At 37.6% G+C, this 288,358-nt stretch overlaps 2 long non-coding RNA genes and 2 pseudogenes across 3 annotated transcripts; 2 read left to right on the forward strand and 2 right to left on the reverse strand.

Annotated features, from left to right (window-relative positions):
- Nucleotides 1-64,708: 64,708 nt before the first annotated feature.
- LOC150047312 (general transcription factor IIE subunit 2 pseudogene) lies at nucleotides 64,709-65,863 on the reverse strand (annotated as a pseudogene).
- A 1,971-nt stretch (nucleotides 65,864-67,834) lies between these two features.
- LOC150047313 (uncharacterized) lies at nucleotides 67,835-228,707 on the forward strand. The gene is made up of 3 exons (XR_016539388.1): nucleotides 67,835-67,933; nucleotides 228,116-228,268; nucleotides 228,595-228,707. It is a non-coding gene; the product is annotated as an uncharacterized LOC150047313 (long non-coding RNA).
- Nucleotides 68,289-69,449, forward strand: LOC150047314 (general transcription factor IIE subunit 2 pseudogene; annotated as a pseudogene).
- A 29,447-nt stretch (nucleotides 228,708-258,154) lies between the features above and the next one.
- Nucleotides 258,155-276,245, reverse strand: LOC150047315 (uncharacterized). Of its 2 annotated transcripts, none has more exons than XR_016539386.1 (4): nucleotides 276,140-276,245; nucleotides 273,596-273,706; nucleotides 266,640-266,742; nucleotides 258,155-258,696 (listed from the first exon to the last, which is right to left on the reverse strand). It is a non-coding gene; the product is annotated as an uncharacterized LOC150047315 (long non-coding RNA). The 2 variants fall into 2 exon arrangements; XR_016539387.1 differs by lacking the exon at nucleotides 258,155-258,696 and adding an exon at nucleotides 265,389-265,512.
- Nucleotides 276,246-288,358: the final 12,113 nt, after the last annotated feature.

Genomic DNA, 288,358 nt, shown 5'->3' on the forward strand with positions numbered 1-288,358 from the left:
ACAATCACTTATTATATGGCTTTTGTTTCCTTATCCTGGAGGTCCTTAACATTTAGTGTCATACTATTTGGCCTTCATATGATACTTTCTATAATGTTTCCTCCTTGTGAAAAAGTTCCTGATAGAGAAGGGAAACCATAGGTACCTTTCAGGGCTACAGCATTCAGCCCTTCATACTGTGATGCCCAGTGAAATTCCGATCAGCATGAGCCTGTATTGCATACTTTTTAGTGAGAAAATAATGAAGTATTCTTAGTCTATATAAATACTGAACCACTTTCTCCAAATATGGAGAGAGAGAGAGAGAGAGAAAGAGAGAGAGAGGAGAGAGAGAGAGAGAGAGAGAGAGAGAGAGAGAGAGAGAGAGAGAGAGAGAGAGAGAGAGAGGGAGGGAGGGAGGGAGGGAGGGAGGGAGAGGGAGAGGGAGAAAGAGAAAAGGGAAAGGAAGGAGGGAAGGAAGTATTTTAACTTAGAAGTATCACATGTAATTTGCTAATTCACACAATCCATTCACACAAGGAGTGTTAGGAAAAATAGACTTCTGTAGCAGTAGAAAAGGTAAACTTCACAATGACTTTTACTGTCAGTTAAAATAGCTAAAAATATAATTCACAGAGTCTCTCATACAGTCACATTCCTGGATTTACACCTGTAATCCTAATTACTTGGAAGGCTGGGATAGAGAGGATTACAGTTTGAGGCCAGTTTGAGCAAAATGTTTGGTGACAATCCTTTTCCATTGAGTGCTGGGTCTGGTCTCATCCCAGCTGTACAGGAGCCTGGGATCTGGAGAACAGTAGTTCCAGGCCAGCCTGGACAGACAAATTGAAAGGTGTGCATGTTGGTGAACACCTGTCATTCCAGCTACAATGGGAAGCATAAAAGACGAAGACCATAGTCTTGATGGATGCTCAGCCATAAAGTGTAAAAAGGATGAGGAATGGCTGGACCGTAGAACACGGACCTAGCAAATGCAAGGCTAGGAGTTTAAATCCTGAAACTGCCTCTTTCTCCTCTCTCATCTCCCTCCCTGCCCTGATTGTCACTTAGAAAGCTGCAGTGTGAACCTTACATGGGTGGCAGGGAGACTGGATCACCGAAGCAGTAACTGTTTTTGTTCAGGAATGGTGGGCCGGCAGTCTTGGATGTGCATGCTGTAGACATGTTCTGAGGGACAAAGGGAGTTACATTTTTAAAGGTAAAAACGATACCTAAATTTTACTCTGGAGATGTCAGTTCAAGATCGAAGGTGCAATCATTGGGTAGATATCAAGAGTATTTCTTTGTGTGTGCAAGATTGTGGTTTGGCAGTTTTTATTTTGTTTGTTTTAGATCTGAGATGAGGGGCATAATGACAACATGATTTCAGACCTCCGTAACTATGGGATTAGCCACCCACTTGTGTATTCCAGAATAAGAACAAAATAAGGGTAATCAATAACTTCCACTAGTTCATAGGTTATTATGAGTTCTTTTAATATCCAAATCTTACATAGGTGGAAATTTTACTTCCCCTCTTCTTAGTTCATAAAAATGAATCCAAATCAATCTTTAATACATTCAACCCTTACATTAAATCTCTCGTGCCAAGTGGTCTTGGAAACCTAAATGGCATTTTCATCTATCCATCAGCTGGAAAAGTGAATGGAAAAGTATTTTTTTTAAGAAGGAAGGAAAAGAAAGTGCAATCATCTTGGCACAAATTGGATGTCTTAATTTGTCAGTTTCCTATTCCACTATGATAATCAAGACCACATATTGGAGTTTCATTTCCATCCATGAGGGCAACAATTATGTCTTATTTCTTGGAAGTCAGCAATCAAATATTTTATCAGGAAAAATTCGGAAGTTATGCTTCCCACATCTGGCATGTCTTTATTAGCACATGTGTATCCAGGAGTGGGATTGGCTCCCAATGCAAAGAGGTATTTGCCCGCCAGGCCTCTTTTATGCGTAGTGTGCATTTCTCAGAGGGCCTATGAAGTTCCTTGGTTTCATTTCCATTTGGATTCCATTCCCTGATTCCACACAGTCTTGTTCTGAATGTATAAGTTGTTCCAAAAATCATTCTGTCCACCTAATTCCCAGTCAGTATTTTTTTAGATTGAGCTAAAAAGAAAATCTACCCTCCCTAGAGATAGCCAGGCAGATAACGGGGGGGGGGGGGCTGATAATTGATTCCTCCTTCGTTAATGATGCTCAAAACAAGTGTTTCTACAAAGAATTGTCAGGGGCTCTTGAAATCCTAAGAGATGTCAAAAAATTGTTTACCAGAATAGAGTAAGATCACCACTAACAAAAGCAAGAGAAGAAAAATTTTTCCCTGCTAATGTCAGACTCTAGTTTTCTTTTCAGGGATTTTCAGTTTGTTTAACTGGACTCCTTCCAGGAATTCTTTAAAATCTCCCTGGTCGGAAGACTTATAATCACTTAATTGGGACTTTAAATTTAAAAAGGAAAAGTAAGCAGGCATTATGAGGCACCTTTACATATCTTCAGATTACTCCAAATTGATCAAGCAGAAAACTATGCAATAGCAGAGGAAAAGCCAGTAGAGTCTCACATAGTGTTAAAGTTGATTTTGGCGAATCAGGTACTCTACCTCTTAATCTATTTCTCCATTCATTTTCACTTTGGTTATTTTGTGATTAGGGTCTTACATGTATGCTGGGATCAGCCTGGACCTCAGGTCTCCTATTTACACTTCCTGGGTAGCTCAGATGAGAGGCAAGCATCACTTTGCTCAGCTTTGACTGTTGAAATGTTCTCTTGGAAGCTTTTTGCCTGGGGTTGACTCAAACCAAGATCTTCCTGATCTCAGCCTCCCTAACAGGATTATAGGTGTGTTCCACCTCACTTAGTGGTATAAGATTCTTATAGGCCTGTTAGTTTCAAGGATTATGGAGACTTTACTCTTTGGGGTCATGTAGCTTCTCCATCATGAGCATTTCAGCCTCTTTCTCCATGACTTTCCTACTACAAGGGTAAGGTTATAAAATATGAGAGGAAAAAACCTTTTTCCTGTCAGTCCTGAACTCTTGGCTTTGGCATTGCCCCTGAGCTCCTTTTGGCTCAAGGCTAGCACCAGTGCTCTACCACAACAATTCCAGCTTTTCTGTGATTAATTGGAGATTCTCACAGACTTCCCTGCCTGGGCTGGTTTTGGACCGTGATCCTCAGATCTCAGCCTCCGGAGTAGCTAGGATTACCTCCATCTGCTGATGAGTGGAACTGTGTACCTATCATAGGATTTTGACAACCAAGAGAACTGCTAGGTGGAAGAAATGTTTTTTTTCCCATATATTTTTATTGTAATTAATAGAAGGATCACATTATACTCACCAGATAGAAGGTGCATTACTTCACAAACATTGATACCCTTTCTCTTGTCTCAGTCCCCATTTCCCTCCCCCATCCCACCCCCTCATCTTCTTTTTCCCCAAGAAATGTTTTTGTGGTCATTTTCCCCATTTTTTTATGGGAGTCCCTCCAAACAGGAGGCTTGACCCCTTACATGCTCACTTATTATAATTCTGACCTAGAGGGCTACCCCTTTCCCCAGGACAGAGGAGACTCACGTCCTAAATTTTGGAATCCCCATTGTAGATCTTGCAAAGAGGTGAGAAGAGTCTGAAATTCTTTTGTACCATAAAATTTTCTCTGCATTACTCATTCCAAAGTACTAAAGAATTGTTGGACTTTGAGATGTATTTTGCATCTTATGTTTAAATAAAAACACAAATGTTCTGAATTTGCTTCCTTTTCTGTGATGACAGGTTGCTGTCAGTATGTGCTTCTGCCCACTAAACATTTTCTAAATGAACAAACATACTTTGTCCATTCCCCACGTCTGCAGCGATGCTTTCACAATGAATGAGAAAGTAATTGCTTTGTAAAATCCAGTCCTGCACAGAACAGAGCATTAGAAATCCAGTGTTTGAAAATGTTTCCCTTGCTATGTGATTTGATTTTCAACAATGTAAACACGTCACGTACACATTTTCTCATATCTAAGATATTAAATGTTGGAGACTGAAACTTCTGCTTTAAAATGGCCAAAAAGTTGTAGTGGGTTTTTAAAACTGTTTGATAATAATAAGAAAAAATGATGGTTTTGATTTATTTAAAAAAGGAAGAGGTGGAAATTTATGAAGGGTATTTTAGAAGAAAAATATTGAAAACTAGTGAAATGAAATGGAAAAATAAGCTCCAGGACTTGCAACTAATTTTTACATAGGGATCTAGGTGTTACTTTTTTTTTGGATGACAGCTATTAAAACAGCCAGATCCTGTTGTCTCACACTTGTCATCCTAGCTACTCAAGAGGCTGAGATCTGAGCATCATAGTTTGAAGCCAACTCTAAGATGGGAAGTCCATGAGACCCTCATTTTCAATTAAGCACCTAAAAGCTGGCAGTGGATCTCTGGCTCAAGTGTTAGAGCAACAGCCTTGAGCAAAAAAGCTAAGGGACAGCACCTAGAGCCTGAGTTCAAACCCCATTACTGGCACAACAAGAACAACAACAAAACTTCAGCAACATTACCTGTCTGTGTATATATTTGTGAAAACCGGGAATACTAATGTTAAAATTTTAGTATAAATATAACGCTCTGAGAAACAGTGCCTAAGATCAGAATTCATTTAAAATTGAAAGTTCTTGTCCTGGGAGTTTGGCTGTTCATTTAGTAAACAAGCACCACGAAAAAAAAAAAAGAAAATAGTTAAAACAAGTTAAATATAGATTTAGTATATGATTCAGCTTTAAATTCCTAGATTAGCCAAAAATGTGCACAAATGCTCATAGAAGCTTTTTTCACTAGACCCATGGTGGAAACAGGAAACATTTAAAAGCCACCAGCTGATAAATGCATAAATAGACTGTGATATGAACATACGATGGAATATTATTCAGCTTTAAAAAGGAATATGATTCCAGACCTATATGACACCATACACGAACTTCATAAACACTAAGTTGAGCTTGTGGTTTTGTTACTGCCCAGCAAGTTTGAGATCCTGAGGTCAAATCTCATAAACCTCAAAAATTATGCTAATTGGATCAAATAAGTCATGGAAGGAGAAATATTGATAGCTTTAATTATAAGAAACATCCAGTACAGGCAAATGCAGAAAGCAGAGCAATCATTTCCGGGGACTAGGGGTATGAACCGTAATCTTCAGATCTCAGTCTCTTGGATAGGCTAATATGAAAAATTGTAAAATATCTAAGTAGAGACATTAGGACAATGAGGAAACAGGAGTGAGAGATATCATGTACTATAGACATATATTTTATGATTTTGAAATACTTTTGCTACTTACACAGAATTAAGATTCTGTTCTTCATGTGCCAGCACAGAATTCACACTCTAAATCGATTTTCCTATGTTGGGGCCAATCAAAGCATCAGAAAGGAATTCCTGTTTAATTTGTGTCATCTACACACACATAATTTACTCTGTGTGTGTGTGTCTGTGTGTACGTGTGTACGTGTGTGTACACTAGGATTAGGGTTTGAACTCAGGGCCTGGGCACTGTTCGCTTTTTCACTCAAGGCTGACACTCTACCACTTGAGCCAAATCTTCACTTCTGTCAGTTTAGGGTGGCTAATTGGAGCTAAGACTCTTACTGGCTTTGATGCCCAGGCTGGATTTGAGCCAGGATCCTCAGATTTCAGCCTCCTGAATAGCTAGGATCATAGGCATGATATAAATGTATATGCCATATATATCATATATATAAATATTCACATATATGCATATGCACACATATATAGGGTGTAATACATCATATCTATCTATTTATATCTATATCTTTCTGTTGGCAGTGTGGCTTGAACTCAGGGCTCTTGCAAGGCTGATGCTCTACCACTTGAGCTATATATGCCTCCACTTCTTTTTTTTAATTTTTTATTGTAATGTATAGAGGGGTTACCATTATATTTACCAGATAGTAGGTGTATTACTTCTTACATTGATACCCCTTCTCATGTTTTTTTCCCCATTTCCCTTCCCGACCCCTTCCCAATCATCTTGGTTTTTTTTATTTTTTATTTTTTAATATATTTTTTATTGTAATTAGTAAAAGAGTTACATGATATTTGCCAGATAGAAGGTGCATGAATTCACATACATTGATACCCTTTCACATGTCTTGGTACCCATTACCCTCCCCCCCACACCCCCCACCCGTCTTGGTTTTTCCCCCCTTCCCTATCAAATTTCAAATAACCAAATACAAATAAATTCAATATATCAGATAACAAAGTGAGATACTGTAACAATATGAGATAACCAAGGGACAGCAAAGGAGATGAGAGACAACATAGTACATTAAGGACAACAATCATTCATTATATGGCTTTTGTTTCAATATCCTGGAGGTCCTTTCAATTAGCTTCATACGATATGGCCTTATGTATCCAGATTTTGCTCTATTGCAGATCTCTGCTAGTAGAGCCCAAGGTTTCTACTGATTATGACGAATGAGGGAAACCATTGAGCCTAAGTTCCTTTGAGTCTGGCTTACTTCACTTAATATGATTTTTTCTAAGTCTTTCGATTTCCTAACAAATGGGGCAGTGTCATTCTTTCTGACAGCAGCATAGAATTCCATTGTGTACAAATACCACAACTTGTTGATCCACTCATCAACTGAGGGACATCTAGGTTGGTTCCATATCTTTGCTATGGTGAATAGTGCTGCAATGAACATTGTTGTGCTAGTGGATTTAGTATGCCCTTGTTTCTGGATGGTTGGGTAAATGCCAAGTAGTGGAATTGCTGGGTCATAGGGGAGCTCTATGTTTAGTCGTTTGAGGAACTGCCATACTGCTTTCCATAGTGGTTGAACAAGTTTGCACTCCCACCAACAGTGTAGTAGTGATCCCTCCTGGCCACATCCCCTCCAGCATCTGTTATTATTCGTTTTCCTGATCCTGGCCATTCTAACTGGAGTGAGGTGGAATCTCAGAGTTGTTTTGATTTGCATTTCTTTTATGACCAGAGATGTTGAGCATTTCTTCATGTGTCTATAGGCCATTTTTGTTTCTTCTTCAGAGAAGACTCTCTGGCCCATCTCTGGCCCGTCTTTGGCCCATCTTGTTTTTTCCCTCTTCCCTTTCCTATTTCAAATAATCAAACTATACCTCCACTTCTTATTTACATTTGTTTTTGTATAAGCTTAGGATGGCGACGTCTTCATTTTATATGAAACACAAGCACAAAAACTTGAAGGCTGATTCTCTTTAAAGTCACTGTCAAAAAGACCCTCTGAGACCCACAGAATATGAGTCAAGAAGGGTTTCCCTGGCCAAGGGCTGAGGCTCCTGCTTTCAGGCTCATGGATGGATGCTAGCCGTGATAGCTGCGATGTGGTCATGGTGAAAATCTTACTTCATCAACACAACCAAGCCAAGTGTTCCATTTCTCCATCAAAATGGAAAGCCAGATGTGTTTGGGAAAGTGACATCATCTCTCAGTTTCACTTCTAATAGGAAGTTCTCAGAGGGAGTTGAGGTTTGCTGAGATAATATACTTACATGTAGGAAACTTGTCATTTCTAGCACTTAGGAAGTGATTCATGGTCTTTCATCTAACTCGGTGCTGATGTTCTGTTATCTCATGGTCAGAACCTGTGCCCATCTGATGAGGACCATAGCTGGATGTGCCTTAGTAAGTGGTGTGGAGAAAGTCAATCTCAGAGGAAAGATTATAGGCCAGTCCCCTAACTGTGCTACAGCACAATGCAGTTTGCTCGTTCTGCAATATGGGATTCCAGGTATTATTATTATTATTATTATTATTATTATTATTATTATTATTTATAACATTCCAACATCTCCAAATTTAAGCCAGCTTTTCAATCTCATGGATGAACAAAGGATTGTGGATGGGAGGCAATATAAATAAGTTCATTGTCATAAACCAATGAGTCTGTTTTGGGAGTTAAAATACAGCCAAAAAGATACATGTTCTGCCTTGGTGTGCCGTGCTAGAAGCTTCCTGGCAAGAAGCACCTGGCAAGAAGTCCCCTTTGTTTTCTCACATCTACTTTCAGCATGTCCATGGTATCTTGCTCTCCTACTTTGTGTTCACCCTTGATAATTTTGATCACGAAGGAAGAAGAAGCAGGAACCTGTATATTACCTGTAGTGAAACCATTCATGCACTCTCCCTGCAGGGTCAATGGATTCTTTGCAGCTTGACTCTGTGGCAGCCAACAGTTGTCATCATACCACAATCCTCTGAGGGTGTCTGGCAGAGTGACAGAGGTCTTCCTGCACATCTCATCAGCTCTGTGGAAGAGGAAAAACGGAGCAACTGTCACACTTCGTTTATCCTTGGGCAATCTCTATTTCAATCTCCATCTCTTCTGCCTGGGCGATCTCTAGTAAATTTTTGCTGCCACTGGGGTTATAGAAGCACAATCCATACAACCTGTCTACCATCAGTAATTATTCTCTGAAACTCACAGGTTTTTGTGCCAAAAATGGGGGCTGGGATTTTAGTCTCCATTATTTTCCACATGAGGGACAGTCATACGTTGCCTAATACCAAGGGTTCAGTCTACGCAATGCCTCCATTTCATCCTTGTGCAAACATCATAAAATGTACATACCCAAAGATGGCTGTGGTGTGGATAGGGAGTGCTCACATGAATGAGGAGGATAGACAAAAACATTAGAATAGCCTACAATAAATATGGCAAGATCTCCATTTCTTCAAGGAAATCATATCAGCCAGCTAAGCGACATAAATGGTGATGGTAGGAGAAAGCAAACACAAAATCTCAGAGAGAAAACACCGCACTGTACTTATAACTTCTTCCACCCAGGTGATGTCAGTCTGAGTCTAAGGATAGGAGTTTCTCACAGGACAATCCCAGCAGTACTTGAACCCCAGAGGCTGATACTGCTCTCCTCACCCTAGAGACAACTCACTTTCAAGCTATTTAAAAGGTGTTTTATAACAGGTGCTTAAACAGTTTTTGCACAAATACACTGACTCCTTATTTGGACCCATGAATGATCTAAAAGCAGGAGAAAGACTTTGACATTCCTATCTCCTGTTTTTGTACTTGTTGTTGAGCCATTCTTTCTATAGTCACTTGACAATCATCTTGAATTCCAGGGAAGATAAGCCTGCTAGATAATATTTCATGACCGGGGACTGAACTACCCCTTGGGAGCAGAAGAACCTCGCAGAATAGAACACCCCAAATAGAGACAATGACCCGTAATGAGGAGGCTGCACTCTGAAACCAGATTGCTCACTGGAAGTGAAGATGGCCACAATAAGGTCTCAGGAATTCAGAGAACCAGACCTGAGGTAAAGAGCCACCAGGCCACATGTATATGGACTCCTTATGCATAACCTTGGCTCACTGCCCTAATTCTTCCCTCTAGTGCAAACTAACATGTCTATACTTGAAGATGTCTGAAGATGAGCTGAAACACGTGTCTGCCCATGACACACCCAAGCCACCAAAGAATCACCTCTCTGCTCTTCATCCTAAGCCTGTATCCATCTGTCTTTCTCTTTCCTCTCTCTCTTTTTGATATCACTATCACTTCACTTGCTTTCTTTATTGGTACTTTGAGCCATGCTTGAGCCATGCTTTTAGCCTGTGAGGTTTTGTTTTTTGGCTGATTATTTTTGAGATGGGGTTTTTGCAGACTTTTCTGCCCCGAGATGGCTTCAAATTGTGAATCTCTAGGCTTCAGCCTCCTGCAAGGCCAGGATCACAGATATAATCCTTTATCACGTCTCTTTGTTTGGCACATAGATGCAAGTGTCTAGGCCTGACACAATCTTTTCCTAATAGACATTTGTCTCACTTTCACTTCATTTTGTGTCTTGGCTGAGTTCTTCTCTTGCTAGACACGAGGACTGAGGTAGACAGCTGTGTGGACTCTCTGGCAATCCTATTATTGACTGCAAAGTTGTAATATGGCACATGACTACACAAGAATGATGTGTCACTCTCTTTTCACCAGCTTCCTTCAGTAGAACAAAAGCAGGCATTATGTATTCTAATAGGTTAGACAGTGCTTACATTATTGCTTCCTGATCACCAAACAAGAATAATGGTTAGGAGCAGTTGGTTTTCATGAAAGACATATGGGCATTTTCTCTCTGTTACCATTCTTCAACTGGATTTTTTTTCAACTTTATTTTTTAAATGTGTGTAGAGTCTGGCATTTAACAATAGTACTTAGAACCACAGAGTTTGCCCACACATCATTTTGTTTAAAGCATCGTGATGAGCCTTAGGGATATAAATATAAATCCTTTCTACGTAAACATCAGCCAGAATAAGTTGTGTTGAAAGATGCGTATGTTCTCTAAAGGTTGTGTATATTAAAAGCAAAAGATGTTCTATCATAAAACATTCTCCAGGGAGATGATCTGAGGAGCAGGGTTATACAAGCTTCTATTTTAATTACTCAGTCATGAATTGATTAGATTCTGGTATTTGAGCATTTACAATGATCGGGTGGTCTGTAGGAACATTTTATACTTGTAGATAAGTGGGTGCCATTTCACAACGGAGTTGCTTTGCTTTATTTCTGCTCTTCCTGATTTTCAGAGTTCTTTAGCCTACCACCCAACCCCAAAGTAGTGAAATATTTAGTCATTTCGTTGCTATAAGAAAATGCCTGATGCTGGAAGAAGAAGTCCAATTCCATCTTTTATGTTCAACTTGCGAAAAGACCAATGTATTTCCAGCAGTTTCTTCCTGGTTGAAATGAATACCCACTTAGTACAGAATATGAGAGTCATTGTTGTTGCTGAAGGGGTTACGGCACTAAATTTGTCAGGCACTGCAGCTTCATGTCTATAATGTTTAGCTACTCAGGAGGCTGAGATTTAAGTATTTTGGGTCACAGCTAGCCTGTGCAGGAAAATCCATGAGACTTTTATCTCCAATTCATGAGCAAAACATTGGATATGGAGCTATGGATCAAGCAGCAGAGCCCTAGATTTGAGTGGAAAAAGCTAAGGAACAGCATCCAGGCTCTCAGTTCAAGGCCTGGGTACTGGCACAAAAAGAAAACAAAAACAGGAATGTATGGAGCTCTGTAATGCCAACTCAAGAAGAAGCATTTTGAAGGTGATGTCCTTTGAAAATAGCCGGGTAATTTGTGTTGGTAGTGTTTACTTATATATTACCAGCAACATGCATTCCTACACAAATGATTCACTAAATCAAAAAATTTATTTTCACTTAAATGTGTTTGCTTTCACATCTAGAATCTTGCTGGCACTGTTTAATGAGACTAGAATTTTTCTTTGAAGTTGAAAAAGATGACTCAAATTCTCTTACTGGTAACTCTATTCCTAACTTTAAAATAGTAACATATAAATTTAATGTAATGCAATAAAATGATATTAAATGCTTTGTATAGGGAAGGATAATATTATTCTTTATGAAGGATAAAATGCTTTGCAACCATTAGTGGGCAATCTCAAGATAATTCTCATATCTGATCATAGTATATTTGAATGTACAGTAGAGAAAGCTTACTATCCATCCAATTCAACATTTTCAATGATGACTCATGTAGAGGAGTGTGTATACAATGTGGTTTTCATTATAACTTCAGTCTTCATCTGCTAGCAACTTTCTCCAAATTTGATTTTTTGGGGTTAAAATTTTCCATGCCTGATTTAAGCTCAAAGGAATTTAAGAATCATTTTTTAAGTTTTAGGACAATTCTTTTGGTTATCATATAAACCTCTTCTAATTTAAATGTGGGCAAGAGGAGAAAATAAAAGGGAAAGATTTTAATATGACTATAGTACTTGTGTATTCAACCGGAACCATAAAAATGTCTGCACGGCCTTCTAAGATTGTCTAATTCAGTTCATTTTCTAAAGAACCAGAGCTTGTGTACTGTTATTTGTTATGCCTTATTGCAGGGACAAGTCCCCTGAATGGAAACAGAAGATGAAAAAATCTTTCGAGATTAATAGTCATGACATTGAAAGATGTATGTCAAGCTTGTTGATTGCTGTGACAAATTACATATAATGGTCTATGTTTCTGTGTGGCTTTAAGATGGGTCTCAGGCCTTTACATTGTGCTTCCTACCATTCATTCCCTATCCTGTGGAACAAACATATCATTATTTTAAGGACTCGAAAGTGGCTTCCAATCAGAAGATATAGACAATGATAGACATTTTATGTATTTATATAAAAAGATGTCCCTTTAAGTGTGTTAGTTTAGTCATTATACTGCTAAATAGGTCTCAAGGTTGTCCTGCAGGTATTACTTTTGTCTTACAATATCTTTTGTAAATGTAGCTGTAAGTATATCATTCCCCTCCCAAATCCAAAGACGAAGGGTAAGAGCAGCCTCATGGAGGTCATATTGTATGAAGAGAAACAGCATTCTTGAGAACAAAAAGTAAGGGAGGAAGACACATGTAGAAATTCTGTTGGGGCCCACACAGGAGAACTTGACATATCCTGTTTTTCATAACCTCATGTATAGTGATTTAGACCGCATGCTCATCCTAAATGTCATTAGAAAGTGTTAGTTTTTGAAATTATGTGACTTGGATCTTTCCTTAAAGAAAAGAACCACCAAGTTGCCTCTGATGACATCTTACATATATATGTGAAAATATACATATATGTATACATATATATGTCAGTCATATATAGGTAATTGGTTTGCATGTGTACGTGCCTAGCTGTTTATTCTCCTCTTGTAGGTCTTCTGCGTAGATATGTACATATACATTATATAGCTTCAGAATTTTCCAGGAAACAAAGGAAATCTCATAATGAAAAGCAACATTTTTTTATGGATTCATGCCAAGATACCAGATTATTGTTCTTTACAGTTGATTTATCTTAATGATTCTGTCAAGCAAAAGCTTTCATGGATTCTGAATGATGTCCTGTCCAATTACAGCAGTATGCTTGTCTCAGCCTTACCAGGAAAAATGCTAATTTTTCTATCTCACAATCAGTGACAAAATGAGATCAGTTACTACTGAGGGAAAGTAATTAACAAAAACTCATGTTTTCTGAGAAGGAGTCTCAATGTTTGTGAAGAAATGTACCTTCTATCTGGCAAATATAATGTAACCCTTCTATTAATTACAATAAAAAATTTTAAAAACTCATGTTTTCATCATAAAATTTATGCTTAGATAAACTTTTACCAACTTTCTTCTGTGTGCATGTGTGTGTGTGTGTGTGTGTGAGTGTGTGTGTGTGTGTGTGTGTGTGTGTGTGTTTGTGTGTGTATGAATACTGGGAGCTCAGGGGCCTTACAATCTTGCTTGACTGGTTGATGCTCTCTCACTTAAGCCACAGCTCTACTTTTGGCTCTTTGCTAATTAATTAGAGACAAGAGTCTCTTGGATCTGTGTACCAAGGCTGGCCTCAAACTTTGATTCTCAGATCTCAGCCTCCCGAATAGCTAAGATTACAAGCATGAGTTAGTGGGACAAGGCCACCAACTTTCTTTCAAATACAAGCCAGCTTACTTTTTCTTTGCTTAGTTCAGGTAGAAGTCTTTGGCGAAAGCATAGACATACAACTGTGAGCTGGTTGGTAGCTCTCTGGCTACCAACGATAGGAACTTTCTGTAATCTGCTCTACTATCCATTGGGACTACTGAGCCTGGGAAATGTGGCTAGTGTGGCTGAAAAATGGAACTTGAAACATATTACCAACTTAACTCAAACTTAAATAGGTACCTGGCTAGGGACCATTCTAGTTCATAGCTCTGGTACATGTGACTTAACTCTTGAAAATTTCACTGTGATTGTGGGAATATGTTAGGATTCTTGCTATCTATTCCTGTTAACAAGTCACCACATACCCAATGTTTATATTTGCTATCTTTTCTCAGGATTCTGGGTGTTGGCTGTACTCTGCTTGGCCATTTCTTACCTAGGGTCTTGGAAATGGTTGTGGTCAGGTGTCAGATGGGGTTGGTGCCATTTAAACACTCCCTTGAACAGATTCCTGCATCCAGGTCTTTGCTGGATTTGGCTGGAGCAGTTGGAGACTGGCCAGGCATCTTCTCTCAGTATCTCTCTGTCTCTGCATGTCTGTCTCTCTCTTTCTCTGTCTGTCAGCAGTCTCTGCTTACAATTAGCTTGGCTTTTCTTCCAGTACGGTCATGCCAGGAAATTAAGATTCTTATACCATGTCCATATTCCCCGGTGTGTTGAGGAATTCAGCAGTAAGAGCTGCTTGGGTTTTCCCACCTTGGCGATGAGCCTAGCATTTCTTCTATGAGTATTGCTTAGAGCAAAGCCCAGATTTAGGAGAAGTTGGATGCTACTCTATCTCTGGAAAGGAAGGAGGTGGGCCGGGATTCCAAAATGTTGTGGCTATTTCTAGATTTCCACATTTCCTCTACAGAACAACATGTTATCCTGGTGTAGCCAGGGGAAAATGGAAATACAAACGTTACTATTTTCCTTATCTAGCCTGACCAATGGAACCACTTGTCTAGAGGCCAAGAAATGTCCAGAATAAACCAAGTGTGTGCTTTGGATAAGGTCTTGCAAACATGACCAGAGGGACCTGGGAACCTCAGTAGAAGTGAGCTTAGTGATTTGTCTAACCTTGCTCTGATCTTCATGGGAGAACCAAAAACCATGTCTTGAGCTCTTTTTCATGAACTTTCTGTAATATCAGGGGGCGGGGCTTGGACCCCCAGTAATAGAGTCACCAGCACTCAGTGAACTGAGCTAGGAGTCATTTTAATAGCAGCATATCAGCTACTATATACCTTCGGGCTGATAATGAAAAGCCCTGATCTTCAGTAGGGCTGAGCTTTTAAAGGTAAACACCACACGTATGATATTACCTTATGATTCTGATAGTCGATAATCACAAAGGATGAAACAACATGCAGGTAGGGGGTTGTAACCACTCGCAGGTGGTTGAGCAGGTTAAGAATTTTTTGTTTTACAACAACAAAGACAATGCGGCAGCTAAGCCTGCCAGGTTATTACAAAACTTAGGGATAAAAATATTTATTATTTTTTTGATAATAAAAAGGCCAACCATGGGTCAAGCATGCTGTCAGTTGACTAAAACTCATTAATTTTTATAAGTAGTTCTTAAGCTTCATAGATGTGTCTTTGATTTTTTCATGTTGCTCTAGAGAGAAGTTTACTTGTCTGTTTAGCATCAGTGTTCTTCAACTTTAAAACACCTGTATTTTTATGCATGTCCTGTTAGTACCCAGCTTCCACCTGTCTTGTCTAGGAGAATTATGTTCAGATAACATGGCTTCTGTCTTTGAAGGCTAACTGCCTTCTAGGACTGCTGTTAATAATTTTGCCTGTTGTTCAGTGTTAGTCAACAATGCCCATGCTACCCATGTGATGGCCCAGACAAGGTGTCTGTGTCCTATTGAAAGTTTTTACCTCCACCACATGGAAGACCTTCAGTTTAATTGGGGTTGCTTCTGCTGCCAGTTCCCCCACTGTCAAATGGCCTCCGAGAATCTTTTGTCATAATGTTTTGATTTGGTTTCCTGCTCTTTGTTTCTTAGATTTTTATGCTGGAGAGTGTATTTTAGGTAATTGTATTCAACAAGGTTTTAAGATCTTTCTTGCAGAAGGAAATCTGGCTTCTCAGATGCACACTGATCAAAGGAAGGCTGTTCTCATCACTCTTTGGGGGCCAGATGAAGGCGTGACTGGTACCCTGTAGGAGCTTTGTTCTGTGGATGGCTTCTACTTCCCCACTGCCACCTCCGTTCTGATCCCTTTATGTGCCCTGTTCCAAAGTTTGGGCTTTGCTTCAGTTCTGTTTGTCACGGCTGCTGGGAGGGAGGCTCTGCCCTCTTTATTACCAGGAGTAATGGCTCCTGGTACGTAGTAAGACCTTCTGACCACAAAGAGAACAGGGTGAACAAGAGTTGGAAATATTTGGCAGTGCCTGAGCTAAAAATGCTGGTTACCTTGGTTTGATCATTGTGTTATATACAAGTACTTAATTATTACACTGAATCCTATAAACATGTGCACTTAAAAGTGTCCATTAAAAAAGCCAAAAATTTTTATTGAATATGAATCTCAAATATTTCCTAGCCTAAACAATTCTCTCTCTCTCTCTCTCTTTCTCTCTCTCTCTCTCTCTCTCTCTCTCTCTCTCTCTCTCTCTCTCTCTCTCTCTCTCACTTTCTCAGTATAAACTGAGAAATAAACACTTCACCATTTGATCTCCTCTCCCAGCTTTCAGAGATTTAATTCTCATCAAAAAATAAAAGCTTTTCAGGGGCCGGGAACATGCCCTAGTGCTAGAGTGCTGGCGTAGCATGCAAAATGCCCTGGGTTCAATTCCTCAGTACCACATACACAGAAAAAGCCAAAAGCTGTGCTTTGGCTCCACTGGCAGAGCACTAGCCTTGAACAGAAAGCATCCAAGGACTGTTCCCAGGCCCTGAGTTCAAGCTTGGACCAACTGCAGTTTAGAAATCCACACTGGTGACATTGCCTAAGTTCTTTTTAGACCTTCATGTACCCAGGTACCAAGGTAATCACAAGTCAAAGATGATGAGGAGAAAGGAGCTCTTCTTTTGTAGCAGCCATCATCCCCATTCCACATCCTTGGGTTCCACTTCGTACCCTCGTGCCTGGCCAAACCCTGGTACACATGAAAGGGTTTGATTGGCTTTTAACAAGCCATATGGTGAAAAGCATCTATAACATATTTCTTCTGATACCTTCGGGCACTACTAAACAGCTGGTATTAATAAGAATGGCCAGGGAAATCATGGCATATCCTTACTCGGAAGGAACAGTTTATAGCCAGGAGAATTACAGATGAATAGGCCAGAACACACAAGAATAGAAGGGATGTGTGATTCCTGAATCTCATCTCCAGTTGGACACCTGGACTGCTTACGGCACTTCAATGCTGGAATGATTAGCAAGGATTGATGCTATTCCTGCTGATGGAGGTCGTGGGAGAGGAGCTAGGACTACCACATTTTTTTTTTTTTGGTGGGTCATGGGCTTGAACTCAGACTGGGTGAGGTCCCTGAGCTCTTCATCTCAAGGCTACCACTCTACCCCTGGGCCTGGGTGTTGGTCCAATCCTTGAGCCAAGCCCCACTTCCCATTTTCAAGAGGTTAATTGGAGATTAGAGTCTAAGGTCCTTTTGTGCCGAGGCTGGCTTTGAACCATGATCCTCAGATCTCAGCCTTTCGAGTGGCTAGGATTATAGGTGTGAGCCACTGCACTCAGATGGACTACCATTTTTAATACCCACCCAAGACATTTCAATGCCATTGAAGCTACCAGGGGGACTGTGAATTGAGACTGGTTAAAAACAATCATGAAATATTTTTGTAATGTTGTTTGTCTAGGTTTTCATCTTTCCTTGCATATGTTGAATTATTATTATTATTATTATTATTATTATTATTATTATTTTGGTGTTGGTCCTTGGACTTGAATTCAGGGCCTGGTCACTGTCCTTGAGCTCTGTTTCGCTCAAAGCTAGTCTACCAGTTGAACCACAGTTTCATTTCTGGCTTTTTGGTAGTTTATTGGAGATAAGAGTCTTACAGATTTTTCCTCCTCAGATCTGTTTCCTTAGTAGCTAGCATTACAGGTTTCTGGACTAAATTAACATTTTTATTATATTGAGACTCAATTCCTATCATAATCCAGATGGAAGCATTTCCCTTGTCCACACAGTATCCTTTTCAGCTTACTTAAAGCTTCATGCAAAACTCAGCACTTTCATTTGGTAATATAAGAAAGAATAAATATGAATAAGATTAAACCAAAGAATTTTCATTTTGAGACAGTCTGATTATCATAACTCAACTGTTTTCTTCAGTCTTGGCACTGAAATTCATTCATTTCTTTATTCATTGCTAAGTGTGATGCTTGTTTCTCCAGCCCTCTTATTCCGTGTGTGTGTGTGTGTGTGTGTGTGTGTGTGTGTGTGTGTGTGACAGAACTGGGATTTGAACTCAGAGCCTGCCTGCTGTCCTTTAGCATTTTCACTCAAGGCTGAACAAAACTTTGCCACTTCAACAACAATGACATTTTTGGCTTTTTAGTGGTGAATTGGAGATAAGTGTTTCATGGACTTTCCTGCCCTAGCTGGCTTCAAATCTCTATCCTCAGTTCTCAGCCTCTTGAATAGTTAGGATTACAAGTGTTAACAACTTCTTCTTCTTCTTCTTCTTCTTCTTCTTCTTCTTCTTCTTCTTCTTCTTCTTCTTCTTCTTCTTCTTCTTCTTCTTCTTCTTCTTCTTCTTCTTCTTCAATCATAGGGTTGAACTCTGGGCCTGGGCATTGTCCCTGAGCTCTTCAGCTCAAGGCTACCACCCTACCCCTTGAGCCACAGCGCTTTTTCCAGTTTTCTAGTGGTTAATTGGAGATAAGAATCTCACGATCTTTAGTGCTTGGGCTGGCTTTGAACCTCGATCCTCAGACCTCAGCCTCTTGAGTAGCCAGTATTACAGAAGTGAGACACTGTACCCGGCCAATGACTTATTTTTAAGGTTTAGAAATAACGAGTTCTTGAAAGGAAGTTTGAATGTGAGCTTTGTCATGAAGGGCTTTTTGAATAGTTGGGGGAAAATGCAGTACAGAGAAATTATACTCAACATTTAAGCTGGATCTGCACAAACCTGATGTGGGTGTGGACTCCAGTCCTTCCAAGCAGCCAGCTGTCAGGAATCACCTTCTCTTGTGGACCTTACACAGCACAAAGCAATCATCCAGGAAGAGAGAAGACAGACAGGGCCCAGGAACATTCTCAGGGTTTGCAGGATCTAAATTCCACTGGTCAACTTTCAGGATTCACCATTTTCATCAAATGTAACAAAGGGATTTGTTTTGACACACAGATAAACCAGAATATGGAAGACATATATAAAGCTAGAGGTTATATAGGAGCTGAAATTGCATTGGGGGGGGATGGTGTTTATAGATCTAAACGGTGAAGGAAAAAAAGGTCTAGATTGAAAGATCGATGGGAATGAGAGCTAAAGTTGACTATTAAATATAAAAGAGTAATTATATTAGTAAATACCGAACGAGCATTTTCACACTTTGTGTTCCACTCTCAAATTTGTATGGTAAAACCTAATCACCAGTTTGATGATATTAGCAGGTGGAACCTTGAGAATGGTTAGGTCATAAAGGCAGTGCCCCTTTGCTGCATTAGTTTCCTAATGAAAGAGGCCCTGGAGAGCTGCTATGCTCCATTTGCCATGCAGACACATAGAGCGAAAATGTCACTATAGGCCTGAAGAGTGACCTGCTCATGCCTAGATATTGTACTACCCACCTCTATCCTTAGGAGGATAGAGGTATAAATGGTATAAATGGACTAAGATGATTACTTGCTATGTACCAGGAGTTTATGAAGCCTTTATAAAACTTATAAAGTAGATACTATTTCTATTTATATAGTTGGGAGTCATGAAAGGCTAATTTAAGAAAAGAGGCCTCTGCAGGTGAAAGCTATGATTTGAATGTGATTTGTTCCTACTGAAACTAAGGTTGGTGTTTAGCCCTTATTTTGAGGCATTAAGTGTGTTGTTTATGGGAGAACTTAACGTGTGTGTGTGTGTGTGTGTGTGTGGTAGGGCTTTGTGAGGATTAGACAGGGTCATCATGGTGAAGCCTTATTAAGAAGAGAGAAGGTTCTTTCCCCTCCCTTTCCTCTCTCCTTCTCCTCCCTCCCCCAAATACACTTCTCATCTCTCATCTTCAGCTTTGACTTGGTCCCCTGTGATATCAAATCTATCACCATGCTGGGTTCCAGTCATGTATTCCTGTAATGCAAATATTCAGGAGGCAGAGACCTGGAAGATCAAGGATTGAAGCTAGCCTGGGAAGAAAAGTCCTCGAGACTCCAACTGTAATAAACCAGCAAAAAAGAAGCTGGCCTGCAGGCATGGTCCAAGTGACGAGTGCCATCTGTGAGTAAGAAGAAAGCAGTGGAAGAACCAGGCCTTTGAGTTCAAACCCCAGCAGAAGCAAAAGAAAAAGAAAGAAAGAAAGGAAAGGAAATAAGAATAAAAAGGAAGTCTATAATCTATCTTCAAACCTTGAACCAGAACTGTGAGGCCAAAATACACTGATTTTTTTTTTTTTGCATTACACTCTCTCCTGCTTGTTTGTTGAGTAATTGTAACATAAAATCAGTGTTTAGAAATACTATCAGTTAATGCAATCAGACTCAACTTATTTATTAAAAAAGGCTTTACTAATCCCAACTTTATGTTGATTAATAGAGTGATATCCAAAGGAATGGAAGCAATGGAAGAAGACCAAAAATAACATAATAGGCTGCTCTGAACCTCTTATGGCAAAGTATATTTTATGCTCAAAACATTCATCAAGACAAAGAAAAACATTTTTGTAAAACTTAAAGCCAAAATTATGTATAAGGCAAGATAATTGTGAGCATGTATGTATTAAATAGCAAAACTTTCATGGTTATACAGCAGAAACTTTAAGAGATAAAAGAAGGAAAATACACACAATGTGGATTAGAGACATCAAAACACAATAGGACAAGTGGACTGGAAGAAAGTAAGGATATAAAAAAAGGAACATATTCAATAAGGCAGATGTTTTCAAATATGTAGAATGTTACACACTGATAACAGAGGATGTTATTTCAACCCTTCATGTTTCATTAATAAAACAAATCATATTTTAGGTCATAAGAAAATAACAGTAAGTTCCATAAAGGAGAAATATTTCCTAGTTACAATATAATAAAGATAGAAATTTAAAGTGAATAAAAAAGCAAAAAGATTCTTATATTTGGATGTTAAAATCCTTTTATTAGACAAGACTTGAGTAAAAGGGGAAAAGTAAAGAGGATTTGTAGAATTTTAGGAAAATAATAATAGTAAATACTACATTGCTACTTCTGTGAGACAGATCCAAAGCAAAGACACAGAAATACCTATATTAACACAAATAAAATAATGGAATATACATATTAAATCTCACTAAGAAAGTAAAAAACAGAAACAAACAAATGAAAATAAAGTATAAGGAAAATATTTGCAAATTAGAACTTAATGAGGTAAAAACTTAGAGAACTATATAATAATTCTGAGTCTTTGGGCCCAGAGCATGCTCTATTGGTAGAGTGCTTATCTTGCATGCACAAAGCCCTGGGTTCAATTCCTCAGTTCTGTCTATACAGAAAAACTTGCAAGTGGTGCTGTGACTCAAGTGGTAGAGCACTAGCCTTGAGAAAGCTCAAGGACAGTGTTCAGGCCCTGAGTTCAAGCCCCAGGATTGGCAAGAAAAAAATTCCGAGTCTTTGAAAAATGGATTAAAATGCAAAAAACAAGTAGTCCAATTAACAAAGAAAAAATACAGATAGAAAGAATTACACATTATAAAGCCCAATTCGCATATTTCTATATAAACATATTTGAAAATAAGATTACTGTACTTAAAGTAGAAAGTTTCAGGAGACCAATATTCACAGGAGAAATAGTGTTATCAAAGAGCTGACACATAAGCAAAATATTTTTTACCTTACCAGAAACACCCCATTTAGGAATAGAACTTATTATGTTTTTAAATATATATTGGGTGCGGTTGGCTTAAACTAGAACACTGTCAATGCTGAAATATTATATCTTACAGAAATAAGTACTGATACATAATAGCCACCATCAAAGTCTTAACATATAAGAATTTCATTGGTTAGAATTTCCATGAAAAACACACCTTATTTTTCCCTTTCTTGTGACTCTTTCTTTCAAATATTTGAATTTGGTGAACCCTTAATGTGTCTTGTTAGACACTTTTGCCTGTAATTCCTTAAAACCATGTGTGACTATGACCATATGCTTTTCATTCATTTACAATCAAATCATCAAAATACAGCCTTTAAAGAGCTATTTGATTTCAAAGAACATTTTAATAAGCATTTAAAGCCCTTTGAGAAATAAAAACGGGATACCACATTTTTCCAAGAGTAAACACAACACAACCAAAAACACACTCATGGTCAGAGAAATCCTAGTTTCTGAGTTTTCTTTCTTTTCCATTCTTGGCTAAATGAACTAGCCTCTATCTCCCTTTCACTCCTAGTGAAACATGGAAGTGTTTTGAGGTGAGGAAGCCATAATTTTTTCAAATTACTATTTAAAAATCTATTTAGCTACTTTTTGAGCTGCTCCTGTTGAGACATCAAGGCCAAATGACTAAAAGAGTTTTAAAGGAAGAGCCTAGAAGATCAACGCCTTCTTCTAAATTAAGAAACTACTCATTTCTCAAAAGGTCTATAGAAATGTACCAGAAATTTCTCCGTGATCCAAAAAATTATGCTTTCATGTCTACAAGCACTTCCAGAAATAGTTTCCAAAGGCTTATTTATTGTTTATGGAGGCCCTAGGTTCTACTGTCTGCTCTTTTATGCTTTGGAAATGGTGTGATTCCTTGTCTTTATGACCTTTTAGGGACTGATAGTTTTCAAACAGCATAAGACAAAAAGAAGTTGTTCAGGGCTTCGATTTTGTGTTCAAGCTTTTGTGGGGAATTGATTGTGAAATCAATGAAGAAATCGCTTGCAGCCTTTTGTCGGGTAATATTTAATAATTAAGCAGTGATAGTACATGCCTGCCCCTCCTCCATAATTTTTACAAAGATGTCAACTGAGGTTTCAGAATGGCAGAAATAGGACATGGCTGCTGAAGACTGGGCAGAAGTCCTTTTTTCATATCATTAAAAGCAATGGAGTTAAGGATGTATACTGTCAGTGAATACTGACAGGTGAAAATGAAGATTTGCTAGGTAGAAATGCTAATATGAACCCTGTTCCTCATGTGAGAAAAATCCATCTTTTCTGTCAAACTAAAATGTCTCCATCTTGTAACCAGTCACCCTTCTGAATTCATATTTCTCTGGGACTGATAGTTCTTGGAATGTTTTGCTTCTTGACTTCCACTGTAACTACCATCGTTGTTGTTTGTAACCAGCCAACCATGTCAAGGGTGTGAGACCTTACCAACAGAATTAAAGAACAGACCGCTTTTGAGTGGGAACTTTCTACTGACTTTACCAAACTTCTCCAATGGTAACTGTCCCCAGCCCTGTTCCCAGGCAGTGGTGAGAAAGATGTGGGCCACGCTCTCCAAAACGACACTGCTCACTCCTGCTAGGACGCTCTGAATCCCTTGTTCCTTTAGGGCCATAGTACTGGTTTTATTTTGAAGAGTGCTGTCTGGTAGAGCTCGTTCTCCTTAGATTCTCTTTCCTTACCCTTGACAAAGGGACTATCAATGAGACCGCTGACAGTTTTACACTTGTTTAACCAAGAATCCTTATTAGATTTCATAAATTCCTCTCTCATATAAAGGTGCAATGCCCGTGTGCCTTGGATCATATAAAATAATATTTATCGAAATGAACTCCAGGAGATGAAAATAAAAGGTTTTTTTCTTTTTTCTTTTTGTCTTGTTTGCTTGTTGATTGGTCTTTTGGTAGGCAAGGTAACTACAAAAATGGAGAAACAAAGGCTGAAGAAATGCAGCAGTGGGATTCACTGGACACTTGTGTTGAGAATGAATGATACAACTTGTGGGTGGGGATGGGACAGAAAAACAGGGAGAGGAGTAGCGAGGAAGGGCTGACATTATCTGAAAAGAAATGTACTCTTTATCTGATTTGTGTAATTGTAACCCCGCTGTACATCACCTTTATAATAACAATAAAAAATTCCTCCCTCAGCTTCTTTACCTAGACCTTTAAGAGTCATTGTTCCTTGGGCTCCAGATAGGTGAAGGCTACTTGAATTATTGGTATTATGAAAGCAATAATAATAATGATGCTCTTAACAGTGATTAGATGTAGCCATCATATATAAGATTTCAGAGAGTTAACAAAGTACAAGGTGTGGGCCAGAAGTATGGCCTAGTGGTAGAGTGCTTGCCTAGTATGCACGAAGCCCTGGGTTCGAGTCCTTGGTACCACATACACAGAAAAGGTCAGAAGTGGTGGTGTGGCTCAAGTATTAGAGCTCTAGTATTGAGACAACCCAAGGACAGTGCCCAGGCTCTGAATTCAAGCCCTAGGACTGCTACACAGCTGTTTTATACTTATGTTGAGACTTTTATCTCCAATAAGCTACCAAAAAACAAAAGCCAGAAGTGGAGCTGTGGCTCAAGTAGTAGATTGCTAATCTTGAGCAAAAGAAGCTCAGGAGCAGTGCCCAAATCCTGAATACAAGCCTCAGGACTTGCAAAACAAACACACAAGCAAAAACCACTTTTATTGAGTGCATCCTTCAAATGGGATATTCTATTGCTTCTTGTCAATTTTTTTTTATTTCAGACCCCGGGGCTATGTGAGAAGAGTTCTAAATTGGGCTAATCCATCCTCCTTTTCTTGAAGGTCCATACAAAATGTGTCCCTTCTTGGATCCTTGGAAGAGTCCCAGGTTTTAAGAGAACTGTGAGTAGACTATAGAGTTAATCAAAGAAAAGAAATTTCAGGCTTGAAAGGCAGGAGAAAGCAACACACTGTGGCTCAGGGATTTGGGCAAGCATCTGGCTGGCTGAGTCCCCTGGTGATGGGGCTTTCACATTTCAGCTTATTTGGTCTTTTAACTTGTTTCAAAGGGGGCAGAGCCAACAATTTTTAACAGATTTTAAAAATCCTATTCATAATAGCCTTTCTAAAAGTTGGAAACTCTTTGAACCAGCTTTGTCCTTTCAGTTCAACAATGAGAACTTTGTGTGTTTCTAATGGAACTTGGAATTTCTTAAAAACAAAATGATTTTGACAATCTCAGTAGTCCTTCTGTCATTCAATGAGTCTGTGCCCATTCATTTTGTCCTTAGGTGACAATTTAGTCAAATGGAAAGACCCGAGGTACTGAGCAGAAAACATTATTCATTAATGCAAAAGAAGGCATTAATTAAACATCAATGCCTCTTGCTAGTGGGTGAAGGAATGCAGAGCTTGGATGTGAACTTAGATCATTGGCTTTATTAGTGTGTTTCCTTGACCAGTGTGTGCTATTTTGACAGCTACAATATTCTTCATAGGGTGACTGTTTACAAGTTTATTTCTAAAGTGTCCAGCTATACAATCACTAGCCTTTAGTACAGTGTATAATGCTGTAATTATTAGCCATTATTACTATTGCATAGCAACTACTATAGATATACTTAATATATAGTCTCTTAAGCCAAGACTTAGGATTGCTAGTTAAGGAAAGGGAGTCAAGTTGTTAAGTGTGTGTAGTGAGCCAGAGGCTGACTTGTACATCTGATCATTTAAAATAATGGATATATCAAAATGAACTCTAGGAAATGGAAACCAGAGTTATTTTTTGGTTGCTGTTCTTGCTTTTTTTCTTTTTGTCTTGTTTTTTCATTTATCCATCTTTGGAAGGGCAAGAGGGGGCAAAGAAATGGTAGGGCAAAGGGTGGAGAAATGTAGCTGTGGAACTCACCAGACACTGTCTTGAAAATGAGCTCTACAACTTGTGCATAGGAGGGAAAAAAAACTGAGAAAGAGCAAAGGAAGGGGTGTCATTGTTGAAATAGAAATTTACCCTTTATCTGATGTATATAACTGTAAACCCCCTGTACATGACCTTTATAAGAACAAAATAAATAAATAAATAAATGTGGGCTTTCTCAAATTTGGGTTTCCCATTTCCCATTTCTCGTCTACCAGTAATTTTTAATATGTAGTGAGAAGATTTCTGGAGGGCTCACAGACAGTATGGAGATGCTACAATTTCAGAGTGCTGGACTTTATATAGAGACAGAATATATGATAAATTCCACACATATGGATTACATACATACTATGTATGTACAAACTATATACATAGTTTGTGACTAAAATACAGAAATTGTTTTAAGACATTTAATGAGTCTATTTATGAACTTTTCATAATGCATGCATACAATCATGTATATCTTGATCATCTTCATCCTTCTCTTGTCATTCTTATTTCCTTCCCCATTCCTGCTCATCCCTTTCCTCTTCCTCATATCATCCTCTATCTAAACACAATTTAAATCTAAATTACTCATGATGAAAATACTTGATATTAGTTGTTCTTCTGAGCCTGGCTTATTTTGCTCAACACAATGTTTACCAACAACTTATCCTGGTAATGAAGGAAATGTTTGTTAATAAGGATATATAACCAATTGTACCTTCTTGCCACGATGTATTTTTCTCAATGTTTCAATTTCAAAAATAGAATGCAATTTTGAGGCTAAAAGACCTCTTCTATTTGAAAACGTTTAGATATCATGAGTCACAAGCATTTGTAAAATACCATGATTATGCCTGTCCATCTACCTAGTCCACACTTGTTACACTAAATCGGGGGGGGGGCTCTGTATTAGAGAATCTGTAGTGTTTTGTTCAGTAACAACGGAAGAAACTCAGGGAAGCTCTACAGAGTATCTTGTTTGTGGACACACACCATAAATATCTTCCAACATTTTAGAAAACTCCCAGAGGAAATGAAAAGCAACAGAATTGGCTATGGAAATGTGGATACCTCAATTGCTAAAGACTTTTTTTTTTAATTTGAGAAGTGTGATTTCTATTAAAGATGATGAGAATCGCATGGCATTCAGTCTGGGAAAGTGTGTGTGAATTTCTCCCTCAGGGGTCAGATGAGTTATGAGCATTGGGGAAGAGGAAATTTAGAGTTAATTTTCTCACTCACCAGTACACTGAAGACTGGTGAGGAGGAGGAAATCCTATTACTGTATGGGATTGTGTGCAAGATGGACCGCTAGGTAAGTTTCTGACTTGTGTTTCCAGTGGTGTGATGTTTCATGAACAAACAATTTGAAATGCTTATCGAGTCTCCTTTCACTGTCAATTAGTCAATTTTAGGCTTCACATAGAACTTGTACTATGCATTGTGTTAGTAATTTGATTTTCTGTCCAACATCAGTGATCATTTAAATCAAAGTCGTTGACTGGAAGCATCACAGTTGAGTAAGTAATGTCAGAATCATCTTCATTTAGGGCAAGGATTTCATCCTTTGGATGCTGAGTATAGTATGTGCACAGATGAGAGAGGAACTATCTGGATGGAAATACTAAGCTGCTTTCTACCACCTAAGTCCATCTGTCCAGCCTTCAGTGGACAGCCTTCAGCCACTGCTGCCTTTAACCCACTTTAAAGACCTTGATTTGGTAAACATACTTTAAAACTGCTGTTCCAGAATCACTCAAGTCTTCTACAAGGATGAATTTCTTATTTAGCCATTTCCTAGATTTTCATTCTGGAGAAAAATTTATTGTGTACATTCTTTTCTACCTTCTTTTAGAAGGAATGGTTTCATTCAACAGAAAACAGTTCTCTCATGGGTTTACAAAGCTCTAATCCAGTGAGAAATGAATTCCTGAGGACTGAGTGACTTCCTTTGTAAAATATTGATTTGTGCATAGTTGAAAAACAAAGTAGAAGTGCAAACAGATAAGTGCAAAAGAGTAGAAAGATAAAATTGAATAACAACCTACCAGCATCTTAGGAACAACATGGTACCTAGTGTAGTTCTTGAGATATGAAGTACTTATTCAGAAAACAAATACAAAGATAACTCCAGGGCTTTAATACTATCATTGTTCTTAGTGATAAGAACATGATATTGAAGTGTGTGGCAATGAAAACAGCATTAGTTTTACAATTAGGCCCTACCTAACCTTATTCTATGAATAGATAACTCAGGCAAATTACATACAGCAGTTAGCTATTCTGCACCTTTCAATAGACTGGGTCCTGGGTGGAGAAATAAGGGGAAAATAAGAACGATGACGTGCATACATGCCTGACTTCCTTGAGTGAGTGCATTTTTGCTGTTGCCATTTTGCTATGGACATCCGACTCCAGATTCTTCAGCTTGGAATATGGACTGACACAAGCTATATTCTGGGAAGGCTATTCAGCCTGAAACTGGAGCCACATCATTGGTCTCCATTATTCTGAGGCCTCCAGCTTGTTAGATAGGTCATGGGTCTCTCCAACTCAACCGTTGTGGAACTATCTATCCAACATCTGATTGTGTCAGCCAATCTAATAACCCGCTTCGTATCATTTTACATACATTTTATGGGCTCCATTCCCCTACAAAACTTTGAGGAATACAAAGTTCTTCCTTAAGGTGGTATACTTGTGAGGATTTCCATAACAATTTATGTTGTTATATTTTGTATCCCTGGGGAGTAAATTAAAACTCCATAGCTTCTAGAGTACAGGAGGAAGGAGAAGATCAAGAGCTGACTTGGCATTATTAAATAACTCAGTATGTGGGAGTCTGTGTGTGTAGGCCACTGGCACATGAATGCAGTTTAATCAATAATCTCTATTATAACACCAGCATAATAATCTTTGTTATTGTTGTTTATCTTGTGCTGGCCATTTATTGTAGCATTCTGTCTCTCATCTTAGAAAAACATGGCTCTCCTGATACCCTATTCCTCTACAATTGTTTCCCCATTTCTGCTTCCTATTAAGGAAGAATCCCTGGGAAAGGTCTCCATCCTTGCCACTGACCAATGCCACTGTGAAAATTTCATAGCTAAGTCTTATGGTTTCACAGAGTGCTTCATCTCTCCCTTTGGGAAACTCTTCTCTAGATTTCTGGATTGTTGTACTTTCCTCTCCTGTTTGTTATCCTTCTTTGTGGCTTCATCCTTCTTATCCTCCCTAATCCTCAAAAGTCATTGTCCAGTTCTTGCCTCACTTCCCTACATCATCATCATCATCATCATCATCATCATCATCATCATCATCATCATCACCGTCATCTCACTTACCTTTCTCTATCTCTTATTCTCCTATTTTTCAACCATGCTGGCCTCATTGATTCATTACCACATCCTGCATGTCCTACCTCCATACTCGCTGTCTCTCCTCTGGCACATTTTTCACCTTACATACCAGCAAGGTTAACTTCATTTAGTCTCTGCTGGAAGATTAGTATTCTATGTCTCCTTGTTCTGCTATACTTTTCTCAAAATAGAATCCTGATCTGAAATTATGATTATTTACCTAGCTTGTCTGTCTATTTTCCTGAATGATGGGATTCTTCAGAGCATGGTCTTTGTCTGTTGTATACCACTGTATCTCTAATGAGGAAGGCATTGCCTGCCATTTAGTTAAGGCTGAAAGGTATTTAATCAACTAATAGACTTAAAAGGACTTGTAAGATTTTACATCTATGGAAAACAAAAATTAGTTCTGTAATTTTAAGTTTATGCTGATAAGTCATAGTCTTTGGTTCTCTTAACTTTCATTTCTTTGGTTCTATCATAATAACAGACTTGATTTTGAAAATTTTGAAACAGAATCCTGAGTTTATAGGATGGTACATTGCATCCAGGTTTTAATTTCACCCTATTGCTGTGTACATATCTCTTAATTAAGAGTTTTGCCTTGCATAATGAGCATACATACATACATACATATGTATGTGTGAATCCACAGTGGCATGTTTAAGTTAGTCATGTACTTTATCTTAGCACAAGCATAGTTAAGATAGTTAGGAATTCCCTAACTCACCAATGATGTGCTCTTAACCAAGTATACATGTTAAATTAGAGAGCTCCTTTTTGCAACAGTAATGGAAAAGTTTTTATACATTACTTTCCAGCAAGAAAGCTAATGTTAATCAGTAGAGTTTCTTGGGGAACAAGACTGTAATTTATTGGCTCTGTTTCTGTTTCAAAGTTCACTTTGGTGACATCAGTAAAGGAGATGCAACAAAAAATACAAAAGAATGATTTTAAAAAAGAAACATCTTCATTACTTTGGAGAAGAGGAGATCAGGTGTGACCATATGTAGGCATTTTCTAAGTTGGATGTGTTATAACCTCTCTAACCTTTGAACCCTCTGATAGGGAGGGAGGGAGGAAGGGAATAACATTCTCTATTCTATTTAAAGCAGGGGATATCCCTGGTCATTATTATCCTATTCTATTTTTATATGACTAGATGCATCACTTCTGTAAATAGAAAAAATGAGTTGAGAATCAAGAGACTTGTGAGAAAACAGATCCCACACTCTTGGGAGTCATTATAGTTCAAATATCTTCTCTCTTGTCAGCATGCAATATTCATTCCATCTAACCAAATTTGGATCATCATGAAGCTTCAGAACTCAGAGGTATTCACAATCTAGTTCTCTAGGTATTCAAATGTAAAATGTAAGATGCGGTAGCATCTTCTTAATCATAAATGTAAACCGGTATGACCACTGGATATTTAGCAGACTGTTGGAAATTCAAGTGAATTCTTAGAGAACAAGCAGGTAGATTGTAATAAATAGTTGTTTGTGAAATGAGTAAGTATGGAGAACATATAAGTTCTGTGTACATACCGTTTGACTGCCAGATAATGCCTAACCCCAACCTATACTCATCTTCAACCCATCCTTGATCCCACCCCATTCTAGTTCTTTATTTAATTCCCCAATAGCTATGACATGGTGAAATTCAAGGCTGTGGCCAGACTTTGGAGTTGGAAAGCATGTCTGTTTCACACATTACTTGCTATAGAAACAGCTGAAAAGTTTAACAGTTTGTTTCGTGGGCTGTGCTAAAAAAATATCCTGTGTGTGACACAGCTGCATCAGTGTGCAGCTGTGTAAAGCAGCCTTGTCAAAAATGTCATGTACGCACATATTTTTCCTAAACTGTTTTGGACAAATCATGCTTTTCTATACATTTCTTGTCTCTACAGGTAGATAGTCATGCATACTTTATAGCATATGCCTGCTAAACCCATTAACTAACTGTAAGCATAAAACTCTGATGTCGACTTGATACATTGCTGTTGCAATGAAGTTACCTCCCCACATTTTGGGAGTCTATCAATGTAGACTACCCCAGGCCATAGCTTCTGGTTCTGGACCATATAGCCTTAATATTTAGAACATAACATAAGGGAAAGACGTAGCTTTCCCTTAAAGACAATCTCTTTGATGAGTAAGCACCAGAGCATAAAAGATCACATTTTATTTTGGCTAGAATTATAAATTCAGTAACCAATGGCTATTCTTCTCCTACCATTTGAAACAAAATGAATCTTTAAATTTGTATTTTTTGTTAGTGCTGTGCATTATAAGGTGGAAATCAGTGCACTGGAATTTTAATGTTTCTCATGAAGTCATTCCAATGCCATTCAAAAGTTGAAGTTAGTAATCTATCTATCTATCTATCTATCTATCTATCTATCTATCTATCTATCCACCTACCTATTGCCAGTCCTCAGGCTTGAATTTAGGGCCTGGATGATGTCCCTAAGCTTGTTTTGCTCAAGGCTAATACTCTACCTCTAGAGCCACAGCTCCACTTCCAGTCTTTTGGGGGGGTAGTTTATTGGAGATAAGAGTCTCATGGACCTTTCTGCCCAGACTGACTTTGATCCATAATCCTCAAATCTCAGCCTCCTGAATAGCCAGGATTACAGGGGTGAGCCACTGTGACATGTCCTTTCTCCTATATGACCTTGAGTTAAGACTCTTTACATGAGTTCTTCTCCATGGTTTATTTAGCACCTCTCAATCTTTATCCTTCATTTTTCTTTGCATGATCTAATTGCCATTAGGGGTACATTCTTGGATAGAGAAGTCCATGCACCTCTCTCTCCTTAAGTTTTTTAAAGATGCTTGAGTAGCATCGAACAGCAACAAGCCCACTGGAGCTGGCGAACACACACCATCACTGCAGCCATCTCTCCTTCATATCTTTCCACATCGTCTGGAGTAGGCCTGACCTGAGATCTTTCTGGACAGTCTAGATTTCATTCTGATAACTCTGCATACAACCTCATGCCAACTAGATTCTATTTATGAATGCCTGATTCTACAATTAGAAATAACATCCCTAGATGGAGTTAAAGTAGCACATTGGTAAGAATGAGGATGCATCTCATTGCTTGTTGCATCACGTGTTCTACTTCAGGACGTTTTCAGTAACACAACCAATAAATCCCGTTCATTTACTAACTCTGTTAGAGGTTTCTGCTATGAACAATAGAAGATACAACATTCTGCTTCCTCGGTTGCCCTGTTTGTTCTAACTGCTGACATTCTCTACAAAGGCTTGATTTTATTTTTCCCAGACAAGCAGGAAAAGCCACTTTTATTCTACAGAAGACAAAAGGTGAAATTCAATAGGACAACTTTGAAATTTAAAACAAAAAAATTGCAATTCTCTTGTCCTTTAGAGAATGTTGTGTTACAGGAATGGGGTGGGAGCAGAGTAGCATCTCAAAGTTGCCATATGAATTGATTTGGAAAAATCAAAATAAGAGTGGAAATCCTTTATAAATTTTAAAAATGTATCATGATCATATCTGCTTATTTTCTACTGTGAAAGGGCATGGTCATGGGAAGTGAAAATGGAAAGTTTGCTTTCTTACCCCTAACACATGGAGATCTTTATAGCACATTCATCCGGTCCTAAATATTCTGGAATTTTTGACTGGCACCCAACTTAGTGAAAGGCCTCTGTGGAAGATTAATTGTTATTCTGTTTGATATATAAATTTGATGAATGAACTTCAGTTGAATAAACTTTCCCATTTTTGATGGCGTCTCCATCAGATAAGCTATAGCTGTGCTCTCAACTTTGACTACCCATTGGGGAGCTTTAAAAATACCCCATGGATGCCTAGGTCTCAACCCTAGAGGTTCAGATTTAATTGGTCCAAGTCATAGCTAAAGAAACAAGAGTTTTAAAGTTCCCCAGGTGATTCTAATATTTAGTCAAGGTTTAGAACCACTGGTCTAGATTAAGGATTAAAGTGCTTGGGCTAAGCCTATTATTTATATAACCTGGCAAAAAAATCTCTCTTTCACTCAGTTCAGTGAGGAATGACTGAGGGGTTAACGCTTCTCAAGGCTCCTTCCTTTAACCCTGTGTTGGCTGGTTTTGAATAGGGATCACTGGGGAAGTATTAGCTGAGATGTGATTAGAAGCAATTTAATCCAAATATGGTATAATGAAGAGAAATATAAATTGGTAAGAGAATTTCATACTGTTAGTGTAGCTCTCCTTTATAACAAGTGTCTGTAATCTTCAGGAGGCTGAGATCTAAGGATCTGGATTTTAAGCCAGCTTGGGTAGAGAAACTCATGAAACTCTTACCTCTAATTAACCAGCAAAACACTGGAAGTGAAGATGTGGCTCACGTGATAGAGCATCAGCCATGAGTGAGAAAACTAAGCAAAAGTACGAGGTCAATACCAGCACAGAAACACCAAATAGCAACACAGAAATTCCTAAGTTTTTAAGATTCCTAAGAGAATAAAATTACATATGTGTTGATTATCTACTAGGGTTAATAACAGAGGATAGACACTTGTGCATAAATGCTGATATTCTCGACAATTATATAGATGCACTAAAATCATCTTTCCATATGCAAATTATTTCATATTTAGGAGATTACTAGCTACTAAAAAATCACTTTCCAGTGTGTTTCCCTGTGTCAAGAAATAGACAACATCTTTGGAGCAAACTAGTACAACTTCATCTTTCTGTCCCACAATAAAGTTTTCTTAAGAGTTTGAGTTATAGGTACTTAAAATTTAGAAAATTGAAGATGTCATGATCACCATCTAATGTTAAATATTTAAGTGGCTAATGAAAAATTTGCTTCTTTAGATAACTTAGTCAATTCTCATTGGTCTACTTTTTTTCTCTTAGTCCTGGAGCTTGAACTCAGAGGTGGGGTGCTGTCCCTGAATTTCTTTTTTTTTCTGCCCATCGTGGGGCTTGAACTCAGGGCCTGAGCACTGTCCTTGGACTTTTTCTTAAGGCTAGAGCTCTACCACTTGACTCACAGCACCACTTCCAGCTTTTTTCTATGTATGTGGTACCAAGGAATGGAACCTGGGTCTTTGTGCATGCTAGGCAAGCCCTCTACTGCTAGGCCAAGCTCCCAGCCTTGTCCCTGAATTTCTTTTGCTCAAGGCTAGCACTCTACCACTTGAACTACAGCTCTGTTTCTGGCTTTTGGTTAGTTTATTGGAGGTAAGAGTCTCATGAACTCTCCTGCCTGGGCTGGCTTCGAACCATAGTCCTCATAGGTCAGCTTCCTGAGAAACTAGAATTATAGGTATGAGCCACCAGTGCCCAGCATGTTGGTTCACATTTTATTTTATTTTTGCCAGTCCTGGACTTGAGCTCAGGGCCTGAGCACTGTCCTTGGACTTTCTCAAGGCTAGAGCTCTACCACTTGAGCCTCAGCAATACTTCCAGCTTTTTCTATATATGTAGTACCAAAGAATTAAACCTGTGTCTTCGTGCATGCTAGGCAAGCACTCTACCACTAGGCAAAACTCCTGGTCCCATGGTTCACTTTATAAAACAAAAATGTGGGCTGGGAGTTGGGCCTAATGGTAGAGTGCTAGCCTAGCATGCACAAAGACCCGGGTTCAATTCTGTGGTACCACATGCATAGAAAAAAAAAGCCGGAAATGGTGCTGAAGCTCAAGTGGTAGAGCTCTAGCCTTGAGAAAGTCCAAGGAAATTGCTCAGACCCTGAGCTCAAGCCCAGGACTGGCAAAAAAAATAAATAAAACAAAAATGTGTTTGCTCAGAATTTCATCTTGGCTCTTGGTATTACAAAAATAAGTAATTCCACAAGTTATCAAAAATATGGATTAGATAGCCTTTTAAAATGTTTTCAATAGTGTGTGTGTGTGTGTGTGTGTGTGTGTGTGTGTGTGTGTGTAATAGTACTGGAGCTTGAACTCAGGGCCTGGGAGCTCTTAGTTTTATCACTCAAAGATGGCTGGTCATTTGGAATTTCGCAGACTTTTCTTCCCTGTCTGACTTCAAACTGAAATTCTTAGATCTCAGTCTCTTAAATAGCTAAATATGAGCCACTGGCACCAGGCCTAAAACAACCTTTTAGATAGTTTTTTGATTTAATATAAATATATGTTTTTAAGTGAAGTGAATGTAAGTGTGTTTCATTATTACTAATTCTGAGTCAATTTTTATATAGATTTCAGAATAATACATTCATAAATCTAGAAATATACCCAGAATGAATTGCCTTTACTCATACAGTACCCATAGTTTGACAAAATGAATAATGACAGTCAAATATATTAAAGGAGTAAAGCGGTATATAACATGATAAGAAGCAAAAGTTCTAATATGCAAAGCAGTTTTATTGATGACTTAAAAATTGATATTGAAGCAAAGATAAGTGTGGGAGTCACTTTTGTATCTTTTCAACAATTTGAAAATTCTTCACTGTGTGTTTTTATATGTCTGGGTTATTCTTCTGAGATCTGCTTTATAGGTGGTAGACAACTTAGCAGATCAGCTGGAAATGGTATTAAGGTTATAGATTATAGTCTACCAAGTTCATAACAACAGAGTAGATAAGAGTACTGGAACTTTGTCTGTCTGTCTGTCTGTCTCTGTCTACCGCTTGTCTCTCTGTCTGTCTATCTGGCATGTTATTTTCCTGACTTCATCTCATCCCATATGTTATTTTCCTGGGTCCTGATTAAAACTTCCTGGATGGTCAATATTTAGTCGAGGGTGTATATGCATGAATGTGTGATTAGAGGTGAATGGGTGTTTATATCAATGATTACCTTGTGAGAAACCAAATTAATGTTTTTCCTCCTGAGTAGCGCTTCCTTGAAGTAATCTTTTCCTTGTGGGGGAGAAAATCACTATACTATTGTTCATAGTGACTATGGCCTTGTGTGACTTCAAACTAAACTATTGGGGAGTATTAGTATTCAAAACAATGTGGGCTGGGTTTACCTTGTATGTGCTTAACAACTTTCACATGAGGACAGAACCTCACGTTAGACAAAGAATGATTAAAGGCACAAGCTGAGCAGAGAGGATTTAAGCTAATGCCCTCCAGAATGTGACTGAGTCTTATTTGTTTGGTTTGAGGGTTGCCCTTTGTGTTAAATTCTTTTTGGTTTAACGTGCATTTTCCTTGCTTTCTAACCCTTCAAATTGAGACATCCTTGGTAAATGTTGTTCAATGGAAAAGACATTCCTCTATGGATGGTGGGGTAATGGAAAGAAACCTGAGCTGGGGGCTTGTTTGCAGGATTACCCTACAGGATTTCCCCTTTACTTATATTGAATAAAATGACCCAGAAATAATACATGTAGAGGGAAGAAAATCCAGGAAGTTTATTCATAGTGAGCTAAGAAATATAGTAAGTGACACATAAACATGAGCTTACTCTGGTAGAAATGTATAGAGCAGGAGTTTGGGGTGCTCACAAACCATAATATTCCAGAGGGCTATGAGCATGAAGGGAGAAGCAGCTGGAAAACCAACTCAACTCTGACTTTATAGTAGTAGGACCTCCCAAACCCTCCTCTGTCTTCCTTCTTGGCCCAGGCATGAGTACATTTCAAAGTTGTCCTATTGAATTTCACCTTTTGTCTTCTGTAGAATAAAAGTAGCTTTGCCTGCTTGTCTGGGAAAAATAAAGTCAAGCCTTTGTAGAGAATGTCAACAGTTAGAACAAACAGGGCAACCGAGGAAGCAGAATGTTGTATCTTCTATTGTTCATAGCAGAAACCTCTAACAGGGTTAGTAAATGAACGGGATTTATTGGTTGTGTTACTGAAAAAAGTCCTAAAGTAGAACATGTGATGGGTAAAGTTTGATCTGGGCTGTCATACTGCTTCTCTGTGACTTACTAAGTTTATTCTCAGCTTTCTTCTTATACTGCCTATTGTGATCCGAAGATAGCTCAGCTTCTATACATTCTTTCTTTCCTTTTTCTTTTTGGTGATAAAATATGAGTTAGTGATTTAATATTCTATTTATAATTGACTATATTCAACTTCAGTGTTTAAAAATGAAAAAGAATACTAGCCTCTATAAAATATTCAGACATTTCTGGCAATGGCAGCTACATAATCTGTACCACATACAGAGTCCATGTAGTAAATCAGCTTTGGCTAGAATATTGGAACAAATTTAAAATTTTTGGTTGAGTGTCTTTTGTGCATAAGTCATATCAACAGCAAACATAATTTGGTAGGACTCAATTATGAACTTTTATTATGATTACTATTCTCTGCTTACTCATTTTTGGTTTATTCAGATTTTCAGTTTCATCATTATTCAATTTTGGTAGCTTGCACGTGTCTGATAAGTTTTCTGATCATTCAAAATGACCAAATTTCTTGTTACATGGTTGAACTAGGATTTATCCTGCTTTGCATATCTGTGTAACCTTTTATAATAAATCCTCTTGTAATTCTGATTTTATTTACTTGAGTTTTCCCTTATATTTATTTATTTTTAAAATTTTATTGTCAGGATGATGTATAGAGGGGTCACAGTTGCATAGTAAGGTAATGAGTACATTTCTTTTAGAACATTGTTACCCCCTTACACATATTTCTCCTACTTTCCCTCCCCTACAAGTTGTAAAGTTCATTTCCAATATATTGTCTTATGAGTATCACTGTCACACTAGTTCGAATTTGTTTTGAAGTACTGGCTGAGCTGAATGATCATATCACCAGGCCAGCCAAGGGCAAAAATATACATGAGACTTCATCTCAAAAGTAGAGGGTGGGTATTGGTAGTGTATGACTGTTATTCCAGCTAGAGAAGACAGCTTTAAATTGAACAATCCCTGCCTAGTGACTGTGTTCATACAATGGAATACATATTAACCTTCTTTCTTTAATAGCACATTTTGTAGGTGGGATACAGCACATCTAACAGGGCCACTGTGAGCCATTCATGAGAGGTCGCAGGCTGTTACACTGGCATCCACAATACTAGAATTTCTAGCAGTGATGATTCCCATGTTTGGTTCAGAAAAGGCCCTATATCTACCTTTGAACCACAGCTTGTATCATGGTAATGGAATGCCTTAGACAATGGGAAGCAACACTGTAGAAATATGAGTAAGATTCTTTGGAACCACAAGAATTTCCAGAAGACACTTAGGCAGTTACTATTTCTAGTTTTTTTCTTATCTTTTTCTTATTGATGGGGCATTAGAACGATGTTTTGATATGTGCATATTGGGCAGTTACCGAATAAAGACTATTGGAAGAGCCACCACTTTCAACGGCAAGGACATTCAAATCCTTTTATATAATATATAGTCACTCTACCATATAATTAGGAGATGACCACAATGCCTATTTACTAACTCTAATTCCTCTTATAACTACTATTCTTCTCTCAAAACCTTGATAAGATCAAGATTTTTTTAGACCCTACACAGGAGATAGGTTGCATGGCATTTGTTCTTCTGTGCCTGGCTCAGTTGAGCCTACTTAGTAATGGAATGGAAACCTGGGGATTCTTTTTTAATAATGAGGGAATGAGTATAATGATAATGGATCCCAATGAATATTGGCAGCTGCAAACAAAGCTCCAAATAAGTTACCTTAGATGCTTTGGATCAGAACTTTTTCCTCTTCTCTCTCCTCTCCTATTCCTGGAAGTTGCCATCTTCATTGCATTATTGAAAACAGAGGAGTTGACCAAGATAGTAAGTACTGTTAAAAAATAGTATTCAGCAGGTGCCAGTGGCTCACTAGCTACTCTGGAGGCTGAAAGCTGAGGGTATCAGTTCAAAGTCAGCCAGAATTGGGGCTGTGGCTCAAGTGGTAGAGCCCTATCTTTGAGCAAAAAGAGACTCAAGAACAATGCCCAGGACCAGAAATAAAAAGCAAGCAATATTGAAGAGAGGTTTTCCAGTCTTCAAATCTTTTTGATTTGTACACAGAGCAGAAGGATGGTGACTTTGAGACAAGCTGATAAAGGGAGACTATCCCTGGTGGATTATGTGTGTTTAGTGTAGCTTTTATTGTTGTTGTTGTATTTGGTTGGTTATGGGACTTGAATGTAGATCCTGGGCTCTGTCCCTAAGTTCTTTTGCTCAAAGCTAGTGCTCCACCACTTTGAGCCACTACTCCACTGCCAATTTTCTGGCCGAGCTTGCTTTGAACTACAATCCACAGAGATCCATCTCCTGAATTGTTAGGATAACAGGCATGAGCCACTGATGCCTACCACTCAGCCACTCAGTCTAGATTTCTTCTTCCTTTTCTTTTCTTTTTCTCCTCCTCCTCCTCCTCCTGTTCTCCTCCTCCTCCTCCTCCTCCTCCTCCTCCTCCTCCTCCTCCTCCTCCTCCTCCTCCTCCTCTTCTTCTTCTTCTTCTTCTTCTTCTTCTTCTTCTTCTTCTTCTTCTTCTTCTTCTTCTTCCTCTTCTTCTTCTTTTTCTCCATCTTATTTTCTGTTCCATACTCACATGTCAGCAGTCACTTTTCTCCCTCTGGCCTACATTTATATTATGGGAGGAGTTTGCCTCTTCTTTCAGGAGGAAACTGAGCAGACAGCCTCAGCTCTGGTCCTTCCCCCTCTAATCCTTCCTTCAGGCCACCTTTCCCTGACTATGTCCCAGACTCATGTCTCTGATTGCTCATAACATAACATTATACTTACTATCCTGTTTATTAATCTCTGAGGTATTTTGTCTAATAATGCGAGTACAGAGCAGCAGAAATCATATGCGTATCATATGGATGGCATGTGTACTTCCATTGTGCATCATTAGAAATTTAAAAAAGTTACTCAAGCTTTCATTTGTGTATGAGTATAGTAAATAAAACAACCAGACCCTTGGAGAAAACAGAAATGTAGTTTCATCAGAGAGTCAAGAACATGGGCATGTTTGCTTTCCTGCTGAGATAAGGCAGCAAAAGCATCTAACAAGGACCTTATGTATGGGCCAGAGCACACAAACCTGTAAACACTTATGTGGCCTTAGAGAGAGGTACTGTAGGTCAAGGACACAAGAAAGAAAGCAGCTTCACAAGCATCAAGGAAATAATAACTATTAACTAACAGCAGACATTTCAGAGAATAGCAAGGATCCAGAACCACTTCAAAGAGAACTGGCCAGGAAGTAGACAAATAATGAATTTGAATACTTCTCACATTCCGGAAATTCAAAAGCAGTCTTCAGATATTTTCACTAAGGTAGATCTTCAGCAATTATTTCATCTCTGGAAATTGCTCAAAGTCTTTTGTAGAAAAGAGACTATTATTTTATCTTTGATGTCTTTGATGCATGTACATGTACTATTGGAAACTTTGGAAAATGTTTTTAACAAAGAAATCTTCAAATCATAAAAACACAAGTCGTGCCTTGAACAATACATTTTATGGAAGGTAGCTTTCCATAAACTTCCTTCTCTACCAGATAAATAAAACCTTTTTAACTTTCAAAAGTACATCTAACATTTCTAGGTTTTTAAACCTATCACTCAAGAGGATAGCCACAATGATTATATTGACTTTACAGTAATTACAATTAAATATGAAGAAAGTTATGTTGAGTACATAATAAATAGAAGAGCTCCTTTTTGCAATTGTGGAGTTTTAGGGACCTTCATCTTAAGGAAATAAAACAATTAGGACCTTTAAAGTATAATTATTCAAAATAGTTAAAACAAAATAATTGGGCTTGTGGCTATTCCATTTCTTAATCTTGACATTTGCAAAAGTCATTCCCAAGACTGCTTATTTTAGCATGAACAAAATTAAATGGGCATCCATCTTTCAGAAAATAAACATGCTCCTGGCACCAGTCATAATCAGTCTTTGAGAGCGGACTTGTGGTATAAAATGACTACAATGTACCTCTAAGCACATTACATCTCTGTTGCTTTTCCTTAGACATAGCCTAGCCTGGAAAATCTCCCACTGGGAGGCAGTGTGGTCTAGAGAATGAGCACACATTATAATCTGCAGCCTTTATAGAATTAGCTCTCAAGTTTTGTAATGCTTAAAAGTCCTCTTTCATCATCATTTGCTATGTGAAATGTATCTATTTTGTTATATCTATCGATTAGATCATTTGAACCACAAGAGGATATTGCTTATGTGTGTGTGTGTGTTCATGAGTGACTGGCAAAGCTTTGTTAGGAACTAATATTACAGGTACTTTGCATGGTGCACGGGTTAAATAGGTGCAAGATTGTCTCAAGGATTTCACAATCTAAATCACAAAGAAGACAAGTTGGAGGTAAAGAATGTTTTAGTAAATGTTGCATGGGGACTATGTTAGCATGAAGAAAAGATACTGGGAAAATTGAGGCAAACACAGGGATAATTCACAGGAGTCATTGAAACTGCCACTATATTTGGAAGATTGAATACTTGGGAAAATGTGTACAGGTTAGGGCTGGTGCTGGCTAAGGGAGACTCAAATGTGAGTGTAGAAGAGAATTGATAGCTAAGGATGCTATCAAGAGGATATCATCATTATGTTTGCTGAGGACAAGATGATGGAGAAGAATGAATGAAGAGATTGCTACATAAACTCCTGTGAATAATGATAAGACTTGAAACAAGGACATTGTAAGTAAAGATGGAGGAAAAACACCTTATTTAAAAAAATACTGAGCCAGAGTATAGTTCAGTGGCAGAGTGCTTGAGTATCAGGTGCAGTGCTCAGGGCTTGGTATCCAGTACCATAAAAAAAATACATTTATGGGGCCAGTTGTGGGGATATCCCTGAGCATTTTTTTTGCTCAAGGCTAGCACCTTACACTTTGAACTACAGAGCCACTTCTGGTTTTCTGACGGTTAATGGGAGAAAAGGGTCTCGTGAACTTCCCTGCCCAGGCTGGCTTTGAACCACAGTTCTCAGATCTCAGCCTCCTGAATAGCTAGGATTACAGGCATGAATAACCAGTGCTCAGCCTAAAATTACTTTTGAGGTAGAACTTGAAATATAACTAGTGCAGTGTGTGGTCCAGTGACAGTAATGGGCCAATCTTGGTCTTTGATTTCTGCTGGTTTTAGTCCCTGGATGGGAGCTGGACCACTGTGGGGAAAGAAGGAAGTAGATGTGTGAGTCTAGTGCTGCCTGTGAGATGGTGGTGACTAAAGCATGCTGTGTCTAGAGCCCTGTAGCTGCCTGCCGAATGCTAGTTCATGCTAATTTTCCATGTATTTTTCCCCTGTAGGATATCTGTAGATGCTTAGTAGGCTTGGGCACATAAGTCTGGGCTGGAAATAGGTCTGCAATTGATTTACATGGTGGTTTTAACTACAGGAAATTTCCCAGAAAAAATGAATGTAGCATAAAATAAGAGGACTAAATTCTGGAGCAAATCAATATTAGCACAGAGGCCTGTAGAATCATTAAAATATGTTGTTTTGAATCCAGTATTACATTTTGAACTTTTAATTTCAATATGTGGATGGAGATTGGATGTTTGACAGAATTTGACTTGAGTAACTTCCCAAAAGCTTTTAGAAAGCTAACGAAAACACATTTTTTTAAAACCAAGGTGGGCAATAGTAGTATAATTTTGAGATAATTCACTCAGTGTAAGAAAATGGCAACTGGATTGCTGATTGCTGTTGGTTCCAAAATTGTGCCTACTGATAAACTAAAAATGGGTGATATTGAGTGTGGTTATCATCTTTATGGCAGAAAATATGTTTACATGAAGCACGTTAAACATCTGGATGGATTATTTTTCCATGTTGAGGGAAAAGTGAGGCAGTTCTTCTGTTGTATTCTTGCTGTTGTTATCATTATTGTTTGTTTGTTCAACTTAGTCCTCTAAGTAAAGAACCTCTTCTTAAGGTCTTTATTCTATTCTTGTCCTCATTTTCAAATCTAGAAATCTATCTTCAGCCGATCTTCTCTCTGAGAGGCTTTCATTTTTTCTCCCTTCAAATAAAAAGTTAAAGTCTATGTATAAATGAAAAGAAAAATACAAAAATGTAAATAGTGGCATGGTGTGGGGGTGGGTGTGCCCTTCTGCTGGTACTGGTGCTAGGGTTTGAACTCGGACTTTGGTGCTGTCCCTTATCTTTCTAAGATTGAAGCACTACCACTTCTGCCACAGCTCTACTTCTGGCTTTTTGCCGGTTAATTGGAGATAAAAATCTCACAAACTTTTAAAACTGTAATTCTCAGATCTCAGCTTCCAGAGTTGCTAGGATTACAAGCATGTACTGCTGATGTTCAACTCTGACTACATTTTTAAGCTGTTACAATGAGGCTCTACCTGGCTAGGAATTAGGGCAAAGTGAAAGCAGAAAACATCTAGAGGAGGAAACTTAGGCTGTCAGAAAGGTGAAATGATTAAGGTTAAATTGGACATTGGATTTACTTAGTACATAGACAAATGTGATTCATACTCAGTTTTGAAACTGCAAAAAAGAAAAAAAACAATTAGATTATCCCTCTTTTTATTTTAATTTTTTTATTAATTTTTTGCCAGTTCTAGGGCTTGAACTCAGGGCCTGGGAAAACTCCTTGGGTGCTTTTTCTTAAGACTAGGACTCTGCCACTTGAGCTACAGCATCACTTCTGGCTTTCTGTGTGTGTGGTACTGAGGAATCAAATCTAGGGTTTTGTGCATACTAGGCAAGCACTCTACCACTAGGCCACATACCTGGCCCACTCTGTTTTTATTTCTATGCTTGAGTCTACTTGAGGATTCTCCTGATTAGAGCTTTCGACATGGACACTAGTATCCTTACACTGCCATTGAGCTGTTTTGAACTTCAATTGCTAGAAGTTTCATGACAGATCCTGACCACAAGAAGAAGGCTCTCTGGTTTGCTTCTGTTCCTTTTTTCTGTTCAGAAACAACGTATTATTGTGGCTTACCTTCCTCACCGTGAAAGTTACCCCAAATGATCATGTTGCAGTAACCTGCACTGATTTAATACACAAATCTATGTTAGTATGCTTATGGCTTGAAAGAGATGTAGAGGGAGGGAAGAGCCTTGAAGATACATGGAGCTTGTCAGTGTAGGTAGAGATGTCAGGGACACAGCTTGTTTAACATGCTTCTTGAAAGCACACAGCAACAGGATGATGCAGAGAGCTAGCTGATTAATTTGTATAAGAAAAAGTTGGACCTTCTTCAAGTCACCCTTGTACTTAGAAAATTAAATCAGAACTTTATAAACCGAATCTTCTATGGGTCACAACACAGGAAATTAATTTTGACCTATAAATATATATTGAGGAAATCAAGCTTGTGGAGTTAGCATGAGTAAGATTTCCTCTTGTCCAACAAATTTACTCCTTCTTCCAAGATTTTCACTTGTTATTCCATCTGTGTGTTTCTGTCTGTCTTTCTTTCTCTCTCTGTCTCTGTCTCTGTCTGTCTCTGTCTCTCTCACCTCTCTCTCTCTTTTCATTTCAGTAAATATATACTTATTTATTTTTTTTGCTAGTCCTGGGGCTTGATTTCAGGGCCTGGATACTATCCCTGTGTTTTCTCAAGGCCAGCGCTCTGCAACTTGATCCACAGTACCATTTCTGGCTTCTTCTGTGTGTGTGGTACTGTCTCTCTCTCTCTCTCTCTCTCTCTCTCTCTCTCTCTCTCTCTCTCTCTCTCTCTCTCTCTCTCTTTAATTCCTTGCTTCCATCCCTCATTCACTTCCTTATAATTACTAAGAATTGAACTGGAGGGCTTTGTGCCTTTTACATTTCTAGGATAGTATTCTACCACTTGAGACACACTTCCAACACCATTTTGCCTTGGTTAATTTTGGGATAGAGTTTGCTTATGCCTAGGATGGCCTAGGCTATGATTCTCCTACCAATGCTTCCCTGAATCACCAGGAATGACAGGTATTCACCAGCCATCGTACTTTGCCCATGGTAGGTGCTTGCCGCCATTCCCAGGCATGGGTCAATACAGAATCTCATGAACCTTGAAGCCTGGGCTGGTCAGAAACCCTTATCCCCTCATCTCTACTTCCCAAGTAGCTAGGATTCCAGACTTAAGCTACCATGCACAACAGTTTTTCCTTGAAATACTTACAAGCCTTGTTTCCTCATGTCCTACCCCTTCTTAGGTGCCCACCTTTATTTGAAATAGCACCCTGTCTACCTTTTTTCATATCCATTGCTATTTTTCTTCATATTGCTCTTGGATAATGTATAATTTATTTGCTGCAATTGTCTCATTTGAGTTTTGAGTGCAGGGACTTGTTTATTTTGTATCTTGAGAATTCATCATTTTCTCTTTAGAGTGTACTTACTAAGTAAATATAATCAAGCATGCACACACACACATATATAAAACAAACTCTCACTCTATATAGATCTATCTGTCTATCTATCTATCTATCTATCTATCTATCTATCTATCTATCTATCTTTCTATCTGGTTTGATTTTTGTCAGTCATGGGCTTGAACTCAGGGCCTAGGCACTGTCCCCGAGCTCTTTTGCTCAAGGCCAGTGCTCTACCAGTTGGAGTTATAGCAATTACAGTTTTTGAGTGCTTAATTGTATATAAAAAAACACCTCGGGGGGGCTGGGAGTTTAGCCTAGTGGTTGAGTGCTTGCCTAGCATGCACGAAGACTTGGGTTCGATTCCTCAGTACCACATACATAGAAAAAAGTCAGAAGTGGTGCTGAGGCTCAAGTGGTAGAGCTCTAGCCTTGAGAAAGTCCAAGGACAGTGCTCATACCCTGATCTCAAGCCCATGACTGGCAAAAAAATACCTTGGGTACTTTTCTTCCCAGGCTATCAAACCATAATCCTCAGATCTCAGCTTCCTGAGTAGAGAGGATTACAGGTGTGAGCCTCTGGCACCTGGCTTACTATGAATATTTTAAATGAGTGAATGGTGGAGTTGAACATAGGATTTGGGCATTCTAATCTATTACACTCTCTGTTTTGCAGAGTCACTTTCATATAGCTATGTGTTCATTTCTTGAAGTCATTGTGCATTCTTCTATTGTCCTCCATACAAATATTTGATAGTTCCATCAGTAGAATGGGGGTAATTTCTGGCACTGGTGATTGTCATTCTTTCTGGAATATTGACTCCTAGTTGGATTTATTGGGAGTCAGTTGTATAGGTTAGCAGACCTGGACTCTTGATTCAGGGGGATGGTGATGGGTCTGTGATGGTGCACAGTGAAATACTGGAAAGAATTTGGAAACTAGTGACTGTTAGACTACATTTTGGTATGCATTTATGTAACAGCAGTTTTCCCAGCTTTAAAGCTCCCTTTTCAAGTGTTTCCCCACTCAAGATTATCCTTAGATCTCAATCTCCCAATTTTGTGCTTGTTCTGCCATAGAATATATTATCACCATTCCTGCTCTGGGCCGCAGGCAGGACACAATAGTAATTGAGCAAAGAGACAAACAGGATCTGAATGGCAGTTTGTTGGCATGAGTGTGTATCAGATTATCTGAGGGTAACACTGAAGGCCAGGGTGAGAGCCTAGACATTAAGGGAAGTCCATTCAGCCTTAAAGTTGTTCCCACTCCTAGGCTGACCTAATGAAGAATGGAAATATTTTAGAAATTCAGTCATTTTTGGATTCTATTTTTAAGAACACCATGTTTATTCCAACAGCTATAAGACTGGAAGGATATAGGAAGGCACAAAAGACCCATAGGAAATATATTGGATATAAAAATTTCTAGGCTGGAAACATGGCCTTGTAGTAGACTGCTTACCTAGCATGCAAGAAGCCCTGGGTTCGATTCCTTAGTACCACATACACAGAAAAAGCCAGAAGTGGTGCTGTAGCTCAAGTGGTAGAGTGCTAGCTTTGAGCATAGAGAGGCTCAGAAACAAGATTTCTGCAACACACATAAAATATGCTGAGATTTTCAGAAAAATGAAATGAACAAAACTAGTTATATGCATTTTCATCACCAGTGCCATTTTAGAGTTCATCAGAAACTTATGCTTTCCTACAGACTTAAAGTTGGTAATGTCTAAAATACATTTGGTTCAAGTCCTCAGTTTTGAAGCTGCATGTTTGGAAGCAAACTTATTCCACATGTTATTAAGTATTTTACACATATTTAAGAACTTGTAGCCAGTTAAGAGCCTTTTGTATTTTTATTTTCTTTTAGAAATTGAAGTTGCTTTGGGTTGGGTTTAGTTTTTATATGGAAGCACTAACCATGTCCTCTCCTTTTGGACAGGAGCATTGCTTATGGCTGTTGTTTTGTTTACCCTTGAATCCCCAGTCATTAGCAGAGGGCCTGGCAAACAGTAGGTGCTCAATATTTCTGGGATGGATGACCCATTAGATGACTCTGATTGTTGGTGTGATCCTAGTATTTGTTTTCAGAGGTCATGATCTGTAAAGGGTATCCCCTCATTCGTAAGCATATATGGGTTACAATGGACTTAATTGTTTTCTATAGGTATAATGATAAATTGCCTTGAGCTAAATGAAGCAAATCAATAGGAATTTATGCTCATAATCCTGGAGCCCAGAAATACAAATTTAAGGTGTTGGCAGGGTTATGCTCCCCCCCTCCTCCTCCTCCTCCTCTTTTCTTCTTCTTTTTGTGGGTCATGGGGCTTGAACTCTGGGCCTGTGTGCTGTCCCTGTGCTCTTCAGCTTAAGGGTACCACCCTACCCCTGAGCCTGGGTATTGTCCCCGAGCTCTTCAGCTCAAGGCCAGCATCCTACCCCATGAGTCACAGCTCCACTTCCCCTTTTCTAGTGATTAATTGGAGAAAAGAGCCTCATAGTCTTTAGTGCCTCGGCAGGCTTTGAACCAAGATCCTCAGATCTCAGCCTCCTGAGTAGGTAGGATTATAGGTGTGGGAGCCACCACTCCTGGCATGGTTATGCTTCTTCTGATGGCTCTGTGGGAGCACTTTCTCTCATCTCTTTTTGTTTCTGGTAGCTCCTTAATTGAACAATTCTAGTTCCTCTCCATTCACATGGCTTCTCCTCTGTCTTTTCCTGTTCAGTTACTGTAGACACTTACCTCTGAATTTAGGGCCCATGTAGATGATCTCAGATGAGATTCTTGAAGTCATAAATTATATCTATGAAGATCTTTCTCCAAATGAAACCAAGCTTATACGTTCTAGAATGATAGTATATCTTCTAGATGGTCACCATTCACTTACTGCAGAGAGGTTGTAGAATTCACAATATCACAGTGGAATTCTCAACTCTTCTGTCCAGTTTCCTCATACCACTCTGATACCTGGGTTTTCTGAAGTGTTCGAAGCTAAAAAGGGTTAGGATGTGGTTTGTGTCTACATCTACTTTGGGGAAAAATGATGGGAGAAAACCAAATCAATATTTCAGCTACAAATGGAAAAAAATGCAGTGAATGTTGAAAACTGGTAGGTGGGGAGTGGAAGTTGAGCAAATGCTCAAGAAGTAATGTTACACCCAACCTGATGAGCTCTGTGTGATGTATTAGGAATAGGGATTTGATACATAGTGACCTGAGTGATGACAAATGCAAAGGAATAGTGGTGACGATGGTATCTGGGGGAGCGATTTTGTAATAATCTCAGCATTTCACTCTCAGAGAAGGGAAGAAAGTTTATAGAGAAAATTGACAAGTCATGAAGACAAAGCCAGAGGCTCTTGGGACCAACAGTTTGAAATAAATGTTCCATGAAGAATACTGATCGGGAAAGAGACCTGGGTAGATTGTGCCTCCTACATTGAAACCATCTGTATTCAATTTGGCAGTTATAAAATGCAAGGTCTTGGAATGTATAAATATCAAAAGAAATAGTACATCAGTGGTAAATTATTCCAGAATTAAATAAAGAGCCAGTGAGAACACATTCAGATATTATTGTAATCCTGGGTAGCATTTTATTGAAAGGAAATGACGGAAATGTTCAACAGGTGGCAGCTAAAGGGATCTTTGTATTAAATTTGTTTTGGCCAAAGAAAGATAAAAATATTGGTGAAAAAATGAGACAGTGTTGTCTAAGTGAAATAATTCTTGGAGAAAAAGGAAAAAATCATGGAGTAAAAAAATCAAAACAAAACAAAGACATAATAGGGAAGAGCTTACTCATAGATTAGAAGTAGACCTTTCCTGAGAAGACCTCAATAAATACAACATTCAATGTTCTGGTAAAAGATTCAGTGGCAATTAGAAGAGAGTTCCTTTTCAATGATTAAATTCTGTAAGACTTAAACATTGAAATGCTATTCTAATGCTTTATGAAAAGTGAAATAAAAATTTATAGCATTCAGTGGCAGACAAGGCATACAAAAATGTATTCATAAAAATGGAAAACACCTGCAACTCTGAGAGTGAAGAAGAATTGCATTTATATTTGGGATCTCAAGGGGAAATTGTAAATTTATCTTTTGCTGGTCACTGTGTGTGTGTGTGTGTGTGTGTGTGTGTGTGTGTGTGTGTGTGTGTGTGAGAGAGAGAGAGAGAGAGAGAGAGAGAGAGAGAGAGAATTCATTGTAACAGTGATGCAGCTGACATCATAGAGTAAGGATACAAATGAAGAAATTTGGGAATTTCTACAGAAAAGAAAGTCCCTACTTGCCTTGTGAATATCCTTGTATATATCCTGATAAAATAGCTTCTTCCCATTATTACAGCCCTCAAAATGGCTGAAGTATGGCTCTCCCTTGAGCTTTTGATATTCTGATTCCTTCATTTGTTTTTCTGTTGAGTATCACTTGCTTTTTTTCCCCTCTCCTTTTCTCTCTTCCCTCATACAAGGCTGTGTGCTTAGGCATTTCTAGAGAGTCTACATGAGCAGTCCAATTGTACCAGTAAGACTTGATTGTGTTTGGATTTTTTTTCCCAAGTCCTGGGGCTTGAATTCTGGACCTGGGTCCTGTCCCAAGGCTAGTGCTCTACCACTTGAGCCTCAGTGTCACTAATGGTTTTCAGGTGGTTAACTGGAGATAAGAGTCACATGGACTTTCGTGCCCCAGCTGGCTTTGAACCGGATTCCTCACATCTTAGCCTCCTGAGTAGCTAGGATTATAGGTGTGAACTACCAACACCTGGCTGTTTGGATTTTAATATTAAAAATTTTAATCTATAATATATTTAAGAAATCTGTCTTTGGGGCAGGGAGTGTGGCCTAGGGGTAGAGTGCTTGCCTAACATGGACAAAGCCCTGGGTTCAATTTCGCTGTACCACATACACAGTAAAAGCCGGAAGTGGTAGAGTGCCAACCTTGAGAAAGCCCAAGGACAGTGTTCAGGCCTTGAGTTCAAGCCCCAGGAAGGCAAAAAAAAAAAAAAAAAAAAGAAAAAGAAAACGAGATCTGTTTTTGATTACTGACACATGCAATCATCCTGTTGTTATGACATTTATTTCAGGTTTAATTAGTAGTATGAGAATGCGTTTCTGATGGATGACAAATCACCCCATTTGTTTTATGTTCTTTTGTCTCTCAAATTTCCATATCACCTATTTCCAGTGCAATTTATAACCCTGAACTCTTGTTTTCCATTTTCAAACTCCTAGTGCAGTGGTTCAAGTGTAAGATAATGTTTCATTTATAAACTGCGTTGAATACATGCACGCATGCACATGCACACAGACACACACACACACACACACACACACACACACACACAAAGGAATGCTGAATAAAGCTTTGAGAGAATGCGCCATAATTAATTGGGAGTAGAAAGAAAGGAATAGAAATCTTTATTTATTTATTTTTTAACCTTTTTAATTGTACTTTATTGTCAGGATAACATATAGAGGGGTTACAGTTACATCTGTCAGGTAGTGGGTACATTATTTTTTGAACATTGATACCCCTCTATATTTATTTTTAAGCAAAGCAATCAAGGAAATTAAGAATTCTTAATATATGGATTGGCAACAAATACACACATACATCATATACACAAATATGTATGTCTGCATTTTAGAAAATTCTTGTTTTAAAGTACATTTCACTAGTATTATTATTATCATCATCATCATCATCATCATCATCACCATCATCATTATCATTATCAGTTGTGGGGCTTGAACTCAGGGCCTGGGCACTGTCCCTGAGCTTCTTTTGCTCAGAGCTGGTACTGTACCACTTTGAGCCACTATACCACTTCCAGTTGGTGATTAATTGGAAATAAGTCTCATGGACTTTCCTGGGAGGGCTGTCTTTGAACTGTGATCCTCAGATCTCAGCCTCCTAAATAGCTAGAATTGCAGGCATGAGCCATCAGTCAGGTTGTCCCATATATTTTTTTAGCATGAAATTTGTGACTTCCAATATTTTTTTAGAAGTAAATCTAGTTCTGCTGTAGTCTTTTGAACTTAGTCCTTTCTCATGTGTGCTTTCCTTCATGCAACTGTTCCTTTATGATGTGTATAAAATTAAACAAGTCTACTGTGTTTCTGGATGTCTGGAGCCATTTGACAGAATTCCTTCTTGTTTCAGAATTGGACAACGAATAGTGAGGGTAGGGGAATGGAGGTCTTAGACTGACCTCTGATGCTTCTGGGCACTAACATGCTGAAATAATGGTTGGTTTATTCCTGCTACATCTGTTTTGAAGATTTAGTCTATTATATTCCTTTCTCTTCCTTTATGATTTTTTTCCTTTTTGTCTAATTACTGTATTAAAACTCACATTCATTTGAGATTTCCTCTTTGAGGATAGTGGTTTTTTGCCTAGCTGAAAAGGAATAACTTGCCAAATCTTCCTTTTTAGCAGGAGGTTCCAATTTTGTGCAAGATTCTCCCACCCTCCTCCTCAGGGGTGGATGTAGGGGTAGGGCAGAGTTTCTGGTGTCAAATAAAGCTATTTATGATGAGATCAGTCTCAACATAGGTTAATGTCTTCCCTTGTTCTCACTGGTTCTCCAGTAGTGGTTTGTCCAGTGTAGTAGTTTGTAAATCTCAATTTATGACATAAGCTTTACATTATAGCCAAAGATAAAAATATCAACATTTAAAATAGATTTTTATTATCAAAAAGATAACACTATGATGTACTCATCCTCCATATTATTTTTGGAGTTTTTTTTATCCCTATAACTTTCTGAGTTTTCTTTGAAAGAAGATATCCTCTAAAGTGTTTGGATCCATCATTCATTTGTATGCCAATTATAAAATAATTATTGAGCATATACTGCATTGTAGACACAGTGGTTAAGGCACAGAATAATGAATAATCAATTATTAGAAGAAACCTAAGCTGTTTCCTTGAAGGGATTGAAAGTCTATTGTGAAAGTCAGATAATCAAAATGTCATTGAATTTTAAGTGTTATTGTACACTTAAAAATTCTAGGGGTCTTTTAAAACCTATCTTGAGAAGGCTTTCTATGACCATATTTCCAGGGAAAAGGAAGAGAAGAGTGTGTGGGATCCATTTTCTCTTGCCTGCTTCTGCCTGTGTGTAGTTGCCTCCTCTGTTCACAAAAGTGTGGATGCTATTCAATTCCCTGCAGGTCTCCACATCTGATTTGTATTTACATCTACAATGGGGGTCATTATTAGATTATTTCAAAGCAAGCATTGTGAGTGTTGTTAAGTGTTTTCACTGGGAGTGTGAAAACTTTTAAACCACATTTTGTCTTCAGTTGTGACTAAAACTTGCACTGGCCTGAACTACCTGGAATGGATCTCAGCCTCTCATTTAGCTGAGATGACATTTATGTACCTCTCTGTCCAACTGTTAGTTGAGAAGGGGTTTAGCAAGCTGGCTCAAACTGTGATCCTCCTGAACTCGGTCTTCTGGTTATTTTTGACGTGGGTCTTGCTTTTTTGACCCCCTGGACAGTGCTCCTTCTCATGTTTATTGCCATTGCTTAGTCGACAAACATTCACCTTTGTACCTAGCATATTTCTGTCAAGATGGAGTCTTTCAGACTTCCTTTTATTGCTTGGGCTGGTCTTGAACTTTGATCCTCCTGATAAATACCTCCTGAGTAGCTAGGGTTACAGCTGTGAGTCACTGGATACCTAAGGTCTACTCTCCTTCCCTCCCTCCCTCCTTCCCTCCCTCCTTTCCTCCTTCCCCCTCTCCCTCCCTCCCTCCCTCCCTCCCTTCCTCCCCCTCCCTCCCCCACCTCTCATTTAGCCAGTTGTCTCAGGACAAGTTTAGAGATGAGTGAAAGGTGATTTGGATTTATATGTTTTAGATATGATATATCTTGGCAAAAGAATAAACAGCATATGATCATTTCTAAAGCCACATAATAATTGCTATTATATCTAATACAAAGTAATATTCTGCATATATTAAGATGTATAATTGTGTTTTTATAGTGTTTTTGTATACATAGACAAGTTGGTTTTTATAATTAAATTACATGATTCAACAGCTAGCTTTCAGAACAGGATTCCTTAAAGAAAAGTCTAGGTGACACTTATCTCCAGTTAACAAAGAGCCAGAAGTGGAGCTGTGGCTCCAGTGGTACAATGCCAAAACAAGTCTGAGCACAAAAGCCAAGCAGAAGCATGAGGCCTCAAGTCCCAGTTTTGTTTGTCTCTGTCTTGGCTTCGCTCTCCTGTGCACACAGATAACTTTGCCTTTAGATCTACAGGAAATGAGAAAGAAGGGGAAACATGAAACAGTTCTTGAATAGGCTTCATATTGTGACCTCAGTGTTATGCTGGTATACACAGATGAGGAATACTGATAAAAGGTCAATGACTGATTGGTGGTGTGGTGCTAGAGTAGCACCATAACCAGAATTTTGACAACCAGAAAGTGAACCAGAACTTTGAGGGCCACAGGTACCAGGCATAGAGCTTCTTATTTTCCTTTGATTGGGCCTTACTCTTCCTGCAATATTGCAAGGGAGAATCCTCAACCTCAGTCTCCGTGATTCATTTTTATTTGGAGTGCTGCTCCTTTCAACAGTGGTTAGACACTCCAGAATCAGAAATGAAAACATAATTGTAAAACTCATTTCTTTTCATTAAAAAATCAACAGTACACGAGGAAGATGCTGCAGATATGTCTCAAAAACTTCAATTTTAAAAAATGTTGAAGCTAGGTGCCAGTGGCTCACACCTGTAATCCTAGCTACCTAGGATCAAGGTTTACAGTCAGCCTGGGGAAGGAAAGTCTGTGAGACTCTTATTTCCAATTAAATTCCCAAATGCCAAAAGTGATATGGCTCAAGTGGTAGAATGCAAGCCTTGAGCAAAGAAGTTAATAGACAGCACCCAGGCCCCTTATTCAAGCCCAAGAACTGGTGTATACACACTAAAAGAGTAGAAACTTTCTTTGTACAACTACTTGAAGATAATAAGAATAAATGTATTAAAAAGAGAAAAACTCAAAAAGAAAAGGAATAATCATTGCATTATTTTTCAAAGGGAACTGTCTCTTTCACTCACTTGTACCAAATTGAAATATGTGATTTCAGTTGTAGAGATTTGTTTTATGCTATTAGATTGTATTTCATTTATGGATCACATCAAAGGTATTTATCAGATGTTGTCCTTAGAAAAGTAGTCATCATCAAAAGCAAATATTTAAGCATAAAAATCATTTACCTTCCAATTTAATATAACCCATGATTTCCCCAGATGGGTGAGAATTGACACATTGGAGATTCAGAAAGAGGTCAAAGTCCATGGAAAGATTGCTTTGACTCTCCCTTGAACACTGTACAGACTTGTCTTCATGCGGGAGATCTAAAACAGAACATGAAAGCAGAGGTACAGGTGTTGACCAGGCCTGTGAAGCAAGTCTGCTTTGTATTATACATAGTGACCTTTTCTTCCTGAAAGGTCAAATTACAAATGGAAATTGCAAGCAACACTTTGATAACTACCGAATGCTGAGCTGTGGGCAATGTCCTTCTCCTTTGCTGTATTTCGTGAGTCCAATTTAGCTTCCGGTCAAAGGTGAAACCTTCTTTTCACTCTCTGGGTCTTGACTTGCATATGGGAACTCAAACTATCTCACAAGAACAAGCAGACACAAGCCAATCAAAAGTACACCTCCTATTAGGAAATTCTTTCAACAGCCAGGTTTTGTGATTCTCCTTATTATTTTGGTCTTAATAGGGAACCTCCTTCTGATTTATGAAAACACCTAAAAATGACACAGGAAGGTGTTTGGTGACTGATAATACTAGAAATTCTTTCATGTTGAAAACCATTTTATTCTATTTGCTGGCAAAAACGTTGGGAAAAATTGTGTTGTTTGTTGTGTGTGTGGAGGGGCAGGGGGCCTTGAACACAGGGCCTGAGAAGGCTGAGTAGGGCTGTCTCTACATTTTTATGCTCAAGGCTAGCTTGTACCTTGTGCTACAGTTCCACATCTGGCTTTTTTTAGAAATAAGAACCTCATGAACTTTCCTGCCTGGGCTGGCTTTGAACCAGACTCCTGAATAGCTAGGACTACAAGCATGAGTTATTGGCACTCAGCAAAGGAAAATTATTTTATTGTGTATGCTAGTCCAGTGGCTTGAACTCAGGGTCAGGGCACTGTCTTTAGGATTTTTTTGTTCAAGATTTGTACTCTACCACTTGAGCCACAGCTCTGCTTCTGGTTTTTTGATGATTAATTAGAGGTAAGAGTCTCTAAGACTTTCATGCCTAGCCTAGCTTTGAAATGTGCCCCTTAGATCTCAGTTTCTGGAATAGATAGGATTATAGGTGTGATCCACCAGTGCCTGGCAGAAGATTATTCATATGAGAGATGCTATTATTTCTGATTTCTGAAAAGGGAAACTATCTACTTCTTTAAAATAAATATGGTATTCTATAAGACTAAAAATTAAACCCTTAAATATATGAGGCTACAGACCAAATACTCTGATTTGACTAGTATACAATGTGTACACATATTAAACATTAGGCAAATATGTACAATGATATTTCAATTAAAAGAAAGATAAAGGTAAACTTTCAGCTTTGGACCAAACAAACAAATATATAACAGGACCTAAGATATAGTTCAGTGGTGGGTTAATTTTCTATCACACGCTAGGCCCTAGTTGCAGCACCACAAGAAAATAAGCAAATGAATAATGTTTTTAGTACTCCCTACATATGAAATAGGATGATCTCATTTTGTGACTCGGAATTCTTGTATGATGTCTAGAATAACATCCAAAGATGTGAGGAATAACTTTAAAATCACCCCTTTTATTTGACTTATGGAGATAGTTCATAGTCTAAAATTTTCTTGGGATTACCTTGAAAGCAAAAGCGTTTCAAAAGAGAAGCATAAATTACTCAGTTTTGATCTGATACCTTCACTTCTTTCATGTTTCTTTCTCACATCCATGTTACAAAAATAGAAAGTAGTTACTGTTCAAATAAGTCCACTAAACCTCTTTATGGTAATGAAGAGAGTACCTCTGGACACAGAACAAAGCTCCTACGCCTATGAGGTGAAAGAGAAGACCAGAAATAGGTTAGCACCAGTGGAAAGATTCTTGCCATCTGCTAAATTTACTATTTCCATCATGGTGATTTAAGAAGCCAAGAATGTCCTTAAAATCTGCTTTGGAGATCTTTTCCTTTCAATTCTTCTTAGCAACAGACATTTATTACTATCGTACAGTGCAATGTGAATAAAACAAAAGCGCAAATCCAGGCCAAAGAGACATAATATAGTTTAAGTTCTAGAGACTGAAATCATTTAACACTTTAGGGAAGAGGAGAAAAAGAAGGAAGGGGAGATGGAGAGAGTAGAGGAGAGAGAGAGAAAAGAGATAGAGATAGATAGATAGATAGAGAGAGAGAGAGAGAGACAGAGAGACAGAGAGAGAGAGAGAGAGAGAGAGAGAGAGAGAGAGAGAGAGAGAGAGAGAGAGAGAGAGAGAGAGAGAGAGAGAGAGAGGTTGGTTTTCTACCCAGATTGTCCATAGCCCCTAATCTGCTTTATATCATTGCTCAGGGAAAAGTAGGAATGAATTTCACATTTGGGAAGGCTTTGCATGTGGAAAGTTGTTTCTGGCAGGACAGAGTCAACTGAAACCAAATTTCATTATTACTGTAGAATTGTGCAACAATCAATACATGATTTAGTTAAATGGCAAGGCTGTGATTTGTATCTCTGTGAATAGTTTTGTATTCCAAGCTTTTGCAGGTAAATTTAGCATTCTTTTGTTTATGTGTAGGTCAGCAAAAAATTGAAAACGACAACTAAAAAACACAACAGTCAAAATTTTTCTGAGACTAGTTGATATTTCAACAGGGATGAGATAGAAGTAGAGCTTCATAGGTACAACTAGCTTTCCTGTCCAGTGATCTTCCTTTCATGTGAGTATTGGATAGAAAGGTGTAGGGATAGACAGGATTTTCCACATAGAAAAACATCTAGAGTTCTATTCTTTCCCTCACCCCAGTCCTGGGACTTAAACTCAGGGCCTATACACTGAGCTTCTTTTGCTCAAGGCTAGCATTCTATCACTTGAGCCACAGCACCACTTACAGCTTTTTTTTTGTATATATGGTACTGAGGAATCAAACCCAGGGTTTAATGCATGTTTAGGCAAGCACTCTACTATTAAGCCACATTCTCATCCCCTTCTACTCATTTTAGTTCAAGGATTTTAATGTACACTGAAGATGTCACCACAGTACTCCATATACCATACTTAAATGAACAAAATAATTTTCTCTGTATACATTGAGGTAATATAATATGGAGTATATGAGCTTTTATATGGGACTGCATGAACCAATTTAAACTTGAAATTCAAACCTCAAGAAAAAAAGCTAAACAGTTAGCATACCTTCAATTTTCAAAGACACCCACGTCTAAATCCCTCACATTCAAAAAGAAATATGAAGTCTCACTTTTAATATCTTTACAAGTTTCACTTCAGATCTCACTTAGGCAAGTCACATTTGTGAATACTGACATTCCTTGTCACAGATGGAATAAAGTTTAAGCTGCACAGTTAGTTATTCCTTCATTACTAAGAAAGGTGAGGAGACAAATTGAAATTTCTTCAGAGAATAGAAACATCTGATGATTTGTGCCATGGTGTCTAGAAATAGATCCTGAGAAAGAAAAAGGTTGGAGCAGAATATTCTTTATTCTGCTGTCTAGGATACTTGTAGACAAGAGAAGGTGGGAGGTAAGGGTCCAGGAGAGAGCTATTGCAAGGGTGGAGGAGAACACAGGTCAGGGGCCATGTAAGAGGCAAAGGAGGCACATGACTTTGGGGATGTGCTTGCTATGTGCTTTGAATAAGGCTGGGCATAAGACTCTGTATTCGGTGTCAGGGGGGCATGTTATGTTGCAGAATAAGTGACTGCATCACAGCAGTTCTCTACTTTCAAACTCTTGCAATGAAAGAAAACATGATCCCTCACTGTAAGTTAGTCCTTTAATATAATATTTTTTATCATTCCCATCCCATGACTTTACCCAAGCTTTAGTTTAACACAAGACCCCCACTCTTTTTTTCCTTATTGGAGTCAATGAGAATAACTAAATTCTACCACGAGCCATACACTTCTCCATATTCCTGATTTTAATAAAAGTCTTCTGATACCGATCTGTTATTTTTATGCTGCAAAGGAAGACATGAAGTTCAGAGAAGGGGAAGTAGTTTAAAGTCTGCAAGTGGCAGGCACAGGCTCAGCTTCTGTTCCCCTGCCTGGTACCTGGGACTATCCAGTGACTTTTCACCAGGTACCACACAATCCTTTGCAGGTTCCCAAGGATTAGGATTGTTTTCAGAACTACTTTTGGACATTTGGTGTCTTGAGCCTCGTCCTAAACTTGGATGACAAAGTGCCAGAGACTTGTTAAATTGCAACTGCAGAGGTTTGAATAAAGTCACATTGCAAACACAACAAACATCTTGCTCAATATAAGTGCTGAATGTTTCTCTTTGACCTCTAATTACATTCAGTGTCATTAGGACAAATATATTGCTGGAATGTAAGTGAAGGCCATTGAGGACTTCCTTTTTATAGTTCATTCTGTACCTAGATGGATTTAGAAAGGTGAAGGAAAACATACAATGGAAAATTAGAACAAAGGAAAGATTCAATTAAGTGCATTTTTTTTCTGTTCCAGAAGCACATTCCCTTAAATCAAGATAGCTTTAAAAAAACCTACTGTCTTTGGCAAAAGGTTTGAACTTCCAAGTCTTCTGGAGAAGAAGGCTGCCATTGGAAGAGCCTTTAAATTTATGGCGAGGCAGCAGTCCTGTGGTAACAGATGCGCAGGGAGGCACATTCTCTCCCTCTGATGGGGGTGTTTAATATACACCAGCCTTTGCTCTGCACAGCACTCACTTTCCCCCCAGAGCAAAGCAGTTTATCACATGAGTTCAAGCCTACTAGAATTTCAGCCTGACATTCTGGGCGCTGGCAAGGTCCTGACCATATGTTCAAAAATAAAAAAGATCAAAGAGCTAATAAGTGGTGGTCACCATGCCTCCAGTGAGTACAAAAGAAGAAACAAAACAGCAACAGTGCCAGAAAGACCCAAATCGCTACCAGGAATGGCAAGCAGTGATGGGAAAGGAGTCTGTAAATCATATAGTAGGTCTGGTTCAAAAGACAAAAGGCTGTAAGAAAACAAGCAAAAATCCACTCTAAATAAAATCAGTGTGCTCAGGCTGAGTAGCTAGCCAGGCATTAGTTACTTTGCACATTTTCCCAAACACCTATTGCAGGTTGCTTATTTTGAACTCATTCGAGGAAGAGGACCATTGTTGAGCTTTAAGGTATGGAGACTAAAGGACAATGGTACAATTTGGTAACAGAAACAAGGTTGACAATATTTTATCTTCTAGTCCCCTGCTCTTAACATCCACCTTGAAAGTAGCCACTTAGAAGGAACCTTCAGATCACCTGACTGGGTTGTTGAGTTCAGCTCACAGTTCTTGCTTTCTTTCTACCAGGTTCAGATAGCAACAGCACATTCTGGAGGTTGAACCATACTCAACATTGGGCCTCCTGTAGCAATGTGGAAGGATGCAAAAAGAGCATCTGCCAGAAGTGAACACCTGAGGACTGCAATTGATAAGCTAAAGCATTCCACCAGTCTCATTCAATCTTTTTTTTCTTCCAGTGTTGGTAATTGGACCCAATATGCTTTAGGCATACTAAGCAGGAACTTCACTATTGAGCAACAAATCCAACCTTTTCCCTCATTATGCAAGGAAACGTTGCTAGGTAATCTTGAGCACAGGTTATTTATCTTTTCCTGGAATAGATTTTAAAAGGTAGAATAAGCATTCCAGTTACCATCTTCAGTGAGTTTAGATTCTCTTAAATTCTTAGTCTCATGTACTAAGTCTCCTTAGGCATAGAGATGCTTCATCTCTATGAACAGGCTCTCCAAGTTCTGATTTTTCTGTTTTTCTCACTTCCACTCTTGCAATCCTTGGATTACCAAGAAGTATGACAATGATGTAATAACAGACATAGTAAAGAAGTAGAGATGGACAAATGAAGTAGAATGGTGTGTGATTTAGGCAGAAGGCTAAGCTGCATGAATTACCTAAGGAGACAGAACAAGTAGATGCTGGAATTAACTTGCCTCCTCTTACTCTCTCCTCTCCCCTCTTCTGAAATCTCACTTTTCAATAGCAACCATTACCCACATGTAGTTATTGAGAATTTAAATTATGGTATATGCAAATAGACATAAGGTATAGTGTAAATATGCAGGATTTTTTTTTGCCAGTCCTGGGCTTGAGCTCAGGGCTTGAGCACTGTCCTTGGGCTTTCTCAAGGCTAGATAGAGCCTCAGCACCACTTCTGGCTTTTTGCTATGTATGTGGGGTATCGAGGAATCGAACCCAGGTCTTCGTGCATGCTAGGCAAGCACTCTACCACTAGGCCAAACTCCCGGCCCCTATGCAGGATTTTTTAAAGTATGAAAGTATATAAAGGCTAGGCATGGTGGCTCATGCCTATAATCCTAGCTACTCAGGAGGCTGAGATCTGAGGACTGCTGTTCAAATGAGCCCAGGCACTAAAAATTCCATGAGACTCTTATCTCCAATTAAGCACCATAAAATTGGAAGTGGAACTATGGTTCAAGGGGTAGGGCAGTAGCTTTGAGCTGAAGAGCTCAGGGACAATGCCTAGGCCCCAAGTTCAAGTCCCACTACTGACAAAAAAAGTATGTAGAATCCTTGTATTGGTTGTTTGTGAGGAGATGGTGTATTGAATCTATTGGCTTATATATCGTTACAGATTAATTTCACTTGTTTTTTTTCTTTTTCTTTTTAAGATGTGGCTACCACATAACTTAGAATTAGATTTATGGCTTGCATTATAATTCTGTTGGTTGATGCTATCCTAGACATGTGGAATCTGAAACTATGTGCCATTGAATATATTTTTGGTCTGGAGTCTTATAAAGAACAGAAACCACTCACATTCTGCCATGCCAAAATACATGATCATTATAAGCAATGGAGCTATCACAAGAGTAAATCACAGCCAGGCCTTGAAAACATAGCTACATAGGAGAAGATTGGGGATCCAGAAAATGACACTTCTCTCTGTCTGCCTCTCTGTCTGCTATTTCTCTCTGCTTAGTTGTGTATGTATGCTCCATCCTTTGCTTTATGGACAAGCTTGGTGTTGAATCTTTTATTTCTGTTTGTGTGGAGTGTTTTCCCAGTGAGTAAACATAACTTTAACTCTTTTTAAAAAATTATTGTGAGGATGATGTATAGAGGGGTTAGTTACATTCATAAGTTGGTGAGTACATTACTTCTTAAACATTCCCATGTTTTCTCCCACTTCCCCCTCACCCCTCACGAGTTGTGAAGTTCATTTCCAACATATCGTCTTGTGAGTATTGCTGTTATACTGGTTCACTGTTTTTTCCTTTGTCTCATCATCTTGTTGTTCCCCTTTTCTTCCCTAATTCAATGAACAAGTAAACACATATAAAAAGTACCAAAGTCAGATTCAGTGACAAAGGGAATAAACTGTAAGGGAGGGGAAATAAAGTACATTAGAAACAACAATCACAAAGATCAGCTTCTTGTTTCTGTATCTTGGAGTTCATTTTGCTCTCCATCATTTTTTATGGTTATATGCATATAGCTATTGAGATATTGTGATCTTCTTGCTGTTCCTGAGCTTTTGTGTTCAAGGCTGGTACTCTACCACTAGAGAAACAGCTGTATTTCTGTTTTTTTTCAATTAATTGGAGATATAAATCGTACAGACTTTTATACCTGTGATGCTTTGAATTGTGGTCCTTGCTTCTCAGCCTGTTGAAGAGATAGGATTACAATTGTGAGCCACCAGTCCCCATCTATATACTGAAATCTTAACCCCTAGGTTTGAATGAGGGGTGTGGTAGGTGATTAGATCATCGAGGTAAGAGTCCTCATGGAAGAGAATAAAACAGATGCTAAAGGGAACTTTTCTTCTATGAATATGTATGAACACAGCATATGAACAGGAATAGGATCTACATCAGATACCAAATATTCTAGAAAATGGCAAATAAATTTCTATTATTTATAAGCCACTCAGATTACAGTAGAACACTATAACATAGCATCTGGAACAGACTAAGAACAGTGTTTCTATTCTTTAAAATTTTATTTTTGTCTGTTGTGGGGCTTATACTCAGGGTCTGGGTACTGTCTCTGAGCTTTGCTGTTCAATGCTAGTGCTCTACCACTTTAAGCCACAGCTCCACTTCTAGTTTTCTGGTGGCTAAATGAAGATGAGACTCATGGATCTCCCTGCCTAGGCTAGCTTCAAGCTGCTATCTAATCATAATCCTCAGATATCAACCTCCTTAGTAGCTAGGACTAAAACAAGTATGAGTCATCAGTGCTTTGCTCATTTTGCTATTAATTTTTTTTGCTAATTTATAGGGCATACTTCCTTATGAAACTTAAGTTCTTTATTAATAGGGACTTATCCCTGGTACTTCCTCCAACTAGCAGTAACATGAAAAACTTAGACACAAAATAGAGTATTTAATAAACATTTATTAAATAATTTAATAAAAACGATATGATTTTGTTATCAGTGAGACTGTCAGATTAATGAAGGAAAAGATAAATATAGTTTTTCTCTTACTCAATTTGAGATTTATAGAATATACTTAATAAAGATAAGCTAAATAAAAGAGAATTTGCTTCTTCTGCTCACGCTTCCAAAATTCCTTTATTTCTAGTTAACTTGGAAATAGAAAGTACAACACAGTGAGGTTATTTATAAGATGCCTGAACAACATTTTGACTTTGGGCAAAAGTGTAGTTTGGCTTAAAGTTTTATGAGACAGAAAGGCAAGACAAAGCCGAATAAGATCTATAGAGAACAAAAGTACATTATTTGATTGTTGTTTTTTTCTCAGTAAGTATCCATTTACCAAATTAGAGCAATTTATTGACCAGAATTATAATCCCCAAGAGACAGGAAATGTTAAAGTGCTTGGATACTTTTTCTTTCAGTGATTTAAATGATTTCATTAAGGTTTGGCATAGTAAAAGAACATGATTTGTGCATAAAACTATGAAAACCCCAAATATTAAAATAGCAGCTTTTCATCAGGATTCTCCTAACTATCCTATTATTTTTATATTTGAAAAATGGCTATAATTTATAGGAGAATCAGATAAGAAACAATGAAAAACTGTATTATTTTCCTTAAACCTATGAGAATTGCTTTGGTTTTTGTCATTTTAACCTACAGAGAGAAACTTTGAAAGATCTCAAGTTTCCATAGACAATTTCACAAAAAGGCCTGCTTCGTTCTTTCTTCCTTCTTTCCCTTCCCTCCTTCCTTCCTTCTTGCTTCCTCCCTTCCTCAGTTCATTCCTTCCTCCCTTCGCTCTATCCATCTTCCCTATCTTCCTTCTTTTTCATCTTTCTTTTTTAGTCCAAAAAAATGCTGAACAACTTTCACAGAGAGGATTCACAACATAGTTTTCCGTTTACTATGGCATATGTTGGTCATGAATGGGGGGGTTAAAGGTAAATGAACCTTCTCTTTTATTAATGTATTTATTTCTCTCGGTTGTGGGAATTGAACTCTGGCTATACACCCAGGAGTGAGGTAGATAGGAATTCCACACACCAGCTTGTCAGGGGTGCTGGTCCCACATGCTTACCAATATTTGAGAGGAGGGCCTTAGGTAATGTCCCTGAACTTTGTTGCTTAAGGCTTGCCGTGGAAGCACAGCCACTTTTGGTGTGGTGTTGACTCTTTGGAGAAAACCGCGGCACAGAGCTGGCGCTGTTAGTAAGCACCCCTGACACCCTGCTGGTGTGTCGATTCCTATCTAGCTATCTCACTTCTGGGTGCATAGGCAAACAAGTTCAGTCCGTGCTTTAACTAGCTACTTGACCCACGACTCATAACAGCTGATGGAATATCAGCCTGCATACCTATCGGTACTCATAGGTAGATAGATGCATGTGGAATGTCTTCACATTTAATCTCATTCAAACGTGAAAATGAAAATAAGATATTGGATATCATTAGGTGGAAAAAGCAAAATATATCAAGCACAGTTTGAGGAAAAGGAAAGGGAGCAAAATGTAAAAACGAAAGACGAAAAACAAGTATCATGAATAGATTTGTAAGCACAAGGTTTTTATTAGTTTTTGTGTTTTGTGTTTTCTTTTATAGTGGGGCGGGGGAGGGGGGAGAGGGCATTGGAAGCAGGAAGGAGCTGGAGCTTGGTCATGGGGCCAGACCTTTGCACCTGGGCCCTGTCCCCGACCTATTCAGCTCAAGAGGAATGTCCCCTAATGCCCTTGAGACCAGCCCCTCTTCCCCTTTTCTAGTGCTTTGTGCTTTAGTGGAGATAACCAGAGTCTGTGGTTCTTTAGTGCCCAGCCTGGCTTGGAACCAAGATCCTCAGATCTCAGCTGGGATTACAGGCGTGAGGCGCCAGACCCCAGCACGGAAACATCTGGATTGCTGTCTGTAATAATTTTCTTTGGGTGATGACGGTGGCGAGTTGCTGTGGTTCTGAATGCAGGGTCCGGGGCACTGGGCCTGAGCTCTTCAGCTCAAGACTAGCATCCTTAAGGGGTCTGTAACTTTTGGTTCAATGACCAGGTGTTTGTTCCCTCTTGGCTTAGGTCAGTGTCTGAGTAATCCTTCAGCACTCCAGCCAAGTTTGCATTGTGCCTGACAATACTGTTTTTTCTCCTTGAGGTGGATTTTCTCCATCCCTTGACAGAGGGCGCTTTCTGTGGTCCACAACCCTGCATTAAAGAAAAGCCCTGTGTCTTCAGATAGTCCTCCATTTTCTCGTCATCCAATGAGCCTACAGCGACACTCCTCCACACTTTCTGGAACTCTTCATCCACAGAGAACTGACAGCTCTTATCATTGAGGAAAATGATTTTTTTCTTGTCAGAACAGTTAACCATGACTATCTGGTCGCCCAAAGCCTTGAGGGCTTTCTGGCAATTAGGCAGTCCTTCTATGTCTTCTAAAAGAATTCCTCCTAACCCGTCCCGGTTGTGCTCTTCTAAGAGGCGAAGGAGGGCCTTCTTGTTTTTCAAGTTGTACTTGGGCTTGAAGGCGTATTTCCCATGGAGGACTTGGATTTGGGGGTTGCTTACCAACGCCTCCCTCATCAGCCATTGTTTCTGCTCAAGGCCGATGCCTAACTGCTGGGTGTCAGCCAAAATCTCTTCTAAGGTCAGAGGCTGTGTATCGCCTCGCCGATGCCGAGTTCTCATGGCGCTCACAATCTTGGCAAGTACACTGAAATTACATGGCGAGCTTCCAGATACAGCTTTCCAAGGCAAGGCTCCATTGCTACGATCAGACCTGGCATTGGATCCTGATGGTCCGTCGGCGGCGGCTTCTTCTATCTTGGCTTTCTTCCTGGAGCTGGACGACCAAGCGCTACCTTCACAAACTTGATTTGCTCCAGGTGGCCCTCCGGCTTCTCTCTTCACTTCCTTCTTCCAGGTTGAGCTCCTCGCAGCACTAGGATCAGAAATTCCATTGGAGCCAGACCGCCCTCCAGCTGCGCTCTTTGCTTTCTCCTTTGACGAGGACGACCAAGCACTACCATCAGAACCTGGATTTGATCCCGAGGGCCCTCCGGCTTCCATCTTTGCTTTCTTCTTCGATGAGGACGACCAATCACGAGCTGAGGGACGTTTCACTCCCACAGGAGGAAGAAGAGTTGGTTCCTGGAATATCTCGCGACGGGGATCCATCATGCCAGCAGCAGAAGGCTCACTAGCACTGTCGCCGGGCAGGGCCTCCTGCTAGTCCTCAGGCCTCCAAGTCCTCGGGCTCCCGAGGATCTCCAGTCGAGGTCAACCACACCCCGACTCACACAAGGAATTCACCCTGGGTCTGGGTCTCACCAACCCGGACTCACACAAGGAACTCACCTCTGGCAGGGTCTCACCACACCTGGACTCACACAAGGAACTCACCCCGGCAGGGTCTCACCACACCAGGACTCACACGGGGCACTCACCCCTGGCAGGGTCTCACCACACCCGATCACAGGTTGTGCTCCCCTCCAGTCAGGTTCTCGCCCCGGAAAGCACCCCTCACTCACCTCCGATCAGGGTCTTTCCACTGAAAACCGCGGCACAGAGCTGGCGCTGGACCGACGCTGCTGCTCGCAGGAAGTCTCCAGACGGACTGGGCTGGCCAGTCCAGGCCTGGCTCTTTATCTCCTGTCTGCTTCTCAGCAGACCCCGCGGCCCCTAGCCCCGGACCCTGCGTTCAGAACCACAACAAACTGCTGCCGTCAACCCCCAAAGAAAATTATTACAGACAGCAATCCAGATGTTTCCGTGCTGGGGTCTGGCACCTCATGCCTGTAATCCCAGCTGAGATCTAAGGATCTTGGTTCCAAGTCTGGCTGGGCACTAAAGAACCACAGACTCTTATCTCCACGAAAACACGAAGCACTAGAAAACGTGAAATGGGCTGGTCTCAAGGGCATTAGGGCACATTCCTCTTGAGCTGCATAGGTCGGGGACAGGGCCCAGGTGCAAAGGTCGGGCCCCATGACCAAGCTCCAGCTCCTTCCTGCTTCCAATGCCCCCTTCCCCCCTCCCCCACCCCACCATAAAAGAAAACACAAAACACAAAGACGAATAAAAACCTTGTGTTTACAAATCCATTCATGATACTGGTTTTTCGTGTTTCGTTTCGACATTGTGTTCCCTTTCCTTTTCCTTAACCTGTGCTTGATATATTTCGCTTCTATGTGTCCAACAACAGCAAAAGTCAGAGTTTTATTTTAGTAGGGTGACCTACGATTAAATGTGGAGACATTCCACATGGATCTATCTACCTATGAGTACCGATAGGTATGCAGGCTGATATTCCATCAGCTGGTACGAGTCGTGGGTCAAGTAGCTAGTTAAAGCACGGACTGAAACTTGTTTGCCTATGCACCCAGAAGTGAGATAGGAATCGACACACCAGCAGCGTGTCAGGGGTGCTGGTCCCACATCCTTACTAACATTTGAGAGTAGGGCCTTAGGTAATGTCCCTGAGCTTTGTTGCTGAAGGCTTGCGGTGGAAGCACGGCCACTTCTGGTGTGGTGTTGACTCGTTGGAGACCCGAGGATCCTCAGCTTTCCGCCCCCAGGTGAGCATGGTTCAGCTAGAGAGGGCACGTGTGGGAGTAGCAGGGCCTGTTTGGAGGCAAATCCCCCACCAGGATCTCCAACTCCCCAAAGTGGTCTGCAGGGGCCTCGGGTTTAGAGCCGGTTGTGGACTACTCTGCAAGCTGCCACTGGCAGGACCGGAATGTCCTGCTGTTATGGGTTGAGGTTGCCATGGTTCGTGGGGCGAAGGTCAAAGTGAAGGCCAAGGCCACCAGGGGCAGGTGGGAAAGGGTTCCCGTGGGTTGGGACGCCAAACCTGCTGAAGGAAGTCCCCTCCCCCCCCCCACGCCTCGGTGGTTTCTAAGGGAGGACACAGTCGTGGCTTCTACTCTGTTGGCACCTCGCGCTGGAAGCGGGTTCTCTGTTCGGCCTCTGGTGATGCGGGCCTCCGGTTGGGGGAGAGGCCCAGGCCCTCCCTTACCGCCTCCCAGTCACTGCGGAATGGCTCCAGGGCCTGGGGCCACCAAGAGCGCCTGCGCAGAGGATCTGGGTGTGGCGAGGCGCCGCGGGGGCTGCTGGGAAGCAGGCAGGTGATAAAGAGCCAGGCCTGGACTGGCCAGCCCAGTCCGTCTGGAGACTTCCTGCGAGCAGCAGCGTCGGTCCAGCGCCAGCTCTGTGCCGCGGTTTTCAGTGGAAAGACCCTGATCGGAGGTGAGTGAGGGGTGCTTTCCGGGGCGAGAACCTGACTGGAGGGGAGCACAACCTGTGATCGGGTGTGGTGAGACCCTGCCGGGGGTGAGTGCCTAGTGTGAGTCCAGGTGTGGGGAGACCCTGCCGGGGGTGAGGTCCTTGTGTGAGTCCAGGTGTGGTGAGACCCTGCCAGGGCTGAGTTCCTAGTGTTAGTCTGGGTGTGGTGAGACCCAGACCCAGGGTGAATTCCTGGTGTGAGTCGGGGTGTGGTTGACCACGACTGGAGATCCCCGGGAGCCCGAGGACTTGGAGGCCTGAGGACTAGCAGGAGGCCCTGCCCGGCGACAGTGCTAGTGAGCCTTCTGCTGCTGGCATGATGGATCCCTGTCGCGAGATATTCCAGGAACCAACTCTTCTTCCTCCTGTGGGAGTGAAACGTCCCTCAGCTCGTGATTGGTCGTCCTCATCGAAGAAGAAAGCAAAGATGGAAGCCGGAGGGCCCTCGGGATCAAATCCAGGTTCTGATGGTAGTGCTTGGTCGTCCTCGTCAAAGGAGAAAGCAAAGAGCGCAGCTGGAGGGCGGTCTGGCTCCCATGGAATTTCTGATCCTAGTGCTGCGAGGAGCTCAACCTGGAAGAAGGAAGTGAAGAGAGAAGCCGGAGGGCCACCTGGAGCAAATCAAGTTTGTGAAGGTAGCGCTTGGTCGTCCAGCTCCAGGAAGAAAGCCAAGATAGAAGAAGCCGCCGCCGCCGCCGGACCATCAGGATCCAATGCCAGGTCTGATCGTAGCAATGGAGCCTTGCCTTGGAAAGCTGTATCTGGAAGCTCGCCATGTAATTTCAGTGTACTTGCCAAGATTGTGAGCGCCATGAGAACTCGGCATCGGCGAGGCGATACACAGCCTCTGACCTTAGAAGAGATTTTGGCTGACACCCAGCAGTTAGGCATCGGCCTTGAGCAGAAACAATGGCTGATGAGGGAGGCGTTGGTAAGCAACCCCCAAATCCAAGTCCTCCATGGGAAATACGCCTTCAAGCCCAAGTACAACTTGAAAAACAAGAAGGCCCTCCTTCGCCTCTTAGAAGAGCATAACCGGGATGGGTTAGGAGGAATTCTTTTAGAAGACATAGAAGGACTGCCTAATTGCCAGAAAGCCCTCAAGGCTTTGGGCGACCAGGTAGTCATGGTTAACTGTTCTGACAAGAAAAAAATCATTTTCCTCAATGATAAGAGCTGTCAGTTCTCTGTGGATGAAGAGTTCCAGAAAGTGTGGAGGAGTGTCGCTGTAGGCTCATTGGATGACGAGAAAATGGAGGACTATCTGAAGACACAGGGCTTTTCTTTAATGCAGGGTTGTGGACCACAGAAAGCGCCCTCTGTCAAGGGATGGAGAAAACCCACCTCAAGGAGAAAAAGCAGTGTTGTCAGGCACAATGCAAACTTGGCTGGAGTGCTGAAGGATTACTCAGACACTGACCGAAGAAGCCAAGAGGGAACAAACACCTGGTCATTGAACCAAAAGTTACAGACCCCTTAAGGGTGCTAGTCTTGAGCTGAAGAGCTCAGGCCCAGTGCCCCGGACCCTGCGTTCAGAACCACAGCAACCCGCCACCGTCATCACCCAAAGAAAATTATTACAGACAGCAATCCAGATGTTTCCATGCTGGGGTCTGGCGCCTCACGCCTGTAATCCCAGCTGAGATCTGAGGATCTTGGTTCCAAGCCAGGCTGGGCACTAAAGAACCACAGACTCTGGTTATCTCCACTAAAGCACAAAGCACTAGAAAAGGGGAAGTGGGGCTGGTCGCAAGGGCATTAGGGGACATTCCTCTTGAGCTGAATAGGTCGGGGACAGGGCCCAGGTGCAAAGGTCTGGCCCCATGACCAAGCTCCAGGTCCTTCCTGCTTCCAATGCCCCCTTTCCCCCTCCCCCACCCCACTATAAAAGAAAACACAAAACACAAAAATGAATAAAATCCTTGTGCTTACAAATCCATTCATGATACTTGTTTTCGTCTTTCGTTTTTACATTTTGCTCCCTTTCCTTTTCCTCAAACTGTGTGAATATATTTTGCTTTTCTCCATGTAATGATATCCAATATCTGATTTTCGTTTTTTACGTTGGAATGAGATTAAATGGAAACATTCCATATCTGTATATCTGCCTCTGAGTATTGATTGTTATGCAGACTGATATTCTATGAGCTCTTATGAGTATTGTCTAGTTCATTCAAAGCTGTGTGGAATTAAGTGTAATGTCTCCCTTTTTTTGTTCCTTGTCTTCTGTCCTTATCTCGGTCAGGCGTCTTGCAACATCCATTTCTCCCATATGCCTTGTATCTCCTTTGCATTGGTGCATCTTTTTCCTTTGTTTCATTTAGTTTTCCTCTTCCCAGTTACTAAATCAGATTATTGTATATACAATACATAGAGTATGAGACTAAAACCAGAGAGTATGTTATTAACTCAAAAATTAATAAAAAATGTCGAAAGAGTACCTTCGAAACAGCATAAGGAACAATTTTAACTCTTTATTATTATCACACTGCCATTTATTGAATCTCCAGTTCTGTTTTCATGTTTTATAAACAAAATTTATTCCTGCTTTTTCGTAATGGCTCCCTCTCACATCCCCTTCCTCCCCCTTTGTTTCTGTTTTTACTGGTCTTCTAAGTCTTGGTAGGTCCACCCCTTAAATTTTTTAAAATTATATTTCCCGTGTACTGAGTAGTAGGGTTACATTTACATTCGTTTGGTACTGGATGCATTACTTCTGGAATGTTGATAGCCCTTCTCTGGTGTTTCTCCACATTTTCCTTCCCCCACCTCCTCCTAAACATTTTGTTTTCTTCACTTCTCTTCCCTATTTCAAAGAAACAAACAAACTTATATATAACATATCAGTTTATAATGTAATACAAAGTAATGTTGTGTGGGTAGTGTATTCTGAAGCATTTTTGCTCAATGCTAGATAAAGCTTTACTGATTCAGCCACAGCTCCATTTCAAGCTTTTTTGGTGGTTAATTTGAGATCAGTCTCGCAGACTTTCCTGCCTATGCTGACTCTGACTGGAGTCCTGTGATATCAGCCTGCTGAATTGCTAGGTTTACAGTTGTGAACCATTGGCACCTGCCCTCATCTCACCTTTGAGAGGTAGTTTTATGAAAGAGTATAGTTTTCTTAGAAAATGAGGCTTAAAAAACTGATTGAAGGTGGATTCTGGAGGCCCTTAGGAAGTTTGTTCTTTGTTCTGTAGAGAAAGCTATTAGAGTTTAAGCACAAGAGAAGCATAATTTGATTTGTACTTTGAAAACTGAAGCTGAAATTGTCTCAATGAGAGATTGAATACAAAGACCCAGAAAGAATAATTGTATTTAGAGTTGTTGGATATCATGACCTTTAAGAAAGCAGCATAAGGAGAGTGTCATGGCTCTGAAAATGAACAAAACAAGCTCTTAGATCATTAGGGAATATTGAAAAGGAGCTTCAAAACATGTCACATAGCAATACAAAAATAATAGCCAGACCACTCATGAGTTATTGCTTTCTTGGGAAGATACTTCTGGAAATTTTGGAAGAGAGATAGAGAATGGAATTGTTTACTTGGCCAGATTGTACTTCACGGTACATTGATGGTACGTGTAGCAGAAGGTGGGGTTCTGGGAGCATTAAATACAGGTTGCACATTGAATTTTATCCCATAGCAACAAAGTAGAATTTTTACTCTAAACAAATGTCTAATTCATTTGTGACTTACCACTGAAGAATGAACCCAAGAATATAAAAACCAAGGTCATTAAAGAAAAAAATGTGCTGTTATTCTCTTGAGTGTTTTGTTCTGAGTTGTCTTGGACACCTGCAATCCTTTAAACGAAATCTCCTTTTTCCCCATGAAATTGCCCATTTTTTTAGAAAATAATACACAAAACATGAATGTGTAACATTTAAGTAGCAGAAGCTATAAACTTTTGTAAACGTCATTTCACAGGAGGAGCAGAACATTTACCAGTGCAGAAATGCTCCCAACCCCTTCAGCACCCCACTTCTTGCCCAAATGAAACTTGTATCATATTTTTAGGTGGGTTCTGGAGTTTGAGCTCACAACCTGGGTGCTGTCTCTGACCTTTGTTTGCATGAGGTTAGCACTCTACAACTGAAGCCACATCTAGCTCGTGTTTTGGTGTCATTTGGAAATGAGATTGTCTCATGGACTCTTTCTCCACATTAGCTTTGATCTTTGATCCTTAAACTGCAGAATTACAGGCATTAGTCACTAATGTCTAGCCTTTCATTACCTTTATGGAAATTATGGCTTTGATTTTCTCAAAAATTTTTAATTGTTTTTATAATGGTCTTATACAGATTATCAAGGTTACAGTTATATAAGTCAGGTAACGAGTATATTTCTTTCTGACAATGTGAACCCTTCCCTGCTCTCTTCTAGTTTATCCCTCCCATCCCCACTCACAAGTTGTAAAGTTCATTTTCAACATGGTGTCCAGTGAGTATTATTGCTGTGCTTTTCTTTATAAGTATTATATGGTAATGGATCATATTATTCCATATCATTGAGTATTATTGCCATGGTATTCCAGATGTGGACATACCATAATTTATTGGTTCATTCTTGTAGCTGATGAACATATTGTTACATGATGCTTGTGTATGTCTCTTGGATCATATATACATGTTGGGTAGAGTAAAAGTGAGTCACAAAAAATCCAAGTTTTCAAGTGTAGTATATGCTAAATTATTTTTTCTCCAGGGACTGATATTTCTAGATGTAATACCAAAGAATTCCTGTTGATTCTTAGGCTTGATAAAGTTAGATATTGTCAATTACTGGAATTTTAGCCTCAAGGAATCTAAATACTGATCGCTCATTTTTATTTTAGGCTTTTTTCTTGATTGTCATGATATTATGCACCTGTTTGCATTTATTGACTATTTGAATATCTTTTTCCCCTAAAATATCAGTTAAGGTTTATTTCCTATTTTCATTGGTTTGTCTGTTATTTTCAAATTAATATTTAGTATGTATATGTCCTTGTGTGCATATATATGTATGTGTACAATATATCCTTTGATTATTTTTTGTTAAACATATTTTCTCCTATGCTTTGCTCTTTATTCTTAAGACTGATATATTTTAATTAACAAATAGCCCTATTTTTACCATTAGAATAAACAAATTTACCTACTTTTATCTTTATGATAAGTGCTTCAAAAATATGAGAATATGGGGCTGGGAGCATAACCTAATGGTAGAGTGTTGCTTAGCATGCATGAAACCCTGGGTTCAATTCCTTAGTACCACATATACAGAAAAAGCCAGAAGTGGTGCTGTGGCTCAAGTGGTAGAGCACTAGCCCTGAGAAAAACCCAAGGACAGTGCCCAGACCCTGAGTTCAAGCCCCAGAACTGGCAACAATAATACAAAAAAACCCTAAAACATGAAGTTGCACCCCTAGTCTGTCATTTATAGTTTTCTTCCACATTACTTCTTTGGTCTTTCTTTGCTCACTGGAACTGCATATGTTTTGTTTCAACTCTGTCTCTGGGCAAATCAGGCAAAGACAATGTGTTTTGTATTGAGCATATAGATATATTTTTTTCTTCCTTTTCTCTCTGTCATTTAATTAGTGCTTTAGGCTATTTGCTCTTAAAGTAATTATGAATGTATTTAGGGTTAAATGTTACAACTTACATGTTATTTCCTGTTTTCTTGCCTGTCCCATGTTCTTTTGTTTCTGTGTTTTTATTAGTCTATACTTAATATTTTAGTGGCAAATATATTCTTTTAAAAAATTCTAATTGACACACAGTGTTTGTATTTATGAGGCTCAGTGTGATAATTTGATACATGTGTCTATAATATGTTATGATTAAATCAGGGTAATTACCATGCTCATCTTCTTGAATATTTTATTTCTGTTTGTTGGGAATCTTCGGATTCTTTGTGTGTATGTGCGCGCATGTGTGCATACATGCTGGTAATGAACTCAAAATCTGGGCACTATCTCTACTCATGTTTTTATGTTCAAGGCTAGTCCTCAGCCACATGAGCCAGCTATACTTCTGGCTTTCTGGTGGTTAACTGTGGATGAGAGTTTTATGGACCTTACCAGACTGGTTTCATACCTTGACTCTCGGATCTCAGTTTCTCGGGAAGCTAGTGATATGAGCTAGCAATAAGTTTATAACCCAACAGTTTGCTGACATCTAGCCAGATTCTTCTTTTTAGCTATATATATATATATATATATATATATATATATATATACAAATTACATGTAGATTGTATGGTGTACATATATAATATATATATGAATTATTGTACATGCTAGCTACCTTACTGTTCTAGAGACCACTAGAACTATTTGTATTGTCTTCTACAAGGCATGTACTTGGGATCACATGTGTCTGTGAGATGCATAAGGATGTAAAGCACTGTTTTATGTCTCATGCCCCCGTTGCCATACATATGCCCACATGCCTTTTCTTTAGATGTTCTTCTTGTGCATCCTCCAGAAGTCTGTCTACAGTCATCTGTTTTCTGACTTGGAAGGCGCACATTGGTTCTCTGAATGGAGACCATGCTAGGAATCAGCACCTTTACACATTTTAACTCTTGAGAATATGAGAGTCAAAAGAATATCTACAATTCCAAACAGGGTGAAAGCAATAGCAGATCTAGGAAGGAGCTCCCATGACAGAGGGATATTGGCCAATTGGAGGGTTCTTGCTGGGTGATCAGTTCCAAGGTATGAAAGAGCTAAATCTGTTTCTGTAACCCTGAACCATAGAAATCATGTTGCCACCCCGGCTGCCAAAGCATCTTGGCTTTGATTCTGAGTCATGGAATTCTGTGCATCAGTCTCAGCTGTCATGACACATAAGCTGACCCAAGGAAAGGAGCTGTGATGCTAGAATTGCCACTTCCCAGTGCCACATGCCATCTGCCATAATTAATTGTTAGGATTAGGGAAAAACCCACCAAAGGCCTGGGATAACACGACATTTTTCTTTATCTACTCACAGTTTCTATCTGAAGGATTCTAGCCAGCTGATTTGTGACCATCTTGTTAAACACAGTTCTTTGCTATTTGTAAGTCATATCATCTGTATTGATATCAGGGAATTTTGTCTTGTGGAAGTGCCACCTATAATCATCTTTGCACAATAAATCAACCTCCTTTAGTTTCTCAGATACACCAAATGGATTCTTTATCACATCAGTAAAAAGGAATGTGCTTTGGTCTTTCCTGAGATCATGGTCAGCCAGAAGGCTCCCTGGTTTCCTGTAATTGATTCACCCAAGTCCTCCTAGTTTGAAATTCTTTGCTCTTTTTTCAGTATTCTTTTTAAGGTAGTATGGTATAGTTGAGTCTTGATTATGAACCACATTGTTTCTTAAAACTTTTTAATTCCAAGTTGGGCACTGGCTGAGTTCTGAGGATCATGTCAGCCTAGGCAGGAAAGTCCATGAAATTCTTACTGACAAATAATGTACAATAAACAAACAAACAAAAAAACCCCAGATGTTGAGCTATGGCTCAAGCAGTAGAGTATTAGCCTTGAACAAAAAGTTCAGGCATAGTTCCCAGGCCTTGAGTTCAAGCCTCAGGACTGACAAAAAAATTCAAGTTAATAAAGGCAAGCAGTTCCAAATTAACATAAAAGGTGTTGATAATTATGTTCAGCCCCCATGCATGCATGGGTTATTACTGCTTTGTAAAATAAAAGACTGTTTTATACTTGCTGAAAATATATTTAATAGCTTCTATGCATGGATTATTACAGTTTGTAAAATAAAAGACAGTTTTATGCTTGGTGAAATACATTTAATAACTATTCAGAAGCATAAAGACATGTTGATATTTCTCTCTGTCCCCCATTTCTTCTCATAATTCTCCCAGTCATATTTGCCCTTATGCTATGTCATTCTCACCCTTTCTTGTCCTTAAGTATTTCCTTGAGAAAAGATGCTTTTGAATGAGAAAGCAATCAACTTTTATTCCCTGCGCAATAAAGCAAGAGCTTTATAATCAAGGGAGATGAGTGTGTCTGTCCATCAGTTGGGGTGTTGTTGAGCCAGCACAGAACAGTGGTGATAAGAACTTATACTCTGGCTTCTTACCATCCCCTCACTTCCTGGCCTCTTGCTTTTCTGCCTATCTGGTGCAACATGACCCAGAACAGACTGTCATACAAGACAGGATTTTTATATCCTATCTTAAGCAATGTGATTTCTAGAAAGGTACTTTTCTTGTTTTCTTTTTGATTGATTTTTATTTTCTTCTTTTGGAGACTAGAAGTATACATTTGTGCTGTAGATATGTATAGCCAGGAATCCTACCTTGAAGATCCAAACATTTGTGCCAGGACTGTAGTTTCTCCAGACTGCTTCCACCCAGTGACTAAGAATGGCAGGTTGTCTAAGGATCTTTACAGTAAGAGGAAAAACTTCCCAATGGACAATTTTGCCTAGGTCTACACCACAGTCTGTGACTCTTCCAGCCCACTTTCCTTCCTTGATCTTCATTGGTTTCAGACTTGCATCACAATTAGAAGACTTTTTTTCAGGTACCTTCTCTTCCTTCCCTTCATTCACATATTTTATTAGTTATCGATTGGCTTATAACAAATTGTTTCCAAACTTAGCATCTTATTAGAATAAGGCATATTTACTGTCTCATAGATACTATGATCACGGCTTTATTGGACTCTTTCTTAATGATTAGAACCTCTCTCAAAAGATTGCAGTCAAGGTCAACCAAGGTCAACCAGTCATTTGGGTCTTATCTGAGCCATCATTACAAAAGGACATGGTATATTATGGGCTGTTCTTCAGTCTCAATCCTCAGTTGACTGTTGGCTGGAGATTTTCCTTAGTCTTTTGCTATGGAGTCCTCTCTCCGTGATTATTTACTTCATTAAGGGAGTAGGAGGGAATCTTTGACAAGATATAAACTGGTAGATTTTGTAGAAATAAAATCCTAATGTTTTCCCATATTCTACAAGGTTAAAATAAAGTCTCATGGTCAGTCTACACTTAAGAAAGGCAATTATTCGAGGCTACAATACCAGAAGGAGGGTTATTGGTGTAGGAAAAATAGGGAGGTGTAGGAAAATCTCCACAGCTGCCTATCAGACACAGCTAATACTTTTGGTATGTGTTTGTCAGAAGACTCAAACTAACACATCTTTCCATAAACAAGGTTCTAAAGAGAAGCTTTGCTTACTATTGCTAGTATATGATTCTAATTAGGAGAAAAATCTCATTACAGTTGTGAACAATTGTTTCTGATGAAAGAGAAACAAAAATTAATTTTGACAAATTAAACATAACAGTTTATTGAGTACCCCTTTTGACCAAGAAAATGACAGTAAATAAAACCAAGGCAAACCCTAAATAATGCATGAATCAGGAAACAGAACCAGAAGAGGTTCAGAAAATGCCTCTATGAGACTGAAGGGCAGTGACTATTTACAGGCAGAATGCTGCAGTATATGGCAAAGTATAGGAGTAGCTTGATTAGTTACAGGGGCACTTTTTCCTTATTTAGACATGGTGCAACCAGTTAGCAGGTAATGATGGACTAAAGCTCATTTTTATGTTATTAGTTGCAACCTGGCTATGCATAATAAAAATGAGGCACCTAAGGTACAGTTCAGTTACTTAGGTTGCTATTCTTACATTGATTTTAAGCCAATAGCTTCTTATTGACTTAATGTAACATCTGTTTTAATGTGTCTAAAGCAAGATAAAAAACTTAAAAACAATGCTTTGTATAGGCAGGAAATTTTAGTCACAATTACAAGCATATTATTTTTCCTGAAACAAACACTTTCAGTGGATGTTTGATTTCTTGAACTTATAGGGATAAGCTAGTTATGAATTACAAGAATACATTCTTATTTTCTAAGTCTATAGAGTGGAAATCAAATTAAAGCCCCTGTAGGCAAGATTATCATTTTCTTTATTAAGGTATTTTTAAGCTTTTCCTGAAATAAGTATGGGAAGTAATGAAAGTCTGAATTAGGAAAAGATAAATTGAGACTAACCACTCAAAGCAGGGGATTGAAGTTTTTTTTCCATCTGCAAATAAAAAGTTATATCAATTGCACAAAGGCTTTAGAGTAATTCTTTCCACTGATAGTCATCTTTTCAAAAGTGGTACATGAAAGTGTGGATTATTGGGGGGTCTACAGGTTAAAATGGACTAGGGCTCATTTGTTTGGATTCCTGTTATCTGATATTCAAGGGAATCATTTTATTTAGGAGAAGACTCAGTGGTTCAGGAGGCATGAAAAAGCCACACGAATATCATACAGAGTTTATGAATGGCAAACTCAAGACAAACCACCAAAGTTCATCCTTTTCTCTTAATAAATATATGAATAGTAGAATAGAAACTAAATTTATGCTCTAACACCCTTCCCAATCATCTGTTTTTTCTATTATAATATGTTTATTTTGGACTTCATAATAACCTGAGGGAGCATGACAAGTTGGCAGGGTTTCAGTGAGGAGTATATCTGTAGAAAGGTAAAAGCAAAACAGGGACATTTAGGTTTAATTTCATAGGGCTATGGGGTTTTATTTATTTATTTATTTTTTGCTTTGTCTAACATAGGTATGGAAAGGAATGAAACACTCAACATAGGAAAGGATAAATTCAGGCAGACTATCCAAGGCAGGGGGTTGAGGATTATGAAAGGAAATAGTGAGAGTTTGTTATGTGAAACAATGAGAATGCAGGCCAGCTGCAGTGTACCAGAGTGCACCCAAAGTAATCCTAGCTGGGCCCTAGGGAGTTGCCTGACCTGGGTAGTCATTTCCAACTCTAACTTAGAATCTCTGTTGCATTCGTTTTGTGGGTTGGCTCCAGGCATAAATGGAGATTCTCTATTATTTCCTGTAGCTATTGAATCCATATTTAACTACATGTGGGCTGCCTCATGTTTGGTGCTGCTAAAATCTTTTATCTTCTTCATGGCTCTGGGGAATCTAATAGAAATTTTCACGCTGCACTGTAGACAGCTTGCCAAATGAAAATCTTGCAATGGGATATGTGATGTTTGAGCCAAGGATATTCATCACTCAGTTACCTGTGGCGGCATACACATCCAGGAATGTCCTTCCCTGTGACCAGAATAATTACATACAGGATACAGCCTCTCTTAGGAAGTGAAAGATGTAGGGTTAAAGTGATAGAGAAGTAGCTCATGAGTCTGAATGAAAATTTTACTCAGAAGTATATATAATGAGAGATTTAGCAAACTTAGAGTGAGGTATTTAGTTGCTGTAGAGGAAGGTTAGTAGCCTTGGAAATAGATACATGGAGCTTCTAAGAGAGCTGTAGTGCTGAAATATTCAAGTGCTTTTCCCTTGGTAATTGTGAGTCTGTAAAGAAGCAGTGTCTATTCATGATTAACACCAAAGTTTTTTTTTCATATATTTTTATTGTAATTAATAGAAGGGTTACATTATATTCGCCAGATGGAAGGTGCATTAATTCACATACATTGATACCCTTTCTTATGTCTTGGTCCCCATTTCTCTCCCCCCCACCCCTACCCCTCATTTTTTTCCATATAATTCTTATTGTAATTAATGGAAGGGTTACATTACATTCGCCAGATGGAAGGTGCATTACTTCACATACATTCATACCCTTTCTCGTGTCTTGGTCCCCATTTCCCGCCCCCCACCCCCACCCTCATCTTGTTTTCCCCCCTTTCTTATCCAATTTTAAATAACCAAATACGCATGCATCCAATATATCAGATAACAAAGTGAAATACTGTAACAATATGAGATAACCAAGGGAAAACAAAAGAGATGAGAGATAACATAGTACATTAAGGACAACAATCACTCATTATATGGCTTTTGTTTCTATATCCTGGAGGTCCTTTCATTTAGCATCATACCGTATGGCCTTATGTATCTAGGTTTTGCTCTATTGTAAATCTCTGCTAGGAGAGCCCAAGGTTTCTACTGATTATGACAAATGAGGGAAACCGCTGAGCCTATGTTCCTTTGAGTCTGGCTTACTTCACTTAATAAGATTTTTTTTCTAAGTCTCTCCATTTCCTTACAAATGAGGGGATGCTGTTCTTTCTGACAGCAGCATAGAATTGCATTGTGTATAATTACCACATCTTGTTGATCCTCTCATCAACTGAGGGACATCTGGATTGGTTCCATATCTTTGCTATGGTAAATAGTGCTGCAATGAACATTGTTGTGCTAGTGGATTTATCCACATTACCTGTGAATGTTACACTAAATGCATTCCCAATGTTTGCAGGATACATTACATGGCCCAACAACCACAGGAAAAGAGCAATTTCCCTAACTTTTCTCTTCCAGTCATAGTATAGAGATCAAAGATTTTAAGACCTGACAGTATTACGTGATTTAAATATAATGTGTTGGAATGTTGATGTGGGGATAGCCTAACACTAATCCATTATTTTAAGAAGGAAAAACAGGAACTTGGGAAAAGAGAGTATTTAATTAGTACAGTTGCCACTATGCTGGTGGAGGATTTATAGTCTCCTTGAACCGTCCTGGAGACTCAAAGGACCCAGGGCCCTTTGCTTCAAAGCAAGACTGAAGGAAGTAGACACATTTTTAAAATCCCAATTAGAATGGGTTATATAGTGAACTTGCACAAGTATCATTTTAAAATATATTCAGTAGGCATTGGTATCAAAGCATCGAGTTCAGGGTTACATTTTATTAAAGTGTGCCTTTCACACACATTTTAAGCAAGCTCTGGAGTAAGTCAAGGTACAAGCTAGTAAAATTTCTCTATATGAAATATTTGAGTTAAATCTCCTTCCCCTCTTTTTGTTTCCTTTTGTTTCTTAAACTTAGAGCCTCGTGACAGTTCTCAGGAGTGTTTTTTCATGTTTGCTGCTCTACCACTTAAGCGACATCTTCAGTTTGGGTTCTTAGTTGACTGGAGAGACTTATGGATTATTATTATTATTATTATTATTGCTATTTTGCCCAGGCTAGCTCCAAACCTTGACCCTCAAATCTTAGCATCTTGTATAGGTGTGAACCAATGACAGCTGTGTAAATTAACTTTTCTTTTTCATTCATTGTTTTCACCTTTTTTTCTTCTACTGCTTCCCTTTATATTTTCATAGCTTCACTGATTTCAAAGAAAACATGGAAGAATAAAGGAGGAAAAAATATCCCCTGTGTCCATGACAGACAGTCTGCTGTCTTCCAAATAGCATAGTGGTTCAGAGAGCTGATTCATGAAGTCAGAGTGTTTAAATTCTAGAACCATGTGAGCTTAAAAAAGACACTTAAACTTTGTACTGCTGCCTTCCCTTGTCAAATCAGGATCACACCAGAGTGCTAACAGGGTAGTTTTATGCTGATCATGCAGGCATGAGAATTAAATGAACCAATGCTTTTTTAAAATTCACATCAATACCTTTAAGCACTGAAATTACCTACTACTATTTCCTGTAAGTCTAGAGTCCTCTATTCTTTCTTGTTCTTTCCATCTTTTGTTATTTTTGTAACTCTACTTTTTTTTTTTCTGCATTTCTCCTTGGGCTTAGCCTGTGTTGAGAGAGATAGATTTTCACACTGAGGCAATAGAAGAGTGATGAATATTAGCTGGGTCCCTGTCCCCCTGGCACCTGTCTTCTAAGTGGTGAAAATGAAGTAAATAAACAAGATGAATTCAGAGTGTCAGATTCATAGACTGAAATGAAGTAGAGATGATCTAGAGACCCAGGAGCATGGAGTGATGCAGTTCCCATACATGCATCAGGTCCTTTCTCTGTTGAGATGATGTTGAATACAGACTTACATGTGGAGAAGGAATTCAGGTTTCCAAGTGTTGATAAAAAGCATCCCAGGAAGAGGACTCGGGGCTTAGTGATAGAATCCTGAGGCACAGATGCCTTGGTGTGTTTGTGGAAAGCAGCAGCATGGCAGGAGCAGAATGAGTGGTGGTGGACAGGGGCAAGCTGAGTTGGAGTAGAGGAACTTGCCTCCCTGAGCTTGCAAATATGGCTAAGGTGTTTGGACCTAGCTCAGACCCACTGAGCCTCAACATCAGCCCTTTGCTGCACTGGCAGCAAATCTTTGATGTGGAGTCAGCGGTGTGTTGTAGAATGTGTGGCAACATCACTGGCCTCTGCCTGTTGCATGACAGTATCTATTAATCCTACTCCTGACCAATAGAAATGTCTACACATTTGTCAAATGACCCTGGAAAGGCCAAGTTGACAACCACTGATTTATAATAATTTCAGCATGAAATTATAGGACATTATTTACATTGTTAAATGCAGTATTGGTCAATTTGTAGAAAATGGAGCATATGTAGAAGATAACAAGCAGGGAACTAGTAAAAAGAGAAAAAATTAGACTAGTTCCAGAAATTGATGTAATTCATTCAGAGTTGGGTGGTAGAATGTTGAGCTTATCAGTGGTTAGGACTTCCTCTTTTAAATTTAAATTAATTTTAACTTGTCTATTTAGCACACAACAATGATACATTTAATAGAGTAACAATGTTTTGGTCATGTATATACATTGTAAAATGTCTAAATTATTCTATACATATCTATCTTCTCAAACATTTATCATTTCTTTATGATAAAAATCAAAGCCCTGGGCTGGGAGTTTGGCCTAGTGGTAGAGTGCTTGCCTAGCATGCACAAAGACCCAGGTTCAATTTCTCGGTACCACATACATAGAAGAAAGCCAGAATTGGTGCAGAGACTCAAGTGGTAGAGCCCTAGCCTTGAGAAAGTCCAAGAACAGTGTTCAGGCCCTGAGCTCAAGCCCGGGACTGGCAAAAAAAAAATCAAAGCCCTTTTAGACTTATGGAATATGTAGCACTTTTTTAGTTGTCTGTAGTCACCTGACTCTGTAATAACACAAAAGAACTTTGTTCCTTAAAGTAACCTCTGGCTCATTGATCAACTCTTCCTTGTGACCTGAGTAAAAGCAAATTATAGAGCAATGGTACAGGGCCTAGCACCTAGTAGACACACAGTAGAAGGATGTTGAATGAATGAATGAGTTAATAAAATGGCTAAATGAATAGATACATTGGATAAATGAATACATTCATTGTAACTATTCCAGTGTAAACATTGTTATCATGACAAGTTGAAGCTATAACATGTATAGCCAGTGGACCAGTGTGTTTGTTTTTTTTCTTGGGTAATGCACAGTGACTAAGATTCTTTTTGGTTGTTGTAGTTAATATTGTTAGTAGTGCAGAATAGTCCTTAATACAGAATGAATAGTACTGAAGAACAGTCTGAATTATTAGTTTTTTCTTCATTAAAGTCAATCTAAGCCTACTAAACCCTCAAATTTGTATGCCTTCAACTTCAGATGACTTGGTTTTATAGTAAACCTAGTTACACTATTGTTAGAGGATGCAGCCAGTATTTCCAGCAATGAATAGATGCTCTCTTCTTTGTGTGTGTGTGTGTGTGTGTGTGTGTGTGTGTGTGTGTGTGTGTGTATTCTAAAATACATTCTGCCCTAATACCCAAACCTTTAACTCCAGATAATAAAACTGACTTGAACCTTTAAAAGTCATTGTTTACTTTTTGTTTGGAATGATTCTTGAGGCTATAACATTGTGGATTCTCATCTGAGAGTTAAGGAATCAAATTTGCACAGAAGTGACCGAAGACACAGTAACACCATGATGGATGAACGGTACAAGTGTTTTTTAGCTTGAAACATGAAACACTTATGTTTTTCTCGGAAGGGTATAGAGCCACCTTGGAAACCTCATATGAATAGTTTTCCCTTTATGTGTCTTTTCTTTCTCTTGCCAACTGGATTGGAAATATCACAAATAAAAGTTCCTTGTAGTATTTTCATATATTTTGTTCTAGTTCCCAGAAAACAATATACACAAAATAAAAGGGTCCACTTGAAAAATATGATCAGTCTTTATGGAGTTTTGGGTAATTTCAAAATTTACATAGAACTCACTGTTTTCTACTTTTTCTGATTAAGTCAAAAGTACAGCTGACAGGTGCTTCTCTTTTGATTTGTTGAATGTCTCTCCCATAACATCTGAGCCCTTTGTAAAGTTCATAAACCTTGAATAAGTGCATTTAAAAATTACTTTTAAGGAATTGCTTTGTGTTAGGGATTTGAAGGACAAGAAACCGTGGGAAAGGAAGTAAACACATCAAATGCGGTCCCACTCCTTCAACTGAAACTTGTAAACTGGAGTGGTATTTCCAGGAAACATTGAGAAAAGGTCGTGATCCCTATCAGTGACTGGAGGGCAGTCTGGAGGAAGATGACAACCCTTTTTTAATTATTCAGTAACATGATAAATTAAATGAATATTTAAAATAATATGCCTTTGTATTCTTTCCTCATTTAAAATTATATGGTACAATTTTCTACATATCTATTACATTTTAATCTAGTAAATAAAAATTAATTAGTCATAGATTTCAATGAATCCCATAAGTTTTGATTGTAATATCCCAGTTGGAAATATTGCAGAGTATCCCCTCTTCCCTCATTTTCTTCCAGTCTTTTCCTTCTGAACCCCCTCCTCCACAAGTTGTGTAGTTCATTTTCAATATAGTGTTTAGTGAATATCACTGCTGTGTTTCTTTTTATTTTTATTTTTGTCCAGTCCTGGAGCTTGAATTCAGGGCCTGGTCACTGTCCTTGAACATTTTTTGCTCAAGGCTAGTGCTCGGCCACTTGAACTTGGGTGCCACTTCTGGCCTTTTTCTGAGGATGTGATACTGAGGAATCAAACCCAGGGCTTTGTACAAGCTAGGCAAGCACTCTACCACTAGGTTTCACTTCTGGTCCTCACTGCAGTATTTCTTTCCTCTTTGTTCTATCATTTCTGTGCTTCAGCTCACCTCCCCCAGATAAAACTATATAAGAATAAAGACTAAAGACAGAAATCAAAGACGGTGACAAGAAAAAATAACACACACACACAGAGAAAACTAACAAAATTTCTCATTTCCATTTCTTGGAGTTCATTTTGATAAGCATTTTATATGATCATGTGCACCTAGCTATTGAGCTTTGTGATCCCCTCCTAAAAATATCCTTTTTTTTTGATCTCACAGTGTGAATGTTTAGAGTCCTGTTTAATTTATTATGTTCAAGTGTAATTTTTGTCTCTTACCCTCTATTGTGTTTACTTGTAGGTTTACTTAATGTAATTTGTCCATGTCTTTCCATTTCCTTATGAATAATGCAATATCGTTCTTTCTGATAGAAGCACAGAATTCCATTGTGTATCTATACCACATTTTCTTGATCTATTCATCCACTGAGGGGCATATGAGTTGATTCCACATCTTGGCTATGGTAAACAATGCTGCAGTAAACATGATTGCACTGGTAGCCTTACTGTGGTCTTTTTTGTGTTCTATTTGACAAATGACCAGGAGTGGAATTTCTCGGTTTATTCTTTTGAGGAACTACCATATTGCTTTCCTGAGTGGTGGAACAGGTTTATATTTCCACCATTAGTGTAGTAGCATTCCCTTTTAGCCACATCCCCACCAACATTTGTTATTGTTAGTTTTCTTGATAATGGCCATTCTAACTGGGGTGAGGTCAAATCTGAATTGTTGTTTTGATTTGCTTTTCTTTTATCACCAGAGATGTTGAACATTTGTTCATGTGTTTATTGGCCATTCTTCTGAGAATTCTCTAAGTCTTTAGCCCATTTATTAATTGGGTTGTTGTTTATTTGAAGTTGCTTTTCAGGGGTTTACTTTTTTGAGCTATGTATAGCTAGTAAAAATCTCCCATTCTCTGAGATTTCTGTTTATTTTGGTTTCTATGTCTTTTTGTCATGCCGACACTCTTCAGTTTGATTCAATCTCATTAATCCATCTTTCTTTGATTTGTTGTGATTCTGGATCTGTAGGTAGGAAGTTTCAACACATGCTTATGAGCCCTAGTGTTTTTCCTATCTATCCTGTAATATTGTCATGGTATAGGACCTTACCTTGATGTTTTTGATCCATTTGGAATGGATTCTGGTGCAGGGTGACATACAAGAATCTAGGTTCAGTTTTCTGCACACATATAGCCAATTTTTTCTGCACCATTTGTTGAAGAGGATGTCTTTCTTCCATCCTGTGTTTTTGGCTCCTTTATTAAATATTAGTGAATATAGATCCATAGGTTCATTACTAGGTCTTCTGTTGCATTGGTCCTCAGGCCTACTTTTGTGCCAGTATCAAGGTGTTTTATTACTATGGTTTTGTAATGGAGTTTGAAATTGATTTTCATGAATTTAGTGTTTGGGCTGGAAATGTGGCTTAGTGTGGAAATGTGGCTTAGTGGTACAGTACTTGCCTAGTATGTTTGAAACCATAGGTCTGGTTCCTCAGTACCACATAAATAGAAAATGCTTGAACTACGCTGTAGCTCAAGTGGTAGAGTACTGGCCTTTAGCCAAAGAAACTCAGGGATAGTGCCCAGGATCTGAATTCATGCCCCAGGTTTGGCAAAAGAATGTATAAACAAATGCTGAGTGTACCAGATTAAAGGGATCCCAAATGAATGATTATTTGAGCTACTACTCTAAGCTAAAAGAATGTCTTGAAATATTTTTGGATTTTTTTTGCAATCATTTTTATTTCTTTCACTGACAGAAACATCATCTTTGTTTTCATGCTCGGACCCAAGAATCATTATCCAAGTTCTGTGAAAGAACTGGATTCTGGAAGAATCACTATCCAGTTCAGTGAAATACACACACACACACACACACACACACACACACACACAAACAAAACTCATACTCACATTACTCACATGTAAGTTATATGTATATATACTATATGTATCAATACATATTTACATTGCAAGATTCCAACTTAATTGTCTTAAAATATAAAACATGATAGGATACATAAAACCTCCTCTGTTTGTTTGGGTTTTCTAGTTTTTTTTTTATGGAGAGGGGATGTTTACTGCTGAGAAAGTGAAGAGCTTTTATATTGGGATGTAGTGATTATTTCAGGGAAAAGATATTCTCACATCTCACAGGAGACTCCACATGATGGAGAGCTGGCACGAATAATGCAAATAAGGAAATGAGTTATGCCCATTATAGAGAGAAGAAAGCTGTATCATTTAACCTCAGTGACATAACTCATCAGGATTGAATGGACTATATTTTTAAATTAAACTATGACAAAGAGAAAAATCTGGTTGTTTCTTTCCCATGGTCATAGATTTTGGATAACAATTTTCATTATACATCTAGTGATCTGGGATGCAGGTGACAGTTTTTTTTTATCATTGTATAATAGTCACTTCCTCCTATAGCATGTGGCTGGTTAGCTACTCTCCTTTATTGTAGGTCTTCCTCAGAGAAGCTGGCCCTGTTGCTCTACTTGAAAGTCTTCCTACACTTTAAAGTTTTATCAGTTGTGCTCTAATATTTATTTTGTAATTATAGGCAACACAATTTATCTGTGGATATTGGATCCTTGAATTTAGCCCAGAGTAGATGGAACACATTAGAAAAAGTAAAAGGTGTCCAGGTGTTGAACACATACAGCCTTTTTTCCTCATTACTCGCCAAACAATACTTTGTAACAACTATTTACTTGGCATTTCCTTATACTAGGTTTTAGGAATAAACCAGAGATAATTTAAAGTGTACATGAAAATTATATGGATGGTATGCAAATGTTACACAATTTTAAATAAAAGATATGAGCATTCTTAAATTTTGGCATTTGGTGGGGGATTCTTGAAACCAGGTAGGAGTGTATTTGTTAATGTTTATGTTCCTTACTATACTATGTGATTTACAGATCTAGAAAAGGTTTTTTTATATCTGCTAGAAATTACTCCAATTTTTTTAAATCAATGCTAATCATTTAAGAAGCTCTAAACATTTCTATGTGCACATAAAACAATTCATTCCATATTCCTTCACATTTGAACGTGTACAATCAGGCATTTGTATGTCCTTTTTATCTCTTACTGAAAATCAAGTTTGGGGGATATAGGAGAATTCCTGTGTTACATTGCACTCAATTCTTTATGATTTTGCTTCCCATCTGAATTCAGTTTTGAATTTAAAAAACAAAGCTTCTATGATCTGAAGTGTAGTACTGTTGTTTAGAAATTGGGAACAGCTGCATGTTAAAGGATTCCATTCACAGTGCTATGGGATGTATGTTGTATTTTTCTTCTGACCCCATTGGAAGCCTTTGGAAGACTAATGGACACCTGATCATGAAAGTTCATTTTGCAACTGGTCATCTATATTCATGGCTAATATATCACCATTTCACATGAGTTTATCTAAGAGAGCAATGGAGATGAGAAATAAACTCATATTCAAGATCCAGTAAGACTATAACATGACCACTAGGCAGAGTCTTTGTTACAGCCACTGACTCCCTGCAAAAAGCCTCAATTTTGTTGTACTATAAAAATACACAGATGGAGGGGAGACTAAAAATTCTCCATTTTGGGGTTCAGAGTGCGGAAGATGGGCTCTCATTTCATAGGCATTTACACTAATCTTTGGACTCGGTTTTCTCCCTCTTTTAAGACAAAACCCCAAGAATTCTGTGACCTAGCCTTGACTTCCTGTAAATGCACATTTTACTGATAAGTTATAAATAGTTCATGGTGATTTCAAATTAAAACCAGAAGTTAAATTCGGAACCCAGGAAAGATAAATAAGTTAACTCTCAAAAATAGTAGTGTCATAAACTGCCTATCATATATCAAATCTCAGATTCTCTGGGGACATCCTCTGGCTGTGATCTGAGCTATTCTTAGCAGTCTGATAGCTGGAGTCTGTGAGCTTTTGCTTTGGTAATTTCACAGTCACTGAAGTTGTTTATATAGAAACGCCCACTTTCGCTCTCACATAAATAATCATTAATGATGTGATGGTTAGGAGTGGGAGCTAAACTCTCAGGACATTTGGAGATATTTCAATGCATTGAAATGATCCAAAGCATAGGTTATCATGTATCACTCCTGTTCATAATGTTCACAGGGATAAATGATTATATATGAAGGGTTGAGACTAGCATTAAAACCAGGATTAACTAAGTGTCCTAATGTCTGGTGGATGAACTTTGATGAGGAGGCATGTTAAAAACCAAGCTATGTGGAGGGGTACATGAATGAAGAGGAGAAAATTGGGGAGACATGCAGACAATAATTCAGTGTATATCCTACAAAATTAAGAAGAATGAGAGAAGGAATGAGTAGGGGAGGTATGGGTGAGAATGTTGAGAGGCGTGACATCGATCAATATTATGGCAACTCCCTTGTAGAACTACTTAGAGATAATAACTGGGAACCCCCCACCCCCTGCCTGAGTGAAGTAAAAGACATTTTGTAAAAATACCAGTGTCAGTTTAAGTCAAGGTGATACAATTTTCTTGCTTGTGGTGTGCTTGACTTTCTACAGTCTAAATGGTCATTCCTATAAAATGGGATTATTAACATTTGGGGGAGGGGTTGGTATTAAAAGATGAAATTGTTGGCTCATGAAAGTAGTCGTAGCTATCCAGGAGGGTGAGATCTGAAGGACTGACATTCTGAGGCCAACTGTATTTGAGACTCCATTTCCAAAAATAATCAACAAAAAACAAGGCTGGAGGTGTGCCTTAAGTAGTGGAGCACTAGCTTAGTAAATGTGAACTCCTGAGTTCAAACTCTAGTACTGCCCAACAAAATTCAATATAATGAATGACTAGTGTACAATAGATGTTCTGTATATAATGTCTTGTATATGAGACAATATAAAAGTAATTTGTATGGTCACAAGAATTGCTTTATTAGTAGTTTTGTGATAAGACTATTCATATCCTCATGGTTTATCTTCATCTATAGAAAAGGAAAAGTTTCACCAAAATTGTAGACTTGTATGTGTAAATGTATTATTTGGCGTATGGTTAGTTTGAAATAATGGCAACTTTATTTAAAAGACAATCACAGTAGTGAAGCGTAATGCCATTTAATATTGATCTGCTTCTGATTTTTGTCTCAAGAATTAAATTTTCCTAGAGGCAAGACTGCTCTTTTTGTCTGATGGCAAATAAGAGCTAATGGCTCTTATTAATAAAAGAGGAGGAAATGGGAAGTAGTGCCCAGTAGGGATTTAGCCCTTATGGTTTATGGAAAAGGATCATAAATGGGGATAATAAGTATTTGCTTTCTTCAAAGAAATGCTCTTTTTTGTTGTTTTTAAAGTGCTTTGAGGCAACAAGACACATGACTAAATCACAAAGATCTAGCAATTTTAGCATTGTGCAAAAGATCTTACCATTTCAGTCACTTAGGACTTTTCTGTCATGTATTTAGTGTTTTGGGGAAATAATGCTAGCCCTCATTTAGTCTGTATATTCAGTCCATTAGATTATTTCCCTTACAGTTCCAGAAATTATTAGCTAATTACCATCCTAATGGTAAGACTGCGTGTGAATGCCTAGAGACTTGTACAATTTATCACGTCCCAGTGTATTTTTATTCTTTTACCACCAAGTATGTTTACTTGTAGGTTAATAGGCACAAATTAGTTATAACAAATGAGGGAAACCATGTAAACTGTGTTTCTTTAGGTCTGGCTTACTTCACTTAATATAAGTTTTCTTTTTCTCATCTTTCCATTTACTTACAAAAGGTATAAATATTACTTCTGATGGATAAGTAGAATTCTTGTGCTTATATATCACATTTTCTTGATCCCTTCATCCACGAGGCCTTTGGGTTGATTCTATATCTTGGTCATGATAAGCAATATACTTAGATTAAAAAAAATTATTCCTCCCCCAGGAAACTGTCAAAGAAACAACAATAATAAATAGGCTAAAAACTAAAAGTGAGACTTCTCTGGTCATAAGAGAAGTGCAAATCAAAACTACTTCACTCCATTATCTAGAAAAGTAGTAATAACAGTTGCTCAAGGGAATGTGGCCAAATGGGAATATGACTACACCGTTGGTGGAAATGCAAACTTGTTCAGCAACTCAGGAAAGCAGTATGAAATTTCCTCAAAAGACTTCACATAGATCTCCCCTTATGACCTAGAAATCTCACTCTTGTGCATTTTCCAAAAATCAACAAACATGGCCATACTAAAGCTACCCACCAGCACAGCCATGTTCATTGCAGCATTATTTATCAAAAGCTAAGATATGGAACCAGCCAGATGCACCTCAGTAGATGAATGGATCAAAAATGTGGCATACACAGGGTGTTTTGTTTCTGTGGTATGTCTGGCACTAAGTAATTATTTAGAGAACTTTACCTGATTAAATTATTGGCATACTACTCCTTTCAGGACATAATTTTCTAGCAAATGTCAACCATTCTAGAAAGGAGTATCAATATAAAACTGTACATAAAATTACTTCCCAAAGGAAGAGAGTTATGGAGCATAGGAGAAAGTATTTTTCAAGTGCTGAAAATTGAACCCATAATCTCGCAAATATTAGACAAACACATTACCACTAAGCTATACTTGACTAACCTGGGGAAAGTATTTTGAAAAAGAGAGATATTAAACCATGAGAAGTAAAATATAGTGTATGTTGTGCTTGAAAGGTATAGTACTTCGACTTTCAATACTGTAAGGATTCTTCATTTTGTGTGGAAATTGTTCTGAGGATGTGTCTTCATGAAAGGAGAGTTTCCTGTAGTCACATTGTCAATTGCTGTTCAGTTCTGATTTGTAACATAATAACAAAACATTAATAATGTATGAATACTGACTCAAACTCATAGTAAAAATAGAAAGTAAAAGAAATGATGAGCATGTCAAACATACTTGCCAGCACAGAAACAGGCAGCACTTTATCATCTTCTGGGTTGGCTTTACTTGGAATAGTCTGCCCCGTGGTTAGTTATTTTGGGCCAGTAAACCATTGAGGAAGGCACATGCTCTGGACATGTAGACATTCTGGTGGCAGATTTGTACTTTGTATTCTCAAATCTTTCATCAAAAGAGAAAATTTAGCAAAGTTCAAAGGAGGGTTTTTCTTTTAATAGCTATGAGATATAAAAATATTCATTGATCTTAGGGTAGAAATTAAGCTATGCCAAAACCATTTCTTTTTGGTAAGTCAAAAAATCAGGCCAGTGCTTTGGTTGATTATTAATCTGTTAAGCAGCTTGTGTATTATGCTCATTATTTACTAATTTCATAAAGAAATTATTCATAAGAGAAGTCTGTAATTTTAGACATCAGAAGTTCTTCAAAGTACTCTCTCTGAAGGCAGTGTCATGGCAAGAGATTGTTTGACGTGGGGCAATCTGTTCCACAAAGCAGAAAGGCCATTGGCTAACAAGCCTACAGGAGATTTCAAACTGTGGCCCAAATGTTACTTTAGAAGGGGTTTGAATCAGGTTAAACAAGATGGTTCAGGCAGAGGCACCTCTTGACACGAGTACTTAAGAAATAAAGCAGCCTTTTCATTCACAATGTTAATGAAAGGAAAATCCTAGGACTTGCTCTGCACAGATTAATGGGCTGCTATATTTTGAAGCTGTTGACAGTTTGTTTTGGCACTCCAAGAAGCAGTATAGCATTCATGCACTGTAAATTATGAGAGATTAGCGATCATGCAATTTAGAGTGAGCTAATGGGGTGTTTTTGTCAGAGCACTTAATTTACGCAATCATGTTCCCAGCATTAAGTAAACATGCCAGCCTTGGAAAACTACGAAGTGGCCATACGTGAACCCAGGGGGTGATCATGGCAGCAATTGAGCCTGTAAAGACATCGATTACCTTTCATGTTTTAGTATTACTAGGGCATTTAAGGTCCATGAGCAGAAGCTGTTCCCTAGCATCTGCCAGACAAACCCATGTGTTTTGTTTGCTTGTGTGTGTGTCTGTGTGTCTGTGTGTCTGTGTCTGTGTGTGTCTGTGTTTAAAGAGCATAAAAAAGCTGTTGGGCATGTCCTCATGCTTAATAGCTGGGCTGCAGCCTTTTCTGGGTGAAGTCCCTTCATACTCAAGTGTAAGCTTTACCCAAGGTCAAAATCTCACATTTGATGATTTCAGATATAGAAGGTTTTAAGGATAAGAATTAGGTCATTCATTGGACATAAAAAACTATTAACATCATTTTGAAAATCCCAAACGATTATCATGCTGCATTTGGCCTTTGCACACAAGGAATTGGGACTCAAGTAATTCTCGAGAGCTTTAATTCTGTAATTCTAATTCTATAAGACTATTTGCGATCTCATTTTCTGTGTATCTTTGTGTCTCTATTCTCTTCATTTATAAGGGTACTAGTCATTTTAGGAATCACAGATCTGGGATTGTTAGGTCCTTTAAAAATGTTTATAGATGTTACTGCCAAATGAATTCACATTAAGGATTGCATAGATGGTAAATGATGGTAGCTTGAATCTGACAAGGGTAGACGAGGTTGTAATACTTGTTGGATGTGATGTGAATACGTCTGCATACATGTTATAGACAGGGTTTGGAGCATTATAAGTGTAATGCAGGCATACCCTGAGATTTGATTAATCACTTAGAATGATTACAACAGAGGAGACAGACAGAAGAAAGTGAAAAGATTAATAGGGAGATTGTGGAAATAATTGTATTTGAGACAACTACTATGCATTCAAGTGAAGATGCTGAGTACAAATTTGCATTTCAGTGTATCAAATACAGGGGAGAATCAGTGGAACTATTTGAAGCACATTTTTCATTGTTAATTATGTCAATTATAAGAAAGGCATTGAGATGCTACAGCTAATATATTTCATCCCTCCTATTGAGTTCAGGACCAGTGGAGAGAAAATATGGATCATGAAAATATCATTTTTATTACAGAAAAGCTAATTGATATGAATCTATAGTTAAAGGGATAACTAATTTCTTCATCTCAGTGCTGAAGTCATCTGCAGAGTCTTCTCTCAGGCATCAGGCTGAAAGATGCTAGAGAATGTGGACTGGATACCCTTGATTTGTAGGCACAGCATCCAATAGATGGGGGTTGATTTAGCTGATCTTATTCTTTTTTTCCGTACTTACTCATTTGCAAGGAATAAGGTAATAGCCTAGGTAAATATCGTTGTATGTGAATATAAAGAATGAGTATTTGTTTCCTTAACAGCCTGAAATTCTCCTTAGTGGGTATAATTATATATCTTGAGAAATTCTGGGCCTCAGTGTAAGTCACTGATTACTTTTTTTGTTACTTTCCCGGGTGCACTGATAATAATTGATCTCCAATTATATTGCTCATTGAGATGTTTTCCCTAAAATTCCAAAAACAGTGTAAGGATGGTCAAATAAGAAAATGCTGACAAGAGAGTTGTTCAAGTATACAAGATTTCATGAGCCTCTCATATCTCAGACTCTTGAGTAAAAGGTTTTCAATATAGCTATTATTCATTCTGGGTTTCTAAGAGAAGTTTAATGTGCCTAAGTTCTGTAGCTAGACTAAACTCTGTTCCTGATAAATCAATGTCTCTTGTTTAAATGGAATAAATGTATACAAATATTGGTCTAAACATTTTAAAGCCCTAAAACAAGCACTTTACAATCTCTAATTTTCTCTCTTAGTAATGAGGCTCTCCTATGTGTTCTGGGAGAATTGGAGGATTTCTGGTATCTGCAGTCTGAACAAGGGCTGCTTTAACTACCTTAAGCTTTGTATTAGTTTTTTTGTGTCTCCAAATTCTTAAGAATTTGATGTCAACTATCAAACCAGTAACAATTTTTTTAAAGAACCAGCTTTTGGATTTAGAGCCTTTACTCCAAGCAAAATTAAGAATTCTATTATTGCTAAAGGCCACAAGAGTATCCTAGTGGAAACAAGAGAGGATGATGTAGATGGAACAAAAATACCACTTTTTGGTCAGATTGGTTTTCACAATATCTGAAATACATGAATTTATACCCACTTGGGAGAAATCTTCCTTCATGAAGATGATTACCATTGTGTTTTAATGTAATTAGGGAGAACTCAGTCTGTGTATATTGATTCTGCTAATCTTGGGACTTGAACTCAGGGCTTGAGCACTGTCTTTGGGCTTTCTTCAAGGCTAGCACTCTACCCTCGAACCACAGCACCACTTCCTGCTTTCTCTGAGTATATGATACCAAGCTATCAAACCCAGCGCTTCGAGCATGCTAGGTAAGCATTCTACCACTAGGCCACATTCCTGGCCTTAAAAAAATTGTTTACAGGTAGGCATTGTGCTTTATTTGAATCACAACCACTACCATCTTTTTCTATGACATTTCTTGCAAAACATGTCTCATAACTGCAGTTACCATATTTTCTGTTTATTTGTTTCAGCTGAAGATTCCTAAACTGAAATTGTGGTTGAAACTTGGATCTCTCAAGATAGAACATGGCTGAGTATCTCTGCCATATGTTCTCCGAAGCCTAGCTTTTACTCAAGTGTTTGAATTTTCCAGCCATTGGACGTCTTTAGCAGTTGAACATCATTAAATTATTTTTTGCCCTTCCTTTGCTAGTATATACACAGAAGGCAGAGTTTTCTGGATGAATGCTTGTATGTTTTTTTTGGACCCAGATTTATTTTTCTGAATTTGAAGACTATTAATTGAGGCTCAATATTTAATGTAATTAAATTAATTTATTTTTGCCAGTCCTGGGTCTTGAACTCAGGGCCTGGATACTCTCCTTGAGCTTTCTCAAGGCTAATGTTCTACCAAGTGGTAGACCATAGCCCCACTTCTGGATTTTTCTGTGTGTGTGGTACTGAGGAACCAAACCCAGGGCTTCATGAATGCTACGCAAGCACTCTATCTCTAGGCCATGCTCCTGATCCAAAATAGTTGGCTTTTTTTTTTTTGCCAGTTGTGGGGCTTGAACTCTGGACCTGTGATCTGTCCATGGGCTCTTCAGCTCAAGACTAGCATTCTAAAACCTGAGCTACAGTGTCACTTCCCTCCTTATCTTTTTCTTTCTTTTCTTTCTTTTTGTTGATCTTGGGGTTTGGATTTTGAGCCTAGGCACTGTCCCTGAGCTCTTCAGCTCAAGGCTACCCCCTTCCCTTGAACCACAGCACTACTTTTGGTTAATTGGAGATAAGAGTCTCTCAGTCTTTAATGCCTGGGCTGGCTTTGAACTTTGATCCTCAGATCTCAGCCTCCTGAGTAGCTAGGATTATAGGCATGAACTACTGCACCCAGCTTACCTTCCTTTTATTTTAATAACAGTGTTTCAAGTTGTAGCAGGACACCTTACTATGTCATGTCATTATTTTTCTCATCCCTTCTTACAACATGACATTACTAAAGTTATAGGCAATAAAGTATAGACAAGACACACAGGAAAACATCTAACAGGTCTGCCTGCCTGCCTGCTTTCCTTCCTTCCTTCCTTCCTTCCTTCCTTCCTTCCTTCCTTCCTTCCTTCCTTCCTTCCTTCCTTCCTCCCTCCCTCCCTCCCTCCCTCCCTCCCTTCCTTCCTTCCTTCCTTCCTTCCTTCCTTCCTTCCTTCCTTTCTTCTTTCCTTCTTTCCTTTTTCTTTAGAATGCCTACATAACAACCAGGGTTCCCAAACCTCAGATTTTGAGAAACACAGCCATAGCTGTGATAAACAATCAGGGGCCCAGTGACTCTGTGAACTAGAGCCACTCCACAACATTCTGCATTTCCTATTTGTCAGAGGTCTTTGGTACTTACAGTTTTCTGGGTGTTTTGTAGTTTCATGAGGCTTAGCTGTTTCTTAGAGAGGAATGCCCACAATGCAAATCTGGCTGAGAAACACAATAGAAGCAGCAAGTGTTGTTTCACTGGCAGTATTTACCACATGTGGATTTTGAAGCTCTGGATATTTATTGGAGTCCATCTGTCACTTCCACTAAGTGAAAACCACAGGACTCTCTCATGCACCAAACACATCTTGTCCAGCTTCAAGGAAGGACATTAAGAGAAAAGATACTGATCTGAGTATGGTCATTGTGAGTACAGTGAATGTTGTTAGCTCCTAAAAAGACAGGTCCATGTTACATCCCTGGAGCTTTCAAGTGTAAAGATACTGGGTAAAAGGGTCTTTGAAGATGTGATTAAGTTCAATTGTGAATTGAGATTATACTGAACAGGTTCCTAAATCTAATGATAAGTATCACAGGACGAGACACAAGAGGACTAGAGGTTTGGGGCTTAAGTGGTAGAGCACCTTCCTATCAAACAGAAGACCCTGACTTGAAACTTCAGTACTTGCCCCACCCAGCACATAAATAAAGAAATTAGGCCTAAAAGAAGGCAAAGATGCAGACTAAGTTATGGCAAAGGAGGAGACAGAGGCAGAGGCAGAGATTGGAATCATGTAGTCACAAGCCAAGGACTGCACGGGATCACCAGGAAATAGAATAAGGAAAGTGTGCTTTTTTTTTTCTGGAGCTTTCAGAGGTAGTTTGGCTCTGCTGACATTGGGATTTTGGACCTTTGACCTCCAAAATTATAAGGGAATCAGTTTCTATAGGCTGCATACTTGTAGCAATGTGTTATGGTAACCCTATGAAGTTATTGTATACACTTAGAACTCACTGACTATTTAAGTTGCACTTCTTCTATTTGAAAAGGCCATAATTTATTTAAATCTAAGGTAGTTTTTATAAAACAGAGACATTCCCTAGCGTTCATGGCTGGTCTCTTTGAACCATGTGCTCTGTCATTCTCAAGTGTGTAGATTCAGTTTGATCTTATATCCCTTCTCCCATGTTTTCATCTTGAATCCGCAGTAATACTTCTCTCAACCTATTCTCAAGCCCAGTTCTAAGCTGAAAATAACTACATTGAATGTGTTGATTATTTCTTCCATTCACAAAAATATCTGGGCATCCACAGTTGTCAGTGCTTGTAATCCCAGCTACTTGGGAGGTTGAAGTTGGGGGTTTGAAACTAGCCAAAAAATGTTAAGACGTGGAAATTAATAAAAAGCTGGTACAGTGGTATTGCCTATCACCCCATGTCTACCCAGGGAACATAAATAGGAGGATCCATGTCCAGCACTTCCTAGCTTTCCTCTTATCCCCCAAAAGAAAGCAGAAAGCATTAAGGGTGTGACTTAAGTGGTAGAAAGTGCAGGGATGAGTGCAAGGACACAAGTGGAAAGGACTGTGAAGAGGAGACTGCAGTTGAGGGATAATATTGGCTCACAAGTTAAGTGGCCAGAGGAGGTGCTAAGAAGAGGTAGAATTATGAATATAATTTGAGAATATAATGAGCATAAAGTGTGAAAGGGAGGGGGTCAAGCATCTGGTAGCACAGAGGTGCTATTTCAGTGAAATAAAAAGGAAAAGATGGAGAGGGGATGCAGATGGGAAAAGGAGGATAACTCATTTGCCAGTGAGTTGTTTCATTACATTGTAATTAGCCTGAGCTAGTGTATCAGCAAGGGAATTAGAAGGGATTCCTGTATAGTTCGGTCTCTGTTGCACTCTGGGGTGTTCTTGGCTCTCATTGTGATCATGGCAAAGATTCAACCTTTCTTTAACTTTTTCTTCATCTTAACTCTATGAGAGACCAGTGACCTGTATATGGTCTCCTGAAATTATCTCTGTGATTTCATACTTGTAATTTCTTGTAACTACTCTTCATTTCTTTCCTTTTCCAGCATGATGGATTCTCTTTTTAATTAGTAAGAGCCATTTTGACTGAATAATACCTAAATTTTCTTTCAAGGAATTCTCTTCCTATTATTTCCACAGTTATGCCTGTACAAGGCAAAACTTATTTCTAGCACTGCAATTATATATTACAAAAGTTGTATGCCTTAGAAGGGGAATTCATGCACTTTATGAAATGAGCTTTAATCTCATGACATTGATAACAAATATTTCAAAGAGTGCAGTGTAATGGGTCTTGGTGAGCTAAACTGTTTGCTCAAATTACTTAAATTTTTTGTGGTTGTCTCTATAAAGGTAGGTCTCAATGGGTTTTTGCATGGAATCACAATTCAGTCATTATGGTGTATGTTTAGAATTTTTTTGTCATGCAGCTGTGTCTCAGAACTGATGACTTATTCTTCTTTTTGACTTTTAGTACTTTTACCAGTTTTGTATGAAATTGTTCTATAAAATGAGTAAAGTTTCCTGTTCTTTTAGATGCCCAGTATAATCCTTTTTAGGTTCCAAATTTAATTCTTAGTGGTTGTTGTTTATCTTCTGTGTTCATTTAAAATAAATTGTAGAAGTAAGAACAAGGGATCATGGACAACAGCTATATTTAAATAAGTATATTAAAAAACTAACAATATTTTCATTGTCAGAGTGCAATACTTTAAAAAACTTTGACTCATTTTTGTTGAGCAGGTGATTTCCATCTTTCCTGCAGTAAATATTATTTAATTTTTTAAATTTTTATATACACCACTAGGATGATTATTTTAGTGATTCATTAATACATTATATGTTTCCTTCAAATTACTTTTGTATGCAGAGCTGATGTGGCTTTTTTCATGTGTAAACCAAATAAGATTTGATAGACAAGTATTAATAGAAAATCAGAGACTATGCATCCTCAGAGCTCAATAGTGTAGTCCAAGTTTTTGTGAAAAAATGCAAGATGAGGCCTTGACTATTAGACAATTAACTAAGTGAAAATTTGGTATTTTCTTATGATCAAACACTGTTGTAAGACGTAGTTCTTTAATCACTGACTTCACAGTAACCATATTAAATATTTAGTTAATACCCCAATTTATAAAGGGAAGAAATGTGGTACATAGAAGCTCAAAAAAAACAGTAGTAAGATATAAGACAAATTTTGTAGTGCTTCTGAACTACCACTTTGGAAATGAGAGTGCATCATAGCCTAGATCTTTCTGGTCTGTGCACTACAAGAGGGTACAGGTATACCAGGGCTCATTAATCTTTGAGTAAACTTCTTTGAGTCCATGAACAGATTTCTCTGTTTACTTCAGTGTGTTGAAATATTGTCTTTCATATGACATGAAAATGATTGAGTATTGAGTTACTCTTCTATTAACTCTCAGTATACTGTATAGATTGATCCCATATTTGTTTTTTGACCAATTTTTGTCACTGTATTTTAAAAAGTCAATAGTTCAAGAATTTTGTACCTTTCTGGGAATTTTCTCAGAATCAGGAGAAGTGCTCCCAAGAGGGAGGCTGGATGGATAAGAGAAAGGCATTAAAAGATGAATCACTGAGCCTAAGTTCCCTTGAGTCTGGCTTACTTCACTTAATATGATTTTTTTCTAAGTCTTTCCATTTCCTAACAAATGGGGGGATGTCATTCTTTCTGACAGCAGCATAGAATTCCATTGTGTACAAATACCACATCTTGTTGATCCACTCATCAATTGAGGGACATCTAGGTTGGTTCTATATCTTTGCTATGGTGCATAGTGCTGCAATGAACATTGTTGTGCTTGTGGATATAGTATGTCCTTGTTTCTGGATGGTTGGGTAAATGCCAAGTAGTGGAATTGCTGGGTCATAGGGAAGCTCTGTTTATTCTTTTTTTCATAGGCTCAATGGTTTCCCTCATTCGTCATAATCAGTAGAAACCTTGGGCTCTACTAGCAGAGATCTGCAATAGAGAAAAACCTTGATACATAAGGCCATATAATGTGAAGCTAATTGAAAGGACCTCCAGGATATTGAAACAAAAGCCATATAATGAATGATTGTTGTCCTTAATGTACTATGTTGTCTCTCATCTCCTTTGCTGTCCCTTGGTTTTCTCATATTGTTATAGTATCTCACTTTGTTATCTGATATATTGAATTTATTTGTATTTGGATATTTGAAATTTGATAGGGAAGGGGGGAAAACCAAGACGGGTGGGGGGTGTGGGGGGGGAGGGAAATGGGTACCAAGACATGTGAAAGGGTATCAATGTATTTGAATTAATGCACCTTCTATCTGGCAAATATCATGTAACCCTTTTACTAATTACAATAAAAAAAAAGAAAAAATTACAAATTGGGGATACCTCGAGAAATTAAAAAAAATAAATAAAAGATAAATCACAACCAGAATAGGAAGTATGAATGAGATGAAGGGAGTCAAAGTGGAACTATTACTTCAAATTCACTCATTAACAATATATATTCCTTCCCTACTACTTTCACTAAGCACTTGTTGGGAGTAACAAGTAGTAAATAGGTAATAACAGGTAGTCAATATGGTTGACAAGGGTTTTTATTCTTTTCCAACTTAGAGTATAGCAGGGAATATAGATGTGGAAATAGCAGTCATAAATGTAATTAATGTGGTAAAAAGAAAAACATGTTTCTGGGTCCCCTTCCCTAAATCTCTTTCTTCCTATTCTTTTTTTGTATTTTCAAGTATTTATTAGCTTAATTAAAAAATCATAGTTGATGCATTAAAATTATACATATTTCTGGACTACAGTATGGGAGTTCAACACATGGACAAAGTGATATGTAATGGTAGATTATCCCTCTTCTTTAGACATCTGTGTATATGAGGGCTCTCTCCTTGACTCCATTACCTCTCCATTCAAAGCTGCTGTGTCCATTTACTTTTACAAAAAAAAGTGTTTTCCAAGTATGCAATTCCTGTTCCATCTCTGCCCTGCAGTTTGTCTGATGTATTTATCTGTCAATTATAACTTCACCCCCCCAAGGTGTAGCTGTCATATAAAGCACAGCTTGACCAAAAATGAAGTTATTCTTTTCTCTCTTACATGGTTTCCAATGTTAATTAATGGCAGTACTGCCCATAGTTTCCCAAGCAAAAGCTTAGAAGTTGTTGAAGACACTTCTACCACTCTGAGCTCCTATCTCTAATCACCACATATTTTGATCTAGGGAATTTTCTTTATTACTGTTTCAGGCATCATGCAGTCTTGTATTTCTGAAGTTAACTTTAGGGTTTCCTGATTTAGCTCTCTATCTTACTTGTTTCCAATTTCCCATGAATATTGCCTTCAGAGTGACCTATGTATAACAGGGAATGCTAAGACTGGAAATGTGCATTGAAGTCTGGAAAAGAACAAGGAAAGAGCCAAATGCTAGTATGTCAGATTATTGAGAATAGACTGAAATGCCAGTGAGTGGTTAAGTGAGGAATTGAAGGCCTGGTAATGGGCCTGGTGATGGCCTGATTTTGTTTTACAGAGATTGTTAGTATTTGAATAAGACAACCCGATCTCTGCCACTTACTAGTCTGAAATTTTGTTAGTAATCACTTAATTATAAATGAAAGTGCTGGAAAACCACATAAAACACTTATCCATCTAAAATAAACTAGATGTATTCTCAGCTCAGTTTCTCCTTGGCTCAATCTCTAAATGTCCACAGCCACTCCACATGCTACCTAGAGTAAAGGATATGTGATGAAATGGTAAAAAGGGGTTGACAGTGGTCTTAATTAATGAGATTATCTTTTTATTTTTATTTTTTGGATGTGATACTGGAGATGTTCATAGAACTTGCTAGACAGGGGTGCTGTTACATGACTAGTCCTTTTTGCTTTTGTTATTTTTAGATCTGTCTGAGTGGTCATGGGCCATGAGTTTATTATTTATACTTTCTGTGTAGCTGGGATGATAGGCTTAGACTAACATGCCCAGCTGTTTGTTTTGAAATCTTGCTTCCATTTTGCCCAGGAAAGCTTTGTGCCATGATTCTATCTATGCCTCTTGATTAGGATTATAAACGTGAGCTATTGTACCTGGTTACCATGCTACTTTTTAAGTTAAAAGTTATTACTGTGGCCAATTGCCTGTGGCTCACAACTATAATACTAGCTACTCAGGAGGCTACGATCTTGAGGATCATGGTTTGAAGCCAGCTCAGGGAGAAAAGTCTGTGAGATTACATCTCCAGGATAGCCAGGAAAATCTATGCTGGAAGCATGGCACAAGTGATAGAGTACTCCTAGATGTTACATGCTCTATTCTCAACCCAGAGTGCTTGGTAATACTAGAAGTAAAGGAACCAAAGATAATTTCTTTTTTTTAAATTTAACTTTATTATCACCGTGATGTACCGGGGGGGGGGGTTACAATTATATATGTAAGATATTGAGTATATTTGTTGTTAAACATTGTTAATCTCCCTCAGTTTTCCTCCCAGTTTGTTTCCAAGTCCCCCCACGCCAAGTTGTAAAGTTCATTTCCAACATATTGTCTTGTAAGTATCACTATTGCATTGATTTACCATTTGTCCTTTGTCTCCCCATTTTTTTGTTCCTTTTCCCTTCTCCAATTCAGATAAATGGGTATATAAGACACAGGTACCAAAATCAAATACAGTGGCCACAGGGATAGACAAAAGGAAAAAGGAATGAAAGAAAAAAAGCAACAACAACGACAAAGAAAAATCTTGTTTATATATCTTGGAGTTCATTTTGCTTAGCATCATCTTATATGGTCATATGTATATAGCTATTGAGCTACTGTGATCCTCTCCCAGGACTCTCCTAGGCATATACTAATACTTACAAATTAGGGAAACCATGCAGTCAATGATTCTTACTTCTATGATCTGGCTTGCTTCACTTAGTATGATTTTTTTCCTAAGTCTTTCCCTTTCCTCATGAATGGGGCATTGTCATTCTTTCTGATGGAACCATAGAATTCTATTGTGTACATACCACATTTCTTGATCCATTCATCTACTGAGGGACATCAGGGTTGGTTCCATATTTTGTTGGAAAGCAGTATGGAGGGTCTTCAAAAAAACTAAACATAGAGCTCCCCTGTGATCCAGTAATCCTACTTCTAGGCATTTACCCAAATGACCACAAACCAGACCATACTAAGGCTACCAACACAACTATGTTCATGGAAGTGGAGACAATTTCAAAGGACTAAAAGTCTCCTTATATAGGTTTACACATTTTTGTGGTTTTCAGATCAGATTAGAGGTTACAAGCTTTAAATTTCTTAAAGGAAGAAGAACCAAATGATTGTAAATTCATCTTATCCTTGTGCTTATTTCTCCAAGTGGTTACAGTAACAGCACAGACAAACCTACACTCAATTACATAAGGTAGAAGAAAGACTGGACCAAGAAGAAAGCTAGTATGAGACAACTTCTTTATATAAAAAAAAGACCGGAGTAGAATATACCTCATTTTTTTTCTTCCACAAAATAAGGGCAAAACTTGCTGCCTCCTTAGTTTAAATGTTTTTCATGGAAATTATTTGTTAAGAGAAAACACTGGTGGATTATGACTGATGATTGAGCTTTGATCAAAGTAGCCAGGAAGACTAGGTCATTTTAATGGCTGTAAAGGGGGAAAGATAAAAGGAAAGTATGCAAAGATATGTGATGCTGTTTTAGTTTGTAATTACTTTGGAAGGATAGGAAATCAGGAATGTTCAGAAACCATCTTGTTCTTAGATTGTTTTATTACTTTTTCTTCCCCCAGCATGGGTAGACTGCATTGTAGAACACACCATGTTTGGACAAACCGCTCCAAAGGTTGGTCTATCTGGCGAGAGAACTTGTTCCCTTTTTTGGAAAACCTTGGCTGTGTGTTATGACATCATCTGTTATAAAGGTAGAGATAGATTATTGTGCACATATAACATAATGAATTTATATGAGATATAGTGACTATCCCATGAGTGAGGGAACAAGACATAATTTGGAGTTGGAGCCTGGAGTGATTTATGAAGGTCATTGTCTTACAAGTTCAGATGCTTTCCATATGGCGTCGAAGAAACCCCCTTATGTACTGTATGTATAAAACATATGTAGCAAATTAGTTTCACTTACATTTTTTCCTTAAATATATTTTGGTTTTAAAAATGACAGTCTCTTGTTTATCTCATCTGTAAAACACTACATTATTATGATTTTTTTTTAAACAGAGGGACTATTTGTTAATAAGGACTGAGAGTTTTTAAGTGAAACAGTGAATTGAATGTGAGTCCCTTTGACACTGGGCCTTGCTGTGTCTGGGTGCCAGAGCTGTCCATCTCATTGGATTTATGGCTTAACTTCTGTATCACGCTTAACTTGAGTGTGCTCAGCAATGTGACCTTGTCCAGGAAGAGGAAGAATGGATTGTTCATTTTCCAGCTGTAGGGTATTAAATTTCTATCTAATTGCATTTTCTAATAGATGTGAAGATGCAACCATTTCCACTTAAAAGGAAATTGCTCTACTTAAAGAAAAATGGAGAGTCGATTTATAGAAATATTCCAAACTGAAAGTATTTTTTTTACCTAAAATAATGAGCTTTTGTTTGGCCCTAAACTGCAATCCCATTGATAGATTTTTTTTTGTTGTTGTTTCATTGCTTAATTTGTGGAGATCTAAAATGTACATACTCTCAGTCACTAGTTCAGTATTTTTAACCCATTAGGGATGGTCTGTCTCTGTAAAAATTTTCCCAAACCAGAATTAATTGTACAAAATACAAGTGTGGGTGGCTTTCTAAGGATAATTTCATATTTTAGTTGAAAAATTTGTAACATATTTTAAATGTTTGAAAACTCACTGAGATTCACAAAACCTAGACTGAAAATTCATGGAGCCTGAAAATGCAAGATACTATCTGAACACTTTTTTTTGCCAGTCATGTTGCTTGAACTCAGAGTCTATACAATGTCCTTGAGGCTCTTTTCCTCAAGGCTAACACTCTACCACTTAAGCTACAGCTAGCACTCTACCACTTGAGCCACAGCTCGAGTGGTATGTGGTACTGAGGAATCCAACCCAGAATATCACGCATGGCAGGCCAGCAGTCTACCACTAAGCCACATTACCAGCCCTATCCAAACATTGTTTTAAATTATATTTTATTGTTGGGGTAATGTAAAGAGGGGTTACAGTTACATTTGTCAGGTAATGGGTGCATTACTTCTTGAGGCCCAAACATTTTTATTGAGGAAGTTTCTTTTTTTTTTTTTTTTGCCAGTCCTGGGCTTGAGCTCAGGGCCTGAGCACTGTCCTTGGTCTTTCTCAAGGCTAGAGTTCTACCTCTTGAGCCTCAGCACTACTTCTGGCTTTTTTCTATGTATGTGGTACCGAGGAATCGAACCCGGGTCTTCATGCATGCTAGGCAAGCACTCTACCACTAGGCCAAGCTCCCAGCCTGAGGAAGTTTCTTTTGTTATTAAACCCATCTGTGGCTGGATGTATATACAGTTGGTTTCTATCTCTTATAAGCTATCAAAACTGAAATTTTCAGACAAAATTAATATGCATGTGTGTATCATAACCACATCCTTAATGTATGGATATTTTCAGTTGTAGTATGACATTTTCATACTACATGCTGTTACCTTAGTTCCTATGAGACATTTATGCTCTGAGCCCCAGGATATTAAGTAGTTTATTGCTAGATAAAGAAAGAGTAGAAAAAGAAGAAAGAAAAAAACAAAGAAGGAGGGGAGAAAGGAAGGAAGGGAGATAAAGGAAGCAGGGAAGAAGGAAAGAATTGATTCAGGGAGATTTTAGCAATTGCTTTGACAACTAGCTTCTTAACTAGTACTTTTTCTGTGGATAAAGGAAGGCTGCTGGTCTTTGAAACTATCCATTGAACTCTTTCAGAATCACCATTGTTCATCTTCTATAATGAGTTTGTCTTTCTTACGGGCAGGCCAAGTTTGATTTTAGTATGAATCTCCTTGTTCATCTTTTTCTTGTCTGTCTGACAGCCTCCAGTAGCTGTACCCCATAGCTCTACAACAAAGTCACTTGAGGCTGCTCTAGCAGTGTGAAGTTGGGTGTGAGGAGGAAAGTAGGAAGTAGCAGGCCCGCTGGATGTCTTTCTCTTGGTTCTCCCCGACCTAACTGTATGCATCACCTTGCTAGCCAGATTTCCAAGGGGTCCTGGTTGGATTTAGAGAATGAAAAAGGAAACAACTCTGTGAAGTCTGAACATCTGCTAGAATCATGCTAGCTTTGGGGATGAGCTCATCAGTCCGTAGGTCAACTGACTACTCAGCCCAGCTATCAGCAACCAGATTCACTACCGGTGCCCCATTGAGAATTACTAATGTGTCTCTGAGGACATGAGAGCTGGTAGGCTGCCAAAAGGCTATTTTTCTCCAGTTTTGAGACTGAAGTAGGAATGAGACTAGGGAAGAGGGGAGAAATGTGAAATGCCATTGTGGAGCTTTGTGTTGCCCTCATCACAGTGTACAAAACCAATCAGAAACGCATTAAAGAACAGTAACAACAGAATGTGCAGAGATTCCTACTTTAATGCTAATTTCTGTGGGATGCTTAAGTGTTCATGATTGTGCACTGATTGTGGGTATATGTGTGTACGTGAGTGTGTTTGTACATATGTGCCAATCCTGGAGCTTGAACTCAGGGTCTATGAGCTGTCCCTGAGCATTTTTGCTGAAGACTAGCACTCTGCCACTTGAGTCACAGTTCTATTTGTGACTTTTTGAAAGTTTATGGAAAGCCAGGACTTTACTCCTTCACCTGATTTCAAATTGATATCTTCAGATTTCAACTTTCTGAGTAGTTAGGATTACAGGTGTAAGACACTAGTACTTGGCAATAATCTGTATTATTTTTTTCAAAATTTAATTTTATTATCAGGGTGATGTACAGGGGGTTACAGTTACACACGTAAGATATTGAGTATATTTCTTCTCACATAATCTGTTTTTTATTAGCATAAGTTATATAAAATAAGGATTTCATTCTGTTGATTTCCACATATGAATATAATGTACTTTGATTATATTTACCTTCTGTGCTCTTTATTTCCTCTTTTCTCTCTTCCTTTCTTTTTCCTTTTTTTCCCATTCTACTAGTCTCATTTTTACTTTCATGATCTGGCTTCAAGAGTGAGAGAACATTATGATTGCCTTTGTGAGATTGCCTTGTTCCACTGAAAATAATGATATTCAGTTCTGTACATTTTTTGGTAAATGACATAATTTATTCTTTTTAATAGTCAACTAAAACTCAATATGTAGCGATATTGTATTTTCCTTATTAAGACAATGATATCTAGGTCGATTTTATATTTTAGCTGTTGTGTATAAAGAAATGATAAACATGGATATATATACATGTATATATGTATAAATAGGTGTTGATATATCTATATTAGTATCAGTATCTATTAATCTATTGACATCCATAGATCTGTTGATATGTATCAGGTATATGTATGTATGTATATATATGTATGCATGTATGTATTTATGTATCCATGCATGCATGTAGATGCATGCATGCATCTATCCATCCTGATATCTTATCTATCTAGAAGTGATACAGCTAGATCCTATACAATTTTTATTTCTAATTATTTATAGAACTTCTATAGTTACATCCATAGTGGCTAAGCTAATTTATAGTCCCTCCAGCAATGAATGAGATTTCTTTTTTCTTTCCTGCCTGCCTGCCTGCCTGCCTGCCTGCCTGCCTGCCTGCCTGCCTGCCTGCCTGCCTGCCTTCCTGCCTGCCTGCCTGCCTGCCTGCCTGCCTTCCTTCCTTCCTTCCTTCCTTCCTTCCTTCCTTCCTTCCTTCCTTCCTTCCTTCCTTCCTTCCTTCCTTCCTTCTTTCCTCCCTCTCTCTCTCTCTCTCTCTCTCTCTCTCTCTCTCTCTCTCTCTCTCTCTCTCTCTCTCTCTCTCTCTCTCTCTCTCTCTCTCTTTTTGGTTGGTTGTAGGGTAAGAACTGAGGGCCTGGGTGCTTTCCTTCAGCTTTTTCTGTTCAAGGCTATCACTCTTCCCCTTTGAGCTACAGTCCCACTTTTGGTTTTCTGTTAGTTAATTGGAGATGAGAATCTCATGGACTTTCCTGCCAGTCTGGCTTTGAACCCCAATCTTCTGATCTCAGCCTTCTGAGTAGCTGGAATTACAGGTGTAATGGAAGAGTTACATCTTCTTATCTTTGTTATCATTTTTTCCTTGATTATAGTTATTCAGCTTGGAGTGAAATGAATCTTCAAGGTAGCTTGATTTTATGCCTCTAAGTGCTAAGGATGTTTAATTTTTTTCCATGTGTGTATTGGTTATTTGTGTTTCTACATTTGAAAAGTATCTGCCCTTTTTACTTCATTTACTGAATGAGTTAAATTTCTTTTTACATTATTTATGAATTATAGATATTAATCACCTACTGGGTGAATTCCTATAAAGGTAGGTATTGTCCCTTTCTGTAAATTGTCTCTTCATTCTGTTGATTATTTCTTTTCCGGTGCAGCAACTTTTTAATTTGTTGTGATTCCAGTTGCCAAATCTTGCCTGACTTCTGAGCTGCTGAAATCATATTCACAATATCTTTGTCTACATGTTTTACATAAAAGTCTTTGATTCATTTTCAGTTGAATTTTTATTTTTTGCCAGTCCTGGAGCTTGAACTCAGGGTATGGGCACTGGGCCTTGGTCTTTCTCAAGGATAGTTCTCTACTACTTGAGCCACAGCAACACTTATAACTTTTTCTGTGTATGTGGTATGGAGCATTCAAACCTAGGGCTTTGTGCATACTAGCATGGTAGGCAAGTACTCTACCACTAGGCCACACTCCTGGTCCTGAATATATTTTTTTAAAACATCTTTGGTTATTTATGCTTATGTGTTTAAATTACTTTTCCCTTATTGGGATTGCTTTCCTGACTTCCTTTCCATAGTATTTGTGTGTAGAAAAGCTATTGATTCTGAGGCTTGGTGGTTCACGCTTGTAATCCTAGCTACTCAGGAGGCTGAGATCTGAGGATTGGGGTTCAAAGTCAGCTCAGAAACTAAAAAGTCCTGAGATGAAGAGCTTAAGGACAATGCCAAGGCCCAGAGTTCAAGTCTCATGAGAGACAAAAAAAAAGTAGGGGCCAGGAGTTTGACCTGGTGGTAGAGTGCTTGCCTAGCATGTGTGAAGACCTGGGTTCAATTACTTGGTACCACATGCATTGAAAAAAAAAAGCGAGAAGTGGTGCTGTGGCTCAAGTGGTAGAGCTCTAGCCCTGAGTCCAAGCCCAGGACTGGAAAAAAAGTAAAACTATTGATTTTTTATGCTACTTCATTACAAATACTTAAGGGGTTTTATTTTTGATAGAATCATTAAGGCCTTTAAAATTTAGGATCATTTTTGAAAATAGGGATAGTTTGTATTCTTTTATTGCTTTTCCTCTGTCCTCAGTGTCAAAGATATGGTCTTAAAGTGAAAGGAATAAAAAATAAGTTATAAGTAAATTAAACCTCAAAGCAAGCAAGAGCAGCTATGCTTAATATCTGAGCAAACAGACTTCCAATTAAAATTAATTTAAAAAGACAAAGAGCATTGCTTCATATTTATTATGGAAATAATTTTTAAAGGGATATAACAATTGGAAACATATCAAATGTCAGAGCACTCAATTCCATAAGGCAAACATTACTGGTCATTTAGATACAGACAGGCCCCACCTCAATAAAGTATATGATTTCAGTACCCCATTCATACCAATAGGTAGACTATCTAGACAAAAAGCAACCAGTAAAGTAAGAACTAAGTGACATTATAAATCAAAGTTATCTCCTGAATCTTCTGCCCAACAGCAACAAAATACATATTGTTTTCAATGACCCATAGAACTTCCTCATAATCACATTTTAGGACATAATATAGTTATGAGAAAAATACATAAAAATTAACTTTTTGTATTTTAACAGATCACAGGTAAACAAAACTTGAAAAATCAATAGCATGAGAAAATATACAATTACACTGACACTAGGCAATAATTTTTTGAATGACTATCAAATCATTGTGAAAATAAGGACTATAATGAAAGAATTCCTATAAACAAATGAAAATGAAAACACAACACATCTCAAACCTACAGCATACCAACACAGTTCTAAGAGGAACTGTGATAGCTATAAAAATGTCTACTCCAAAAAATCAGAGTTCTCAAGTAAATGACATATTGGTAGTTCAAAAATAAAATAAGAACAAACTAAATCCTAAATTATGAAAAAAAAGAAATTAGGAAGGGCAGAGTTGCCATTAATGAAGTGAAAACTAAAATAACAATACAAAAAGCAATGAAACAAAGAGTTGCTTAAAAGGACAAGCAAGATTGACACATCCTAAGTCAAACTGAAAGAGAAGACAGATACTGAGACAATTACAAATAAAAATATAGAATAAGAGATACCACTGGAATCCAGAAGACTGTTAGGCATTTTTAAATTCTTATCACTAGATTAGAAAATTTAGGAAAAATGAATACATTTCTAGATATAAATGACCTACCAAAATTAAATCTAAAGGTAACAATTTGTCACATCAGAAGTAAGCAAAAACATGTATTTATCTTGTGAATCCTATCATAGCTTTAAGAAAGAACTAATACACTGCTCCTGAGATGATTGTACAAAGTACAAATTTATGAAGTCAGTGTTACCTTGACAAGAAAAATGAGATAAGGGCAAACAGAAAAGATAGCTCCTTGATGGAAGCAGATATTTTTTAAAACACAACCCAATTCAAATATGCACCATAAAACCCATTCAATGTGGAGAAATACAAGTCCCAGTATTTCAGTAGTAGACTGGGAGAATGTAGATGTATTGAATTTTTCACTTATTTTATCAGGTGTGTGTGTGTGTGTGTTTCACTTTAGTGGTACAAATAAGAGTTTTGCACCTGCTAGTTAGGTACTATCTTACTTAAACTATGCTCTAATCCCTGTTAGCTTTTGATTATTTCTTTCAAACGGGGTTTGTGGTTTTTCTATGGCCAGACTGGACTGCAATCTTTCTACCTTATGCTTCCTGTTTTATTTTTCTTTTGACAGTCCTGGGGCTTTAACTCAGGGCCTGTGCACTGTCATTGGACACTTTTTGCTCAAGACTAGCACTCTGCCACTTGAGCCAGAGTACCACTTCCAGCTTTTTCTGTGTATGTGGTACCAAGGAATTGAACCCTAGGCTTTGTGCATGCTAGGCAAGCACTGTACCAGTAGGCTGTGTTCCCAGCCCCAGCCTCTGTTTAATTGAAGGGTACTACCTTGCTGAGTTCATTTTGTGAAATAAGGTGTTACTGATATTTCCATGCTGGCCTTGATCCCTGAGCCTCCTGGTCTCTGACTCTCAAGTTGCTGGCATGACATGCTTGTACCATCACATCTGTCGGTTGTAAACTGCTAGTTACTGACTTTGAGTGTATTGGTGGTACTTTACCCATCAGGCTTCTAGATGGTAGCAATAATGGTTACTCTCTTTCTATTTTCTTTCATAGGTAGGAACATATTTTCCTAAATTTTTAAATCAGTATGGTTACTGGTCTGGAACAGATACTTTCCAGAGCAGCTTGTATTGTTCCTTAATGGTCTTTGAGGCTGGGCTTGAAAATAAGTCTCTGTTCATACTTTTCAATAGATTCATTCTTTCCCCCCCTTCACACAGCTGGTTTTGTTTCATTTCAACTTTTAAAAGCATGTCCCTTTTCACTTGTTATATGCTAATGTTTTTCAGAAATGTTTATTAAATGGATCAATTTTTCCATTCTTTTCAACACTAGAAAACAAAACAAGTTGAATCATGTCAAAAGCAAGTAGTCCCCAGGGATAATGCAAGCCTAATGCTCTCTCTGGATATGATTTAAATTTTGAGGGACATATCATCTTATGAACTCTACAGAGGCTGTGTAGATATCTCTAAGGAAGCAGTATGTTATACAGAAATCCAAATACATTTTTGTAACCTTGAGTTCCTCAAATTTGAAGAATATATTATAAAAGTGACTCAGTGATTCATAGGTTGGAATTTTTGTATGAGGTCATCAGGTTATGAATCAAATGATCAGTTACATAATACAAGGTTATCCTAAGATTTATTGATTTTAAAATACATAATAAACTTAGGTTCATATATAATAGGAACTCCTTTACAACATATATTATCTAAATATGTGTGTAAATGTATTTGGGTATGTGATAAATTTGTACTCCCAGCATTTCAACGCACCTCATTGGCAAGATATAGCTACTAAATACACATTCCTTGAGGGAGAAATACTGGCCTAGGAACTGCCTCAGAAAACATTGCTGGGCCTTTTAGGAAGAAGTCATTTTGAGCTGTAATGAAGACTCCGAGGGTTCCATGAAATTATTTCTGTGTGTTTCCTACACTTTCTTTCATAATACATGGTTATATGCAAGCTTAGTAGATGTATTTGTTCTCTTATGGCCTATTATTTTGATAATTCTAGGCTCATTACTCATACAGTTCCTTTTAGTTTAGTATTAAAATATGGAAAACATACAAGGTGAATAGAGAGTATTATTGTCAGCCTTTTCTGACAATTACTGCCCACATTTCTTGGGCTGTAAGCATAAGACAGTCCATAAAGTAGTTTGCTGCATGAGTTTGCAGGCTGATTTTGAAGTTTAAATTGCTATTGTAAGTTCTTGTTTATGCCACTAAAGCTGCATAGAACTCACTTTTTCATGTGTGCTGAGAGTTAAGGATTTCATAAGGCCATGGGTGAGCATTACCATTTCCTGTTGTGAGGTAAGATTACACTCAAATCACTGTATACTGTGACTACCAGGTACCTTGTGAAGGTGCATGGAACACTTTTTAGTGTGTGGTCCCTGATAAGTTCATAGAGAATTTTCAAACCTCTGACAGAATGACTGGTTTCTGAAGCAGCCATTCCAAACATAAACTAAAGCCAGGTGTCACTGGCTCATACCTGTAATCCTAGCTCAGGAGTGTGAGTTCTGCGGATCAAGATTCACAGCCAGCCGTAGCAAGAAAATTCAAGAGACTCTTCATTTAACCGCCAAAAAGCCTCAAGTGCAGCTTTGGCTTATGTGGTAGAGCACCAGTCTTGAGCATATAAAAGCTCAGAGACAGTGCTCAGGAATTTAAGCCCCAGGACCAGCGCGTGCACACGTGGGCACACACACACTCAGGCATTCATCTTTTCTTGTTCACAAAATAGCAACAAGATATTCTTCCTGAAGTCAGCCTCTCAGTTTCTCTAGGATACCTCACTTACTACTATCAGCTTTATGATTAGAAAAGCTACCAAGCTTGTTTCCCAGAAATCCCAGGGCCTTGATTGCTATTCCTTAACATAAGTTACTGTTTCACAGGATCCCTTTCTCTACTGTGTCATCCTGGCAGACCCAACTCAATTGTAAAAATTACCTCAAATTATTTTACAATGGCACTTGGAACAATTTGAGCGTTCTTTCCACCATTTCTAAATAAAAAAAATGATTTGCGAGACCAGGCCAGCAAGTGGCAGAAGCACAGGCAGTGGCTGAGATCGGAGGGGAACAACTGACTCTCCAACACAGTGGAGTAGCCCACAGCCAAAGGCAGAGGAGCTATTGACTGGAGACTGACAGGTGGACCCACCAAGGGAAGTAGAGGTGTCCCAGCCCCCACTTTTCCAACAGCCTCCTCCTCCAGGCCTTAGACTGGAGACTGACAGGCGGGCAGGCACTAAAACCCAACACCCCACCAAAGGGGGTGGAGGTGTCCAGCTTACCCGCCCAACAGGTTCCTCTCCCAGGCCACTGGGTCTGGAGAGTGGGGGGGGCGCTGAGACCTTGCCTTCCAAAAGCGGATGGGGTATGCGGGAGTTGAGGAGCCAGCATCTGTCCCCCTCAAATCTTGAGCTGGACACCCTCCAGCTGGGAATCCCCTGCAAGACAGCACCAAGGGGCCCCCCACAGTCACAGACTTGGGCCAAAGCGGCGGAAACACAGCAGGGAACTGAAGGGCAGACCAGTAGCCGAGCTTGCCTTCTGAGAATCAGAAAGGCGCAGCTCTGCCCTTGGAGCCCATGTCCTTGGCTGGGCCCCGCCCCTGGGAACAGAGCAGACACCAGCTGGTCCAGCTGAGAGCTCCTGGAAACCCCCAAACTCCAGACCCTTGGCTGGGGGCCGCCCCTGGAAACAGCGCAGGAAAACCAACCATCCGCCCACTGCACTGAGACTGAAGCGCGCAGACCCATCCTACGGCCCACTGTGAGGCCACTGGTTGGGCTGAGAGCTAGTCATGCAGCGGCACACAGCCTCTGGGAACAGGCCGAATACCTGCAAACACTGCAAACTCTGACTTAGTCAGCAGTGGAATCAATTTGGCTGAGAACCACAGGTATATACAGATTCCCAGAACCACGGTTCCCAATCCAAGTAAAGACTGCCACCTACCGACGACAGAGTGAACTACAACAGTAGTTCTCGATGCCTAGGAGAGCGCAAAGATGAATTACGACATACATAAATAATCAAAGTCCCACACAAAGCTCAAAAGGAAACAAGAGTGAAGGGGAGAGAGAGATGTCACCATCCCAAGAAATGACACCTGAAGAGACACGAAATATGACTCAAATCAAGGAGATGATTTGGGAAATGAAGGCTGAATTCCAAAAACAAAAGCAAGAAATTTCCAAGGAACTCTTCGAATTCAAAAGAGAAGTAGAAGAAAAGTTCAAGACCCTCTCAGCAGACTTGATCAGCTCAGTGTCTACACTTCAAGCAAATATGGAGGCATCAAGCAGCAGATTGACTGAGATGGAGAATAGAACATCAGGAACGGGAGATAAAACACAAGAGCTGGAACAGAGAATCACCACCTTGGAAAGATTAGTCAGAATCCACCAGAGAGAGATCCAGGACCTGGCAGATGCAGCAAAGAAGTCTAATCTTCATATAATAGGGATTTATGAGGGGGCCAAATTACAGGACAAAGGAATGCAACCCTTATTCACCAAAATCATAGCAGAGAACTTCCCCAACCTCAAAAGGGAAACTACTCACATTATTGAAGGTTTCAGTACTCCAAACAGGCAAGATCCTAGAAGGAACTCATCTAGACATACCATAGTAAAGACACTAGACCCGAATACCAAGGAATTGATCTTAAATGCTGCAAAAACAAAGAAAGAGCTATACTACAATGGGAAAAAATTCGAATTACAGCATATTTCTCCACACAAACCCTAAATGCAAGAAAAGCTTGGAAAAATATCATTGATGTCCTGAAGACCAACAACTGCCAACCCAGACTGATATATCTAGCAAAAGTAGCATTTACATTTGAGGGAGAAACAAGAATGTTTAACTCCAAAAAGAAGCTTTATGAATATGTATACACTAAACCAGCATTACAAAAAATATTAATTAATCGAGAACAAATTGTAGAACATCAAGAACCCCCATCAAGAAGCAAATATCTATAATTCACTAAACACAAAAGGGGGAAAAAAGAAAGAGAAAGAAACTTAGAAGTAAAAATAAATAATGACAATGGACACTGACCACTTCTCCATAACTTCCCTAAATGTGAACAGGCTGAACAATCCAATCAAAAGACACAGAGCAGCAGACTGGATTAAGAAACACCACCCACCCATATGTTGCCTCCAAGAGACTCACCTCACCACCAAAGACAGAAACAAATTCCAAGTGAAAGGATGGAAATGAATTTTCTACTCCAATGCACCATGAAAAAAAGCAGGAGTAGCAATCTTAATCCCCAACAAAATTAACTTCTCAGTAAAATCAGTACATAAAGATAGATGGCCATTACATATTAGTAAGGGGTACAATCCATGCCCATAATATTACAGTTATAAACATTTAATCCCCCAATATGGTGTCGCTGCCCACCGCAACAACATGTCACTTTGGAGGAGGACTGGGAATGATCACAGACTCAAATTGCTGCAAGCAGAGGTCTTTTATTTTTCTCTCCTCTCTTCTCTGCCTCTCTCCTTTCTCCTCTCCTCTTTTCTCCCTTCTCCCCTCTTCCCCGGAAATCCCACACTATTTATATCCTTAAGCAGCCAATCACAGTACAGGTCATCTGCAAAGCAGCAAACAAACCTGGAAGAAATCTAGCGATCCACTCTATCCATAAGCATGGAAGAAACAAATCAACAAATGCAAAAAAACTTCCTGGTCAGCAATTACTGACTCATTTGCGAGCTGCCAGGTGCCATCTTATAATCTTACTATCTTAGGAGGCTGAAAGCAATGGTCTCCAACACATGGGAGCACCCAAATTCGTCAAACAAACTCTCTTAGAACTACAGAACAAGATAAACTCAAACACAATCATAGTGGGAGACCTCAATACACCACTCTCAACAAATGACAGGTCAACTCAACAAAAGGTAAGCAAAGATACCATCTACTTAAACGACACCATAGCCCAGCTGGGCTTAACAGATATACATAGAATCTTCCAACCAACGGTGAAACTTTTTACATTTTTCTGAGCAGCACATGGAACACTCCAAAATTGATCATATAATAGTTCATACAGAAAACTTAAGCAGATATGAGAGGACTGATATAATCCCATGCATTCTATCAGACCACAGTTGAGTCAGACTAATTCTAAACAGTGCAGTCAAAGTTAAAAAACATTCAATCATTTGGAAACTGAACAACACACTTCTGAATAACTCCTGGGTAACAGATCAAATCAGAAAAGAAATTAAAAACTTCCTTGCATGTAATGACAATCAAGAAACATCACAAAGGAACTTATGGGAAACAGCAAAGGCAGTTCTAAGAGGCAAATTTATCGCACTAAGAGTGCATATTAAAAAGACAGAAGAAGAGCATGTAAATAATCTAAAAAAATCTGAAACACCTAGAGGAGCAAGAAAAAGTTTCTAAAACAACCAGGAGGACAGAAATAACAAAAATAAAATCAGAAAAATCGGAGATTGAAATAAAATCTACTATACAAAAAATTGATAAATCAAAAAGTTGGTTCTTTGAAAGAGTCAACAAAATAGACCTCTGGCAAGATTGATCAAAAAAAGAGAGGGGAGACTCAAATAAACAAGATTAGAGACCCCATGGGAACAATCACAACTGATTTCCAAGAAAGTCAGTCCATAATGAGTAAGTACTACCAGGGCCTATATTCAAAGAAACAAGAAAAGCTAGTAGAAATGGATTATTTCTTAAATAAATATAGGCTACCCACACTGAACAACGATGAGGTAAACAAATTGAACGAACCAATCTCTTACAATGAAATTGTGGAAGCAATCAGGGAAATGCCAACCAAAAAGAGCCCAGGTCCAGATAGATTCACTGCGGAATTCTACAAGACATTTAAAGATGAAATAACACCTATACTCTTGAAACTCTTCTGAGAAATAGAAACAGAAGGAGCAATACCAAACATTTTATGAAGCTAATATTACTCTCATCCCCAAACCAGGGAAAGACCCAACAAAAAAGAAAACTACAGACCTATCTCTCTAATAAGCACAGACTCAAAACTCCTCAATAAAATTTTAGCCAACAGAATCCAGAAACAAATTTAAAAAATCATGCACTATGATCAAGTAGGCTTCATCCCACAGATGCAAGGCTGGTTTAACATTCGCAAATCAATCAAAGTAATACATCACATTAATAGAGCTAAGGATAAGAATCATATGATAATTTTTCTGGACACACAGAAGGCATTTGACAAAATACAACATCCATTTATGTTGAAAGCACTAGAAAAAATAGGAATAATAGGTACATTCCTCAAAATAGTTAAAGCCATATATGAAAAACCTGCAGCCAGTATTATACTAATTATAAGTTACCTTATCCCTTACTAGGCAAGTTTTTGACTACATGCTTTTCCAAAAACTGTACATTTTGGTTTCATATTAGAAAGTATAAGCTTTGGTCTGAGATTCTGAGATTTTTAATTAGAAGGGCTATTTTGCATTTTGCTCATAGGTATTTTGTTAACAATGCTGTCCGATGAAGACTGTTAAAACACACTGAGAATGGTAAACACTGGCATCATTCATTGCTGACTTTCTGAAAAAGAGGTAGCTTTATTTGTTCCAAGAGTAGAGATCAGCTTTACATGATGACTGAATGAAACTAAACTCAGAGTTCCTACCCCTGATGTACTTAAACAGCAGCTGTGGATTTAATAAATTTCACCGTGTAAGGAAAAAAATTCTCCAAAGTTGTATGTGTGTAAAGGATGTTGAGAAGAAAGGGTGTTCCCACTAAACAAGTCTGAAGAAAAGAAAAGAGGCTATTTTAGGTGCAAAAATATTTGTTAAAGCATCTTGACTTAATTAAGCCTCATGTTGACCTTATTTATTTGCTTTCTTGTCTCCGTACTTCTCTCTCTCTGTCTCTGTCTCTGTCTCTGTCTCTCTCTGTCTCTGTCTCTGTCTCTGTCTCTGTCTCTCTCTCTCTCTCTCTCTCTCTCTCTCTCTCTTTGTCTCTCTCTCTCTCTCTCTCTCTCTCTCTCTCTCTCAATTTGGGATTGGCTACCTTGAAGTTCAGTGGCTTGAGTAGGAATGCCACTCCCTTAAGTCCATCTTTCCCATGAGTCATATTATTCAACAAAGAAAATTTACTGGGTTTATTCTTCAAAGTCTTCTAAAATGCCACTTCTTTCTGTGTCTAGGAAATAATTTTGGGTGTGGCTTAGGGCACCCAAAACATAACTGACTAGATGCAAAAAGATGTGAAGTTCACTGAATGTTGGAAGGAATGGATTCCCCGCCCCACCCACGTCTAAAGTTGGTCTGGAAGTCTTTAACTGACCATGGCAGTGCAAAGGTTGACGCTCCAGATGTTTGTGGTCTATGCAGATTCGGGGATTTATAAACGTCCACAGACAGCGAGGATCTGCAATTCCCACTTTGATATGTATTCTCTCCAAGGAGGAACCAAGGGCTTAGGAGAACAGCCAATAAAAGAGTTCCTCAAAGAGAAACAAATTAACAAAACAAAACCCAAACAAATAAATAGGCTTAATTCAAGAAACTCTTCTCACCAGAGAAGAAGGCCATTGGCCATTTTTTTTTAACACAGGGACAGTCATACAGCTCTCATTCTTCTTCATGAAAAGGAGTGTTTATTAAGGTCATCCATTCATGTTCACCATTGAATATTGAATTTATGTAAGAAAGAGGGAAGCAGAAATGTCATTTTAGTCAATTGAGTAATTCATGTTACTGATGCAGAATGTCAACTATCTGTCACCTAAGAGCTCTGATGAATGATTGAGGAGGATTTTTCAATTTAATGTACTTTCTAGTAGACAATACATTGAATCTCACTGTTAGGGGCCTGCTGAGACTTGAATCTTGTTCTAGGTAGAATCAAATTGTGAGTTTGAGGGAATATACTGAGGAGAAGCAGCCTGGCCTTGTGAATCCATTTCCTTGAAGACCCTGAGCATTTCCTCAGGTGGAAGTAGAAAAGCCAGTATCACTGTGGCAGAGACTCTGCTCGATTAATCATTTCCACTGGGAAGTGACTGGAAGTCATTTGGGCTTGTGGTGGGGACATGGCTTCATTAGGATCTTTCTACACATCCCCATTCCTTGTTCTTTCAAGAGCAAATTCTTGTTCTTTCCTAGTCAGTGCCCATGATATAGTTGAGATCTCAGCTTGTGCTCTAATTCAGCCAGTTGTAGGAAGCAATTCTGAATGTGATTTCCACACATTTCTTCTCTGAAGTACAGGAAACAAGTTCTTTTTCAGGACACATTTGGAAAGCTTTTAAATTATTTAGGTGGTACTTTCTTGCTTCAAAAGGTTGTGAAATAGGAGTATCTAGTGCAGATAGTTTGCATATCGCTTGGACAAATCAATCCTTATACTATTCATGTCCTCTTTTCTACCAGAAATAAAGTTATTAGAACCTTTAAATGTAATCATATTAGATAGCCAACCCAGAAATAACAGCAGCAACTCAGAAAACTCATCTCAAATATTCTCATCTATGCAGGGTGTGTTTTCTGAGTTAGTTCTGGAGGTCCAGACATTTGGCATCGAAATTTATATTAGTCAAGGTTTTCCAGAGGAAAAGAAACGATAATTAGGAACTGCTCCCTCTCATCTTTCTTTTTTTTTTGCATTTTTTATTGTAATTAGTAAAAGGGTTACATGATATTTGCCAGATAGAAGGTGCATTAATTCACATACATTGATACCCTTTCACATGTCTTGGTACCCATTGATTATTGTGTTCTTTCAGAATGACATTATCTGAAGTCTGGACTTAGCTTTAACCCAAAGTGAATCATAGGGCCAAGAGTATGGCTTAGTGATAGAGTGCTTGCCTAGCATGCACGAAGACCCCAGGTTCAATTCCTTAGTACCACATACACAGAAAAGGCCAGGAGTGGTGCTGTGGTAGTGCTCTAACCTTGAGAGTGCTGAGGGGCAGTGCATGGGCCCCAAGTATAAGTCCCAGGACTGGCAAAAACCAAAAAACCCAAAGTGAATCATGTCTCTGGCACTTGCCTTTTAATTTATGTTCAGCTAGAAAGTCCAAGACCTCCTGGTTTATGTTGTGTAGGCCATTGTGAGATGTAGAGATTCTGTAAGCAAATTGCTATCACAACAACCCATAAATGTGTACCTCTGATTGAGTCATTATATGCAGTGAGTCCTAGAGGTATGAAATGGACAAACATCATAAATACATCCCTGGAGGCTTTAAGTCTTGTTCCAATGCTGTGTAAAGTTTTGTGTATATGACAACAAGGTGTTAAATGCCACCTTCCTTCTTGTCTTGGTTGAAAACTACCTCTACATTATAGGAGGAAACTTGGAATCATATCTGTATAACTACAAACCTTCACTCATTGCCAATTTCTATGTTGTGTAAAAGACTGGAATTCGTCAGAGGTAGAAGAAGTAAAGGAATAAATAAAATAGGATTTTCTTTCTCCTAATGGAAAATGAGTAGAGGTGTGATTTCTTCTAAAATAAGGTGAAGGGACCCAAATAGTCCCTTTAGCATGGAAATAACTGGCTTTTTGTTTCTTGGATGGGCTCTTACTGAGAATTTGAATCTTGAAGTTCTCTTAGGAACACTGCCAGGTGAGAGCATAAGAGTCTTCAGAGGAACTAAAGATGTCCCCTAAAATTTGGGGATTGTGATAGGCTGAAATGTACATCCTTGACTCCAAAATTCATATGATCGAATTCTAATTCCCAGTACTTCTGAATGAGCCTGCATTTGAAGACATTGTCTTTAAGAGGCTCTTGAGTGAAAATGAAGTGCTTAGGGTAAGTGCTGATTCAATACAACTGGTGTTCTCACAAGAAATTTATACACAGACAACTACAGAAGGACATGATCATAGGAATAAAACAGCGAATTACAAGCTATAGAGTGAGTCCTTTATAGTTACCCCCTTTTATTGGACATGTCCACAGTGACCTATTTCCTCAAGCTGGGCCCTTCCTTTTACTTGTATCACTCCCAACAATGCCATCATAATATGAGTTTATCATGATGTCATCATCTCTGGAAATGACCTCACAGAAATACCCAGAAGATGCTGTACTACTCTATGTATCTTTCCATCTAGTCAATGAAGATTGACCACCACTACCTGCTAAGGAAAATGCTTGCTTCCCCTTTATCTTGAGTCTTCTTTCACTCTGATCTTCGAGAATGTAAAAGCAAGATAATGACTAAAGAAAGAACCTGGGAGGGGAAATTAGAAAAAATACTAAATAATGCCAGTCCTGGGCTTGAGCTTGGGGCCTGAGCACTGTCCTTGGACTTTCTCAAGGCCAGAGCTCTACCACTTGAGCCTCAGCACCACTTCCAGGTTTTTCTATGTATGTGGTACCTAGGAATTGAACCTGGGTCTTCCTGCATGCTAGGCAAGCACTCTACCACTAGGCCAAACTCCTGGCCCCCAGGTGTTAGTTTTTTAAAGACCATATCAGGTCTATACTGCTGGAAAAAAAGTACTGAATGAGATGAGTTTATTAGAGATTCTACTTGACTTTTTAAAAATCAGAAAAGGAGTCTTTTTAAAAAAATCTTGAAGTAGCTGAAAAGTTCCTAGGCCTACCTTGCAATAACAGTGTTAACAGAAGCTAATGCATACATAGTATTTTAAGGTTTCATTTTTAAATACTATTGGAACATATGTTACTAATATATACATATATCATTTAATACATATTTAATATATGTTTTTCTGGTCTCTTAGACTGTCTGTTTAAGATCAGGGTGTGAGTAGAGTTTTATCTTATGCAGAAATCCTCCAGGCTTGTAAGTTGGGTCTTCTCTCTTTTAACATAAATTTCAGAGGGAGAACTTCCTTTTGCCCTTGTTTGTGTTTAAATTTCTTTCTATAAGAACATTAATTAATACTGAATTAAGGACCATCTAGAGGTTTCATTTTCATTTAATCATCTTCCTAATGGCCTTATCTCTAAATACAGAAATTCATATAAAATTGAGATATTGGTATTTCTGTTCTTGCTCTGAACCTCTTTCATACTTTGTATTCTTTATTTTGGCTGAAGTGCCTCTATAGAGACAGATGGAGAAAAATTAAAATGTTTCTTGACTGTATCGTACTGAGCCCAGCTCATGTATTTGTCTGTTAGACATGCATAACCATAAAACCAGAGAAGCTCCTGGGGTGGCATGTCCGTCCCAGGCCAGACTACCAAGATGAAGAGAAACAATGGATTTCCCAGGATGTGGACACCAGGCCCTCACCTCTGAGTCTGCTGAGGTATTTGTTGTGAGCCAGTCTGACCGTTTAGAATCGGGTGACAAAAAGAATGAAGATGTTGAGAGAAGATTTCTGAGAAGAGAAAAAAAAGTCAAACAATATTGTATCCATGGGCCAAGAATTACCAGGAGCAGAGTCCTTAATGTCCTAAAAGACAAAAAGGAACGCTAATTTGGACAATCATGAATCGAGCCTCTTCTTAGTTCTTTTCCTTTTTTTTTCCAAAAGGAAACAGATTTTGCTTTGTTGAAATTAATTTCCTGCTCATAGAATGTGAATTCCTTGATCTCCAAGTGCAAAAGAGAGTGATGTTCAGATCAAACATGCGTTTCTTTCAGGGTCCACCTTGATTGAGCTAAACCTTTGACTGGGCCTTAGCTGGGTCATATCCAAATATGTTAAAGAATGCGGGAAGGATGCATTGCTCTCTTGTTGTAATCACAAACAATTTGTCTAAATTTTATGATTCACCATTGAAGTCTTGTCCAAAAAAACAAAAGGGTATCTGAGGGTTTTTTTTTCTTTTTCATGATAGGGATCAACATAATTGAGAATAAATCAAGACCTTCTTTTTCTTGGTGAAATAAATTCAGTGTCACAAGTCTGGGTCAGAAACTAGGTTTATGACAGGGCGTCTCGGATGTCTCTGCCGCTTCCTCTGCATGAGACGCCAGAATGTATTCGACTCAGGCCAGATGGTTGCCAATCTGCACAGCTGCTCCTCCCTTGCTTCTTCTAGGGTAGCCTGGGGTTGGGCTTGTCTCACAGCACTCTGAAGACTTGTTCTGCATCCTCAAAGAGTATGGAGGATAGGGTGAGCCCTCCCTTGCAAAGACGGAGCTTCTACACCTGGGAGTAAATGCCTGGAATAGATTTACTAGACAAACCAAAGCAAATGACTTGATCAAGAAATCTCCCATACTGCTGTACTTACTCTGACATCAACCTTACTTTCTGCTCTCTTTGAAAAAGCCTTACTTTCTGAGCTGCCTTGAGGGCAATAGCTTTTAAACTCTTTCGTTTTGTTTTCTTTTTAAAATTATAGATGGAGTCAAAGGTTTTTGCTTTATTACTTTGTTATTCTCCTCGTGGAACAAAAATGCAACCTTTTTCTTTTAGACTCTTGAATACTTGTTTTTTTTTTAAATACAGATGGTGAGTGAATCTCTTACAAGTAGTGCAAAAAAAAATTCCTGCATGGGAAAAAAAGGGCAGTGGGGAAAGTGGACTGTATTTCTAATCACCTGATGACTGGCTGGATTGAGAGGCCAGCAGTCCACACTATGAAACCTATCTGCTTCAGGATTTTTAGTGCACATTGCTGGGATAGGCAAATGATGATAGATCACTTCTTATCTTTCATGCGATTTGAAGACTTTGAAGAAATCAAGAACCTAATTCTTCTGCAAAATAAGTTGCTCACCCTTCTTCTAACTTTGACTTGCATGTTCTCAATGATTCATCTTATGGTACCACCTCTAGCATCTGTAAGAGAAAATTAGCTCAGTCTTAATTACAGATCTATAAAGTGGATTGATTATTAGGGGTTAGATCAATTTAGTTGATTTACTATAGGAGATTTATTCTTTTTGTTTTTTTTTCCCCATTCTTGGTGATTGGACAAATTCTTACTCCTTCATATATGAAGTCAAAAATACAGAGACTATTAAGCCTGCATTCTGGTTAATTATTCATGGCTTGGTTTCTGTTGACTCTTCAGAATGCCACATTCTTAAGAATCCTGAAGAGGATTATGGAAAAGGCACAAAAGATATCTTAGACATCCTTTTTAAAAAGCTTAACATTTTATAATCATTTAAGTGTAAGCAAATCAGGGACACATGGATTGCATTTCTCTTAGAATACATATGGGTTTCAAGAATTAGGAGAAAAAAGGCTTGGCATATTGTGGTTGGGTATTATTGAATTTAAAACATTTGGGGAAAATATTTAGATTCCCCCCCCCACCTCCCTCCTTTTTTTTTTTTGACAAGTACCAAAAGTGAGCAAGCAAACTCATGTGCTTCCCTCTCTGCCAAGAAATTTACCCTAAATGGAGAATTGAAAGGGTTTCAAGGTGAGGAGATACAAGGTTTTGCCTTTATTTTTTTAACTGCCAGTTGTTAGGCTTGAACTCAGGGCCTGGGTACTGTCCCTGAGCTTTTGTGCTCAAGGCTAGTGTTCTGTCACAGGAGCTACAACTCCACTCTAGCCTTTTTAGGTGGTTAATTGAAGATAAGAGTCTTACAGACTTTCCTGCCTGGGATGGTTTTGAACCCTCATCCTCAGATCTCAGCTTCCTGAGTAGCTGGATTGCTGGTATGAGCCACTGATGCCCAGACTGGATTTTCATTTTTATCAAGAATTTATCTTTGTCTTTTCTTTGTAGCTCCCAGTCTCTTACTCATGTTTCCCACTCCAAAGAGGGATAAATAATTTTTATTAAAGAATTTATTAATATTGATTTTTACATCATATTTCAAATGACGTGTTTAACAACAAATGGGATAAATAATTGTATACCTCAACGTGTGACTGTCTTGAGGTAATGTTTCAGAACTCAGTCAATTCCCATTGCACTGAACTTTGCAGTGCCCAGATAAGAAGTTTAATAAGTCCTTTTCAATATAAATTGATTAAGTAAAAGGAAATAATCAACTGCCTATAGTTATGCACTTGTTACTTCAAACTTCTTCCTTCCCTCCTTTCCCTCCCTCCCTTTCACCCTTCCTCTCCCCATCTCTCCCTCCCTCCTTTCCTTCTTTCTTCTCCCCCTTTTTACTCTCTTCCCTCCTTTCCTCCTTCCCTTCTTCCTTCTTAATCCCAACTCTTTCATATTCACAAATACTAAATAATTATTATATATAAGGTATTATATTAAATATTGCCAGGATCTGAAGCTTTGATTGTCAAATATTTCTACTGATATCAAGTTTAGTAGAAACATATCATAGGTCAGCAGTAGTTTGGATATTTTGAGAGTTAATGTCTATTTCAGGCATTTTTTCAGATGATTATAAATGAGGCATTATTTGTTCTGCTACTCATCAGATCTTCATTTCTGTGATGTTTCGTTACATATAACTCTTCTATATACATCTGTAAATAGAAGAAAAACATTCAGTTCATAGGTGGTCTGATTCTACATGCTCTAAATGTGTGTCTGGAAGCAGGAAGGATATCCCAGGATAATGCAACAAAGGCATATGGCTTTGCCCTAATGTCTTCCTGGAAGAAGGCTTTCTAAACTCTCTATTATAGTACCTGGCTCCACATTTCCACAATATTAAGTTATAGGAACTTTAGCTTAAAAAAAAGATCATAAGAAACTTAGTTTGTGCCTTGCTACAAAGTCTTCCCTTCTTCCTTTATTCTTCCTTCTATCCTCCTTTCATTCTTTTCTTCCCCACCTTCCCTTCCTTTCTTCACTCCTTCCATTCTCCCTTCTCTCTCTAAAACAGACATCTGTAGACTATCGTCTGTGCCCTCAAATAAGACCATGGGTTTAGCATCATAAAGATAATTGAATCTACTTCTGTGCCCTCAAGAACAGCATACACTTTGAGGTTTGAATCTAAAATATTGCACAAAGGCTTGTATGTTAAATACTAGGTTGCCAGCTGGGGGGTTCTTTGGAAGTGATTGGCTCATGAGATTTCCGACTTTCATCTATTGGTGGAAACATAATTTAATGGCATTCCAGCAATGAAAAATTTAATACAGAAAACTTAGAGGGGAAAAAAGCCAAACTTGTAAGCATAGCCATTTATTCCTTTGAGGTGTTCCTGAGGGATGTTATGACTGAGTTTATGAGGTCTGGGGAAGTGGAATTCACTGGGGTATGGAGCTAGGAAACTGAACTTAGATTTACTTGACAGGAAGCTCTTGAGGATGGTATAGCGATACATTGTGCTGAGACCAGAACAAGAGAACGCTAATAACTTCTTAAAGAACTAGGAAATCTTGCTGTCTAGAGCCATGTCTTAGGTTTCCCCCCACCCCACTTTTTCCAATCTAATTTCACAGTATGTGAAAGAGGCTTCCAAACATATTAATGGGTTAGACTCTTGAAAAATAATTTGTCTCATCTTTCTTGTCTCAGACGGAGTTTTTTTTTATTAACATACTCCAGGATTTAGAAACAAGACAGAATATTTGTTTTTACAGTCTCTGTATATTTCAGTTTATTTCAAGTTGCCAGTTAGATTTGTACTCTGTAACTATTATGTGCTACTAAAGCTTTTCATTTAGTCTAGATGAGTTAGGTTTTATCTATATTTTAAGGTTTTTCTGATTGTAAGCATCAAACCCAAATCTCAATAGAACATGTTATTCTCAATTGACTTTGATCAAAATTTCGAGATGGCAGAAGCATACCATGACAATATTTCACATACATATACGCAGCTCTTCATTTGATGTGTTATCTATATAGTATCATGGCAAAAATATTGAAAGGAAAAATTAAAGTGTTTTTTGGCAATAAGGAAGATTTAAAAATGATTTAAGAGTGAAACATTTTTCTAATTAGGGCTAAAAAAAAACAGAAAAAAGTGCATTGTTTCTTGTGATTGCCACTGATTATTATTTTTTGCCAGTCCTGGAGCTCAAATTCATGGCCTGAGCACTGACCTTGGGTTTTCTCAAGGCTAGAGCTCTACCTCTTGAGCAACACCACCACTTCTGGCTTTTTTTCTATGTATGTGTTTTCGAAAAATCGAACCCAGGTGTTCATGCATGCTAGGCAAGCATTCCACTACTCGGCTAAACTCCTAGCCCACCACTGATTTTTATAGTGATAATTAGCTGACTATAAAATGAAAATAAACTATGATGTTTTAAGTCCTATAACTTCTCAGATATTATTAGCAAAAACTATAAAAAATATATTTCATGCTCTTTAAATTTCTTTTTTTTCCTGTTCCAATGAAATGTGTGTATCAAAAACTGTAAGACTAAATGAAGTGACTCATACCTGTAATCCCAGACATTCAGGAGATAGAGATAGTGAAGAGTTGATCAAAATAGGGCAAAAGTCTAGCAACACTTCCCACCTCGAAAATGAAATTTGGTGTGATGGTCCATGCCTGTGATCTCAGCTATGGAGGAAGCTTAGTCAGTAGAATCTTGTCATAGGCTAGTGTAGGAAAAAATACAAGATCCTATCTGAAAAATAACTAAAGCAGAAAGTGATGAGGGGTGATTCACATGGTAGAGTACCTGACTGGCAAGCAAGAGACTCAGAACTCAAACTCCAGTACCACCAAATCAAACACATCTCAGAGAATTATTGAAAAACAACAATTGCATGTGCAAAATGATCAAAATTCTTGAGGATACATGTGATTTGGGGTAAAAGATTGTGCCATATTCTCCAAATAGGTGGTGGATATTTGAATGAATCATGTATAAAATAGTGTATTGCTATGTACAAATTATTTAAGTGGTGTAACAAAGTCTGCTTAAACTGTTACCTCAGTTTCTATGTAAAGGAATTGGAAGTAGATATGGCTGGGAGAGGTGGCTGTAGTGGACCTGCTCTGAAGACTTGAGTGGGAGAAGACTCCTCCAAAGCCCTGGCTGTTGAAAGAATAATTATTTTTTGCCTTGATGAATCTTTTCATGGGTTGCTAAGTGTCCTTGTGACACTGTCTCCCTTTCGAGTAATCTGAGTGGTTTGTGAGAATGGAGTGCTTGAGTGGTAGAAGGCCAAAAACTACATAAAACCAAAGATAGTTTTCTGTACCCTAACATGGGAAGTAACGCGTTGTGATGTCTTTGTATGCCACTGGTCCCAAAGCCCAACTCCGGTCAGCTTGGGTGTGAATGGCAGGATGGGCTGATTCCCACAGTTTTGTTGTGCCCCAAGATTGCAGGGATGGCCTTTCCACTACACTCACACAATTGGCCACATCTATTTTCTTATTTATACATTTTTTCTACACCATTAATCTCATAAGTAGGATTTTATTCAATTCATCAATCATTGGCATGAGTTACTGATAGCCATTTCTTTCACTTAGCCTTTTCAAACATATCTCCAGGTCTTTCTACAATTTAACCAGCAGATGGAGCATGAAAACCTGACTTTTTTTTTTTTACTTATTTTCATTGGATTACAAGTAATGCTTCATGCCTTCAGCCTTATAGGTGTTTAAGGGGCCCACATACTGATTTAATTCTCTGACCCTTCAGATTTAAAGACTTTTGTCAGAGTCAGTTCTAGAATCCAGTTCTTTGGACTTCCTTCATTAACTGCCTCCTCCCCATTTCAATGGAAATCATTAGATGTTGTCTATCTACTAAGTGCATTGAACGCAGTCCACCACAATTATTCATGCAATTCCTGATGTGTTGAGTGCATGCGACTTTGAGAGTCAGTCTTTATCCTATAAGAACTTGCAGTGTGGTTGAAGAGAGAGGTATGTAATTGAGAATTTTAATATAAAGTGTACTAAGGGCCACAGTGCCCCAGGACTCAGGATTGTAACAACCAAAGTCCCTATCATCAGGGCTCTGGTAGGAGGAACCTCCCATTCTCTGTGGGAGCTGGGCAAAGAAGAATGATCAAGAACATTCCACATAGAGAAGCGTTTCAGTGACAGAAGGATCTCTTACCAGGAAGTATACATCAAGAACAAAAGAGCATAGTGGGGCATCAATGAAACACCAAGTAGTTCTTAGAGTAGTTCTAGTACTTAAGAAAAAAATGAAAGCTGGAGCATTTGAGTTAATTGAATAGAGATATACAATCACGACCAGAGGACAGCAGTTCTATAATCATTTCAGAATATGTCAGGCACTTATAAGAACAGTAAAATAGTTCTTAAAAACATACTGCGTAAGGGAGGGGGAACAGTAAAATGGTGAAACAAGGACAAAGGTTGAATGAATGCAACAGCAATATTCATAAGACACTAGGTTGGAAATGAACTTTACAACTTGGGGAAGAGGTAAGTTGGGGGGGAGGGAGAGTGGGAATAAAAGGGAGAAGTAACAGTCTTTGACAAGAAATGTACTCATTACTTATGTACCTGTATGTCACCTTTACAACAAAATTAAATTAAAAATTTTAAATATTAAAAAACCTATTGCCTACTAATTTTCATGGTGCTGAAAGTATACCAATGAATATCAAAGATTAAAAGCTCTTACCTAAAAGTGTCTAAAATCAATAAGAAAGTGTAGCTTGTGAAGGTAAGTAATTTAAAGAAAAGTAAAGCCAATTAAGGGATGTAACTTTTTTTTTTTTGTGGGTCATGGGGCTTGAACTCAGCCTGGGTGCTGTCCCTGAGCTCTTTAGCTCAAGGCTACTGCCCTACCCTTGAGCCAAGCCCCACTTCCCCTTTTCTAGAGGTTAATTGGAGATCAGTCTCAGGTCCTTTTGTGCCGGGCTGGCTTTGGACAGATCTCAGCCTCCTGAGTAGGTAGGATTACAGGAGTGAGTCACCATGACCGGCTAAGGGATGTAACACTTTAAATGAAGAAAGCCTTATTGAGAAGCCAAGATTTCAGGGCATGATTTGTCACTTCATAGAATGGTTAAGGAGATCACACATCCTCTGAATTATAGTGAGATGAAACAGTTATCACAAGAGCAGCTGAAAGGACTATGAATCAGGAATTAGACAGAGGCAATATGCCCCATTTACTCAGTACAGCATGTGCTGTGCGTGCACAAACATACACACCACACAGATGCGCTGATGGTCAACTAATTCTCAAGGTCTGGTTGAACCATATTCCTTGAAATTCATCTCCACACTACTGAAATGGTCACGTGGCTGCTTTGGAACTGTCAGTCTTTTACTCATTGCAAACTGATTCACAGTTTATTTCATTCTACTAACCTCTGTGGGTGTTGATAAGTTCACAGCATTGTACTGGATGATCTCATGTACCCATCCATAACTGATGCATTGACCATAATTTGTATAACCTGAAGACAGATTAAAATATAAAACTTGTTACAAATTCAAGATCTTTCATCTCATGAAAACTTTGTAGAAGATTGCTTGTCATGTTAGAAATGAGAAAGGCAAAGAAAAATATCCTTTTAAGGGGAAAGGGACAGAGAACAAAGATGAGAGTAGTCTGACTCCAATTGCAATATATACCCCAGCATTACCATGGTGAAATGCTTTGAACAATTAAATATACATGAAAAATGAAAATTTTGCTAGAAGTATTTTATTTTAAGAAGACAGACTGAACATTTACTGTGGTTTTCATAGTCCATAATAAATATGATAGAAGCCTCACCCATGCCTTGTGTTGCTCACCAAATTGGAAAAATTAGTAAATAGCTACAATCAAGTTTCATATATTCTCTTTAATGAAAGGAAATTCTTTTTTTTAATTTATTTTTTTTATTGTAATTAGTAAAGGGGTTACATGATATTTGCCAGACAGAAGGTGCAATAATTCACATACATTGATACCCTTTCACATGTGAAAGGAAATTCTTTGCACAAAAAGAAATTCTAAAATATGATGAAACTTCCATGATTAGTAATTCATTTAATAATATAGTATTGTTTAATTTGTACTGACAGAGTTTGACATTGTCAGGATTCATTGTACACTTATAATCTGACATGTTGAAACCCTTTTGTACAATTAAAGAAAATGAAACATTATATAAATATGTAAAAGCGCAAAAGTTTCAAACATTCTCATTAACATTAAATGGCATTGATTTTCCCCCTTTTCCCCAGAAGCTCCAGGAAGACCAGAAAGCATTTTGGACTGGCTTATTCCTTTACACACAGTGTCATGATTGCTTGCTATAATACTTAGTGTATATATATATATATATATATATATATATATATATATATATGGTCCACTATTCACTGTGGACCAGATACTTGTCTTTTTTGCCAGTCCTAGGGCTTGAACTCAAGGCCTGGGTACTGTCCCTGAGCTTCTTTTTTCTCAAGGCTAGCACACTTGAACTACAGCGCCACTTCTGCCTTTTTCTGTTTATGTGCTACTGAGGAATCAAACCCAAGGCTTCATGCATGCTATGCAAGTACTGTACCACTAAGTCACATTCCCAGCCTCAGATTTTTTTTTTGCTCATTGTTTAGGTGAAAATAAATCGACATCAATCAATATGAATGATTTAGGGAAACTATTGTTTTAGAGTCTGTGTCTATTAGCATCACCGATGATTGTGATGTTTCTATATTTTACTAGCTTGAAAATGTTTTATTTAAATGACTTTGTCCCTTTAAGATTTTAAGTTGTGAAATAGATACTCTGTAAATAAATTGTAGATGTTGTTAATTCTACCACTACACTTGCTTCTGCAACTTGATTATTTCCCCATTTTTTCCTGCTGGTAGACTTCTCAATTCTCCCTGCCAGTGCACATTGCAGATCCCAGCTTGCCTCCCACCCAAGCCAGCTATGTCTAGACATTTGGGGTTTTCTACAAAATAAACATGATTGTCCAAAGAGAAAGTAGAAAGGGCATGCTTAATTGATTCCTTTTAGCTCTTCTGGATTTTCTTTAAACTTGGACTGATTTTCCTTAGGTCTTGTGCATAGAACATTTTCTACTATATATATTCTACCATTTCTCAGTTTTCTAATATATATAATTGCATATAGATATGTATTATATAGTTATATGTATATATATGGTATATAGTATATATGTTTATTTGAAATATGGAAGAGAAGGGGAAAAGCAAGATGACTTGAAGGGGTGATGGGGGGAAATTGGGAGAAAAATATGGGAAGGGGTATCAGTGTTCAAGAACTATTGTTCCTACTACCAGATGAATGTAACTGTGACCCCTCTAGACATCACCCCAACAATAAAATACAATAATTAATTAAAATAAAACTAGAATAAAATAATATAAAAGAATCTGTCTGTCTATAGTTTTTGGAAACTTTTGAGGTTTAATTGAAAGCCATGAGAAAATAGTGTTCTCTAATTTTGGACAGTTTCTATATACTGTGATTATCACTCTACGATTTCTCCTCTACATTATTAAGGATGTGTGTTTGTGTTTGTGTATGCACTTGAAGAATAAACTGCTCAAATTCAGATGATAAAAACTAAGCTATGACTTGACAAATGTAAATGTAACTTTAAACCCTCTGTACATCACCCCGACAATAAAAATTCAAGCAAACAGCTATGTGCTGGAGGCTCAAACCTGTAATCCTAACTATTCTTAATCAGGAGTCTGAGGTGTGAGGATAAGAGTTCCAAATCAGCCTGAATAGAAAAGTCCATGAGATTCTTACCTCCAATAAACTACTTGGTAAAAACTGGAAGTAGCATTGTGGTCCAAGTGATGGAGCCCTAGCTTTGAGCACAGAGAGGCTTCGGACAATGCCCAGGTCCTGGGTGCAAGCCCCAAGACTGGCAAAAAAGCAAAAACTCTAATAAAATTTATAATTTTGTAAACAGAGCTGATCTGCTTGCTGCTGTGCACTATTCAACAGCTGTTTTAACTTTTAGGGAAAGACAAAAGACCTTTTGCCTGTTGGTTTTTATCAGAATTATATTTCTGTGCATATGCTAGACATCTAGCTGACTGAGAAGGAGGAAGAAAGTTGTAAATACATCAGTTATACCAATGCCTACCTCACTAAATATATTTTTATGGGGCCTCGGGGCCACCTGTGTAAAACAGTGGTTTTCATTTTCTTAGGTCCAGGTGAAAGTCTTCCACAAATTCCACGCTCTGTGATTCTAGCTCAGGTAGGTTTTACTTTGATTACCTTTTGCCTTGGGTTGTTATAGGACTACATATGGTAGAAGTTGGCACTTCAGTTAGAAGTGGGTGGGTTTATTTTCCTCCCTGTGTGGATGATTGGCTTTGGAACTTTTGTTTCCAACAACTTAGCCATGAAACCACACGTACACAACATTTGTAAGGTTTATGCTTCAACCACTGTAAGGAATGCTAATGTGACAACTATTGCAAAAGTTTTCTTAGGAAAGCTTGTCTTTTCATCTTTAGAGAGAACTTTGTTTTTTCCCAAAAAAAAACCCAATAATTTTTTGGCACACTTGATCCATAATTTTAATGTTTCAATGAGGTCAAACTTCTGGCCAGTTATTTCATATGAAGAAACAGTGTATAAAGTGAAAATTAAAGTTAGGTAGATATGTCTTCTTCTATGCATTTGCCTTTTTTTTTTGCCAGTCCTGGGGCTTGGACTTAGTTCCTGAGTACTCTCCTTGGTCCTTCTGAAGGCTCAGACTGTACCACTTAAGCCACAGCACCATTTCCAGCCTTTTCTATGCGTACAGTACTGAGGAATCGGACCTGGGTCTTTGTACATGCCAGTCAAGCACTCTACCAAACTCCGGGTCCTTCCCATGCATTTCTTAATAAAACATATCAAATGAAATTTTGGTGGGAGTTAAGACAGACTGTTTTTGTTATCTTGAAGTAGTTGTACAAAGCTGTTGCTACTTAACAAAGCAGTTTTTGAATAAAATATATCTTGATCAATGTTACCCCCAAATGTTTTTTTCTAAAATAGCAAGAGTTAAAGAAAAGGCCTAAGAGGAAAAGGAAAAGAAAAAAGAACCTATCAAAATAAGGTTTTTCAAAGATTTTATTTTGTTTTGGTACTAGGGCTTGAATTCAGGACCTGAAGCACTTCCTTAGCTTTTTCTCTCAAGGCTGGCACTCTGCCACTAAGCCACAGCTCCAATTCCAGCCTTTTGTTGCATAGTTGGAGATAGGATTCTCATGGACTTTTCTGTCCAGGCAACTTTAAACCTCAATCATGAGATCTCATTTTCTTGAATAGTTACAATGATAGGAACGAGCCACTGGCAATCAGTCAAAAGATTCTTTAATTAAAAATAAAAAACTTAAACACTTTACAATATTTGTCCCTCATGTATATTTCTGTCTACTATCTACCAGTCACATGGGCTAAAACTCTGAAAGCTATGCTAGGCAGTTGGTGCTTCTCAAAAAGAAATTTCCAAGAAGGAAGGGGTGGGAAGATACATAAGATACATTTGGTTAGCTCATTAATTGGTCAAGAATAAATGAGATGTAGAACTAAAACCAGTAGTTCAAAATTTCAAGTTGCATAGAGTCCTACTTCTCTCTATAACTATCACCACTGACAAATTCCAGATCCATGTCATTTCTTCCTAGGATTATTTTGACAACTCATTGTATTCAGTCTTGTCCTACCTCAGTCCAAGGAACGATGGGCAGAATTTAAAACTAAAGAAATTTTGATCCAGATTTTTCTTTATATACTTTAATTTGTGGGGCTTGAACTCAGGTCTTGGGTACTCAGCTGTTTTTTTTTTTTTCCTCAAGGTTTCTGCTCTACCACTTGAGCTACAACACCACTTCCAACTTTTTTTTTTTTAGTTAATTGGAGACAAGAGTCTCAGGGACTTTTTTGACAGGGCTGGCTTTGAATAGAAGATTCTTAGATCTCAGCCTTCTGAGTAGCTAGGTTTATCTATAGAATTTGAAAATTATTGATCTATTGAAAATGATTGATTATTGAAAATTATTGTTATAGGTCAGTTCATATTTCTAGTATTTTTTGAGTCATGTTTGGTAGTTCTTATATTGATCTATCACTTGACCATCTCATTTTTTAATAAAAAATGGATGTAATAAGTTATTAGTTCAAATTTATTAAAATTATATTTAATTCTTTATATTTAATTGCAACTTATTCACAGAAAAGTTCTAATATTTCCAGTGTAGAGTACTGTGTTACAATATATGTGTATAATCCTAAGACCTACAAAAGTATAGTGTATTTTTATCACCTCAGAAATCCAGTTCTCTTTTCTGTACTATTGCTTTTATTCTCAAGATGAATGTTGTGATTTTTATAACAAGATCAGTATCAGCTGTTATTGAAATAGATAAGAATGGAATAAAAATAGTATACTCATGTTTGGCATCTCTTGATTAGCAAAATGGTTTTGAGGCTCATCCATATATGTATCATTATTCTCTTGTGGTTCCAAAGATGATAGATAATTCTTGGCCACAACAGAGCTACCATCTGGGCTGAATTCCTCACAGCCTTTATGGGAGTGATTTATTTTCTTTTTTTGTCTTGGGTAATTGCTTAGGTGTGATTTTTTTATGTGTTACAAGGTTGATACAAGTGAAACTCTCTTTTTTAAAAACTTGGGCAGTTAAATCTGAGCATTCAGATTGTTAAATATTTGCCAATGTTTTATATTTAATTGTTAATTTAGCTATTTAGTCTTTTTAATCTTAATCACTTCAGATTTTTTTTACTGTTAACTGTAGTTTTTATCTTTAAAGTGCTTTCATTGAGAAATTAGTATACAATAAATCAAACGTTCAGAATGCATGGTTGCTAATGTTAGTCATAGATATACACTGGTGAAATTATTACCATGGTGAGCTCAATTAATGTTTTTTATTATATCTTAAATTCTTTCTCCTTCTTGTCTATCTTCAGGAAATCATTGATTCTTTCTGTCACTATGGGTTAGTTTGAAATTCTTGATTTTTTTTTCTTTTTCTTTTTGGCACTCCTGGAGCTTAAATTCTAGGCCTGGGTGCTATCTTTGAGCCTCTTTGTGCTCAAGGTTAGTGCTTTACCCTCGAGCCCCAGCTCCACTTCCAGATTTTTCTGAGTAGTTTATTGGAATAAAAGTCTCATGGACTTTCCTGCCTGAGTTGGCTTCAAAGTATGATCCTCAGATCTAAGCCGGTTGAGAAGCTAGGATTACAGACATGAGCCACCATTGTCCAGCTGTTGAACTTTTAATAAGTTAATTAACAAGATACAGTTATTTTACCCACTTACCTGCTATTGGATATTTGGGCTCTTTCCCATTTGCTAATGGATATATTTATTTACAGTGTCTGTTTGGAGATTTTCTTGAATTTCTCTTGGACAAATAGGTATATAGGTACCTAGGTAACTTAAGAAGCTACCCAACTCACTTTAAAGTTCTCATACTAATATAGCTTCCTTTCCTTTTCTCTACTTTCTTGTCAGTTTGTCATGCTTTGTCTTGTTTATTTGAGCCATTGTATAGTACTATGTCTTTGGAGTTTTAATTTTTATTTCCTCTTGGCTCACAAAGTTGGGTAATTTTCATGTGTTTTTTTCCTACTCATATATCCTCTTTGTTTAAATGCCTATTCAAATATCTTGACTAGTTTTTGCATTTTTTATTATTAATCAGTTTTGATCATCTACACACACACACACACACACACACACACACACGCTTTATAAGATGATTTACAAGTAGTTTCTTTCCCCTCCCTTTTTCTCTCCATCCTTCCCATCCTTCCTTTTCTGTTTACTGAAGCCTAGATTCAATATCTTCTATTTTCTTGCTAGGTAAATGCTGCATCACACAGCTATGCCCCAAACCCAGTTTTGGAATCTCATTGTTTCTCAAACAAGTTCTCATTATTTGGCCAGATAGGCCTGGACTGAGATACTCCTTTTATGCTCTCACCTCGCTGGAGTGTCAGGTGTGTGTCAACTCTTCTACTTTTGATTGAAGTAGAATCTGGGTTGACCTAGATTCACAATCTTTCTGATCACTGTATCTTGGGTAGCTTGGGAGAGAGTCATCATACTTACTTGTGTTTCCTTACATTCTGTTTCTGTTTTTTTATTTTACATAAAAGTGTTTCTTTCAAAAGAGAAATTTTAATTTTGAGAAAGTAAAATATAGCAAATTACCTTTATGGAAAAAGATTTTGGAGTTATATTTTAGAAGTATTTGTTTTACTCCAGATCAAAAGATATCTATTATAGTTCCCTCTAGAAATTTTGTACCTTTGGTTTTACAATTAGGTTTATTATTCATTTTGGGTTAAATATTTACATATCAATGTTGTAGACTATTTCCTGTCTCTCTGTCTCTCTATCCCTTTCTCATCTATATATGTCATTTATGTATCTGCCTATCTGTCTGTCTGTCTGTCTGTCTGTCATATATTAATTCAATTATTCCAGTACCATTTATTAGAAAGATTATCTTTTCCTCACTGAATTTCCTTCTGTTCAAAGCCAGCCCTGTCAGAAAAGTCACAGTAGTGCAAAGGAGATTGTATACATATATAGGGTTAAATGAACATCATTCTGTTTAATTAATATATTTTTCCTATGCTTTACTATCCTGTATGGACTCACAGCAGGACTTATTTAATACATCTTAAATCAAGAAGTATAAAACTTCCAACATAAAAAAATTATTTTTAACTTATTTTGCCTATTTTAAGTCCTATGCATTTCAGTAAGAATTTAGAATCAGTTTGTGGGTTTCTAGGTGAAAGCCCAAAGGAATTTGATTAAATTTATCTTATGATGTTTCCTGTAATTTTTCTTTTTATATTCCATTTTCTCACTATTTTGCTCCCGTCTGCTTCTCCTTTGCAACTCTTCCTTTGAACTCATGGAACTCAATTCTTTTTCCTTCCTTCCACTCTTTACTTGGGCACAGGACTCTATCTCGGTCTGTTTCATCTTTTGCTGGGCTGAGCTTCAATCTCCTTCAATCTAATCCTTTATTTTATTCTTTTGCCATTACTCATTATGAAGAACAGAAACGTCTGTGTGAATTTCCCTGAGGAAGACATTCTGAGTGCAGGAATCTCGGATGGACCTGTAACGTAGAGGTGCTTTTCTTTATAGTAGTTTTAAGATTCTCAAGAGAACTATAATATGTACTCATTTATTCCTCGGGGCACATTGCCTCCAAAACCATCCTAGGAAAAGCCGAGGATAAATAATAAATAAATAAAGTATCCTCTAGTACCAGTGTTTGATATGCCAGGTGTGGTTTAAGGAACTCTTGATAAATCCTGGATATGGGGCATTAAGGCAGATCTGTTATCTATTATTAGGGCCTGGCTAGAGGAAGCCCATTTTTGGATGGTTTCTTCCCCCTGGGTATCTTGAACTGGGTGTTAAGGAGTGGAACATATGTTTTAGATGTAGAAATTCATGAAGAAAATGGCCTTTGGGTAAGCCTAGGTATTTTCAACATCTGGTCCTCAAATGCATAAACCAACTTTGTTTTCCTCTGGATATAAGAACCAGCCCGTAGTTGCAGGGGAAGCTAGGGCCACGTCAACAGTGTTATAACTGACCCACTGTCTTCATGCTGTCCCTAATATTATCAAGTTTCAGGGTTTCTATTTTTCTTAGACCCAGACAGGACTGTTTCTCTCTAATTTAAAAAAGATTAGTTTTTGACATTCTTCTGTTTCATTCAGAATAGTGTTCAATTTCCATCACTTGGCACTGCAAAGTTTTTTTTTTACCACTTGTTTTATTTCAGCCTCATCACCCCTACATTTCTACAACTCTCCATTGTAGGTAATGTGGCTACAGTCTCTCTACCTCTGCTTCTTGAATTTCCTGTCCCTAGAAAATCTTTCCTTACTTCTGATATTGTCTGAATCTTTCAATATTCAGCTCAAGTATCACACTCTGTGAACTTTAGCTACAAATTCCTTTCAAAGTATGTAGGATTCCACACGCTCCTTATTCCAGTTCTGATGCGTTTACACTTGTGTGCCTCTTATTTGTCACTTACAGCTAAGGGAAGTTGCATTTTACTTCAAAAGTATGATTGATCAGTTCTTGTGATGATAGACCCCAGTTTGGTGTAGTCTAGACAAAAAGGAATCTGTTATAAGAACATCAAGAATTGTAAGGGCAAGAAGTGAGAAACAGGAAAGGCACCAGAAAACAAGGCAAGCAGGCTTTCAGGTCCTCTCTGGAGTTAATGGTTTCTTCTGACTTCCTTTTGAATGTTGTCTCCCTCTTTCGCTTGCATGCGTGCTTTCATTCATTACTGTCTTCTCTATGGCAGGAAATTGTCACTCTAGCCTGGAAATGACAATGTCTTTGTGTTCCCCCAAATACTCATTGACATTTTAAATTTATGTATTTTATATTCATATGTACTTATATTCATTTAATAAAAGAGCAAGTGTAAATAGGGCAAGCAGACAAGAAACACTACCATCCCATAGTTGTAGAGGCAGATCTCAGAGATGGGACAGTCTACGCCAAGAAGATCTCTCTAAAACAGTACTTGGAAAAATGAGTGGGTTCAGATAGGGAGTTTAGCCTAGTGGTAAAGTGCTTGCCTAGCATGCATGAAGACCTAGGTTCGATTCCTTGATACCACGTACATAGGAAAAAAAGCTGGAGTGGTGTTGTGGCTCAAGTGGTAGAGCTCTAGTCTTGGGAAAGCACAAGAACAGTGTTCAGGCCCAGAGTTCAAGACCCAGGAATGAACAATTTTTTTTTAAATGAATGGGTTTATTTTAATGAGCTCATGCTTTATTCCTTATATTTACTATGAATTATTCCAGTAAGAATGATCTTTTTGTTGCTTTTTAGGTGAAAGTGTAGTATAGACAATGAAAGATGAATGATATATTTCAGTTCTGGAAATGGGGTTCTTATTGTGAACTTTAGTTATATAGTATAATATACTCCTTGGGTGTTTAGTAAGATGTTATATATCATCATATCACGCTATATTGTTCATTAAGAAATCTTGCATTATTCTAAGGAGAATCTTACCCCTTGAAGAACCCACTTGGATGTAAAAGGACATAAATCCTTCTTAATGTTTCTCTGAAGATTTTTTTATCAAAAATTATGTATAATTTTACTATCTCTGACAAGCACTGAAAGGTTGTTTTTCTCACAGCTTACCTCCTGGGCAGGATGGTAGTTTCTCATATAAAAGTTTTACTCTCCACTTGAGTGAAGTGTCAGATAGTTTCCATAATTTCAATGGGAAAAGCAGCCAGATTCATCACTGTAGTAAGCTATGCCAAAGGGACGAATGTCCAGGAGGGAACCACAGATTGCCTCCCTGGACTTTCCTATCCTTATTTGTTAATTGAGTGCTGACAGTCTGTTTACCTCTTTGTTAAGTAATAGAGGAGAAACAGACTCAGCTTTCTGAGTGCAAGGTCTGAGTTAGGCAGTGTAGGAGGGATTGCAAATATGTTGATGGTGATCACTGGGAATGAATTGGTTGACTTGCATAGCATTTCTTGTGCAACTATTAATAGAGAAACAATTACTTGTTTTATTTTTGAGTTAGCATACATTTATACTATGAAGGAGATTGATTGTGATATTGCCATTTGTCCCATTCAGTGTATTTGGGCGAATTCATGCCTCTGCCACAGAAAGATGATTTAATAGCACTTGAAAAGGTGTAACATTCAGAAAAGTTTGGAGAAACAAAAAGGAGCTATTTAGTGACAAAATTACCCTCTCTTTTGTCATTTAAATTCTTTTTGTTCTTATCCTCAAAGCAGTTAATGAGGGTAATTGGCTTTTTGTGCAGAAAGAAATCCAAAGTTATTTTACTTCCCAAGAGATATGTGATTCACAATACTGGTAAAACATTCCTCACTTTTGTGATAGATGAGATGGGATAAAATCAGAATCAGTCTTAGAACCTCTCCAAATGCCAATTATTCTAATTAAATCACCTCTTCTCTTTACAAGTGCTTTTGTTAACATCGTTATATACACAATTCCAAGTCCTTCTAATATCAAATAACTTAGATGTTGTCTGTGGAAAAATAAAAACGTGGTCAAATTTTGAAAACCTTGCAATGATTTTAAATTGTTAGAGTCTCTAGGGAATCTTAAGCTGTATAGCTTAAGAATGTATTGTCTTCAGAGGGTGACTAATGAACTCAGTAAGAGGATTTGAGTTTTGATAGGAACTATATTTTTGGAACATGCATTATTGAATCATAAAAGAGAACTGATTGTGACTTTGTGTTTTTTTTAATCCGTGAGGATGAATATATATGTGTTTTATTAAATGGAGCGAGGAAGAAGGAAGTTAGAATTATGGTACAGGAAATAGGAGTCAAAGTGGAACAAAATTGTTTATTGGCAGGTACACTGGAGTAAGGGTTACAGCTAAAAATATAAATTATGAAATTTAAGTTTCTAGTTATAAAAAGAATGCTTATAACCACTAGACAGTATTTTCCTTCTATAATCCTTCTGTATGGAAAAACTTTTTTTAAATGCAGGAATTGAATGTCAATTCTTTTGCAAATCAACTCTCAATCTTGCTTAGAAACCTAAGTGATTCACAAGTGGCTTATTTCTGTGAATTATTTCTTCCATGGAACCATTATTTTGGCCTTTTTTTTTCCTTTTTGGCTCAACCAGTGTATATTGCTTATATACCTATTATGTGATGGACTGCATTTTAGGATTACGATAGTGTTCATTTTATGATTATCTTTCTATATTTCCCATGTCAGCAAAAAGATACCATTGCATTCTGTAACTCCAATATACCATCAGCCAAGGTCCAGGCATTTTCTTGATTCTTTCCATGACAAAAATACTCCGGCCAGCTGAGCTGTTGTGGGATTGAGCTATGCCTTGTTTTACATTGACTATTACGGGTATCAATCCAAAGGCCACTCGGGGTAGCAGAGTGTCCCTCAGGACCTGGAACATTTAGATTCTTCCTCCAAAATCTTCTGTAATGAACAGAGTTATTTTGAAAGTATTCCCTGCAGTTCATGTCTTCATTCAATCATCTGGGAATAGGAAAGAAGATCCCTCTCTATGCACCACTAGCTTGGATTTCTGTGGTATTACATACAATCCTCTCATTTATTTTCACAGTGATAGTGTGGTTTTTGAGCCAAGTTCTGCAGACATTTGGGGGAGAGGAAATAGAATGTTTTTAGGTGGTTCCAAATTCTTTTAAGTGAGATCTGATTTTATTTACTTATTTATTTGTTCCTCATAAACAGAAACATTCACCATGAGCTGCACATACCTTTGAGATGAAAGATGCAACTCTTAGCTTGTTGGCTTATTGGCTTATTTTGGCAAAAATAGAAAATCATCCTCTCCAGCTATAACATCAGCGAAGACTTTGAAACATCATAGAAGCGAAAGAAAATCAACATGTCTGATTTGAGAATGTTTTGTTTGTACTTTACATTCTGTTCTGTCTGTTCTGAAAATGACAGATCAAGTTCTTTGCTCTAATTTACTTTATTACTTTGAACCAGAAAATTAGAAAAGGGAAATTAAAGTACAATAGACATGAACTCAAAACCAAATGATGTTAATCATGACATCTGCTTTGGCATTTGCCATCTTGATTCTTAGAAATGAAAGCTGCTTGCTAATTTGCCCTTTTCATACAGGAGGGGATCTATTGGAAAGAGATTCTAATTTTTGAAGCTTCTGTTAGTTCTCAGGTATGCATGCAATCAATTACTATGTGGAAATGAAGACAAACTCACAGATGACATTTGTTTAAGAAAACCTCTTCTATATAAACAAAAACCTCAGGGAAAAATCTTAGTGACTGAGTACTTATTTTCCTTAAATTCTTTCTTTTTTAGTTTATAAATCTGTGGCCCTTAGTACACTTCAGTACAGATGAGTTGATGATAAGGCACATTTTACAATGAGTAAAGTATCTGGTATGGACAGAGTGAAAACTATGCTAGAAAGACTTCAATATGAAATCCTAAAAGATTAAAAAGTTGCCTAAACCATTACAATAAAACTTCATCATGTGTAATTCGTATCTTTTTTTTTTTGCCAGTCCTGGGGCTTGAACTTAGAGCCTGACCACTGTCCTTGGGCTTTCTCAAGGCTAGCACTCTACCATTTGAGCCACAGCACCATTTCTGGCCTTTTCTATATGTAGCACCTAGGAATCGAACCTGGGTCTTTGTGCATGCTAGGCAAGCACTCTCCCATTAGGCCAGCTCCAGGCCCCAGATTCTCTTATACAACAAAAATTAAAAAATAAATAAATAAAAATCTCATCAAATCCCTTTCATTGGAATTATAATGACTTCACAGTATTAGTTCTAACAGATCATCTATGATATAAAAAGTACCCCATCTATTCTGTTCAGTCAGACACAAGTGGCTCATGCCTGTCATTTTAGCTACTTGAGTGTCTGAAATAGAACATGGTTTGAGGCCTCCTGGCCATCAATGTATGGGAAGCCCCTTCTCAACAATAGCTAGAAATGGTATGTTTGTTATCCCAGTTACAAGGGAAGCCATTTTGCAGAGACACAGTTCAAGGCCAGCCAAAGAAGAAAAGTCCAAAGGATTCCATTTCAAATAAACTAGTTGGTGAGCAGAACTGCCACTCTAGCTTATAGTGGTCAGTGAAAAATCCGGGTTCATATCTGAACATGAAGTAAAAGTCTCAAAAATGACCAATGTGAAAAAGGCCTGGAAGTGTGGCTCAGCAGTACAACACCTACATAGCAAGTGAAAAGTGCATAGTTCAAACTCCAATACTATCTTCCTCCCAAATTTCTGTTCATATACAACTGAACAAGGACCGTGGATGTCTTCCAGCAGTTAAAAGATTGAAAGACTTTTGTGATCCTATAACAGGGTTGGAAGTAGCAAGAATAAAGATGAGTTTTGTTTCCTTGTAAAGATCCATATTATAGGAAATTTTGACTCTAGGACTCAAGAAGACATGCATATGCACGTGCCTGCCCATACATGATAGAACAAAGTTTTGATAGAACAAAGAAAATGGATATTAGTATATGCAAAATTGTTCTAACAAAAATGATCAAACTCTGATTAATTTGTGGTTCCTATATTTATCTCACACTATTCTAAAATTTTGGAGTGTACCTACTGGTCTGAAGATTGCAATTACTTCACTTCTTTTTTCCCATATATTTTTTATTGTAATTAATAGAAGGATTACATTATATTCGCCAGATGGAAGGTTCATTATTTCACATATATTGATACCCTTTCTCATGTCTTGGTCCCCATTTCCCGCCCCCCACCCCCACCCTCATCTTGTTTTTCCCCCTTTCCTATACAATTTTAAATAACCAAATACGCATATATCCAATATATCAGATAACAAAGTGGAATACTGTAACAATATGAGATAACCAAGGGACAGCAAAAGAGATGAGAGATAACATGGTACATTAAGGACAACAATCACTCATTATATGGCTTTTGTTTCTATATCCTAGAGGTCCTTTTATTTAGCATCATACTGTATGGCCTTATGTACCTAGGTTTTGCTCTATTGCAAATCTCTGCTAGAAGAGTCCAAGGTTTCTACTGATTATGACAAATGAGGGAAACCATTGAGCCTATGTTCCTTTGAGTCTGGCTTACTTCACTTAATATGATTTTTTCTAAGTCTTTCCATTTCCTTACAAATGGGGAGATGTTGTTCTTTCTGACAGCAGCATAGAATTCCATTGTGTATAAATACCACATCTTGTTGATCCACTCATCAACTGAGGGACATCTGGGTTGGTATATCTTTGTGATGGTAAATAGTGCTTCAATGAACATCATTGTGCTAGTGGATTTAGTATGCCTTTGTTTCTGGACAGTTGGGTAAATGCCAAGTAGTGGAATTGCTGGGTCATAGGGGAGCTCTATGTTTATTCTTTTTTCATATATTTTTTATTGTAATTAATAGAAGGGTTACATGATATTTGCCAGATTGTTGGTGCATTAATTCCCATACATTGATACCCTTTCACATGTCTTGGTCCCCATTTCCCTCCACCCCACCTCCACCCCTCATCTTGTTTTCCCCCCTTCCCTATCCATTTTCAAATAACCAAATATGCATCTATCCAATATGTCAGATAACAAAGTGAGATACTGTAACAATATGAGATAACCAAGGGACAGCAAAAGAGATGAGAGATAACATGGTACATTAAGGACAACAATCATTCATTATATGGTTTATGTTTCTATATCCTAGAGATCCTTTCATTTAGCGTCCTACTATATGGCCTTTTGTATCAAGGTTTTGCTCTATTGCAAATCTGTGCTAGGAGAGCCCAAGGTTTCTACTGATTATGACAAATGAGGGAAACCATTGAGCCTAAGTTCCTTTGAGTCTGGCTTACTTCACTTAATATGATTTTTTCTAAGTCTTTCCATTTCCTAACAAATGGGGCAATGTCATTCTTTCTGACAGCAGCATAGAATTCCATTGTGTACAAATACCACATCTTGTTGATCCATTCATCAACTGAGGGACATGTAGGTTGGTTCCATATCTTTGCTATGGTAAATAGTGCTGCAGTGAACATTGTTGTGCTGGTGGATTTAGTATGTCCTTGTTTCTGGATGATTGGGTAAATGCCAAGTAGTGGAATTGCTGGGTCATAGGGGACCTCTATGTTTATTCTTTTGAGGAACTGCCATACTGCTTTCCATAGTGGTTGAATGATTTTGCATTCCCACCAACAGTGTAGTAGTGATCCCTCCTGGCCACATCCCCTCCAGCATCTGTTGTTATTAGTTTTCATGATCCTGGCCATTCTAACTGGAGTGAGGTGGAATCTTAGAGTTGTTTTGATTTGCATTTCTTTTATGGCCAGAGATGTTGAGCATTTCTTCATGTGTCTATAGGACATTTTTATTTCTTCTTCAGAGAAGACTCTTTAAGTCTTTGGCCCATTTTTTAATGGGATGGTTGTTACTTTGGAGGTTAGTTTTGGAGTGATTCAATTTTTTGAGCTGTTGATATATTTTAGATATGAAGCCTTTGTCCATTGTATGGTTAGTGAAGGTCTTCTCCCATTCTGTAGGCTTCCTAATTAATTTACTAGCTATTTCCTTTGCCATACAGAAGCTCTGCAGTTTAATGCAGTCCCACTTATCCAGCCTTTCTCTGAATTGTGTTTCTTGGTCCTTAAGAAAGTTTTGACCTGTGCCAAGGAGGCCTAGTGTATCTCCTATTCCTTCTTGTAAAGTTTTCAGTGTGTCAGCTTTTACCTCCAAGTCTTTGATCCATTTGGAGTTAATTCTAGTGCAGGGTGACAAAGAAGGATCCAACTTTAGTTTTCTGCAGGTGCTTAACCAGTTCTGCCAGCACAACCTGTAGAGGCTATCTTTCTTCCATTCTATTTTTTTTGGCTCCCTTGTCAAAGATTAGGTGGCCATAGGTCTGTGGTTTAATATCTGGGTCCTCAGTTCTATTCCATTGGTCTTCAGGCCTGTTCCTGTGCCAGTACCAAGCTGTTTTGATAATTATAGCTCTGTAATAGAGTCTAAAGTTTGTATTGAAATTCCTCCAGCGCTGTTCTTTCTGCTAAGAAGTGTTTTTGCTATATGGGATCTTTTATTATTCCATATGAAATTTTGGATTGCCTCTTCTATTTCTTTAAAGAATGACATTGGGTTATTGATGGGTATTGCGTTGAATTTGTAGATAGCCCTTGGCAAGATTGTCATTTTCACAATGTTGATTCTTCCAATCCAGGAGCACGGGAAGTTTTTCTAATTCACTTTTTTTATGGACAAAAGTTATTTTCATTCTAGTTTTGGCTTTTTAGTATTCTTCATACACAACATAGGAGGTTGATAAAATTAAGTTTAATTGCAAAATGAGATAATCAGTATTTGGCATAGAAATTCTGGAATTTCATTACATTAGGACTGAATTTAAAATTAGTTGATAGCAAATACTCAGTTTAATGATAATGAGAATAAAGCAATCCAATTTCATTCTTCAAAGACAACGAATTTTGTTAAGATCAGATGGAGTTATCTGAGGTAATCTTAATATAATCTTGTTCTATAGCTTGTACATAGGGAATTCTGTATCAGAATTTTGAGCCATCATCATTGTTAAATAATCATGTGCTTCCTAGGTTAGCATTCATGAGTGCTATTTTATCCTAGAAACCCAAGATAATCTTAAGTCAGAGTTAAAAGCTCTTACCACAACCTCCTGCCTCCCCCATTATGAGTTTGGAAAGCTCGATGAGAAAATGAGTGGATGAAACTGTGACTATAACATAAGTGTATGAAAGAACAGCCTTTTATTTAGGCTGTTTCCTTATTTCCAGCACACAACAAGACAAAACCCTTTTTTCTTGATGCCCTTCTTATATATCATAATTTAACTTTTTAGTAGGTACACTGGTTAATATAATTTTGAATTCAAAAGAACTCTATTACCTTTGAATTCGTTCTTCTAAATATTCCCTTACAAAATCTAGCAAACACAGCTGTGTCCCTTGGAATCTGAAATTCAGAATATCAAGAAGAGGCTGAGTCGCTGATACAATTTTAGTTTAGTGATGATTGAATAAAAGTTATCCTGAAGAATACAGAAATATGGTGCTTTTGGTTTCCATGAGATCTCTTCTTCTTCTTTTTTTTTTTTTTTGGCTAGTCCTGGCCTTGAGCTCAGGGCCTGAGCCCTGTCTTTGGATTTTTCTCAAGGCTAGAGCTCTACCACTTGAGTCTCAGCACCACTTCTGGCTTATCTCTATGTATGAAGAATCAAACCCGGGCCTTCGTGCATGCTAGGCAAGCACTCTACCACTAGGCAAAACTCCCGGCCCTTTTCTTCTTACTTAACCCTTCTAATTCAATATCCTTTCTTAAACTTGTTAATCTAATTTTGAAAAGTCCTGGTTATACTGACCAGAGAGACATCTTAATCCCTGTTTTGGTTTGTCTGTATTTTTGTATAGTGAGCACACTGTACCCAGGTTCCTTAATGGTTTACCATTTATGGGTTAAACCTGACTTAAGTGTTTTTAGCATACTAAAAAATTGAATTAAAACTCATAATCTCCTGGAAGTAGCAGTAGAATTTGGCACAAGAAAAAATGACAAAAGTGAATTACAGGAAAAAAATAACAAAGTGAATTTTACACTCATTGCATGTGCAGACACTAGGATTTTCTTCCATTCTGCCCTCTGGAAGAACATTCAAGTCCTCTCTGACTTGGATGCTCCTGGAGAAGTGGGTGTTACTGCAAACTTAAAACCTGGGTTTGGTGCTAATTAAGGAAGTTGTCAGCCCTTGGTCTGGGCCCACATCAGAGAAAATTGAAGATGACACTTCATCTATCCCTTTTCAGCATCTGAGTAGAAGTGCTTGGCTTGACAGTCAGTTGGTCTTTGGAGGTGAGAAAAGAGAAACATTTATTTGTCTGGAAATTCTCTTAGTCATGGTCTCTCTATGAAAGGCAGGGTGCCTGTAACACTGAGTTTGTCACGTTAGCATTCTGTGGAGTCACTGCAAGTTGACTGCTTTGTGGGTGTGATATTTGGACACGCTTCGGCAAATGTTCTGAACATATTTTTGCACCCTCTTTGAGCTGCTAAAGGACAATAAAAAATAAACCAATAGATCTCCATGACTCAAAATACAACATTTAAGACACATGCAAGCTATATTGATCTGGCACTGCCACAATTACAATGTTGTGCAGTGATAATTAGTATTAAGTTGTATATTATGAAAACACTTTCTCAACTGTTCCCATCTAGACAATGGAGTTCTTATTCAGTGTTCAAAAGAGATGACTTATCAAGTCATGAAAAGATGGGAAAATATTAAATATATATTAGTAAGCCAGTCGGCCTAAAAATAAAGCATATATACTATGTATATGTTTCTGACTATGTGATATCCTGAAAAAGGAAAAAAGGAAGTGAGTCAAAAGATCACTGGCTTCAGAGGTTAGGGATGACTAGACAAAGTACCTAACAATATCAGGGCAGTGAAACTGTTCTTCAGTGTATTATAGTGCCATGTACAAATCCTTATACATTGTCAGAAACTATAGAAGTACACGAGAATCTCCTAATGTATACTATGGGCTGTGCATGACAATGATGTTCCAATCTGGGCTCAAGGCTGGTTTGTTACAAATTCACCTTTGTGGTACAACATAATAACGGCTGGGCCAGGAGTTAGAGTGCTTGCCTAGCATGCATGCAGCCCTGGGTGGGATTCTTTGGTAGGTGGAAGTGGTGCTGAGGCTCAAGTAGTAGAGTACTAGCCGTGAGAAATCCCAAAGACAGTGCTCAGACCCTGAGTTCAAGCCCCAGGACTGGCAAAAACAAAAGAGATAGCAATAGTGTGTGTGTGTGTGTGTGTGTGTGTGTGTGTGTGTGTGTGTGTGTGTGTGTGTGTGTGTGTGTTTAAAAGGATCCAAATAAGCTATATGGAAGCTGAGAGCTTTCTGCTTATTTTTTTTTTCTGTAAACCTAAAAGGGCTGTAAAAATGAAGTTTTTAGCCAGGCTCTGGTGACTTACACCTGTGTTCCTAGCTACTCAGGAGGCTGAGATCTGAGGATTGTAGTTTGAAACTAGCCCTAGCAGGAAAGTCATGAGACCTTTATCTCTCCAATTAACCATTCAAAAACAGAAGTGGCCCTATGGTTCAAGTGATAGAGCACTAGCTCTGAGCACTAGCTCAAGGGACTGCGCCCAGGCTCTGAGTCAAGCCAACAAGTGACAAAAGAAAAAAGAATGAAGTTTACTAGTAAGATGAACATATAGTCTCACTTCTGTTCAGTTGAGTAACCCTAGAGAGCTGGGTAAAGCATGTTATTTTCTCTTTTAATCATGAATACTAATCTGGGCACTCAGTTTTCTACATATTAGAATCATGGTGCTCAACAGTTCTGAGCCCTGGAACTGAAATAGCTCTGTTGATTTGACTACTAGCCAGTTGGATTTAAACTCTTATGCCTGTTTTCTTTAGCTTTATGCCCTGTAGTTTTCCACTCCATTTCACATCTTCTTGTGCTTGATTCTCCTTGCAGACCAAGGTATGAAGCCTCGATGACAAGATTGTAGTTAAAGTGTATTTTCAATGAATAAGAACAGAAAAAAAGTGTATTAGGGAATATTATGTGTAGAAAAGGGAAGATCACTATAAACTTTGTACATAGCTAACATGTTCTAAAATATGAAATATTGAAAAATGAAGAAAACCCTCTGTTTTGTAGATGAAAATGATTTTCAACAGTATATCTAGTTTACCCATGGTAGAATTGCCAATATATGATCACTTCTAGTTTGGCTGTACAATGGATCTTTTTGCTTTTTAAAAAATGTGTCTAATTAATAGACTATCTGGAAGAGGATTGAAGGGAATGTGTTGATACTTAGCTCTATTATAACAAATATTAGATATTTAAAGATTTTTGTCAAAGTGCGTCTAGATTTCACCAATCTTATTTCCAGTGACAAAAATCCATTTCATAAGCATCATTCCTTTATCATCACAATCTGCCCTTGCTCTGGCTAGATTTAATATATTTCCAAAACCACAATTCAATCATTTTTGAACCATCTATTTAAAATCTCCACCTTAAAATTAGAATCATGTCCAGATTAGTTACAATTAAAAACCCTTGCCATTTCCTTGGGATTCTACTGTAAGATTTTATCATGTTATAAAGCAGATGGAGTTTTATACTTACAATTTATTAACATTGGCTTCTAATATTAGGTGCCAGAATGCTGGAGACTAGAGTCAGATCTGCTTGCATTTAAACCCTGACTCGAGGCTTGTATTGCTGTGAGAAACTTCATTAATTTGTATTGCATTCTATAATTTCTGTATGAAATTATATTAATTACACTTACTGTCTCAGCCTGTTAGGTAAGCCCATCTACCTAGAACACCTGCCAGAAAAGGACATCAAAGACACAACGTATCTTAATACTGAATAAAATGAAAGGTTAAATTAATATAATTTTTGTTACTGTTATCAATGTAGAAATATTTTGGTAGCTATTTATTTGTTTGTTTTTAGTTTGTCCTTGTAGTGATATTTTTATCGTCTCATGTAAGACTTGCTTAGAGATCCTGAACATTGCTCCAATGTTTTCTCAGGGAACCCCTTGAATTAAAGACTCAAGACTCTGTGATTGAATGAACTTGCATTTTCTGCCTCTAGAGTCAGTGATTCTATAGAAGGATTTCCTACCATGAGAGAGCCAGAGATTGGAGGAGGGAAAGAACTGAAATGCTTTAAACATCAACCTCCTACCAGGTTATGGTTGCACTCTGTCAGAGGTTGTCATTATTCTTCCATAAATACTCTCGTTCCAAGACTCTTATTGCCTGTGATCCATGCTAGAATAAGGCAATGATTGGTTAATATGGTTCCTTTTCATCATCCTGCCTTCCTAGCATCTTGCCAAAGTTGCTTCTGATTCCTCTCAAGTTCCTACTGTAGGTGTGAGGTAGACAGCAGAAAACCAAAATTATCTTTTGTGAAAAAAATTAACAAATATTAGTTTCATGACGTATGACCATTTTCATTCCAAACTAAAACAAAAACAGCATAGAAAAATGTATTACTTTATAGGAAAGCATAGCAAAGTGTGATCATTCATTTTCTTATCAGCAAGAATTAACTACTGTGGATTGTGTTGGTGTATTTGCTTCTCCTTTTTCCTTAAAACAGATTCTGTTTTTGTTTTTTTAAGATTCTACTAGCTGGGCACCAATGGCTTACGCCTGTAATTCTAGCTACTCTGAAGGCTGAGATCTGAGGAATGTGATTCAAAGCCAGCCCCAACACAGAAGTCTTTAGGACTCTTATCTCCAATAAATCACCAAAAAACTGGAAGTGTCATTGTAGCTCAAGTGGTAGAGCACTAGCCTTGAACTGAAGAGCTCAATGCTAGGGACAATGTCCAGGCCCAGAGTTCAAGCCCCACAATGGACACCGCCCGCCCCCCCAAAAAAAGATTCTACTAAAGAAATTGGGAAAAACACAAAGTAGCTAGTAGTCTGTACTTAAAAATCATTTAAACCGTTTGCTTCAAACTTTAGATGGTAGTAATTGATTCCTTTCATTAAAGAGAACTAACTGGTCATTAGCTGATTTTTTTAGACAGTTGCCCTAGTTTTTCTTGACTGTACAATATTTAATATCCATTTCATTCAGTAATGGTATATTTCATAATAGAAATCACATATACACATTAAGTTATTTGCAGGGCTAAAGATGGAGGCTTCAGTGATTTTAGGCAAGCTGTGTACAACTGAATTACACCCCTAAATCTACATTTTGAACTGCTATGATGGCATCATTATTCTTGAGGTTTTTTTTAATTTAAGTTTCTCTGCGTAGATAAATTTGTTAAGACTTATGAATTAGCTATTCCCTAAGGATATTTTTAAATATATGAGAATATCTAGCTAAATAAACATTATACTTGAATAACATTTAAAGGAAGTATAATATTAGATCATACTTTCTTTCCATTTGTATCTTGCATCTAATGTTTTATCATTTCATGGTATGGAATATTGAGACTGAATGGAAATTTTGAGACTGAATTTATTTTCCTTGCCAATTATTTTTTTTAACACTTGGATGAATGTAGGATATACTTTTTACTGATAGAAATTGTATTTTTTTCCATTGGAATAATTAATTTTCCTTTGCTTAAAAATTTTACTTACACATGATTGAATGAATAAACATTTGATTCTATCTATTGCACTTTGTACTTTGTAGATGAACATCATCTTGAGTTAGATTATAGTTTCTCCTAATTTATTAATTTATTTATAAGTGCAGTTATCTCTTTTGTCATGTGTGAACTATATGGTTTTTCCTCTGACAAAAAGTAGCTTTCCAGATGTAGCTTGCCACCAGCAAACTGGGCAGATAAACACAGAGGCATGAAAGAACCCAAGAGAGACCAGCCAAGAATGACATAGATGACCTATAGAGTTTTGAGCTGAATATATAGACATTTTAAGATACTGTGCTTTGGGTGTGTTATATATTTGTTGTGCAGCAAAAAAAACTATTAATGTCCATTAGCATTGTACTGTTGTTAAATACTGGGGTTGGGGAATTTTCAAATAGCAGGAAGTTTGTTGGCCAAGTTTGTCATACTTAGTTGTTCAAAGTTGCTTATTAGAACATACATTGATATTAATTACAATATAAACTCAGCCCAAATTACTTAGTAGTTATTTTATACTTTATAACTTACTTTGAAACAAGCAAAACATTGTGCTTGTCTCACTATTTTCTTTTTTTATGAAAGAAATCCAGGCATAATCAAAACAATTTTTCTGACTTACAATTTTCTAACTGGTTTAACTGCTTCCCTAATCTTGTGTTTCTTATTTTATATGGACAAAAAGTATGATTATGTGAAAGCAACTTCTCTATTTTTTCCCTATGCCTATGCCTTACCTATGTTGAATTTTATTTAAAAAGGTATTAATAATTCATCAAAAGAATATACAATGAATTCATTTTGGCCTGTCAATATAGGAAATCTAAACACAAATCCTACAAAGGAACACAGAAAATAATGGCAAACAAATGCTCAGAAGCAAATAATTATTGAATACAGCAGAATGTCACGTTTGTTTTCAGCCTCAAGGGCTCGACCCCTTTAATGGACTTTGTTGGCAAAGATCTGAAGGCTTTCATGTCAGAGCCTGGAAGGTTGATAATTTTGGCCCCCTTTCAGCCTGACCTATTCATTTGAAAGACTGGCAGGCTGCAGAAGCACTTTTCGATTTTAAGCACTTTTAGATAAAGTGATAATGGTAGGCAGGTGTCTTCCCAAATGGATTTAGGTCAAAAACTTAAACAACTTTGCTGGGTACAGGTAAATTTGAGGCTCATTTGCATACTTCAGCCTCACCAGTCAAGTCAAAATTCATATTATTTCTCACTTGAGGTTAAGAAATCCCACTGAAATCAGAAAATGTGAATTTGGACTTAGCTCCCTGAGCAAGTAAATGAACAACGTTTGGCAAATCTCCTAACTTAATTGAAGTCCACTTTTCTGATCTGTAATGGGAGATGAATAGTATGCTACTTCCCTTAATTAATCAGGAGTGAACTTTGATAAGGTAACTTCCACAAAATACTGTTAAGCCTTCCTCCCTCTCTCCCCCACACTATGTATGGTTTTAATATGTGAGGGCTAGCAACATTTGACATGTCTCTACCCTTTCTGCTCATCTCCTCTTTCTTTGTACAATCTATTCTCCTCTGTGGTTATTGTACATAGAATAAATAGCTAATGTTTCAGAGAGAAAATGTTAGGCTCAATAATTGTTCAAAAACTTCGATTATTAATTATCATTTTTAGTTTTGCCCCAAATATCAAACTTCTATTGGATGAATGAGCTCTGAAACATTGATTTTGAGATATTTATACTGGTGAATTATCATATGAACGGATTACTTTGTGGTTCTAGGACTTTCAATGTTACTAAATAAATATATTTAACATTGGTAAATTAGGCTCTATTAGACTTAAAATTTTTTCTTGGGAACGTACAATGATCAAACTTATAATGTTAGGTTTGGGGTCCAAAAAATCTAAATAAGACAACACCAAGCAATCAACACAATAACAACACCCCATACTTACCCTACTGAAGCCAGTGGAGCAACTGGGATTTAGAGATACAAACCTGAATCACATTGTCCTAAAATACACAGTTCTACCTGGGCACACCACATAGTAGCTACTTGAAGAACCATAAATAAAAGGAGACTAACTTATCAAGTGTAACTAGCCCTTGTTAGTTTATTCATAAAACCCATCTGTTCTTCTAACTCCTTGTGGATCTTCTTTGACTTGCATCCATCCATGCATTCAACCATCCTTCCATGCATGCATGCATGCATGCATCCATTTAACTGTCCCATCTTTCTGATCACATATGAACAATGCCTACTGTATACCAGGCACTTTGGTGGGCACAAGCCCATGGCTCTGTATTTAGGTCATTTTCTGATTTATATACTTCAACAATTAAATGGATGACCCTATTCCCATGCCTCTAAGATTCAGTTTTCTGCTGGTGTGATTCTTGGATTAAATGAATATTTTGGTTTCCAATTTTGTGGTCGGGGCTACTGTTTCCCCTTAGTTTGTATATTATCTTGAAAACCATGGGTCTGCACTACACTGAGCTGTATTTCTGTTCTCTGTGACCAAAGTCAATAGTCCTGATGTAAATATGACCTCTCAGCAGTGGCTAACCTCTAGGCCTTAATTACACTTCCTCAACAGACCGGGTCTCTGTTGTTATCTTGTCCTTGTGTGGAATCAGCTTTGCTAGCAGCATCAGCTATTTTTTTAAATCACTTTTTCTAAGAAAACATTCTCTAGTAAAAGTAGGATGGAAGCCATCATTAAGGAAAAGATGCACATCAAATTATTTTTAGTGAAAGATTTTATTTTACCAGATATGTTTAAACTACTGTACTTCAAAATGAATATATAATGTATTTTGATGAAATGTTTAGTATTTTTTTACATAGCTTTTGAAAACCTCGTGTGTGTGTGTGTGTGTGTGTGTGTGTGTGTGTGTGTGTTGTATTATAAGTACATCTTGACTTGAAGTAGCCACATTGTAAGTGGTTCTTCTAAGGCTAATGGATATCATATGGAATCATACAATTCCAATAATGAGTTGGACATCTATCCACATATCTTCTCATTAAGACATTTCTTGAACACTTACTTTGATGTAACACTCTTGTAAATTTTTACTGTTACAAAGCACATAGGCACATTTCTTTTCCTCAAGTAGCACTTCAGTACATCAAAGCAGATGAGTGTGTTAGTTATCTTGGAAGGGCAAAATTCAGAGCCCTCAGAGAGGGGGCACTGGGATAGAGCTATATGCAAAAGGAGGGGATATTTGAACTTAATCCGAAGAGAGAATCAGGTTCCTAAAAGGAAAGGCAGCGAGAACAGTGGGGACAAAGCCACAAGAAGTACCCTTTAGAGAATGATGAATGTATCAGATAGAGAATTTTAAACTAAGTTCCTTGTTTGTATGCCCAATCCTTGCATACACCCCTGAACACAGCTGCCAGCAAAGGAGTTACAACTAATCAGAGAAAAAGGCTTCTGCCTTCAAAGTAGAGAAGTGGAGAAAGAACCAAGAGATGGACAGATGATGCATATCACAAAGGGTCCCCTGTAGGCCTTTATAATTTATCTAAAGGCCAAAGGGAAGCTATCATCTCTGTCTATGAATAAATTTAAATAGAGATGTAAAATATTATACATACAGTACTTAAGAAAGGGGCTCTGCAGGAAGATTCACATAGTTTGAACATGAGGCTTGACACAAGTTCAGTGATCTCAGGCAATAATTTTGGTCTGTCTTTGCACATGTTTTCTTTTTTCTTTTTGTGGGCCATAGGGTTTGAATTAATCGCCTGGATACTGTCCTTGGGCTTTGTACTTTTTTTCTCACTCAAGGCCAGTGCTCTACCACTTTGATTCACGGCTCCACTTCTAGTTTTTCTGGAGATAACAATCTCATGGGCTTTCTTGTCTGGGCTGGCTTTGAACTGTGATCCTTAATCTCAGCCTCCAGAGTAGCTAGGATTACAGGTATGAGCCACCAGAACCCAGGTTACATTTTTTAAAAAATATCTAGTAAGGGGGTGTGGGGGGGAGGGAAATGGGTACCAAGACATGTGAAAGGGTATCAATGTATGTGAATTAATGCACCTTCTATTCTGCAAATATCATGTAACCCTTTTACTAATTATAATAAAAAATGCAAAAAAATAAAAATATCTAGTTGTAGATAGTGTGTATTTGCATTACAAAGTAATTGTGAAAACTTGATAAATCATTAAATGAAATTTTGTAGACTTCTTGAGTGGACTTGATAAATGTTATAGTTATAGATTTTAAGTGATAAAGCATCGTAAAGAGATCTGCATTTTAATAAATATCAGTGTTACTGGAGGTTGAAAACAAGTTCAAGGAGAAGGATGGGACCATTTTAGGAAGATCCATCCCAGAGCACAAGGAGCAAAAGTGTCAAACATCACTAATTGAGATGGAGAGGGAGAGGAGGTGACAAATGGTTCTGAGTTTCTACCCGAGGCACTGACATAAGTGATGGCTCATTTTAACAAGTTTTTGGGAGTAGAGAAAGACTAGCTTAGTGGCTGCCATGAGAGGGCAGGTGTGGAGTGAGGGTGAAAAGGAGGAAATAGGTTGAAAATGACTGAGGTAGCACATTAGTCATGACACATTGAGTTCAGAATGATTAAGAGAGAGCCTGGAATAGATATTTCAGTGGGGTAGAGGTATGCAGGTCTACAACTCAGAAGAAATACCTAGAAACTGACTTACTTTCTAAAGATAGCTAAATCCTTTTTGAACCAAGAGATGACAAATTTATTACATAATTTAAAGCAGTTTTTATATGGCTACCATAAACAAATCAGATTATGTTATATAAACTATTTTAAAGAGATGATACAGACCTATACAGATCCACCTCTAATCTTAAATTGTATTTTAAAAATAACAGAAGTTTCAGTAACAGAATAGAAAATGGAAAAGTTCATTCTATTTTTCTGTAAACATAGAAAGGACAGGTTATATTCTAGCAGTTTCTCTTTATACGAGCAATAATGACCGCAGTGTGTATAGGTGCAAGAAATTAGACAGAAGTGAAAGGTATACTCTCAAAGCTTTTTCTTGACTAATTTTATCTAAAACTGGGGTACATTTTTTTTATCATATTCTGAAGCCCCTCCCTCCTTTAGACTATCTGCTGTTGAGTATGGAATGTACTTTTTAGACTTAGGCTCAAGTCACTCAGTATATTCAGGAAATATATATGTAAACTAATGCCAGAGAAGTGGATCCCTGGACACTGGGGCTCTGTTAGAGCCATTTATAGGGGAAAATCCCCAGACCTAACTGAAGGGGTTCATTTAGCAGATGTGCACCTGGCAAGCACTTAGATTGGGGGGGGCGGGGGTGGAGGGAAGAAAAGAAGTCCTTGTGACAAAGGACAGATGTAGGGTGAGTTTGAGAGCCACAGAAACCATGTGAGTGATGGATAAAGATGCTGAGTGGGAGAGAAAAACATAGGAAGGGGAGAGATGAAGCAAGAAGTCTGTGATAGATTTGTGTTACCATTTCACAATTGTGCTGCCCTTTTCTGTATGAGGATTATTCATCTCTACTCAGTGGATACCACGGCTTGGTTTTCTGACTTACCATGACCCAAAATGTGAGGGGAACTGATTGTTCTCCTTTCAGCAGGAGCTTTAAAAAGTACTGGAGAATTTTCCATCTTTGTTCAGTCCATTCAGATAGATATTGGCAGTGATGTTTGTGCAGAGTGGGGAAGTCAGAGGCTAATAGAAGGTCGAACTCCAAGGCAAGCATTCTGTTCTCAAGGTCTCTGTTAAGGATAGCCTGGGCAGACCATTTATGGGTTCTGATGCTGTAGGATCACAGTCTTATAAAGACTCATAGAGCTGGGATGTAGCTCAGTGGTATAGTACTTACCTAGTATGTGTAAGACCATCAACAAAGAAATAGAACAAAACAAAACAAAACTCTAGCTTCACAAACACAGGCACTATCTAGGGAATTAGTAGTGTAATTAGACTATTTCTAAGTAACTCAGCACAAGACATTCTATGAGTTGGTAGAAACCTCTTAAATCTATTGATTGCCAGCTATTCATGAAGCTACTCATTATACAATGACTCATGTGTGACACATTGTTAATGGAATTTGTTTTGTCCTCAGTGAGATGGGAAAAATGCCCAAAACCCTCTTAAAGATGACACTGTCATTAGAAAAGTAGTTAAAGAATGATGGTCTGTAGTTACTCAGTGTGTTATCTTAGACAAATTATTTAAGCTCCTCAGTCTCTCTTTGTAAGAGGTAGCAAAAGAATCTATGAGATAATACTCTGGGGGAATTAATTAGGAGAGTGATGTGTCAGAGCTTGTAATTATTTTTTAACAATGATATTTAATAAAGTCACAGGTGTTTTTGCCTAACTCAGATGGGCTAAGAAGAGAAAAGTAAGAAGTTAGCCAATATAATTAAGTCCATAATGTTCATTCTTTGTCTTCCTTTTTTTTCCTATTGAAGATTTCCTGGTTTCTTTCAGAGACAGGGTAGAGCTAGCTTCACGGGAGACAGGTGGGTAGCAGAGAGGAAGTTGGACTAATGCTTTAATGATTATGGAAAGTTTGTGGTGTATAGGCAGTCAGTGGTAAAAATGGCAACAGGTTTAGATATTCTTTTCCAATACCGTGGAACCAGTTAGTTCATAGGGATTTTGATGGTAGCATTCTCTTAAGTTGCAGAGTTGGAGCTTTCCAGGGGACAGTAAGTAATCTTTCTTTTGCTGGTTGTAGTTCAGTTGAAAGATATTTATCTGAAATCTGACAAGGGTCTCTGTTTGGATTTTAGTCTTTTTGCCTCAGAAATTCCTGTGTCTAATCTGCTTACTCATACAGTCCTTTGACTTTAGTATTACAAAGCCCTTATTCTCTGGGCAACATTTTTAATTGTCTTTTTCTTTTATTTTGCTTTGTCTCGTTTTGTTTCCCTGCTTATAAGACGCTAATGGTTATCTATTTTAAAGAAAGCACATAGGACATTTTCAAAATCTGCACAAAGATCACAGGGATTTAAACAATAGATTTATCTGTAGTTTGGGATTCTTTCTTTCCTCAGATGTTGTCATCCATCTTCCAGATTTCCCAGTCTCTTAATCTTGAGGTATATTTTCAGTCTTAGTTTTCCTTTGCTTGAGTTGGAGCCTGGCTTCATCTTGCTTCTCCCTTTTTGGTGTAAGCAAACTCCCTTCTATCAACTTCTCTATGAACTGGCCTTTGATTGGCCTCCTGCTTCCACTTAGAAACATTTGAAGGATTTGAGTAGGGTACCACCTCAATATGCAAAGGAGAAAGATATTGTATTTTGCTATCTTTGTAAGAATTTATTTTCTAATGCATCTCTATTTTCTTCAGTCTGAAATAATTATTTTTTATTGTCGGGGTAATGTATAGAGGGGTTACAGTTACATTCGCAAAGTAGTAGGTACATTACTTCCCACACATTGATACCCCTTCTCATGTTCCTGTCCCCATTTCCCTCCCCCTGAAGTAATCATATTATATAGTCTTTCTTCTTTCTGTTTCTATCATGTGTTGTAGTCTACCTCTTTGAAAATGTTTTAATTATGAAATCAACTTTTATGATTTGGGGAAGCAGAGAGATTGATTTCTAGTAGAACCACCAGTGATATAATGCTAGCCAGTGAGAGTGCTGTTTACACCTCTGGATGTGTGAGAGTTGGCAGTGGTTGCAGTGGGAACAGGAGAGCCGAGTACCTTAAGTGAAAAAGGGGTATTAAACGTTTGAGTTTGGAATCCTGCTTGGAATTGCTTGGTTTACATGCTTAGACACTGTTGTCCAGGTTCAGAAAACTTCGTGAGCAGCAGCTGAAGCAAGGACAGGGTTATTTAATTGGAAAGGGAATTGGCTGTGCTGTTACAGTGGCTTGGTGACATCAGTGGGTGCTTTTAGTCTTTTGCTCTGTTATTCTTAGGATGTTGGCTTCTTAGCTTTAGGGAATTTGGCACCTTCCATGGCCCAGGGGTTCAGTTGGCTTTCAAAACAAGAAAGATAAAGAAGATAGCACCCAGTCACCAATAGCTTGGTAACTGGGTAGTTTGAGTATGATCTATCCCTATTAGAGTTTCATGTTGAAACATGGCCCCTCAAAAGTAATAATGGTAGTGTTTAGGCCATGGCACAGAACCTCCAGAGTTGTTACTAATGCTTTTTCTGAAGAAATAGTTAGCTATCATGGCAGAGGTGTCTGTCTTTTGCACGTACCCACCTGTCCCTCTGCTTCTCTACCTTGTGTCGAGCAGCACGAGGATTTTTCTGGAAGCAATACAGTCTCTGGTATGCTATGATAGCAACAGAAAATAGAATAAGACTACTATATTTAGAGGCAATTACTCTATATCATTCCAGAAAACTCACTGTAAATGTTCTTCATCAGTTTGTCTTAGTAACAATTGTGTTGGGATCCTGAACCAAGGATAGGCTTGTACAAATAAAGATAAGAGATATATGAAATTATTCTGTATCATCTGAAGTTAGTTTACATAGTAAAATGTCTTTGAGAAGCATCTTTTTTTTAAAAAAAACCTCAATTGTTGAATTGGATGTAGTATTATTAATGTTTCTGTTACCATGAGTACTTAACATTTTCATTCTTTGTTTTTGTTTACTATGTGTTCTTACAACTTAAGCAGTGCTTAGTACAGAGTGTTTAATGAATACTTATTGACTGAAAATGAGTCACTTTCCATGAGCAGGCAATTAGATAAGAGGTGAAAGTCTGAGATGAGCAAAGGACACAGGAATTAGCAGGAGGGTTAAAGAGGGCTTAGATATCTAGGATAAGCAAACTGAGGAATCAGGATGGGCAAGTTTGCAAGATGGACAGCTAGGATAAGCGTGCATGGATGAATTTGAATATAAAAGGAAGTTAAGCAGGAATAGGGAGACAGATAATTGGAATATAAGATTCCAGATCTTGCTTTCTGTCTATATTGGGAAAAATGCTGATATCAGCTGACTTATTCAGGTAGCTGACTGGCCTTAAAAGTGGTAGACTTGAAAGAATTATGTTTTAAAAGTCAGGATTCCGCTCTCTTTGAGTTTAATGAATTCAATCACTATTGACAAACGTTGTACAAATCTTCACTGTCAAATCTTAGAACAGCCATCTTGTCACAAAACAATAAAACCCCAGCCACAGTACGAACAAATTCCTCAGAGCCCTTACTTCCTTAAAGAAACTGGCTTCTTTTTTTTCTGTCAAGAATATCTGATTAAATTCTGGACCATTAGGCAAAAAAAATATATAAAAATAAGGTTCTCGAGTCTATGCATAATTACAGAGGTTTCTCCTTTTGGGAGCCCCTGGGACAAAGAATATTTCCATGTATGTTTTCTTCCAAATTATTTAGTTTAGATTTATCTTCTAAATAAGCAGTGCCATGTGTCAGGGGGAGAGCTTTAGGAAAGGAGTGGGAGCAGAGGAAAAACAGCACTGGTCTGCAGAATGTCTCCAGGACATCTCGGTAGGGAAAGGATCCCATTTCAGTATATTCAAATTTATCTTTTCTCCCAAATTGAATGTTTTTATATGAATATTGGAAGCAGAAGAGTTTGTTTGCCTGTTTCCTGTGGCTAAGTAATTAAGCTTGGGTCAAGACAGGCTTATTGTCTTAATGTCAAAATAGTTTCCTAGTTATAGATGCTAATCAATGGTGACAATACTTTGCTTTATCTCCACGAGCAGCAAATATTCATTCTTTATGGACTGTATTTGAGCAAGGTAAGTTGTAAGCCTATTAGAAGAATAAAATGTTACTATATAACCTTGCCGCCTAATTGCCAGTTTTTAAATCAATTTGACTGATTGATACACTGTTTAAAGTTTACATGGTGAAAGGATAAAAGACAGGACAGAGGGGGATGAGAGGAAAGAAAGGAGAGGAAGAAAGAGGCTCAGAAACTGTTAGAATAAATGCATTTGCTCAGCTAGAAAGAGTCTCAGTGGCCTTAGTATTTCATCAAATGCAATTTAAATATATTGCATAAAATCCTGTTTAATATAGGTATTTTATTTTCTATCAGTTATGACTTTGACTTTCTTATTTTTTCAAGTTTGACAATATCTATTATGATTGATGATTTTGCTTTCACTTAGAATTTCTATTCCTTCTTTGTTTGCTTTCCAAAAGCAAGGATAATAATTATTTACTTTTTCTTTGATTGCAAATATTAGGGTTTATGTCAATTCTAGTCCATGTATACATATCAAAATTTTAAATTCTTCCTATGTGTACATGAAAGGGAGAAAGTGAGGGAGGAAAAGGGGAGGGGTAATAAAGACTAAGAAAGGAAGAATAGCAAAGGAAGAATAGTCTTTATTTCCATAATGATCTTGAAGGAGATGTCAGAGTTCCTCTGGCTTATTTTATACAATACTTATTATATTCTACATAATACTAGGGCCTCTGAGGAACCACCAGACCTGTTGCTCTCACCCAGGTAACCATGTAAGTCACACGAGCCCTCAGCCAACAATTGCTGGAAGAAGTTCTGGTTTACAGTAAAGAGAAAGTCACACTATACAGCTTGTCTAAACTTAGTCAAGGCCTGAATCACAGTAGGAATGAAAGATGGATATTAAGAAGTTGAAGTCTAGCTACATGTAAATGGAGGAAACTGGGGGATATAGGCACTGGAAATAAACTTGACCAGGCAAGTCCATGAACCTTGTCCTGCATGAAACTATGTGGTAGAACTGGCTCATATTTATTAAACTGTCCAAGCTTTTGGGTCTGATTGTTTAAAAGAAAGTAATTATTTAAAATTAAATCATAAAGGAAAAACCTTCATGAAGACTAATTACTTTTGTAAAAGCAACTATAACAATACCAACCCCAACCTACATCTGCCTTTCGTATGTGTGTGTGTGTGTGTGTGTGTGTGTGTGTGTGTGTGTGTGTGTGTGTGCATGCACACATGTGCTGATCCTAGGGCTTGAAACTCAAGGCCTGGGCACTGTCCCTAAACTTTTTGTCCAAGGCTAGCACTTGAGCCACAGCCCCACTTCTGGAGTTTTTTGGTAGTTAATTGGAGATGAGAGTCTTATGAACTTTCCTACCCATAATCCTGACTCCCGAGTAGCTATGATTACAGGTGTGAGCTACTGCTCTAAATTTTAGTGATATCTAAAACCACAATATCTTCCCACATCTCACAGTCCTTTTTTTGTATTACATTATAAGTGTGTTTTCCAATTCATTTTTTTGATATACTGTGTTTCTATACCTTGGACTTTCCCAATTATATATTGTGTTTCTATACCTTGGACTTTCCTTGGACTTTCTCAAGGCTAGTGTTCTACCACTTGAGCCACAGCACCACTTCCACTTTTTCTATATATGTGGTACCAAGGGATTGAACCCGGGTCTTTATTCATGTGCATGGTAGGCAAGCACTGTACTACTAGGCCAAACTCTGGGCCCCAAGGAAGAAAAAACTTTAAAGCCACTCTGTCTACATTAATTATACACCATCTCTTTTTCATATATTTTTTATTGTAATTAACGTTTAGTCTTTTGAGGAACTGCCATACTGCTTTCCATAGTGGTCGAACGAGTTTGCACTACCACCAACAGTGTAGTAGTGATTTCTCCTGGCCACATCCCCTCCAGCATCTGTTGTTATTAGTTTTCTTGATGCAGGCCATTCTAACTGGAGTGAAGTTCCTCAAAAGACTATACATAGAGCTTCCCTATGACTCAGCAATTCCACTACTTGGCATTTACCCAATCATCCAGAAACAAGGACATACTAAATCCACTAGCACAACAATGTTCACTGCAGCACTATTTACCATAGCAAAGATATGGAACCAACCTACATGTCCCTCAGTTGATGAGTGGATCAACAAGTTGTGGTATTTGTACACAATGGAATTCTATGCTGCTGTCAGAATGACATTGCCCCATTTGTTAGGAAATGGAAAGACTTAGAAAAGATCATATTAAGTGAAGTAAGCCAGACTCAAAGGAACTTAGGCTCATTGGTTTCCCTCATTTGTCATAATCAGTAGAAACCTTGGGCTCTCCTAGCACAGATTTGCAATAGAGCAAAACCTTGATACAAAAGGCCATATAGTAGGACGCTAAATGAAAGGATCTCTAGGATATAGAAACATAAGCCATATAATGAATGACTGTTGTCCTTAAGGTACTATGTTATCTCTCATCTCTTTTGTTGTCCCTTGGTTATCTCATATTGTTACAGTATCTCACTTTGTTATCTGATATATCAGATATATTTGTATTTGGTTATTTGAAATTGGATAGGAAACGGGGGGGGGGGGCAAGATGCGGGGTAGGGGTGGGGGGGAGGGAAATGGGGACCAAGACATGTGAAAGGGTATCAATGTATAGGAATTAATGCACCATCTATCTGGCAAATATCATGTAACCCTTCTATTAATTACAATAAAAATATATGAAAAAAAGAAATACAAATCAAAACAACTCTAAGATTCCATCTCTTACTCTTTAAAGTCAGGTGGATTTGGTGACTCACCATCATGGTCTCTACATTTACATATTCCCCTCTCCTCCCCTCCCCGTAGCCCCTTCCCTCCCATCTCCTTCCCTCCTTTTCTGTCCCCATTTCCTTTCCTTCACTTCATTTCTTTTCCTTTTCCTTTCCTAGTCCTGCCATTCCCTCTCCCCCCTCCCCTCTACTCCTGAGCCCTCTCTTACACACACACACACACACACACACACACACACACACACACACACAGAATTATAGATGAAAGATATATTGTTTTCTTATTCTCTTACTATTATGATACATTTCCTGCTTTCTTTCTCAGCTCACTTATTGTTGGTATGTAGAAAAACAACAGGGTTTTGTCCATAAAATTTATGGGTTTTTTTCGCCAGTCCTGGGCTTGAGTTCAGGGCCTGAGCACTGTCCTTAGACTAGAGCTCTACCACTTGAGCCTCAGCACCACTTCTCGCTTTTTCTATGTCTGTGTTGCTGTGGAATCTTCATGCATGCTAGGCAAGCACTCTACCACTCGGCCAAATTCCTGGCCCTGTGCATAAAATTTATATCCTACTACATGGCCAAATGATTCCATTTTGTCACAAGATACTTGTAATCGCTTCAGACACATATGTGCATGTACATTCTCATTGTTCAGACTAGATCTTTTCCCCTTCATACTCTATTCAATTTTAACACTTGTCCTCTAACTTGAATCCATTATGTAAGTCTTAAAATATTTTAACATATTTTAAATACAATTATATATACATAGGTATGTATATATATATATGGCGAGAGATCTGTATACATATAAGCACACACATAGATGTATACTTTGAACTTAGGATATAGCAGTGATATTTCAAGTGAAAGTTATTTAAATACAATCATATAAAGCAAAATTTAAGAAATTTAAAAATATTTTCATGACATTTGAGCTTGAAATCTTTCATTGCTAAATCATTTTTTTTCAAAATGTGTTTGCTTTTTTAATAACGTTTTTATCTTTGCTTATAAAGCTGATTTTATGTTATTTTATTATCTTTAAGTGGTTGTACAAAGGAGTTACCATTTTACAAAGTAGCATATGAAAACTAACAATGCATCTTGATCAATGTTACCCCTTTTAGCATTTTCACACATCACTCTCAGCCCCTCTTCTCTCACTTTTCTTAATTTTGTAAGATATACATTAAATTCTTGACTGTAATTGCCAAATCCTTAAAGTACTTTTTGCTGATGTGCCTTGTTGTGGTTAATTGAAATGGTACAGCTGCTATAGTCAGGTCTTTAGTCCTTCCTGAGTTTTGTGCCCTATTGAAAGGAAACAAAAGATTTGCAAATCCAATATATCTTTCTTTAATTTAATTTGTAGGAAGTAGAGAACAAAGATTTGTACAACAAAATACTGCTTTAGATTATACTCTTAATTACTTACTCATGTAAATTTAGTATGTTGCCAAGGTCTAAGTGCCTTATTTAGGTGTCTGTTTAAGAATTTTTAGGGGATTAATCCATTAAAAATTACTGACCACCAACATGTAGGTGAATTATTATCATAAAGTACATAGAATTTCTGGCATTATCTTCTAAGATTGAAATTGGCTTAATTTTAGAATAACAATCACTGTGATAGGTGGTTGAGGTTGTTACTATATTAATTTTATAGACAATTAACTGTTTTAGTTAGATTTATGCTTATATAAAAATTTATTAGGTAACTTGGAAATACCAATTAGTCAAGTAGTGACTTTTCTTTAGCTGTCATACAAAGGAGTAACTTATGTCATTCAGCTTTAGACCAACTAGAACTAAAGTAAAATCCACTTAACCACTTTCCAGTTGTGTTTCTATCCTTTAGGAAACATTTATGGTCTCTTTTTTCACTCAAGTTTATGAAGAACATAGTTTGGGGAGGCACAAAACCCCATAGATAAGTCTTAAAGTTAACTTGCATTTGTTCCTTCCTATTCCTCTTTTCAATTATTTTTATTTAGGTCTCTAGGGGACTTCTGCATACACAAGATGTTTTTGAGAACTCTGACTCTAGGTACAAGATGTAATGTGTCTTTGTCTTAGTTATGATAAACTGCATTGGATGGTTTATAGTATTAAAACATACCTTAAATTATGTACAGAACATATGGAATTTGTGTATCATGATTTTATATCCATAACACGTGTGTTTGCACATATTGGTGGACCTGTTTCTTTCAAAATTTAGAGAGAGGAAGTGTGGAATTAATTACAGGTGGGTTATTCAATGCTGATTTATATACAAAAGTGAACCTTTTGCACTTCTACGTGTGTTTTGATATCTACATACCATTTTATCCATCTGGTTTTCTGTCTTTGACCACTCTTTTTCCTGGGAACAAGAATTTAGAGGTTTTTACTCTTCTTTTCTATGTCTCTAGTTTTCCTAGGCCTCAATAACTATTCAGAGCTGATGTGCCTTCATGTTAAGATTGATTCTTTAATTATCTGCTTTACAAACACACTGGCATTGACAAGCCAGAGTCAGTATTATCACAATTGAATGAAGAGCTGGAATAATGGGACATAGGAAAAGATGAAGAAATGGGTACCGATTCTCTTTAAGGCTACAACATTTCTATTCCTACCAAGAGGGCAATTGTCCTGAAGTTCATATCCATTTTTCATAAGGGCGTTCACCATCTGGTTCCTCTTGTTTCTCTCTTCTCATGCATTTACATCTGTTGCTTCCTCATTGTTCTACATAGGATTCCGTTCCATATTTAATGTTCATTTCCATAAACATTCCACATTCATGAGAGTCCCTAGGTCTCTGTTACCTATAGATCTTCTAAGATAATTACAGGGGACTAGCCGCCAAGGTCACAAGGACAAAACGCATGCAGATTTGATGTGCTCACTGTCACAGAAATCTCTGGCAAGGATGTCCCTGCTGGTATGCTTTGCCTGGCCAGTGTTTGGATGGAGCATGGAGCTAGCAGTGTGACACATCCTTCCTGGTTGGGTCACCACATTAAGTGTGCTTAGCGATTTGTAAAGTTATCTGGAAAGAAAGAACATGTTAAATTGAAAACAGATGGGTAGAATGACACAGCGAGTCTTGGAATTCATAATGCAGTGCACAGAGTTCAATCAGGTGCTTGACATCCTGACAACCTCGTCTCTGTAGGAAAAGAAAAGAAAACACCTGGAGTCCCTGGGTTTGGTGGTGCGAAGTTCACGGTTGAGGCCATTTGTGTTCTGGCAGTTTTTTTTTTTTACTATTGATTTTTCTGTTTCCCTTTATTTTTTTAATATTTATTTATTTATTTATTTATTTATTTATTTATTTGGCTAGTCATGGGGCTTGAACTCAGGGCCTGAGCACTGTCCTTGGGTTTTTCCCAAGGCTAGCACTCTGCTACTTGAGTCACAGCACCACTTCCAGCTTTTTTTTTTCTATGTATGTGGTACCAAGGAGTCGAACCCGGGTCTTCATGCATGCTAGGCAAGCACTCTTACCACTAGGCCAAACTCCTGGCCTCTGTTTCCCTTGAAATGAGTCTTTTTTTTACCTATAATATTTTCTTATCCAACATCCTCATTACTCATCTCTTTTTTATATCCTGCCACCATACCTGACCCCTACCTGGCCAATTTAAGCTAAATGAAAACTTTGGATAGGAGGTTAGGAAAAGGTAAAACCAAATTCAATATCTGTTCCTTATGGTGTTAGAGTTTCTTCATGTTCAGAGTAACCAAGCCTGCTAGGTGTAACTGTGTTTAAGATACAATAAAACATTTCATTCATGGTTTTGTAGAGGTCAGAGGTGATCTAGCAAGTAAAATTCAGTAATTTTAAAAATTATTATAAAGACTATGTATCGCACTACTTCTGGATTTTTTTTTTCTGAGTAGTTTATTGGAGCTAAGAGTCTCATGGATTTTCCTGTCTTGATTGGCTTCGAACCACAATCCTCAGGTCTCAACCTCCTGAGTAGCTAGGATTATAGGCATGAACCACCAGATTTATTTTTAGCATCTAGAAGCCATGGCAAGTAACTTATGGGCTTCATGATGTTGGAAACATTGGCTTTATTGATTCGTTAAGACAATCGTGCCAAGTATTATTCTGAAGTTGTGCAAATAGACGTGCAGGACACAGGAAGTTCATCACACTGACTTAAAACTAGTGTGTGCAGCAGGCACTGATAGCTTTCAATAAAAGCTCATGTTTTCCATCTTTCATCTTAGCAGGTCTGCCCAACTATAGTAAAATTTTAAATCCTAATACACTAGGTGGTATCAGAGTTTTCTTTCTTTTATCTTTATTAGGGAGAATTAGTGTTACTTTTAAGCCTGCCTCATGAAACCTTTCTTATGTAATGTTGAATGGATTTTGATTTGTTTGGTTTCAAGACTGCAATACTGATGAAGAAGGGCCTAGAGCAGTCTTAGAAGTCATTGTTTAAGAATGCCAGAGATGATGTTGGTCTCTGTCCCCAAATGGAGTGCATGCGTTCACCTCCTTCCTGCTCTCCAACTTGTAACCTTTGTGTGTACTGTTTGCTGATGGAGAGCTGAACTCCTACAGTGCTTAACCCATTGCATTTTGACTTATCTGTTAAGCATTTTTGATTACCAAATTACTAAGGTGATTTTAAAGGGTTCTGTGAGGAGAGAACATTTGAGTTAAAAACGGAAGAGAAAATAAATGGCAGCCATATGCCTATCTCTGTGACTGCTTCTAAGTGAGAAGTACAACAGGGCAGTATCACTTTTCAAGAACCTTACTTAGAGCTCCTCAAATAAGAGAGAGTTTATCTTGTCATGTTTCTATTATAGTAACATAGAAGTGCGGTTGTCTGCTGGTTTAGAAGATAATCTATGACAAGACTTCTATGACAAGACAATTTAAGAAAGACTTCTTACTGTTTTCTCAGAAAGAAAGTTGACTTAATTCTGCCCACCATGTTTTTTGGAAATCTGGCAGTTCAATGATCACGTGCATCCATTATGCAGTAATTATGCATTGTTTAGATTTAAATTGTTTTGGTGAAACCTACCCCAGGCAGAGATGCTATCTAAAATTGTTTGGCATGGATTAAGAAGGATCTTTATGGTTTCATCAGACAAGTATCAGAAAGAACCTATTTTCAAATTTTTCTGACAAAATGAGTAAAAATATCAGCTTTGGACAGGTCTTTGAAGTCTTGAAGTTATATGTGGCCATGTGTTCCTGAGACCTTTCTTATTGTCTGACAGTAACATCTTTACATTTTAGAAGCTATATTTTCTTTCTATACCTGATACATTGTGGATCTTAATGTCTCCCAAAGGTCTAAATAATGGAGGGTATCATCACCAACTTGCCGCATCATTAGGAGATGGCAGAATGTGTAGGAAGTGGAGCCTTGCGGAAGGCATTTAGGTCATTTGGGGGCATCATTAATGGAAGTTAGGTCATTGGAGGTGTGTCCTCAAAGGAGACATAGGACCTCAGGCCTTTCCTCTGTTTGCTTCCTAAATTCCATGAGATAAAGAGACCTCTGCCACACGCTTTCACCATGGTGTACTAAGCTGTCACAGGATTAAAGCAATTCAGGCCAAGCAACTATGAATTGAAAAAAAACTAGCATTTTGTCCCCAAACAAATGTGTATTTTCTTATTAGGATGATCATCTTGGATGTTTTGTCACTGTGATGCCAAACTAAGATAATCCCTATTTTTATAGTACCTGGAATATGAAGTAGTCCTGATGCTCTGGTCTTTACTCGTCATTCCTGCTTTATTTTCCGTGTTTCTTTTTTCATTCCTTACACTAAAAAGACACTGAATAGACCAAATGCCTTTCTTGTTTCGAGGACTCTAACTGTTCTTTTTGTGGCATTTCCTTTTCTCTGATCACTAAAGTTTCTCTCCATCTGGCTCCTGATGCGTGACCAGCATGGAACAGATATTTGCTGAAAGAGTTAATGGAAAAGAAAGAATTCCTGATGACATACACTTACATGTTATGAATTACATGTTACTAAAGATCTGTTGGTTCTATTGAGAAGAATCAAGTAAACATTTCCTTTCCAAGTGGCCTTTCCTGTCTGCATTCTCCCTTTCTATGTTTTCTGCTTCTATTTTTTTGTGGCATATTATAAAGAAGCTTCAGATGGGAGTATGCTATAAGAGCAAATTAAATAAAATCATTATAATGGCCTCATTTCCTATCCCCCAGGTTTCTCCCTGTGCATGGAATTCATAAGTAATACTGAGAATGCATACTGGATAGAGGATTGTGCCCCAGGATTTTTTTTTCACTCACTAAATCTTTCCCATTTAATCTTACAGCTTCTAGAAGTCATGTTATCCTCCAGTGTGTACTCCTTATCCACAGATGCTTTCTAAAGTTTAACCTGTCATTCTAACTTACCTTGTTGAAAAATTCATGTGCTGCCACAGAACCTTTATTACCAAGGTTCAGAACAGGTCCATCTCTGTTTCTGTGTAATGTTAAATGGCAGTGCTAATGTATCGATCTGATAACATTTGCCAGTCTATCAAGAAATTCAAAGTTATAAAATAGAGCAGAAAGGAATCGATTTAAATCATCCCTGAAGGTTGCAAGTCAATACTGCAAATGTAACAAGTGACATCTTGAATAAAACAAGTTAAATTTTTCCTGTAGAACTTGGCTTACCCTGTTATGCCCATTTCTGTGCCCTTTCCAGTGGCTTCTAATTTAAGTGCATATCAGTGGTTGGCACAAGGTGGGTGTTACTGAGTGAAAACTTTGGTCTGAGAATTCAGCTAAAGTTTATCAAGTGTGTAATAGGAGCAGTTCACTAAAAGACATCAGAATTGGCTATTTCCAAGATGGGAAGGCACAGTGGGCTTTCAGTTTATTAAGATAGTGTCTCTCAAACTTTTATGACCAGGCTAGCCATAAAATGCAATCCTTGGATCTCCATCTCCTATGTAGGTAGGATTATAAGCCATCAAACTTGGTCAAGTTTTTTTTTTTGAAAACTTCTGTGGGTCTGTGTAATGTTGCCTATGTGTTTGTCTCCTTGTGGATAGATAAATTAAATATGAACTCAAGATTGTGAAAAAAAACTTCATGCAAGTTTCAGAAATAAGAGAAAGTGACAAAAATATTTCAGTGTATGTCCTCTCAATAACTTTTCATTTGACTTGAATGTCTACTGTTATACTTGAATATGAAATATTCCCACAGCCTGGTCTCCAGCTCGTGATGGGAGGTAGTGGAAACTTTAGCTGGTAAGTCCTAGGAAGAGGACATTAGTCACTGAGGTTTTCCTTTTGAAAGTTCTCCTTGGTCCTTGTTTGATATTAGGGGAACCTCTTCTCTTCCATTAGCTCATGCTATCACAACGTTCTGTCGTATCCCATGTTCAGATTCCATGGGACTAAACATTGTAGACTAAAATGCTGGAACTGGAGGCCAAGTTAAATCCTTCATCCTTGAATATAAGAAACTAGAAGAGCTCCCTCTATTTCTCTAGTTTTGCCAACCAAAGTTATGGGTCAGGTCTACTGAATTCTAAACAAGAACTAGGAATTAGGCAGCTGAAAGGACAGGGAAAATACTGATTTATTTAAATAAAAGAAAAAGGCTAAACTTCCAATTAGGACTTAGTGCATTTTTTCAACCTTTGTGCCACACTAGTAATAGATATAAATACCATTTATATTAAAAATTGTATATAGAAAATGGATAGACAATAATTGGTTCTGCAACATCTTTGTAACAGTGAAACAAAATGGCTCAGCCTATCTAGTGTGCTAACTGGCATCATTATCCATTCGTCTATAAACACATGGAAACATTCATTAAAGGTGATTCGAACACCTATTTTGGAATGGAGGTGGGGTATGAGAAAAGAAGTTTTAACGCTTTTAAGATTAGCATGATGATCAGTTTGTATAATATCTTCATAATGCTATATTTTTACAGAACTCCTAATTTTCTGAATGTTGAAATAATAAATCTCAGTCACCAATGAAAGCTTAAAAAAATAGTGCTTTCCCTAAAGTAAAGTAGGTATTTAATGAATTCTTGCATTCTTCTTCGTGTTGTAAAAATTTATTATTCAATGAAATTACTAGCCAAATGTAGGGGGAAGGACTCATATTTATTGAATATTCACTACATATGAGACATCTCACATGCAATTTCAGTTCATTATTTCAATGGTCCTGTAAAATGAAACCCAGAATGTTATTGCAAAACATATGAATAATTGAGCTGGTTTTCCAATTTGATAAATATGCCTGACACTAAAACCTATATAATCTGACCAGCATAAAGCCTGAAGCTTATAAAAGTAAAGAGATGGGGTGCTTGGAAAGAAAAGAACCATTTAATAAAGTTGAGAAACACATGTCCTGATTTTGAGTTTATTCTTTGGAGTCTGAAAATGACTTAAAGCCTGGCCCATACAGAAGGCTGAGATCTGAGGATCCTAGATCCAAAGCCTAGGAAAGCACATGTGAGCCTTATATTTTAGTTACCCACCAAGAACTAGAAGTGGAGCTGTGGCTCCAGTGGTATAGCATTAGCCCTGAGCAAACAAGCTCAAGGACAGTGCCTAGACCTTGAGTTCAAGCCACAGGATAAGTAAGTAAATAAATAATAAACTTTCAAGTTTTGAAACATATAAAGTGCATTTCAAGTTTTTCTTCTCATTATTATTGCCCTATGGAAACTTTTTTTAGACATTTTCCCTCATAGTTCTCCTGTCCCATGAAATTTTAATAGAACAGATACACTTTATGGCTTTTTATGACCTATGACTCTTTGGGGAGCACAAAGAAAACAGTAATAAACAGTAATAAGACTTTTACTCCTTTGGGGGAATTTTACCCCTGTTGAAACTGCACGACACAGGCCTTTGCTAGATTATCTCACCCACCCATCTCATTGCTAGTCAAAGAGCAGGCAGAGTAAAGAAAGCATACCTTTAGATAGAAACTGTCCAGATTCTGTTTCTGGCATGTACGGGAACTAGGGCAAGTGACAGAACTGTGTTGAATTGCAAGTCTGTTTTGTCAAGAAAATGAAATTATAACCCCCAAATCTCAAAGTTGTTGTGAGAGTAAAAAAAAGGTGATATCTTTCAAGTGCTTAGTCTGCTCCAGCACAAATATCAAAATCTTTCAGCTCCTTTTCTCCCTGAATGAAGACGTCACAAAACTGGGAATATCACGCAATGCTGGGAGTATTGGTGAGAGTATCAAGCTAAACTTTGGGAAACATGAGATGTGATACAATCTCTGAACTGCCTAGCAGTATTTTTTTTGTCGGTGAAATGATGGGATGTCTTGCTAAATTCCACTTTAACCTTTCCAGACTGTGACTTTATAGTACTTGGTAGGCCCTTTTGGGGACATACATGAATTAATCACACTGTGGGCTGGGTGCCAGTGGCTCACATCTGCAATCCCAGCTATAGAGGATGAAGATCCTGAATGAGAGGCTAGCCAGTACAAAAAGCTTGTAAAAGCCCACCAAGATGTCAACTCACTGTGTTCACTTACTATGAGAAGTTAGTTGTGTTTTGCATCTACATCAAAGGTAAAGCCTGCAAGACTCTGAGTGTGTTATCATGGGGGTAAAAGAGAAAAAGAGGAATTGAGGACTGAAAACTTTTCAGTGTGAGAAAATGTCTGTCTATCATCCATCTATCCATCTATCTATCTATCTATCTATCTATCTATCTATCTCTTGTATATTACTTTCTATGATAAGTTATAACGAATGTCACAGACAGGTAGCTTAAATAGTAGAAATTCATTTTCTTATAGTTTGGAAGCTCCAAATCTGAACCAAGATAATGTCAGGGTTGGTTTCTTTTGAGGCCTCTCTCTTTGACTTCTCAGTGGCCATCTTCTCTGTCTTTTATATGGCCTTCTTTCTATGTGTCTGTCTGTATCCTAGTTTTCAAAGTTAAATTGATTCTGTACCCCCCATAATGACCTAATTTTAATTTAGTGTCCAATTTAATGACTCTATCTTCAAATACAGTTGCATTCTATTGTGCTGGACATCAGGACTTCAGCACCTGATTTTGGTACGATATGATTCATGATTTAGCCTAAAACAACATAGTTCATAGATGATGCCTAGAGCCAAGTGACTGATTGAAATGACAAGGGAATATATTTGAATAAAAGTAGATGTTCTAAGAACAGCATCTCAGTGCACTCCACCCTTGAGAAGTTGGAAGAACTATGAAATATTTACAAGGAGAAAAGAAAGCAATAAAAAAGGTAAGGGATGTTGAGGGTAAGAAAAAACATACTTCGGATACAAGTTCATGTTGTTGTACAGATAATGAAATTTATTTCCTTGGAAAGTAGATAACTTTTAGTGTGATCGAAATTTGTAGATTGACCAATTTTAGTGTTCCTTTCTCTGGAAATTTATGCAGAGTTCTACCTGAGGATTTGTTATACCATTCAGTACTGTAGTTGTCAGCATCATAATACTGTGGACTTCTTTATGTTAGGTTCATAGCTATGATGACTCTGTGTTTTATTTAATAAACTGATAATGACCATAAGACTTATCTGGTAGACCACTGGTAAATATATGGTGAATGCATTTAAGCAGTGAAAAAATTATAGAAGTTTTCATGGTGGGTGATTGGTAATGAAAATCTGATTGTATCAAAGCATGTACTTGAAGTTATTTAAAATAACCTTTTGCTGTTTTCACATAGTATCCCGTCACCTCATGGGATGGGATTACATTACATTACTCTAAGTTTGTGGTGCCCTAATGTACTGTAAGATACATTCTTGAGAGTAAATCATATACCTACTCTAACCTGAATTCAGGGAGAGGAGTAGGCTCAGCCTATTTTTTTTCCTGTGTAGAGGGAGAGTTTGTTGGCAAGCATACATGAAAATATTCCATTTCTCAAATGATTCCACCTGCAAATGAAATCCATGGTCGTTATTTATTATTGTTGAGAACAAACTATGTACTTCTTGCTATATATTTGTAAAAAACACACAAACCTAAACAAACCTCACAGGTTTATATGGGCCATTCCTCAGGACTTAGCAATCACTCCCTGCACGGCATGTAATCCGTATGTGACAAGATTGAAAAAGTGATTGCATCTTAAAAGCATCAATCCTGGAGGGTTTTTTTTAATGATTACAGAGGACTTATACAAGATAAACCGAACATTTTGTTTATCAAAATGAAAAGTTTTCAAGAGCCATATTTAAAGAGGAAAGACATGTTAAAATGACAGTTCTGATTCTAGAGTGAACTCAAATGTTACCTACATGAAGATGATACTGGGAAGTAAACAACTGATTTGTTCCAAGGAAAGAAGCTCATAAACTCTTGGCCTGTTAATATATCTACTAATGTGAACATTCATTGTAATAAAGGACTCATCATAGGTTCCAAGGTATGGGAAGATATGTGATAAAATAGTAAGCAGTAATAAGTAAAACTAAATTTAGAGACAAAAACATGCCCTCTGAGATTTTTGCCAAGGCTTAATGCATGTTTACTTGATTGAAATGCATTGACAGGGTTGTAGAAAAGCTTTCAGACAAATAGCAGAAGATTTGGATTAGACATCCAAAAACTAATGGTTTTTCTCTAAAACAACAGGGCATGGGAAAGCATTTGCAAGGATGTCAGCATTAGGGAGGCTTAGAGAGAAAATGCACACCTGAAATGGTTTCCAAGTCCAGAGCTGGGGAATAAACTTGGGAATTGAGTCATGCATTCTCCTCGTTAGTGTTTATGGGTCAGAAACAAAGGCTATAGTCAGCTTACTTGGAAAAGTATGTAAGAACAACAGTCCATCTTCTAAGAACTGCCTCTCAGCTCTGCTATGTCAGCATAGGATCGCCACCATTACTCTCCATATTCAACAGCTAACCATGATCCAGCTTGCAAACACTTTGCTTTGGTGATGGAAGTAAGATTCAGTTCACTAGACCTGCAGGGTTTTTTTTTTTTAAGGGACAAATCAAACTTTTTTTCAGTAGGTTATTTTTATTCCATTTCAAGGGTTTTAGAACTTGTTCATTCCTCAGTCATGGTACAGGTTGTGTTCTCTGATCTTTATCAAGTGTGTGGGTGCCTCTTTTGTGACAAATTAGAGATTATTTTTTTCTGCAGCAGGTGTCTCCAAACTACAGCCTACATGAAAAATTCAGACTACTGTCTTTTTTGTAAATAGGTATGTGTGTGTGTGTGTCTCTCTCTCTCTCTGTGTGCGTGTGTATGTGTGTGTCTGTGTCTGTGTCTGTGTGTCTGGGTGTGTGTGTGTCTGTTTCTGTTGTTCCTGGAATTTGAACTCTGTGCCTGGACACTGTCCTTGTGCTTTTTTTGCTCCAGGCTAGCACTCTACCACTTAAGGCACAGCTCTATTTCTGACGTTTTTGTGGTTAATTAGTAAGAGTCTCAGGTGCTTTCCCGCTTGGCTGGCTTTGATCCAAGATTCTCAAATCTCAGCCTCCTGAGTAGCTACAATTATAGGTGTGAGCCACCAGTGCCCTTCTAATTGTAAATAAATTTTTATTGGCATATAGTTTTGTCCATTTATTTGTATGTTTTCTATATCAACTATGTTATGGAGCTAGGTAGTTCCAAAAGGAGAAATGGAACATCAACACGCCAAACAAATTACTATCTGTCTCTTTGGGGGAATATTTCCTGACACCTGTTCTACTTCCATAAAGAATGTTCTAGTATTTCAAGTTCACTTTCAAGTTTATGCTCCAGTCAAACAATTGTAATAATTTTATATCTAAACATAATTAGGTGGTATTACATTTGAATTTTGTGTTTCTAAACATCAAATGAAAAAAGGAGCTCAATACAAATTATTTCTGAAAATATTTATTGTGGTTTAAAAATATCCTGACACATGTCAACACTTTTCTCATTCAACAATACTTTATACTATTTATGCTATTATTATGTAAATTATATGGTCACCCAAAGATGTTAGACAGATTGGTTTGTTCTGATGGGTGACCAATGAGGTGAGGACTGAGCTATTAATCCAAGGAAGTGCGTACATATGAGTTCTTGCCTTATTTAAAGAAAATAAAGCATCTATATTATGTAAAATAGTAATTAGTTACTCCAGGATGTCCATGTCAAGAAGATTGTTGCCCGAGGTTGTAAAGTTCTGCGACACTTGGCTGAGAACCAGTGGTTTAATCCTCAGGAATGCTCTGTGTCTTGCACTAGTACGCTTAGGGATAGAATTGTTGCATCTCCAAATAAGTATTTTTTTTCTATGAACCATCAACGTGGCCTTGATTCAAATCCCAATTCAGATGAACTGTGAAAAAGGAATTAGCAGTGCTTTTAATAACATATTGGTTGGTACTCTATTTTTTAAAGTATTACAAATGGACAATATTTTTGGTGAGAAGATTTCTCAGGCATGGATGTAGTAGACATATTCGGATGTAAAATTTTTGTTTATGTAACACTCAGATGGTTTCATGAGGTTTTAGAAAAGTTTTAAAAAATATTACACAGAATTTTTCACCAACAAGGAAATACACTTAATCCACTGCACAGCTGGCATCTGGTATGTAGTGTGAATTTTTTATTTTACTTCTCTATATATTACTATAATTTTATTTTGTTATTATGTAGTGTGTGTGTGTGTGTGTGTGTGTGTGTGTCTGTCTGTGGCAGTCTGGCAGTCTGGCCATCCAGCAGTCCTGGGCTTGAACTCAGGGCCCTGAGGTTTTGTGCTCAAGGCTTGTACTCTACCCCTTTAGCTCTACTTCTGGCTCTTTGATGGTTAATTGGAGACATGTCTCATAGCCTTTCCTAACTAGGCTGGCTTTGAAACACAATCCTCAGACCTCACCCTCCTGAACAGCTAAGAGTACAGATATTTATTCTTTAAGACTTGGTATATACTCTTATTGAATCAGTCCTAGGGCTTGAACTCAGGGCCTCAGCACTGTCTTTGGGCTTTTTCTGCATATGTAGTACCAAGGAATTCAACCAAGTGCTTCCTGAATGATAGGCAAGCTCTCTACAACTAGGCCATGCTCCCAGCCCCAAGACTTGGTATATTCTTCCTGTGTGGCAGCATGATGTCCGATAAGATCATAGACATTGTTTTACACCACCTTACACTTAATTCTGTTCCCTGATCTTTCACGATTTCTCTCATCTTCCCTCTGACTGTAAATCCCCCTTTCTCACTCTGAATAGCTCTCTATTCTGTTAGTCAACATTTCCATGGTTAAGAAACTACTTTTCTCATTTCTAACAACAAGAACAAGAACAACATCTATCTGTAAAAGTATCCTGGTTTAATCTATGGACTTCAAATTTGAAATGTTCTCTATCACCCATAACCAGTCACATAAGCTTATATATGTTAGAATATATTAATTGTACAAAGGGATTTCATTGTGATATTTCCATAAATGTATGAAATGTTATTGGATCAAATTAATCCTCCCTGTTACTTTCCAAACAACTTGAACATATCTTAATTTGCCTTGGTAGGACATTATGATTGACTACTTCTACTGAATCAGTAACAGGCCAGGTGGAGTCTACTATATTTCTTGGGATCAAGGAAGAGTTACCTGGCTTCTACATTATCTATATTCTTCTCAAACTCCAGCCAGTGATTTCTGATATTTCCATATGGCTCATAGTCCAAATTGTCATTAACTTACAATTGATATCCTGGATAATAGATTTAGGAAAATGGAAAAATATTGCTATAAAACCATACCAATCAGATCTGTCTTTGGTAATCTAAGCACTGAAATGAGAAAGTATTTGACCAACAGCTGAAGAATGATAGTTAGGCTGAACATCCTCACTTATATTTGATTTCTCTTGAAGTGGTTACTTATTTTAAACAATGGCTATTCTAGGACAGCTAGGAATAACTTATAATTTAAGCTAAAACCACCACATGACAAACTGTACTGCCAGCTATTGCAATGGAAAAATATTTAATTTTTTTCCATAGAAAGTATTTGTTTATATAGGACATCTTCCAATCAAGTGAGATTATTTAGACAGGTCTTGTGGAAATACACATAGCTATTGTTCAATCAATGAAGTTCCTAGTTTTATGTTCCTTATGAATTGTTGATGACAGCATCTAGAAATGCTTGAGTTAGATTTCTTCAATTCTGAAATTGCCCAGGATACAAACTTCTTTAATTTACTAAATTGGAGGAAGAAAATGCATGTTTTCATCCCCAGTAGACTTTAATGTGAATCCTAAACTGGCCTCAGCTTAAATTCTTAAATATTGGTTTACAGACTTCACCTCAGCTTAAAATTTTTACCTGTGGCTGCTCAAGGATTTCCTGCTAATTAAGTGGTACCTCATGAGGAAAAACAAGTGCTAGACAGTTAAATGATAATGTACTGTTATTCAATAGCCATTTTTCTCCAATTTTTAATTTTTTCAGTGTTCCAAAGTATCCCATTATCAATGTTAGTAAGAGGTATTTACCTACTATTTCTGGGGGATCATAAAATGATTTCATTATAGTGTCTCATCACATCTAAGTTGGAATGAGCATCCTGGCCTTCGATGGAAACAGTGCCAAGTGCAGCCTCTATAAATGCCATCCCAGGACAATACACACTCAATGAAAACAAAGTACAAAGGCAGAATGTTTTCACCAATTGCCTAAAAATCCCACATCTTTTGTTAGGAAATGGTAATCAGCTCTTCAAAGCTTCTTGTTGGGACCAGTATCTTATGGCTGGCTTTTTTTTCTTTGTCCACAGTTTTTTTTAAAAAAATCTGATTAAATGAAAGCAAAGACATTCTTTTTCCATATCTCAAGATCTCAGAGTAAGAAAATGTCTTTATTAATATTTATATGGTGCTATGTGAAAGGGTGATGGAAATGAGAGAAAGAGAATAGAAATGAACCATGGTTTTCCAACCCCAATGTCTCCCGAGCCTGCGGTAGAGGGGGGAAGAGAGGGTTCATAGCTGAGCAGCTGATTGCAAAGGCTGAGATGGATCACTGTGTGCACAGGAAATAAGGAAGGCTGGCTGTGCCCCAACAGGGAAACAAAACAGGAGAAGACTGCTGCTGGTACTGATGCTGCACAGAGAAGAATGCAAAGCAACTGCAAAGAGAAAGCAACAGACCCTTGCACAGCAGGAAATCACAGGCATGTTTTATCTTGGCATTAGTTCCTGAAACATTGGTTATCACCACTATCAGCTTATAAGCACTTTAGAAGTTCATCGTTCAAAAAATAGCAGTTTATGATTCTCAGAAGGGAGACAGAGTTTACTGAGGGACTTCGGGATGGATGTGAAAAAAAAAACATATGTAGAGCTTGACTTGTGTTTTAATGACTGAAGAAAATCACACACGGAACTTTTTAAAAAAATGCATTTGAAATGGCTTCAAGATAGCCTCAACAACTAGATATGTGGATGTATTTCCTTTCTACTTGTGCTAATTGTTATGAGAGAATTGAATCACAGTACTATACTGTGTCATCACATTCAGGTAAAACTAGCTTTGATTCCAGCAAAGCAAATGAGGATACTTTAGTTGCCTATGGGAATATTTCTGCAGTACAAACAGCTGTAAAGTAGCAGAACTGACCTTTGTTCTAAAATCTCAGGGCAGTATTGATAATTTTGTTCTGAGGAGGTTGTGATGGTGAAGAAGCTGGTGAGAAGCTTCAGGCTGTTGAAAATACTGTAATCCTCAGGCAGAGATTCCCCACATAGGAGAGTTCAGAGCTGTACTTGACATGTGATTTTTTTGTATTTGCTTTATATTTTCATATAATATTTGAAACCACTCTCAGGAGGAAAAGCTTGGAAATCAGTAACTTGAAAAATGACTTCAGAATGCTTAAGCTCCATGTAATGTATGGTGTCCAGTAACCATTTGGATCATCAAAATATCTTGAAAAAGATGAGGCCATTCCTTCTTAAATGTATAAAATCTATGTATAAATCTATAAAAAGCAATGCCCTTTTAGCAGTTTTGTGTTTTGTTTTAATTGCTGTTGTTTTGAGAAAAGGGTATCATTCCTGAGCCAGTCCACAACTGACTGTACAATATTGTTTTAGTAAAACCACTTTGTGCTAAGCTTTTGAAAGATCACCCTGGCTGCATAAACAATTCAGTCAAAACTATGGATGTAGAATTTGATCACTCTGAAAACCTACTTATGTGTCACTGGCTTTGAAATCTGAAAATATCTTCTATATTGATGTGAACAAATTGCTGATAAATATTTTGATGTACAAATATTGTTATCAAAACCAGTTATTAGTTCTCCTTAGAAATGCAGATACTGGATGTTTGTCCTTTTATCTGAAATTTTCCCTGGCCCAAACTTTCTCTTTTTGAGATGGTACCCAGTGTGCAGCCAATATATTGAATTATACAAACTATATTAAGATGGTTCTATTAATTTCTTAAATCCACATCACGTAATGGAAAGCAAACTTGTATTTCCGATTGCCTTCCCAACATGAGATATGGAGTTCATAATTCCCAGTCGTTTAAAACATGACAGATCAAGAGATTCCTTCCTGGTTATTATGTGTCAGTATTGTGCTACACTGTGTCTGTTTTAAATAATCCTCTTGATAGAAGAAAGTAGGTTTCTGGTGAAATAACCACAGCAATGGTTGTTTTAGATTTAATTTCAATATTAATGGATACCAGTGAATAAAGCTAGTGTTAAAAAAGACAGTGAATCTAATTAATGTGAACAGTCTGGTGGATATGTTTGAATTTCTGCAGAGAAAAATCAGCAAGGAGTGACCAGTATCCAGATGAATCTATTTTTTAGCTAGCCCACAGAAATGGATGCATTTTTCTAAATTCCATTGGAAATATAAGGGAGATTTAGGAATGATGAGCAACCTCGGATTTTGAGAAAACTCAAAACATGGTGCTTATTGATTAGGATTGTAAGCTATCTTAATTCTGTTGGACACACAGTTACAAAGTTATTCAACTTTTTAAACATTAGTTTTCTGATTTGTTATGGGGTCAGGGAATGTCATAAAGAGAAAGATCTGACCTTTACATTATACTATGCCTTATTCAGGGAGAGCAAATCAAGGCCAATATTGCTAGCCAGTAGTAACTCTAAAGATTAATTTTTAAAGAGTATACATCATTAAAGTGCTCATACTATCATACAACTATCATGGATTGTATAATAAGTTTCTAGTCTTGGTTTCTCCAGTACCAACCTTTCTCACGTACCTCCTTCCCTGTACTTTTATCTGTGCCCATAAAGTCTTTATTCCATGATTTCATCCACATTACAATGGATGGGTCATCTATTCTTTCATCGTGAACATCCTTTCCACTTGTATTCAAAATTTCATTTTCTCTCATCTAACTAAAAACATTTTAAATTTTCTCTGTTCATATCTACAGCCTAATTATAGTAACTTCACTGGTATGAGTCATTCCCAGCACCCTAAAACATGCTACATCTTATGGAAAATTCTTTTCTAGTGACTTTTCTCCAGTCATTGCTACACACCCCTTCTCTACTTCATAGTAAATGGTACTGAAAAAAAAACTGGCTCTTGGCACTCATCTTTAACTCTCTTACAAACCCTTCTTGATGTTTGAACACAACTGTGACACATGAAATTTTATCAGCACCACATATGGCTTTCACATTGTGTTCAGTCCAAAATCAATCTTATATGATACACCAATCAGCAGTCATTTGGGGGGTGGGAGTAGAGGGGAGTACTGTGTTTTGGAATGCAAATTCATCTGCCTCATCTCCAATTTATTTATAGCTTCTTTTTTTGGCTCCTTGTAATACATTTATTTAGTTAAAAATTTCAATTTATATGTATCAATTCTACAAAGGGGTGTCACTGTGACATTTCCATGAATTAGATAGTATACCTCTTGTGTTCAAGGCTAGAGCTCTACCACTTGAGCCATAGCTTTTTCTGTTTCTGTGGCACTGAGGAATTGAACCCAGGCCTTCAGACATGCTAGGCAAGCACTCTACTCCTCAGCTGCATTCTCAGCCCTTTTCTGTTCATTGCTGCCCTTAACATCTGAAACAGGCAAAGAGTAAGATCTCATTTAAAAAGTTGTTGGTGTGTTGTTAAGTGAATATGTGCATACCCCATGGACCAGCATGGATCCTAAAGAACTGTCCACAGAATATTCATTTCTACATATCCATAGAGACAGGGAGTTAAAGGCCTTGAGAAAGTAGGTGGATAAAATGCAATTAACACTCATGAATTTTTAAATGAAAGCTACCAACATCAGCTAAAATGGGTCACAGAGCTGAATAAGTACACCTTAAAAATAATTCTAAGTATACATTCTACATGTATACAATGATCCTGCTTATATAAGCAAAAACACATGTTCAATACTTTTTGTGAGTATTCATGTAATCACAATGGCATATATTATACTCATAATCAAGACTTGCAGAGAGAAAGGGGAAGAAGAAAATTATATGCTAAACTGAAGAGCAGAACGTGTGTAGTAAATACACAAATGAAATGGCCCAATGGTCATAGTGTGTCATGAGCTGAGGAGTCTGATTGGGGCACCTACCTGTACTACTAACACACCATAATTTAAAAGCCATGGAATAAATAAAAGAGGGGACATAGAATTTATAAATGATGGGGAGAGTAACGGCATTCCCAGAAATGATCTACTCAGTGCTTACTTTTTCCTTGAGTGTAGCGACTCAAAAATAGACATTTTGAGTGATGTAGCTGTGGTATAACTTCATGAATCAAGTTTTGGTCACCTGTATTATTCTTATATGTCTGGGATTTTAGTAAGGAAAAGCTACAGAAATAAATCTCAAGGGAAAGCAGGACTGAATCAAGATTTATCTGTTTAGTGAGGGGGAAAGACAACTTCCTAATAAACCAGAGTACTATTATGAAAACTACAGCTACATGTTGAAGAATAAAATTATTTATGACTGTATGACATTGTTATCTATCCTTGTTAGATAACAATGAATTATATATGACTAAATAGCTGCTGGATAGACGTTTTCCTAGAAAATCCCACTTTATTTGCTACTGGAAAAATTACACAAAAGATAGCTCTAGTCTTCAACTATACTTGGAAGTGAAAATTGACTTAAATAATCTAAACTTATACAAACAATAACATGGTTACTAGGGCTACACAAATAAGTGCATAATTGGAAGAGATGTCGCACCAAAACAGCAAGAATGAAGAAATCCCAGAAACATAAGAAAACACACATACAGAATCAGGTTTTGTCTTTAGCTGTATCTTAGTCTGTCTGTCTGTCTGTGTCTTGTGACTTTCACAAACACACATGTACATACTCATGTATACAAACACACACTATAATCCTAGGTAAATAAAAGAGATTAATTTGTACCTATGTGTGATAATTTGTACCTATGTGTGATAATCTTAAGCTAATATTTTGTTCTATGAATACACTGTCTCTTAGGGGAGGCATAAATCATACAGAACACCTTTTTTTTTCAATGGCATGATAATGCCATTACAATTTAGAAACTAAATTCCTTATTGTTGAATTTTGGTTTGCTTGGCTTCTCTTGTTTCTCCGTCTTGAAACTTTTGATTTGCCATGATTTTGTTTATTGGAACTTCTTGTTGGAAATTTGGAAAGAAGAAAAGGAAGGAAAGAATGGAGGTGGACGCTATACTTTGAATCTTTTATGTCTATATTTTAGAGAAGGTAGCACCCAGTAATTCTTTATTTATTAAATACTTCCTCAGCATCTGTTCATAAGTACTTGATTACACATACTAGCTGATGGAAGAACTAAGATATAAATATATATATATATATTTAAAAAGCCTTCTAGATTGTAAATGTGTGTATATCTACTGATATAGATAATAAGTAGTTGTATATATTCTTTTTTTTGTTGTTGTTGGTTGTGGGGCTTGAACTCTGTCTCTTAGCTCTTTAACTCAAGGCTAGCACTCTACCATTTGAAACACTGTGCCATTTCCAGTATTCTGGTAATTAATGGAGATGAGAGTCTCATGTGTTTTAGTGCCTGGATTGGCTTTAACCACAATCCTTAGATCTCAGCCTCATGAGTAGCTAGAATTACAGGCGTGAGTCACCAGTGCCCAGTTAGTTGTATATGTTCTGTTTAAATTCTGTATAATTAGTTGGGAAAAAATTCTCATAATATACCTGGAACCTGGAGATCCAGTGACAGAGGACATTCTTCATTTTTAATTTTGTTGTTCTTGTTGTTGTTATTTGCTAGTAGATTTGGGCATTGCCCCTTAGCTTTTTCACTTGAGATAATGCCTTACCACTTGATCCATAGCTCTACTTCTGGATTTTTTTTTAAATTGGAGATAAGGGTCTCATGGATTTTCTTCTCTAGCTGGCTTCACACCATGATTCTAAGATCTCAGCATATTGAGTAGTTAGGATTACAGGCACAAGTCATTGGCACCCACTATCTTTTCTTTTTTAATAAGAATTTTCTGGGCTGTATTCCTAATCACAGTGTGTCACAATTCTCTGTAGTCATTTTGGCAATGTAAATCAAAGAAATGTCAGCCATTCCAGGCTTTATCTGAGCAGAGTTTTCATCTCTTCCAGCTGATTGTCTGGAAGGAATGTGTATTGTCTGCCCATTCAGTGCTGGGACGCCACTCAATGACAGAACATTGCCCTTGACTTTGAATCAGGGGACCTCAAACGCTGTCACAGTTCAACCTAAGAGATTCGGATGAGAAACAAGTCACACTCTGGCCTAACATCAACCCGGGATGTCATTACTTTACATGGAATCCTGATTTCTGACACCAAACATCCATTCTCTGCCAAGTTTAGGTAAGTTGTCTTCAGAGATGGTGGTTTTTGCAATGTTCCATTTTAGATAATACTGATAGAGGTTTACTAATGTTTGGCGGCAGCATTTAGGTTACTGTACTTTTCATGTATTGGTTGATATATTTGTTTTGAGCTTTGAGAGGTCATGATCCTAGCTGGTTTTTGAGTATTATAATTACCCTTCATCCTTCCAGTCTAAGAATCGGTGTGTGGGATTGAATATCAACCTAGGCTGGATAGATTCCTATTTTTAAAAATAACTGAATTCTGGGCATAGATTATTATGTGACCATTTTTGGACAATTCACATTGCTCCCCAGTGGGCACCATAAAGTTCTGGTCATAGTCGTGCAGGCTTGCCAGGAACAGCTAATGAGTGTCTACATTCCAGCCCAGAGGTCTTGTTAGCATTATTTGGCTTGATCATACTGTTTCCATCACTGGGTGTCATAAACTGTCCCAAAGCTATTCCAAGCACACAATGTCCTCCATGATCCCTAGGTGAAAGCAATGGGAAGAGAAACAATTACTATTAGTTTATTTTCTTAATATGCTTTTAGGCATTGGGTTACTGTTTCAGATGTTTTCGGTTGTTTGTTTTTGCCAGGTGTAGGGCTTGAAATCAGGGCTTTATACTATCTCATTTTTTTTTACTCAAAGCTGGTGCTCTATCATTTGAGTCATGTTTCCAGTCTAGCATTTGGCTGACTAATTGGAGATGGAGTTCCACAGAGTTTTCCACCAGACTGACTTTGAACCTTGATCCTCTAGGTCTCCGTCTCTTGTGAAGCCCAAAATCGTTCAGAGTATTTTTATTTTGCCATCGGGGGCTTGAAATCAGGGCGTGCACACTGTTTCTAAGCTTCTTTTGCTCAAGGCTAGCACCCAACCACTTGAGGCACGGCACCACTTCTAGCCTTTTCTGTTCATGTAGTGCTGAGGAATGGGACCCAGCATTTCATGCGTGTTAGGCAAGCACTCTACTACTAGGCCACACTCCCGGCCCTTTCATAGAATTTGTAATGAGTAATGTAATGATATTCCAAAAACCAAGACCTGAGTGTCTAGGAGAGGACCAGTGGGGAAGTAGAAGGGAAAGGAGAGCTTATTGAGGAGTGAAGAGGATGGAAAGGTAATATATATGTCTATCTTATCTATTTACATACATATATGCATATATACCGCCAAATGAATCACATAAAGTGCTCTTTGAAAAGTGAGAAGGGAGCCGGGCATGGAGGCTACGCTTGTAATCCCAGCTACTCAGGAGGCTGAGATCTGAGGATCGAGATTCAAAGCCAGTCCAGGACCTAAAGTCCGTGAGACTCTTACTTCCAATTAAGCACCAGAGAACTGGAAGTGGCGCCGAAACTCAAGGGGTAGAGAGGTACCCTTGAGCTGAAGAATTCCAGGGACAGCGCCTAAGCCCAGAGTTCCAGTCCCAAGACTGAACCAAAAAATAAGAAAAAAGGAAAGAAAGAAAAGTGGGATGGCTAGGGTAAGAATATCATGAATGGGATGAATTCTCTATGTGCATGTATGAAAATATCATAATGAAACCCCCTCATATTAGAGGTGTATAATAAACTAAGCCTTAATTTAACTTGTCAGTTACACAAGTCAAATGGAAATTTCATTCATTTAGGCAGTCAGTGCCATTTGCTCTTTATCTTCAAACTGATTCTCTTAAAACAATCCATTTTTGATTATTAGATCAATGGATCAACATGGAAGAAATTTTTGGATGTCCTATTCTTTTCTATTTATCTATCATTTCTAGTTTGCTATTTCCTTATATTTACCATACTCATTTAGTCTCATAGAATTATATAGAATTTTATAACTAGGTTTAAGACATTGTTTAGCAAATCTTTTTTAGCCGTTGATGCCAGATAATCATCTCTTTTTTTTTGCAGTAGTGTTAGGTTAGGGATTGATTACATTTGGGCTTTATGAATGCTATACAAGTACTCTCCTGCTGAGGTACATCTCCAGTGGTTCTTAACCCACCTAACATCATATCTTTTAACACATTACAGCACAAATAGTAGAATATAATATATGGCCTGCTTCGAGTAAGTTATGTTCCTCACAGATCCAGGAAAAGATTTTTTTAAGGTTTATTGATAGAATATGGGCAGAGAATAATTATTGATATGAATATAACAGAATGCTCTACTTTATTGCTTTCATAAGTAAATGTGATAGTCACCAGGATTAGAATAGGTCTTCCTTGGAGGCTATGTTCTCTTCTAATACACTTAGGCAGTGTAAGAATCTTCAGTACAAATGAAGAAAAGACTACACACAGAACTTTGGCTGATTCAGAGACTCTTCTCAGAGCTCTTGCCACAGCAGAAATGCTGAGATGATGCTCAGTATTAGGCTCTGGTACCAACAGAACTAAGCCAGGAGTTACAGGGTGGGTTTCTCATAGACACCAAATTTTCCTAAACTAATTAGTGACTGTTCCCTAACTCTTGATTGCTACACAGGGGGTGTCATGAGGGTAATGTTACATCCTTTTGTGTAATGGAATTTGGAGAGCAGGACTACAGATTATTTCTTGTTTTAGATTGCATCTCTGGATTTAGCAGAGATTGCACTCATCAGTGTATTATTTGGTTTTTCTCTACAATGAATGAGTGACTTGAAGTCTGTTATTAATTACTTTTTTATTTTTCTTAATGTACTTATGGATGAGCCTTGAATCAAGTGGTTGGTGAAGTTTTTCCTAGTCTCTATAGCCTTGCAGTGTAACACAGGACAAATGTGTCCTTTAATAGTAAAAAGAATATTACCTTCATGCTAATGCTTTAGCACAAAGAAGAAATGGCTCAGGGTTAGAATAATTCCTCTCTGAATGTGCTTAGGGCTTGTTAAAACTTTCTCTTCTGTTCTCTCATACCATCCAGTGTCTATATCATGACCACCTATTCATTTTCTAAGTGCTCTTGTCTTCTTTGGTTATTTCATTGGCTCTTATGTAGGACTCTTAGGAATTTGTGTTAATTACTGAATTAACCTCACATTCTTACCTCTTCTTGTCTACTTACTCACTGGGATACTCAATAGTAATTGAAATTTGATTTTTCTAATTCCAAAGTAATCCCTGTCTCATTCCCTTTTTTAGCCCTGGCTCATTCTTAAGAAATATTTCCTATTCCTTATTCATTTATTTCTTTATAGTATCATACCCATCTATTTCAAGAATTTCCTAATATATCTCTGTTCTAGCTCTTTTTCTTGCCATGTGCAGAGTATTTACTAATATAATAAGATACAGCAAGAATGAAAAATAAAACAAGATATAAAATACTTTATCCATATTTATAATGCTACTTTGTTCTTCCTAGGGCAGATTGTGGGGGTTTTGATGACAAAAGTTGGGGGCCATTTATTTCCTTAACATTTCAATAATAAATGTTCTTTATCTTCATGTTTTCATATTTGACATCTGATTAACACACATTATATAGTCTTCAGATTGATTTAGCAGAGGTCTTTATTGGTAGTAATATAAAAATTTGGAGAATCTGGTAAAAACAATGTATTTTCTTAGAAAAAATGAATGCCTATCATTCTTCTATTTTTCCTCCTCCAATGATATACTATTTTAGGGGGTACTACTTTACATGTACCATTGGGGCCTCCTGTACTTTCTGGGGTCCACCTATCGGTTCCAGATTGAAAGTCACTGCCTAATGGATTTTTTACATAATATTCTAATGGAATTGTAAAATAATGAAGCCAGGAAAGAATTGGGAGCAATATGGAGAAGAAGGAAGGCAAAGAGAAGGGAATAGTTGGGTAAATGTTGAACACGGAACAAAGAGGGGCTAAGAGAAGAAAGGAACAGAGGATGTCACAACGTGGGTAGGAAACATTAATTAATGGCAAGAACCAAAAAGCTTTAGGATTTAGGCTGTGATTTGGATATAGCTTTATTCTGAAAAGAGCCCTGTGCTATGGAAGAATGTAACGACACCCTTCATCCATTGACTGTGTCTACCGGGACTGATGTAAGATCAGACAGGACAATTCCTGGGAGATGCCATGGGTGTGGGGTGTTAAATTCAGGATCATCAGACCCTGAGGCCTTTCAGTGGGAAGCATGGAGAAAACATCAAGGCTGGGAGGGATGACTCAACCTTGATGAGATGTTGGCATTGGGAGAGGTAAAATAGAGGAATCTATTTTCAAGAAGATTAAGGGATACTTGCATTCCATCATTTCAGGGTTTGTTTTTTTTTGCCACTCCTGGGCCTTGAACTCAGGGCCTGAGTACTGTCCTTGGGCTTTCTCAAGGCTAGGGCTCTACTACCTGAGCCACAGCATCATTCTGGCTTTTTTCTATGTATGTGGTACCAAGGAATTGAACCCGGGTCTCCGTGCATGCTAGGCAGGCACTCTACCACTAGGCCAAACTCCCGGCCCTCATTTCAGGTTTAATTGGAGTTAGGCAGATGTTGCAGATGTAGTGGCAGTGGGTCTAGTTTATTTTTTAACATTCATATTAATTATAATCATTGTTGATGCATATTGGGAATTCTACAAGCCAGACTTCTAAATGCCTCACATGGAATCATTCCATTGAATTTTTACAACAGTCCTAGGCATAACAACTATTTTTCTCATTGCGTGAATGGAAAACCAGGGATTAAAAGTCACCTAACTGAGAAGTTGCAAGCTGGGACTTTTAACACACTTGTCTTCACCGCAGCTTCGAACTAGAACAATTGTGAGACCCAGTCAAGGCATCAGGCATCAGGGATTTCTAGTGGTAGATAGGAGATGTATACCTGGCCCAAATACCTAGCCACCAAGGGGAGATCTAAATGATATATTTGATTTCTTCTGTTCAAAGTTTGAACAGCTGTGAAGTGTTTAGAGCACTGAGTCCAGTATCAGTAGATATAAATAACTCTAACTTGATCCCCTTTGATTTTATTTTTGGATGTCAGAGCTTTGTTCTTTCTTTATTTCAGCTAAGCCTCTACTGCATGTTCTCTGGGCAGCAGAATGATCCATTTCAGGAGCATATTTTATGTGATGCTGACACAAGCTGCTCTGTGGAGACCTTCAGGCTCTTGCCAGAGTGTAATTGGCACCCAAAAGCACACAGGCTCCAAAGCACCAAAAAGCCAATATGTTTCACAATAAGTCTTTATCTCAGCATGAAAAAAAGCAATAAATTGTGTTGAATCTGAACAACTATTTTCCAAACAAACATGTGTGTTTGTGCGTGTGTGGATGTACGTGTGCGTGCACGCGCACACACACACAAACACATAAATTTATTAGGATAAAGGCATCATTTACCACCAAGGAAGAAGGTAGCAAGGCTGCCCTTTTAACTGCCTTCCTATAGCTTGGTTCCTTACATTGATTATTTAAAGATCTTTAATATACAATATTGGAAATGTAATTGAAAAACTTCAGTCAACAAGCATTCATTGACAGACATTTCTGAACACTTTACTGGAAGTCAGGCAGTCTGTCTAGGAAAACAAACATTAGCAAAGAGAATTTCTTACTTTTGTGGAGCTACCTTGTGGATACAAAACACCCTTGAAGGAGGTCAGGAAGAGGAAAGGAAAGTAGCTCCATTATTTTCCTCTTCTAAGACTCACCTAATCCTTCAGTCATGATTACGAGTTTATGCGCCAGAAATAGTGATAAGAATAGTGGTAATGCCAGGCCTTATTGATTATATCTTAAGAAAGTCTTGATTTTTATATGGCTTTTAAAACATTTTCCTGTTTACAATTTTTAAAGTCAAACTCTTTATTACATTTATATTGAACCATATGTAATACATTTTATGAGATGTATGGTAGTCTAATTCTTTTAATTACCAAGGCACAAGTCCTATTTTTTTCTTTTAGTGGATATTTTCACAGCTTACCTTGGACCTAACAATCATAAATTAGATAATTGAATTAAATACTGAAGGTATAATACAGTCTTCAAAGAAGTTGTGGTGATTCTCTTTTGGGAGGTGATTCTAACAATTCATCTCATACTTGTTTTATCTTTTTATATCACAATACTTTTTAAAAAAAATGAAGTATATTTCACTCATCCTGAAGTTACCAAGGCATGACATTTCTCCTGAAGTTTGTTACCTTTATTTTATGCTAGTTAATTATTTCCTAATTAGTCTCAAAAGATAATCCATTGATTTCATTCTTAATTGAACATAATGCAGAAGTACTATCATCCCTGTAATTGAGAAGAATTAGATATTACTGTGTCTATTAAGATGCATTACTTTTTGATCAATATAGTTCTGATTAGGAGTTTATATTAAGAAATTTTAATACAGGAAAACTATTTAGTCTCCTTATGTCATTACTGTATTTATTAATACATGTGGGGAAAAATACCATGCCAATGTTCAGGAAATTCTTAAGTAGTACCATATTTCTTTCATATTTTGTCTGACAAATCAGTAAGACAGCCCTAAATTCATCCAGATGGATTATTTCTGTGGCACTTCAGAGTGCTGACGAAGCCTCCGGTTTCTACCTAACGAAGTAATCATTCAATTGCACTCACAAAGCCTTAACTCCTCCATCAGAAAACATTGGCATTTTGTAGCCCACTTAATAGGTACAGTAAAGTTTCCAATTCAAATGTTCCCATCTTTCAGATAACTCACTATAATTGAAGAGTTCTGAAATGGGTTAAAACATTATTTTCAGTGAGGAGATTTCATTTGGACGTTTAGATGCTTTGGAAACATATTTTGAACTAATTGATTATATAACTCAATTAAAAACGAAAAAGCAGCAATGAGTTCTGAGTCCCACTTATCACCTGAGCAAGAGGATTTTGCTTTCATTTTTATGCTCTATTGTTTGACCATTATTATCATTAATACAAATACTTGTTGGGAGAAAAGGGGAAACCTCAGGCTGTGAATGTGGGTTAGTGGTAGAGTGCTTGCCTAGCATGCATGAAGCCCTGGGTTCAATTCCTCAGTACCACATAAACAGAAAAAGCCAGAAATAGTGCTGTGACTCATGTGGTAAAGTGCTATAGCCTTGAGCAAAAGAAGCAAGGACAGTGCCCAGGCCCTGAGTTCAAGCCCTAGGACTGGCGCAAAAAGGGGAGGTCTTGAACTCAGTGCCTGGTTGCTGTCCCTAAGCTTTACTGCTCAAGGATAATACTTTACCATTTTGAGTCACAGCACCACTTCTGGTTTTCAGGGACTTAATTAGAATAATTAGAGATAAGAGTCTCACAGACTTTCCTGCTCAGGCTGATTTAAACAACAATCTTCAGATCACAGCCTCCTGAGTGAGGATTACAGTCTTGAACCACCAGTTCCCAACCTGACAATTCTTATATGAGTAAAACAAAGGAAATTATAAAAAAAGAAACTTACAGAAAGTTACAAGGGAAAATAAAGATTACATACAGATTAATGGCAGAGAAGGTGCAGCTCTTTCCATAAAAGTAACAGAAACTAACAGGTAGTAGATGGAATGTTTATTGAAATGGTGAGGTAAAATATTCTTTCCTTAATATCGAGTCCCTGTGTAGCTGTTCGGTCAGTTCAGCTGTACGAAAAGCAATTAAGAGATTTTACGTGTATACTCAGATACAGAATAGCATACCTGTTAGTTTTCTCTTTTTCACTTAGAGAATAATTCTAGAATTATGAAAAACGAGTTTGATAGGAATCACACACATGTTGGTTTTGTATTTTACAGTTCATTGCTTCACGTATAACATCTTCAGAGGCAAAGTGACACACAACTCACACACACACTTACACTGTTTTTCCTAAGTCTATGTTCAATGAAAATAATATGAATATTGAGATGACCTTCACATTGACAGCAGTGTCAACTTCTTCGGAAATGAATTTCTGTGCCAACTTTCCGGCCATGTGCACTGTGATTTTGGAAACCCCAAAACCTATTCCCTTCATACAGATCCTACCCTAAATGCATTTTATATTGTGTCTTCTCAGATAAGCAGGACAAAGAGCAGTAGGAGATCAAGGTGGCTGGCTGTCCTTAGCTGTGGTAATGTCAGGCACAGTTCACTTGAGAAGCAGAGTCTTCCTAACTGGACTTAAACCAGGGACATTTCTTATCTAATACAAGGGAACAATGGCACAGGTCCATGCTGATTCAGTCGTGGCCCATCTGTTCTTACTCAGTGATAGGAACTGTGTTCCTGCCTCTTCTGCTCTTCCTTGCTGGATGCTGATAATGAGTAATTTAGCAGTGCAACCACTTTCACAGTTTCCTCTCTTCAGCTGTGGTCATTGCAGTTTCCCAGAGCCAGCTGTGAAACGGCCTCTTAATCAGCCCTGAGGGTGGATTCAGTGGGGATCATGGTTCCATTGCCTCCTCAGCGAGCCTTTGGCCCCAGCTCTGTAGTCCTGGCACTAGTTCTGAAGGGTACTTTGTGTCGAATAAAATAATCCCATCGGACTCTTTGATCTTATCCCCTTTGGTCAGCTGGGAAATTGAGCTCCCTCTCCTCACTCCTCTGCCAGTCCAGGTTGGCTGTGGGCCTTCTGATGTGGTCTCCTCTTATGCTGTGAGGTTCTAGCTCTCCCCACTAGCTCCTGGCAATGCCCTGGCCTCTATTCTGGCACCCTCACTCATCTCTGCTGCCTGCACTGGCTCTGCTGAGCTCCTTTTGTTTTTCTGTGAGGCCAATGAGCTTTCCTCCTCATTTTTGGTGAACTCTGTATTCCCCAGTAAGCTTGAGGTATAATCACATTTCAACTGCCACTCCCCTTCACCTTCCAGGTGCCAATGAAACAGAGGAGAAAGCAGGAATAGATTCTGGGACAGAAAGCTGAAGCCCCTGTTTATTCCTCTCGAGGCACATTAGCAGCAAGAAAACGACACACTTCCTGAGGTTTGGATTCTAACTTGAAGTTTGGAGGGGGTGAGGAGGTTTGTTTTAGAGTCAGTATGAGCTTTCATCTTTCGGTTGGAAGGAATTGCTTGCAATTGTTTATGAAAGAGTTGCTGAAAGCCCCCCATAAACAAGTGGAAGTTAATATTCTTGCTACAAGGGTACTAAAACAGAAAGAAATATGTAGCAAAACAAATCCTTTCCCCAATACCTTCCCCAAAGATAAAAATCCCTTGTTTCTCCCCTCAGTAGCAGATCCTATTTTGCAAACTCATTTGTCAGAGACTGAATGCACTCTGTTTCTTGTGTTGCATGTCCAGGCTTTAAACAGAGTCTTGTGCTTGCTTGGCTGGCAGCTTACCATTTGAGCCATGCTTCCAGTTCAAGGTTTTACTAGTTAATTAGAGATAGTCACACAGACTCTTCTGTACCAGCTGTCTTCAAACCTTGTTTCTACAGATCTCAGCCTCCTACATAGCTAGGATTATACATAGAGATTATTTCAATACATGATAAAAAGCCTACAATGACCAGAGGAAGTGAGAATTGATACTTACCAAAAGGTCTTTCCTGAATTCTCTTCTACCTACCTGTTGACAATGCTAGAACTACATTTAAAAGAAACCAAAACAGATTAGGAGACAGATATACAGGATGCTAAAGTCTATTTCCAAATCTAAGTAGTTAGTAGAAGAATGTTTTAGGTCATCTTTAAGTGTTCTTTTTTTTGTTTTGTTTTCTAAAATCATACCTTGGTTCGTGGACTAAAATTACACCATTTGAGTCCATTTTAAGATCTCCAATCTTTCCCTTTTTACATAGTCTATAGGTAGGGAATTTGTGTGTTGAAAATTCCATGTGAATTGCAATGTGTCTCTTAAGAATTTCAACATTTTTATTCTCTCTCCAAATCCAATAAAGTAGGCCACAGAATCAACAATTCATTGTAATTTAATAGCTTTGCCTTTTGTTCTGCCTTGAGAGCAGAACCTTGGAAAGCTTAGCTCTAAACTCAAGCATGTGGTGAGCTTTCTCATGTCAGTTTTCAGACAAAAAGTCAAGAGGAAACTGATGTGAGCCCTTTCGGAAATGTGTCTTTAGCAAAGAATTATAACGGATATTCTACCCCCTTCTCTACTTTCTGTGACTCGTGTGTGCTTCCATCCAGGATTCCAAATTCGTTTTGAATTTTAAAGTATCTTGCCCTCATCACAGGAGAAAATAAGGATTTTTTTTGGCCTTTTTAAAATTTGAAAGTAAAAGAGAAGTATGAGTGAAGAGATATCAATATAATTTTGAGATGGGGGTATATACGAAGTGTCTAGATTTTCCCCCTTGTTTATTCTTAAGACCAGTAATTTCCTCAAGATGCTGAAAAAGTTCCTCAGAAAGCAAATAGCTAAAGGTATATGTAATTCATGTACTCATAAATGTCATATCATTAAAATTAATAGCACTGTGACAGACTAGAGAAGCAAAGAGACTTTATATTATCTGGCTGTGTAAGTCCAAACTCCTGTTATCGCAAAATCTGATGTTGAGTTTTCCTTTTGAAGACATTTGTTGTGTTAAACTGTTTGGCCAAGAATTGCCTTTGTCCTTCTTATGAATAAAATATAACAAATTAAAATGTTTTGTGCATTAATAGGGAACTGAAGCTTCAGAAGACTCTTCCTTTATTTCCTCAGTATTCATGCAGGAAATCAAGAGAGGCCATAAAGACAAGTCCTATTATCAGAATGTTCTGAATGACGTTGAACATAAACCAAGGAAAGATGTTTGATATGGTAACATTAAAGTTCTAACTAGTAGGACTCAGAGTACTGGCTAGAAGATGACGTATTTAGTTGTTCTCTTCACAAAAAGGGAGGATTTGAATATTGCCTAATAGCTTGTATAAACTCTGCCTCTCCTGTATCTGCATTTTATGAAAAGCTCATGGAGTCCTTTGAGTTAGGTTTGCTAAGAAGAGTCTGTGCAAAGTACATGATCGGCTAAGCCAGTAGATCTGTATCAAGATACTTCCTTTTTTCTATGTGCTGGTCTTGGGACTTGAACTTAGGGCCCAAGCGTTGTTCCTGAACTTTTATGAATAATGAAAGCATCCTGCCACTGGAGGCACAGCTCCACTTCAGGGTTTTTGGTGGTTAGTTGAAATTAAGATTCTCTTGGATTTTCCTGCGTAGTGATCCTTAGATCTTAGCCACTGAGTAAGCTATCAGCATCTAGCTTTGTGCACCTAACAGCCGTCCTGAACCCTCTCAGGTGACAAGGTAAAATCCTTCCAGGATGTAAAGAAGCCTCTTGTCCTTCTGATAGACTCATCCACACTCCTCAGCTGTAGAGAAAATCGCCTTTCAAATTTGCTTATTTTTCCAAACAGTGGCTTGAAATGTATTTCCTGCAACCATTCCATGAAATGGAGTCTTTGCTTCAGGAGAGACCCTTCCAAAGAATAAAAAAGACCTCAAAGTGTTTAAATGTTATGCTTTTGATACTAGAATATGGGAAAGTGATGAACATGGCCTTAGGATTTGGATAGCAATCTGCTTATAAAAGTCGATATCAAAGTATCCTAGTCTCCTTCTACCTACTGTTGGGGGTGGTAATGCTTAACTGTTTGAATGCACCGGTTGTGGGAATAGACACTTGTCGGAATCATGAACTTTGAGGGGACTAGTGTGCTCACAAAGTATGGAAATGAACTGGTTGGATAGGATGCAGGAGGGAAGAACATATAAATGGGCAGAACAGAAAGTTTATTATACTTCAAGATCCAACTCTGAAAATAGACTAGGAACCTCCTTCCCCTTCCAATGAAGCAGAATTGCCTTGTTGGTAGTTTGATTATTCTTTTCTGTGCCAAAGAAGCAATGAGACATCCTTCCTCCTTTCTCGTCTCCCTTCCCTCTTTTCCCTTCCTCTTCTCCATGTCTTTTGGATACTGAACTCCTTTCACAACTTAATTTAATGTAGAATACTTATTCTGTTTATAGTTACCTTACATAATCACTTTTTATCTACTTAGAAATCAATTATATATGCTATGATTTTATAACTAAATATACTGATTTGCTTTGGCTTTATTTTGGCTACCAAGTGAATAGTTATGACTTGGCTTTACAACATGACATTAACTGAGATATATTTCAGGGAGTTTTTGTGGTAATCCATGTAAGGCCTGATGGTATTGTGGTCTGAGAGTACAAGAGAACAGATGGAGAAAATGGGAAAGTGTCAGGATATATTTAGAGGGAAAGCCAATGGAATTAGGTAGATAGAATGTGAGAGGTGAGAACAAGAGAAAAAGTATGGCTGCTGAATCTTAGGTTTTATTAGTTGGTGCATGTCTCTTAAGTTTTCTGAGCTGTAGATATTTGGTAAATAAATGTTTTTTTTTTTTTTTCAGGAATAAGTAGACATCAAGCTTCATACTCTGGTTTACCTTCATGTTGCACTTGAGATCCCAAATAATAAACAAAATGTGTCCAGTAAATAATTAAATGCATAATTTTAGAGGAAATAATTTATAAATTGACTGACAATTCATCTTATGATGCTCCAGGAAAGTTGAAATGATAAAGTAAGGCATTGAAGCCCAGGAGAAAAGTAGAAAATTCCAAGGCTTTGTCCTGCAGAGATAAGAATGATGGTGGGCTTAGTTTATCTCCTTAACCAAAGGCACTTTTTTGTTGTTGTTAGTAAGTGCTTATTCTCAAAAACCTGCTCAGATGTTTTGTTGTTGCTGTTTGGTTTTTTTTCTGTTGTTTTTTGTTTGTTTGTTTTTGTTTATTTCCCAGTCCTAAGGCTTCAATTCAGGGCCTGAGTAGCTAGGGTCACAGGCATGAGCCACTGTGCCTGGCCTGCTTAGATTTTCTAAGGTGAGGCTAGGTAAGTGGATATAGTCAACAGTGGGTACTGAGGCCTTAGACTTCCTTCTTTTGTTTTAAAAGCCCAAAAGAACATGCATGTCGTAGCATCTGACAGAAGTCAGATGCTTTGCATATTCCCAATTTTTGGTCTACAGTATATTTTTCCTTAAGGTCTTGTTATGTTAATGACCTGCTTACATATTCAAATATTCATTAGGTCACTGGCATTTGTGATGACATCAATAAAAGTTGGAGGTAGTAAACCTGGTACATCCTTACATTTGATTGTAGGTTCAAAGTCTTTTAAGGAATTTTCTGGGCCCTTTGGAGTTGGCCTCTGGTAGGTAATGACAACACTCCTCGTAGCCAAGAGCCAAGAATAAAACTGGGGATGATGAGCTGTTATTTTGCAATGTGTGCTACTTTGAACTTTTTATTTGATCTCCTCCAGCCTACTCTTTGGTCTCCTTCCCTTCCCATCTTGTCTTCTATCCACAACCTGTATCACTTTTTAATAGTTCCTAACAAAGGAAAGTAGAATTGGATAGCTTTCCTCTTATTTTCAAACACCTCTGACTAAAAGCAGATTGTTGACTAATCATTTCCATAAAAGATTTAACAACTTATGTCAGTAAATTGCCTATTACCTCCAAATATGTGAGCACATAGAGAAATTATGTATTTGTGTTCATGAGGAAGGAGGATGAAGCTGTATGCTTGTGCTCTTGGTTTCTCCTTGGGGATCACCAAACCCGTCTCTTCAAATATTTCATCATAAAAGAAATTGCCTTCTTCTGTACTAGGTTCCACCTCTTATCTGCCCCTTAAAAACCCATGCCATTTACTTAGAAATCAAACCAGAAAACTCATTAATTCCATTCACTTACTCATTTGGTGCTCAGTCATTCATCATTTATTGAACAAGTACTTGGGTTACTTTATGCTCTACTGAGAATATTAAGAACTTTAAGAGCTTTCACAGTGTTTATGATTTTTAGGGTGGTGTAACCTCTATGCATGAACCATCTCAAATATAATTTGAAGCCAATATTTAAATATGGTTTGAATTGGGTGGGTCAGCTTTCTGTTGTGATTCCCAGATAATTCAGGATAAGAGAAAGACTGTAATTAGAATGGGGCACATTACTGGTAGTTTTCAGTAAGGAAAAGTCTTAGCTGTATTGCCTGTGGTTCACTCCTGTAATCCTACCTACTTGAGAGTCTGAGAATGAAGGATTGTTATTTAAGGTTAGCACAGGCAAAAAAGTTTATAAGACCCTATCTCAAAAGTAAACAGCAAAAAACACTGGAGGTGTGGTTCAAATTGAAGAATGCCAGCATCACAAGTGTTATTATAAAGATGATGTACAGAGGCATTGAAGTTACAGAAGTCAGGTGAAGAGTACATTTCTTTTTGGACAGTGTCACCCCTTCCTTTATGACTCTCACTTTTTCCCTCCCAATCCTTACCGACAAGTAATAAATTCATTTTCAATATAGTGTCTAATGGCTATCATTGTTGCATTTATTTACCTTTGTCCCTCCAATTCTGTGCTTTCCCTTACACTCCCAAAGGCATGTAAGTGAACAAACAGAACATAAAGAAGAGAACACAAAGACAGTGAAAAAGAAAAACCTCTTGTTTCTGTTTTCTAGAGCTCATTTCAATACATATAATTTGTATGATCAAATGCACCTAGACATTATGCCTTTGTGTTCCTCTTCTAAGAGGATCCTCTTTTGGTCTCATTGTGTGTGAATGCCTAGTAACCTGTATAATTTATTATGTCCTGGTATATTTTAGAACTAGTTTCCATATATGAGAGAAAATGTGCACCATTTGTCTCTCTGAGCTTGGCTTACTTCACTTAATGTGATCTGTTTTCTATGTCCATCATCCATTTCCTTGCAAATGACATAATATTATTCTTTCTAATGGATGTGTAAAATTCCATTGTGGCACTTTTGGGGAGATCCATTCGTCTATTGGAGGGCATCTGGGCTGTTTCCACAACTTGGCTATTGTGTCTAGCACAGCAAGAATCATGGATGGGCAACTATCTTTATGGCATCCTGGCTTGTGATGTTCTGGGAAGATGCTGGAGCAATACAGCTAGGTCATAGTGAGGACTTTCCATCATGACAAAAATGAGTGTGTTCACATTTATTCAGCAGACATCAATTAAGGAATACTATTGGAATTACCAAAATATATAATTTAATCATTGCACCTGTGTAGTGGCATATTGGATTTTGTGGGAAACCAGGTTTTGTCACGCATATGAAGAGAGTGTTTTATCTCCCCTGCCAATTTTCCCATGTAGCCGATTCATGCTTAGGGGACCTTCAGAATCTATTTAAAAACCTTACTTTCTACTAGATACCACTATTGACACTTCCATTAATTGTTTTCTCTGCTATTAACCCTGCTACTATATACACATGCACCGATAATCTTTTAAGTTTTTGTCTTTTTTTCTAATACTAATTTCCTTGGAGAAGAAGTTGAGTCAGAGATGTAGATTTCTATGGGTTTACTTCTCCTTTCCTATGCTTTTTCTGAAAAATCATCTGTAACTAGGAATTAATCTCTGAAAACACACACACACGTGCACACACACACATAACTTTTCTTAAAGATCTTTTGAAGTCAGAGATATCTCTTGATATTCAGCATTCACTCATCACGTTATACTTCCACTTCTTTGAGCCTTTCTTGTGTCTTTGCTTTGTGATTAATGCTTTCCATCTTCCTTTTACCTGAGAAAGCCAAGTTCGTGATGAAAGTTGTGAAGTCAGATATGCTGGCACATTTAGCAATTGGCCAGCTCCAGATCTCATTCGCAATACATTTTTTCTGTGATGAGGAGTATTTTTCTCCTTTCTTACTAAGGCCAATAGGGTAAAACACATGCTTGTTAAGCTACTGAAAATCTCACTTAAAGACTCGTAAGCAAAAGGACCATAGGTCAGCTCTTCTTGCAAAAAGAATTGGGTGATCTTACTGAAAGCAAAGTCTCCTTATTCATCCCCTTAAACTTGAGGTGGCATGGGACAAGAATCACACAGTAGCAAATACAAATTAATAACTGGAATCCATCAAAGTGCCTGTTCAAGTGATTGTTTACAAGAGATTTGATTTTAAAACATGGTGAGACAGGCGATTATCTATTGGCACATGCTGTGACTAATCTCTGCACTCATTCATTTCAGACCCTTTCTCTCTCCAGGGAATACCATCTGTACAAACTGTAAGGTCCAACATCTCAGAGATCTGCTAGACACATGCAGAACAGATGGGTGAAAAATTATCTGCCCATTTGATTGCTGCATTACTCATTTCTGTCACCCTGCATGTCCATGCCAACACAGGGATGCATAAAACCAGCCTTATGTTTATTCAGGGGTGGCATGGCTGTGTGTGGAGGGGTACAGGAGCTAATATCCCTAGACTAGGTTGCCTCAATTCCTGGCCCTGTCCTTATAGAGAGTGATACAAATGCGAGATAATGTCATTCTGGTGCTATTTTCAGGCTCCCTGAGGTAGTTGTTTGGGCACCAATCAAAACTCTGGAAAATTCAGTCAACATTATAGATTAGCCCAGTGTTTTAATATATTATTCCACACAGATATCTAGGATGGCAGATGACTCATGATGAACTTGAGTGTTGCTAGCTCCATCATCTCCACAGCATCTCCATCATATCCACAGTTTGCAATTTGGATTGTTCCAATCCCTCACTTGCATAAATGAGTCAACCACCCATGTTTGCACACACATATAGTCTATCTGGCTGTTTCTTTCTTTCCTGGTACTAGGAAACAGTGATGTAGCAGGTCCTATCACTGTCACACCTCCAAACCCTTTCCTGCTCTGGTTAATTTTGAATAAGGTAAGTTTTTGCTCTGGTTAACACTGGGACCCTCCTATTTATCCTTCCCCTAGTAACTGTGATATCAGGCTTATACTACCATGCCCATTTCTTTGCATCTGGGTATTCCTGAATCTACCTCTTGTGCCACAGCTTCAGAAACCAACACCCAGAAGTAGAGAAATTGAGCTTTGGATTTGCTTTCAGTCCTTCTATTGACTGAGTGAGTAGTAGGATAAGTCATATTCAAAATAGGTCCTTTCCCAGAGTTAGGCCTAATAATACCGTGATTAAAGCCAGGTGAGTTGAAAAGGTCATGCTGAGAACCTGTGGTCTCTACCAGAGGATTTTCCTGTTTCCATTAAATTGAATTTTAAGTGGGTTCATAATGAATGGGTAAAACCACTGTACTGTTTCTACCACTTGGTTTTAATTAGTGACTGGGAGTCAAACAGTCCCAGTTTAATGTAGCAGTGAATGGGTGATTTTGAACTCCAAGATGAAATGAGACCATATTCTGTGTTACTCTATTTTGTGTTTTACTTTTTGACATTTCTTTAAATTTATTGTTTGTGCTATGTGTTGTGCAGAGAACAGAACACCCTGGCTTAGGGTTTGTGTATGGTTGGTCTGTTGCTTATAATGGATTAATGTCTTTGAAAGGACATTCTTGATACAATAAAATAGAAACTATAAAATGTATTTGATTTAGCATACTCTACCTACAATATCACCTACAAATGAACACTTCACCCAAATGGTTATTACAATACTTATTTTACTACAATATTATTCTGTGTAAAAATTCACCAAGCTCTCTCTTAATCTTCTAAGCGTACACTTTTAGGAAATTAGCATAAGAATGACATAATAACAAAACCATACGTGTGAATGTTTTGCTAAAGGGGTCAAGAAAACCCCATTGAGAGCAAGTGTTTTTGAGTGAAGTTTTACAGGGTATACTCAAGTCTTTAAAAACAAAAAAAAGGGACTTGAAAAACGTTGGTGTCTATGGCTATAGCAGGCTTCCTTCTCTCTTTCCCCCTCCAGTTTTTCCTTTTAACTGGAAGAGGCTAGTATGGAACAAATAACATGATAAAGTGCCTTTGCTTTTTTATGGTTTCCTAAGGCTAAGACTATTTTACAGAGATTAGTTCCACTGGAAGTCCCAGGTTTCCTGTTTTTATTATCCACACTTCACACGGTGGTTTAGACTAAATTGTCCATTGCAGAGTTTGGAAAGCTGTCTGCCTGATGCAGTAAATTGTGTTGCTACCTCCATACCCATCTCTCTCAGCCCTCGTCCTAGGGCTGATCAGATTCACAGTCACTAATGCAGAAGAACACCTCCACGCCTCATTTCCCAGCTGCTTTTGAAGTGGTTTCTGCTCTGAGGTTTTTCCCACTTCAGTCATGTTCATTGAGTCTGTGGAGTGGACAGCAGGAAGCAGGTAACTCGGAAGGAGAGATGGCTAATGGGGCTCTGATCTTTCTTCCATCCCGAAGAACGCTTGCCCTCTTTGGACTCTTCAGCCTCCTGAAGTTCGGTAATGAGCAGGGGTTACCTCGTCAGCTTTTACAGGGAAAGCAAATGTCTCTGGATGCAAACATTCTGTAATATTAACCTGATTCAATCCCTGGCAAACTCTTTTCCATAGATGTGCTGTTCTGGAGGACAGTCAGTATGTTCAGACAAGAGTACCAAGTTCTTCCCTCTGTGTACATGGTCATGTAGCTTACAATCAGCCAGAGAAATGGGAATGTGGACCCAGAGACTTTTCATAACTGGTAAGGAGGCAGATCCAGATTGCTTGGGCACTGTGAACCAGGAGGCAGCAGAGAGGGAGCACTGATTCAGAAGTCATTGTGCTGAGATGAGTTCAAACTATGGAGAAAAGGGAGAGAGCTCTGTGCTGTCCACTCAGATCAGCAGCAGCTGGCTGCTCCCAGGCCAAGGGCATAGACCGGGTTAATTGTCCAGTTCTGCGGCTCTTGGCCAACTCATCTGTCTTCCCAGTGGACATCATCGGCTCTGGTCTGAAAACTCCCTAGAACAAGACTGCTGCTGTGGCTCTTCTGGTTTTGTAACTGTTAACAGTATGTCAGTAACTTGTTATGTCCGTAGATGGCAGCAGATTTGTAAGACAAAAGCAATCCAGACATCTCAGGGACTCCAAAACCAGTATTTGCATGTGGTGCTGACTGAGAACTTAGGCAGCCCTGATGCAGCATTGCAGGATTGTTATACTCACTATATAAGCAACCCAGAGGAGGATTATTCTTATGGAAGGCAAGATTCTTAAAGCCAGGAATGTTCATGTCCTCTACTGCAGTAATTTGAACTTTGAATATATTATATATACATATATATATACAAATATATATATATATATGTATTCAACAAAATCTTCATGCAGTTTTCATCACCTCCTTCCTTTGCCTGACTGCTTCCTCCCTCTGGTATTACAACAGGGTCAGAATAAGGTACAAGAGAACTAGCTTGTAGGAATGAGTTAAGAGAATCCTCATGGTTTTAGTATTTGGAGGAGGATGTGATGTGTATGGATACATTTTGTTTGGGTTGGCTTTCTCAGACCTCCTTTGACCCATATCCAAAAAGTGTTTCAGCTGAATTTACAATTTTGCCCCATTGCCCCCAAATGGTTTGTGTGTGTGTGTGTGTGAGTGTGTATGTGTGAGTGTGTGTGTGCACATACACACACACTCACACGTACACATGAGTGTGGGTGAGTATGTGCTTTGTTCTTGTAATTTATAATGGGCCCATGGTATATGAGGTGTTAAGTCGTTTTATGGAAGTTCTGTGGGAATGTTAATGTATACCATCAATAGAGATACACACAGCTGTTAATCATCAGTGTTCTGTAGCTCTGAAAATAGCAAACAAACCTGAGAATGGCCGCTGATTCTAATAGTTGGCAAGGCTACCATTGGTCAGAGGCTGAGACAACTGCTTACAACACTTTTGGAGAGGCTCCACTTGTTATTTTGTTTTGTATCAATCACAGAATATGCTATCATTAAAATTAGCCACAGATGCCTTTTATGGTAAGGAAGACAGCAAAATTCTTCACATGAGAAAGCTAATGTGCTATTAGTTCCATCCTCTAGATAGTAAAATAGTAAGCTGAAAGGGACAAAATCCATGTCCCTCTGTGAACATGTCCTGGGTATGAATAGTCACAGTTTACATTTTCTCACAAATTTGAAACTAAGCACCATTTCTTCTCGGGCTTCATCTCCACTGTCAGGGTCATATGTATCGAGCCAGTGATTGGGGAGTGAAGAAGTGAGATTTTACCACATAGGCTCCTTTCCCCTAAAAGGGGAGCAAGTGAGCAAAGTACAGGAAATTCTGTTTATGAGATACGATGAGTGAGTCAGCAGGTGGGGTAGAAAGAGAAGAGAATAGGCTAAGACTTTCCTCATGTGTAACAGGATAGAGACAAAGTAGGTGGAAAGTCTGGGGAATTTCTAGAGCTACAGAAGTGAGGTTACATATACCTGTTTCTAGAATGAGCTGGTTTAGCCATAGGCTGGTAGATCTTGAGTCCAAAGTCCCCATTCTCAGCTCTTGGGTGACCTTAGTCAACTCTCCTACTGGTCTTGTAGAATTACTTACATTCATTTATTAAATTATTGGGGTTACATGCTATTTTCCTCTTCAGTTTATGTACATACAATAGCATTTAGATATCATTCCACATCACAGCTGTTTTATTTAGTTAGTTAGTTTTTGCCAGTCCTGGCTTGAACTCGTGGCCTGAGTACTGTCCTTGGGTTTTCTCAAGACTAGTGCTCTACCATTTGAGCCACAGAACCACTTCGGGCCTTTTTTCTATGTATGTGGTACCAAGGAATTGGACTTGGGTCTTCGTGCATGCTAGGCAAGCACTCTACCACTAGGCTAAACTCAGGGCCCTTATGGTTGTTTTATTTTTGAGCTGCTACATTGTTAATTATAATTGGTGACAAAATGTATCACATCTTATATTAAAAGTTCTTTCAGCGGATGAGATTATTTCTAATTTCTGATTCATGTCTGTTATAGACTCCTGAGTCTTCCAAGATTTAGCTGCTGGTAAATATGTTTATTGATATGAATAAGAGAAACATCCAATAATTCTTTTTTTCTTTGGTCAGTCCTGCGGCTTGAATTCAGGGCCTGGGCACTGTCCTTTAGCTTTTTTCAAGGCTAGAGCTTTACCACCTGAGCCACAGCACCACTTTCAGCTTTTTTCTGTGTATGTGGTACTGAGAAATAGAACCTGGGTCTTTGTGCATGCTAGGCAAGCACTCTTACCAGTAGGCCCAACATCCATGAATTCTTAAAACTCAGAAAATGTCTAGAATTTTTGTGGCACATTACCTCATAGTATCTTCTGTAGTGAGTTTTGCTTATTTGGGTACATGTGTGAATTCATATATGAATGCATAATATATAATGTAATGTATAATTCATATGTGAATAAGGAAGAAAGCTCCATAAATGCAGGTTTTATTTAAATACAGACTATTAAGTTAAGATGGTTTAGATTATTAAAGAAGAGGAATTCCATAATTCTCCTTTGACAAACATTGTAAGGATCACAAAAATACTATCCATTAAAGAGTCATGCATGCAGAAATCAATCCCCATTTACTATTTCAAAATATTTTCTGGGCCAAATAAATTTCCAAGGTATTTTTAAATTGTGAAAAGAATTCTAAAATCCTGCAAAAGAAGATATAAAATTGTTAGCAGGGAAGGGACAATGTCTGTGCTCATAGATTTTGGCATCAGCACCAATGATAGTCAAGAATTATCTTAAAGTGAGGACAGGAAATAATAGCCATTTGCGTCATCCTCATTATTAGGGGCCATCTCATCGAATCACTCTGCCTTCCACATTACTTTGTATCCCTAATCGCTGTGGTTTCCTGGAGGGTTCTCTGTTACATTCTTTGGTCCAGACTCAGAGGCTAAACCCATTCATAGCTCACGCTGGAGCTTTTCAGCTCCATTTCCTCTTGAGGAATCTCTCTGAACTCCTTGGACCTGTCATAGAATAATGTTCCTTCAGAAGAAAAATTCTGGCTGGATCCCTGTTATCACCTAATTTTCTTTCATTTGATGAAATCTTTCTGAAGTTGAAACAGAGTAAAAGAGATCTGTAAATAAAGTGTATGTGAAATCTCACTTATTCTGTGGCATCTTGGAAAGAACCTGTACTTTTTGGTCACTTGGAGTCAGAGAATAATAATTCACTAGGAAGATAGTGTTTGATGAAGAATAGAGCCCTAGGTAAATATAAATATATTCCTTTACTGTGACATCATCCAGGCACGGATCTAGGAGTGCAGAGCCTCGAGTTCAAGGTGATCACAGGTATAAATAGCCCACTTTGTTGCTTTAGGCCTACACGAGTGCACGTGCAGCTGTGACAGACTGACTTCAGCATGCTGATGATGTCTCCAAGTGTGTGTGGTTCTCTGATATTCCATTGCCATATTTTTTGTTGTTCAGAGATACTGGTGATTTAAGGATCCCAGTGGCAGCCATCAGTCCATGAGCAATGGGAGGTAAAGAGCAGAAGCTGACTTTTCCAGTTCCACGGTGGCCTGATCAAGTGGTTTCTCATAGAGAAAACATCAAGACTGAGTTTAGGGGCCCACTGTGATATCTAGCTATCCCACTATCTCTTAGATCTTTTCTTACCTTTTATCACTTTCATCATCTGTCACATTTCGGAAGATCTCATCACAAAGACACTTACTGAACCTGAGCCATGCATTTTGTCTTGGATTTTGCTTTGAGAACACAAACTAAGATGCAAACCTTGCTCTTCAGTTGACTTGTTCTGAGACTCTGGAGAATGATCTCATTTGTTCAGTGTCTAAGTTGCTTACCTGGTCTGATGAAACTATTGGATTAAGTTGATAACTGTCCTGAGTATTTGGTTATAGGACTCTTTTTCTCATCTCAAATAGAATCTTAAGACATAAAAATAGATGATGAGCATGTTTCCTAGGTAATTTAAAGGTCATGTGTACATCAGACATTACTTCTTTGTCAATTGCGTGCGTTTTATGATAATATATCATACAATGTCAAAATAACTGCATCAAATGATTTAGTAGCCTCATGGAAATTCTAACTTTTTGGGAAGTTCTTTGAGGGGCTGTCTACCTCAAATTGCTGAACTATTTTTCAAACTCCCAAGTCCATACAATTCCAGTATACAATCCTTTATCAATTCACCATTTATGTCCCTTCCACTAGTGATTGTGCCTGTGTGCACAGGTGTGTGAATGGTTCTGTACTTTAAAGAACAAATATGATGTGTGACTTCCTGGCTGATGCCATGACACCATTTTCTGTGCATTTTGGTATGAAAAAAATGGATCTGATGGGATGTTAGGTGTTTATGGAAATAGATGTCCTAGTTTAAATTTGTTTCATACTTGATTCTAAGAACTTTTAGACTTTCTTCTTAGTAACTCAGTAATACTTTCTCCTTAAAACAGATGAAAGATATATGAAACTGATAAATATTTACAGCCTGTGTGCTGTAAAATATTGTTTTTAATCCTCACATTTTTATACTTGGTCATTTGTATAATTCTCAAAAGCTGTTTACCTTTTGACACTAGCTGTTGTGACTAGGGTTGAAAACAAGATGACTCCCCCTCACCCTCCGCCGCCCCACTCCAGTAAGGATCCGCATGCCTGTTTATTTCCTCCTTTCCCACGGTCTCTGCCTAAGCTGGGTCTGAACTTTCATCACTTTGTCTTCCCCGATTGTATTTATTAGAACTCATCAGTACATCCCACTATCCTTTCAGGTAGACCACAAAACCTCAAGCACTTGTGTTCCCTGGGGTCAGTTCCAGCACACCATTCAACTTGACGATCTTTGTAAGGACACCCTTTCTTCTTTAAAACCTTGGAGTTCAGCCTTCTTCTAAGAAATATATAAGAAAGAAAATATTGTCTTGCACAGGATTTTACAAAGCTTCTGTAGTAATAGCTGTCATCTTATTTCTAGTGTTGCTCAAATCTTGTCTTTATGATCGTTTGTTTTCCATGAAAATGAATAAAAGAGAGAGGATCAGATTCTAGAATATATTTGGAGAAGCACACAAAGCTTATCTATCTTGATAATATGCACACAACGGTAGGAGGAATCATTTCCCCGAAACATAATCCTGAAGGCTCCCAGAGCCCTTCAGTTCTTAGTGAACCTAAAAAATCAGGGAGAAAGAAAATGATCTCAACGCCTCCATGGACTCCCACATTTTCAGGGGAGCTGATGGTTAGATGTTCCTTTTACAAGTTCTTTATTTACCCAGCAATTTTCCTTGAGTGTCTCAATGTTTTGGAATATAGGGCAGCTGTTATGTCAACATACTGAACTTGGAAAAGAACACATATTTTCCTCTCCTAGGCAGAGTTTTGCTTTGGCTGTGCAGCACTGCAGGCATTGTCCTTTTAATGTTTTAGTGTTGGAGCACTTGAATGTTTCTCTTAAAATGTGTACCCTTCTTCACCCAAGAGGCCTGGGAATGGGCCTCTTATCTCACATGCCTTACTTGCTTTAAGGTTCGAAATTTCTAAATACATGCTGGCCTATTACTACATGATTGCAATGCCTACTTTAGGAGTTGTTTGGGGGGGCGCTGTAGTGAGGCTTCATTAAGAACTTTCTGCAGGGCTCATGATGTCATGTGCTTTCAGAAGCTGACTGGCTATTTTGTTACGTTTTGTTTCCAGGTCCTTGTATGAATTATATATCTGCTGTTTCTTTCCTCCTGGGCTTGACTTTGATACCATCCAAAACTTGAGCTTTGTATATTTCTTTGTCAGATTATAAAAATTTATGTTGTTCTTCATTTGACTTTCCCACTTTGGACACGGATGTGGAAAACAAACTCTTTTCATTTACTTTTCTTCTGCCACATGCATCTCCATGTTGAAATGTGGTCATATTGAGTGTCAACCCACACTGAGATGACCAAGCGTTGTGACAGGCACCACGTTTGGGTGGTGGAATACTTACCACAAACTGATTTGAGAACATGCCAGTGAGAGAACCATCCATTTTCTTTCCTCTTTGAATTCCAGGATTATTCAGTAAATTAAGCCAATATGTCTCTACTATTGTGTTTTATATTATTTCTGGGCAAGAATCATCATTGATGTGTATTTTCCTGTAGTACTAACTCTCCTAAAAGTTGGCCAGGATTTAGCGTAGGTATAGCAGTTGACCAGTTTCATATGTTTTGGTTTATTTTATAATCTTTGTGTTTTTCTGGTTGGTAGAATTTCTTTTGGCACATTTCTTTTTAAGTACATTTATTTCTTTATTATTTTATTATGGAACCTACCAAAAATGTGGCCAGATCAAGACCTTATGGTGGAGGATCATACTTGCCAGTCTTTTAGAAGCCACATATTAATTTTTAATTGATCTTCTTTGTGGTACTCTGAACAGTGAGGTACACCTATCAAAGTTTATGCACATGTTGTCTTTCTATTTGTCCTTTTATTATGGTCTCTACAGACAATATGATGATGATGAAATTGATTAGAATCTGTTCTCCTGATGAGTTGTAATTTAGATGGTGACAAATGGCAATAAAAATTACCTGCTGCATACTATTTACCATAGCAAAGATATGGAACCAACCCAGATGCCCCTCAGTTGATGAGTGGATCAACAAGATGTGGTATTTATACACAATGGAATTCTATGCTGCTGTCAGGAAGAACATCGCCCCATTTGTAAGGAACTGGAAAGACTTAGAAAAAAATCATATTAAGTGAAGTAAGCCAGACTCAAAGGAACATAGGCTCAATGGCTTCCCTCATTTGTCATAATCATTAGAAACCTTGGGCTCTACTAGCAGAGATTTACAATAGAACAAAACCTAGATATATAAGGCCATATAGTATGAGGCTAAATGAAAGGACTTCCAGGATATAGAAACAAAAGCCATATAATGAGTGATTGTTGTCCTTAATGTACTATGTTATCTTACATCTCTTTTGCTGTCCTTGGTTATTTCATATTGTTACAGTATTTCACCTTGTTATTTGATATATTGTATATATGCATATTTGGTTATTTGAAATCAGATAGGGAAGGGGGGAAACAAGATGAGGGGCACTGGTGGAGGGAGGGAAATGGGGACCAAAACATGTGAAAGGCTATCAATGTATGTGAAGTAAGGTACTTTCTATCTGGTGAATATAATGTAACCCTTCTATTAATTACAATAAAAATATATGGAAAAAATAAAAAAGTTATCTGCTGCATCCTAGACTGTAGATGAAAAATTCAGTGTTACTTTTGTAACAGTGCATTAAATCTTGACTTTTAAAATTCCTCCTGATAACCTTTTAATTGTAACCAGCCAAATCTTAACAAGCTCCTTTTATAAACTCCACCTTATAGATTTGAAGACCCACTTATTTATTTTTTACCTTTTGTTTTTGTGCTATCTTACATCTGTTTTTGTACAATTTTTTAGGATACAGCTTACTTTATAAAAAATCTTTAAAAATCTAAAAACATTTTTTGTCAGTCCTGGACTTGAGCTCAGGGCCTGAGCACTGTCCTTGGACTTTCTCAAGGCTAGAGCTCTACCACTTGAGCCTCAGCACCATTTCTGGCTTTTTTCTATGTATGTGGTACCGAGGAATCGAACCCGGGTCTTCATGCATGCTAGGCAAGCATTTTAGCCACTAGGCCAAACTCCCGGCCTCTAAAAACATTTTTAACTTTGTAAAAGAAAACATCTGAAAAGTTCTTGTATTTGTTTCCTATTTTCTGGGGCTTTATTTTGTATTTTGAAAGAACTTTTAAAATTTTTGAATTTAGAGAAAAATGTTTTCAATAGTTTTATTTTTAATAGTTCACTGAAGACCCAGGAAAGAAGCAGATTCAACAATTTTTTTATGAAATAACTATGGACAAAAATAAATTTGTTTATTAACCCACATAAATCCAAACTATATTTATGCCAGAATGAAAAAGATGAAGATTCTTTGTTGAATAATCAAATGTGAAGATTCCCATTTACAAGACCTCAATTAGGTAGCCAGTAAAGTCACTTGCATTTTAAAAAGCCCAACTTTAAAATATTTATTCCAGAGCTTGAGAAGTAATGTCTAAATGCCTGGAATCCAGTTAGCCCTGATTGGGAAAGAGGATTTTTTTTTTTTTTTTTTTTTTTTTTTTTTTGCCAGACCTAGGCTTGAGCTCAGGGTCTGAGCACTGTCCAAGGCTAGAACACTACCACTTAGCCTCAGCACCACTTCCGGCGTCTTTTTTTTTCTTTCTATGTATGTGGTACTAAGGAATTGAACCCGGGTCTTCATGCATGCTAAGCTATCACTCTACCACTAGGCCAAACTCCCAGCCAGAAAGAGGGTTTTTTAAAAGAGAATTCTTTTAACATGTTAAATTTATAATATCAATTTAAGAATCATCCTAAAAACATTTGTTCACATGCATGCATACACACACACACACACACACACACACACACACACACACACACACACACACACAGGCATACCAAAATCTAAAATCAAGCATGTACAGATTGAAGCATGCATGAAAAATATGAAAATAATTAGTTGTTTTCTGGAATTCCAAAATTAAGGAAGATTTGTTTTTTGCTCAATGTTGGAGAGACTAGTGTCTAAAAAAAACCCACCTATAAATATTTAAATTTTGAATACCCTCAAATCACTTGGCTATTAGTTATTTACAATTCTCCCTAGGGATTAATGAGATGTTGGGGACCTTGTGCTTGCCCTCCTATTGTTATCCTGGCAGAAAGGACCTCTGTGGAGACACACCACTGCAGGGTGCAACCACAATGTTTTTCCAAAGGACTTGCATATGGAAAATAAAGTTATGCCATACAGTCATATTAACATTTACCAAATGTGGAACACACACACACACACACACACACACACACACACACACACACACACACACACAATGGGGTTTGGGGACTGTGTGTCCCCAAAGGTGGTGTAACTAATTTAAGGTACTCTCCCCACCTCAAAAAGTGGAGAGCACTTGTTTTAATCTTTCCTAGACAAGGGGACTATTATTCCTACCTGGACTTTAACCACATACACAAAAATGTCTGAGGGGTCAAGATTTTCCTTGAGGCAGAGAGTGGAATGGCAAAGTCCATGTAAAAACGGTAGAAGCACTTAGTGGAAGTTTTCCAGAGAAAAGGGATTTACTTTCTCTAGAAACATATGAGAGTGTTAGGAGAGGAACCACTGGTGTTTCTAGAGTTGGAAATGAAAGCATGAAATGTTTTTCCTGACCTGGTACGTGAATGGGTGGCAAGCAGGAATTATCCCAATAAAGTGGATGGGTGGATGGCGTGTGGGGCTGGAAAAGGGCGTAAAGGAAGGAAAATGCCTGAGGATCCAGAACTTAGGAGAGGGTTGTAGAGAAGGATGCTCTGAGGAATTAAAAGAAAGGGGTAGGCTAGAAATTAATTTGGATCTTGAAGGTGGTGCAGATGAGAATTGGGGATCAACTAGCATATGAAGTGTCTATTTTGTTTGGGGGAATAAGGTAACATTCAACACCCCTTCTGAGAAGTCTCAGTCCTGGGAGAAAGGCATAAGGACCTGAAAATAAGGAATCTCAGAAAATATCAAATTGAAAAATAGCTGTGATTAAGAGTGCCGTCTGAGCCAGACTTCTCAATCTGGCAGTTTGTAAGGCTGTCATGCCACATTACAAAGAAAAATTTCTTTCTTTCTTTCTTTTTTTCTCAAGTGTTTAAGGATTAAATTTAACCATTTAACCCTGTGTCAGGAAAATGCAGCCCAGGGGTAAATCTGAGAGAACTGAAGAGAACTGTTGCATGTTGGAGGAGTCTCCAGTACAGAGTCTCCATGGGGCAGCCTATCAGAAGGAAAGGGGTTCACACTTCCACAGGGGACAGAATGGGGGCTGCTTGTGGCGCAGAATGCACCCAGACTGGGATGCAATTCAATCAGAAGGACCACCACATCAGGGTGCAATTCCCAAGACTGAGCCTCAGAGTGACCCTTTCAGATTTGAGAAGATCCCCAGAACATGAAGACGGGGTATCAGTCTGACCAGAGTTGACTAGAGTCAGATAAGGACACTCACCACCAACAAAGAGGCTTTCACGGGGCAGGGAGGATATAGTCCCAGGAGGACTGAAAAGTAGAAGTGTAAGGAGAAACCTAATGTTGGGGGGAGAGAGGGAGGAGGGGCTGTAAGTATGAGGAGAGGGCTAGAATTCTTCTGCGTGTGAGAGGGAGGAGGGGAAGATAGAGAAACACTGCTTGAAATGGAAGTTTCAGACAGACAGACTTCTTCCCTATTTTATTTGTTCACCGGAGAATTGCTATGGGCAAACACATGTGGGTTTTCAGGGAAGTAGGTCCTTCTACTGAAAAATATATATAGGTCTCATGTTCATCCCTCACCCCAGGGGCAGTGGGTTTCAGAGACCTGAAGAAAGCCTTTGGTCTCACAAGTCCTGGACATAGACCCACAGTTGCCCCCAATGCTGAGTGCAGTTCTAATATGAGGGTTCTGATATAATAAAGACAGAATTCCCTTAGATTTCTCTGTGAGGGCCACTAACAGGTGTCGTTTTTAGTGTCATGACTAATTGGCTGAGACAGGAGAGTTAGAGAAAGCAAAAGAATGCTAGAGAGACAGTGTAGAAGTGGGGCGATACAGCAGTGTACTGGGAGCAGATTAGGAGAGGGCTTTATGTCCTTGGTTAGGCTCCTTTTATTTATTTTTTTTGTGGACCATATTAACTGACTGTCTCTTTCCCAGCCAATGGTTCAAATTTTATACACATGGGGAACTTCTTGATAGTACAGTTTTTATATCTGCATTCCATTTTGTCCATTTCATGGGCCTCAGTCACCACTCCCCCCCCCACCTCCACCTGCCTCTTCATATTTCTCTATCTACCTTCTCAACAATGATGTCTGCTTTACAATGTTGATAAAGACCAACAGGGGTGTTCTAACTACTCATATCATTTCGTTTTCTAATTCAGTGGTTTGGATGCTGCCTCTAACCCAAGTATGCAAAGGGAAGATGAGATAAAGACGTTTGGAAATGTTTCTTTCCCTTTTGTCCAGGCCATCTTCCTGTGCGTTTTCCATATTTGCATTTCACTCCTCTCACCTTTGCCCTAAGCACTGCTTCATCCCTCTATCCCTCCTTGTCCCAAGCATTTCTCTTTGCTTGGCAAGGAGCCTTTGCTCACCAAGTCTTGTAATCACGTAACTTTCTAGGCAGTCCCTTGGCTAGTTGATGAGGAACCTGTGAAGAAGGAGCAATGAAATGACTTGCCAAGTTCATCGAAATAGTCCAGAGGAATCTTTGAGTTCTGTAACTTGAAGTCTTATTAATGTCCACCTCAAAACTCACAGCCTTAATGGAATCTTTCCTGAGTCCTCCTGCACATTCTCTGAAGCTGAATTTTCCCTTTAGGCCTGTGTTATTTCATGTCACTTTATATATCCCTCAGCACAGCATTTGTCTCAGGATATTATGACTGGAGTTTTATTTCTCTCTTCCCTCTTAGTTCATGATATCCTTGATGGCAAACATTCTACATTTATCCATCTAATCTCTGGACAAAGACAGTATTTGGCACATTAGATGCTGGGTGGGTTTATTCTTGGAATGACTGCTTCATGGTTAGCTACTCTTTATTTTGTGCGTATTACTGATCTCTACCCATCCTGTTGTTTTGGGGATACTGACAGATGTCAGAGTGTACTTCTGTGGAAACGCAAAATACACAGGACAATGAGAAACCCGATCACAAAAATGTCACCACCAAGATCCTATTTTCATGTCCATACCTGTTATAAACTTTTCCTTTATTAAAGCTATGGAGTGAGTTTAAATGTGGAGGTCATCTTGCCAAATGAATTTTTCAGTATTTCTGGTTAGTTTTCAGAGGTAGTAACAAGTTTGTGTGTACTATGGGCATACAGATATGTACATGTGTATTTCCAGTTGGGGGTCATTTGATGTGATTAGGTAAGCTTTCAATTTACATATGAAATATTATCCAATTGTTTACATCCCCTTGGATTTCTGACATTATTTTAGCTTGACCTGTGGTGACCTTCTCCATGTAGACACAGAATAGGGTATGCCTTTATTCCAGACTTCTAACTTACCAGCAGAAACAAGTTATTAAAGGAGTCAGGAGAGAAGCAAAAGAGAAATTGCTACGCTTCTAACAGAAGAAAGCAAGCAAATGCTGATTTAATCAATTGATTTACTTTTAAGTAAGAGAACAGATGTTTTCAGTTAGGTCCCTGGTGAAAATTCAGTAGGCGCCAGTGATACTTTAGGGCTGGTGGCTTCTGATAAAATTTGAAACGAAGGTCTGGGCTGTTCTTGCTAAATGGACTTTTGCACGACAGGCTTGTCACTGTCGTGTGATTTTTCTCTTGAAAAACAGTTTTCCCTTCTTTGTCATCTGTTTGTGCTCTCTCTCACTGTCCATTCATTTTTTTACCCTTTGTCCTTTGTAGTAGGGCATATTTGTGTTTAGAACCATTAATTGTAAATAATTTAGTTAACTACAAATGGTTTCATCTTACATTGTGTGGCTCAGCAGAAATATCAGTGGCAGCTCTTGGCTTCCCTGGGGCTATAGCTTCTCTTTGAGCAGTCCAGATTGGAGTAGATGAGGTGTCCCTGCCCCTGATGCTGTTTCCATAACCTGAACCTCAGATTTGCTGTGGAAACATTAACCAGAACCCCACCCACTCACACTTCAAAAGCCTCTTCCACAGATTCTGAAGAATGGCTTGAAAAATCACTTTCAGTAACATGAGCCTTTCCCATCTCATAAACACTCCAGTGATGTTCATATTCTCAGAATTTCTTGGCCAAACATATTTATTCTCACACATTCCAAGTAATGCTTCCTGTTCTTTGCATTCAGTTCTCCAAGACATCGGGCCTCTCTCCCACCATGTGACAAACAAATCTGCTGGACTATACAGTCCTTGTGATCAGGTATACCCTGCATGATTTGTGAGTCTATGTCGAATATGGTTCCCTGGGCACAGTGAATATTCAATATCTATTGGTTGAATGAAGGCAAGTGTCTCATTTAGAGACCCATCTTCTTCAGAACTCACTTGTGCAAGGATATCTATCTTAATCTATCACTGAGGAAACCAAGGCAGCCAACTAACCAAGAGAAATGTGTTGCTTCATATGTTCCATTGTGTGTTCATTTTATGTTATTTTATAATAAAATATAGTTAGTCTACCTTACATTTGCTTACAAATAGTCTATATGGAACAACAACAATAATATATACAACTGTCCAATAGCTGTTTTTGTAGAATGAATCGGTCTTAAAAATGTATCATCATGTCATACCACAATTCTCATTGTGTGGTAGTGACAGAGATTAGTGGTTCAAAATGAGTGCTTACTTTTTGATACCCACCCAGAGCAGACTGGCATCTAATTGTGACAGCATTCCATTGCTTGATTAAATGAAGCAGAGGGAATGATTAAAAAAAGAGGATGAGGATCTTACTAAGACACGTGGAAATTCTTCCATGCTTCTTTTCCCCACACAGCTGCATTGGGTCTGGTCTGATTTTTCAGTCCTTAGTGTCATCCTTTATCCTGTCCTGCATACTAAAACATCTGCAGTAGGAAGGAGCAGGAAAGTGTTTCCGAAGCAGGAGGCTAAGGAATGCTTATTTGAATAAAGCTGACTTCTTACCCTCCCCAAGGGGCAGAGGTGTTGATAGTTTCCATCAGTCCTGACCTCATAGGAAAACAATGTACATCGCAAAAGCCACCACCACACCTGGCACTGATTCAGGGAGAAGCTGGAGCCTGAGCCCAACTGATTGTGGAGACGGAACTACTCTGTCTCCAATCTGGGTGATCTGTTGGCCTCTATCTGGAAGCAGATTGGGAAAAATATGGAAACATGTACCAAATCAAATCTTCTCTAAAAAAAGGCAAGCACCTGATTTCACAGTGTTAACACACTTACAGTGAACCAGTTGGACATGTTAAAATAACACTGTTTTCGTATAAAATAAACCCTCCCTTCGTTTATCATAAATTCACATCTGCAGTCATGCAATAATTGCTGCACACATGGGGAGAACCACCTATGACGTAAGCCTAATACAAGGGGCAGTAGGGGTGCAAGAGAGAACAAGACCAGAATCACTCCTTCCTTCTTAGAGCTTCTTAGGTCTTTGCTGGGTAATCACACAGGGTCAGATGCTGAAATTGGAAAGTATAGAATGGAACGATCTTCAATAGGGTTACTGATCTATATTTGTATCCAACCCCAGCGGCTGTGATCACAGCTTAACTGCTTACTTTTACTTCTGGGTGGCTCAAGATCGCTGGCGAAGATTGTGTTTTACCAGTACTTCTTTCAGGAAGCCTCTCTAGCTGTGATTTACCTATGTTTTTATGTCTATTTGTATTCTTCTAGAGTACTATTAAAATGCCATACTTCATCGTAATTGATTCTCTCTGCAGGTTCCTCCCCTGAATTCTGAATGGAGCCATAGATTTTTTAGCATCAGTAGTATTCAGTACACAACTTTGCTTGGGCCTTTTATACTCAATAGTTAGTTGTTGAAAAAAATGATGTAGGAATGAATTTAAGGTCTAAAGGTGTTCTTTGGTGTTTGTCTTAGAAATTCTATTGAGATCATTTTGGTGTGATAGAAATGTTTAAGTGGAAAATACTTGCACTGAATTAATTTTGAAAATATAGCTATATCTTCCTTCATCCCTATATACATGATTCTGCAATTTAAAAAAAAAAAACAACTATACAACTCCTGCCATGGAGAAGCAGAATGTATTTTCTTGAATCCAGGCACTGTCCTTGCACACTTTTTGCTCAAGGCTAGTACTCTGCCACTTGAGCCACAGTGTCACTTCTGGCTTTGTCTGTGTATATGGTACCAAGGAATCAAACCCAGTCTTGGTGCATGTGAAGTGAGCACTCTAACACTAGGCTATACTCCGAGCCCCTTCATGGTATACTTTAACCAATAGAATCTTATGGAAATTACCACAGCCCAGTCTGGAGAATAGACTTCCAATGACCTTACATAAGTAGTTGTCGACCCTGCCTTGAGAACAAATCCAGTCCATGAGGACAGGTAATGCGAGGTAAGTGGAGCAGAGACAAGGTCTCTGTCTACCAGCTGGCCCTCAGAGAAGCTGCCAGGGGACTGTGGATACAAGACCACTTAGCTGGGTTTAGCATCAATGTTAACTGGCAGAAGCAGAAGCTCTTTTGAGCCATTAAATTATGGAGTGATATTAGACAACATCATCCTGGGGATTATTTATTTTTATCTCATTGAATAATTTGTGTTTAATTCACAAAATATTTCTAGGGATATATCCTATATGTAAGCTGGTGTTTTAGTCTTTAATGGGTTGTATAGGAAATAGGACTTACTCCCTGCTCATAGAGGAATATGCTAACACGGAGACAAAATGACCACGCAGATGTTCAGAGTGAGGGAATGTTAAACTTGGTTAGAAGAAACAAGAGTGTGATTGTGAAGTGCACCCCTACCATCCTATTCTTTAGCTGGTTGATAGTTGCCTGTTGGTGGTCAGCATGAGAACATGGAATGAGGGATCTGAGAGCTGGGGAAGCTTCTTGGAGACCAAGTCCATGTGGCATTGTTTGAGAGGCTTTACAATGAAGGCTGTGAACTCTCCTAGCCACCTAACACCTTTCGTTCTCGGGATTAGGACTAGGACCTACAAATAAAATACTGCTCTCTGCTGCCTAATTGGAAATAATTATTTCATAATATAAATAAAATCCTAACACATAGGGGGAGGAGAGAGAGAGAGCATGCTCTTACTGGGGTTTTGAATTCAGGGCCTTGCACAAACAACAGTTTGGCTTTTGAGCTCAAGACTGGTGTTGTGCCACTTGAGCCACAACTCTGCTTCTAGGTTTTAGATGGTTCATTGAAGAAAAAAGAGTCTTGTGGACTTTTCTGCTCTGGTCAGCTTTGAATCTTGATCTTTGGATCTAAGACTCTTTAGTAACATGGATTACAAGGGTAAGCCACAGGTGCCCAGCACACGTGTTAAAATCTTAATACACTGAAGAAATTTATTTTATTTTATTTTTATTGTAATTAATAGAAGGGTTACATTATATACGCCAGATAGAAGGTGCATTACTTACCAATCATTGCTATCTCTTCTCATGTTTTTGTCCCCATTTCTCCCCCATCCCTCCCCTCATCTTGTTTCCTCTTTCCCTATCCTATTTCAAATAAACATATAAATACAATATAAATACACTGAAGAAATTTTATAAAGCTTTTACTGCTATAAACTTCATTCTGAATTAAATTATGCATATATCATAATAATTTTTGCCTGAGGGGGCATTGATTGATATGAAAAAAATTATTCTAGCTTTTCAACAACTTCCAAATAGCTCAGAATTTCCACACAGAATCATGTTCCAAAAATAGTTTGTAGAAATTAGTCTTAATTCTCAGAGTTATGCTGATCACACAGTATGGACTCAAAAATAGTTATTAAGTTTCAATCTTCCTGTAGCTTTTTTTTGTTTTTACCAAAAGTGAAAGAATAAACGTTCAACTGATTTCTTCTTAGTTTTGTATGTCTCTTACACATCTGAACAGTTAGAAAGTAGAAGATATTTCTCGCTTAATTCAAAATCTCATAACAAAACATTAATATCTACATTACACATTCATGCTTTACCTAAAAAAGGTATTTAGTAAAAATTCCAAAATAAATACAATAAATATAGTTTAATTTTTTGTAAACACAATAGTTTGATTTTTTTCTTATAGCCATTAAGCTTTATTTATTTATTTATTTATTTATATTTTTAACCACTGAATGCTTACATATATTGGTGACTTCTCCATAAAACTGTGGAGAATTACAATAATAAAACCAGAGACTTAATTATAAAAAATTCTGAAAATTTCACTTCCATATTATTGTTTTGCATGGTGGCATATGGTATTTAGTTGTTAAAATGAAAAGATAACATTATGGAAAATGTCCCTCCCCGTACTAATAAATTATTTTCTCCAGATGTGTAACAAACCTTACAAGTTTTTCTATTTTGTCTAGAACTACATAGTCTATACACACCACACATATCAAGTGTTTTGTTTTATATTTTATTTTATTTTTGCCAGTCCTGGGCTTGAGCTCAGGGCCTGAGCACTGTCCTTGGATTTTCTCAAGGCTAGAGCTCTACCACTTGAGCCTCAGCACCACTTCCGGCTTTTTGCTATGTATGTGGTACCGAGGAATCGAACCCGGGTCTTCGTGCATGCCAGGCAAGCACTTTAACCACTAGGCCAAACTCCCGGCCTGTTTTATATTTTAAAGACTCATTTGGAGTTATAAATCTCACCAGAGGGCTAGGAGTTTGGCCCAGTGATAAAGTGCTTGCCTAGCATGCACAAAGACCCAGGTTCGATTCCTTAATACCACATACATAGCAAAAGCTGGAAGTGGTGCTATGGCTCAAGTGGTATAGCTGATTTGAAACTTTGGTGAAGTACCAGGGTATACAATTAGCCCTCAAAAATCAACTGCTTTCCTTTATGCCAACAATGAGAAGAGGAGGGCAGAAATCAGGAAAGCAACTTCTTTTGCAATAGTCTCCCATGTTCCTGGATTGGAAGAATTAACATTGTGAAAATGGCAATACTGCCAAGGGCCATCTACAAATTCAAGGAAATACCCATCAATATCCCAAAGTCATTCTTTAATGAAATAGAGGAAGCAATCCAAAATTTCATATGGAATAAAAAAGACCCCATATAGCAAAAACAATCCTTAGCAGAAAGAACAGAGCTGGAGGAATATCAAAACCAAACTTCAGCCTCTATTACAGAGCTATAGCAACCAAAACAGCTTGGTACTGGCATAAGAACAGGCCTGAAGACCAATGGAACAGAATTGAAGACCCAGAAATCAACCTGCAGACCTATAACCACCTAATCTTTGATAAGGAAGCCAAAAAGTAAGATGGAAGAAAGACAACCTCTACAACAAATGGTTCTGGAAAAATTGGTTAAGCTGTATCAGCAGGCCCTTGGTATGACAATGTACAATTATCTCTATGGTTAAATGAAAATAAGTCAGAAACATTTGAGAAAATAATTCAACAAGTGTTCACTATTCTACTCTTCTACTGTTGTAGAAAAATATAATTCCTACGCAATCCTAGTTTATTCCCAAACCACCACCAGCTACTATAAAGTCAAAACCCTATAAACATTCAATTAATAGCAAGTGAGAATAGCTGATTTAGATGATGTGTAACAGAATAACTGTGTGTCATTGAGTAACTCCTTGAGCCTCTCTGGGACTGTAAAAGGAGGCAATGTTTTGATTTATGGAATTATAAATCCAGTTTTCATAAATTGTGCACATCAAAACCGTGTCTTTATTTTCTTTGGGCCCAAGTTTCCCTGGTGATTACCACGGAAACCACCTGTATACTGAACAGGCTGTGCAGCCGCAGCATTTGTTAGTGTATCACCTGAAATGACCATGAGCACAGGTAAGTCTCCCAAAAATAGTTGTTGATGATTTGATATTGTATAATGTATTTTCTTAGTTGTTGAAGAGTATTTTGAGGCATATTCCCAGACATCTACAGGAAGTTATCTAGCTTTTTTTTCTTCAGAGTCAATATGGACCATCTTTCATTATTATTTCATTTGTCTCATTATAGTTTCTAAATACATGTACTTATGAGTGTACAAAAAAGCCATGGAACAATTGAGAGGAATCTTTCTTGTGTGTTTGGTCCATAATTACTCACTTTCTACTCTAGGAAGGAATTGTTTCAAGGATTAGGAAAACATGTAGGAGAGAAACATGATTCTTACCTACACGAAGTTGCATTCTAGACAGTGGTGGTTAAGCGACATATGTCTTCAATAAATATTGAGCTTACAATCAGGTAACTTCAGATATTTTTTTGGATTGTAAAGACAAGAGGAGATAATAAGAAAATTAATAGGGGAGAAAGGACACCCTGGATACACAGCAGAAAAGAAGGCAGTTGAGATCTAGTGTCCCTCATATGACACTGAGATTGTAATTTTTTAATCTTTAGTGTTTGATACTATAATAATCAAATTTTGATCACAATGACCATATAAATTGGGATACTTACATGTCTATATTAAAGAAAAAAATTCAAGAAGTGTGTTAAATGCACATTTCTTGCCTCTTCTTGACATTGTCCAGAAGGGGAGGAGGGAGAAGGCGAGTTTGAAGTATTGTTTGAATCCCCCATTAAAAACTCCCATTAAAAACTAATGCATGCAAATAAACTTCAGACCAATAACAAATCCTTTGTTTTCATACGGTCGCCTCTGGTTACTTTATAATAAATAGATTATAAAATGGCAGTCCTTGAATTCAGGAGAGTTTTTTGTTGCTGGTTTTTTGGCCATACTGAAGTTTAAACTCAGGGTCTTTCTACCACTTGAACCGTGCCTCCGAATCCTTTTAGTGCTTGTCAGGTTTAAGTAAGGGTGCCCTTTATGCCAGGCCAGTGTAGGCTTCTGTCCTCCTTCTTGTGCTGCCTCATGCTGTCAGAGATGACGGACACAGGCCAGGGTACCCAGACATTGTGCTTGTCCTGTAGCTGGCATTACAAGCAACCCCATACTGTGGCACCCAGCCAGAGGTTGAAATAGTCTCGGGAACTTACTTGTTTTATGCTTCTCTGGCCTCAAATTATGACCATTCTATCTCTGCATCCCAAGTTACTAGAGTTGCAGGCTTAAGCCAGCATCCCTGGATCCTCAGTTTAACAATAGTTTATTGCACCCTATAATGTATTTTATTCCTAGTGAAGCAGAGTTAGAGTCTTCAATACACAATGCCCCCATTCTGTGCCATTTTGCTTTTCACTAAGTGACACTTTACTAATTTTATTTAAGAGATTATTTGTAATGAAATCTATCAGAATAGCCATGAAGTCTGTCAGGAAGTCTAACAAACAGTTGCTAATATGAGAAAGCAAGGGAAGACTCCCCACCATTAAAAATGACTTGAGTTTGGCTGGTACTTACATACGCAAGAGGATATTGCAGCTTAAGTGAGATACATTTAGAGTTGTTGAAAAAGCATGAAATTAAACTTGAAGCCACAATGAACATACGTAAAAGGAGGAACAAATTATCTAGCATCTCCTTTTCCTTTTATTTTTGTATTTGGCCATGATAAATACATAACACCCTATCAAAAGCTTATCCGAAAATGTAGCCAGAGAAGTGACTTCCTTTAAATCTCTTTTAATTTTTTTATTTTTTGCCAGTCCTGGGCTTGAGCTCAGGGCTTGAGCACTGTCCTTGGACTTTCCCTAGGCTAGAGCTCTACCACTTGAGTCATAGCACCACTTCCAGCTTTTATCATTTATGTGGTACCTGGGAATCGAACCCAGGTCTTCATGCATGCTAGGAAAGCACTCTACCACCAGGCCAAACTCCCAGCCCCAATTGCTTTTAATTAAAAAAAAATAATTTTTACTTGCCCATGTCACTGTTCCAGATTTTGCTCAAAGCCCAAGTTGAACAGAAGTTTCATCCTCACGTTGGCCACATATGGCAGAGCACGGATGGCCGGGGTTTCAAATAGTAGCTTTCCTCTTTCTTTTGACCAGAAGATTCATGTCTAGATTGTACCGTCTCTTTAAAAGATACAAGATTGGAGAAGATAATTTATCTTAAGAATGTTTGTACAATCTGTTACTTGAAAAAAATGAGAATTTCACATTTATACCTTCCTGCTGCTCTTCTTTTTTATTTTAATTGTATTTTATTGTCTGGGTAATGTATGGAGGGGTTACAGTTACATTTGCCTGGTAGTAAGTACATTGCTTCTTGAATTTTGATATCCCTTCTCATGTTTTTCTTCTACCTCCCTTCCTGCCCCACCCTCTCCCAATCCTCTTGTTTTTGCTCTTCTTTCTCTACCTCCTTGGTTCACTTTCTCCTTAATATATACATATATATGCCAAATATATATATATATATTTATTTAACACACACACACACACACACACCTTTATGCCACTGCTTTGGCTTGAACTCAGGACTTTAGGATTTTGCTTGGATGTTTGGCTCAAAGTTGTCATTCTACCACTTGATCCATACCTCTACTTCCAACTTTTTGCAAGTTAGAAATAAGTTAGAAATAGTTTGAGCTGATTTTGAACACTGATCCTCAGATCTAATCCTCCTGAGAAGCTAGAATTGACTACAAATGAGAACCATTAGTGCCTGGCTTTCTTCCTCATAATTTTTTAGAGCTATTTGCATCTTTGATTTCTTTGTAAGAGTTCTCTCTTCTCTATAATTCCCAGTGTGTCTAAAAGCAGAAACATGTATTTTTTTCTTTTGTGCTTTCTTATGAAGGTATATTTTTGTATGGAGGAGTTTCCAGCCCTGATTGTAACTGACTGGCCAATGCCTTGGTGAGGAATCCATGAAAGATGGAGGAGAATAGATGAAGCTGTAAAATCATTGAATTTGTACAGCTTCATCTGCAGATATGCTGGGTTCCTGAAGGTATGTACTCAGATTGTAAATTTTGAGAGAGCTCTGAAACATCCTCTCCTATCTTACAGTGTTTCCCTTAAGCTAGATAAAGCATTTCTTTCAGTTTCCTTGAGGAACTGGGAAAAGTGCACATGGTAAGGACTGACTTCTGGAATGGTAACATCTCTATATAACACTTTAATAGCAATAAGAGTATATAATTTATATATAATATGTGCAATATATTATATACTGTTGATTATATGTTATATAATACAGTGCATACATAATATGATATATAACATATATATAAGGTATCTATTAAAAGGTTAAACATGATTCACTTTGGTACTTAGAGCCAGCAGCATCCAGAAATGTTCCTCCTATCAAGACTGCCCTGTTATGGCTGATGTCCCTGGAGGGGGTAGAGGTCACTGAAGGACAGAACTGTGATTAGTCATGCTTGCCACTAGAGGTCAGTATGAACCATTTGGAGAGTAAATCTAATGAAGTGGCCTTTGGACCCAGAAGTCCACAGTTAGAAGAGTAATTGATGTTTCTCTGTCCTACAGACTGGTTAAGTGGCTGCAAATCCATTATAAACATGCCTTATGTCAAGGTTATATTATAAATATGTTGAAGTTGGCCGATATATTAGTTATTGCCTCTCCTGAATGTAAATCCACTGGATATCTCAGAAGTCTCTAGTCTCCCTACTTGATCCTCATTGAAAATATCATAATAAAAGCTGGGTGCCAGTTTCCCTTGATGTTACCCTTAGCTACTGAGGAGGCTGAGCTCTGAGGACTGCGGTTCAAAGATGGCCCAACAGAAACTTCCGTAAGACCCTTATTTTATGAATTAGCAATAAGCTGGATGTGGAGCTGGGAGTCTAGTGGTAGAGTGCTGGTCTTGAGCAAAAAAGCTAAGGACCAGTGGATAGGTCCTGAGTTTAAGTACGCACATGCAGGCACATGTGTGTGCACACACAACACACATGCACACACACAAAGTCTAAAACTGTAACAAGAGAAAACAATTAGCATTTAAATATGGGTCTGCTTTACTCCAAAGTCCATGTTGTTCCTGAGCTTCTACTTGCCTTATGTGGGATATATAATGCAACTATTGTCCCCTTTCTTTTCCTCTCCTGTCTCTCTACCCACCAGGTTCCATTGCATTAATATGTTAGTCCTTTCTTCTGTGCTGTTATTCAGGCAAGAATGTGTTCTGACTCATTGTACTTGATGTCATAGTTTAAAGATAATTAAAGAAGATGTAACTTTGAATCAAAGTATTTGATCTTTACTGTGCTCTGTAAGTCTCCTAAATATTAACTTTGACTTTGAATGTTGTTGGGTGTCAAATCAGCTCAGGCTATTATAACAAAATACCTTTAATTCGGTGGCACAAATCTATATTTCTCACAGATGTGGAAGTTCCAGTGAGGTTCCATTCTGAGTCATCTTTTTTTGGTTTAGAGTCCTCTGCTTTTTGGGTGCTCAAATCTAGAGAGAATGAAGGAATTGACCTGGTGTCACTCATTTTAAGGACATTAATCTCCTTGGAAGTCAGCAGTATTGTGACCCCATCATAAATTAATTACCTCTCAAATCTCCCATATTCCAAATATCTTCACAGTGGGGTTTAGGATTTAATTAATTCTTCAAATATTTTGAAGCACAGAAGTTTTTACTTTTAATGAAGTTCAAGATAAACTGTTTTGGGCATCTTGTTTGTATGCCAAGAAATGTTCACTAATCCAATTTCACATACATTTTTTCCTCATTTGTTTTATCTAGAAATTTATGCTTACAATAATCTATAAATGCAGTTAAAATCATTTACCTCCCTGTGATGCATCTAAGCTTAACTTTTATATAAGGTGCAATCTCAGGGCCAAATTATACTTTTAAAAATAATGATCCATTCTTAATTTTCAAAGATTCTTTAGGAATAAAGTACAAAAACTGGTCCTGTCCTCTCTTACCATATGTTGAATTACAATCATTTTGATCATAGGACTGAAAAAATTTAATAAGCAATACACTTGGAAATACATTCTGATTATTTTCTTCTATCACTACCTTCATACTTATATCTGTGTAATATCAGTTTTGGACAGATCTTCATACTTCATCAGTTAGAAACAATAGCCAAACAATTGAAACAAGAAAAGACAACTATAAGTAAAGTGTTAAAAAGGAATGTCATTTCAGTATCCTAATTCTTTCCACAACCACTGAGACTCTGAACAGTGTTGTGAGGCAATAGGCTTTTTAATAAGCAATCTTAGGGTACTAATGAAATTTCTCTGTTGGAGTCACTTGAATTTAAAAGCTCTCCATAGTAATATTACAAAAATGACTCTAAGTAAGATGCATGACAAGTTGTTAGACTCTAATATATGATCAGATTACTTTAATACACATTGTAAAAATAAACTGCTAGATAAAAGACTAGATGTCAGAGGAAATGTCTTATAGTTAGCACAGCTTTCGGACAAATATTTTTTATTATGAGTTAAGTTCTTATATAGAGACAGGAGATGAAGGGTAAGAAAAAATAGCACTTCCCTAGCTAGAGAATGATGTTGGAAAAGATTGGTAACATTCCAACTAGAGTTGATGCTGTGATATTGAGAAAAAGCACAGGAAGTTGTTGAGCGGTGGCTTCTCAGTTGTATGACTATAAAAAACTAACAAGCGGGGCCGGGAGTTTGGCCTAGTGGTTGAGTGCTGGCCTAGCATGCACGAAGACCCGGGGTTGATTCTTCGGTACCACATACATAGAAAAAAATGCCAGAAGTGGTGCTGAGGCTCAAGTGGTAGAGCTCTAGCCTTGAGAAAGTCCAAGGACAGTGCTCAGGCCCTGAGCTCAAGCCCAGGACTGGCAAAAAAAAAAAAGTTGGAAAAAAAACTAGCAAGTGAATATCAATGTGTATGTAGATAAGGGATCTAGTTAAAGAGAAAATGAAAAAAAAAAAGAGCAAAAGAATACAGACCTGAAGGCTTCCCCAGAGTTCATTAATCCCAGGAAAAAGCAACTAGGAAAACTGCAAACATCCCCACAAGACACCAAATGGCTTGTCTCACTGGAAGTAAGTCAGAAAACACCATCCTAAGATTGTATAGGTCCTGGTACTATTGACATTTTCTTGATCACAAATCCTCAATCAAAACAAACCTTGAGGAATCCCAGAGAACACTAAAGAAAAATGAACAAGACATTTCTGTATGAACATGGATTCAAAAATTTGGATATTTTAATATTACAAACATGAAAGCTGAAAGAGGTTGTGATCAAAGCACTTAAGATTTTCAAGTCTGTGACTATGTTTGCTCATCAAATCATACGCGGTATATGTAGTTTAGTGCTTAGTATGCCAAATATAGAGCTTCTAGAAGTATAACTTCATGGATAGGTAGAATGGTTAATGGGTACATTTTCTTTACTGGCAATTGAGGCTGAATAAATGGCTATTTATAAATGGTTGAGTGCTTGCCTAGCATGCATGAAGACCCGGGTTCGATTCTTTGGTACCACATACATAGAAAAAAAAAGCCAGAAGTGGTGCTGAGGCTCAAGTGGTAGAGCTCTAGCCTTGAGAAAGTCCAAGGACAGTGCTCAGGCCCTGAGCTTAGCCCAGGACTGGCAAATAAAAAAAAAAGATTATTGATGGGCTGGGAGTTTGGCTTAGTGGTAGAGTGCTTGCCTAGCATGCATGAACATCTGGGTTCGATTCCTCGGTGCCACATACATAGAAAAGGCTGGAAATGGTTCTGTGGCTCAAGCGGTAGAGTGCTAAAGAAAGCACAAGGACTGTGCTCAGGCCCTTAGTTCAAGCCCCAAGAATGACAAAAAAAATGATTATTGATGACTGGTAGAGCCTCAAAGTGTACAGGGAAGAGAATTCTGGAAAACATCTAAATGTATGTTGACAGTACAAACATGATGAGAGTGCCTCTTCTCCTACTAGTACAAATATATTTCTTGTAAGTGCTATGAATATCTCACTTCACTGATAGGGTGAATTTTGTAGATGTAATTGGTCTCTGACAAGAAACAAAAGAACCTTCTGGAACCGTTATCTAAGAATCTTCATTTCTTAGATATGTCAACTGTCAGTAGTAAATATTCATTTTGATTTGATATAGTCCTATGTCATTAGTTACTTAGGAATAGTATTTTAGGGAGACTCATTCCACACCCAGTTTTCCATTCAGTTGAGTAGATTCTTCCTTACTTAGGAGAAGTTTCCATGTGCTTCAAAACAAAATGAAAAGTTCCAGAGGGTGGCCCTACCAATTTTTATTTGGCATCATCTTAAAGCGACTACCTCCTCGGCCTTAATCTTCTTTTCCATTTCACAGTTCAGTCTTTGGCTCGCCCAATATGCTGCTATCAGCAAACAGGGAACATTCTCCCCGGTCTTGGAGAACTAGTGTTTTGCTCCAGAAATAAAAATCAAGTAAGTGCTTCCAAATGCTGATATCCTCATTACCACGTCTGCTAAAACTTTCTGTTGGATTGCAAGTGTAATTGCAGGCCACACAAGGCGCTGGCACTCCAGCGGGAGGGAGCATGCTGGCCAGAGCTTACATTGCTGCTAGACAGAGTCCTCATGGACCCATGCTGCTCATGTGAAGATGGCACCTGGACAACCTCAGTATTCACCATGGCAGCTGCACAACCACCGGTCTTACCACTGCCAGTTCCATATGCCCCAGAAACTATATTTTGCTCTCTCTCTCCCCACTATCTCTCTCTCAAATTCAACTTTTTGCTCTTGCCCAACTCTTTTGCTTATAGCTAGCACTTCAAATTTTGAGCCACAACTCCACCTCCAGCTGTTTTGATGATTCACTGGAGATAAGTGTCTCTTGGATTTAGCTATCTCAGCTGACTTTGAACTTGGATCCTTCAGTCTCCTGAGTAGCTAGGATTAACAGGTGTGAGCCACTGACTCACAGCTGCCTTCCTTACCTAACATGAAACTATAGGAAAGAATATTTTCTGTACTGGTTCTCAGTGTTGGTCAATGTCATTTATGAATCTAATAGTCATATAATCAGAAGATAATTCTGTGGAATGGGGAGTAGTTAAGGCAAAGGTGTAAGGCCAGCTGGTGAGATTAAAAAAAAAAAAACTTTTGTTTCTTACAGTTTAACTCATAGATGACACTCTGGGGCTGAGAATTGTACATGTTAGCAGCAGAATATATAGTATGAAAATTCACTTGGTGTGGAAACCAAAAGAAAATCAGTAAGAATTATGTTCAGAAAGAGATCCGAGCTGCCTTAACAATCCTGAAGTCGTCATTTGAAGTTTTTCTCACAAGGAAGGAAGTAACATCAAACCAGTCCAAAGTTGAGGGGGTATTTGAAATTTAGATTCAATAATAAAAAAACATGATTACATAGTCATCAGGGTAGGAAATCAGTGAGGCAATTAGTAGGCATACAGACATGGCAATTCAAGAAATTAGAGTGAACTAACTCGAGTGGGTTGGGGCATTAAGAAATGGTGGAAAGATAGAGGGTGACTGACTACCTTCTCTTCCTTGCTCTTTACCAAATGTATGGCACCACTAATGCTGGTGTGTGTGTGTGTGTGTGTGTGTGTGTGTGTGTGTGTGTGTTTACTCACATGCATGTTGAGTTACTGAGAACAAAGTCAAAGAAAAAAATAGATTTGGCATTAGGTAATGATTAATTCATGTCAGTGGATAATTTTCCTCTGGTGCAATCTATTGACTTTTTATGTTGTCAAGGTTACTGTGCATGTCAGTGAGAGTCAGTAATAGGAGACTGACATCAGAATAGAAGAAAGGAGAAGTGGCCCATAAAACTGCCAGTGCTAGCAAGAAATGATTCCTGGGTTGCATCTTTAAAGATTATTAAGATTAAATTTGGTTAAAATGGAGAGGAAGGATATTTTAGGTTAAAGAAATGCACACAGAAACCTTAGTGAGAATGAACATTTGTGTAAAAGCTGATAGAGAAGATGGAAAAAAGAATTTTTATCCTGAAAGCAATGGGGGATATCATAAAGTGTGCCACAATTGTCCTGGTCAGCCTGTTAGTAGAAATGTTCAATATTCTCTCAATAAAATTTTACCAGCTGGGTACCAGTGGCTCATGCCTGTAATCCTAGCTACTCAGGAGGATGAGTTCTGAGGATCAAAGGTCAAAACCAGCCCCACATGTGGCCAGGAGGGATTACTACTACACTGTTGATGAGAGTGTAACTCCTTCAACCACTGTGGAAAGCAGTATGGCAGTTCCTCAAAAGACTAAACATGAAGCTCCCCTATGACCCAGCAATTCCACTACTTGGCATTTACTCAATTGTCCAGAAACAAGGACATACTAAATCCACTAGCACAACAATGTTCATTGCAGCACTATTTATCATAGCAAAGATATGGAACCAACCCAGATGCCCCTCAGTTGATGAGTGGATCAACAAGATGTGGTATTTATACACAAGGGAATTCTATGCTGCTGTCAGAAAGAACGACATTGCCCTATTTGTAAGGAAATGGAAAGACTTGGAAAAATATCATATTAAGTGAAGTAAGCCAGACCCAAAAGGAACATAGGCTCAATGGTTTCACTCATTTGTAATAATTAGTACACATTCATTTGTAATAATTATGACTCTCCTAGTAGTATTATAGATGGAGAACACAGGTACCTGGGTAACATATGCTTTTTATTTTTTGTTTTTGTTGTAGTCACAGGGCTTGAACTCATGATCTGTGTACTGAACCTGCGCTTCTTTTTTTTTGCTCGAGGCTAATATTCTACCATTTGAGCCCAGCACCACTTCCAGCCTTTCTGTTTATGTGGTATTGAGAAATCAAACCCAGGGCTTTATGCATGTTAGGCAAGCACTCTACCAGTAAGCCACATTTCGAGCCCCTACCGTATGATTTTTATTTTTTATTTTTTCTTGGTCATGGGCTCCAACTCAGCCATATGTTTTTTAGTACCAGTCTGTTGCCTGGCTAATACACATAAGTCCTGTCACAGAGTGTGTTAAAATATACATGGTGTGTCAACACTACAATAATTGTATTAATGAATTCTGCATAAAACAAGAAAATATAGCATTAAGAAATATACAACAGAAATTCTTTTATCCTGTCTTGGTTAAATGATTTGCTGGAAGAATGCCATTGCAAAGATTTAGTAAGTATTTTTTGACATTGTCAAAGTAAGAATCGTCCTTCAGGATCTTTGTTATTCTGGTTTTGATAAAATTTTCTCACTTGAGTCTTATGCGCCAAAACACAGAAAACCATGCCAGCAATGCTATGTTGCTGAAATATTTTATGGATTTATTTGATATTATTTTAATTGAGAAACTCTAGGTTGTCAGTTTTTTGTCATACTGGTGTCCATGTTATGATATCCCCAAATATTCTGCTTACTTGCTTTTGGATTTAATATCTTAACACTGTCATGCTCTTACCTTAGCAGATGACATAGGTTTTTGAGTATTGCTCTTTAGGAAGCTTGTAGCTGGTACCTTCTCTTAGACTCCTATATTCTTTTTCCTCCAGGTATTGTCATCTCTTGAGTGCTTCATTAGATGATATATCTAGAGGTCTACATCCCAGTAGACACACATATGGGTCACAGGAAGGTGACAAATCCTACTTTTGGCAAGGTAACATTTCCATATTTCTGTTTCTTTCATTGTGATCTCAGTGTGTTTTCCTCCCTCCCTTCAGCTAACTCCTGATTTATATGAGCACTTTCACAGCATTTTGGCATACAAGAAAATGTGCACTGGTAGGGACATTTCTTCTGTGTTTGCACAAGTAGAGGGAAAGCTGGATTTAGAAGTAGGGTAGAAAGGTCTATTTACTGAAGTTGCTGAGAAGTGTATCTATATTTCCTTTAGTTTTCAATGTCTGTTCTAATAAGTACCAATATTTAAATTTGCAAAACTAAAGAAATCCACTCAAATAGTTGTATTGCCAGCACTTGAACATTTGTATACATTTTTTGCAGAGCATTTATAAAAATGAATGCGTAGGAAAATGGTTAACTTCTCTATTAATAGTCGATCAATTGTGAAGTAGACTATTGTTTGTGTTAAATATGTAGTGCCCACAGACACCCCTTCCACTTCCTGCTGTCCTTCCTTCTGGGAGAAATATTCCTCCCTCCATGATACCAGGGCCTGCTATGCGAAATATGTAATAGTTGGAATGTGAGCAGAATGGATACATTCCATATTAGGATAGCAAGTTTCTAAACCCTTACATGGTGCTGGCATTGTTCTGTTCCTTTTCCTGGAGCAGAATGTTTCCTGGTCATTTTTCCCTGCCTGGAGTTGGGAATAAAGAAAAGCATAGGCCAAGGCCATAGACAGTTCTAAATGAGCATGCCCCACACATGAGAAACAAACCTTTGTTGAATAGTCACTGAAGATTGTGCATATATGTGATTTCTTCTGTTATGACAACATATTGTAAATGCTTCTTAATAATGTATTGCATTTCATTGGAGCCATTTTATGATGTACATATTTTTGCATTTTCCCATTGGCTTTATTGAAGCAACAAAATTCCTAATATAACATCTTAAAGGATAAATGATTTGTTTTGACAAACCAGTTTCACAGGTTTCAGTCAGTGGTTGGCTGGTTCCATTGCCTGAAGTGAGGCTGAACAGCATGTTAAGTGAACGTGGTGGTGTGGGGTAGCTTACCTACGGCAGGCAGGAAATAGAGAAGGAACCAGGAAGAGGTAATAGAGACAGCTTAACAGAGAACATACCCAGTGACTCACTGTTCCAAAGAGGCTACAGTTTCCTCAGTTCTAACATCTCCCTATTAGTCTATTCAAACTTTGAATCCATCAATGGGTGGAGGAGAATATTTTCTAGTCCAGAGCCCCCCTGAGACTGCTGTTTGTTTCAGGGAACAAGCCTTCAGCACATGAGTCTCTCAAGACAACTCTTTACCGGAGCAATAACAATTTCCTATGGGTAATTTTGACATGTATGTTTCTAAATATATTGGAATTTGTTAGACCAGATAGGTGTACAAATAGCTGAAGTCATTTTTTTTTTAATTTTGTGAATTCTTGGATACTAAAAAGAACTAAGACCTGGTGATGTGGCTCAGGCCTGTAATCCTAGTTACTCGGGAGGCTGAAATCTGCAGATCTCTGAAGGGAGCCCAAACAAGAAATTCCATAAGACTCTTATCACCAAAAAGCCTGTGGGACAGTGCCAGCCTTGAGTACAAAAAGCTAAGAGACAGTTCCCAAGTCCCAAGTCCCAGTACAAACATAAATAAATAAATAAGAGACATGGCTGCTATTTCAATAACAATGAACTTTTATTAAGACGCTGTGCATTGTAACACTTTCACACATAGCATGTCATTTTACATTCATAGTGATTCTGTTTAATAAGTACCATTTCCATTGCTAAGTGAGAAATTGCTGAGATGGAGAGAGGTTTAACGCGTTCCTTTTGCACCAGTGAGTGTGGAGAAGGAACAAGTACAGCAGGTTTCCATTCACCACCTCTCCAGTCACCTCACTTCTTGGTATGCAACATCGTGTGCAGGGGGTATCTATTTCCTCTTCCTGTTTCCCTCTCTATTTCCTGTTTCCCATCAGGTGAGCTGCTCCACACAAAGACATTCCCCATCATGCTGTACAATCTCACCAGTTTCAAGTGGAATTTACAGACAAAATAGTTTATATTTTATAGTAACATAAAAAAGAAATGCCTGTGATTAAATTCTTCCTGATAGTCAACTGAGGTCACAGAGGTTTAGAAGGATAATAAAAGAGGGAATTATATTCTTGAAAGCAGATTAGATAGAGAGACAATGGATTTCAACAATTAGAAAATGTAGTAGTATTTTATTTTGTTCTCCTCGTAGTAAGTTCATCCATTGCTTGTTAATTATGGTGACTGTTGAAATGAACTAGGACTGAAACATGCATTCTGTTCATTCACTGGAGCTGGTATATTATTGAATCAAGTAGAAGAAAGAATGGTGGTTGTATATCTCAAATTACATTAATATAGCTCCAGGCAAGTCAGAAGACAGTCTGACACTATATTTTTTATATATTTTTATTGTAATTAGTAGAAGGGTTACATTATATTCACCAGATAGAAGGAGCATTACTTCACATACATTGATACCCTTTCTCATGTCTTGGTCTCCATATCCATCCCCCCTCCCCGCCCCTCATCTTGTTTTCCTCCCTTTCCTATCCAACTTCAAATAACCAAATACACATATATACAATATATCAGATGACAAGATGAAATACTGTAACAATATGAGATAACCAAGGGACAGCAAAAGAGATGAGAGATAACATAATACATTAAAGACTACAATCACTCCTAATATGGCTTTTGTTTCTATATCTTGGAGGTCTTTTCAATTAGTGTTATTCAATATGGCCATATGTCTCCAGGTTTTGTTCTATTGTAAATCTGCTAGGAGAGCCCAAGGTTTCTAATGATTATGACAAATGAGGGAAACCATTGAGCCTATGTTCCTTTGAGCCTAGCTTACTTCACTTAATATGATTGTTTCTAAGTCCTTCCATTTCCTAACAAATGGGGCCATGTCGTTCTTTCTGACAGCAGCGCAGAATTCCCTTGTGTATAAATACCAGATCTTGTTGATCCACTCATCAACTGAGGGACATCTGGGTTGGTTCCATGTCTTTGCTATGATAAATAGTGCTGCAATGAACATTGTTGTGCTAGTGGATTTAGTATGTCCTTGTTTCTGGACAATTGGGTAAATGCCAAGTAGTGGAATTGCTGGGTCATAAGGGAACTCTATGTTTAGTCTTTTGAGGAACTGCCATACTGCTTTCCATAGTGTTGTATGAGTTTGCACTCCCACCAACAGTGTAGTAGTGATCCATCCTGGCCACATCCCCTCCAGCATCTGTTGTTATTAGATTTCTTGATCCTGGCCATTCTAACTGGAGTGAGGTTGAATCTTAGAGTTGTTTTGATTTGCATTTCTTTTATTTTTTTATTTTTTTATTTTGCCAGTCCTGGGCTTGAGCTCAAGGCCTGAGCACTGTCCTTGGACTTTCTCAAGGCTAGAGCTCTACTACTTGAGCCTCAGCACCACTTCCTGCTTTTTTCTATGTATGTGGTACCGAGGAATCGAACCCGGGTCTTCATGCATGCTAGGCAAGCACTTTAACCACTAGACCAAACTCCTGGCCCTGATTTGCATTTCTTTTATGGCCAGAGGTGTCAAGCATTTCTTCATCTGTCTATAGGCCATTCTTATTTCTTCTTCCCAGAAGACTCTCTCTAAGCCTTTGGCCCATCTTTTAATGGGATGGTTGTTTCTTTGGAGATTAGTTTTGGAGTGATTCAATTTTTGAGCTGTTTATATATTTTAGATATGAGGCCTTTGTCCATTGTACGGTTAGTGAAGTTCTTCTCCTACTCGGTAGACTTTCTAGTTAATATGCTAGCTATGTCCTTTGCCATGTAGAAGCTCTGCAGTTTAATGCAGTCCCACTTAGCCAGACTTTCTCTGATTTGTTGTGTTTCATGGTCCTTATTAAGAAAGTTTCGACCGGTGCTAGTGTATCTCCTATTCCTTCTTGTAATGTTTTCAGTTACACTATATTTTTATAGCTAGTGTATTTTGCTGTGTGGGTGCTAATATAACAAGGCTCAGTTAGATTTTTGCCTCTTTCTCTCTCCCTGCTACCTTCCTCATTCCACTGTCTCTCTGTGTATATCAGATATGATTGTTGATATGGAAAGGGAGAGAAGGGTAAAACAGGCAGAAGACTGAGCCTTTGTTCTCTACAATGAACTTAGGTGTACACAAATTGGTATGAATAATAAACATCTATGCCTTTAAAACCATGAACCTTGTCTTGATATATAAAGTTCTACAGTTGCACACTTTTTTGCTTTTAATATTGGCTCCATTACTTTATATTTATCTTAATTGTGTTGCTGTATGCATGTAGTTTTAATATCCAAATGTTGTGTGTAATTGTGAACATTTATAACCTCAAATGTTATTATGTTTTTACCAAAACTGTTTAATATGTGATCAAATGTTCTTAATCAGGTTGCCCATTAAACTTTACATAAATTTCTTTTATGATAAAACCTTCTCAGACTGAAAATTTATAGCTGAAAAGAGGTATCACATTTTCAAAATAAGTTTAATCAAAAACTTCATTTGCTAGAACATCTCATTCCAACTGGCATTTGATCTTTTGTTATACAATTAAGTTGACTGGAGAAAAATCATTATGCAGGAAAACAAGAAACTGCAAACAATTAGCATTTATTATTGTGCTGTGTACAAACATCCTGTAATTAAGCATTTCTTTTGAATGAATAAATGATTACTTAAAAATATGAGAATATTAAACTACCAGCTTAAAAAGATGGCTAAGTTGAGTCTTTTGATATGTTGCTCCATAAGAGAAAATAATTTGCATAGGTAGGTGCACTGTAATTTACATTCAGATTTCATTATGATCAAATAAAACATAATCAGATAGGAGTCTTCTGGAAATCTGTTTCCCTTGTGAACAAATAGCATCAGTACACTGTAGCCTTAGGCTTCACTTTTGTTCAAGGAACTTTTATGAGGGCATGCTTTTATCTTTAACCCACGGGTGTCATGGTATAAGCAGTGATGACACAGGATCACCAGAGAAAGAGAGTACACCTGATGGACAGATGCTTGGGAGTGATGTGCACTTCAGAAATACAGGTTTTTGAGCTTGCCAAAACTGGGAGATTTACACTATCCTAGCTCACCCACTGAAGTCTTATTTCAGAGAGAGAGAGAGAAAGAGAGAGAGAGAGAGGGATCTACAGAGAAAATAAAATAGTTTAGATACAGAATTCTCACATCACCCTCAAGTAATTGCTTTGTTATTAAGATTTTATAATAAACAATAATGAGATAATGAGCCAATATTGATACATTTTTATGGGCTACATTTTATAGTTTATCTGGATTTCTTTGGTTCTTACCTAATGTCTTTTGTTATTTTGGGGTTTCACCTTGGATAGCATGTTTCACTAACTTGTTCAGCCTCTAAGGATCCCTTATGAAGGGTTCTCACAACCTGACTGTTGATGCACACAAGTCAAATAGTGCAGAATGGTTGAATTATCTGTAAATTTGTAACTGTAAAGTGCTCATCTTCATCCCATTTTCTTTTCTTATGAAATTTGCTTTAGATGGAATTGCCTATTGTATCCTTTTATTTATATTAATGTATCTTATATTTTTTTCCTATCTAGATCCCTGTATTGAAAGATTTTTAGGCACTGTATATAATGGGGCCTGTTTTTCATCCACTATTACTGTCTCTGTCTTTTAATTTGTCTGTTTAAAACATTCACATTGAAAGTGATTACTGATATAGTTGGATTAATATCTAACATATTTGTAGCTGTTTTCGATTTGCTGCACTTGCTTTTCATTTTTTTTACTTCCTGTCTTCTGCCCCCTCTTGTTTTAATTATGCATTTATATGATTTCATTTTCTCTTCTCTCTTAACATCAATTAGATGTCCTTTTAAAATTCTTTCAGTGGTTGCTCTAGGGTTTTCAGTATAAATTTTCCATAATCAAAATCTATTTTTAAAAGATACTGTACTGTACTGTAGTATGGGTAGTGTTAGAACCTTATAATCATATTCCAAATCTACCCTTTTTATACTTAAATAGTAACTGCCATTTGCTTACTTATATTGTAAACACACAAAACACTTTGACTTGTTTCTTTAGCAATTTTATTGGTGCTTTTATGGTATATTTCCTTCTCTACTCGATCTTTTAATAGATCTGTAACATTATATTTAAACATTTTTGAGACCACATAGAAATAAGTCTGTTTTTATCCACTTTTATTGCTACTTTTAATTGATAAATATTTCACATTCTCCTTGCCTATTTTCTTTCTTTCTTTCTTTCTTTCTTTCTTTCTTTCTTTCTTTCTTTCTGTCTGTCTGTCTGTCTGTCTGTCTCTCTTTCTCTTTCTTTCTTTCTTTTTCTTTCTCTCTCTCTTTCTTTTCCTTCCTTCCTTCCTTCCTTCCTTCCTTCCTTCCTTTTTGCCAGTCCTGGGGCATGACTCAGGGCCTGAGCATTGTCCCCTGGAGCCTCTTTGTTGCTCAAGGCTAGCACTCTACTACTTGAGCCACAGTGATATTTCTGACTTTATCTGAATAGTTTATTGGAGATAATTGTCTTAAGGACTTTCTTGCCTAGGCTGGCTTTGAACCATGATCCTCACATCTCAGCCTTCTGAGAGGCTAGGATTACAGGCATGAGTCACTGGATCCTAGCTTCCATCTGATTCTTAAAGAATAACTGTCATCTATTTTACTTATCCGTATGCTATATTCACACCCTGTAACTCTTATTATTTTAATAAAGATTTAAGCTAAAATTAGGTAAAAAATTATTTTATAATTACTTACTTTCTCATATTCTCTTTATTTTGCTGCATATTTTGCTATGCTTATTCCATTTTCTTTCTCCCTGAAGAACATCTCTTTTTTTTTTTTGCCAGTCCTGGGCCTTGAACGGAGGGCCTGAGCACTGTCCTTAGGTTTTCTCAAGGCTAGAGCTCTACCACTTGAGCCTCAGCACCATTTCTGGCTTTTTCTATGTATATGTGGTACCAAGGAATTGAATTCGGGTCTTTGTGCATGCTAGGCAAGCACTCTATCCATAGGCCAAACTCCTGGCCAAGAACATCTTTTAATATTTCTTCCAGAGCAGATCTTCTGACAATAAATTCTTCAGTTTTAGTTTGTGAAAGTATATTTCTACTTTAGTAGTGTAGGATAGTTTTCCTGAATATAGAATTATAGGTTGGTCCATTTTATCATGTTTTTTTCTTTCATTGCTTTAAATATTTCTCTGTCATCCTTTTCTTGTTTTCATGATTTTGTTCTTGTTTATTTTAAAGAGTATGGCAGTTTTATTTATTTTCATATATATATGTATGGTAATTATCTTTTTCTTTTTTATATAATGTAAACAAATTGCACAAAAGGCTTTCATTGTGATATTTCCATATATTCATATAATGTATTTTGATCAAGTCATCCCAATGTTACTAATTCTTATTCTCCATGATTACTTATCTTTATAATTTTAGTAAATGATACTCTATTTTAATATATACATATACAACTCACTGATATTATTCACAGTGATCCCTTCTTTTACAGGTCTTCTTGTGCCTCCTAGACAAGCAGATCCTTTTCATATTCATTCTGGTTTTTATTTTTATTTTGTTCTAGATCTTACCTATAAGAGAAACCATATAATATGTGTCTTTCTTATTATTTTGTTTGGATCCTACATACAATCATAAGCATGTGGTATATTTGTCTTTTGGAACTTAGTGCAACACATTGATCTCCATTTCCATCTATTTTTCTACAAATGGCATAGTTTCATTTTTATGTGCTTGTATTTTCAGTTCTCTTATGGACCTATTGAAATCTTTTATTTGGGGGCTGTTTATATTTTGTTCTTTGTGTAAGGCTAAGAATGAAGATTCCATTTGATGTCATGTCATTCATGAAAACAGAAATCACTACATTTGATAGACATGCTGAGTGATTTTGTGTGTGGCAAGTTCTGGTGCTTGAACTCAAGGCCTAAGTACTGTTCCTGAACTTTGGTGTTCAAGGCTAACTCTCTAACACTTTGAGCCACAGATTCATTTCCAGTTTTTTGGTAGATAATTGGAGATAAGAGTCCCAAGGATTTTCCTGCCCCGGCTGGCTTTCAACTTTGATCTTTAGATCTCAGACTCCTGAATAACTAGGATTAAGGTATGAGCTACTGACATCTGGCTCTAAATAATTTTATTATCTTCCAATAGAGTATTTTGTTTTTAAAAATTCACTTTTCCTATGGGAAGTTATTCTTATTGGTGCTAAACAATAAATATGTTATCCAGGCAAAACAGTTCACTACTAAGATGTCCCAAAAATGAGTGGAAAAATACATTCACTACAGAAAATCATTGAAAAGCATCCAGAGCTATCTAAATTCTTCATGCATTTTCTACATTTTATACTCTTCTAAAAATATTAGCCAGAAGCATAAAACTCCTTTCTAGTCTCAGTGAAAAATCCATTATCAAACAAACAAACAAAATCTTGGTAGCAGGAATAGTGATAGTAAAAAAGAGCAAGTACTCAATTCCAGGTTGAGAAGGACTCACAGACACAGACACACAGACACAGACACACACACACACACACACACACACGCACGTACGCACGCACGCGCGCGCGCGCGCGCACACACACAGAAAAAGAGAGAGAGAAAGAGAGAGAGAGAGAGAGAGAGAGAGAGAGAGAGAGAGAGAGAGAGAGAGAGGGAGGGAGGGAGGGAGGGAGGGAGGGAGGGAGGGAGGGAGGGAGGGAAGAAGAGAGAAAGAGAGAGCAGAATTCCCTTCTAATTAATCCCTCAGGCCAGATTTTTCTGATGGATTTTCTGGACAGAATATATCAATATATTTATATAGAATAACTCCAAAGGACATTTGTTTTCTTTTTTTTAATTTAAGTGTTCTTGTGAAGGTAATATATGGAGTGGTTACATTTACACAAGTAAGGACATTTGTTTTAAAAATGAATAGGTCAATACTTCTTAGCACAGCCAGTGTTGTTAACAACAGATTTAAAGTGCCCGTTGCTTTAAGTTGAAGCATAATAGACATTTTTGCATCACAGCTTAGTAGAAATACCTTGAACATTAGAATTCTTACTAATTCTGACGTTTACTAACAGTATGATATTTGGCCCTCAGTTTCTTCATGCTAAATAGGGATATTCCTGGTTCACTGATTATTGTGAAATGGCACAGTACTATAATAATAGATATCAACTGTTATATTTTTACAGAAAAAAGCATGTCTTCTAAGACAAATATGGAATCAGTAGGTTAAGTAAGTCTCCATTGACCAAGTTATATTTTCATTTCTTCTATCAGATACCAATTCATCTGGCAATTGCTAAACAAAAATGAAATGAATAATTGCAAGATTATTTTGTAGCACAGCTTCCTGACTTTTTGAAGCAATGTTTTAGAAGTTGGAAACCTCTTTTCATATGTAATATTTTTTCCGAAAGGGATAAAGGGGATTTTTTTTTGCCAAAGAGTGTATGGCTCTTTCATTTGCTTCACTTCCCTTCAGCCATTCCTTTCCTTCTGTCATGAAATCTGGATACTTCAGTACATTTTAACTTCTTGCCTACTGCTACCGCACAAACAAAATATGCCTGTTTTATGTTCTCTCCTGAAAACTAATATATTAACATCCACATTGTTTAGCATAAGCTGTTTAGATACTATTTTATTATGAAAACACTGCTAATGATATGTAGCTTGCTTTTCTTTTTTCTTAATCATGAATATACATGAAAGTTTTTCTCTTTCTTTTTTTAAACTCACATTAGATTTGGGAGACAGCTAGGTTTTATATCACTGGATTTTGTCCAAATGTAATGTAAAGAATTTATTAATATTCCTGGAATACTTCAGAGGACTGAGGAATGCACACTCTAGGCAGATTTTTTTTAAGCTCTGTAGGGGGAAAAGGAAAGAGCAGTGATGATGGTGTGATGGAATTCTAGTCTCTGCAGGAAGGAAGAAGAGAATTTTCTTTCTGCTACTCTGTCTTGCTGAGCCTCTGTGCCACCGTGCTAATATTTGGGCACAATATTAACTTGTTTATTCCTCCGGACCACTCATACTGTTCAGTGACTCAAAGGAATTTGACATGAATTTTTAAAATGTAATGGTGATAAAGGAGGAAATAATATGGTTTGTAAATGTACTTTCTAGGCAAGCTACTATGATTTGGGCAGTAGAATTTTAGACTTGATAAGACTTCCACTTTAAAAAAATACCTATAAGTTCTTATTTTGTCATAAATATTTTGGAATATTAGCTATCATCCTTTATGGATATAATTTAGTTAATATTTTAAATAAGAAGTAATGGAAATTCTGAGTTTAAAAGAAACCTAATTGATCTGGAAGCAGTTTCTAAGGATTTTTAATGCGTTTGTTCCAAGCCCTTTCTATTTATGAACATATCATATTTCTATTTATGAACATATTTAATGATCAAACTTGAAGGATTTTGCCAAGCACATTTTTTTTTTCCAAAGCTCTTTCTGCACTTGTTGAAGCTTTCCTTCCTCTCTTTTGTAAGTCTCGGTCTTTCTTTGCGTTAATCACACATCTTCCTAATGCTGATTGTGTAGCTATTGCTTCTCAACTCCAAGAAGCCCCTGAAGTTCAATCTTTCCCCAAATGTTTGTAAACAGGTTTCTTCCTGTTAGGTTCTGCCAGCAGGGGACCCTGAAGAGAGAAGTTGAACAGAAGACGTCCTTCTTTCACAGTGGTTGCTGGACACCCTGGTCTAGCAACAGCAATTGGTTGCTCTTGCCTATAGGTTCTCTTTCCACCTCCAGCATTACCCAGAAGGTGATTTCTAAAGATTGGGGTATTACATGCTCTCTTAGTAGGGAACACACTTGGGTGGCTCCTCCTAGCTCTTTCCTCTCTCCAGATCTCTTGCCACCTGCTAGGATATCCCTTCCTTCCTTCCTTCCTTCCTTCCTTCCTTCCTTCCTTCCTTCCTTCCTTCCTTCCTTCCTTCCCTCCCTCCCTCCCTCCCTCCTTTCCTTCCTTCCTTCCTTCCTTCCTTCCTTCCTTCCTTCCTCCCTCCCTCCCTCCCTCCCTCCCTCCTTCCTTCCTTCCCTCCTTCCTTCCTTCCTTCATTCCTTCCCTCCCTCCTTCTTTCCTTCCTTCCCTCCCTCCTTCTTTCCTTCCTTCCCTCCCTCCCTCCTTCTTTCCTTCCTTCTTTCCCTCCCTCTTCTCAGTCTTCCCTCTACCTTCATCTGTCTTGCCTAACTCTTATTCCCCAAAGTCAGATTTTATTGTTAAATCTGATATCCAATTTCATGATTAAATGTGACCCATAAAATGAATGTCAGGTTTTACAGCATGAAGAGACCTTGAGTTCTTCAAGGGAAAACAGTGCACAAAAGATGGGATATGGTGATACATTATAAAAATAATTTTGACAGAAGTATAGAACTGCTTTGACTATACTTTCATGAATGTGTTCATTTCTCTAATCCAACCTTCAGCAGAGCACAGAGAAGAGGTTTGAGTTATTACATATGGAATGTCTCGGAAGAACAGAAAAGAAAGCATGTGAATGCTGTAGCTTAGAAAGGAACCTTAAGACAACATCTTAGTATTTTGCTTCCAGCAAGATTTATGTTGGAATAATTTTAATATAACACACAAAACTACTTGATTTCCTACAGTGTTTGAGAACAGTTAATTATGACTAGGGGAAGCAAGCCCCATGGATAGCAACTCTATGTCTCTGTTCCATGTATTTTTATCATTTGCATTTTGCAAATCAAGATGATTTGATTGTGTGGAACAACTCTATAAAGAAATTATTCATCTATGCAAACATATCAGATAATGAGTCAAATGAGAGCAAGATCTTCACTAAAAAAATGAAAAACAACCAAATTGTGTCTCTGTTTTTCTTCTGATTGGTCTTCCTTGAGTACAGAGAGTAAATGATGAAGATTTTGCATGATAAATTTCTTTATACTTGATGTCAGCTGTTATGTTTCCTATTCACAGAATGACTTAGTAAATTGATTCCCAAAACTTATGTATTTATTTCATCTATAGGTTAATGACAAAATTCGAACTTTTATTTGAAAATATTTCCTGCTTGTCCAAAGTAATTTTAGTGTGGCCTTATGTCTTGGCCAAGTCTGTCATAACAATTCCCTGCTTTCCAGATTTGAAAATCTAAAAATTATGTGGTCAGTATGCCTATCTATTTTCTCTAACTTAGACCACAAAATCCAATATTTTAACATACCTGTTTAGTACCAGCTATATTGTTCTTCTCAAAATCACATCTAATGACTATGAAAAAGGCAGTAATATTTTATTCACAGTATTATAGAGATTTTTAACAGCTGAAAGCATTTGCTTTCAAAGAAGATGGTATCATCAGATAGAGTATTGAAACTGATAATCAAATATTAGATGTGTTCTTCAAAGTGACTGTGCTTGGAGGGACAGAAAATGTGGGCCCCAGAAAAGTTCATGATATGCAAATGAACTCTAAGAAATCAAAAACCCCCGATTTCAGTTCCCATCAGAGGTTCAATTAGAAATAGAATCTTTGTTTCCTGCCCTACACTGTCATGTTGTTCTGGGCTGTGCACTGTTTAAACAGCTGCAGGGTTTTACCTTTGGGGTGACTAAATTGCTCTGGTGAGGTTGATCCCTGTATGGAGCTAAAACTAAGAGGAAATTTGATCATTTGCAGAATGAATTAGGAGCTAGGGCTGGGTTATGATGTCTGTTTGAGAGGTTAAGACAGTCTAGAGAATGTGAGGTTCTGGTATAAGTTTTGTTCAGACTTTCTTTTCTTGAGAACAAAACAAGGACAAAAACTATTTTATAGGATATTCATTGATTTTTTGTCATTTATCAAAGCAGTTTATGTATATAATGCATTGTGATCTGTGGAAAGGGTGGGTTGGAGAGATGGGTGTGAAAGTTGAAGGGATGACATTGATCAAGTCACACTGAATTCATAAACTGCTTCGTTGAATGGCAACTCTTTTGTACAGCGACTTAAACACAACAAAAACTGTTTTCAAAAAAGAACAAAACTAACATAGACAAGAACGTGGACACAGCAGATTTCCAAAAGGAAAAATGTAAACATGAGCATCCTAACTCACACTGTTGTTCCTGCTTTAAGGATATCAGAAGACACTTTTCTGCCATTTTTCACTGTTTTCTTTCCTTCCCTTTTATATTTTACCCTGTGGTTTCAACTCAGGATCTGGGCACTTTCCTTCAGCTCTTTGTCAAGACTAATCTCTACCACTGGAACCACATCTTCACTTGAAGCTTCTTAATATTCACTGGAGATCAGAATCTTTCAACTTTCTTTACCTAACTCTGGCTCTCTTCCCATATATGATAATTACTCATATTCTGTATATCTATGAATGAGCAGACCTGTTCCTCATATTTCCATTCCCCCTAGTATAGTAGCTTTTAAATTTTATTGTATATTACATGATACCAGGAGGGGCGATTCTACTGAAGCACCAATTGCAAGACTCTACTTTCAGAACTGTCTTTTTTTTTTCCTTTCTTCATTCCCTTGGCACATATTTTTTTTCAGATTTTTAAACAATATTTTTGAAAACCCAGTTGTAATTCTCTCTTTTTTTTTCATTTCATTTTGTTAAGGGAAGTTATTTTCTTTCTCTTGATTTATTGTTGGTGGTAATTCTAATTCTTCGATTTGGCTGAGGGTAGTTATGAAAATGTATGATATCAAAAAAAAGTCCAGTAGGGGGTGGTGTCACGCTTGTCATTCCATTCTTTTAAAAAAAATTTTGCCAATATTGAGGGCTGTGCTTTGCCCCCCAAGCCATCTAGAACCACATCTCCTACTTACTGCTTATTTTATTCAACAATTTTGGGGGAAAGCAATGTCCTGCAATAGTATATATGAAATCCAGGCAGGGTTCTGGTGGATCAGGCTTGTGGTCCTAGATTCTTAAAAGGCTATGTGTGTTTGTTTATCATAGTTTGAGGCCAGCCTAGGCAGATAAAGGTCTGGGAAACCCCTTGCAATAGGAAGCTGGATGCCAAGGTGAATCTGTTACCTTAGCTACACAGAAGGTAGCAATCTGTAGATTGCTCCCAGCCATGTGTTTGGGCAGAAAATGAGACTGTTTCAAAAATAATGAGCAATAGAGCTATGGCTCAATGCTAAAAAGCACATGCTTGAGTTCAAACTCCAGTACTGGTCAAACCAGGAAAAAAACCCAGAATTCAAAACCAAGGCTGGGAAAGCTGTAGAAGAGAAAAGTGGAAGATTTAGAGGAAAGGAAATGCTTACTGTAACAATTTAAATCGTTACATAGTTTTAATTAATGACTTTAACTCTGAGCATCTTCATCCTTGAAGCAAAGAAAACTGTGCTGATTTTTCAGTTGTTTTTCCCCACCTCAGAAACCAGGCTTTCTTTGAGGGGAAGACACTCTAGTCAAACACAAAAGCCCAGTGGTTTGAATGGTTCTTTGTTGAGTGGACTCTTCAGAAGCTAGAGGATGACATTTTAATAGCATTGTTAATTAACTCCAGTAGTTCATTTTTAGGAACCTTTCAAGCCCTTTTTAGGGCATGCATTAATATGACTGATGCCTAAGTATAACAAAGTACATGTTTTATCAGAAGCTGATAAAATATGGTCTAGAGATGCAGTTCTAGATAGTAGAACATGATACATAGGTGAAAAATATAAATGTTCACAGAACTGTGTGCATTTTATTTTTACAAAAACAATATCTATGATTGTTTTTCCTTTAAATGTCTTCTTCCTTTAAATGGCAATTCCCTTTGATGGCTTCTTTTGATAGAAGTTAACTATCAAATACTTTGAAATTATATTTTCTGGCAAGGAACAGCTCCATGATGCTGATTAAGGTCAGACTCTCTATTTTTTTTAAATCAACCAGTTAAATAAGACGGTTGAAAACTTCTTGTGAAAACTAGACCAGAAATCAACACTGGTTCTTGAATATGAGGCCCACCCAATCTCCCCATCGAGGTGGGCCAAGAATAAGCAAGTCCAAGAGTTTATGAAGAAAGACTTTGTAAGCCTTCTTTAAGCTTATGAATAAATGAATTATTATGTCTCCAGAGTTCTTCACTGTACCATGTGATCGAGATGATTAAGACTGGAAAATTTTCAAAGCATAAGTTACCAACCACCCACTATGTATAGAAAAAAAAATTTTTCAACAAAAGCATTGATAGAACATCTGGTTTTAAGAAACTAATTTTCTTGGTGAATCTGCCAAGATGAATTAGTTACAAATGTACATTTCACTAACTAAATAAATTAATTAGCTTGTTACATGGTAGTGACATAATCAAGTCCACTTTGAGAGATAACTGACTCACATAAACTTTTGTTTTGAAGTAAATTATTTTAAACAATCCTTTCTGATAATAGCATTCCTATCCAGAACCCTAGTAGTTCTCACATATAGTCATATCATAATTGTCTGGAAGGAATTTTTTTTCAGGATTGATATATTCATGCTAATCAAAGAAATAATGAATTATGCAAAATGGACCTGGATAGAATACATACACAGATATCTTTGTGTCCTATAAAGTTATGTATGATTAATTTACTTTTTTGAATTTTTTTTTGAGCAGAGCTCTAACAGGTTTTTATAGAAGACATAAGTTCCAGAACATCATTAATTTTGGGGGGAAAAGTCAATAAAATATTATCTGGATTAAATTAGTGACAAATGAGCATGGATAATAGCAAAGATTACAACATTAGTCCTTATAAAATAATTTCAAGTGCATTATTTCTAATATGAAATATTGATCCAAGAAAAGATACCTTCAGTGATCAAGGAGAAAACTGACCTAGAGTTTGAGATAAAATGGATATTGTAATGATAACTAATTTCCAAAATAATGTAGCTCTTATGCTACAGATCTGTTTTTTATAAAAGGATAATTTTAATATGAGAGGGTTATCTGTTAATACAACAAACAATAATTAGTTGCAATGGAGTTAAAATAATTCTAAGTGACTTTGTTTAAGAACTGGAATTCTTTTACAATATTTCATTTCACTGTAGTCAGTTAATGATAACCAAATGTCATTGAAACTTAGTATATATGTGACTTGCTCTGCAATTAATTTTCATCAGAGGAAAGAAATATTAGAACCTTTAGGTAGGAAACACAGCGAGACAATGAAAATAATGGTGTCCAACACCAAGAGAGGTGAACTTATTTTCAAAATAAGCATGAAGATGTAAAAGCTGAGAAATAATTTGATGCACTCGATGGAACAATTGTGAAAGATATAAATGTCGTACATTCTTTGAATCCAAACATGTCCTTTGGGGCTTTTTCTTTGTATACATTTTACATGTACAACTGTTATAATATGGTGACATAGGCAATACTTTTTCATTCTCTCTTTTTTGTTATTTTTTTATTTGCTTTTTTGGTGCCAGTTCTTGGGCTTGAACTCAGGGCCTGGGTACTGTCCCTGAATTAATTTGCTCAAGATTAGCTCTTGAACCACAGCTCCAGTTCTGTTTTTTTGGGGAGGTTAATTGGTGATGAGAGTTTCGTGGACTTTCCTGTCCTGGCTAGCTTAGAACTGTGATCCTCAGATCTGAGCTTCCTGAATAGCTAGGATTATAGGGGTGAGCCACCAGTGCCCAATGAGACACTTTTCCTTTAAAGCAGTTATGTCAGTTGCTTCTCAGAAGATAGCTTATGTTGGTTATTTATTTTAAGTGCTGTGTACTTAGCAAGGATAAACTTCTTTCTGCCTTTTAAAATGTCTTAGGTAAGCCTAAAGACACATGTACATAAATGGAATAGCAAAATTTCACATCAGTATTTTCCTCCAAAGTAATGCTAAACTAAATAGACAGACAAATGACATAGTGAAATCTTTCTGTTTTTGTAGATCTCAGTGGATCTGCCAAGTTGGCAGGTTTGCTGAAGAGATTATTAATTCCAAGTCTTTTTATTTCCTCTTCCTCACGTCTATGAATGTTCTATTCATAGAAAACATTTATCTGATGATCTCTGGAAACATGGACTTAAGAAATGCCTGTTTCTTTGAGCTTGTATCTTGAGATGTATGTTTTTCCCTATCATGTCTCTAAGATTTGCATCTTAGAGCATAATCTATGATTTTATTCCTACTTCCTTGAGCTGACTCAAGTGTGGTTGACCAGGCAGAAAATGTTATTTGACATCCAGTTTGTATTTGTTTTTAATGACATTTCTCCAGAATTTGCTGGCTTCTATGGTCAGCCATTCATTATGTACAAGAATGTAGACCTTACATTTATGTAAGGGGAATAGCATTGTTTTTTATTTAAAAGTAAATGAGTGGATTACTTTTGTATCATTGAAGAATACATCATGGACTTTAATACAAAAATGACCTGGAATGTTTTGGTTTCAAATATTTCTTACTGGTATATTGACAAGTAAAACTCACCGTTGGAGTCAGAAATTTTTAGTAACTTCTACAAATATAAAAATAACCCTGGAGCCAAGATTTTGGCCTAGTGGTAGAGTGCTAGCCTAGGATGCAGGAAGACCCGGGTTCAATTCCTCAATACCACATACATAGAAAAAAAGCCAGAAGTGGTGCTGAGGCTCAAGTGGTAGAGCTCTAGTCTTGCGAAAGTCTAAGGACAGTGCTCAGGCCCTGAGCTCAAGCCCAGGACTGGCAAAAAAAATTTTTTAAAACAAATAACCCTGTGTTTCGAAGCAATTGTAATAAAGGTTAATCCCATTTCACCTTACCTCCTAAATTCGTGAGTAAAGGTAATGGAAGTAAGTCAGGGCTTCTATGTTGAGAACCATGTGCAACATTCTTTAGACCTCAATATAAGGAGGGACTAAAGCTGGGTATATGTTTTATTTTGTACAAGAAGTTAACTGAATTAGAAAAAAAAAACTATGTAAAGTCCAGAACATAGTATTTCTTAACAGACAATATGGATTATTAGTAAAAAAAAAAAAAAAAGAAAGGACTTTATTCCAATCAAGTTTCAATGTTACTACATCATCTGCTTAAAAAAAGTAAAATCTTGATGTCTGTTTCCCTCCACATTCAAATTACAGATAGGCTGAGTTCTTTGTATTCTAATGAATACTTCCATCTTCTTGAATAGAATTATATACACATTCCTGATACCTAAATTAAAACTTGGACAATAAATAATGAGTTTTGAATGTGACTACGGAACGATATGGTTTGATATTCTGTGGTAGAACACTTGCCTATTGTGCAAAGTTTTGGCTTTGATCTCTCACATATAGATAGATAGATAGATAGATTTGTGTGTGTGAACTACATATATATAAAGTATATATAGTATCATAAAATATTTCTTTCAACTTAGTAGCTGGTCATTGAGTTCCATCAGTGCCTGAGATAACAGTGTCAGTGTCTAAATTATAGATATTAGCAATACCTGGCATCTGATGAAAAGAAAAACACAAAATGTATTAATTATGAATTTCAAATTACTAATTACTAATGATAGTACCATACATATTCTAATGATTCCATGAAGACATGTTTGTAGGACAGAGGAAAAACTGTTTCAATTCTCTAGAATATTCAGGTTTTAATTCTCAAAGAGTACAATATGTGAATTTCACTTGTTCTGAATGGTGTATTTTTTGGTCAGAAGAATGAGCAAGAAAACAAATGAGAAAACTATGAAAGTATTAAATCGCTCACCTTTTGTAGGCAATAGTATCTTGGTAGGGGTAGCTTGTAGTAACTGAGGAGTGGCACATACTGAGAAATACCACTTAAAGGGTTGTTTTTTTCATTATAGACTTTGTGGCTCCTCTAAAGATTTTCATTAAGATAATGAAATGACCAGACTTTGTTTTAGAGACCCTGTTAGGCAATCTGGATGTCAGATTAAAGAAGAAGCTAATGGGGAAATGGAAATATAGTGAAATGAGTTGTTTTTGCCAAAATAATCAAATAAGTAAGAAAATAATTCTTTTTTACTTAAGTTAAGCATTACATTGTAGGTGAATGCATTTGCTTAGATTTATATGGTGACTGAAGAGAAGACTGGGTTAGAGCCAGTTCTTGTTTCATCTCTTCAGATTTCATGCCCATGCAGTAAGAAGAATGGCATTTTCTCTATATCTGTCTCCTGTCTATGGAATGGCTCATGACATTATTTATCAGAGGCTTTAAAGTCTTTAAAGGGGAATGCCATAAATTTCACAGTGTGTTTTCATCTGTTTTGATCAGACGCTTGCTATATTTGTCTTATTTAACCTACTTTTGTATGTGGACCTGTACAAGTTACCAGCTGTTGACTCATATTTTATAGACATTTATCTCTAAGAATGACTCTGAAGGACAATTCTCAAGACCAACTTAAACAGAAAAACGTTGCCTATTGACTACATTTCTTGGCTGCCAATAAGAACCTCAACCCTGTAGTGACAAATCCCTCGGGAAATTCTTGGATCATAAAGCTTTTACTGTGACTATTGAAGTTATTCTCCTAAAATGCAAAGAGGCCAATATTTAGCTTCAGTAGATATTTCTCTTCCATTGAAGAATGCTTTAGGACCATGTTTTTGCTTTGAAGACCTCCATTATTCATAGTTTTCTGCTCACATGCTAACATGGGCATCTTGTTTTCTAAAGCTGCTACTAATGAAGATATGTTTCTGGGTCCATTTGAATGTTCTGGTTTTTAAATGAAGCAGATCACAGACAGTTCTGGCCTCTTAAAGTAAGTGAGGCATCTTTGATTTGCTCAAAGAAAAAACTGGAGAAAATCAAGAGGGCATGGGTCTGTTTTTAATGTGACAACACTTTGGCTAGAGTTTCTTCCTTTCCATTTTCTGACTCTCATAAAAATATCTTTCCCTTTAATATGCAAAGTTTGAAGAAAATGTAGCATGAAATGTTTTAGCCATTGCTTTTGTTCTGTAGCAACTACTTGTTATTTCAACTCCATTGTATGCCATTCAAAAACTCTAGAAACATATGCATTTTAGTTTATCAGTTATTCAGAAGTACAAGATTTTCTTAAACATTACAAGTTGGAAACTATAAAACGTTTGCCTAGCATCCACAAGGATGCAAGGTTTGATTCATAACATTGCAACACAAGAGATCTTTATCTGTTCAAACACTTACATATTTACATATGTACTTACATATGTACCTATGTAGCTATATACATATAGTCTCAAAGGTTGCCAATTGCTTGAAATAGTTTCCCATTATAAACTTAAACTTATGGTAAGGAGTCACTGTACAGTATAAATATTCTAAATCATATTAAATAATAATAATAATACTGTGTATTCAATTCATTAATTTATAAGCATTTACTTTCTTCCATACACATACTATAATAAATCAATGGAAAGTTATATAGACAGTAGAAACTCTTGAAAATTTCACTAACTCATTTGTAAGATTTGTTTTATAATTGTTGAAAATTACATACATTTATCACATACAGCAGGGTATTTTGAAATGTATATACTCTAATGAATGGCTAAGTTGAACTAGTTTCGATATGCATTATCTCATATATTCATTATGGGTTTTTTTTTGTGCCAGTGCTAGGGCTTTATTAAACCCAGTGATTCAGCCCTGTCCATGAGCTTTTTTACTCAAAATTGGAATTCTATCATTTGAGCCACAGCTCCACTTCTAGTTCTTTTGGTAACTAATTAGAGATAAGAGTTTCATGGACTTTCCAGCTCAGGACTGCTCTGAACCATAATCTTTATATCTCAGCCTCCTGAGTAGCTAGGATTACCAGTGTGAGCACTGGCTCCTGGCTTAAATGATTCTTCACTTAACACAGTAAATATACAAAATTACATGAAAACCCAAGTTATTCTGGAGTATATCAAGTTATATTCCATGGGAAAAGGGTAGCTATATAAAAATTTGTCTGAGAATGTTGAATTATCAGTGGTTATTCAGTGTAATTTTCATGACTTGATTTTAATGGAGCACTTTCAAAATTATTATTATTTTTTAAATTGTCCTTTTTCATCCCCAGCTTCCCTCAGGATATATTATAACCAGAATTTCTTTAAAATTAGGAAGGTTATTTCTTTTTTAAAAAGAAATCTGTCCTCCTAGCTCTAGCTTCCTATAGAGATTTTCATGTTGGAAATGAAAATGGTTCTCCCCACAACTCTGGCCCTTGGAAGGAAAAATTTATATTCCTGATTCAGTAATTAGGCTCCTCAGGAAAGTCTTCTTGTGTATATGTCTATCTTTGGTTTTGTACTTTTTACAAATTACAATACTACTATGGGAGAGGAAAAGACAAAATACAAATCGTTCTCACCTCAGTTTGGGCCAAAATTTGTAAATGAATTTGTTTTCTATTTTATATATTTGATGCCCTAGTTTTGGGGTGTTAGCTCATGTCATTCCAGCCATGGCCCGAGACAGACAGGAAACCTGGAAATAGTCTTTCCAACTACAGACCCAGCTTTGTTTTATATCAGGACTTTTCTATTGCAGGTCCTTTCTATTTGCACCAGCAGCGATGGCCTTTTTGACATTGTGGTAAAATGGAAAAATAAAAACTCTGGAAATAATGGATCCAAAGTTTGTTCCTGTGATGACTTCTCAATGGTTTACATTCCAGGCTGTGTTCCTTTTTTCTTGTCACTTGTGAGTTTCTCATGAAACAATTGGGAAATCCTTTGAAACACTGAGGGTTCTTGTTTCAATTAGCATTATTAATTGAATAAAGGATTTTATTCATGATATTTACATATATACATATAATAAATATTTTGTTCGTATTTACCCCCTCTATTATTCTTTCTTATCCTTCTCACCCTTTTTATGGTTTCTAGTAGGCTACATTATGCTATTTGCATATATTTATGTCTTTAATATGCTTGAAACATGCTCATCTCACCATCAACCTCTCCTTCGTCCCACTCCTTGCTACCCATACAACCTCCTCTTCTATATTCATATCATTTTATTATTACTATTAACATCATCTAGGACTAGATTCTTCATATGGGTGTAAACATGATATTTGCTTGTAAATTCAAATTTGGGAAGAGAGGAGAGGAAAGGGACTCTAGAAGCATGCCCTGTGTGAGGCATGTGTAGTTGACTTGTAAGTTTGAGAGTAGTAAGAAAATAATAAGGTAAAAAATGTATTGAAAAATTGAAATACATTTGCCCCTTCTCAAATCTATTACAAACATTTTCATTAGCTTCTGGAAATTCATGTTACTCAAGTAGCCAGGTCTTACTTACTCCTGGTAAGTAGGAAGTGCAGAAAATACTACATTTCATATGACTTTTGAGGGCATGTTCTGGTGGCTCATTCTTGTCATCGTAACTACTCAGGAGGCAGAGATATGATGATCATCTTTCGAAGATAGCCTGGGCAGGAAAATCCAGGAAACTCTAATCTCCCATGAACTACCAAAGAGCCATAAATGGTGCTGTAGCTCACTTGAAGAATAAATAGGCAAGGGAATGAATCTGACTTTCTTCCTTTTTGAACTTCTTCAGGAAGGCATTTGTGTGTTTCTGGCATGTTAATCCTAGGTTAAGGCAACATCAAGAAGCTTGTGCAAGTCCTTTGTTTCACCAGACAGATTTGAGAGTAAGAGAATTCAAGATAATGATGGAAAGCCCAGGTACTGGCCCCATTTTGTCTTTTTTTTTCTTCTCTTTTGAGTCACTCTCTTCTGCAGGTACCTTGGGTTCCAGGAACATGAAGCCTGGTGAATAAACATTTTTTTATGATTAAGGTCTAAATAGTAACAGGAAATTCCACAGACCTTACCACTCTATGATAAAATCACCCCTAAAGTGGGAAGTTACCCTATGATGGAAACAGAGGCTGCATCCCAGAGTAGAAGTAGCTATCTCATTCGGACCAGATTGCTCCCTCCCTTTGATGATAGTGACAGTAACTTCTGGAAAGCTACCTCACAGAACCAGAGCTCAGACAGGATCAACCAGACCACTGGCCTGATCCATATTACCTTGTCTGTGTGCTATGCATACACTTCATGTCTTTATTTCCCCTTCCTAAAACCACAGTGGTCCTATCTGGTCCTCAAAGGTAGATATAGAGTCACTGAACTCCTTTGTCCAATCTTCCCTGCTTTTCTTTCTCTTCACCACTGAATGTCGCTCCGATGGCATGCTGAGATTGGCATGCTTAGTCAGAGGACATTCCTGAGCTTTCAATTTTCCTCTAAATCTTTTAACTCGAATATAGCAAATTCATGTGTATAGCTGAGTTTTCTAACTTCTCACTCTGCAAGATTATCACACTACAACATTCATCTGACATATATATGAACATTAAAGATATAGATTCTGCAGATAACTATGAAATTTCCATTGTTACTACTCAGGAGGGACTTAGCAATTTTTTTCTACAGTGGTTGGAACTGAAAGGTAGTATGCTTACATATGATTCCAATATAGATAATAACTGACTGCATGTCTAGAGTTTTTTTTTCTTGAATAATGGTGGATTGTCAAAGTTGAAATGACAAGTATACTTTGAAGTGTTAGGAATGGCTGCAGATAGAAATGGGAAATGCAGGCACTGAGTCTCTGAGAGAAAAATGATTCAAATTCAGGGATTGTTGATAGCAATTTTCTACGCATCTTCCATTTACAGCTCCCAAAATAAGATATGGAATGTTCAAAGGGACAGCAGATCAATTCATAGTTTCTAATAAAAGTCAGTGCACTTCTTTTTAAATCTTCATTTAGAGTTGTTGAAATGGTGCCATTTATCATCTTACAGAAGGCTGCTGTGTATCACTGAGGTATTCAACAAGACTGGCTTTGAAAGCTCTGACTACAGTTTATTCATCAATTAAAGTAATTCACACAATGGCAAAGAATACAAGACTAATACTCAAGTATCCTCAGCAACAATGACTAACAATTGCAGGATATAAATGGAATGAGGGCCAGGGATGATAATACAAGAGCTTGAAAACTCTTGTAAGCATCCATTTATAGCATCCTGCTATCCTTTCAGCACACCCCTTCTACCGGTGAATGGAAACATGGTCACTTCCTCCAAAACAATTCCATTCAGTGCAATCACCCAGAAAACCTCTTTCATGCAGATCCATACTTCCTTCCCTCTGATGTTCAGACCTTTCAAGCTCACCAAGTCACACAGCGTTTCTGTGCATTGTTCCCTCCTCCTCTGCACGCTGTTGGGAAACACTTCAAACAAACTGTTCTGAAGGGGCCTACCATTGATCAGGGGAGTGGGGGGGGGCAGAAGGAAGGAAGGGAAATCAAGTCAATGCTTGCCAAACAATGGGAGAAAATTGTTTGGTGTGGGGGGCAAGTTGGTGCTGGTGGTGTAAGAGAGGGCCATCTTTTACTGGGCTAAATGAAATGGTATCTGAAAGAAGTATGTAATTCATCTTTAGGAGAGTAGCTTGATACAGTTGTTGAATATGTGAAAAATGCATAATTAGGAAAATGGGGTCAAGAGAAGAGTTTGGGGTTGTGAAAGGGAAAACTTGAAAGCACATGATGGTGACCTAAATCTTCCTAAGATGCCAGAGGCTGTGGAATTCCACTTTGACCCACAGGCTTTGGGCATGAGTGAGGGATGGCAAGCGATGACACTTCTATGTGGCTACATTTGTTCTACCATACAAATCTATGTATAAAACTTGTCTCAGTGACATGTTCCCTAAATAAAATGAAACTACACTAACTATGTAGAGTAGAAAGAGATTGTTTTTAAACAGGAGGCTTTTCAAGGTTTACTCCATGGAGTCCGCTATTCTTTAAGTTCAAATAATGTTTGACAGGTCAGTCATGAGACATAAAAGATTTTTTTTTGTTAAAACCAGACAATTTTGTACAAATAAAGGGCCGAAATGAAACATCAAAGCTCAGGAACTGTATACATTGCACAAAGCCTTAGACGTTTCTGTTCTCTTTAAAATTTTGACATATGTTGTATAGTGTGGTTAGCGCTATTAAGAGAATGCAAACTTCTTTCCAAACAGTTCTTATACAACTCAGTTCTTCCCAGGGTCATTTGAAGGCTGCTTTGAAGTTTCCCAGGAATCAGGACAAGGTACTTACCCCCCTGCTTCGCCTGGTAGGAAAACTATCCATAGAGAAATGTAGATTGAGGCCTATAATAGATCAGTCTATCAATTGCATAATTATGTTTTTTTTTATTTAAAGGGAGGTTTGCTTCTGAACACAGGGATTCCAAGGGAAAAAAAATCTGTGGGACGCTGTAGTCATCCCAGCTTTATTAGGGCTGAGAACTTGTAGCCAAATAGAAGAACACTGGAAGCTAGCCTTGTCAGGCTCACCAGGTGATTAGAGAAGGACATGTGGACTAGCTCCCAAGTGGTAGCTGTGAAACTCCATGTAGATTTGAAAGGAATTGCTCATGGCTATTACACTTTTCTCGCTGATCCATTTATTATTATTGTGTAGTTTTTCATTTAGCTTCCACAAATAATTAGGAGGGTTTCTTGGATGGAATAAGATAAGTGTGTTCATTTCTGGAATTGAATTGGAGCCCTTGGCAAAAATGCTTCTGTAACATGAATGATTCTTAGAACATGTTATAGCTTAAGGGACAGGGAGACCCTTCATTTTCCCATAATTAATTTTCTCTGAGTCTGATTTCTAGAGCCAAGATATTCCCTGAGTAGTCAACATCTAGCCTCATGTAATAGAAGAAGCATGAGTTTTAGAACCAGACAGATGTAGATTTATACCTTACTTCAACTCCCTGCCAGCTGTGGGACCCTGAGAAAGCCTATTAACTTCTCTGGGCTTTGGGGTTTCTCATCTGTAAAATTGGGATAATGATACCAATTTATGGAGACTCATGGTAGGAATTAGAATGCAATTTATAGAAATATTTAACTTTTAACAAATATAAGCTTCTCCATTCTACCTTCAACAGAAAAACTGATTGGAAAAGGGACCTTTCATTTGGAAGCCATAAAGGAACATGGTCAAACCACAAATAGGTAAAGTCTTCCTTCTCTAAATATTAGATGGTTATTTTGGTAGTTTAGAAACCTGTCATTCCAAAAGCTTCAGTGTTGGAGTCAGAACAATGAGTGATGGGATTATGGGGACAGATTTCTCTTTCTTCCTTTTTATTATTTCTAGCCCCCGCCCCCGTCCTGGGTTTAACAGTAAGCCCTTTGCAAGATCCACAAGAGCACATCAAACGTGCACACAGATTCCTCAGACTCGTTAGACACAAGGCTCAATTTAGCAACTTTTTCTAGCACCATCAGGCACTCAAACTAAAAAGCTATGATGATGTACCTTAGCCTTTCTTATACTTTATGTACACAGTCTATCTCCAGGAACGTTTAAAAAATTTATTGTTCTATAGTTGTACCAAGAGTTTGTAATTTCTTAAGTCAGGTTACGAGTACAATGCATCTTGATGAATGTCACTTCTTTCTGGAACTTTTGTTGCTACCTTTAAATTAGTATGAGTTTATTTCTCTCTTTTCCGTTTGACGCTCAATTCTTTGTGAGATTACACTCAAGACTTCTAAATGGGTGTCTTTTCCTTTTATATGCAATGCATTCCAATACAACATTAGCAGTATAATAATCACTACTTACAATCATTTCATGTCTATCTGTACATTAAAAGTTAAAATTTGGCCAGGCAATAGTGGCTCATACCTGTCATCCTAGCAATTCAGAAGGATGAGATCTGAAGACTGTGATTCAAAGCCAGGCCAGACAGGAAAGTCTGTGAGGCTTTTTTTGTCTCCAATAATCAAGCAAAAAAAAAAAAACAGCCTTGAACAAAAATGTTAGGGACATTATGCCCAGACCCTGTGTTCAAGCCCCAGGATCAGTACACACACATACACACACAAATTTCAGATTGGCTTAGCATGATAAATCATGCTCTTTGTGACATTAGTCGCCTCTTGTTATGCATCTCTTTGCCTCCTGAGCAATGTATATATGGTTATTGGTAAATCCCTATTTTGTGTGATGTTCTTTTTACTGTCATCTTTTGTTTAACCATTAACCCAGAAAATTTCCAACTTCTGGTATCATCTTCTCAAAAACAATCTCTGACTCCTGTTGAAAATGAGGGAAATAATTTCCTTCTCTGTGCTTTCCGCATCTTAAACAAACCTCTGTGAGTGTACTCATGCAACTGGAGTAAAAGAATGTCTCTTCCTTAGACCATGGATAGACTCCTGGAACACTTAACATTATACATTCATCTTTGTGACTTCAACATGTTACTTACTGGTTGATTAAGTGGATTTAGGAGATAGATTCAAGCTATATGGATGGTACAGGCTGCATTCCCAACTTCAGGGAATGAAAAGACATGCACAATTTAGAATAATATTTAACAGTGCAAGTTCATACTATGAAACTATGGTATGAAAACAGTGGGGGGAAAATTTAATGTTACAGTAGATTTGTTTCACAATGTCAGGGAGTTGATACTTGAACATTAGTGCCAGTCTATCAGTCAGATGTGGCCCACACACATATAAGTTAGACTCAAATGGCAGTAGATTAAGGAAAATGGCAGAGTATTTCTCATAAATATTTATTAAGAGAGTTTGTAAAATATATGGAGAGAAAGAAAATATAATAAGTTACATAGGCTGAGGGTTGTCTTATAAAGGTAGTGATATCAAATTGAAACCTCAAAGGAGTTTAGGACTTTAACAAGTGAAAAACACATTAGGATATACAGGAGGAAAAGCACAAAAAAAGGGTGGTGGGGGAAATAGTCATGGAATCCATTCAAAGTGATACAAATGAAGTGAGAAAGCAGCAAGAGACAGGGCGAAACTGGTAGATGAGAACACATTGTGAAAGGCCTTAAATGGTAAGATAAGGAGTCCCACATAGAGTCTTAAATGAGCTAGATGAGCTACATGATCCAAGTGGAGACACGACCCTACCTATAATATGGAGGAACCCTCCAAACCTCAACAGATGGACACAACAGCCTACAACTCCATGCTTCCATGGTGTCCTGGTGATTGCCATGATCTATCAGCTGGGAAAAGATGCTCAAGTAGGCTTCCATGTTAGATTTTGCTGCATCTTGATAGACAAGAGCTATTTTGGAAGGTACATCATGGAAGGTAGAATGATTTTTCTGGCACGTCTACCCCCAAATTCCAATATTAGAATATCTTAGGGAGAAAAAGATTAGAAAGTAAATTGTCTTCTTCTAGCCCTGATGAGAAAAGGAAGATAGAATTATCTTTTTAAAATGGGACATACCAAGAATTGAATGCCTCACTGAAATCCAAGCAAACCTAAAATGTCTGACTCTAAACTGTACACCCCCGTCTGTCCACAAAAAATAAAAAAAAAATATTTGGCTGTATACAATTTCCTTGGGGGTGGGGAAAAGACTAGCATATACATTTCTTCACACATCTAAAGACTTCTTTGAACTCATTGTACTTATATCCCAACAAACTTTTCTTTGAACTGTACTACCCACAAATCCAGGCAGATAATTTACATTTCTATGTAAGCAATTTTGTATCAATTTCCCTCTATATTTTTGGATCAGAATGTTGGTCAGAGTATAGTGAATCATAGACTCATAAAAGAGCTAGTTGGGTTGTCAGTGAGATTACTGCAACTCTTAGCCCAGAACAGAATTTACTTTATATTTTTAGTGGGTTGGCTTTTCACATCCAAATTCATAATGGATTAGTGCCAGGTTAAGGGAAAAAAACACTTAAATACATAAATCACTTTTAATTTTTATCTTCTAGCTACCTACCCAAAGCAGAGAGGTACAGAAAGATGACATCATCATGGAAAGATTCCCTCAATATTTAGTGAAACTGGGATTATAAGGAATTTAGTGTTACATTTCAGTTAATCCAAGCCAGAAAGAGATATTCTTAAATTCCAGGACAACACTTCAAACATGTTACTGAAGATTTAGAGGAATCGAGTCACCCTTAGTCCTGGTATCAGGAATGAGAATTTACTCAACACCTTGAACACGGGAACAATGATAGGGAAGTTTATTAGGGAAAATGTGGATGAGAAAGAGATTGATACGAGGGAAGTGAGGGAAACAAGATGATTGGGAGGGGTGGGGGAGGGAAATGGGCACAAAAACATGAGAAGGGCTATCAGTGTGTGAGAAGTTATGCACTCACTACCTGACAAATGTAACTGTAATCCCTCTATACATTACCCTGACAATAAAAAAATTTTTTTAAAAAGGGGCGATCCAATGTAACAGTGATATTCATAAGAGAATACGTTGGAAATGAACTTTACAACTTGGTGGGAAAAAACATGGGAATGGGTAACAATGTTCAAGCAATAATGTACTTACTGCCTCACAGATGTAACTGTGACTCCTCTGACAATAAAAAAAGAAAACATAAAAAAAGAGATTCTGTGAGTTGTGGGAAGATAGCACTTCAGCTCATCTTTAGCCACATTTAGGACACAAGAAGATCCTTTCGCCCTCTTATGAGTTCATTGTAGTTATTTCTGACCAGGTACATGATTATTCGCCTAGAGACCTGTATGGAAATGTAATGGTAGAAAGGTTTTCTCCCATGACACTCTGCAAAAGAAAATCTTTTAAATAATAATTATAAATAATTTTCTACTATAAACAAGTAAAGTTATTTATGCCTTAGACATTATTATTATTATTATTATTATTATTATTGCTATTTTATTGGTTATGGGGCTTGGACTGTGGGCCTGGGCACCACCCTTGAGCCTAGGCATTGACCCTATGCAATTCAGCTCAAGGCTATCACCCTATCCTTTTGTGCCTCAGGGCCACTTCTGGTTAATTGGAGATAAGAGTCTCTTGGTCTTTAGTGACCAGACTGGCTTTGAACTGTGAGCCTCAGATCTCAGCCTCTTGAGTAGCTAGGATTATAGGCGTGAGCCATGGTGCCCTGCCTTAGACATTATTTTTATGTGTCAGAAGGTACATGTAAGCCTATATATGTGTATATGTCCATGTCCATGTACCTATATGCAAGTAAAGGTCATGCACATATATTCTAAGACTTTATTACACACAATTTCAGGAGAAGAGCCTCATACTCTTGATGTTCAAGAAGTTATGACGTTTTGCTGGGCTATCATTACAATGGCTTACTTAGAATTGAGTGTTATCTAGGATCAAAGGTGTGCAAATTAATCTTTTCCTATAAAAGCCATGAAGATTATATTCATCATATTCATTTGGGAAACAGAGCTCCTAGTCTTAGACAAAGAAAATTAACAAGGTACTTCAGGTACCCAGCCAAATGAAAAAGAAAACACTTCTCAAATATAGAAATTGAAAGTTTTGTTTTTTCTTTTTTATAACCTAACGGTATCTTTAGGATTTTACCAACACCCTGGGGTGGTACCTCACATAATTTAGAAGATAGCTATCAAGGGTATATCAAAATATTTTTTACTAGGTTATATTGAAATGCATGGTTTTCATATGGGCAATCATTCAGATGGCTGATTAAATTTGCTGGAAGTTTTATTTGCTAAAGCATTTCAAATGCTGGGAAAATAAAACCAAATATGTTGTTTTTCTTTGTTCATTGCTCAGCCATGCAAAGTTAAACAGAACTTTACCGAAAAAAAAGGCAAATAAAAAAATCAGAATAAATCTCCTCTAAATCAAACTGACCTTTTCTAGGCATCTTTTCTCCATCTTGGCAGGAACAGAATCCCTATCTTTCTATTGAAGGAGCACTCTGTGTGTGGTCCTCTTTTTGTGGTTGCTCCATTCTCTATAATGACAACATAGTCAGACTACAGTAGCTTAATAAGCATTAATTCCCAGTCATGGAAATAGCCTATATTTTTGTCAAGGCAAAGCACTCTCCCCTGCTTTCTGGCACTTGAGCTTTATTACTGCTGATTTAAGGCTACTCAGCCCTGGGAGGTGAGAGTAGCTCTCTCTTGGAGCCATTTCTTCTTTGGCCAGCTTCTTCCCCACCCCCATGTGAGCTGTCAGCACATGCTCTTAGGGCACTGCTTGTGGGAATGGAGGGAAAGTGTGGGAGCCTGCAGAGAGTTTGTTTTGTAGACGATTTTAATCAATAGTGAACTTTAGTTTTACTTTTTATATGCTGGGGTGGTGGTGGTGGCGGCGGGGAATGCCTTTCGGGTGACAGAATCTGGGAATGAGGAGATTTGTTTGGAGGCTTTCAGTTTTACAGATAAGGAAGTATTTTCAGCAGAACTCTGATTTTTCCTTTTATAACTAGCCTTATTCCTGCTCCCCATGTCTCAGTTTGAGCAGGGAGAAAGAGCTTTGTGACAGATTCAGAATGAGCTAAAACCCAGTTTTCTTCAGTCTACAGCTTACAGAAAGGTTGCCCAATCTTCCATTGGTTAGAATGCCTGTATCACCAATGAATTTTCTTCATTGGGAGACTTTCCAGTGTCCTCTTTCCTCCAGACTTCAGTTGAGTCAGAGTAACATTTCATCGTGAATATATGTGCTCAGCAGCAAGTGGGTCATTAATCATGAAAGTCTATTCTTCCTAATTTATGAGTGTGTGAACTCAAGACTCACGTGTTTCTCTCTAACCTGACACAGATTACTCTCAAGGGCTCTAATTGGTCAACATTTGGTCCCATTTAACTTGTCTATACTTTGGGTGAATGTCTTGCTAATTACAAGAGAACTGCCTTCATTTCCTTTCTTACTAGGCAATATTGTCTGCACACTTGGTTGTCAAAAACACTCTATTTGATGTAATGTGTTGCTGGCCATTATTTACTGAACATGAATTCTATGATAGATAATTTATCACCAAACCATCCCATAGGAATATTTAGTCCCTTTTACCAAACAAGAAATGGAGACTCAGGGAATGAATTATCCTGCCTTACTGTTAGTAAGTGGTAGAGATTATACACACACACACACACATATATATTTATATATGGTACTATGCATGTTGCTATATATGGTATTATATATTATATATGTGATACATGATATTATATAATATATGCAGTATATATTCTATATATGTTATAATTATTGCTTACCACTTCCCAACTATTGGAAGCATTTTATATAGTGATATAGCTTTTCCTTAACAATAGTATAGTAAATGTGTATACATTGCAAATATTGTGCATATGAGACTTAAGCTCAAATACTAGTTTCCCTTGGATAGGTTACGCAAAGGCAGTGAAACTCAATTAAACAAAATAAACATATTTATGAGAAGCAGAGCCTAAAACCAGCATTTGGGAGCATAGGCTGTATGGAGTTGTCTCTTAGGAAATAATAGAAAAGAATGCAGGAAGCAGAAAAGGATAATGGGAAGTGGGAAGAAAGTAGATTAGTCGGAGATGAAGTCTAACCGTGACTTGAACCACCAGATACTAAAAGATTGTAACATTTGTTTGATACTTTTGATGATATCTATGCACATATGCATATATGTGATAATATTTGACAATAGAATTTGTTCCACTGTGGAAAGAAGCAGAGTTATTGTCACTGGCTGAATAGTAAGAGTTTGGCAAATTTTCTCTCAGGCAGTCACGGGCTGGCCAGCTATCATCAGTGAAGGACTGCTGTCCTGACGCTCTGCAGGTGGAAGCTGTCTGGCACTGGGCTCCATCCCAGCAGGTAGGGCTGGGAAGAGCAGGCCATGTTTAGCATTGACTACATGAGTATTTGTTGAGTGTTGTAAGAAGCCCCTACCAGACCTGTTCATCCTCATGAATTCAAAGCACAATGAGAGAAAGAATGTGGTTAAACTCAAAGTATATGTGCAGTGTGGAGGTCGTGGTTTGTATTCCTGGGATTGGAGACAGAAAGATTAACGAGGAGAAGGAAGGAGATGTACAGAGGTCAAGGGTTAAGTCAAATCAAATGAAAATGAAGAAGTGAGCCTCCAGATACTGTTGGAGCACTTAGCAGTCTGTGGATGAGTTGAGGAGGGGTATCTGGGAGAAGTCAAGGCAGACACAGAAGAGGCTGGAGTGGTTTCTCACTGGACATTAGGGAGGTATCGTTATGTTTTTGTAACTAGGACAGTTACCAAGATGAGACAGGGCACCATCACCAGAGAATGTGGGTTATGCATAAGAGCGCTACACTGGAAAAGAAGATTTTGAAATGAGGAGAAGCTGTGGAATGTCTTGTGTCTACAGACGACTTGTTTGTAGTTACATACATGTACTGTGGCCATGCAGGTTTCTGTTTCTCTTTATTCAACCTTTATTTTGCTGGGAATGTCTGAAAAACAGGCTGGATAGACTTGCCATCCTGATAGAACTGATAGACTTTTCCGAGTGTGTTCTGAATGGGTATGGAAAAGGAGCACATTGCCTTATCCATGCCACTACAAGCAAAGTGTGGTTCAAGTTGCTGAGGCCTGAGCTCATTCCGACATTTATTCTCTTGCCTCTGAACTAGCCCCAGATCCCATTCTTGGATGCCTTAACCTGTATGGTTGTTCAACCACTAACTTGCTCAATTTATTTTTCTCAGACCCATGGCTTACATCATTGTCTACTTACAGATTTCTTTCGGGTGAGGACTGACTTATTTATTTTTGCTTATGGTAACCATTGTTTTCTCTCCATTTGGAGACTTTTTTCCTTTTCCTGTCATAGACTCATATCGCTTTTCCATATGGCCAATCTGCAGAGGAGATCCTCTGTGGGCTCTGTGGAACTCCCCTGAATTCCAGCCAGGGCGTATGTGTCAGACATGCTTTCCCAAAAGCACTTCAGAGCATGAGCTGGAGTGTGGAGGGGTGGGAAACAAGGCCATAGACTCCAATATTCAATAGGGAACATATACAAAACAATTCTTAACAGTACTGTTTATAAGAGAAAACCCTGGAATCAGCCCAAATGCCCTTTGGAGGGGGTTAAATAATGATGGTATAGTCATACAATAGAATATTGTATAGCTGTCAGATGAATAGATTACAGCTCCACCCAGAACTATGGGTGGAAAAATTGTAATCTTACAGAGTATTAAAAAAATCAGCTGGAAAAGCCCACATGCATTGTTATCTACTTTTGTAGTTCTAAAAGCCATAAAAATAAACATTTACAAAATATCAATGCAACAAAAAATCACACAAAATATAAGCAAGGGAAAATGAACTACAACTTAAGGTCAAGGTTATCTTGGATGAAAGAATCAAGGCAAGTAGGGAGAGGTAATTAGGTGCGAGTTTTTATTTTTAGTGGTGAGTTTATACATGCTAGTTATATAACTGAAAAGAAACTATACACCAAAGAGTGTTAGCTAAGCAAATTCTGTGAACCTGAGACATAAAACAAAAACCAAATAGAACATCTGTAGTCATTCAAGAGATGGAAGGGGGAAACAATACTTAATGGCATGAATTGTTTGAGAATAAAGTAAGGCAAGGTATTGATAGCAAATGGGAAATTTGAATTATAAATTTAGCTATGAAAAAGCCCTTATCCCCAGTTGCTTTTTCGGTCAACAGAATTTGAACACAGAATTAAACAAAGGGGCTTCCATTTGGGTCACCAATAGAGTTTCTTTCTTTGCAAAATGTTGCTCCACTGAGCTTAAGCCAAATGTCTCCCACAGCAGAAGAGAATTGGTGACAAGTCTATCTTTCTGGCCTGAGTGGGCTCTCAATCCATGACAGCATTGCAGCTTCCTAGCTGAAATGGGGCGAACCTTTATCAAACGTGGATACCATGAACTGTGTGGAGGCCATGATAAGTTCATGGGCCGGGCATTTCTCTTGTAGGCCTCACCAAATGGATCAGATATCAGTGAAAACCTCAGTCACCTCCTCCTCCTCTTCCCATGTTCTAAGAGTCTTATCTCGCCTTTCTGCTCCACACAGTAGCTCTGCTTCCCTCCATTCTCTTCAATAAGGAAATTTTATCCAAAAGTTAGGAAAACATTGACTTCAAGCAATTTCTAATTTAATAGTCGGCAAATATTCCTAAGACAAGAACAAAACAAAACACTCTGAGAAATAGAAAGGAAAAAAACTGTAGGGAGGAAAAACACAACACACAAATATTCAATTATGTGTGAAAATCTAGACCTTGTCCCTATCTCCAAGAATGGTGGATTTTTATTTCCATGTGTAACTGAAAAAAAAAAACTTATACCCGAAATTTTAAAAGGTGTCAATTGGATATGGCAGAGAAACCTGTTCTTGCCTTCGTCTCTTCCAAATTAGCTGTTTCTCCCAAGAGGACTGGTATTCTGGTACTCAGGAGAAGAGTACCTATAACAGGTACTCAGACCATTAACTACAAAATGAGTCTGAGAAAATACCCAAGTTTCTTGAAAATTAAAGGGAAGAGCAATTAGCCCATGCTCTACAAGTGGTTCTTACTTTCCTCTGGATGGCATGCTCCAGCCTAGCTCCTGGTTCTAGTCTGAAACATACCACATATTCTCCCATGCATGACATGTACTTCCTTGCAGCAGACCACAAAACATGCAGCCCCCAGTATCCCTCTCAACACACATAATAAAATAGAAGCAAGCTCAGCCCTCTGTCTTCCTTTGCTCTCCAGTCAAGCTGCAAAATAAGTCAGTCTTCTCCCTTCAAGGAGTGATAGCTTAATATGACAACAGTTTTTATAAACCACACACTGGCCATTCAGGAAAAATTTTTCCTCTGAGTCTTAACAGTCCCATTATTGGAACAATGATTCATTACAGGCATCTCCTGAGCACTGAGCAGACCCCAGCCAATCTGGCCAGGTGGCCCCATCCTATCACTGGGTGTTACAACGACATGAAAAGAAACCATGCTTTGTGTTAGCTGATTTGAAAATGGATGTCTGCTATGGCGATAAATATAGAAACGTTATCAGGTTACTAATCTGTCATTGAACGGAGACCTCAAAGAAAAGTCATAATCATGCTTGTCATAGCTGTCTTCAAAGGCTGTCACAAATATAGCTAATGAATTATAAAAGCACCTGCCTCCACCTTTATCAGCTTCCCTTTGTGTATGTGTCTTTGTCTTTTGAAAGTGATATCTGTGGATTTCATCATAATTCAATAATGATAATGAATGAAGCAATGTTTTGCATCTGTTTTATCACTTTATCACTGTTGGCTTTGTATGAGAGTTTTCTTTTAAATGAAGCTAAAATTTTATGGCAAACAAAATTTCATGTTTATCTACCATAAATTACACAAATGATATATGTATTCAATAAGCTATGCAATGATATATAAAACTGATTTTTATCTTCTATAAAAAGTTTTTGTCATTTTGAACAATCTACTTTAGATTAGTTTCAAAAAAATTATTTAATGTCAGGGGCGGGGAGTGTGGCCTAGTGGTAGAGTGCTTGCCTAGAATGTATGAAGTCCTGGGTTCAATTCCTCAGTATCACACACAGAAAAAAGCCAGAAGTGATGTTGTGGCTCAAGTGCTTGAGCACTAGCTGCCCAGGCCCTGAGTTCAAGCCCCAGGACTGGCAAAAATAAAATAAAATAAAAATGTAAATTTGGATAATGAATTATTGAGAAATCATGAGCTTGGTATTTGACTTATGATACTATATTCATTTAGAAAATAATAGTTCCTGTAATTGTAGTCAATTCTACTAAAAATCCCTGATAACTGTATTCCCTTGTCAGTCATGTATCCATAACTAGTTTCCTTTTTCATAAAACAACATTTATTGTATGGAAGAATCTTAATTTTTTTCCCCAAAACATGGTAAGTGAAGTGATTTGTGGTTCAGCTAGTGTCCCCTACTATTGAGATTAGATTTAGCATGATTTGGTGAATTTAATGAATCAATATGTGTAAATTCTTCTAAACAAAGTTTCTTAGAAACAAATACTTCGTAAAATTACCTATAAAATGCCTTATAAAATTCTTATAAATACCTTAGGGTATGTGTATGTGTGTGTGTGTGTGTGTGTGTGTGTGTGTGTGTGTGTGTGTGTGTGTTTGTGTAGAGCTTGACATCAGGGCCTGTGTTCTTTCCTAGCTTTTTGCACTCAAAGCTCTTTTGAGAAGCTTAACTACAAGATTGAAAAGCTTCTTAGACATCAAATGTCTCTGACAAATAACATTTGTATTCCATAGGGTATAGAGATTGAATGAGAAATCAGTGAATTTCATAGTGTTATTTCCATGATCTCTTAAACCCTATGGCAAGGTGGAGATAGAGTGACCTATGGGCATAGAACAGGGTACAGGGGGGAGTTCTTACAGGAATACTTAGCTTTACAAAGTTTTTGAAGCCAATGTGAACTCTAAGTGGTTTAAACTTTTGTAGACTATAACACCACCCCTAAAAAGCAAAATAAGGCCATCCATTTGAGTGTCTGAATGAAATGATTTTTATGAGCCTAGACATCAAGAAAAGGTAACAAATGTACATACATAAAGCAAATATGCTTCTTGGGAAGAAAAAGAGAGGTAAGATGTTGAACTGAAGTTCAGTGCATGAATAAGATATTGGAAAAATATTCTTTGTATGCCAAGTTTAGTGTGTGATGTTCAATGAAGGTAAATCTTTTATGGTATCATAGCAGCTGGGGTAATTTATAAAAGATCACATGAGAACTCTCAGATATTCTTGTACATGCTTGGCAAAAATCCTTTTTTCAGTGTATAAGATACTTACACTTATAATATCAAGAGGATAAAACTTAGTAGTGGAGAAGAGAGGATTTAGAACCTTCATCCTCAAATTCAAAGTCCATGATCTTTAAATCTCCTGCTAAAACAGGACCATCTGTTTGGAAAAGAATCAAAGTCAACGAACGCATTGATAAACCACTGATTAGAAGTCTTGCCATACCGTTACCAAACTCCATGGATAAAATGCACAATTTCAGAGTGGTATCTTGAGATGTTCTGTGTACTAAAGCTTTAGTATTGGTTATTGTAACATTGTTGGGTTGGTAGATACTTTTCTCAAGTAGAAAGCCATTTTAAAAAATGGTTTCTTCCTCCGTGGCTTCAAATACATAAACTGGGCTAGTGAAGTTTATCACTGGCAAATGTTTTTATTATCTTTGAATAGTTATACAAGGGAGGTGCCATTTAACAAAGCAGCTTATAATACAATATCTCTTGATGAATGCCACCCTTTCAGATTCTACAGAAACATCTCTTACAATTGACTTCTCATCACTATCTTCCCAGTCATGGCTGCTTTCTCATTCAGTATGACTTTGTGGGCTATTCATTGTACCATTGTATTCATAAGGTCTTTCTTTCCAATTGTCTTGGGACCTGTGTCTTTTTTAAAAAATTATATTGCTAATATTCATTGACTCAAAGATACGTAAGTGATCTCAAGTCAATATTCTACTCCCAAGTCTTAATTTTGGAAGTGGAAGATTCTTTTCTTTTGGTTAATAATGGCTCATTAACTGTAATTCGTATGATGTAATGAAGACCTTGTTAGCCTTCATAAAAATACAATAGAATATTACTAGTCTGTCATGTAAAACTCCTAGATCTGTCATAACTCTCCAACCAAGTAGTTAAAGGTTCAAGTTTATTCTATTTTCTTATTTTGTAATGCTGTAGAGCTCTGTCTCCTGCCCCAGGGCCACCCGCCCCAGCCTCTTCCCTGGGTCTGCATTACAGCCAGTTGGGAAAGGAAGGAAAAAAACTTTAGAACACGCTTCACTCCTTTAAAGACGTACATAGAAAATATATATGGTTCTGTTGCTCGGATTCTACCAGCCACAACTTACTTTCATGGACACACTTAATTACAAGGGAAGTTTGAAAAAGTGGCCGTTAGTTAAATAAGTAAATGCCTGAGCAGAACTCTGTTGTTACCGAGAGTACAAATATAAAGAAACATATTGTGTTTTGCAGAAGTCACTATTATTGTCAGGGAGGCTATCTTTTCTACCATATGAAATCTTCCTGCGGTTGATAATGGTTGGAGTCTCTAAGCATATTTAAAATCTTAAGTATGGTTATGTTGTTTCTTGACTTTCTAGTTAAGGAGAGAAATATAGTGTGTGTGTGTGTGTGTGTGTGTGTGTGTGTGTGTGTGTGTGTGTGTGTATGTGTGTGAACAGTTGTGCATTTTTCTGAAACACTTTAAATCAAACTCTTGATGTTTATGACCCAAAGAGCTTCAAGCAGTAAGTTTTAAGTCATAGTTTATTATTTTTTAAGTAGTTGTACAAAGGGGTTACAATTCAGCAGGTCAGTTTATTAATGTAACATGCTTTAATCATTTTCCCCATCGCTCCACTCTCCATCCATTCCCTCTCAACTTTCCTAGTTTGTAGGATATACATTGGACCTTATGAATGCATTCTCTCCCCTTTCTCATTTCACTTGTCTACCCCTTCTTCTTATATCCCCCTGTCCCACTATCTCAAGTACCAGCTTCCTGGTTTTTATTAGACTGTAAGTTTTTTTGAATGGAGTTACACCATTGCAATTCTCCCCTGCATATGCATATGCCATACTTAATATTTGCATACATATGTATATGACCCTATGTATGTTTTCATTTATATGTGCCAACTTCCATATTTGAAAGCATGCACCTTTCTCTCTATAGGCCTAATTTAACTTCACTTAACATAAATTGATCCAAGTCTACCCACTTTTCTACAAATGATGTAATACCATTCTTTGTAATTGTGTACATATACTACATTTTCTTCACCCACTGATCCTTTGAAGGGTATACAGGCTGCTTCCATGCCTATGAAGAATAATGCAGCCAGCAGTGGGCACAGTTGTACAAGGGGATTTACTGTTTCCTGACTTGTAATCTTATGGATAAATGTCCAAGACTTCTATAGCTAGATCATAGGGTAGTTGTAGTAGTTATATGTTTGTTTTTCTGAGGAATCTCCATAGTGCTCTTTCCAGAGTGGTTGTGCATGTTTATATTTCCATCAAAGTGCATTAGGGTTCCTTTCTACCACATCTGTGCCAGCATCTGTTGTTTGTATTCTTGAGGATGGTCATTATAACTGGGGTTTTTTGGAATCTCAGTTGTGATTTGCATTTCCTTTTTGGTCAGATATGTTGAGCATTTCTTCATGTGTCTATTGTCCACTTTTCCTTCTGAGAAGTCTCTATTTAGTTCATTTGCCCATTAATTTAGTTGTTGATTGTTTCAGGGTTTAGTTTCTTAAGAGCTTGTTGTATATTCTGAATATTAGACTATTGTCTAACTTACAGCATGGAAAGATCTCTCATTCTGCAGGTTTTTGTAGCTTGTGAATTATATCTTTTTTCATGCATGTTCCAAGTAATATAATTCTTAGTCATCAATAATGAATAGAAAGAAAAGAATATCCACTGCTTCTTGTCTGAAATGGAATATATATGAAAAAATTTAAAGTCATTGAATATTGATGATAATTGTACAATTGTTGGCTATTGACAGATTTAAATGCAGCAAAGAATTTAAACTGAAAGAGAAGTTTGATAAGAGAGAAGAGTAAAAGAAAATCTTCTCTAAAACTATTTATTTAAATACCAAATAGATGCCTAATTAATTAAATACTAAAAATCACCTCATTCAGAGTTTTATTTCCACTTTACAGTAATGAGCATTATCCATACTTTCTAGGTAGAAGTTTCCCTGGTAAAATTTGGTAGACGAATAGAATCCAATACATAAGGTCTCCCGATATCTTTATTCTCGTCCTTATGACCAATGGCTACAGCATCATTATTGACATCTCCCCTTTGTCTCCTTCTCTTCTTCCTCCTCCTTCTCCACTTTGTTCTTATCATCCTTATTCTCATCCTTTGTGGCAACATCCCTCGTTCTTTTCATGAACATTGACATCCTAACAATTTCATCCACACCACCACCACCTGTCTATGTTAAATGTATCTCAGCGCTGCTGAGCTGTCAGCATCTGAAACTTGACCACCAATCCTACTTCCAATGACACAAGAGCAATGATCATGAATATAACTGACAAAGCTCGTCTTTTGTTTTACTTCATTCCTGTACAGAATTAACCATGCAACTGATATAACAAGCAATGCCAAATTATGTTTAATTTTTGTCCTGAAGCAGTTTGTGCATACTGTCCATCTAATTCCATAGCTTATGGCTGTTACAGGAACAGACAATTTGGTCAACTGTTACATTAGAAAAACACAATGTTCTCCATTCATTCATTACAGAAAACAGACTTTAGTTATATTTTATGAATTTAATTTGGGAATACAAGGAAATAAGGAATGAATGTTACATCATAGGGCAAGCAATTGTAATGTCCTAAGTGCAAATAGAGGTGAAAGACCTAAGGAGATAGAAAACACAAGAAGCATTTCTTCATGTGCCTATAGGCCATTCTCATTTCTTCTTCAGAGAAGACTCTCTTTAAGTCTTTGGCCCATCTTTTGATGGGATGGTTGTTTCTTTGGAGATTAGTTATGGAGTGATTCAATTTTTGGAGCTGCTGATATATTTTAGATATGAGGCCTTTGTCCGTTGTATGGTTAGTGAAGATCTTCTCCCATTCTGTAGGCTTCCTAATTAATTTACTAGCTATGTCCTTTGCCATACAGAAGCTCTGCAGTTTAATGCAGTCCCACTTATCCAGCCTTTCTCTGATTTGTTGTGTTTCTTGGTCCTTATTAAGAAAGTTTCGACCTGTGCCAAGGAGGCCTAGTGTGTCTCCTATTCCTTCTTGTAAAGTTTTCAGTGTGTCAGCTTTAACCTTGAGGTCTTTGATCCATTTGGAGATAATTCTAGTGCAGGGTGACAACGAAGGACCCAACTTTAGTTTTCTGCAGGTGCTTCACCAGTTCTGCCAGCACCACTTGTTGAAGAGGCTGTCTTTCTTCCATTCAATTTTTTTGGCTCCCTTGTCAAAGATTAGGTTGCAATAGGTCTGTGGTATATGAATAAGACACATACTCAACACACACACATGTATATACACATGTACCTATATGCATAAATTTATGCACATGAATGTATTTGTGTCTGTATGTGTAAAAGACAAAGGAGAGACTACTAAGTTAAAAGGAAGGAAATGATACCTCAGCAAAGATATGGAACCAGCCTAGATGCCCCTCAGCTGATGAATGGATCAACAAGATGTGGTATTTATACACAATGGAATTCAATGCTGCTGTCAGAAAGAATGACATTGCTCCATTTGTGAGGAAATGGAAAGACTTAGAAAAAATCATATTAAGTGAAGTAAGCCAGACTCAAAGGAACATAGGCCCAATAGTCTTCCTCATTTGTCATAATCAGTAGAAACCTTGGGCTCTCCTAGCAGAGATTTACAATAGAACAAAATCTAGAGACATTAAGCCAAATAGTATGACACTAAATGTAAGGACCTCCAGGATAAGGAAACAAAAGCCATATAATGAGTGACTGTTGTCCTTAATGTCCTCAATGTCCTTATGTTGTCTCTCATCTCTTTTGCCATCTCATATTGTTACAATTTTTTACCTTGTTATCTGATATATTTTATATGAGCTTAATTGGTTATTTGAAATTGGATAGGAAAGGGGGGAAATCAAACGGGGGCAGGGTGAGGGTGGGAGGGAAATGGGGACCATGACATGAGAAAGGGTATCAATGTTTGTGAAGTTATGCACCTTCTATCTGGTGAATATAATGTAACCCTTCTATTAATCAGAATAAAAATATTTGAAAAAAAAAAGAAAACAAAGAAGCAATATCTCACATTGGGAATGCTGTTTAAAGGCAAGCAGAAGGAAGTGGTATTTGAACTGAGACCTAAATGATGAGTAGGATGCAGACAGGAAAAGAGGTGAGCAGTGTGCCAGAGAAAACCACATAGAGGAAAGCCTAGGGGCTAGAAAGACAATATCTATAGCAGTAAAATATGAAGTTGAGCTGAAAGCAAACACCCAGTATGACCAAGTCTGGGATAATTTGGACAGCAAAATAATTTAAAATGGTAGTAAATTATAAACTAGGAGGGTTTTAAATTTTATCCTTGAGCAATTGTCCAAAAAGGTTTCATTCAACATGTCAATTTATGAGGAGAATGCATCTTCATTGATGCAACCCTTCCAGCATTCTTTTATCTCTCTCAAACTGAACTGTTCTCAAATTTTCTAGTTTCATTTTCACATATTATACATATAGGTGAAGAAGCCTCATAGACTGTGTACAAATGGTGTGTGTGTGAGTGTGTGTGTGTGTGTGTGTGTGTGTGTGTGAGAGAGAGAGAGAGAGAGAGAGAGAGAGAGAGAGAGAGAGAGAGAGAGAGGGACAGAGACAGAGACAGAGAGACAGAGACAGAGAAAGAGAAATGTTTGAAAAACAGGAAGATAGTTTCAACAGAAGCTACAGCCTTTAGAATGTTCAACTATATTGATGGTAATTGAGACTTATTGATGGAGTGCCTGAGTATAAAAATCAATTGTAGTACATAAACCTGAGATAAACAGTATCAACTGGTATTATGTTAAAATCTAGAAAAAGAGAGCTTATCTTAAATTATGAAGGTAATACTTTTCTGTTACATTTATTTCTTTAAAAATGATAAAACTAAAAAAATGATAACACTCTGGGCATCTAAGAGACTTTTTAAAATTCAGCTGTGATTTCCCTTTGTGCTTTTCTTTCTTATTCTCCACACTTCTCATTAAACTCCAGAAAGTATGATATGCACTTAGCAATCTAAGAGTTGACAAAATGAGGATCATCTGAGATACTTGATGTGTCATTGAATAGCTGAATTTGTTCCATGAAATTGTTTGGAATATGCATACACATATGGGCATATGTGTGTATATGATATATATGCATACATATGTATATATACATATGTATGTGTAAATAATTTTAGTTAGAAATGTTTTAAAATATAAATGCTCTTCTATTTATAGTTATCCTGCTCTAGTACCCTTAAAAATCCTCTACTACACATTTAGACTCATTCAATAACATGATGTTTTTGGAAACAAGTGTGAACTGAAGCAAAGAGTGGGCAGCAAGCAGGAATGTTCAGGTCTGCCTTCTCAGGAAAAGGGAATTAGAAATAGGCTGCAAGTTTCACCCACAGCGGAGCCACCATTCAGGAAACAGGATAAGAATTACACAGCTGAGGATGCAAACCACTGCTAGACAGGAGAAGAAAGACTTAGAAAAAAGCATCTTACTTCTTGAAGTACACAAGAAATTTTGATCATTACAGGATATACTTTAGAAGTAAAAATTAATTCAAGGTTTTCTCTTGACAGTACTTATCTACAAAAGTCCTAGGTGTTTTAATTTCCTGTATGATTTCAGGATTAACATTTTAAAAAATGGACCCAAGCTACTTGCATATTTAGAGCACCTGGGTAAAGTAAAAACAAAACTTCCCTAGAGGGTCAGACCCTCGACCCAGATGGGGCTTCAGAGATAAAGGCTCACACAAATATGAGGTCATAATCTGAAATTGTAATGAACACAAGAATTCAATTTATTGCCAAACCACAGATGTCACAAAGCACATAAGTTGACCCCTCTGGATGTCAAAAGCTTAGAATTGAACGATAGAATGTAAAAATATACTAAAATAATGGGTCCTATGAAAAAAACTTACTGGTAGTGGTAGAGCTACAGAGCAGAAGTTAAATTCTGGATATAATCTGAAGTGGAATTTGAAGAATTAGCTAATGGATTGAATATGAGGTGTGAGAGAAAGGATATTTCGTATTTGGGCCATGGTTTTTGGTCTGAACAATAAATAATAGACTTTAAAACAAAAAACATTATTGGAGATAAAAAAGATAGATTGTTTTCCCTACTAGAAAATCATTGAGAATTTTTAATTTATACATATCCAGTAAGAGACTGAATATGTGCAAAAATCAACAGAATTATCAGGAGTTATTGATAATACTACCATAATAATAGGAAAAAATTAAGAAATCTTTCAGAATAACTGAGAATAGAAAGAGAACAACATGAATTACTTTAATAACATATTGAAAGTTTGATTGGCTACCTATATAATTCCTATACTCAATAATTAATGAATATTCATTTGATACACACATACAGTATTCTTTTTGTTCATACATTTGTATTATAATTAATAGAAGGGTTACATTATATTCACCAACTAGAAGGTGCATTACTTCACATACATTGATACCCTTTCTCATGTCTTGGTCCCCATTTCCCTCCCCCCCAACCCTGCCCCTCATCTTGTTTTCCCCCCTTCCCTATCCTATTTTAAATAACCAAATATGCATATATATAATATATCAGATAACAAGGTAAAATACTGTAACAATATGAGATAACCAAGGGACAGCAAAAAAGATGAGAGATAACATAGTACATTAAGGACAATAATCACTCATTATATGGCTTTTGTTTCTATATCCTGGAGGTCCTTTCATTTAGCATCATACTGTATGGCCATATGTATCTAGGTTTTGCTCTATTGTAAATCTGTGCTAGGAGAGCCCAAGGTTTCTACTGATTATGACAAATGAGGGAAACCATTGAGCCTATGTTCCTTTGAGTCTGGCTTACTTCACTTAATATGATTTTTTCTAAGTCTTTCCATTTCCTTACAGATGGAGCGATGTTCTTTCTGACAGCAGCATAGAATTCCATTGTGTACAAATACCACATCTTGTTGATCCACTCATCAACTGAGGGGCATCTAGGTTGGTTACATATCTTTGCTATGGTAAATATTGCTGCAATGAACAATGGATTTAGTATGTTCTTATTTCTGGACATTGGGTAAATGCTAAGTAGTGGAATTGCTGGATCATCGGGGAGTTCTGCATAGTCTTTTGAGGAACTGCCATACTGCTTTCCATAGTGGTTGAATGAGTTTGCACTCCCACCAGCAGTGTAGTAGTGATCCTTCCTGGCCACATCCCCTCTAGCATCTGTTGTTATAAGATTTCTTGATCATGGCCATTCTAACTGGAGTGAGGTGGAATCTTAGAGTTGTTTTGATTTGCATTTCTTTTATGGCCAGAGATGTCGAGCATTTCTTTATGTGTTTATAGGCAATTCTTATTTCTTCTTCAGAGTCTTCTCTGAAGAGTCTTAGGTCTTTGGCCCATCTTTTAATGAGATGGTTGTTTCTTTGGAGATTAGTTTTGGAGTGATTCAATTTTTTGAGCTGTTGATATATTTTAGATATGAGGCCTTTGTTGTATGGTTAGTGAAGATCTATACATATAGTATTCTTAAAACTGTACTCATATGGAACAGTAAAACAAGTATCTAAAAGTAAAACAGATTGTAATGATATTTTCTGACATATACAGTTAGATATCAATAACACTCATCTACATTATATATGTATATATAAAGAGAGAGGACTACATATATATTATATAGGTCTATCTATGCATTGGATATTTTCTAAGTAGGTTGGCTCCTATATGGGTGAAATAAATCACTAAATTTGTGAGATGCTAACATTTAAGAATAATTCCTAGTGAAAAAAACACATAGAAAGTATAACCAGAGCTGTAGCTGAATTTTATTTCTGAAAATTCAGTGAAAGGCCTGACCTATTGTTGAGCCTTTCTTTCACGTAATCACAGATAGTGATGCTTTCTAGAACAGTTTTAAAAGCAAATATAACAAAGAAGAGTCTAATACATATCAGAGTCATTGTCCATCAACACCTCTCGTTAGCTTACATTTCATTGGAAGCATTTGGGTGTTCTCGGGAGCCTGGTAGTTGGTTTTGGAATTCTCTTCATCTACTTCTCCCGCCTTCAGCAACTTTCATGTTTTTGTCATCCCCTATCCTTTCCATGGATTGTGGATTGGGGTTTTATTCTCCTGTCCTCATACATTTTTCTTTATAATATAATATGTCTCATATTTTGTTTATTTCACATGAATGGTTGTATAGAATTGCAATGGTTTCTATCTACTGATTCTTCTGCTTTCTTAAATGTTTTGAAGGCAAACACGACTACATCACAGTCAGCTTTAGCCCAGCACATGCCATTTAATACGTGTGCCATTAAATATGCAAGGCCTCTGTACTGAAAGTGAATCGGGAACTCCCAATTTTCTTCCACAGTCACAGATGCAGAGTGTTAGGGTCTTGCTTTCCCTCTAGTATTCTTTCTCACTGAATGCTATTTGGTGATGCATTTCGGGGACAGAGAAAGTGAAAGGAAGCAAGAGAGGGAGTTGATTTGGTTAAGTACCATATATACATGGTGTAAAATACTGTGCATCTTGCAACAATTAGTCTATACTAGAATAAAAATGAGTGATGGGAGGCAGAGAAAAGTGATGAAGGATGGATGTAAAGGGGAGAAATCTGATCATGATACAGATACATGACCATGTCAAAATGAATCACGCCCCTTGCGCAATAATTAATGCTAATAAAATGTAGGGGAAATGGTTATTTTTTTCACCTTAAAAATATGTGAGACCTTCTCCCCTCATAATGTTTTTTTTCTCCTATGTATCATGTATCTACTTCTCTTCAGCAGTATCAACAAGGGGATGAAAGAAACATTGGGAGGAGGAAAGACCTACATAATCATAGGGCTTAAAATTTGATTTAAAAGTGTTTTAAGCCAAGCTCAGAGAGACAAATGGCATACATGTTCTCTTATATGTAAAAGCTAGATTAAAAAAAACATCACGACATGATGAATTGTACAGGACTCTAGGCATTCATTGCAGTGAATGAGAACAAAAGTGATACACTTAGGGGAGGAACACAACATACTTGTTGAAATGACAAAAAAATACAATAAAGTAAAATATGGTTTGACTTATGTGCATATATGTCAATGGAAGTTCAGAAAGGAAGGGGGGGTAAACTACGGTAGACAATTAAGAAGGAAGGATCATATAAAGCTTAGAGCTACAGTTTATTTGTAGTTTAAAACTCTTAGATAATGCCAGTTCATGAAAGATTTTTGCAAGAATCTATATAGGCAGAAGAGCCAGGATTGTGACTCCAGGAAGGAACAAGTGGGTTCGTCTTCCGTCCACTGAGAGAAGAGCCAATATTATAAGTGAAACAAAGCTCTTAAGAAGATGAGAAATGGAAAAAGTGTATATACTTGGCTGTAGGCTAATGAATTACATGTTTGTCCTGGACTATGATCAATGTCATAGAGCTGAATGAGGTTGATATAAGTGGGCAGATCTGTTACAATTTAGGATGTCTAAAACGGAAAAAATAAATTTTAGAAAACTTTTTTAAAAAAGCTTTTTATTTTTAAAGCAAACACTTTAAGAGTTTTTATCCCAAATGAAAAATAGCCTTTGAGAGGAAAAAGTTTAAATATTTTATGAGAATTTCTCTATCTACATGACCTTGTGTACTCCTTTTCTATTTATTTAGGATAAATCTTCCTTCTCTTTGGAGAGGTGAATAATCTAATAAAAGTCCTCTTATGTCCAAAGTATCAATTTGAGTTTTGGGACACAATGGCTTATTTTTTTTTTCTTTCCTGCTCCAAACACCAAATTCTGATGGCTTCATTGTATCACACAGTGAAAGTCAGGGTGGGCAAAGGGAAAAAAAATAAGGGAAACTTTCAGAATGAACATTTGCTATTTATTATGAAAATGTGTCAGCTTGTGTGGGAGAAGGGAGGGGTTCATGGTGAGCAGTTACATGATCTATTAATAAGAAACAGTTCAATGCAGCAGAACACCAGAGCATGGCTAATTCTGAAGCCTAAAGCCACACATTCTTAACTCTCCCCCACACCCCCGCTGCTCCCCAGCTTCAGAACTAGTCTCCCCACATTGGTACAGGAACTGAAACATTATTCTTTGAAAGCAAAGCCAGTGTTTAGAAAACGTGAAATGGAGCTAACAACACGGCATATAGAAATCATTCAGGATGTTATTTTAAACTGGAGTGCAGAAATGTCAGCTCATTTGATATCTTTATTTGTTATATGTGCATACAAAGGAAGCATATTATGCATTCTTTTTTAGTTTATATTTACTGTCGCTGGGTATTTTCAGCTCTCAGGCAAGGTTGAGACCCATTGGAAATAAAAGACTTTTATTTAACTTTTTTTTCTTTTCTAGTTTGGGGAAGAAAGGTCTCTTCTTTCTTTCTCCCAAATAATACATATTTTTAAATATCACTCAGAAGTCATTCAGAGTGAATGTATGGTTGGCAGAATCATACAATTCAACTGAAATGGCTTTTCAATTGGAATGTGTAATTCCTATTCAGCCAACACACCCTTTTTCTTTTATTTATTTATTTTTTTAAATTTTATTTTATTGTCACGATGAGGTACAAAGGGGTTACAGTTACATATGTAAGGTAGTGAGTACATTTTTGTCTGGCATATTGTTACCCCTTCCCATGCTTTTCTCTTACTTTCCCTCCTTGCCAATCTCCCCCAACTCCCAACCAAGTTGTCAAGCTCATTTCCCACAGATTGTCCTGTATCTCTGCTACATTGGTTCAGCTTTTGTCATTTGTCTCACAATTTTGTTGTTCCCCTTTTCCTTCCCTAATTCAAATAAATGTATGTTCAATACACCAGGAATCAAAACCACATACACTGACAAGAAGGGATAAACCATAGGAGGAAAAAAGAAAGAAAAATGAAATAATTTCACATAGTATGTTAAAAACAAGAACCGCAAAGATAAACCTCTATTTCCATATCCTGAAATTCATTTCTCTTAGAATATGCCCTTTTACTATGGCTAATGAAGTCAGGGATTTAAACACAATTGGACCTAAAGAGAGAGTTGTATAAGAGGCAGAAGTAGCACACATATGTTTAGTTTATTGCAATGAGTAAAACTTGTACTATCTTCTGGATGATTCACACTAAATACCCCCTCAGCTGATTTTTTTTACTTTTTCTTCATAACCAGTTTGTAACTACTTCCAACATGCTAACTCAAATGTTTAATTGGTGATCTCACCCTCACGTCTTCCTAACTGTAAAAGGGAAAATGAAATGTGGAGTTTCCAAGTAATGGCAGAAAAATCTCCCATTCACATATTCTGGGGATTACATATAAATCCACTTTGTGTCTCAAAAGCAGACAATAAATAAAAATACAAACAAAACAAAAGATACTCACCATACTAGTATCCAATCAACCTTTTACACCAGTATTCCCCATGAAAAATATCCATCTCTCTACACAATTCCAAAAAAATGGGAGCAATGGCATTAGTTGAGATACATTCTACTCATAAATTGACATATCAATTTGAAACCTTTGAATACAGCTGCTTAAAGATAGCACAGTTCATTAATTAATTAAGGAAAATAAAATTTTAAATGGAGTATCTCCAGATAAATCCATTTCTCAGTTCTTCTCCATGAGTTGTAGAGTTTGAGCAGTCACTGGAAATAGGTGAACTAAAATACAGGGTAGTGGTGGATCAACTGCTTTAATTTAATCCCTCCCCTCCCCCACCTGCACATGCTGCTGTGGCTGAGGGGTCAGAGGTGGGTATATTGCAGTTCATTGGTTTGTGGAATTCAGATTTGCATTAGGAAAAAAAAAGACAATTTATTTCTAGTGTTTAGAGAAGAGATAATCTGTCAGAATAAATGAACTTGCCCCCTTTCCTTGAGAGAAAGCAAGCTGTTTTATGGAATTCCTTAGAATCCTCAAAAAAAAGGTAGTAAGAGGATTGCTTCCATTCTACATGAACGCTGGACACGGAGGAAAGTGAATTATACATCTGGTGGGTGGAGACAGGAGGGAGGGACTGGAGACAGTGAGGGAACAGAAGTCACTGCCCAAACAAAGTGGACTCATTACCCGACTCATGTCATTGCAATCCCTCTGTCCATCAAAATAGATTAATAATACCAAAAAATGAAAGGAACAGGCAGAATTAGCCATTAAAATTTTTGTGGTGTTATTTTATTCTACCATGCTGACAATTTCCTTTGCTAGAGAAATCTTCCCTATTTTCTTTCCCTGAACCCAATTCAATTTAATCCTGGAGTTTGGGGAACTTCTGAAACCTCTATGTACCTGGGGTTCAAAGCTCATCCTTCCCTAGAAATTGTGTATCAGGTGTTTTCTGGGTTTTGATAAAGATTTTGACAATGGTCTGTGCAACATTTAATGACATGAGATGTCCTAGACACTCCATAACTGATAGCCTAGAGTCAAAGAGACTGAGACCTTCATCTATTCTTTTGAAATATTATCTAACATTGCTATCTCTGAATGACCTTGCCCTTATTTTCTGTTCCTTTACTCTTTAATGTGATTACATGGTGCGATCTTTTGGTTTTCTATGTGGCAATAGGCCTACTGACCTTTACATTTCTCTTCCAGCAGGCATACACTAGGATGTGGAAGGATATCTGTGGATGAATCTGAAAATGCATTACAAATATTTGAGTGCTGATAGGCCATGTTCCTGACTACACATCACAAGTGGGATGGCTTAAATAAACAATTTCACTCTCTACTTAAAAATGAATGAGCAGAATAAGTTAGTCAATGATATTTGGTGGATTTGTATTACTCTGGAAGATATAGAGGAAAATGATGCTTCGTGATTACTCTAAATTCAATTTGCAATTGATTTAAAAGCTTTTCTCTTTGGTTATTACAATTGTTTAGGTTTTGAACCTCCTCCTCTAATTACCATGATTTCTGGCCTCTTGCCCTTTTCCTTTATTTCTTGCCAAGGAATAAAATCAAATCCTGCTGTGATGATCCTTTCTGGATCTTCTTCTTTTTTTTTCAACAGGCATGGACTTTTCAGGAATATGGAAAATAAAGCAGGGGGGAACAAACTTCGAGTGAACTATTCCATCTCGAAACTGCTTTCCACTGGGAAATTTTCTTCTACAACTTTTTTCCTTCAAATCTGAGTACATGCAATACTCATAAGTACTTGCTTTCTCTCCACTTTTCTAATCCTTCGGCTTACTACACTGGATTGGGACATATTCTTTTTGTATCTGTCTTCCTTCTGAGAGTGTGAGCAGACTGAGGTCAAAGAAGGCACTAGAAACCATGTACTGGGGGCTCATGTCTATATTCCTAGTCATTCAGGAGGCTGAGATCTGAAGGTTGCGGTTCAAAGCCAGAAGGCAGGAAAGTCTGGGAGACCTTTATCTCCAATTAACCACCCAAAAAGCCAGAAGTGGAGCTGTGGCTTAAGTGATATGAGCATTGGGTAATAAAAAAAAAAAGCTCAGCGATAGTATCTAGACACTGACATTGAAGTCCAGCACTGCCAAAAAAAAAAAAGAAAAATGGTAAGATGATGCTGGAAAAATCCTTTTGCACCCTGAACTTGAACTTGGGGAGCCACAATGTATTGAACTGAATTGTTGAGTTCTACTCACCCCATTTTAAAGAAATACCTCTGTTTCCATTGTCAGGAGTCATCAGCAATAACTATTTGGGTAAGCCATAATTTCGAAACATTGGCTTTCTAACAAGTTCACACTTCCTACTTCTAAATAATGT

This window comes from Megascapheus bottae, chromosome 23 (assembly GCF_031878675.1).
Source record: "Megascapheus bottae isolate mThoBot1 chromosome 23, mThoBot2.hap1, whole genome shotgun sequence".
Taxonomy (NCBI): Eukaryota; Metazoa; Chordata; class Mammalia; order Rodentia; family Geomyidae; genus Megascapheus; species Megascapheus bottae.